Here is a 220,156-nt window from a genome sequence, read left to right on the forward strand (position 1 = left end):
GAGTTAAGCCTTGAACCCAAGCCCTCTAATAGGCAATGACTGAGGGAGAGGTTTCCATCCTCTGGTTCACTCTTCAGATGTCTGCAACAATGAGGGCCAGGCTGAAACCAGCAGCCAGGAACTCCACTGAGGTCTTACGCTTGAGAGACAGAGCCCCAGCTTCCGGAACCGTCACCCACGGACTGCCAGGTGCGTTGGCGGGCAACCCATCAGAGGCAAAGTAGCCACTCCATGAAAGTGGGCAGGGATCGCCAGCGGCAGTCTAGCACGCTGCACCTCTGTATGCCCTGGACACAGGGTGTCTGTCCACGAGTATGCTTATCACGCTTTTCAATGAAAGGAACTCCCTTTATGACATAGTGCCTGGCCTGTGGCACTTTCTGTGTGGGGAAGAGGCTCCTTTAACCTCCCCAACACAGTATGAACCAGCACCCATCACAGTACCTGCTTATGTCCTTCACAATATATATTTTTTAATTGTCATCTTGCTCAAAAAAGCAGGGGTTGATGTTACAGCACAGAGGGTAAAGCCACTGTCTTTCCACACCACCATCCCATATGGATGCAGGATGGAAGATCGCTGCCTCTCCCCCTCTCTATAACACTGACTCAAATAAACACATAAAAAGGTTTAAAATAATAAATAATAAGTTCTTCAAAGAAAAAGCAAGACAGAAATCTTGCTGCTTCTGGTTCATGTCCCAAAAGACCACTTCAGGCAGCACTAGGCCCGGCCATAACCCAAAGGGCAGAAACGACTACACATCTCTGCCCTGGGTATCCAGCACCTAGATAGGTGAGTTGTCCCCCAGGATGTGCATTGGCCAAAAACTACATCAGAATTGGAGCCCAGGACCTTGATTCCTGCCCAGGATGCTCCAGTGCTAATCAAGTTCCTCATCTTACTTGCACGGGGATCCCATATGTATGCCAGTTCATGTCTTGGCTGCTGTACTTCCCTTCCAGCTCCCTGCTTGTGGCCTAGAAAAAGCAGTCTAGGATGGCCCAAAGCCTTGGGACCCTGCACCCATGTGAGAGACCCGGAGGAGGTTCCTGGCTCTTGGCTTCAGATCAGCTCAGCTCCAGTTGCTGTGACCACTTGGAGAGTGAACCAGCAGATGGAAGATCTTTCTGTCTCTCTTTCTCTCTGTAAATCTGGCTTTCCAATTAAAAAAAAATGATAACCCAAGTGCTTGGTCCCCTGCAATCCACGTAAGAGACTCAGATGAAGCTCCTGACTTCATTTGCCTCAGGGTTCCTATGGTGCCAATCCCTTGTTGTCTGACCCAGCAGACAGTAGGCAGCCCAAGGTGGGGATGGTATTGTCCTGTCCTGTTCCGCATGCCTGATAGCTGGCCTCACCTGCTCCACACGTGTCATGAGTGGAGGAAGCGGATCTGAGATTCAGAACTCTTCAAGGATGTCAAAACAAGGAAGTACCGCCAAGTGCCAAGTGGGTGAGAAACTCAGAGCAGGGAACCCTGTAGAAGAGGCAGCAGGGCAGGGAGTTGCCTCCTGCAGGTCTAGAACCTGCCAAATGCAGCTGAAAAGGAGAGGGATGGTGCCTGGGGGGTGGAGTACAGATCATTCTTCCCGTAGCCCCTTCCCTCCCCACTGTCCATCACTTGGCACGGAAGAAAGCACGCCAGGAAAGGAAGATACGTTGCAATAGGCATCTCTACACCCAAATAAAAGGGGAAGATTTTTCAACAGTTTAATGTATCTTAATGATATGATACTAGATTTTCTGTCATTGTCTATACCCACAATTCTATGATATACTTACACAGCAGAAGGCTTAACTAGTAGCTGTTACTAAAGGGCTATACTACTGTAATAATATGGGGAGAATGGTCAGGGAGAAAGGGAAAGACAAGGGGGTATATTCCTATCCTGACAACAATGCATCATGGAATACAGTTGTAAAAATGTTTTAGGTGACAAGGGGGTAGAGGAGCTGACCTCGGCTGACTGTGGAGGGGAAAAGCCCCCAGGATGTTTGGAGGACAATAATCCAAATGGCAGAGGAGAGGAGGGGTGGCAGAGAGCAAGTGTGCAGAATCTGGGCTTTTTGTTGTTTTTGCTTTTTGAGATTTTATTTACTTGGAAGAGTTACATAGAGAAGGAGAGGGAGGGAAGAGGGGTGCATTGGTTGGTTTACCCTACAGTGGCTACAGGCCAGGACACAGGAGCTTCATCTGAGCTCCCCTGCAGGTGGCAAGGGCCCAAGCAGGTGGGCCATCTCTGATGCTTTGCCCAGATCATTAGCAGGGAACCAGATCAAAATGAATGGCTGGGCCCAGTGCAATGGCTCAGCGCCTAAATCCTTACCTTGCACACACTGGGATTACATATGGGTGCCGATTCATCTCAGCTGCTCCACTTCGCATCCTGCTCTCTGCTGATGGCTCAACTCCAGCCATTGTGGCTACTTGAGGAGTGAATCAGCAGATGAAAAATATTCCACTCTGTCTCTCTTTCTCTCTGTGTAACTGCCTTTCCAATCAAAATAAATAAATCTTTTAAAAAAATGTATTTATTTAACCATGGGGGGAGGGTACAGGGAGGGTTTGGGGGATTCCCAGAGCCTATGAAACTGTGTCACATAATGCAATAATAAATATATATAATAACAAAATATAATATAATAATAAAATATATATAAATATGCATAATAATATATATATTTATTTAAAATGTATTTATTTATTTGCAAGGCAGTTCAGTCTTCCATGTGGATGGCAGGGACCAATACACTTGAGCCATACATCACCTACTGTTTCCCGAGATGTATAAATAGAGAGATATGGGACTGGTGCCGCAGCATAATGGGCCAAGCCAGAATCCCATGTGTATGCCAGTTCCTTTCCAGCTGCTCCATTTCTGATCCAGCTCCCTGCTTATGACTTGGGAAAGCGGTGGAGGATGGCGCAAGTTCTTGGACCCATGACCATGTGGAAAACCTGGAGGAAGTATCTGGCCTCTGGCTTCAGAATGGCTCAGCTCTAGCCATTGCAGCCATATGGAGAATGAACCAGCAGATGGAAGATTTTTTTTAAAAGATTTATTTATTTTTATTGCAAAGTCAGATATACAGAGAGGAGGAGAGACAGAGAGGAAGATCTTCTGTCCAATGGTTCATTCCCCAAGCGGCCTCAACGGTCTGAGCTGAGCCAATCCAAAGCCAGGAGCTTCCCCCTCCCCGCCCCCCGCGGGTGCTGGGTCCCAAGGCTTTGGGCTGTCCTTGACTGCTTTCCCAGGCCACATGCAGGGAGCTGGAAGGGAAGCAGGGCTGCCGGGATTAGAACCAGCGCCTATTATGGGATCCCAGTGCATTCAAGGCAAGGACATTAGCCACTACGCTATAGCGCCGGGCCCAGATGGAAGAATTTTGTCTCTCCTTCTCTCTATAACTTGCCTTTCAAATTAAATTTTAAAAAAAGACTTTAAGAAAGATTTTAAGTTTATTAGCAACTAGGCTACCACTCCAGGCCCAATTAAAATAGATCTTAGGAAAAAAAGCAGGGAGCTGGGTCAAAAGCAGGGTGGTTGGAACTTGAACCAGAGCTCCAATATGGGAATGTGGACAACCCTAGCATCAGCTAAACTCTCGGCACCACCATGCTGGCCCTGTGGGCTGTGTTTCTAACTGTTCATCAGAAAGCAGGGAGAAATGTTCTTTCATAGGATTCTGTTACTGGGAAACAGCGCAAAAAAGACACATTGCCTGCATTCCTGTCTCAGAAGAAGGAAGAATTTACATGTGGACAAATCAGTGAGCCAAGTGAGACTGATTAAAGACAGAAATTGTGGGCCTTGCGCGGTAGCTCAGTGGCTAAATTCTTGCTTTACATACATGGGGATCCCATATGGGCACCGGTTCATGTCCAGTTCCCTGCTTGTGACCTGGGAAAGTAGGTCACAGAATAAAAGTGAAAATAAATTATTTTTTTGAGAGAGAGAAAGAAAGAAAGAAAGAAGGAAGGAAGGAAGGAAGGAAGGAAAGAACAGAAAGAAAGAAAGAAAGAAAGAAAGAAAGAAAGAAAGAAAGAAAGAAAGAAAAGGAAAGAGAGAAAAATCACCTGGCACAGCTGACAGGAGTAAGGCTCCAAGGGAGGAAAACCTGGCCTGACACGATGGTTCAATTTGCTAATCCTCCCCTTGCAGTCTCCAGTATCCCATGTGGGCGCTGGTTCAGGTCCCGGCTACTCCACTTCCCATCCAGCTCCCTGCTTGTGGCCTGGGAGAGCAGTGTTGTATGGCTCAAATGCCTTAGGCCCCTGCACCCACGTGGGGAACCCAGAGGATACTCTTGGCTCCTGGCTTTGGATCAGCTCTCCTCTAGCCATGCAACCATTGGGTAGTGAGCCAATGGATGGAAGATGTTTCTTTCTGTCTCTCTTTCTCTCTGGAAACCTGCCTTTCCAATAAAAATAAAATTAAATTAAAAAGTGGAAGACAAGAAACGTGTCGAAGTGATAGGTTTTTTCTCTTTTTTTTTTTTAAGATTTATTTATTTTTATTGAGAGGAAGATCTTCCATCCAATGATTCACTCCCCAAGTGGCTGCATCGGCCGGAGCTGAGCTGACCAGGAGCTGACCAGGAGCAAGGAGCCTCTTCTGGGTCTCCCACATAGGTGGAGGTCCCAACGTTTTGGGCCATCCTCTACTGCTTTCCCAGGCCACAAGCAGGGAGCTGGATGGGAAGCAAGGCTGCTAGACAACAAACATATGCAAGGGGAGGACTTTAGCCCCTAGGCTACTGCGCCAGGCCCCAAAGTGGTGTATCCTAAGCACCATTCCAGTGAGCAGAACAGCTGACGATGGAACCAAAGTGGGGCTGGAATGCATCTGAATGCCTGGCTAGCCTACTCAAAATAAAACAAAAAAGCCCTCAGAAGGGTGGGTGCGGAGTCCAGCTCCAGCCGAGAGTTCGGAGCTCGGGAAGGGTGCGTGGAGTCGGCGATAAAGAAAGACACAGACACTGACACTTGGTGGCTTCTTGCTATATGCTTTATTCTCCAAAAGAAGCTGTCCTTTTTATTTACTTAGACACATCACTAGCCTCTGCACAAACGTTTGATTTTTTATCTTTAACTTTAGAACTAAGACAGCATACACAGATGTTCAATTAATTTTTACTTCATGGTCAACCAGGTGCTCTTAAAGATAATTCTGTAAGTTACTATAATCAGTTTCTTTAAAGCAAACCATTATTCATTCTTCAGAAGTAGCCATTAGGTGACAGCCAGAACTCCAAGGCCGAGGCACAGATGGTTACCTACTAATCAGTAAAACATTCCTACCTACTACATTTTATTTTCACAACTTATCTATCACTTAATGGGAAAAATACATCAAAAGAAAAGGAACATAAGGATCTAAGGCAAAAAGTTTCAAACATTAAATCCCCCTACAACTGCAAACCCTACAACCCCATAAACAATTAAACAATAATCAAAAGTATATCTCTGTGATGTTAGTAGAATTGCCCTATATTTCCTCTAGTTAAAAAATTATAAAAGCGGCTAAAACAGCTGCGTTTTCTATGCTCTAAAAGTTGCAAGGACAGGCTAACCTTTAAGGTCACAGTAACTATATTTTTTGCCATAGCAGTTTCCACTCATACTCCCATCAATTCTGTTAGTTTGTAAAATTCTTATTAAGCCATTTCCCAGAAGGCATGCTATATGTCTGGGCCAAATTTCAGGACAACAACAAGGTGTCCAGAAATGGCATGGGTTTAATTGTACTCCTGTGCGCAGTTAAAGGCCCACTCACCAAGACATTATCAGTAACATTAACTCTCAAGCTCATATTACTTGCCAAAGCCATCTCACAGGGGCAAACAATGCCTCAATAGATTACAGGATTCTTAGCGGGGTGCTTGAGTGTCCATGCAAAAGGGTGGTGAGACTGCATCAAGGTGGTCAGAGAGAGATCCGCCGGGCCCTGCCAAACAGCTGGAAGCTCCCCCGGGCCCTGCCAAGCAGGGGAGCTGTTCTCACTCCTTCGTGCCATCTACACCTACTGCACGGTCCCCTGCAGGTGGGATAGGTAACTTCCTCTTTCTATTTTCATGATAAAACTAAACTCAGCGGGGTGGGATGGCACTTTCTCTTGCATCTTAACCACTTTTTTTTTTAAAAGATTTTTTTTATTGGAAAATCAGATATACGAAGAAGAAGAGAGAGACAGAGAGGAAGATCTTCTGTCCTTTGATTCACTCCCCAAGCGGCCAAACTGCCAGAGCTAAGCCGATCCAAAGCCAGGAGCCTGGAGACTCTAGGCTACCTCGCCAGGCCCATCTTGTCCACTTTAAGGGGGCTGTCCTTTCTCTGCCTCCAACAGGGACCTGATGCTAATGAACTACCTCTTAGCTCATCTAACTGTCACACATCCACTAAGTGTGCTGGTCAAGACCAGCAGAAAGGGTAGACATTGTGGTGAAGTGTGTTAAGTCTACCATTTGCAGCATCTTACTAGAGGACCAGCTGTTCCACTTGCAATTCATCTTCCTGCTAATGTGCCTGGGAAAGCAGCAGAAGATGGCTTCCATTCGTGGGCACCTGCCACCCACGTGGGAGACCAAGATGAAGCCCCTGGCTACTTCCATTGCTCTTGTTGAGCAGCGAAGCAATAGATAGAAAATCTCCTTTCTCTCCTTGTCTTCACCACTCTTTTTCTCTTTGTCACTCTACTTTTCAAGTAAGTTCTAAAGAATCTTTAATCCACAAATCAGTGGATGGGAGAGTGTCTGTTTGTCTGTCTGTCTGTCTCTCTCTCTCTCTCTCTCCTCCCCAAGCAAATAAACACATCTTAAAAAAAAAAAAAAATCAGGACCTGGTGGCGTGGCCTAGTGGCTAAAGTCCTCGCCTTGAATGCACCAGGATCTCATATGGGCGCCAGTTCTAATCCCAGCAGCCCTGCTTCCCATCCAGCTCCCTGCTTGTGGCCTAGGAAGGCAGTTGAGGACAGCTCAAGGTCTTGGGATCCTGTTCCTGCATGGGAGACTCAGAAGAGACTCTGGGCTCCTGTCTTCAGATTGGTGCAACTCCAACTGTTGCAGCTGCTTGGGGAGTGAATCAGCAGACGGAAGATCTTCCTCTCTGTCTCACCTCATCTCTGTATATCTGACTGTCCGATAAAAAGTAAAAATAAATAAATAAATAAGTCTTTTTTAAAAAATTGGGGGTAGGGAGTCCTGGCACAATGAATCAATTGGCTAATCCTCCTGAAAGCGCCAGCATCTCATATGGGCACTGATTTGTTTCCTGACTGCTCCGCTCCCATCTAGTTCCCTCCTTACGGCCTGGGAAAGCAGTAGAGGATGGCCCAAAGCCTGTGGCCCTGCACCGTTGTGGGAGACCCACAAGAAGCACCTTCCTGACAAGCTCAGCTGCAGCCATTACAGTCATTCAGGGAGTGAACCAGTGCTCTGATCCTCCTTTTTATCTCTCCTCTCTATAAATTGGCCTTTCCAATAACAATAAAATCTTTTTTTAAAAAATGTAAATGCTGGCACCATGGTATAGTAGATTAAGTCTTTGTCTGCTGTGCCAGCATCCCACATCAGTGCCAGCTCAAGTCCCCACTGCCTTACTCCCATCTAGCTCCATGCTAATGGCTTTGGAAAGCAACAAAACATGGCCCACACCTTTGGGCCCCTGCCTTCCCCTTGGCAGATCCAGAAGAAGGGCCTGATCCCTGACTGGACCAGCCCAGTTCAGTTTTTGTGGCCATTTGGGAACTGAACTGGTGGATGGAAGATCGTTCTCTCTGTCTTTCCCTCTCTCTGTAAACCCCTGCCTTTCAAATAAAAATAAATAAGTCTTTCAAAAGATGAAAAAAGTTAAAATGATGCTAGTATGTCAAGTGCTTTGCTGAATCTGTGTGTTGTTCTACTGAACTATCAGATTTAAAGGGGGCCCTATAATTTTGCCCCCAAATTTGCAATCCACAGGCACAAGTGGGTAGTCTGGGACCTCACTCACTGTTGGCATCTGAAGTGGGAGACAGTTTTGTGGGGTTTGCAGTCATAGTGGCACAGTTGATGTTTAGATTTGATTGTAGGATATCTGATTTGTATTAGAAAATTAATGCCAGAATGAAAACACAGAAGATCCTAAAACTTGTTTGCATAAATATGTAGCGTAAATATGTAACATGTGGTCTGACACATGAAGTAAAGGCCAGTCCCAGGCCAAATGTCTCATCAGGATTCATCCCCTACCGGCCTTGTGACTGTCCCCACCTAGCAGGTGATGCTGCCATGACCCAACACATCAGGTGATTTGCTTTACAATTTTGCCTCTCTCTGTGGTATTGAAACACAAAGGAGTGCCTCTGAGGAGGAATCCCTGGGAATTAATCTTTCCTGGTGACATTTCAGTTACTAAATCCTGGGTGGGGAAAAATATTACTGGGTGGGGATCATCCCAGCATTGTGATGAAGTGCCCATCTTCTTCAGCATGTCTTAGGAGAACTCAACCCATTTTCATGTAGTTCAATTTCATCTGAAAGACCTTTCCTGCGAGGCTCACTGGTGCTAACTGTGCTCCTGGGGGGGGGAATCACAACCGGCAAGAAGCTCCACAGAGCAGCTATGGCTTCTGTAGGGCAGCTCACCTGACCAAGGTCAGGTGGGCTCTGGGGCCAGAGTCAGGACTCCTGGAAGAACACATGGTCCCCTCCCTCGAGAGCACTGCTCCTGTGTGACAACTAGGCTCCACGGGGGAACGCTGCCACAGCAGAGGGGGCACAGTGCAACTTGTAGGAGGGAGAAATACATTCCCAAGAGCCAAAAAGGACTTGGGAGAAGGGGAGACTTTGGGGTTGCACCTTGCAGAGAAAGCAGGGCTGGCAAGAAAAGGAAATTGATGAAAGAGATCGTGGACATTGTCCAGAAGGCAGGGGGAACAGCTGAACTCCCAAGCAGACAAATGATCTGTCCTCAGCTCCAGCATGGACGTGATCCCCTGCGCCTCCAGTGTTGATTGCATTACTTTGCTGGATTTGGACCCGCACTATGCATTTGTGCAGAGTTGGGTGAGCTCTTTCCTTCATGTGACTGCCTGAGTGGCCGTGCACAGCCCTGACAGGCGCGTAGGCCGGGGTGTGCTAGCACTGTGCAGATGACACGCATGACGGATGCAGGAGATTCCAGACCCACGCTACATGAATGACTTGTTTAAAGTCACCAGCACTAAACAGGAGAATTCTGACCAAACGTCTAAATGCTAGACTCTTTTCAGTAAAGTATGCATCTGGAGCAAGCTACTATGCCTTTGTGTTGTCCCTGTGTGCGCGTATTTGTATTGAGGAGTGGGAAATTAGGCTCCCCATTGTGTTTTCTAATGTGCTGATCCTTTGAAAAAGGCCCTGGGCATGAGAACAATGCAAGCCTCCCTTGAAGTGCTTAGGAGTCTGACAGCAGCAACAATAACCGAAAAAGAAACGCAAAGCTGAGTGTCTTCTGGGAGTTCCCTCTTGAAGAAGTTCAAAGGCACAGAGCCTTAGGCGAAGCAGAGAGGGGCACTGGGGGAGAAAGACCAAGCAGACTGGAAGATGACAAGTTGCCCCGGGAGGGCCCCCACCAGCCTGGCAGACAAGCTGTCCTGACCCCAGGATCCTGGCAGTTCAGGCACACTTCCCCAGCACTTGGATAACTGCCATTTGCTGGTGGCCTGGGGAACCGCCGGCCAGGAGCCCTTAGAGCTCACCCTGTTTTTGTACAGAAGAGTGCCCCAAGGCTCTGACTCATCCTCTGAGTTCCCAGACTTCTCTCCTGGAGCCAGGAATCCATGCAGTGTGTGGTACAGCAGCTCTGGTCCTTAGATTCTGCATCACATCTCTCCCATGTGTCCTGCAAGTCACCGAAGTGCAGAAACCGGCTCTGTGAGGAGGCCCCTCAAAAACATTGATTGGAGTAACAAGGAAGCCTCGTTAAGGGGAACCAACACCCCCAAAAGTGGAGCATGTTTGTGAGGCTGGCTTCAAGAGAACACATTTGGCATGTCCAACATGGGTGCAGGGGCCCAAGTACCTGAGCCATCTCTGCTGCTTCCCAGGCGTATTAACAGGGAGTTGGATTGGAAGTAGCACAGCCAGGACTCAAGTTGATGTCCATATGGGATGCCAGCGTCACAGGCAGCAGCTTTACCTGCTGCATCCCAGTACCAGCCCCTGGTGACATTTATGTGAATTTTAGGAAGCTAGTTTAGGATCATGAGTCTGGAAGCCACTCTTCCCCTAGGTAATTTTTATCTGCCCACCTGTCAGTCGAATGACTCCTTCCCAGTGAGTACCTCCCCTTATCTGGGACATGAGGATGGGGGCACAGAGCCACACAGCCACCCTCCTTCTAAGCCCCTTAAGAGCTCATGCCTAGGAGAGAGTCATGCTTCCTCTCTCCTGCTCACTATAGATGCAGAGGCTGGAGAGTAGAAGCTTTCTCTGTCTCTCTCTCTCACCCTGTTCCCTTCCTGGCCACACTCTCCCTGTACAGGGCCCATCTTCACCTTTTGAATAAATCTCACCATTTTCTTAAGCCATGTCGGTGTCCATATTTAAAACACTATTTACATAAAAGGCAAGAACCTAATAAATAAATGTTATGCCCTAACCTAGACAACAACATCATCTTCAAGTCTGGAGAGATCTTCCCCTGTCCCACACAGCCCCACCTCCTTTCCATGCAGGGCTGCTTCTCTTCCAGCCTCCAGAGCTACCACTTGCCCTTGAGTAGCGCTCTGCTCTCCACCAGAGGACGATTCACTTACCTTATCTCTGGCAGGTCTGGGCCAGGTTTGCCCCAGGCTGCTGTAAGGACACGTCACCTTGATGTCAATGAAGTGGACAGGACACTGAGTTATCTCTACGACAGGAAGGCAACTGTAGTGCCTTCTCCCACCACTCAAAGCCTCAGCGCTTCCTGTCCCTCAACCACTTCCCACAACCAAACATTCCTGTCATAGGATTCAGTCTCTAGGGCCTAGGGCTTCTGGTCTCCAGGTCTTGTTTTGTTTTGAAAGTCAGAGGTGCAGAGAGGAGGAGAGACAGAGAGGAAGATCTTCTGTCCGATGATTCACTCCCCAAGCAGCGACAATGGCTAGAGCTGTGCTGATCTGAAGAAATTAGCAAGGAGCCTCTTCCAGGTCTCCCACACTGGTGCAGAGTCCCAAAGCTTTGGGCCGTCCTTGACTGCTTTCCCAGGCCACAAGCAGGGAGCTGGATGGGAAGCGGGACAGCCGGGATTAGAACCGGCGCCCAAATGGGATCCTGGCGTGTGCAAGGCAAGGACTTTAGCCACTAGGCTTTTGTGCCTGGCCCTGGTCTCTGTGTCTTAACAATTAACTATAAAAGTTGATTTTTCCTAATGTGATAGCTAATATATTGCCCCACCTCCAGATTCAGGTCCTCTTATGGTTCTTCGCTTTGTGATTCTAAAGTTTCTAAGATGGCAGATTCTGCAGCTCCTGGGATTCCTGGGCTGGGAAGAAGGCATAGAAGAATGTGAATCACTCGGGTCTTAGTAGTGCAGGAGTGTTGTGTTTTGCAGATTCTGTAAAACCCAGCTCAACAAAAATATTTACCTCTTTCCAGCTGAGCTGATTGCTGCCTGAAATTCTGCCATCTTGCAGTTTATTTCTTGATGATTACCAAAGGAATGTTTATTTTAGTTGAAGAAATCTACTTTTCTGTAAAGTACCTGAGCAGTTGGCCCACGCTTTGCTGCTTTCTCAAGTGCATCAGCAGGAAGCCAAATTGAAAGTGAAGCAGCCAAGACTGGAACCATGCCCATATGGAGTGCCAGCATCGCAGGTGGCAGTTTTATCTCCAGTGTCCCTGCTGGTATTATCTTCAAGCCTGGAGGGATCTTTCCCTGTCCCACACAGCCCCACCTCCTTTCCATGCAGGGCTGCTTCTCTTCCAGCCTCCAGAGCTACCACTTGCCCTTGAGCAGGCCTCTGCTGTCCACCAAAGGACAGTTTCACTCACCTTATCTCTGGCAGGTCTGGGCCAGGTTTGCCCCAGACTGCCATAAGGTCATGTCACCATGATGTCGTCTCAGGAATGAGACACACTCCCCAGCTGCCACATTCCTGGAAACAGGAAAGGCTCTGGCACATCCTGGACCAGCTGAAGGTTTGGCAGTGGTTTTGGAGCAGGAAAGAGGAGGGGGAGTGTAACTTTTCAGGAACTACATGAGGGATTCAGGGTTGATGTGGAGTGGACAATAATCTGGTGCTCCAAGGCAAGTCTGCACGAAACCACTGTCTTGACTTCCTAGAAGTCCATGTGATCTCTGCTTGTCAGGAGAGTCCACCACAGTCATTGTTGAAGCCTCGTCTCCCTCCAGCCCCTGCCCAGGTATCCCCCGAATCTGGTGCTTAGAAACTTGGAATTGTTCTGGTCTTCCATCCGAGCTTCACCTGTCAAAGTCCAGAGTGCTGTAGTTGGGCTCTCTGTGCTCATTTCCTTTCTTTTGTGTTTTTTGGTGTTTTTTTTTTTAAGTCATATTTCTGCTTATTTATCTAGTTACGTATTCTGGGTTTCCTAATTATTTGAAAGAATGACAGAGAGAGAAGCTCCACAATGACTGTAGTAGCAGGAGTTAATCCAGGTCAAAGCCATGTGCTAGGAACTCCATTCGAGTCTCCCATGTGGATGGCAGATCATCTTCGCAGCTTTCCCTGACACATAAGCAGAGTCAGCTCACAAACAGAATAGCTAGGGACTCAAGCCAGTGCTGTGACAGGGGATGCAGGCAGGACATGTGGCAGTTTAACCTGCTATTCCACATATTTTAAAATTTCATTTTATATCTAGATTTTTAAATTTAAAATTCAAGGCAGATCTACTTATCTTCTATCCATTGGTTCACTCCCCAAGTGGCTGCAACAGCCAGAACCGAGTCAATCCAAAGCCAGGAGCCTCCTCTGGGTCCCCTGGGACCACTCAAGCCTGCTGAAATCCTGGCCACACCTTCAAGTGGGTGGCACAAGAATTGTCCAGGCATTTCTTAACTGGCTAAGAGACCACCAATGAGGAACGTTTCACCTATGGGTTCCCACCCAGCAAGGAGGGGTCAGAAAATGCTTAAAATCCCAAAACCCTTCCTCAAACCATTGGTGTCTCTTCCTCTCTCCTTTCAAGAGGCACCCCGCCTCCTGGCTGTCTCCAGGGAGGTGCTTTCTCTTCCTTCTTCTTTCCACATCCACCTGGTCACTTCACAAATGAAACTTGCTTTTTTGGTAACATCTCCCACTTGATGCAGTGTGCCGAGGCTTTGGGCCATCCTCCACTGCTTTTCCGGGCCACGAGCTGGATGGGAAGTGGAGCATCTGGGACATGAACTGGCACCCATATAGGACCCCAGTGCTTGCAAGGGGAGGATTTAGTCAATGGAGCCATCAGGCTGGACCCTGTGTCAAAATTTAATAATAAAAAAAATTGAAAGAGACAAAGAGAAATCTTTCATCCATTGATATACTTCCAAACTGTCCCCAGTAGCAGGAGCTTCAGGAAGCCAGAGCTTCATCTGGGGTCTTCTGCACGGATGGCAAGGACCCAAGCAACTGAGCCATCACCTGTTGCTTCCCAGGGTCTTGTCGACAGAAAGCTGGAATCAAAAGTGGAGTGAGGACTCAAACCTAAATACTCTGATATGGGATATAGGCCATCTTATAGAAGCATCTTAACCACTGTACCTAACACCCATCCCTGCTCCCCTTCCCATGCCATAAGTGGGAAGCAGAGATCTTTACCAAGGCTAGGATTCCCAAAGGCTTCCACATGCACGAGAGTGGCTGGCCACCTACATCAGAGATGGATTCAGGAATAGCAAGGAATGTGGGCCTCCATGCCTTTCTTCTCTGCAGGACCTCAGGATTGCCTCTCTCTAAGCTGTCTCCCTTCATCCCTGCTCCAGGTTCTACTCCCTGTACCCGACAGACATTGCATTAGAAGATTTTCACAGGACAGGAAATGTCATTGGCCTTGGGTTCCTTCTGTTCTGTGTCAAGCTCACATCCCTTGACACAAGGAATTACCAGCCTGCCAGGGTACTTGACACAGACTATGTAGGACAGAACACTGTGGAAAACACACAAATTTATAGGCCAGAAGGTCCTCCTGCCTTCATTCCTTCCAGTAGCACTCAATATGACTGTGGAGTCACCCACCGTGCTGTTGACCAGGGATAGAGATGTGACCCGAAGAGGCCCATCCACGGGCAGTGCTCCAGCTGGTCTGCCCTTAGCAGAGAGGACAGACAGGAGGTCACCTAGTGTTAGGATCACATGACCACATCATAGAAATATGCACCTCGACTCCAAGAACCGAGAGCAAGGAAGCTGCCAGCTCCTCCAGGGCCTGACCTGGGAGGAGACCGTGAATTGTGACTCCAAGCATGAGGAGAATGTGGCAGCAGAAGAGAAGAGAAACAGCATTCTGGAAAGATACCACGCGTAGCAGGCATCTGTGGATGAGTGTGCCCTGAGCTGGGGTCTGAAGGTGTGGGGAGAGGCATCTAGAAAGCACAGATTTCTCCAGGAAGGAAGAACATGACCTCCTCAGAACATGACCTTCTGGGTGTGGGTTCTCCCTTAGTTGGAGTGGAAGTGTGTAGAATAAATAACCTCTCTCTGCACTCTTGTACCAAGATATAAGACACAGATAGTGAGTGAACATTGAGGACTTTTTTTTAAAGTGTTCAGTTGTTGTATTTGAAGCATCAAGAAACAGAGAAAAAGATCTGTCTGTTGGTTTTCACCTCCAAATCCCCACACCAGCCAGGACTGTGCCTGGTGCTAGCCAGGAGCCTGCAGCACCACCCAGATCTCCCACGTTGGTGGCAGGGACTCAGGTCCAGGCTGTGCATTAGCAGGAAGCTGAATTGAAAGCAGAGCTGGGATTCAAATCCAGAGCCTGCGAGGTGGGCTGCAGGCCTCCAAGGCAGTGCCTTCACCATGGTGCCAAGCATCACTCAGGTTCACATTCACCTCAGATAGAAGCTCCACAGGAGGTCACAGGCACATGTGCAAGTCTCATGTGTTTCTTGGTGTGCCATGGCCAAGGCAGACAGCCCATCACGCTGCAGCAAGGGGCACCGTGCTGTGTCCCCTGCCCTTGGAAGGCAGACATGTGTGATGCACTGCCCACAGTATCTCCTTGCCATAGGCAGGCAAGTCCTTGCTGGCTTCACTGAGCATGTTCACTGCTGTCCTTAAAAACTTCCAAGCACAAGGTCTTCCTGAAAGAAAGAAAGAAAAGAAAGAATGGGACGCGGCAGCGGTACGGCTCACACAGTCACCTCCACGTGGAAAGAGAAGGAAGTAACGTCCATGTCACAGTCCGTGCCACCTTTTAGTTACCACAGGGCCATAATTTCCAAAAAGTAACTCCCTTACACTAGTGCAGAAAACAAACATCTTTTTTAGTATATGTGCTGCTGAAGCGAGCACCAAACGTTCACGTTTTTTTATTATTTATTTGCTTTTCTTTAAAAGGTGTTTAGAGACAGAAGGAAACAAGAGAGAGAGAGAGAGATCTTTCATTGGCTGATTCATTCCCCAAATGACCAAAACATCCAGAGTTAAACCAATCTGAAACCAGGAGCCAGGAGCTTCTTCCAGGTCTCCCATGTGAGTGTAGGGTGCTGAGGACTTGGGCCATCCTCCACTGCTTTCCCAGCCCGTAAGCACAAGTTCGGATGGGAAGTAGAGCAGCCAGGACATGAACTGATGCTTATATGGCATGCTAGCACAACAGATGGAGAATTAACCTGTTGAGCCACTGCGCCAGTCCCCAGAAAATAAACATTTTAAAGGCCCTTTCACATCCATAAAGCAACGAAAAAATTGCCTAGGGTGAATCCCTGGTTCTCTAGGCCTTAGGGTTTAAGAGGTCAGCCAAGGTTCCTCACAGTTAGCAGTCACCCATGTCCCAGCCTTAACAAAAGTCACACTGAGCATTCAGGTCCCCAGCACCAACCCTTCCTCCCTCCATCTTTGTGTCTGTTCCTGCAGCAGCTGGTCTGCCATCAGCACGACTTAAACAGGAAACGCAGTACCAAGGGCTTGTGAGAGCTCTCAGTGCTCCAGGTGGGCTTAGCCTGCTGGGCCCAAGCAGCATGTTTATCGATAATTGCATGGCCAGGTTTGGGCAGGGAGTGTGAGCCACAGTCTGTCTCAACATCTGTGAGCTGAATGCGTGCTGTGCAAAAACAAAGGATTGGCCAAAGAATTAGAAGACTGTATACAAGAAGTGCCTTTTCAGAGCTGGTTAAGAGAGATTCTTCCAGCAAGAGTGGTGACCTTGGCATTGCCCTGAGGCCTCTGCCAGGGTCAGACCCTGGCACCTGCTCCCCAGCCTCCAGGCATCTCTAAAGGTTACCTTGGGCTCTCTGCACCGCTTCATCCCTATCAAGTTTGTTTCCAAGTTCTCTCTGTCTCCTGCTTTTCCATCTCAGCTGCCACATCCTGGCCTGGGCCCTTATCACTCTGGGCTGAGCAGCACCCACGTGTCTTGGTGGCGGGGAGGTCTGGAAGGCGGGGTGGCCTGGAAGGCAGGGAGGCAGTTATCTGGGAAGATGAGCAACAGCAGCTTCTCTCTCCCCGCTCCTCCTCTGGCCTGCCTATTCCTGCTTATCAGCTCCCTCGTGTGTGCCCAACTCTGCCAGACTGCAGGACACACTTGAGGCTTCCTCTGCACCCAGCCTCTTTATTTTATTTTTTCATGTTGTTTACGTACTTGCTACACACCCATGAGGACCACTGCTTAGGGTGGGGAATGTTGAGTTGTGGGAGAAGGTGGGTGGGACAAATACTTCCAATTTTCCTTTTCTTACCTTCTCTCCTGTATCTCGGTGCCCCCGGACTCTTCCTCGAGCTTCAGCTAACCAGCTGCCTGCAGCATGCCATACACTTCTCCTCCTTGAAATAGAAGTGACCCACAACAAGGCTTAATGAGATCATCCCCTGAGGAATTTAATAAGGGACAATCCCTTGAGCCAGTCGGAAGAGAGTGTCAGCAGCTGGTTAGGGAGGATTGGCAGAGGGGGCGGGGTGGAAAGGGGCAGATGAGGGCATGGCTCCACCTGTCAGGGGTGAGGCATTGGTGGTCTGGAACCCTTGGGACCAGGAAGTAGAGAGACGTGGCAGATGGACTGGCTGCTGGGTGGGAGAGCACCAAACAAAATCTTGCCTGCTTCTGAAGGCTTTCCAGAGCTGGCAAGAAACCCATGCCCTCCCTGCCCCAAACTTGTGGCAGTGTCCCCAGCCAGGCCAGGAGTTTGTGTGGATGGGGGGTTAACAAACCCTTCACCCGCTCCTAAATCCCCAGAAATGGAGGCAGACATCCAGCACAGTGGCGCTGCCCTCTGAGAGCAGGGCAAAGAGGATGTTTTGTTTTTCCTGCTCCTGAAAGCTGATCGCCTCTGCAGCCAGGAACTGTGCCAGCTGTGGTCAGCATGCAGCCTGGCAAATGGGGCAGTGAGAATGCAGGGCAGGTCCTCAGCTCTCTGCAGGTCTCTGCCTGGGTCACAAACAGCTCTCAATGGCCCACCTCCTTGGCACCGCACCCCATCCCACCTGCTTACCCCTGGAGGACAGATCTCTTCTCTAAACACCAAAGCTTTGTGTCCAGAGCAAGAGCCCGAAGGACTGGCACACTGTCTCCCCAATTTCCAGTCACCGGGGCACAAGGAGATGAGAGAGCCTCCCTAATGTACAAGTTTAAGGCTGTATGACAAACTACTACCAACTAACAGAAGAAAGCCACCTGCATGATTAGCTTGGGTTTTGTCCATCAAGAGCTGAAACTCAGCGTGGAGGAGTCCCATGTACCAGGGCTGCACCTGGCTGCAGCCCCCTGCGTCAGCTGTGGCTGCAGTCTCATCCAAGCCTCGGTGGGGCAGGCCCAACTTCCAGGCACTCTCAACTGTTAGTGGAGCTTAGCACTTTGCACTTGGCGGGTTGAGGTCTTACATTCTTGCTGGTGGCCAGTCAGATACTCTCCCTGGGGCCTCTCCCTGGGGCTTCCTCTTTTTTTTGTTTGTTTTAATTTATCTGTTTATTGATTCTTTTCCCTTCTTACAGCCAACAACTGAGACAGCTGCTGACCTCAGTGAGAACCTAGCGCCTCTTTTCTTTTGACCCAATGAAGTCATGATCACCCAGATAAACAATGTTTCAATTATAAAAAGTCAATGGATTTGGGACCTTAATTATAACTGCTAAATGCCTTCATCTTTGCCATCCTCTGTTCCTTCACAGCAAGTCACAGGTCTGCATTAGGTGTGTTCAGGGAGGTAGAAACAATAGAAGGGAGAGAGGGGAGGGAGGAAATGGGAAGGGGGGGAGAGGAGTGGTTTATCATGGGATTGGGAGGCTGAGAAGTCCCATGATAACCCACCTGCAGGCTGGAGCCCCCGGAATGCGGACAGCATGGCTCACGCCACATCCAAGGGCTTTGTGGTTTCTTCATTAATCTTTCCAGTCATCAGAAGGGCAAAAGCTCAGCTCTGCAGTGAGGCTTCTCAAAATCTCTCTTCATTGCAACAGAGAAGTCCAAGATGCCTGCAAATCCTGACTCCAGGAGGCTGAGCTCCAAGACTGGCTCCATTGCTGTCATGCAAGAGAATGCACGGGGCGGGTGGAGTTGGGGTGGGTGGAGTTGGGGTGTGGGGAGAGGCAAAGCAAGGAGTTGGGTTTGATGCAGTGACTTGCTCACTGCTTGCAACATTCCCACCCTAGGTCAGAATGCCTGTCTTCTAGTTCCAGCTCCATCTCCAGTCCAGCTTCCGGCTAACGTGCACCCTGGGAGGCAGCTGGTGGTGCAGGTTCAGGTTCAAGTGCTTGGGTTCCTGCCCCTCACGTGGGAGACCTTGCTTGAGTTCCCAGCTCCTAGTCCTGACTTTTGTAGGCATTTGGAGAGGAACCAGCAGGTGCAAGGTCTCTGTCTGCCTGTCTGTCTCTCTCCACCTTTCAAGTAAAATGAAAGTAAGTGAAGATAACACAGAGAGAGACCCAAGAGACCCAGAGAAGCCAGAATTCCTGTAGCTGAACGACCTGGAGAACTAACATTCAGGGGCAGGAGAGGAGCATCTAAGTTTTAAGAGAAAGGAAACTCTGTCTCTTTCTCTCTGTAAATCTACCTTTTCAATAAAAATAAATGTCTTTAAAAAGAGAGAGAGAGGGCCCGGCGGCGTGGCCTAGCAGCTAAAGTCCTTGCCTTGAACGCCCCGGGATCCCGTATGAGCGCCGGTTCTAATCCCGGCAGCTCCACTTCCCATCCAGCTCCCTGCTTGTGGCCTGGGAAAGCAGTCGAGGACGGCCCAATGCATTGGGACCCTGCACCCGTGTGGGAGACCTGGAAGAGGTTCCAGGTTCTTGGCTTCAGATCGGCACAGCACCGGCCATGGCGGTCACTTGGGGAGTGAATCATCAGATGGAAGATCTTCCTCTCTGTCTCTCCTCCTCTCTGTATATCTGACTTTGTAATAAACTGAATAAATCTTAAAAAAAAAAAAAAAGAGAGAGAGGAGAAAAAAGAAGCTTCTTTCTCTACCCTTTCCCCCACACCATCTCTGAGCCTCTATCCACACTGAGGGCATATCTTCCCTACCCAGTCCATTAACTCACACACCTGTCACCTCTGGAAACTCCTTCATAGACACACACACAGAAATAACGCTGCTATCATTTCTCCAGGTACTCCTTTATGCAATCAAGTTGACACTTCTTTATGCAATCAAGTTGACACCTAAAATTAGCCGCCATAAGGTATCACCCACATTCAAAGGGCTGAGGTTATTACACAGTGTTGGAACAATAGAACTTCAGGGTCTGTCCACTACCTCTGTTGTCGCACAACTAGACAGGGTAGAGATAAGATGGAAAGGTTCCTCCGGGTGCAGGGTCCCAAAGCTTTAAGGCCATTGTCAACTGCTTTTCCCAGGCCATAAGCAGGGAGCTGGATCAGAAATGACCATCGAGACATGAACCAGTACCTATATGGCAATCTGGCACTTGCAACGTGAAGATTTAGCCATTGAGCCATTGTGCCAGGCCCCAAACAAATAAATCTTAAAAAAGAGGAAAGATGTAAAAGTTCAGATTTTACAGGAAACAAGTTTCCAGGACCAGCTGTGTTTCAGAATCCAGAATTTTCTTGACCTTAGAATAGGTAATCAGTTCAGTGGACCAGACCACTTTGCTTGCATGGAGGCAAGAAAGCTGAGACAGGATCATTTAGAAAAGGGAAACATAGGGCATGCCTGCATCAGGCCAAGGTGCCTACCCACATGGGATACCTGGATTGGGCTAGGCAGCAGCACTTGCCACCCACAGTATACATGAAAGTTATGTTTTATCAGCCAATAGACCTTGGAAAGATTTTTTCAACCCTTGAGCAATGGAGCCTACAACATGTCAGATATATTAAAACCATTCAAATGACTACCTCAGAACTGTCTTTCTCTGATTGGGGGCTCTGGGGAGTCATAAATGACCATCCGCATCTTTGGGTGCCGATGCAGTGTGACATCAGGGAGTGGCCTCTTACCCTTCTCTCAAAGGACACAGGAGAAAAAAGAAATGACATATTTGTCCAACTCACCTTCCTCCATGCCCAACCCTCATGCCTGACCCTCCCACCATAATTAGAGGCCCACATAGGCAGGCATCCCTCTCAACTATGTAAACAATATAAAAAATAAAATTTTAAAATAAATAAAAAGGCCATTAGGCACTCAGCCATGAACTGCCAGCCCCCAGTGGTTCCTGAGCCGGCCCAGTTGTGACCTCAAGGCCTCTGTAGTGCCTTGAGGTTTGACTACCAAATGAATTCAGGACAAATCAGGTTTTGCCAAATGAATGATGAGAAACTTTTGGGCTATTTGAGCTTTGGGGGTGCTTAGGAAATTCTCATAAGTGATCGTGAATCCTTACGATACTCATTGGGTTCCCACTGCTGACTTCTGAAACACTGACCCTTGACCTTCCTCGGTCCTCTACCCCATCCTTGTGCTGGAGAGCTGGGAGGGGGCCTCTGGCTTTATTGATGTGGGGGTACACAAAGGCCAGGTGGAGGCTGAACACCTCTCTGTCTTGTGTTTTCCCAAAGTGGCTCAAGTCCCAGACTGGGGAGAGAAAATGGGGCTTTGATGAAACACTTTGGACAAGTGAATGAATGGATTCCCCAATCCCACCCCTCCTTCAGACTAGAAAGAGAAAAAAAGAGTTGAGGACTCCTAGGAGCACTCAAGCTGTCTGAATGCTAAGTGTCAGGGCTGCATGCTATGTACAGATAAGCTGGGGTGGGTCTGGCATTGTGGCACCATGAGTTAGCCTGCTGTTGCCATTTATGATACCGGCTGAAAGATCTCCCTCTGCCCCTCCCTGACCCGTCTGTTACTTTTTCTTTTTCAATATTTAGTTAATTTTATTGGAAAGTCAGACATATAGAGAGGAGAAGAGGCAGAGAAGAAGCTCTTTCATCTGTTGATTCATTCTCCAAGTGGCCACAACTGCCGGAGCTGCATGGATCCGAAGCCAGGAAACTGGAGAATCTTCCAGGTCTCCCACGCGGGTACAGGGTCCCAAGGCTTTGGGCCGTGCTCAACTGCTTTCCCAGGCCACAAACAGGGAGCTGGATGGGAAGCAGGGCAGCCAGGATTAGAACCGGCGTCCATATGAGATCCGGGGGTGTGCAAGGCGAGGACTTCAGCCGCTAGGCTACCATGCTGGGCCCTGTCACTCTGCCTTTCAAATCACTAAATAAATCTTTAGTTAAGCCATGGTTGTGGTGTCTCGTGGCATGCTTCCTCTGCTTGGTTCAGGGCTGTCTTTTTTTGTTTTCGCATAAAATTGTGCAAGTGGGGCTGGGGCAATGGCCCAACTGGCTAATCCCCCAGCTTCAAGCACAGCATGCCATAGAGGTGCCAGTTCACGTCCCAGCTGCTCCACTTCCCATCCAGCTCTCTGCTTGTGGCCTGGGAAAGAATTAAAAGATGGCCCAAAGCGTTGGGATCATGCACCCATGTGGGAGACTCAGAAGTTCCTGGATCCTGGCTTCAGATTGGCTCAGCTCCAGCCACTGCGGCCATTTGGGGAGTGAACCAGCAGACAGTTTTTCTGTCCTTCCTTTCCCTGTAAATGTGTCTTTCCAATAAAAATAAATAAAAACTTTAAAAGATAATAAACAATAAAACAGTCAAGCTAAAGTATTTGCTTGGAGATTGGAACAATTCTGTTGCTCTCTGGCCCAAGGATGCAGTTAGTTGTTGAATCGAGTATATAATTGCCCAATATATATTGACGCATTCTCTTCAGTGAGTCCAGACCATCCCGAATTTGGATGGCTTTAGTTACACTTTGCCAGTTTGTTGGTGGTACAAAGTGAACCATTTTAATCTTCACTGTCAATGCAGTCCTCAGTACCTTATGTGAAATCCTCTGCACTTGGCTAGCAGAAGGTTCTGTGCCGGATGACGTCACCCAGCTGCAGGCAAAAGCACTCCTTCTGAGTGGTTCAAAGGAAGGTGAGGGTAAGCTGTGATGGCTCGTGGGTTAGGTTTATGCAATGCAGTTTCAACTTGCCATCTTTGTGATTTACAATTTTTTTTTTAGAAAGACCTTCCATCTGCTGGTTTATTCCCCAAACAACCTCATCAGCTGCAGCTGAGCTGATCTGAAGCCAGGAACCAGAGCCCTTCGTCTGGGTCTCCCATGTGGGTGCAGGGTCCCAAGGCTTTGGGCTGTCCTCAACTGCTTTCCCAGGCCACAAACAGGGAGCTGGAAGAGAAATGGAGCTGCCGGGATTAGAACCGGTGTCCATATGGGATCCCAGCACGTGCAAGGCAAGGACTTTAGCCACTAGGCTACTGTGCTGAGGCCTGACTTGCAATGGTTTTGACAAAGCTTAATTCCATCCTAAGTCTAGGACCTTCTGTGGCTGATGGGTAGGAGGCCTGTGAGTGTCCTAGTCCTCCACCCATGGGATCCTCTGAGGTTTTTGGCTTGAGAGACCCTCCAATCTATTTCTTCTTCTCCCGTTCCAGGTTTTATGACATCACTGTCCATGCAAAGGGTAACATATTGGTACAGTCCCAGGTCTGTAGCAGGAGAGTGATTCACATACTTGGCATGTGTAGTTTGAATCTGGCCCCAGAACCCCAGAAATAATAGCCTTGCACAGACTGGGATTGTCCCACACCTGCCCTCTCCACCTTGGTCATTGTTGCCCCTTTGACAATGTTTTAAGGTTATGTCTGCCCCCTAGTGGCCAGATGTATGTGTGCCAAAGTCTGCCCTTCCAGAGCACATTCAGAATCGCAGCTAGGAGAGTTACTGGGTTAGGTCACCACAGAATTATTTGAAATGGGGTAGGGGAGTGGGCACATACCCATCTTTCTGTGTTTTCTGGTTAAAAAAAAATAAGACTTGAGGCAGTTAATTGGATCAGGACGATTTCAACCACAAACTGTTCCAGTGCCTTTTGCTTAGTGTTGTTTTATTTCAAAAGACTTATTTATTTTTATTGGATAGGTAGACTTACAGAGAAAAGGAGATGCAGAGAAAAAGATCTTCCACATGCTGATTCACTCCCCAAGTAGCTGCAATGGCCAGAGCTGAGCCAATCTGAAACCAGGAGCCAGGAACTTCTTCCAGGTCTCCCATGTGGGTGCAGAGTCCCAAGCCCTCAAGCCATGCTCCACCGTTTTCCCAGGTCAGAAGCATGGAGCTGGATGGGAAGTGGAGCAGTCGGGATACGAACCAGCACCCATGTGGGACCCCAGCACATCAAGGCAAGGATTTAGCCACTGGGCCACTGTGTCTTACGTTAGTGTGGGACCATAGTAAGGGCTCTAAATGTGTATTGAAAGAGTGAATGAATGAATGAGCTGCTCAAAGGGAAAAACCACAGCCCTTTTCATTTTTATCTTATTTTGCTGCCTTTTTGTAGATCAAGCGTTCGGAAAAAGGTATTCACAGGTGCTGATATCATGGCACAGTGATTTCAGCCTCTGCCCGTAACTCTGGCATCACATATGGACACTGTTTAGGAGCCCAGCTATTCCACTTCCAATGCAACTTCCTGCTAACGGCCTGGGAAAGCAGTGGAGGATGGCCCATTGACCTGGACCCCTGCTACCCATGTGGGTGGCCTGGCTAGAGTTTCATTTCTGGGGTGTGAATCTGCAGATGGAAGAGCTTTCTCTCTCTCCATCTCTCCTCTCTTTGCAACTTTGCCTTTCAAATAAACAAGTAAATTATCTTTTAAAAGGAAAAGTATTCATAAAAATCACTATCATTTTTTTCAAATAAATTTAATGAAATTAGAATAGATGAGCTTCCTTGAGAAGCTAAACAGAGAAATCTGAGCCGAGGCTTAAAGGCAAAACTTTGTTCATAGAATCCCTTCTCAACGCAAGAACACAGTGAACTTGGCCTACTGAGATCCCTGCCAACAGCTCGCAAAAGCTGCCACCCCTGGGAGCTGCAGGCGGCTCCAGAAATCTCCAGCTGTTGAGTCATCCTTGTCTTTAAATCTTCCTAGAGGGAGGCCCTGGACAATAAAGAGCAAAGAATAGCCCTGCCCACTGAGCTCTGTTTGAATTTCTCCCCTGCCAAACCTGTATGTGTTTAATGAGCCAGCCATTTCCTGTTGCCTGTGTGATCATGCTGGTGTGAACGGCAAAGACAAATGCAGCTGGACACCAGTCAAAGCGGTGGCACCGACAGGAGGGGAACAGGCCGAATCCCACTCTGGTTTGGCTAAAGATGATTGAGCATGTTTGGGGGGTGGGGGTTGTCAGGAGGGGGCTCTGGAAGGCCAGAGGAATCAACAAGTACAGAGAGTCAGCCAAGGTCAAGGTTAGGATTCTACCTCCCATAGAGACAAGAAGATACACTATGCTCCCCCATGATGAGGACATCTCTAGGGAATGCCTCTCAAGTCTGGAGAGAGGCCCTACACAGATACATGCACTTCAAAGGAGTCCGAGCTGCAAATCATTTTAGTGAGTGCTCTACAGGCAGGTATGGGCTAGAACAAACAGTGAATGGGCTTTCTTAGCCACTTTGAATGGGGCCAGTGTCATCCTGGGGACACGGCCTTGTTTTGTTGCCCGTCTTGCCAGTCCTCTCTTGCTAGTCTTCTCCTAGCATCAGGTTTGGGTGGAACTGGTGTGTGTTAAGAAGGCGGTAGTTTCAAGCAGTGTGATGGCGCCTCCTGTGGCAAAGCAGCAACAAACATCAAATCAAAGATTAAAAAACATAAGATCCCACAAGAGCCCAAGGTAATCAGGAGGAAGCAACTTTAAGCGTTTGCAGGTAAAATAATTATATATCTAGACAAGTCAAGAGACTTTTGAAGTATGAGGGCACTTAACAATTCTTGGAAAATAAAATTAAAGAGAAGTTTATTAATGCAACAAAAAATTGAAATCCATGTGTAGTTTTTCCCCCCACAATACACATCTTCCATGAACTCTTTGAAGAGCTCTCACGTGCATGGATTAAAAATATTTCCTAACATGTATTTATTTATTTGAAAGGCAGAGTGACAAAGAGAGAGGGAGAGAAGGAGGGGCAGAGAGAGAAATCTTCCATCCTCTGATTCATTCTCCAAACACCAAAACCAGGGGCCAAGAACTTCTGGGTCTTACACACGAAGGTACTTGGACCTTCCCAGACACACCAGCAGGAAGCTGCATTGGAAGCAGAGTACCCAGGATTCAAGCCAACATTTGTGACGTGGAAGGCAGATGTCCCAAAAGGCAGCCTAACTAGCTGTGCCACAACACCAGCCCTAGCTGAGGCTTCTCTGTTTCTCATCTGCCATGTGTGATCCTCAGTCGAAAAGCTACAATACACTCCAAGTCAGGACTAAGAGCCGAGAGAGAGTGACAGACCCACAGGACATAAAGATGAAAACAACAAAATAGATATTCTGGGCCTGGCACGGTACCCTAGAGGCTAAAGTCCTCACCTCGCTTACGCGGGGATCCCATATGGGTACCAGTTCGTATCCTGGCTGTTCCACTTCCCTTCCAGCTTCCTGCTTGTGGTCTGGAAAAGCAGTGGAGGATGGCCCAAAGCCTTGGGATCCTGCACCCACACGGGAGACTCCGAAGAAGTTCCTGGCTTCTGGCTTCAGACTGACTCAGCTCCAGTGGTTGCAGCTACTTGGGGAGTAAAGCAGCAGTTGGAAGATCTTTCTCCCTGTCTCTCCTCCTCTCTGTATATCTGACTTTCCAATAAAAATAAAATAATTCTTGGAAAGTCAAATTTACAGAAAGAAGGAGACAAAGATCCATCCACTGGTTCTTTTCCCCAAGTGGCTGCAATAGCCAGAGTTAAGCTGACCCAAGGGGAGAGAGTGAGAGATGCTGATCTTTAATCCACTGGTTTACTCTTCAAATATCTACAACAGCCGGGTTGCACCATGCTGAAGCCAGGATCTTCAGTCGGGTCTCCCCTGAGGGTTCAGGAGCCCAAGCACTTGGACCATCGCTCTGCTGCCTTTCCCAGGTACATTAGCAGTGAGATAGATCAGAGGTGGAGCAGCTGGGAAGCCAGCATTGCAGGCAGTGGTTTAACCCACAGTAACACAAAGCTGCCCCTCATGCAACATCTTTGTGTGTCTGCTTGAGGTTTTAATCATATATTTATGTAATCATATTATGTATTATATATACTTAACTATTAATCAAGTATTTTTAATTTTTATTTTTGATGATGTTTACCTGGTTGAGAAGGAATGACGCTCATGTGAAGCACTGATTAGGGTGTGAAGGGTCTAGGAACGGGCGAAAGTGGATGAGACAATTGTTTCCAAATGCTTTTATTTATTTTCTTCCTGTATCTGGAAGAAAGGAAGAGAAGGGGAGAGGGGTGCTCCCAGCAGTCTCACCACGTTAGTACACAGGGATGTGGAATAACCACTCAATGTTATCCTTGGATCCCCAGTGTGAAGCGTGTTCTGAGAGCATTGCCCAAGCAGTTTTGGTAACTCTGAGTTGTTGATTTCATTGTTCCGAGGTTGCAGAAGTCCTTCGAAGGTCCATTTGCTGACATAGTACACCTTAGAGTCTCCACTTGCCTAGATATTTGCTGTCAACGCTTGGTTGGAAGAGCTGTCCAGTTTGTTCTGCCATCCATGGTACTAGATAGATAGTCTCTGTAGGCCTCAATGATCTAGCATGTACCCCATGTGCATCTGGGCATGCCATCTATTGCACAGGGTCCAGCAGTCGAGGAGGCCCGATTCTGACACATGGCTCTCCATGGTCAGACCACAGATCCTGCAATTTTCCCTGTGGTTGGAATTTTGAGACCATTGGTTGAGTTGTGTGGGGTCTCCAAAAAAAAAAAAACCTTGCCAAAGCTGACCCCAGACCTGACTCCTCTGCGTGCCAGTCAGTGCAGGGTCCAGCTGCAGTCTGTCACCCACATCAGCCTACACACACACTGGTGGTTGCAGTTGACTGGTCAGTTCTGTCTCCAGTCCCACCTCATACACAGATCAATGGATGCTGCAGCCCAGTCAGAGCAACCCCCGATAAAGCCCACCAGGCCCGCCCCCAGCCTCTGTTCATGTGCATGCCAGTAGGTACAACAACAGCTGAATAGTACCCTGTAACCATTTTAACGTTTATAGCAGTTGGTTATGCATAACCTAAAATTGAGATGTCAATGAAGTAGTTACAGGATGTGGTTAAGAACTTACATTTTCTAACATATTTGTCACTCAGTACCATGTGAATTAACTTCATGACGTTGTAAACTGTTGAAGCTGTGCTGTGGCGTTTCATTGGAGGGGATGATATTCTGCCAGCTCTACTTTCAGACCAAGGATGGTCTCCCAATAAAACTGTTGAATTTATCTGGACAATAAGATGCTGGACTCTGCATGGTCCATGCCTGGAATGATGGAATTATGACTGATTATTAGTTGTACTGCTGTAATAATATGGAGGGAATCAATATGGGGGGAGGGCTTAGAGAGGGGTTGGGGGGGAATCTCAGAAACTATGGAACTGTGTCATAAAGTGAAATAAAAAATATTTTATTTATTTTTATTGGAAAGTTAGATTTATAGAGAAGAAGTAAGATCTTACATTTGCTGGTTCACTCCCCAAGTGGCCACAATAGAAGGAGCTAAGCCAATCCAAACCCAGGAGCCAGGAGCTTCCTCCAGGTTTCCCATGCAGGTACAGGGTTCCAAGGCTTTGGGCCATCCTCTACTGCTTTCCCAAGACACAAGCTGAGAGCTGGAAGGGAAGTGGAGCAGCCATGATATGAACCAGTTCCCATATGGGTCCCGGCACATGCAAGGCGAGGATGCAAGCCACTAGGCTACCACATCGGGACCCTTCAATATTTTTTTATACCAAATTAAGCATCTTATTCTATTGTTCACAAACTTTTTCAAGTCCTGCCATACACATGTTGTCTGCTTAACCAAAGCACTGCAATCAAACCAAGTGAAAAATTTAGGAAAATATAAACAACTCAAACAGCACATGATTGATTTTGCAATATGTGACGAACTCCCAAAAACTGTTAAGACAAAGCCAGAAGCAAACATATAAATGGTCAAAGGTCTTGCGACATGACATATTCTAAAACACAAATGTGTTTTTTGACTGGCAGCAAAGGATGAAGGAGGGAAATCATAAAACTGCAAGGTTATTCAGATAATCTTATCAAAAAGTTTTTTTAAATTGTGTATTACAATACTTTAAATAGCCTGAAAAGCTATAAAGTGAAAAATTGCTCTCACATCCTTCAATTTTACCAGAAAAAGATTCTGTTATGGAGAGCTATTAATGTCTCCAAATATTCAAAATTTTCAATCACTTAATTTATGGATCCTGGGTATTGGCCACACTTCTGACTTTACAATTATTTAAAAATAGAAACATTAAAGCTCCCCTATGACTTCCTTGGGGGTCCTTTAAAAAAAAAAAAAAGATCTACTTGTGTTTTGTTGGAAAAGCAGATTTACAGAGAGAAGGTGAAACAGAGAGGAAGATTTTCTGTCTGCCAAGAGGCCGCAATGACCAGAGCTGAGCTGATCTGAAGCCAGGAACCAGGAGCCTTATTCTGGGTCTCCTATACGAGTGCAGGGTTCCAAGGCTTTGGGCTGTCCTCGACCGCTTTCCCAGGCGACATGCAGGGAGTTGGATTGGAATTGGCGCAGTCAGGACACGAACTGCAACCCGTATGGGATCTGGGTGTACAAGGCAAGGATTTAGCCACCAAGCCATTACACTGGGCCCCCTTGAGGTGCTTTTTCACATTAAAAACATTAAATCTTTGATCCCCTCTCTGGATTATCTTAACCTTAGGTGTGCAAGATACTCCCAGCACCATCGTGGCTGAGTTACCCATCTTTCTGCTACTGATTTGAAAGGTCATATTTTTCAGAAACTCTCCTGCATATATTAACATTTGGAGGGAAGCAGGTGAACTGACTGGAAAGAACAGGAAACCTCTGGAGGGGGAAGAAGTGGAGAACCAAAACGAGAGGGGCAGAATCTCTCCAGCAAGCCTGACAAACATGCTACTGTGCACTCACGAGCTACGCAAGGACTCTGGACCACCGGCCACACAGATAACCAACTGGAACACAAATGCTTTTTAATATGAATATGGGCACAAAAACACACTATATAGCCAGAAATGATCATTCTAACAATACTGACATTATCATCTAAGAATACAGAAATTACATCTTTAAGGAATACCAAGAGCAAACCAAACTCTTTTAAGTCCTACAGAAGTACTGCGTTAGGGCAAAGGATGTTGACTTGGCTCTGGTCACAGTTCCATCATGTCTACCTTCTTTGTCAGTTCAGCTTCTATGGCATCCTAAAAGAAGAAATCCCATACATGAGGACAGAACACACACTGTAACTTCTAATGCTATCTGAAGTAAGGGAAGCAAAAAGAAAAACATTACAACAAATATTTTACAACACCACAACAAATATCAAATATACTTTTATATTTTTTAAGGTTTATTTGGAAGCCAGAGTTAGAGACAGAGAGGGAGATATCCTCCCCCTGCTGCTTCACTCCCCAAAGGGGCACCAGGGCGAGTGCTGGGCCAGCCTGAAGCTGGTTAGGCAGGACCTTCCTCTGAGTCTCCCACATGGGTACAGGGCCCTGTAGACCCTGGGCCATCTTCCGCTGCCATCCCAGACCAGTAGCAGAGAGCTGGATTGCAAGTGGAGCACCTGGGACTCGAATAGGTGCCCATATGAGATGCCAGGACCACCAACAGAGGATTAGCCTGAGCTGGCCCTCGGGTAAGCTCTTAGAATCAGATACCCCCTTACTTTGATTCCCTCTCCCTCTTCAGCCACGCTCTCAGACGCCTCATAGATTCTAATACATATCTGAGGGGGACAGCTTTGAGATGATCAGTCAGGGTAATGAAGAGATAATTCTGATGTTTTAATCCTAAAGCAGTACACTTCTCATCACTGCTGTCCTCAGGACTTCACATCTGCCAACAAGGACAAATTGTTTCTGCCAGTTTTACTTTTTTTCACTCCTTAATCCATCCTATCTTCTAGTCATAGAAAAATCATCCTGAAGCACAGGCCTGATCAACAGCATAAGTCAGGCCTGGCACAGCAGCCTAGCAGCAAAAGTTGTCACCTTACATACACCAGGATCCCATAAGGGCACCGGTTCTAATCCCGGCAGCTCCACTTCCCATTCAGCTCCCTGCTTGTGGCCTGGGAAAGCAGTTGAGGACAGCCTAAGGCCTTGGGACCCTGCACCCATGTGGGAGACTCGGAAGAAGCTCCTGCCTCCTGGTTTCAGATTAGCTCAGCTCTGGTCATTGCGGCCACTTGGGGAGTGAATTATTGGACGGAAGTTCTTCTTCTCTGTCTCTCCTCCTCTCCATATATGTGACTTTCCAATTTAAAAAACTACCAAAAAAAAAAAAAAGAGAGGAAAGGGTTTTAGCTCTTTCAGCATTCCTTTTATTTCTTTGACCAAAACACAAAAAATCCTAGAACTACTTACTAATTCTCGCTTTGCTTCTTCAATTTTCACTTGAGCAAGAGATGGATTCTTTTAAAATAAAACAAAAGAAAAGGTTATACTGCCTCACTCAGACACTAAAGGGAAAAAAGAGATCACAATTCTTTTCAAAAGCAAGAATCCTTACAGAGGAAATAACAAACACACGACACTGAGATTCCCACAGCCTTTAATCCATAAACATAAACTCACCAGCTTACGATCATTAGTACCCTTAAGGAAGACTGTAGGAAATGACTTAGGAAAAAAAAAGGAACAATTACCGGCATTAAGTCTAAATAGGACTCTAATTTTTTCTTCAAAGGTGCAGTCTGTCGTTTCAGTTCTGCAAGTTTCTGGGGATGGAAAAACACAAAGTCACAGAGAAATAGACACAGTGCAACCCAATCCTGCCCATCTCTGAAATAGAACATTAGAAAGAGTGGCATTCAGGTACCTCCGACACTGAATGAAAGCATTTCAAAGATCAATGGACAAACTCGCCTCCAACAGGGGCAGCAAGTACAAGAGGGTTAAAATGGTAAAGCTACACCCACTGATCAGGAATAATACCAGGCCGGCATGGTGGCACAGCAAGCTAATCCTCTGTCGGTAGCACTAGAATCCCATAATGACACCAGCCCACGTTCTGGACGCTCCACTTCCTGATTCAGGTCCCTGCTTATGGCCTGGGAACACAGCAGATGATGGCCCAAGTTTTTGGGCCCTTGCACCCACGTGCAAGGCCTGGAAGAAGCGCCTTTTGAATAAATATCGTTCATGGAAAAAGAAATTAAAAACGCGATTTGGAATGCAAGAAAGCTGTTATGGTGGGAGTGGGTTTCTTTCCTTTTTTTTTTTTAAAGATTTATTTAATTTTATTGTAAAGTTGGATATACAGAGAGGAGGAGAGACAGAGAGGAAGATCTTCCATCCACTGATTCACTCCACAAGTGGCCACAATGGCCGGAGCTGCACTGACCCGAAGCCAGGAGCCTCCTCCAGGTCTCCCCTACGGGTGCAGGGTACCAAGGCCTCCTCGACTGCCTTCTTAGGCCACATGCAGGGAGTTGGATGGGAAGCGTGGCCGCTGGGATTAGAACCAGTGCCCATATGGGATCCCAGCGTGTGCAAGGCAAAGACATCTGTTAGGCTACTGTGCCAGGCCCGGGAGTGGGTTTCTTACATAAAAATGAGTCCCACATGATCTCTCTGTCTCAACATGTGTTCACTTGCTTGTCTAACATGTTATGTAGAACTCAGCAAGAATCCCTCACAAGATGTGACTTAGCAAGATGCCCCCACGATGGAAGACTCCCCAGCTCCAACACCATCAGCTGAATAAACCGCTATGACTCCCCCAATCCCTAGTGTGCAGCATTCCCTGACCACAGAACTCAGGCTCAGGGATCCGCTCACCTCCGACAGTGCGACTAGGGACTGATGGGACAGGGAAGCGTCCATGCCCCGGGCGGACAGCTGCTCCTACAATGACCGAGAAAGGAAGCTCCAGTTGAAAGGCTGTTTTGAAGGTCACCATCATGAAAAAGTTTCATTCATCAGGAAACAGAGAGAACGGAAACCACAAATCATACATGCAAACTGACACAGGCATCCACGCCCTGAGATGCTGCCCACAGCCCCTTCCCGGACTCACACCCTCATGACAAGGTGGAACCCGCACTTAGGGACCTGAGCCTCGGAGCCCCCTGCCGGACCTGCAGCTACGAGGCCGAGTCACCTCGACCAGTCACCTTTCTTCTCCGGAGCCCCTCTCGCTTGTGAAAAAGGAGCTACTGCCGCTGCCTGGCTGCGAAGAGGGAGGTGGGAAAAAAGCCTGAAGAGCATGGACTGCACATCCTGGCCCCCGGGACACACCTCGGCAGCTTTGATGCCACATCGGAACTCCTCTGACTTGGCCTTCAGGAAGTCCATGTTCTGAAGACGGCTGTCAACCTTGGCCCTTTCCAAAGACAGATGCAGTTCTGCCTTCTTGAGATCCCTTTTAAAAAGCAAAAGGAGAACATGAACCTGTCCTCGCCAGTGAAATGACACAGAGAAAGAACCTCTGCAGCTTTCTGGATTCGTCTCTGGCTTACTAGTCAAGAGAAATAATCTAGTTTCTACACTTTCCTTTTTTTTTCTTAAAGATTATTGATTTTCTGAAAGAGTTACAGAGAGAGAGGGAGGGGGAAGCAAACAGATCTTCCACCTGCTGGTCTAGTCCCCTCATGGCTACAATGGTTCAGGTTGGGTCAGGCCAAAGCCAGGGGCCAGGAACTTTATCTGGATCTGTCTCATGAGTGGCAAGTGCCCAAACACTTGAGCCATCTTCCATTGCTTTTCCCAAATCAAGAACAGGAGCTGGATTGAAACTAAAATAGCTGGGACACAAGCCATAGAGGTTGCCAGGCGGAGGTTTAACAAGCTGTGCCACAGCGACAGCCCCTGGATTTTTCTATCATGAATTTAATATCCTAGACAACTCTGTATTCTCCCAGGTCACCTGCCATTCGGGAATTTTCCCAAGGAATACACAGTAATTTTTTTTTTTTTGAATACACAGTAATTTTTTTTTTTTAAAGATTTATTTTATTTTTATTGCAAAGTCAGATATACTGAGAGGAGGAGAGACAGAGAGGAAGTGGAGCTGCCGGGATTAGAACCAGCAGCCATATGGGATCAAGGCGAGGACCTTAGCCACTAGGCCACACTGCCGAGCCCGAATACACAGTAATTTTAAGATTAACGCAGGCTTGGGCCCAGCACGGTGGCCTAACAGCTAAAGTCCTACCTTGAATGCAGCGGGATCCCATATGGACGCCGGTTCTAATCCCGGCAGCTCCACTTCCCATCCAGCTCCCTGCTTGTGGCCTGGGAAAGTAATTGAGGACGGCCCAAGGCCTTGGGACCCTGCAGCTGCGTGGGAGACCTGGAAGAGTTCCTGCCTCCTGGGTTCAGATTGGCACAGCACCGGCTGTTGCAGTTACTTAGGGAGTGAGTCATTGGACAGAAGATCTTCCTCTCTGTCTCTCCTCCTCTCTGTATATCTGACTTTGCAATAAAAATAAATAAATCTTTTTAAAAAAAGGATTAACTCAGGCTAGTTATTCTTAGAAAAAGTTAGTCTGCAGTTCTTCAGAGTCCTAAAGCCTATTTGAAATAGAAGGTGCTGGATCCTTGCCTTACATCTGCCAGGATCCCTTGTAGGCACTGATTCACGTCCTGGCTTCTCCACTTCCCATCCAGCTCCCTGCTTGTGGTCTGGGAGGTCGGTGGAGATGACCCAACACCTTGGGGCCCTGCACCCACTTGGGGAATCCGGAGGGGCTCCTGGCTCTTGGTTTCAGAACAGCTTGGCTCTGACCATTGTGGCCACTTGGGGAGGTGACCCAGTGGACAGAGGATTTTTGATGTCTCTTTCTATGTATCTGCCTTTCCAATAGAAAAATGAAATGGATCTTTGAAGAAATAGGAGGACCTAAAGTCTTTCCACCAAGTATGATATTACATACTGCTTTGCACATATGTACTATTTTCTGAACAAATTTGGTATTTTTCCTTCTATGTTTATTTTTTTAAAAGATTTATTTTTATTAGACTGTCAGATATACAGAAATCAGGAGAAACAGAGAGGAAGATATTCTGTCTGATGGTTCACTCCCCAAGTGGCCACAACAGCTGGAGCTGAGATGATACAAAGTCAGGAGCCCGGAGCCTCTTCCGGGTCTCCCACACAGGTACAGGGTCCAAAGCTTTGGGCTGTCCTCAACTGCCTTCCCAGGCCACAAGCAGGGAGCTGAATGGGCAGTGGGGCTGCTAGGATTAGAACTAGCATCCTCTGGGATCCTGGTATGTGCATGGCAAGGACTTAAGCCGCTAGGCTACAGCACCGGGTCCTATTTTATTTTGAATTTTATGGTACAATTCATAGGCTCTGGGATTTCAACTGCCCATTCCTTATATTCCCTCCCCCCAAACTTATTTTTCCCATATTACTACAATAGTATTGTGCTTTACAAGCAGTCGTAAGTCCATCATTCTGTTTTTTAAATGTGTTCTAACATTGCTGGTACAGACAATGGCAGACAGTTCAGTATCCTATTGTCAAGATTTCTGAACAAATTTGTATACCACCAAATTACTTGTGTATTTACACAATCCTGACCCCCAGACTCTCATCTCTGGGGTCACAAGGACCTAAAAAAAGGCCCATGCCTTCAGAAGAAGAAAACCAGTTACAATAAAAGATGGGACAGAGCAAATATAATGGCACTTGAAGTGGTATACCAGCTTACAAGCTTAAAAAAAATCAAATACATTTGAATATCATAATGTGTATGCTAAATGTAAAAATAAATAAAAGGTAAGAAAGTAGATGAAGTAAAAAGTGAAAGTCCATATGCAATCATCCCCACTTCAAGTAATTTTCTACCTAAAAGAATGTTTTCTGGATCCTTTGTCCCAACATTTAAAAAAAAAAATCATATCTATAGCCAAAACTAAGTCTGACAATGTCCTGTTGTTACCTGTATAATAAAAGTTTGTCACCACTTTGAACTCAAGTACTTACTCTCTTAGGCATTTTTCTAATACTAAAGTAGCAGTTAGATTTTTTTCAAGTTTTCCCAACTCAAGCTTGATTTCTTCATTTTTGGATTTCATTCGAAAAAGATCAGATGTGAGATTATTCACTGCGGGGATAAAACTACAAGAAGAAAACTGGTCACATTAGAGAACACAATTAGTCCTCATCCCCAGAAAAAAATCTTAGCTCTGTGTGGCTTCTTATGATTGTGCTGTTTGATCCTGACGCCATTCCCAACACTTGAAAGGTCAGAACTAGTTCTAACTTACAGCTGTGTGGTTCTATGTACATTAGAGCGCGAGTTCTTACAGCTGTGTAGTTCTCGGAACAGCGGTAGTTGTAAGTCACAGCTGTGTTGTTCCCTGTACGTTACAGCGCTAGTTCTACCTAAGATGCGGTCATAAGCAGTACGCACCCAGGAGTCAGTCAGGATTAGACTCCCAGCTGTGCAGTTTACTCGTTTGCAGAAGTTATTTTACCCATTCCTCCTGTAGCTCAGTTTTCCTCTTAGCTGTTGGAAGATCATGTCATTACGGAGGTAAAGGATATATCACATGCAAAGATCCCTAGGCACCTAGCCACCTCTACCCGATACAGTGGGCACAGGACCAGAATTGACCACAACAATCCAAACACTGAGCTTATCCTTTCCTTGCTATTTACAGGGAACAAGGTGATACCTAAACCATTTCCAATACACACACAAGAACCAACCTTTATAAACCTAGTTCTGGAAGAAAACACTGAAATCTAACCAATACCAAATTTAACTCTATTAATTATACTTACCAGCAAAGATACAGGGTTAAGTAAAATTCAGTACTTTGGCACTTATTGTTGCTGCTTCATAAAGAGCAGCAATATCTCATAGCATCACAGCATGTATTACAACAGAAACAGCAATGGTCACAATAATTACCTAGCCAGGGAGGTGTCCTTTGTTTCAAGAGCCATCGCACTATCAACCAAAGCGTTCAGGTACCTGGACCCTGTGCTGGAGAGATTGGCAGGGGAGAAGTTCAAGCTCTCCATGAGAAGGTCTTGAAGATGCTTGGCTGAAAATACAAAGAGTTCCATGCTAAGATGTTTTCTTTGGGGGAAGGACAGGGGGGCTTCTTTCCAAACTTATAACATCTGTGTTGAGTTAGAACTCACTGCCTGGCATTCTACCCACCTGAAGTATATGTTCAGTGGTGATTAGTATATTCAAAATCGTATAGTTAGCAACACAATCTATTTTAGAATATTTCATCGTTCCCAAAATAAATCTCACATCCCTAGGCCATCTTTTTTTTATTTAAAAACTTTTTATTTATTTAAAAGACATACTGACATACTGAAAGAGGTTTTCCATCCTTTGGTTAACTCCCCACATGGTTGCATTGATTGGGGCGAGGCCAGGAACTCTGTCTGGTTCTCTTACATAGGCAGCAGATTTCCAAGTGCTTGAGCCATCCATCTTCCTGCTGCTTTCCGGCACTCCAATATGGGATTTGAGCCTCCCAAGTTGGGACCTAAGAGTTTCCCATCCAATTTTCTGTTAATGTATCCTGGGAATGAGCAGGTGGTTGGGGGCCCAACACCTACACAAGAGACCCAGCTGGAGCCTGCAGTGCTGGCCCAACCTTGGCTGCTGTGGGTATTTGCAGAGTGAACTCAGACAGCGGGGAGGGTCACTGCCTCTCTTTCTCTGTCACTGCCTTTGAAATAGTTGAAAATAATTACGTAAAAATATAGAACAGAAAGCAGAATAAAAGATGCTGGACAGACAAAAACTGAGACAATCTGCTGAGAAACCATCTTACAAGAAATACTAAAGGAAGTTCTTTAGGCCAAAAGCAAGTGATTCCAAATGGTATTTTGAATGCGCACGAAACACTCAAGTATCAGCAACTATTTTTTTTCTCTTTTACTAATTGACTTTAAAAACAACTATGAGGAAAAATTGAACACAACTGTATGATAGCTGCATATAATGTATTTTTGAGCCATAGAAAGATGCTGACAGCACCACAAAGGTTACCAATGGGTAGGATCCTATAAGGGTGTCCCGGGCTAAGGAAATTATTACTCATGGTGAGGCAACAGTTATGACAATGCATTGTCCAGTCTATAACATGATATAACATGTGTTACAATAACACCACAAAAAGGGAAACGAGGATACAGTTCATTGTAGAGCAGTACTGTTTCTCTACTGACTAGAATTAAACTAGTACAAATCTAAAGCTGGTTCTAATAAAATACAAATGGTAAACCTTAGAGCAAATACCCAAAAAAACCTCAAAAAGAAATAAAAACATGGGCCCAGTGTGGTAGCCTAGCAGCTAAGGTTCTTGCCTTGCACGCACCGGGATCCCATGTGGGCACTGGTTCTATTTCTTTTTTTTAAGATTTATTTATTTTATTACAAAGTCAGATATACAGAGAGGAGGAGAGACAGAGAGGAAGATCTTCTGTCCAATGACTCACTCCCCAAGCGAGCCGCAATAGCCAGTGCGCGCCGATCCAAAGCCAGGAACTAAGAACCTCTTCCAGGTCTCCCACGCGGGTGCAGGGTCCCAATGCATTGGGCCGTCCTCTCCTGCCTTCCCAGGCCACAAGCAGGAAGCTGGATGGGAAGTGGAGCTGCCGGGATTAGAACCGGTGCCCAGATGGGATCCCGGGGCATTGAAGGCGAGGACTTTAGCTGCTAGGCCACACTGCTGGGCCCGTGGGCACTGGTTCTAAACCCAGCAGCCTTGCTTCCCATCCAGCTCTCTGCTTGTGGCATGGGAAGGCAGTCCCAGACCTTTGGGACCCTGCACCTGCATGGGAGACCCAGAGGCTCCTGGATCCTAGCTTCAGATTGGTTCAGCTCTGGCTATTGCGGCCTCTTGGGGAGTGAATCAGTGAATGGAAGATCTTCCTCTCTGTCTCTCCTCTCTGTATATCTCACTTTCCAATTAAAAAAAAAATCTTAAAAAAAAAATAAAAACACTGCAGAAATTAGAATGCTAATCAGAAAATATTTACTTAATGCAGGAGTGTGGAATCTTTCTTCTGTCAAGGTTATTGATTACTATTTTCTTTTAAGGATTTATTTTTACTTGAAAGAGTTAGAGGAAGAGATAGAGAGAGCTCTTCCATCTGATGGTTCACTCCACAAATGGCAGCAATGTTCAAAGCTGATCTAGTCTGAAGCTGGGAGTCAGGAGTCCAAGACTTCCACTGTTTTCCAGGCCTAGCAGACAGCTGGATTGGAGGTGGAGCAGCCGGGTCCGGAACTAGCTTCCATGAGGGATCCAATAGTGCCACAGGTAGAGGATTATTCTGAAACTCCACCGCACCAGCCTCCCCCCAGTTTGAATATCTGCTATATCATTTACAGACCACACAAAATAACTGACTTAAAAATTAGCCTGTTCCAGATTCACTGAATTTGAAATCTGCCTGCAGATGCCTTGGCAGGACCAGACCAAATGATTCTGCTGGCCTCAGGTAGCTTGTAGGCCAGACATTGTCCATCTGTGACTTAATTATTTATTTATTTATTTTTATTGGGAAAGCAGATATACAGAGAAAAGCAGATAAAAAGACCCTCCATGCACTAATTCACTCTGCAAGTGGCTCTAATGGCCAGAGCCAAGCAGATCTGAAGTCAAGTGCCAAAACCTCCTCCAGGTCTCCCACACTGATACAGGGTCCCAAGGCTTTGGGCCACCATCCATTGCCCTCCCAGGACACGAGCAGGGAGCTTGATAGGAAGCAGAGCAGCCATGAACCAGAGCCCACATGGGATATCAGCACACGTAAAGTGAGGATTTAGCAATTAGGCTCTCACGCTGGGCCCTTCATCTGTGATTTAATGCAAAACAAAGTAGAAAAAAAGAACAGAGAAACAAAACCAGGCATGAGACACATAAAAGCAGAAGTCAGATGTCATGCAAGTGCAACTATAGCTATAACAGCATTAAGTCTGAATGGATAAAAGCAGTCCAGGACCCAGTGCAATAGCCTAGTGGTTAAATCCTCACCTTGCATCTGCCAGGATCCAATATAGGCACCAGTTCGTATCTCAGCAGCTCCAGTTTCCATCCAGCTTGTGTCCTGGGAAAGCAGTAAAGAATGGCCCAAAGCCTTGGGACTCTGCACCCGTATAAGAGACACAAAAAACACTCCTGGCTTCCGGTTTCGGTTTGGCTCAGCTCCAGCCATTGTGACCACCTGGGGAGTGAACCAGTGGACAGAAGATCTTTCTGTCTCTCCTCTCTGTATATTCGCCTTTCCAACAACAACAACAAAAAGTTATCATTAAAATAAAAAAAAACAGTCTGCACCCAGCATGGTGGCCTAGCAGCTAATGTCCTCACCTTGCACATACTGGGATCCCATACGGGTGTCGGTTCTAATCCTGGCAGCCCCCACTTCCCATCGAGCTTCCTGTGTGTGGCCTGGGAAGGAGGCCTTGGGATCCTGCACCCACGTGGGAGACCCAGAAGAAGTTTCTGGCTCCTGGCCTAAGACAGCTGTTGCAGCCACTTATGGAGTGAACCAGCAGATGGAAGATCTTTTCTCTGTATCTCTTCTCTGTAAATGTGACTTTCCAATAAAGATAACTAAATCATTAAAAAACATACATATATATGTACATATGGAGAAACTGTATGAAACAAAAACTGACAAAAATAAATGGAGAAGCAGAGTTCAACAATAGTTGGAGACTTTAATATCTCACTTTCCAAAATGAAAACTGGGCAGAAGATCAACGTGGAAACAAGACAGAACAACAGTATGATTAACTAATCTAAAACATACTTATAGAGTCCTCCAGGGGAAGGCTTTCAGCACAGTGGTTTAGTAATTCATATCCCATTCTTTTTTTTTTTTTTTAAGATTTATTTATCTTTACTGTAAGAAGATTTTAGAGAAGAGACAGAAAGATTTTTCATCCACTGGTTTACTCTACAAATGTTTGCAGCACCCGTAGCTGAGCTGATATGAAGTCAGGAGACAGGAGCCTCTTCTGGTTCTCCCATGTGGGTGCAGGGTACTGAGGGCTTGGGCCATCCTCTATTGCTTTCCGAGACTATAAGCGGGGAGCTGGATGGGAAGTGGAACAGCCGGGACACAAATAGGTACCCATATGGGATGTCGCTATTGCAGGGGGAGGATTAACTAATCGTGCCATGGTGATGGGCCAACCCACATCCCGTTCTGCAGTTGTGGGTTTGAATACCACCTCTGCCTCCGATTCCAGCTAACTGCTCACGCACACCCTTGGAGGCAGCGGCTTGGCTGCCACCCTCATGGGAGATACTGGTTAGGTTCCAAGGCCCTGACTTCATCCTGGCTCAACACTAGCTATTGCTGGCACGTAGAGTGTGAGACAGCTGGTGGAAGATCTGTCTCTTTGCCTCCCAAATAAGAAAGGAATGAAGCAGGGAAGAAAGAAAAAAGAAAAAAATCTTAAGCATGAGATTTTTCTAGACCTAAAGTTCATTTCTTTTTTTTTTTTTTTTCTCTTTTACTGCAAATTCAGATATACACAGAGAGGAGGAGAGACAGAGAGGAAGATCTTCCATCCGATGAGTCACAAGTGACTGCAACGGCCAGTGCTGCACCAATCCAAAGCCAGGAGCCCAGATCTTCTTCCACGTCTCCCACATGGGTACAGGGTCCCAAGGCCTTGGGCCATCCTCAACTGCCTTCCCAGGTCACAAGCAGGGAGCTGGACGGGAAGCGGGGCTGCCAGGACTAGAACCGGTGCCCATATGGGATCCCGGCATATTCAAGGCGAGGACTTTAGTCGCTAGGCCACCGCACCAGGCCCTAAAGTTCATTTCTCTGTACTATTTTTAGTAACTACAAAAGTCAAGTCACTTAGAAATAAAACAGCTGCAAACATGATTAGAAGGAGTAGCATGTGGGGAGTTTTGGGATGATGAATGAAGCTGTTACGCAGCTGGCTCTAGGGGCAGTTACAGATATTGTGTGTAAAGATTACACCAAAACAGGCAATTTTACTGTCAATTGTAGCGAGAAAAATGGGGGGAAGGAGAGAAAAAATTGGGAAGCACATATGCAATAATGCAATAGAATATTAATTTCACTATGCTCAAAATATTATATGTGACAAATACCACCCACTGGGTTAAAAATAGAGCAAAATGTGGGTGTTATATGCTCTACCTTTGGGATACTCTTCTAAGACCTTCACCATGTTCACTTTTGTGGCTTTCCTTATAAAAACACTAGGTGTGTTGAAAATACTTTTTTTTTTTTAAAGTGAAGTAATCCCAGGAGAAAACAAAAAGCAACCCCTGACACACAGTAGTAATTAGTTCAAGTGCCCTACTTCACTGCCGGTGCCATGCTGGCTTGCGGGGCCCAAAGCATGGGACAGGAGACAGATTAAACAAACCTGTAAATAAAAAGCCATCAGGTGTCTTTCGCACCAACCTGATAAGTTGAGGCTCTTTTCACAAGTCTTAGGCTATTTTTCTTTTACTCTTTGAGTATAAACACAGTAACGCTATGAGCCTTATTGAACAGAAACGTATCCAGGTAACACAGTAAGTCATCTGCAATACACCAGCACCTCCGAGCGCTGCAAACGCAGGAGCCTCTATTGTTACGCCATACCCTGAGCTCAGGACCCCACCTTACCTTCCGATTCATACTCGCTCGCTTTCTGTTTCAAGTCTTCCGTTACCAGCTGGACATCTCTGTCGCGGACCCTGTTGCGCTCTGCAAGGTGATACAAAACCTCTGTGGTCCGTGGGTTCACCTCATACTGTGGAATGGGATGATCTCCAAATATTTTTTTCAACCACGCAGCAATCTAACCGCAAAAAGGAAGAGAAGTATGATTATTATTTTGGTACGCAGGCTTTGATAAAGTGATCCAACACAAACTACATGCCATGCCTGCTGTGGCGTCCTACATTACATCCTAACTCGTCTTTAGGTAGACATTACGCGTATGCGTCAGGATATAAGCGCAGGTGTGAAAATCCTAGCAGCGCACAGCAGTGACGCGCTAGCTGAGTCTGACAGGTGGGTTTCGGCGCTCAAGTCCCACTCCAGTCAGCTCCAAGGGATTTCGTGACTGCGGCTGCTCAAAAGCTCCCCAAGCCCTGGGTTTCCAGGCGAGGGAGTCCGGGGAAGAAAGATTAACTCCCTTTTGCGGGCGGGTTCCCAAGACACGGGAATCACACAGATGGTGAAAGGCAGCACCAAAGATGGGCGTGCGGGGAAGGGGACAGAGAAGAAAGCCGACGCGGCTGCGCTCGGGAGACGCGTCGACAGCACCGGCAAGTCCCAGACGCGGTTTTCGGGAGCCACAAGAGCCTCCTCTCGCCCATTACCTGCGCCTCCTTCGTCTCCGGCGCCTCCATAGCCGTCGCTCCCGCCACTTTGCGCGGAACTCCTCGGGGGGGAAGCGGCCCCGCCTACGCGCCGTTGGCCCCCTCCCCTTGCCGCCCGGGGCTTTCTGGGAGTTGTGGTCCTGTTTTACCTCCTCGCAGCCATCTGGCCTCCGCAGTATCATCTTAAGAAATGAGAAGTAAAGCTGCCTGTGGTTTATTTTTATTTCTAGCTTGAGTCACGTATCTTTAAGGAAGAAAAAGAACTTGAAATCTGGGGTATTGGTTAACTCCTGGGGTCCGTGCAGTGGGTGTGGACGACAGTAAGGTGTGAAGAGAACAGCTCCCCTGCATGGCAAAACCTGGCAGATGTCTCCTTCGGCACTCCCTTTTTGCATGGACACTCAACAACCCTACTAAGATTTCTGTAATCTGTTGAGGCATTGTTGCCCCTATAAGATGGTTTTTGCAACAGATGTGAGCTTTGGAGTTAATGTTACTGATAATGTCTTGATGAGTGGACCTTTAACTACACATAGCAGTACAATCAAGTCAGTCCATGCTGTTTCTGGACACCTTACTGTGTGCCTACCCATTGGCCTGGAATCTGGCCCAGACATGTAACATGCCTTCTGGTAAATGGCTTGATAAGAATCATAGAAACTAATGGAGGTGATGGGAGTATGAGCTGAAACTGCTATGGCAAAAACTATATAGTTACTGTGACCCTAAATGTTAGCCTGTCCTTGAAACTCTTTGGAGCATAGAAAATGTATCTGTTTTAACCGCTTTTATAATTGTTTTTGACTAGAGGAATTATAGGGTGAATTATAGAGATATGCTTTTTATTATTGTTTGACTGTTTATGAGGTTGTAAAGCCTGCAGTTGTAGGGGAATTTAATGTTTGAAACTTTCTGTCTTGGATCTTTATGTTTTTTCCCTTTTGATGTATTTTTCCCAGTAAGTGATAAGTAAGTTATAGAAACAGAAATGTAGTGAGAATGTATTATTAATTAGTAGGTAACCATATTGCCTTGGCCTTGGAATCCCGGCAAGCACCCGGTGGCTACTACTGAAGAATGACTAAAGGCTTGCTTTGAAGAAACTGATTATAGTAACTTACAGAATTATCTTTAAGAGCACCTGTTTGGCCATGCAGTAAAAATTAATTAATCGAACATCTGTGCATGCTGGCTTAGTTCTGAAGTTAAAGATAGTAACAATAAAACATTTGTGCAGAGGCTTGTGATGTGTCTGAGTAAATAAAAAGGACAGCTTCTTGAGCTGTTACAAGAGGGCACCAAGTGATAGTGTCTGGTGCGTTCAAGGCAAGGACGTTAGCCACTAGGTCACCATGCCAAGCCCTATTCATGACTTATTTATTTTTATTGGAAAGGCAAAATCACAGAGAAAAGGGGAGACAGAAATATGTTCCATTCATTGATCCACTCCCTTAATGGCTACAATGGTCTGAGTTGAGCCGTTCCAAAGGTAGCATCCAGGAGCTTTTTCACGTCTCCCATGCAGCTGCAGATTCCCAAGGCTTTGGCTCATCCTCCACTGCTTTTCTTATGCCTAAGTAGGAAGTGCAGCAGCCTGGACCTGAATTAGTGCCCATATGGGATCCTGGCACTTTAAGGTGAGGAGTTAGCCATTGGAAGGATTCTTTTAAAAAAGATTTATTATTTTGAAAGGTAGAGAAATAGAAATATCTTACAAGTTCTGATTCATTTTCCAATAGCCACAAACTGCTGGATAGGAACCAGGCTGTAGCCAGGAGTCTGGAATCCCATTCAGGTCTCCCAAGTGAGTGACAGGGGCCCCAGTTCTTAGACCAACACCTGCTACTATCCCAGTCAGAACCTCATGGGAAACAGAATATCTGTACTCAATGACACTGCTCTACAGGATGCCTGTCATGCAGTGGCTTTCCTGGTCTGCGTCCCGACACCAGCCCATCTTCAAAGGATTCTGATGAGCTGATCAATAGCATGTTTTATGGCTTCCTTATTATTTTGTTTCAAGAGCATCTTGCCTTGGTAAAAACAAAAATTCAGATAAATTTGTGCAGTCTTTGGGTATGGGAAAAAAATCTTTGTCCATTTTCAACACAATATGGCTTATAGAATCTCCACATAATGTAATTTTGTTTTCTTTACAAACCATAGACCTTTTTTTTCTGTTAGCCTAGCTGTACCCTGGATTCCCTGGAGGACTGCCATATTGACTCATGGTTCACCTTGAAAAGGAAGTAGGATGTCTGAGAAGGGGATTGCTGACCATGCACTTGCCAGCAAGCTGCAGGAGGCGATTCTCTCAGCCCAGAGGGTTTTGGTTGAAAGCCAAGATTTGATATCTAGAATTCAAAGATGCTCTTTGGAACAGCTACATGTGAAGGCAGTAGTAATGACTTCCCCATCACAAAATCCAGAGTCTGTCTCTCTCCTACACACACATACACACACACATTCACACACAGTGCATATGACAAAAATCTCAACTGTTGTAAAAATTGTGTGGGGAGAAAGAATCCTCCTCACATATTTTTTAGTAGGTATAGAAAGGACTCCACAAGAAAAAGCAAGAGTCCCCCATGTTGTAAAAATAATAGCCAGCTGAGGACAATTCAAGCCCTAGTCTGGTCTGGAGTGAAATCTAATTCTGGATCATTCTCCATTGGACTGGCAAACATTCAGACTCCCTGACAACCTGGTCAGATTCACACACAGATCTTTTTGAATTATAATTGAAGGGGCTGTTATTCTCTAACTTGGGTGTGTATCAGGTTAAGGAGAACTCTGTGGGTGTCAGAAATTCAGAACTGGCGTGGGGTCAGCGACCGGTGGGGTGGCTGTCCCCTAAGGATAACTCGGCCGGCGTGCAGGTGGCTGTCCCCTATACTGTTGACCGTTGCTACAGCACAATCTCTAACGTCGCCAACACTCCGAACCCCTCAAGGGCCAGTCAGCACCCAGGGGTGACGCCCACGTCGCCTAGCACCAGTCGCTAATCACGTGGTCGCCAGGGCACCATCAAGGTCGACCGGAAAGACTGAAATATATATGTAACCAATTTTGCAGAAAGCTGGCAAAGGTCTAATCATTCATTGTAAGGTTTAAACTGAAAAATAATACTTAACAACGAATAAAATCAAATCCAAACACCTAGACTGGATTCGCGTCCGGTGGTGAAGCGCGGAGGGCTGTCCTTCCGGGTCAGTTGGGCAGGCCGCCTTGACCTTCCTAGCTGCACAGCCATTTTGTCCCAGTCAGTCGGAGGCTGCGGCTGCGGAGGAGCCACCCGAGGAGGAGCTGCCAAGATGCTGTCTGTTCGCGTAGCCGCGGCCGTGGCCCGCGCCCTCCCACGGCGGGCCGGGCTGGTGAGCACCAGGGGCCGGCCGGGGAGGCGGCTCGGCGGGGTTGCGGCGTGCAGGCTGCGACGTCCCGGGGCTCGTTCTGCAGGGAGGGCGAGGGGCTGTGGCGGGCGCCGCCATCTTGCTCCCGTGGCTGCTGGGGCTGGGCCGACCGGGGTGCGGAGGAGCCCCGAGACCCGGCCCCGCCAGCGGAGCCGTGCCGAGAGGGGCAAGGGAGCCCGTGCCCTGGAGGCGGGTGTCGGGCATGGCCTCGGGCTCGGGCGGCCGGGGAAGGGGCCTCAGGTGAAGGTCAGGGCTGGCCGGGGCGCTGCAGGGCCTGCTTGTGCAGTGCGGGGGCTCGGCCCCGCTCAAGGTCAGTGGACTTGCTGTCTGCTGTGGTTGAAGCGAGCCAGGGCGGCTGACATTGGGCGAAGGTCAGCAGGTCCCGGCGTCTCACCTGTGCTGGGAGGTCAGTCCCGAGCCACGGAGTCGAGGCAGGTGTTTTTTTTGACAACTAAAGCAGGCGATCTAGTGTAGCGTACTGGAACGGTGGTGAAAACAGCCCCGGCACGCGGAGAGTCATTTCATGTGGCCGATGTCGCTCCTCTGGGCGGTGCTGTGACACTTCCAAAGCTGTCGCCCTTGGGTTGTCCGGCTGGGGTTTTGAGGACATATTAGTGATGGAAAATTTAAGTAACATACCATGTAAGGTTGGGCGAAAAAAAATTCCTATAAGGCTCATCTCTCTTGCTAATGCGAACATATCGTGTAGATCCATGTAAATGCGTTTGCATTTGCTAAATTTGTCTTGAAAATAGCTCGTAATTGACAGGTGAAGGAAACATAACGGCTGTTTTGCTGCTTGAACACGAGGGTGCTTGGCAGAAAAGGCATTCTTAGCAGTTTTTACCCGGCTGCTGTACAGGAGAGTGGAACCAATCCCAGTCACAGCCAGGCAGCTTGGCGGAAGGAGAACCAGGCTGTTGCGGGGTTCAGCGGTTGAAGGCCCTGAACTAAAGCCCGCGTGCCTACATTTCCACCCTAACCTAAATGTTAGCGTTTACCCTTTCAGTAAGAAACCTTTCACGTTATTGAGAATTTTTGCAACACGGGTGGCATTAACCTCAGAGTAACTGGATCTGAATGAAGAGAAGAAACTTCGATGATAACTATTTCTTAAAATAGACAGCAGCTCTGTGTTGTGCACTAAGAACTGCACAGTGCACTTTCACATATGCGAAAAGAGATTACCCCCACATAATGGTCTTCAGATTTTCAGCAAGAGTGTTTTAAATCGGCTGCTTAGCTTAACCAGTAGTGTACTCAAAGCAGGTCTGCCTTTGTGCGGATCCAAGACCGGAGCTTTAAGCATAACCTTTCAATAGGTCTCCAAAAATGCCCTGGGCTCATCGTTCATCGCAGCCAGGAACCTGCACGCCTCCAACACACGGCTCCAGAAGACTGGTGAGTTCCTCAGTGTGCACCCCCTGACTACGTGACCACTACCTGGTCAGGGCACTTCCGGGGAGCTGGGGAGGTTTCCTTTTATTTTCAGTTACTAGAGAGCTTGGTTGGTTCTTTTATCGAACTGTTGCAACATTTATATTGTTTTTGTTTTTGATATTGGCATGACTTTTAAAAATGCCCCTTGGATCAAAGCAAAATATTGTTTCTAATTTAGATAAGATTTATTTTTAAAAAGTTTTGTTTTCATTTGAAAGGCAGATTTACAGAGAGGAGAAGCACAGAGATCCTCCATCCATCTGCTAGGTCACTCCCCAGACAGCTGAAAGAAGCCTGCAGCTCCTTTTGGGTTTCCCATGCTTGTGCAGGGTCCCAAGGACTTGAGCCATCCTTTGCTGCTTTCCCAGGCCATATGTAGGGAGCTGAGTGGGAAGGGAGCAGGTGACCCACTAAGGGGCTTCCCTATGACATGCCAACACTGCAGGTAGAGGATCAGCTTGCCGTGTTCCTGCGCAGGCACCCCGAAAGATTTATTTTTCCCCCTCACCTAAGAGCTATTAGGGAAAAAGCAAGTGGTTCTGTCAGCAGTTTTTTTTCATAGGCAGCAGCTGCTACTTTACATCTGATAGTCCGAGCCTGTCTGTGGCGCACATCGTGGAGGAGTAGGGGGGTGAGCACAGGAAGGTGGCTGTGGGTTGGGAGATTGAAACCATCACCTGCTATGAAAAGGAGTGGAGCTGGGATGTGAACCATGGCACTGCCAGGTGGAACCCGAGGGGTTGTGACCCCGCAGACAGCAGATACTGGAAAGACATTCTGCTCATTTTGAACTGACCTGTCTCTCTTTTCACAGGCACTGCTGAAATGTCCTCTATTCTTGAAGAGCGAATTCTTGGAGCTGATACCTCCGTTGACCTTGAGGAGACTGGGCGTGTCTTAAGTATTGGTGATGGTATTGCCCGCGTACATGGGCTCAGGAATGTCCAAGCAGAAGAGATGGTGGAGTTCTCTTCTGGCTTAAAGGTAAATTCTGAAATGAGATTTGGATGTTCTAGTGTTAGTGCTTCTCTGTTATAGCATTTACAGATCAAGATCATACCAGACTTTTTAAGACTTTGTCTCAATTTTTTTTTTTTTTTTTTGACTATCGTTTACGGTCAAGATCATTTGTAGATCAAGATCATATAATTTGGTTTTTTTTTTTTTTTTTCTCTTCCTCCTTGACTGTATCATGGATTATAAAAGGAGAAACTAAAAGATTTTCATTAGGCAGGTTGGCTGTACTCTAGGAACTGGTTAAGAAGTAATTTGTAAACCTTACCAAAATTACAGCAGTTCAAAATCTGTTTTTTTTTTCCTCTTCGCGTTATCTTACACGAAAATATTTGATCACTTCAATTAATTTCATTTCTGGTAGGTAGTTGAAAGTCACTTTAAAAAAGATTTACTGGGCTTGGCGCAGTAGTCTAGTGGCTAAAGTCCTTGCCTTGCACGCGTTGGGGTTCCATATGGGCGCCGGTTCTAATCTCGGCAGCTCCACTGTCTATCCTGCTCGCTGCTTGTGGCCTGGGAAAGCAGTCGAGGAGGGCCCAGAGCATTGCACCTGTGTGGGAGACCCAGAAGAGGCTCTTGGCTCCTGGCTTTGGATCAGTGCAGCTCTGGCTGTCGTGGCCATCGCGGCTGCTTGGGTAGTGAATCGGCAGATGGAAGATCTTCCTTTGTCTCTCCTCCTCTCTCTATATCTGACCTTCTAATAAAAAAAAAAATCTCTGTAAGGAAAAAAAGTCTTGCTGCTCCACATCCGATCCAGCTTCCCACTGATGCATCCTGGGAGGCAGGATGTTCTGCTCAAGTGCTTGGGCCTCCACAGTTGATGTGGGAAGACCCAGCTGCAGTAGTGGAATCCTGGCTTTGGCTGGCCCAGTGCTGGCTGTGGTGGGCATGTGGGGAATGCACCAGTAGATGAAAGAGTCTTTCTCCCTCCCTGTTTCTGTCCTTTGCTTTACCTTTCAAATAGGTGAATTTAAATTAGCTTTTTATTATTAACAGTCTTAATGAAAGGAGGTTGGTTGTTGGAAAACTGCTCTAGGGGAGACCTGATGAGAAAGATGGTGTGTTGCCCTGTTTCCTGGCATGTCTTGCTGTCCGAGGGCGAGTGCCTCTCCAGCCTGGTGGATGTTTGGTTTTCTTTCGTCCAGGGTATGTCTCTGAACTTGGAGCCTGACAATGTTGGTGTTGTGGTGTTTGGAAATGATAAGCTCATTAAAGAAGGAGACATTGTGAAGAGGACGGGAGCCATCGTGGATGTTCCGGTTGGTGAGGAGCTGTTGGGTCGTGTGGTCGATGCCCTTGGAAATGCCATCGATGGAAAGGTAGGCGTGATGGTGAGTGGGTGTGGGCACATCTCCCAACGCACACAAAAGCTGGAGTTTCTAAGGGTGCTGTTTTCTTGTCCTCTGGGCAGGGTCCAATTGGCTCCAAGACTCGCAGGCGAGTGGGCTTGAAAGCCCCTGGAATCATTCCTCGGATCTCTGTGCGGGAACCAATGCAGACTGGCATTAAGGCCGTGGACAGCTTGGTGCCAATTGGTCGTGGCCAGCGTGAGCTGATTATTGGTGACAGACAGACTGGGTAAAAACTCAACACATATTAGAAAATTGTAACTGAAATTGGCTCTTTGGCAAGATTACTGTTTAATGTGCGAATGGTAAACAACACTGGCTGTAATTGGGGCTATAGCATTTGAAAGGAGGATTAATAGTGAAGTTTTAGTTGATAAATCCTGTAAACTAGTAAGATTTCTGGATACTTTCTCTTGACAGGAAAACGTCCATTGCTATCGACACAATTATTAACCAGAAGCGTTTCAATGACGGTTCTGATGAGAAGAAGAAACTGTACTGCATCTACGTGGCTATTGGCCAGAAGAGGTCCACCGTTGCCCAGCTGGTGAAGAGGCTCACCGATGCAGGTATCCGTCGTCTGACAAGGTCACCTTAATGAAAGCTGAGCTTTCTCGGTCAGCAAGCACTGCAAAACGGAAAAGGGTTTGTTGGTTTGTTTAAAGTGGAAACTATTTGACTACTTAATTCTTAGTAAGTTTTTTTAACGCTTAAAATAACACTTTTATTTATCATAGTAATCTCACATTTGAAAACACGATGTTGATGACCTTCTAAAATTCATTTTCTCTTCAGATGCCATGAAGTACACCATTGTGGTGTCGGCCACTGCGTCTGATGCTGCCCCACTTCAGTACCTGGCTCCCTACTCTGGCTGTTCTATGGGAGAGTACTTCAGAGACAATGGCAAGCATGCTTTGATCATCTATGATGACTTATCCAAACAGGTAAAAAAAAAAATAGATGCTTTGTAGTTTGCATGTTTCAGCTGCAGTTGTAATTGACAAAAGCGGCTTACATGTAGCAGGTGAATTTGACAACACTGTCCTGTGCCACAGGCTGTCGCTTACCGCCAGATGTCGCTGTTGCTGCGCCGGCCCCCTGGTCGTGAGGCCTATCCGGGTGACGTCTTCTACCTGCACTCCCGGCTGCTGGAGAGAGCAGCCAAAATGAACGATTCTTTTGGTGGTGGCTCCTTGACTGCCTTGCCAGTCATAGAGACACAGGCTGGGGATGTGTCTGCTTACATTCCAACTAATGTCATCTCCATCACTGATGGACAGGTATTACTTCAGTGGTTAAAATGTAAAAAAGAAATTGTTTCTGGGAATTGGTTGAGACTTGTGATTATGTGCAGATTTGTCAGATACTTCTCATTAGTTTTTAGTTGAAAGGCAGAATTAGAGGGACAGATCTATCCAAAGTTCGTTCTCAAATGGCTGCAATGGCCAGAGCTGGATTGGATCAAGGCCAGGAGCCTGGAGATTTTTTTTTTACTTTTTTTGCAAAGTCAGATATACAGAGAAAAGGAGAGACAGAGAGGAAGATTCTCCATCTTCTGGTTCACTCCCTAAGTGGCTGCCTCATCCGGAGCTGAGCCGATCCGAAGCCAGGGGCCAGGAGCTTCTTATGGGTTTCCTTCTTGGGTGCAGGGTCCCTAGGTTTTGGGCCATCCTCACCTGCTTTCCAAGACCACAAACGGAGCTGGATGGGAAATGAAGCAGCCAGGACGCAATTGGCACCCAGATGGGATGTATGTAAGATGAGGACTCAGCCGCTGAGTCACTGCACCAGGCCCCAAACTAGTTACTTTTCATTTATTTTCATTTGTGCCTGGTCGTGCTGAAGCCAGGAGCATAATCCAGGGTTCCAGCGTTGTGGCAAGGACCCAAGTAGTGCTGTGTCCCATGGTGTGCATTATGGGAAGCTGGGCTTGGACTCAAGTACTCCAGGATGCAAGCGTGCCGAGTGGTGGCTTAACTATTGTGCCAACCACTTGCCTGTCTAGTGGGAAATTTCACATGTATATAAAAGAAGAAATAAATAATGAGCCCCCCCCCCACATACCTGTTACCCAGTTAGCATTTCATGTTTCGTTCTATGTAGGTTTATACTCACTACTATTCTAGATAATTTTGACGCATATGTGAGAAGTCATATTCACTTGCATGTATTGCAGTGTTAACCTATTTTTCCTCAATTCATAATATAAGTGCTAATGTTAGCCAGGGTATATGGGCTGGTTGAGTTGTATAGATTTAAAGGAACTCTGTCTTTCTGCCCATCAAGTTAAAATGGTTCTTAAGGAGCAGTACCTGCAGTCCGCTGGCTGAAACGCCATGTCCCACATAGTGGCACCTCACGTTGATGCCCAGTCTTGGCTGCTGACAGTGGAAATCCTAGGGCGCAGTGGTGATGGGTTTCTTACTGTGTGGGAGACCTGGTTCTCTCCTTTGGCCCATCCACTGCTGTTTGAGGAGACAGCTGTTCAGAGCTCTCTCTAAATCTTTTTTTTTCTTTGCGTTTTGTGGACAAAAAAGATTTGGGTGATTATCATTAGAAGATACTTATAGTTCTTTATTCAGTTTTTGATATAGTGACTTACATTGGAAACGAATTTGCGTTAAACTTACTATCGCATGTATTCACATTGCAGATCTTCTTGGAAACAGAATTGTTCTACAAAGGCATCCGCCCTGCCATTAATGTGGGTTTGTCTGTGTCCCGTGTCGGATCTGCTGCCCAAACCAGGGCCATGAAGCAGGTGATTATAGATCCTTTGACAGGGAGCTGGGTAGCGTGGGACTACAGCCTTGATCTCTCAGCTGTGTGTGAATGGTGCTGTGTGTCACAGAGTGAGAATCCCACGGTCCTCCACGTTTCAGGTGGCCGGCACCATGAAGCTGGAACTGGCGCAGTATCGTGAGGTCGCAGCTTTTGCGCAGTTTGGTTCTGACCTGGATGCTGCCACGCAGCAGCTCCTGAGCCGCGGAGTGCGTCTGACAGAGCTGCTGAAGCAAGGACAGTATTGTGAGTTCTCTGTTGGTGTGATCAAGTTCCTTTGTGGGTTGGCTGTCCTCGGCCTGTAAAGCTTCGTTCCGTAGCTCAGGCCGTACCATGGGCTGTGACCCTTTCAAATGCACTTTACTGAAATGAAAGTAGGGTGGTGAGTATGGATGTTAGGAATCTAATAGCTGGAAGATTTATTACATAGGTAACCTTGCTTTTAGGAAATAAAAACTCCCAAGATCCCCTACACTTTATTTATTTTTTTTTTAAGATTTATTATTATTATTGGAAAGCCAGATATACAGAGAGGAGGAGAGACAGAGAGGAAGATCTTCCATCCGATGTTTCACTCCCCAAGTGAGCCGCAACGGGCGGGTGCGCGCCAATCCGATGCCGGGAACCAGGAACCTCTTCCGGGTCTCCCACATAGGTGGAGGGTCCCAAAGCTTTGGGCCATCCTCGACTGCTTTCCCAGGCCACAAGCAGGGAGCTGGATGGGAAGTGGAGCTGCCGGGATTAGAACCGGCGCCCAGATGGGATCCTGGGGCATGTTCAAGGTGAGGACTTTAGCCGCTAGGCCACGCTGCCGGGCCGAATCCCCTACCCTTTATATGACTCTTGCATTTGGATGATTTAAATGAATTTTTTGCCAAAAATGTTAGTTATTTATAATCAAATGCTTAAACATTCTAATATGAATATACTGCATTTACACTTCCTTTTTGTGGGAATGAGGTGGGAAGGAGTGTCCAGTAGAGTTCTGGAGCGCCCAGGATGTGAAAGTGGGTGGTTATGGGATCATGGTAACGATCGGAGGGAAAAGTCAGTTTTTCCAAATGTGGTGATTGTGGTGACATGGTGGACGTGCAGCTTACTTGACTCTCCTTTGCCCAGCTCCCATGGCCATTGAAGAGCAGGTGGCTGTTATCTACGCGGGTGTGAGGGGGTATCTTGATAAATTGGAGCCCAGCAAGATCACGAAATTTGAGAATGCTTTCTTGTCGCATGTTGTCAGCCAGCACCAGGCCCTGTTGGGCAATATCAGGTATGGACACAGGCGATGGCCTCTTTGTCCACAGACAGTTCACTTTGGGGATGTGTTTTGTTTTTCGTTTGTTGTTTCTGTGTCTGTAGCTGGGCTAGCTGTGATATTTTCTTTCGGTCAGAACTCATGATCTGCTTTTATCTCCAAATAGAGCTGATGGGAAGATCTCAGAGGAATCGGATGCCAAGCTGAAGGAGATTGTAACAAATTTCTTGGCTGGATTTGAAGCTTAAACTCCTGGATTCACATCAAATACTGGTTTGGTTTTATTATTGGTTCTTCTAGTAAAATTAATTCCATTTGTAAATGGATTGCTCTCCTCCTCATGTACAGAAATCACGTTGAGAATAAAGATACCATGTGGCGTAGTGAATTCTCTTGTGTTGTTTATAACAACTTAAGTTATGTTGAAAGATGGGTAAATGCGCTTCTAAAGCTGTTTGACTTGAGCATTGGGAAGGGCCACTTAATTCAAGGTTGCGCTGTTGGCAGGAGTCTGCAGTACTTGAAGGGCAGAGACAGAAATACTCAACCCACTGCTTCACTCCCCAGATGCCCACGTGGGGCTGAGCCAGACCAGAGCTAGGGGCCAGACATCTAATCTGGGTTTCCCCACTTGGGTGAACTTGAACAATCACCACTACCCAGGCATTCCTATATGGAATGTGAGCTGCCTGGTGTTCGGCATAGTAACACAGTGTACAGGTTTACAAAATAGGGGCAGTAGACGAAAATGAAGCTGTGTTGGCATTAGGTATAATCTGGAAATGCAGGGAGTATAGTGGGCATGGGTTATTTTTGCCACCCACCAGCCCTGTATTCTTTTGGTGAAAAGATTCTGCGTTTCACCTGGGAGGCCCTCCTGGCCCTGCTCAGTCCGTGTGCTTCTGGTTGCTGTGTCCTGGACTGAAGCCAAGCAGCAGGTCCTGTACCCCTGGCCCTGAAGAGATGTGGCATGACAGTGCTGGACTCAGGTGTGGCTCGTATCCCAGGGCAAGGTTCCATTTCTGGAGAGTGAGTTCCTAGAGCTGCCATGTGGAGCCTGAGGAGGAAGGTGGCGCAGCCACTGTGGGACCCACAGGCAGAGAAGCACACAGGTGCTGGTGACCTGGGGCAGCCCTGAATCCCAGTGCAGGAAACTACTGGGGGACAGGGCCTTTGAGGTAGGTGAGCTAATGACTCCTTTCAGTATAAATGGATTCGAGTTGAGTTTTGTGTCTTGCAACAGAAAGGATCTAACCAGTTCTGGGACTGGTGCAGTCCCCAGATTGTGTAGGTCACAGAGTTTGTAAGTAATTAGTCTAGCGCCCCAGCATTTTGGAAGTATAGGTTCTGCCTAAAGTGAAATGTGGATACCTAGTAGATAGAATAACCCTGTGTAGATGAATGCTCCTGGCAAGGGAGAGACCCAGCAGGGCCCAGTATCTGAAAGGATTTTTCTTTTTTGTAATTGAAAGGTTACTTTGAAGCTGACTGTCCTGGTTGGCCAAGGACCTCTCACTAAATGATTACTTGTTGACCTCCCTAGAACAGTTATAAACACTGCAGTTGTAAAGTGGTAATTTTATAATTTTTTCCTACTTTAAAAAATATTTGGGAGAGTTATAGAAGATTCTTCTGCTGGCTGTAGTAACTGGAGCCAGGAGCCGGGAGCTTTTTCCAGCTCTCTCTTGTGCAAAGGGAGCCAAGGCCTTGGGCCATTCCCTGCTGCTTTCCTAGGCACTTTAGCAGGGAGCTGGATCAGAAGTAGAGCAGCTGATAGTTAAGCTGATTCTCTTATGGAATACTGGCACTGCAGGCTGAGGATTGGCTGGCCATGCCACCGTGGTGACCCTTCTACATTTTTATTTTTGAGGATTGTTCAGAAGGCGTAGAGAATGAGAAGAAGAGAGCTCCCTGCGTCTGGGGATTAACTCCTTCAATGATTTGACCTGGACTGGGCCCAGTGGAAGCCAAGAAGCTCAAGCCCTTGGGATGTTTCTCGCTGCTTTCCCAGGTGGGGAACTCGCGAGTGGAACAGCTGACTGGCACTCATCTCGCATGCTGGTGTTGGCATGTGGCAGCTCACAGTGCTAGCCCCTCGGCATTTTCTACCTGGCATTCACTCAGAAGAGCTTTCTTTTTCGTGCAGTTCACGACTTCTACAGACTAGATTAGATTTTGACAGGATGAAGTTCAAGGGCATTAAGGGTAAACTTAGCCACATACACAAAGCAAAACAAGAACTTGGTGGGAGTAGTGACTTAATCTTGCAACATGTGGTTTGTATGACAGTGCTGTGGTTTGTGTGTTTTGGTCTTGAGAGACTTTACCATACTAAAACATTTGCAATCCTCAGACATGAGTTGAAGATAACTTGAATAGGATGCAGTCATCAAATTATTGCTTTGGAAAATAAAAGGCAGTTCTGCAGCAGAGAGATCAGAAACCAACCTGAAGTTCTTGCGGAGAGATGGTAGGAAGTAAAGTAGGTGTGAGGGATAGTGAAGAGGAGAGCTGCCATAGAATGGGAATTACTGAATGCTAAACTTGTTAAGTCTTCCATTAACCAGAAAAGTGAGGGGAAATGTGGAAGATACCTACATGTGTTTGGGACAAGTTTGTGACCTCTTTGTTCCAAGTCATGCCTCGTGCTTCTCAAGCATTCAACGTGTGCAGCCAGAGATGTCTTCCAAAGGTTTGTGAGGGGACCCAGAGACTAATTGCTAGAATCCTTGCAGCCCGGCTCTCCTCAGGAAAGCAGTCCAGGCCTGCTGGGAGTAAACCAGCGGATGGAGGTCTCTCTGTGTCTCTCCTTCACTCTAGCTCTGATTTTCCAATAAAAAACAAATAGATCTTTTTTAAAAATTAGAAAAGAAAAACATGGAGCATAAGTCAGACATTCCCAAGAGCTACTTTGTGTGATAAGATGACAGGTTGTGGGGATTGAAGCGAGAAGGCACTAGGGGCTGGAGAAGTGAAGAGGCCTGAGCCTGAGGCAGGGCAGACTCCCACAGCCTGTGAATCCTGGACAGAGGTGGCCGGAGGGGTTGGGATTGTCTGAAGAGGACACACGGGATGCCCAAGGTCTGAAAGGCCAGGCAGGAGGCACTGAGGTTCCCCTGGGCAATGGGGGTACTTGGGAGCTTTGCAAGGAGGAACAGACATGAAGAGAGAGTTTGAGGGGTCCTCATGGTGGTACAGGGAGCTAGTCCTCCACCTAGTGGTGCCAGCATGTCATACGGATGCTGATCTGTATTCCAACTGTTCCACTTCCCATCCAGGTCCCTGCTTATGGCCTGGGAAGCTTCGGAGCATGGCCCAAGACTTTGGGGGCTTGAAATCGTGTGGGAGACACAGAAGAAGCTCCTGGCTCCCAGCTTCAGATCAACTCAGCTGTGGCCATTGCAGCCATTTGGGGAGTGAGCCAGCAGATGGAAGACCTGTATCTTATTGTCTCTAATCTGCCATGTGCCTTTTGAATTAAATACATAAATAAATAACAGAGCTTCAGAGATAAAAGAGTTACCAGATTGTTAGTATGGGGGAGAAGTAAAAACTGTAGCTTTTTAAAATTATTCTTTATTGGAAAGGCAGATATACAGAGAAGAGGAGAGACAGAGAGGAAGATCCTACATCTACTGATTCACTCCCCAAGTGACCACAATGGCCAGAGCTGAGCCCATCCGAAGCCAGGGGCCAGGAACTTCTTATGGATTTCCCTCTTGGGTGCAGGGTCCCTAGGTTTTGGGCCATCCTCTACTATTTTCCCAGGCCAAAAGCAGGGAGCTGGAAGGGAAGTGTGGCCACTGGGACATGAACTGGTGCCCATATGGGATCCTGGCACATGCAAGGTGAGGACTTCAGCCACTAGGCAACCATGTTGGGCTCATGCGTGTAGTTTTCTAACCAATGAAAATTATGAAGATTTGTCAGGTGCAGTTGGCATTTGTTCCTGCTATTCACCATCTGTGCATTTGGCGAAAAGGGTCTTTATTTACTCCCATCCCTGTCCTCTGAGTGCTTCTGGGGGTGTCATGTCTCTAAGAGTGGAGCAATGTTCTGGCCTGAAGCTAATTAGCATACCCTGTGCCCTTGGCCCTGGAGAGATGTGAATAAGATACTGCTGGGTTAAGGTATGCTCCCAAAGCTGGGGAGGAGGTTCTCTTTGTTTTCCTGCAGCATAAGTGCCTACAGTTGACACGTGGAGCTTAAGAAGGCAAGCAACATCCCCTGTGGTGGGGCGGACTGAGCTAAGCTGCAGCACCCACAGGTGTATAGGATGCGGGATGGACTGGGCTAGGCCATGGCACATGCTGGCATGTGCTAACACCGGGACTGGAGGCGGGCCTGGTGGGGGTTATTAGGGGTTGCCCCCACTAGGCCATGGTACCCACTGGTGTACATGAAGGCTGGGCCTGTAGTGGGGTGGGCTGGACTAGGTCACAGCACCTATCAATCAGTTCACAGGAGACATGGGGTTGGGATGGAACTGACCAGGCAGCTGCATCTACTGGTATGTGTGTTAGCTGGCATAGGCGACTGACCAAACCCGACCCTGCACTGGTTGGCACACACAGGAATCTAGTGTGAGGTCATCCCAGGTGAGGTTTTTTGGGGGACTCTCCAACTAGACAGGTGGATTCAAACCCCAACCACAAGGAAAAATCATGCCCATTTCCCTAATCATTATTGCTGTGGTAGTAGGATTAGCCCTGTAGTAGGATGTAGACTGGTCAGTAAAATACCTCCAATTAATTACAGTACATCTTTCCTGTCTTTTTTTGAATACAAGGCTTACCTTGTGTTTTCTGGCCTTGTGGACAACCTCTTGCATTTTGAAGCTTTGCCACTAGGGGGTGAAAGTAAAAATTCAGGGATCCTTGTTCAGAGTCACAGAAATCAGGCACCTTGTCCCATGAAGGCTAGTAATACTTTCTTAGACTTTAACATGCATCAAGAATTTAAATGAAAGGGAAGTCCTCACCTTGCACGTACCGGGTCCCATATGGTCGCCGGTTCTAATCCCGGTGGCCCCACTTGCCATCCAGCTCCTTGCCTGTGGCCGGGGATAGCAGTGGGAAGATCTTCCTGTCTGTCTTTCTGACTTTCCAATAAAAAAAATAATAATTTAAATGAAATAAATTCTAATTGTGTCTAAAGTATCTGCTCCTAAATATTTTAAAGGTTTTAGGAAACAAAAACTTTGGTGCAGTTTGGTGCTGCTCTCCTTGGTTAGGGTCCCGTTTTAGGGCCTCTCCCTAGGGCGCCCACTATGACCTGGGCTGTCCTGGTCCCTTCCCTCTGCCCTCACCACTTTCAGAGGCTTTGAGCAGCTAGGTGGCGACATCTGCGCCCCTGGGAGCCCCGGGCTGGAGGCCAGCTCTCTTCGTGGTTGGGATGGGAGTGAGCCAATCTTTCAGAGGTTTCCAGATCACCTCTATTAACACCCAACCAGGCTTCTGGACCTATCTGGAACCTGCTCCAGGGGGCACATTCATACCTTCCAGGGCCTGGGACTTGGGCTGGCCATGGCCCCAGGCTTAGTACCCGGGACCATTCTCACTTTCCCCTCCGGAGAGTCCACCTGGCCTCTGGGTCTCTGCAGCACCGGACACAGTCTATTCTCCAGCTTCGCACTGCAGAGTCGTGTCTCTGTCACTGCTGGTGGGAGACTGGAGGAACAGAGAACACTTGGCAGCATGGGCTGCGGGCCTGGAAGGGGTGCAGCAGGTGGAGGAGGCACTGAACCGAAAAGGCCGCACGAGGGGACCTGGAGCCAGGCTGTTCCTTGCCATATAGGGCTTCGGCCTGCTGCGACCGCTGGCGCTAGGGGATCCCGGGCTTCCCCGAGCGCACGCATGTCTGCTGAGGGGGGCGGGACCAGGAGCCTCCATTCTCCACCTTCGGGAGCCGGGATTCGCCCAGGGCTCCCTATGGGCCGGAGGCGCCGCGGGTTTCTGGGCCAGCCGCTGACGCGTCCGCCTCGCCCCCGGGCGGGGCTTGGGCGCGGGCGGCTCCCGGGCGCGGCCTTGGCGGTGCCAGTCCGGCCCCCCCGCCCCACCCCCTCTGGCGCCGGCCCGCGCGCTGCCTGTCCCGACGCCGCTGGGAACCCTGCGCCAGCGCCAGCATGACGCGCGCTCTGTTCAAGGGCAACTTCTGGGTAAGTGGGCGCCACTGTGGGACCGCCACGCGCACCGCGGGCGCTCCGGTGGTCAGCCCCGCTCCGGGGCCGCGCTCCCTGCGCCCCAGGCCCGCAGCTCCGGGGCAGTTCTGGAGCGGACACCTGGCTGCGTTCCCTCCCTGTGCTCGCCCGTGGCTGCCCCTAGTGTCCCTTAGGTCGTGGGCCCCAAGCCTCTGCCACCCGTGCCTCCGGGCAGGGCGGCCAGGCACGACCGCAGACTCCTGGGAACCCGGACAGGCACCGCTGGTCTTGGCAGATGAGGAAAGAGAGGCCTAGAGAGCGCAGCGCCGGTCCTCTCCGAGGCTAAGCCGGGGGCAGGTTTAGGGGACCCGGGTTGGGGACCTGTGAGCTTTGCCGGTTGGCAGCAGCTTTTGGGCTCAGGGGTCAGTCTTGCAGCCCGACGTTGTTCTTTGCCCAACTTGGTGCTGGCTGGCAGCCGGGTCCTCAGCCTCATCTGTAGGACCTCACTCCGCGCCTCCGCTCCATAGAGCACCTGAGTGAGGGTGGATGGGAGTGTCTGTCCATGGAACCGGACACGCTTGCGGGTCTGTGGGCTTCTCCTCCCTCGAGTTGGGTTCCCTTCACACCTTCCCTGCCCAGGGACCCCCTCAGGGCTCCTCATTTAGGGGAACTGACCTCTGCTTGTTGGACAGGCCATGGGCAGCTCAGGGTTGACTCATGCCTGGCCAGGGACGCTCATTGCTTGGAACCCTGTGGCTCTAACTAACCCTCACAGAAGGGCCCAGCAGGCCTCTCTTCCCACTGCAGCGCTGCTGGCTGGAGAAAGCTGGCATAGTGACCTTAGCAACACAGGTTGGATCCTACCTTGTAGGGGACTCAGGGTTGGGGCCAAGGACCTTCCTACTGGCCCTGCTGGTGGGCCTGGAAATTCTTCAGGTAAAACACAAGCCTTTCCAACTTCTCAGGCCTTTGCTTTCCTGCTCGAAGTGTGACACTCGGTCTTCAGGTCTCAGTTTGAATATCACCGCTTCTGGGAAGCCTTTCTTGACTGCGCCCAGCTCTGGTGTTGTGTTGTTTCATAGCGTTGGCCAGCCTGTGGACTTGGTGGCCACTGTGCCTGTTCTCAGTGCCTTTCCTGCACAGGTACAGGCTTGCCAGAGGTATGTGGAATGAGTCAAATGGGCCTGCAGGGCCCCAGGGAGGTGCCGGTGGTGATAGAGCTTTGATCCTCAGGGGGCTTCTGCAGCTGTTTAGCCCCTGCCTCGGATGCCTTGGAGGAATGGGGGTGAGTGGGCAGAGGTCGGTCCGGGTTGAGAACTGGAGGCTGGGTGAAGGTCTCGCGGAAACAACTTTCTGGGTTTAGACTTTCAGAAATTGAGCTCATGTGCACCAGTTTGCAAAAACACTTGCTAAAATACTCCACGGAGCGTCTCTACTTTCCCATTCTCCAGATGAGGAAGCTAAGCTGCAGAGGGGTTCAGTGGCATGCTGAGCTGCCAGGGCCCGGAAGCAACACAGCAGGGCCCAGCTGCTCAGCCACAGCCTTGGCACAACTGGTGCTGAGTAACAACGCCCCGTGAAGTTGTCTGCATTGGGGCATAGCCAGAGGAGGCAGCTTCCTCCAGCCGCAAGCAGGGGTCCCTGGAGAAGGGCCCTGGTGTCGTCATCAGCTGTGGCAGGGGCATCTGCCGTGGTGCTTTGCCTGTGGCTTGTCTTGGGGGGGCCAGGAAAATAGGACATTATTTGGCAGGACTTGAAGGACAGGCAGTGGAGGGAGAGAATCTGGAGATCCCAGGGAGAAGGCTGAGCAAGGTTCTGGGGGAGAGCTGTGGAGAAAGCGATCATGTGGGTGTGCGGAGCAGAGGGTGTGAGCCGAAAGCCTGGCAAACACAGGTGGGCATGGCTGGTCCTCACTGCAAAAGTGCTGTAGCTTACCATCTCTGGGTGAGGCATTCTGCTGGGGACAGTATTTGCAACACCCCCCCCCACACACCCAGCAAGGTGGGCTGCAAGGCGGAAATCTCCTGGGCAAGCGGAGTCGGAAGGGCAGGTCTTGGTCCTTGCATTGCTGATCCCCAGTAGAGTGGGGAGGGAGAAAGGGACTGTGGGGGATGCAATGGGGGGCGTTCCGGGTGGACATCCTGGGGGTGGGCAGAAGGAGGGCAAGGTCAGAGGCAGAGGGGAGACATGGCAGAGCTATTAGGGGGCAAAGCCACAGGACAACACAGCCACCGGAGGTCAAAGGCAGAGAGCAGGGAAGGAGGCTGGAGTGGGCTGTGCACAAGGGGAACTGAGGGATGAGGCAGGGGCCCCAGAAATACAGAAGTGCACAGGAGGAACTGGTTCGTGGAGAAACGAGAAGGGGGCAGGGTGATGTGAAGAAAACACATAGCCACAGGTATAGCAGCAGCCAGACCCCAGGCGCAGCCCAGCCTGGCCTCACCCCTCACCACCGTGCCAACCAGGAGTGCTGGGTAAAGGAGGTTGCAGGTGAGGGGACGCCGTGCCAGGCAGCAGGGTTGGGAGTTATGGGTCTTTTACTATCTTAGCAGCTGGTCTGAGGACGTCAGTAAATATTCCCTTGTGGGGGCTTAGCACAGGGGTGCAGGTGAGAGAGCCACGGAACAGCCTCAAGTCCAGGGGCATCATCAGCGAGCAGCACAATTTTCTTAAAAAAAAAAAAAAATTCTTAGAGTCATTTATGTATTGGAAAGGCAGAATTATAGAGAGAGAACTTGCATTTGCTGGTTCGCTGCCCAAGCGGCTGCAATGGCTAGAGTTTGGGCCATCTTCTGCTGCTCTCCCAAATGCAGTAACAGGGAGCTGGGTCAGAACTGGAACAGCCAGGTCTCAAACCAGTGCTCATGTTGAATGCCAACATTGCAGGCAGAGGCTTTACGTGCTATGCCGCAGTGCCTGCCCCAGCACAGGGTTTGAATCCAGGTTCATCCCCTGACTAACTGGGTGTCATTGGGCAGGTGACCCTCCACCTTCAAACTTCAGTGTTTCTGTGCATAGAAAGGGCAGTGATCACAGTGCCGACTCCATGGGACTGTTGCAAGGCTTAGCAGGGTGCAGTCCACAGCCTGGCATGAAGTGGGAGCTTGTAGTTGTTAGCTGTCGTTATCAGCAAAGGTGACGGTTAAAGGAAGTGGGTCACGGTTGCTCAAGGAGAGAGAATGAGCAGATGAGGCGTCCAGAAGGAAGCACTCTTGGTGAGTGCCTGGAAGGTTTTTTTTTTTAAGATTTATTTATTTTTATTGGAAAGGCAGATCATATTTGTAGAGAGAAGGAGAGACAAAGAGAAAGATTTTTCATCTGCTGGTTCGCTCCCCCAAATGGTCACAACAGTCAGAGCTGAGCCAGTCCAAAGCCAGAAGCCAAGAGCTTCTTCCGGTTTCCTGTGTGGGGGCAGGGTCCCAAGGCTTTGGGTCATCCTCGACTGTTTTCCCAGACCTTCAGCTGGAAGGCAAATGGAGTAGCCAGGGCATGAACTAATGCCCAAACGGGATCCGGGTGCTTGCAAGGTGAGGATTTAACCTGTAAGTTTAAGGAAACAGAGAGAGGGCGGGGCTGAAGGGCTACCACAGGCTAGAAGAATGACGCTTCTGGGGCAGTAGGCATGCTCAAGGTCCACTTCCGTACATGTTCCTGAAATAGACTGAGTCAGCATACCCTTTATAGGTAATCATGTTGAAATGCCCCTTGCTGACTTCCAGGAACCTTCGTGTGGGTCTCTTAGAGCCAGGATGGCCCTAACTGAGCTTGCCTGTTATTGGTGTGTACCTCCTCTCTCCTCCCACACCTTCATTGCGGCCCTTTGATGGAGCTTGGAAGAATGGGAGCTCAGGGTCCAGTTTCCAGAGCTCTCAGGGAATGGCTGGGCCACAGCGGGTGCAGAGTCCCAGTCTCAGGACGTGAACAGATGCTCATGTGTTTCAGAAGTGGTGTGTGCAGGTGGCTGCGGGCGTTGTGCCAGGAGAGCAGGATGAAAGCAGTGCGTTCCTGCCCCTGGCGGAATTCCAGGCTCCAGACTCGGCTGTGCGGTCCAGCCCATCCTGGCACATCTTCTACATCCTTATTTTTTTAAAAAAGGATTCTTTATTTGAAAGGTAGACAAAAAACAGACACACACACATGCAGATACACACACGCACACACATAAACACACAGACACACACACACACACACACACACAGATCGCTCTTCCATCTACTTGTTTACTCTCCCAAATGATCACAACGGCCATAGCTGGTCTGTGCTGAAGCCAGGAGCCCTGAGCTCAGCTGGGCCTCCCATATCTGTGTTGGGGGCCTAAGTGCTTGGACCATCCTCCACTGCCTTCCCAGGTCCATTAGCGGGAGCTGAATTGGAAGCTGGAACTGAGAAGTGGCGTTCTGATAAGAAACGCTGGCATTGCAAGCAGCAGCTTAGCTCACTTCTCCACAACAACTCTCCCCCAGATCCTTATTCTGACCTTGCTTTCCCAGTCACCAGGGCTTTGGGTTCAAATCGGCTTCTTAGTTGCTGTGTCCACACTTTGGACCTTCAAGGGTGGGGCTCCTCTCTCAACCTTGGCTACGGGAAGTCTTGGGGCCATCTGAACTTGCTCACTGCCCTGTTGTCTATCCTGGCTGTCCTGTCCTAAACCTTCAATCAGATAGTTTTTTCCTGCGCTGAAGTCTGCCCACAGCCTGAGCTGGGCTGCCCCCTCTATCTTTACACTTAGAGTTTTTCTTTGTAGGGTTGTGAAGTGCTGGAAGCTTTTAAAACATTATTATTATTAACTCAACCTTTCATGTGCTTTTTTATTAATTTACTTTTTATTAGTTTATGATACAGTTCCATAGGCTCTGAGATCTCCCTCCCCTCCTCCCCAAGTCTCTTCACCCCCTTTGATTTTCCTTATATTAGTACAATAGTACCGTTGTTCATAAACAGTTCTTAAGTCCATCAGTCTGTTATTTAAGTGTATCTTGACATTGTAAGTATGGACAATGGCAGAGAGTCCAGCTTCCTATTGTCAAGATTTAGTTAACAGTTTCATTGGGAGTCTTTGATTTGGAAGCAGAGATGCACACTGCATTGTATCTTCACATCTGGATAGGAAAGTCTCTATTACACAGTTACTATACATACCCTTAAACGAAAGGCCATAAAACAAAATCAACAATAGGAAGAAAAATAGAAAATTTACAGCAACATGAAGTTAAATAACATGCTACTGAATGACCAATGTGGTGCTGAATAAATGATAAAGAAAATAAAAAACCTTCTTGAAGAAAATGATGCTACTCTCTGACCTATGTGTCACTAAAGAAATTAATAAGAAAAAAAACTTTTTTGAAATAATGAAAATAGGGCCCGGTGGCGAGGCCTGGCGGCTAAAGTCCTCGCCTTGAACGCCCCGGGATCCCATATGGGCGCCGGTTCTAATCCCGGCAGCTCCACTTCCCATCCAGCTTCCTGCTTGTGGCCTGGGAAAGCAGTCGAGGACGGCCCAAGGCTTTGGGACCCTGCACCCATGTGGGAGACCCGGAAGAGGTTCCTGGTTCCCGGCTTCTGATCGGCGCGCACCGGCCCGTTGCGGCTCACTTGGGGAGTGAGTCATCGGATGGAAGATCTTCCTCTCTGTCTCTCCTCCTCTGTGTATATCTGGCTGTAATAAAATGAATAAATGTTTAAAAAAAAATTCTCAGAAGCAGGGGCCGGCTCAATGATGTAGCAGGCTAATTCCACATCTGGAAGTGCCAGCATCCCATATGGGCGCCGGTTTGTGTCCTGGTTGTCGCACTTCTGATCCAGCTCACTGCTTGTGGACTGGGAAAGCAGTAGAGGATGACCTATAACCTTGGAATCCTGCAGCCCCTGGGAGACTGGGAGGAAGTTCCTGGCTCCTGGTTTTGGGTTGACTCAGCTCTAGCTGTTGCATTCATGTAGAAGATCTCTCTTTGTCTCTCCTTCCCTGTCTGTAAAATATGCCTTTGTAATAAAACTAAGTAAATGTTTTAAAAAACATCTCAGAAGCAAGGCATGGACCTACCTTTTAAGGAAAATTAAAATATATATATATTCCTGAGACACAAAAGACGAAATCCAGGCCCTGGAAAAGGCCTGGAGGGTTACTGACTGGGAAAAGCTAGCCTCGTTAAAGTAACAAAAGCACATGTTTTAAAATTTGTTAAAATTTATTTTGTTCTTTGCATGTTACTTAAAGATTTCCAAAAGGCTTATCATTCAAAGGCAATATTTTCCTTGCATTTGCCCCATCTAACCCTATGTTAATGTTCAACATTATTGTATCAGAAACTCTTGCCATCTTGTAACCGTTTCTACCACCTCATAAAATAATATACTTACATTGTTGTTTCTTGATAGAGCAGTTTAAACATTGTCCATTGATTTGCTGCTATTGTAGAGATTTAGTTCTTTTATGTTACTGTTTCTACTTTCCTATGTAATTATTCTGTACTTTAAGCTTTATAAAAAATTTTATTTGAAAGGCAGAGTTACAAAGGAAGGAGAGACAGAGAAGAGATCTTTCATTTGCTAGTTCACTCCACAAGCAGCTGCAACAGCCAGAGCTGGGCTGATCCGAAGCCAGGAGCCAGGAGCTTCTTCCACATCTCCCATTGTGGGTGCAGGGATCCAAGGGCTTGAGCCAGCCTCCACTGCGTTCCCAGGCCATTAGCAGGGAGCTGGATAAGAAATCTATCAGTTGGAACTGGAAGCAGTGCCCACATGAGATGCTGATGCTACGGCAGAGGCTTAGCCAGGTATACCATAGTGCCAACTACTTTCAAGTTTTGATTGAGAAAGAGTTTCAGAGTTATAGTCAAGAACATGAAGAATTTACATGCACACACACCTTTTCTTCTAATTCCATGGTCTTAATCTCTGCCTGTGTCACTCTCTCTTAGATTAAATTAATGAACACCATTTCCCCTGAACCCACTGAAGGCAAATATCACTGATTTGAAATTAATGATCACTGTTTATATTGTCACGACTTTTTTTTAAGATTTATTTATTTTTATTACAAGTCAGTTATACAGAGAGGAGAGACAGAGAGGAAGATCCTCTGTCCGACGATTCACTCCCCAAGTGAGCGCAACGGCAGGTGCCGGGAACCCGAAACTTCTCTCCAGGCCTCCCATGTGGGTGCAGGGTCTCAAAGCTTTGGGCGTCCTTGACTGCCTTCCCAGGCCACAAGCGGGGAGCTGGATGGGAAGTGGGACTGCCAGGATTAGAACCGGCGTCCATATGGGATCCCGGGGTGTTCAAGGCGAGGACTTTAGGCGCTAGGCCACGCCGCCGGGCCCTTGTCACAACTTCTCAAGGTCGTTTACTTCAGAGCCTGACACAGTGGCTCAATTGGCTAGTCTTCCCCCCCTTCAAGCATCAGTATTCCATATGGGCACCAGTTCATCTCCTGGCTATTCCACTTGCCTTCTATCTTCCTGCTTGTGGCCTGGGAAAGCAGTAGAGGACGGCCCAATGCATTGCGGCTCACTTGGGGAGTGAATCATCGGACGGAAGATCTTCCTCTCTGTCTCTCCTTCTCTGTGTATATCTGGCTGTAATAAAATGAATAAATCTTTTAAAAAAAAAGTGCACGATAAGTGATTTTTACCATTCATGCTGCCTGGCATTTATGAAGCTTCCTAAGCTTTCTCTAATCTAGTGTGGTGCTACAGGGATTTAACTTTTGGATTCTTCCTGTGTCTATTTCTGGAAACTCATGACACAACTGGTCTCCACCCAGCCGTGGTAGTGTTTCTCTAAGAAGGTCACGCTCTGCCTTTCCACAGCGAATCTTTCAGTCTTTCCTGTTTAGTCCTGTACTTCCCTCCCACTTGCCCACTGTGCTTGGGTGAGCTTGTTTCTACTCCGTTAGGAGACCACACACCATTGCCGAGAACATTCTGTTTTTATATAAATACGAATGGGCTTGTCCTCCAGTAATGGAAACTCCAAACAACAGGGGCCTTAGCAAGGGTGGTGTTTATTTCTCTCTCATACCACAAGCCCCCAGCTGCTCATTCCAAGGCTGGCCCAGCTCCCTGCTGCCTGGTACCCCAGGTGCTTTGCCACTCTGCAAACACAGTAATACACCCAAAATGTCGGAAAATAGTGCTCACAGTGAGGTGTTTAAACACTCTTGATGTGTAGAACCAAACATTTGCTAAGGGGTAGAGACAGGTTGTACTTTCAATAATATTTAGAAGTAGTTGTTTCACTACTGGCCATTGTATTTTTGTCTGCCTGTATGATATGCAAAAACTGGTTACTTAATAAACTTTCATTTGTATTTTTAATTACTTGGGAGAGTGAACGTTTGTTTAGGATTTTGTTTCCTCTTTTGCGAATGCTTTATCTCTTTTCTCATGCCTTACTTGGAAAGTGGTAAAATATTATAAAATGCTAAAAATATATTCTTATTGTCCATTGCATGTGTTTTTTGGTAGTCTTTGTGAACATGTGCATATCCTCATGTAAATGTGCAGTCATGTGTCATTTGTGTGTTCTGATGTGTGGGGGCAGTAAGAGGCAGAGCTGTTTTACACTAGGCACTCCTAGGTTTGATCCCAGATTGGTTCTCTACAAGGTGAGGAGTAGGCCCTTCTTCAAGTTACCCAACCTCCCCGAGCTTTGTGTCCGTATCTGTCAAATAATAATGTTGCTTAACTTTGTGCAGGTGTTCTTCAGTCTGTGATGAAGTTTCGTCCCACTGTAAATTGACAACACTATGAGCTGGAAATGTATGTAATAAACATCACCTGAGGAACAGCATAGCTTAGCAACATGGCCCATTGTGGAGTTGGTTATTTATCCTCCTTATTGTGGGGCTAACCTAACTCTGTTCACCACTGCTGCTCTTCAGGCCAGCCAAAAGAGGATCATAGTACTTAGCAGTACTAGCCCGGGATTGCTGGCACTGCAGGTGGAAGATTAGCCCGTTGAGCCACATTCAAAGTTTGAAGTACAACCTCTACTGAGTGTGTGCTTCTATTGTATCATCCTAAAGTAAGAAAATCGTGAGTAACCAAAAAAATTGTATGTCAGTGACTGTATGGTCAAGTTTATTGTACTGATCTAATCTATGAGTTTACTATGACACATTAGGATTTAAGTATCCTTTTGTAATCTGAAAGCTTGATAAATACTTTTTTGCAGACTTTTCTATAGTCAGAATTTTGTTCATTATTTGATTATCTTTTGAGCATGGGTGTTTATAGATTCTGACATTTGCAGAGCCCAGAGGTCTGTGTGCACCTGTGACACTGGGCAAAGTTCGTGCCTTCCTTGCAGCCTCTGCTCTTCTGAATGGGGCAAACACTGATTGGCAGCAGGTGACCTCCTCAGGCTAGAGGGAACAGGCTAAGTTGAACAGGGTAAGATCGGGCTGTCCCACCTGGGTGCCATGAGGTAACCTACCCATTCTTATAGGATGCAAAAGTGATACTGCATGCAACAGACCAGCAAATCTGTGTTTGCAGAATGCCTCAAAGAGAGGGTATGGCATGGCATGACATGGCATGGCCCAGGGCTGGAAGGAATGTTTGAATAAGCTGCCTAGGGTAGGGGCTCTGAGAGCCAACCCCACCCGAAGGTCATGTCCTCTGAGGGGAGGAGCATGATGAACTCTGGTGTTTAGTGTTGATGGATGGTGGGTGCAAAGGGAACTGCCAGAGCAGTCACCATGGGCTTTCCTCCTGCTCGTCCTGTAGCGCTTGGTGTCTGTGTTGAGCTGGGGCTTAAACAAGTGACAGTTCCATAAGTGCTTATACATGTCCAAACATCTCAGGTTCTTGGTGGCCTTACCTCTTACACTGGGTGCTGAGGACAGATCGCTGGTTATCAGATGTTGTTCTCTCCATCCTAAGGAAATCCTAGATTCTGGCCTAAGGCATCTGAACTAGTAGAGTTGGGGCTCAGGAGGACCCTCGCTCTTTGGAGAGGAACAGTTTTACATCAGCTCTTCTGTAGCCAACCAGACCTGGCACTGTGGACTGGACCTGTGGGCTTCCTGGGCCGCTCGCAGGCATCCTCACTGCTTGCCCAATGTCATTGTCCAGTGTCAGGGTTCCCACCTCTTTACTCCTGTCACAGTGATTGACCTTGACTCTGAGCAGCCACAGCCCAGAGTCATTGTCTTGGGGCTAGCAGGCCTCTTCCTGGTGGCACAGACTGGAACCGCCCCTCCCTGGGCAGCGTAGAAGTGTGTCTGTGGACGAAGGGCCCTGGTGCTCCTCCCAGGTGTCAGAAGAGCGAAAGAGCTGCTGTTTCAATCATCTGCGGATGACCCTGCCTGCAGTAACCAGACTGAATGACCTCAAGACCAAAGGGCTCAGCACACCAGCAGTGTCAGCTTCCGGGGGCGGGGGGGTGTAAAAAATAAGCCCTGCGGGGAGGGTTTCAAATGTGGACACCAGAGACCTGGAAAGACCAAGGAAGTCCAGAGTGTGCAGAGAATAGCCGTCCAGAGGCCTTGGGATTGATTTGAGAGAGTGGGACATGGGGAAGAGAGGCAGCATGGCCCTCCTGGCTATGGCCAGCTGGCATCTGAATGATGAGTGACTTGGCCACCCTTTAACCACTCTGAGCTTCAGATACCTGGTGCTGTGCAGCAAGGCTAGTGAGAGCTGCAGACACCATACGTGGTCTGCAAGGTGTCTCAAATGATGAAATAGGTGTTAAGAAGGTGGGATTGTGTTAGGGAGGTAGGATCATGGCTCACGTATCGGGGCTCTGCAGTTAATTTTGGAAGCTGAGATACCAACTGGACATTCTCTTCTGTATTGGTTGTTTACTTTTGTCTTATTTGAAAGGCAGAGTGACACATGGCTTTGTCTGTCTACCAACTCCGGCAGTGTGGCTCCTTGCCCCTGCAGGGATCTCTGTCCTTCGGCTGTGATGTTGGCTGCACAGTGCTATCCTGAGGCTCAGAGGCACAGGGGTAACCTTGGGTGTGACCCTGTGCGAAGAAGCTGTTGCAGGTGGGCTGTTGGTGTGACTTCTCTATAGGTTGTTCTCTATAGGTTCTCTACGGTTGTGGCTTTTCCTGAGTGCCATGTAATTGGAATCATCAGCATGTGGCCTTTTCCGATTGGCTTCCTTTTTGTAGACGTACACATCTAAGAACAGTTTCTCCCTGTCTTTTCATGGTCTGACAGTTCTCGCAGAGTGTTATTCCACTGCACGGATATATCACAGTTTATCTGTTCACCTACTTAGGAACAGCCTGGCTGCTGCCAACTTTTGCCAATTATGAATGGAATTACTGTAAACTCTTGTGTGTAGGGTTGTATAACAACATTTTCGATCGAATTTGGTTGTGGTTTAGTGGAAATAGATCTAGACTCGACTTGTTTGTCTGAGTTAAATGGGATGCTTGAATACTCTGTGTTCAAAACCTATGCTCATTGTTCCAGTCAGGTAAAAAATTAGCCAGTGAGAGAGTGCAGTGGGCTGCTGAAAGACATGGAAGCAGTGCTTGTACTTTCTATGGCTTGACTCTTCTTCCCTTGTAAAGATTCATCTATTTTTATTTGAAAGGCAGATTTACAGAGGGAGGGAGGGAGGGAGAGAAATATCTTACATTCACTGATTTACTCTCCAAATGGCTGCTATGGCCAGAGTTGAGACAGTGTGGAGCCAGGATCCAGGAGCTTCTTCCAGGTCTCCCATGTGGGTACAAGGTCCCCAGGAGTTGAGCCATCCTCTTTCCCAGGCCTTCAGCAGGGAACTGGATCAGAAGTGGAACTGCTGGGACTAGAAGCTGCCCCATTTTGGATGGTAGTGCTGCAGGGGCAGGATTAGCCTGTTAAGCCACCATGCTGGCCCCTATGATTTGCTTCTAGTATCCTGACATGTAAGGTGTGCTTAAGTGAAAAATTGAGTCTGTAAATATTCTCATTCCTAAAGTACAGAAAAATAAAAATACACCCACCTTGAGATGACTGTGGTGAAAAACTAACTAAATTTAAACTTTAGTTAAACTTATTTAAGTTGGGGATTTGGTGAGGCAGTTGGGACGCCACCTGGGACACCCATGTCCCACCCTGGGGCTCCAGGGTTTGAGTCCTACTTCTGTATCTGATCCAGTGTTCTTTTGAAGTGCACCCTGGGAAACGTCAGATCATGCCATGCATGTCAGTTCTGGGCTCCTGGCTTGAGCCTTGCCCAATCCTGGCTGTGGTGGGCATTTAGAGTGAACCAATGGGTGGGAGAGCTTTGTTTCTGTTTCCATCTCTGTCCCTCTAGCTTTTAAATAAAATAAAAATAAAAAAATAAAAAAATAGGATTAATTTCTTTTATTTAAGGAAGAGAAGGAGGAAAGCAGGAGGGAAGAGAAGGAGGGAAAGAAGAAATGAAGGAGGGTGGTAGGAAAGAGAGATTGAGTGAGTGAGCAGGGAGGTGGGTGGAAGAGAGAAATCGTACCAGGTGATTCACTCCCCAGATACTTAGACCGGGCTGAGCGTGGGAGCTGGGAACCCAGTCCGGATCCCCCACACGAGCAGTAGGGACCCAAGGATTGCAGCCATCACCTGCTGCTTCCCGGAGTCTACATTGGGAAGAAGTGGTAACTGGAAGCAGAACTGAGACTAAACCTGGGATCCAGGACACACACATTCTAAGCTGTATGCTGTCCTCTATGCTAAATGTTTTGCCGTTTAACTACATTTAAGTTAAAGTGTTGGAGAAAAAAATAATCCTTCAGCTACAGCACAGATTGTTGTCAATTTTTTAAAAAGATTTATTTGTTTTTATTGGAAAGACAGATACACAGAGAGAAGGAGATTCAGAAAGATCTTTGCTCTACTGACTCTCTCCCCAAAATGGCCACAATGGCTTGAGCTCAGCCAATCTGAAGCCAGGAGCCAGGAGCTCCTTTGAGATCTCCCCTGTGGGTCCAGGGTCCCAAGGCTTTGGGCCATCCTTTTCCAGGCCAGAAGCAGGGAGCTGAATGGGAGGTGGAGTATCTGAGATATGAACTGGCGCCCATGGACATGAATTGGCTCCCATATGAGATTCTGGCATGTGCAAGGCAAGAATTTAGCCACTGAGCTATGGTGCTGGGCCCAGTTGTAAGTTTTATAGTCATTAGGAACAATGAGAGACAAGAGTCCCGTGTTTCAGGGGTTAGGAAAAGCTGACTCTCTGTGACCTGGAGGGAGAGTAGCTCCTGGAATACACGGTCGATCTCTAGGAGTTTGTTTTCAGAACCAGAGTTAATCAGTTTGATGTGCAAACTTGGCAGTGAATGCATTTACTTGCATGATGCGGATTGACTGTTCTGTTTCTAGCATGCATGTTTCTGTTCATGTTGAGTACAAGAACTTTCTTTTTTTTTTTTTTAAAGATTTTATTATTATTGGAAAGCCGGATATACAGAGAGGAGAGACAGAGAGGAAGATCTTCCATCCGATGATTCACTCCCCAAGTGAGCCGCAATGGGCCGGTGCGCGCCGATCCGAAGCCGGGAACCTGGAACCTCTTTCCAGGTCTCCCACGCGGGTGCAAGGTCCCAAGGTATTGGGCCATCCTCAACTGCTTTCCCAGTCCACAAGCAGGGAGCTGGATGGGAAGTGGAGCTGCCAGGATTAGAACCGGCGCCCACATGGGATCCCGGGGCGTTCAAGGCGAGGACCTTAGCCGCTAGGCCACGCCACCGGGCCCGAGTACAAGAACTTTCATCGAGTTGTAACCTACAGCTGAGTCTTTTAATTTGTGGAAAAGTTGCACGCTTGCTCTTTCAGATCTCTTCTTACTCTAATACCTTAGCTCTCCTAGACTTGAATACTGCAATAGTGATAGACTCCTTAGTTAGACTGTTTAGGGAATGTAATATTCAGATTACTTGTAACCTTTGATTAATTGTTAATTAACTCTGATTCATTTCTGGCTTAAAGGTTGCTAGAAATTATTATTATAAATGCACCCTTGCCTGGGGAATTCCAAGCTGAAGGAACCTAATAGTAACCAACCAAACAAACAAAATATATATATATATGAATCCTCCCACTGTGCAGTGAGGTTTCAGGAATGATGATGGATGATATGGTACCAGCTGAAAGCATTAAGGCCAGACCACATTTTATCTTTTTCTTAGAGAAAGCTCCTCCGTCCCATTACACTGCGTATTTTCTATTCATCTGCCATGTGCTGGGGGTGCGAGTTGAGAAGTGGGTGTTGTGGCACAGTAGGTTAAGCTGCTGCTTGGGATGTGTACATCTGAGAGGACTTGAGATTGAATTTTGTTTCCTGCTGTTGTGTCTTCTCTTTCCCACCTCATTTCCTGTGAATGTATTTTGGAGGCAGCAATGTCCTGGGGCATCCATGAGGGAGAACCCGATGAAGTTCCTGTCTCTTGGCTTTGGCCTGGCACAGCCCTACCTCTTGAGGGATTTGGGAGGTAGAACAGTAGATGGAAGATCTCTTTCTCTGTCACTCTGCCTTATGAATAAGTAAATAGCTAAAGAAGAGAATTGAGTTCAGGTTTCCCAGTTGGAAGCTGTGAAATGTGCCCCAGGCATTGCTTCTGGTGGGTTCTGCTTGCCTTCATGGTTATACTGTGTCTTAGGATTCCAAGATTTTGGGGTCTGATGTGGTGGCCTAGCGGCTAAAGTTCTTGCCTTGCACATGCAGGGATCCCACATGGGCGCCGATTCTAATCCCTGCAGCCCCGCTTCTTATCGAGCTCTTTGCTTGTGGTCTGGGAAAGCAGTCAAGGACACCCCAAAGCCTTGGGACTCTGCACTCATGTGGAAGACCTGGAAGAAGTTCCTGGCTCCTGGCTTCATAGGGGTGCAGCACTGGCCGTTGCAGTCACTTGGGGAGTGAATCATTGGACGGAAGACCTTCCTTTCTGTCTCTCCTCTGCGTATATCTGACTTTGTGATAAAAATAAAATAAATCTTTTTTTGTTTGTTTTTAAACTTTCTTTTTTCTTTTATTTATTTATTTATTTTTTATTCATTAACTACATTGTATTACATGACACAATTTCATAGGTGCTGGGATTCTCCCCCCTTCACCCCAAACCCTTCCCCCATGGTGAATTCCTTCACCTTGATTCATAACCACAGCTCAGGTTCCGTTGGGATTCCCTAATTACAAGCTCACACCATACAGAATCCAGCATCCCACTGTCCAGTCAAGTTCAACAGCCTCTTAGGGACACCCTCTCAGGTTTGAAGGCAGAGCCAGCAGAGCATCACCTCGATCAATTAGAAGATCCAACATATCATCAGCAACAGTCCAGGTACGATGAGGCTGGTGCAGAGTCCACTGATTGACATAGTCCGTCTTAGGGTTTCCCCTTGTCCAGTTTTCCGCTGCAAGCATATAGCTGAGGTGGTTGATTGATCTACTCCATCTTCCATCTTTTCTTGGTTAATGTTTTGATTCCTCCATTTTGTTCAAGGGAATCCCCAAAGAAACTTTGAAGCGTTCCCAGTCCAGGCTCCTACATGTACTACTAGTAAGCACAGTGCCCGCCACAGTCCGTCACTCCGAAAATAAAATAAATCTTAAGAAAAGATTTATTAAATATAAAAAAAGATTCCAAGATTGATCTTCCCTTTGCTTCTCTGATAGAGATCAAAGGCCTCCAAAGCGGTGTTGCGGGGGAATGTGACATGGGATAGTGGTCAAACTGGAAGCTTCATGGATGGGGCTCCAGCCTTTCACTAGGCAGAGTACAGCCAATTCTGCTGGTATAGCATCTTGGCATATTGCCCTGGGTCCACCCTACTTTGGATTTCTGGCACAGCCAGTCCAGTCTTGTTTTCGGCAGTAGAGACAGCACATTTGTTGTTGGACCTGGCCTGCTTCCTTGGCTTGGTGTCAGGCTCGCTGTTTGGCATCTCATTCGCTTCCCCCTGAACCTCCTATATGGGGAGTTAGTTCCAGTGTGGAGTGTGGCAGGTTCTCGGCATCTGCTTGCCTCCTCAGTCTTGGGCAATGTCTGAATCTGAAATTAATTAATTAATTAATTAATTACGGAGAATGGGAGAGATCTGTCTTCCATCCTCTGGTTCCTTTCCAAATATGCACAACAGCCAGGAGGAAGCCAGGAGTCCAGAGTTCAGTTCAGGTCTCTCTTGTAGTAACAGGTGGTTCAAGTACTTGAACCATCACCTGCTGCTTTCAGGGTATGCACCAGCAGGAAGCTGGAGTTGGAAGCAGAACTGGGATTTGAACCTTGCACTCTGATATGTGATGTAGGCATCCCAAGTGTCAGCCTACTTGCTGCTCCAAATGCCTGCCACCCACCCCCCACATCCAGGAGGGGAACATTCAGGTCTGTATTCAGTGCCAGCCCCAATCCTGTTGAAATTTAGATAGGTAATGTTGAACTTTAGCTAACTTTCATGAAGTTACATTCATATAGAAAGGGACACTGATTTTTTAGAAAACCATGATCTCACCATTTAAAATACCAGTTAGTTGCTATTTGGTGAAGTGTGAAGTTATTCCTAGCTTTTTGTCCAGTTTTATTGAAGGAATCCAAAGAGTTCAGAATTTGCTGTTAATAAATGTCCAGTCTGATGTCTTTGCAGTGACATGTAATGTACCTGCACATTTTTCTTAACAAATATGAGCTCATTTGTTATTGGATCATATATACCATTTTCTCCTTTCTCTTTCCGTTTTCTCCTTACCACATATGGTCAATATCATGTTATATTTGAATGTATAATTTATATTCATTCTAATAATCTTTTCAGTTTTCTGCTACACCAAATTTGTTGAAATAATGTCTATTGCTGGATATTTGGAGTATTTCCAAGTCTTAGTCATTGTGATGCTGTAATGAACTGTTCTATAACATACAGACCCTACTTAGAGTTCCCCATGATGGCCTTAGTAGCCAAAGAAGAAAACATTTGCCATTTAGGATTCTGTATTGCATTTTTGTTGTCAAGTCTCTCAAGTCCCCTTTAATCTGGATCAGTTCCTCTGTGTCACTGGTGAGTTAGACATTTTTGGAAGAACATGGGACAGTTAAGTTACATTGTAGTGTGCCCTCCAAGTTGGGTTTGCCTGTTTCCTGTTGATTAGATGTGGGCCTTGAGGTTTGACGGAAATAGCCCAGAAGTGATGCACTCCTGTCATCAGGAGGCACGTGGTGTTGGTGCTGTTCCCAGTGGCCGTAACCTTGATCCTTGCTTGAGATGGTTGTGTTGGTTTCCTGCCTCTGCTGCTGAAACAAGCTGCCACCAACTTACTGGCTTAAAACAAAATAAATGTATTTATTTTAAGAATTATGGGGAGATCAGAAATCCAAAATAGGTTTAATTTGGCTTAAGTCAAAATTTCAGGTAAGGTCATTTCCTTCAGGAGCTTGGGAGAATTACCTTTGTTTTCCCTTTTCTACCTGTGTTCATTGGCTTGTGGCCCTCTCCTCCACCTTCAAGTCAGCAGTGGAGCATCTTCAAAGCTCTTTCTCTGAACTCTGTGCATGTCATTATGCCTCCTAAGCTGACTTATTCTTTTTCTTGTTTGATTTTTATTTATTTTAAAATTTTTATTTTTGATGATGTTTACATAGTTGATCAGGGTCAAGGATCTGGGGAAAGTGGATGAGATCACTGCTTACACATTTTTTTTTCTTCTACCTGTATCTGGGGGAGTGGGGAATACAACAAGGGCAGAAACCATGCCCAACTGTCTCAGTACCCTGGGATGGGGAACACCTACCCGATGTCATCCCAGGGTCCCTGTGGTAGAGCATTTTCCGTGGGTTCTGCTCAAGTGGTTCCGATAGCTCTGAGATGCTGATGATATTGCCACTCCGAGGATGAGGAAGGAAATCCTTTCAAGGTCAATTGGCTGACATAGTCCACCTCCGAGTCTCTATTAGCCCAGAACTTTGCTGGCTTACTGGTTCTTGTAGGAACCTTTGTGATTACGTTGGATCCGCCTGGATAATCCAGAGTATTCTTCCCAGCCCAAGATCTCTAATCACAACTGCAAGGTCCGTGTGGCTGAGTATGGGAACATATTCACAGGTTCTGGGGATCAGGAGTGGATATTGTTAGATCCATGAGTTTTAGTATCTATTGATAATTTTACTTGACTCTGTTATTTCTTTTTTTTTTTTTTAAGATTTTATTGTTATTGGAAAGCCGGATATACAGAGAGGAGGAGAGACAGAGAGGAAGATCTTCCATCCGATGATTCACTCCCTAAGTGAGCCGCAACGGGCCGGTGCGCGTCGATCTGATGCCGGGAACCAGGAACCTCTTCCAGGTCTCCCATGCGGGTGCAGGGTCCCAATGCTTTGGGCCATCCTTTCCTGCTTTCCCAGGCCACAAGCAGGGAGCTGGATGGGAAATGGAGCTGCCGGGATTAGAACCGGCGCCCATATGGGATCCTGGGGCTTTCAAGGCGAGGACTTTAGCCGTTAGGCCACGCTGCTGGGCCCGACTCTGTTATTTCTAATGTGTTGCTAAATGATGATTAAAAATGTCCTAAAGCTTCCTCATGACTCTGAAATCTCTCCCATCCCTCATTCCCGTTTTAGTCAACTACTGATATGCTTTCTGTCACTGCAGATTACTTGTATTTTTCTAGAATCTGTGTAGTTGAAAAATGACACTCTTTTTTGCCTACCTTCTTTCTTTTGTGCTTATCTTGAGATCCATCCATATTGCTGTGTGCATCAGTCGTGTATTCTTTTTCATTATGCATTAGTGTTCTATTTCATAGACATACCGAATTTGTTTATCCCTTGACCTGTTGATACACATTTGGGTTGTTCCCAGTAACTGGGTATTCCAAATAAAGCTGATATGAACATTCATGGTAGATCTTTGTGTGATAATTGCTAGTGCCATCTGTATGTCAAAGTTGGCATTTGACTCTTATTTTGTCCAATAGATTATAATGTTACCATGAATGAAGCTTCCACTCCTGACCTTCACCTTGAAGCCGAGTTGACCTTCCTCTTCGACAGGAAGTTCGGAGTGTGTTAGTCCACCTCGCTCTTTCGGCTTCATCACTTTAAAAATGCATACACGGCTACATGCATCTTAGTTCTTTTCCATCACGTGTGTCTTGGAGGTGAAGTGAAATAGCAACAGCCACCAGTGCCTCTCCTGGCCTTCGGGCTGGCACCTGTGTCCTTTCTGGACTGATACCATGTCATCTCTTCCACCAGAGTGGGGACATCCTCAGCACCATCGGCTACGACAACATCATCCAGCATCTGAACAATGGCCGCAAGAACTGCAAGGAGTTTGAAGACTTTCTGAAGGAAAGGTATGCTGCTTGGGGCCCCTGAAGAGCATGGCCAAGAGGCCTTCACAACCAAGGGGTCAGCTGCCGATGTTTGTATAACTCTGCTAAGAGTTATAGGGTGACCCCAAGAAGTGAAGGATATAGCTCTTATGAAGTTCTTTCTTCAAAAATATTTTAATTTAAAAATTATTTATTTATTTTTTATTTGAAAGGCAGACTTATATTTAGAGAGGAAATAGATGAGAGATCTTCCATCCACTAGTTCATTCCCTAAATGACCACAATGGCCAGAGCTGGACCAGTGTGAAGCTAAGAGCCTGGAGCTTCTTCTGGGTCTCCCACATGGGAGGCAGGGTTCCAAAGACTTTCACTGCTTTCCCAGGTACATTAGCAGGAATGAAATTGGAAGTGGCAGCAGAACTTTAACTGGTGCTCATGTGGGATGCTGGTACTGTGGGTGGAAGCTTAAGGTACTATGCCACGGTGCTGACCCCAAATACTGTAATTTTTGTTTATTAAAGAAATGAAGGGGGATGGTTAGAAGGTGATCTGCTGTCTGCTGGTTTGCTCCCCACATAGCCACAATGAGCTGGGCTGGGCAAGGCTGACACCAGAAGCTAGGAACTCGATCCAAGCCTACCGTGAGTGGACTTGAGCCATTACTTGCTATTCTCCAGGGTACAGGATTCTAGCAGGAAGCTAGATTCAGGAATGAAACTGAGACTTGAATCAGACACTTTGAAATGGGATGCAGGGTCCATCACAGCATCCTCATTTCTGTACCAAATGCCTGCCCTGTCCTAAAATTCTTAGAAATCAGTTTGAGATGCTAACGGGTTGTCCAGGTATTTGTGGAAAGTCAGCAGGTTGGAAGTTGGGGCAAGTGGGGCCCAAGGGAGACAGAGGTAGATTCGGGGAGCCAGAGGATGACAGAACACAGGAAGGATGTGAGTGCTTCATGTTCTCTTGAAGGTTCTAGAGAAGGAGGTACTTCATATCTTTCTTTATTCTTTATATTTTAAACACTCATTTTTATTTAATTTTAAGGTAGAATTGCAAAAAAGGGGAGAGAGAGATTTTCCATCTGCTAATTCACTCCCCAAAGCCAGAAATGGGGAGCTTCACCCAGCTCTTCCACATGGTGGCAGCTACACAAGCACTCGAATCATTTTGTACTGTTTTCCCAGGCTCATCAGAAGTGGAGCAGCTGGGACTGCAACCAGTGATCATAGGGGAGTGAGGGGGAGTGGGACGCTGGTGTCACAGACAGGGACTTACCTTGCTGCGCCACAATGCTGGCCCGAAGATTTATTCATTTTTACTTGAAAGGTAATTACACACACACACAGATCTTCCATGTACTGTTTCACTTCTCAAATGGTCACAGCAGCTAGAGGTTGGCCAGACCAAAGCCAGGATTCAGGAACTTCATCTGGGTCTCTCAAGTGGATGGCAGGGATCCTAGCACGTGGGCCATCCTCTGCTACCTTCCCTGGTGCATTAACAGAGAGTTGAATCCAAAGTCGAGCAGCCAGGGCTCAAACTGGCCTCTGATATGGGATGCTGCTGTTGCGGGTGGCCCCTTAAGCTGCTGGCCACAACACTGTCCCCTGACATCTTGCTTTTGGCTTGTGGTGTTGTCAGTATGCCTTGGTAATCTCAGCATACAGCTATGTAACTTCAGTAGCTCCCATCGCCATACAGTGTTCTTCCCCTGTGTCTTCCCATTGTCTTTTTTGTAGGACACCCGTCATGCTGGATTAAGAGTTCATTCTTTTCCAGTGCGACTCATCTGAACTAATTACATTTGTGGTGACCTTTTTTGCAAAGGTCACACTGGGAGAACTAGTGGTTGAGATTTCGACATACTCTATTTGGGGGCAACCTATACAACATACCCAATAGAATTAGGTCAGAAAGCTGAAACACAAAAAGAAAATAGAGTACTGAAAGGGGATCCAGATATCTGGGTCTTCTGATCCTGGCTTCTTTGGTAGCTGGGATTAACCAACAGCCTAGACCTATCTAGCTGTCAGTTTCCACATCTGTTGATGAAAGGGTTTTATTGGGTGTTAAGATTCTCTCTGCTCCAATAAACATTCATTTGAGGGCTTTGGTCTGTACAGTTAAAATGAACAAGAGGTTAGGTTGGTGAAAGGATTTCTCAGATGTGCCTATTTTGATTTGGGGGCTGCCAAGCTTGGGTTTAGGACCAGACAAATGCTGCTTTTAGGACTGGTGGAAAAGGCTGTATCTGATGGTGTTTTCCTGGGTGGTTGAAGGGGAAGTGACTCAGAGGTTACCCTTAGTCTAGGAGAGAGGTCCAATGGAGCTGGGAGGGCTTGGTGAGGGAAGTATAGCCAGCTGTGTGCCAAGAGGCGTGGCACCTCTCTTCTGCATCCTGGACTATTCTGTACCTTTGCTGTGGCCCTCTTACGTGGTAGTAAGCACAGGGTCTGGTTGCTGTGTCTTTCCTCCATTAGCTTCTGAGTACCAGGAAGCTCTTTTTTTTTTTTTTTTTAAGATTTATTTATTTTTGTTGGAAAGTCACATATACAGAAAGAAGCAGAGACAGAGAAGATCTTCCATTCACTGATTCACTCGTCAAGTGGCCACAGCAGCCAGAGCTGAGCTGATCTGAAGCCAGGAGCTAGGAACTTCTTCCAGGTCTCCCACGCAGGTGCACTGTCCTAAGCTTTGGACTGTCCTCTACTGCTTTCCCAGGCCACAAGCAGGGAGCTGGATGGGAAGTGGGGCCACTGGGACACGAACCGGCGGCCATATGGGATTTTGGTATGTGCAAGGTAAAGATTTAGCCACTGAGCCATCGTGCCGGGCCTACCAGGTAGCTCTTGTGTTGCTGTCGTCTTTGTGTTCTTGGAGTTGACTGTGATGCTTGGCACATCGTTGGTGTTCAGGAAATGACAAATTGATGAGCAGAGGAGATGGAACCTTGGGATGGGTGGCAAAAGGGTGGCCTAGGTAAATGATCCCACATTCAAGGGTGGTTTCTGCTAAGTTCCAGTCTAGTGGTTCTCTCATGGCTAGCAGCCATCATACCCAATACTTCACAGCTGTGGAAACACCCTTTTGATGTCATTCCTTCATCCCCCACTTTCAGGAGGATGAGGGTGTAGTTTCACTTCTGTGAAAGTCTCTTCCTTTCACCAAAGAGCCATGGTATCTGCTGGAAGTGATTACAAAACTCAACAGGAGTCTTGCTCAAATTGTTCTGAACATGCTCTAGAATCAGGAAGACACAGATGAGCCCTCACTTGCGTGGTCCCAAGGCTGCCCACAGGACCAGGGGCATGGTGGAGCCACAGGGATACAGCTTGGCCAACAAAAGAAATGTTTTAGTGTCTGCATCCTTTTAATTATTTTCAGGTGCTTAAAATTTTAAATATATTTGAAAGGCAAAGATACAAAGACATACAGAGATCTGGCTCACATCCCAAATGCCCACTAGGCCAGGCTTAAGCCAGCAACCCAGAATTGCATCCAGGTCTGCTCTATGGGTTTCAGGACCTGCTACTGCCCAGAGCATACATTAACAGGAAACTGGACAGGAAGGAGTGGGTACTTGAACCTGGACACTCTGCACCAAAGAGTCACCCCTCATAAACATTTTTTAAAGGATTTATTCATTTTTATTGGAAAGGGAGATTTACAGAGAGAAAGAGAGACAGAGAGAAAGATCCCAAAGATACAGATTTGCTTTCAAGGGTGTTCATGTGCACTGGGCACTCCATGAGTAAGAGTCAGCTTTAAGAAGTGCGCATGAGCTTCTCTTCTGTTCCTTGCAGGGCGGCAATTGAAGAGAAATATGGCAAAGACCTGCTCAACCTGTCCAGGAAGAAGCCATGTGGCCAGTCGGAAATCCAGTAGGTGCACCTCACAACACACGTGTACACACACAGCACACACATGTACACACCCTCACAGCACACACACGTACACACCCTCACAGCACACACACGCATACACACCCTCACAGCACACACACATGTACACACCCTCACAGCACACACACGTGTACACACCCTCACAGCACACACACACATACACACCCTCACAGCACACACACATGTACACACCCTCACACACACACACACATACACACCCTCACAGCACACACACATGTACACACCCTCACAGCACACACACACATACACACCCTCACAGCACACACACATGTACACACCATCACAGCACACACATACATGTACACACCCTCATGGCACACTTACACACACACCTACACACTCATCCTAGACTGCAAAGAAGGGATGGGACTGCGGGGAAGGAAGAAAACATTGGGAATGTTTCAAGTATGGTTCACTTCATTAGCTTAAAACCCTGTTACTCTCCATCAGAGGATTTAGTCCAAGGAGGCTTTGTTTATTCATTGATACATTTTATTGCATTTTTGTGACAATGTAAAAAACACAGAGAAAAGTAAAAAGACAAATGTATTGAACATGCACATCACCTGGATTTTACAGTTATTCACATTACCATGTGAACTTTACAGTTATTCACAGTGTAACCTATGTTTTCAGTTATTGACAATCTCAACACTACATTTCAACCTGGATCTGCTATTTCTCCAAATAGCATCTGGTTATTTTCAGTGACTACTTGTGTTTAGGGACCAAACTCTCTGTTCTAGTGTTAGTCATAGTCATACAGGTATCACTGGGCCTTTCAGGGATAGGTTTGAACTATATTGATGATTTAACTTCATACATTCTACTAAAGCCTAATTTTATGTTCTTATTTCTTTTACACCGAAACTCTGATAATATTAACGTAATTATTTTCTTATGTAACAAAATATATTGATGTGCTTCAAAAATAGTATCAATATTGATATTCATATTTTCTGAAATTAGTTACAGATTTTGAAGAATTGTTTTTTCCTGTTTGATTTGGTTTTATTTTGTAATATGTAAGATTTTTGTGTGTTCAAACATCAAAACTAATTTAACCTAGATAAGTTTTACTGTTGTTCAAAACAGGTTTAGATCATTTTATGGAAGATTAGTACAAAACGTTAGCTAATTTCCAAGAGAAGTATAAGATATTTGTAATGTTAGTTAAAAACTCCAATAGTGATGTGCTAGAAAATGACCATCACTTCTTGGGAAAGATATTTAGCTAGATACAACTGCTGTTACACATTTGACTTAGAACGGAACATATACAGCGCCATTCCATCTTGTTCTAAGATAAAGTCAGTTTTTTCCTAAGTGCACGCCTCAGAGAGGAAACAGTGGTAGGGTTTGAGAACTGGGACTATGCTTCCAAGGTGGATGTGAAAGACTGTTTTGGTGACTGGGAGTGAGTGGGAAGGCAGCTGTAATTACAAGCCAGACTGGGAACCGACTGCAGCTCCTAATTGCTGCATTTCAGCATAGTAGTCTGACCAACTGTAAAGTGGACCTGGGAGGCAAGGCCTATGCTTACCAAGCAGCTGTGAGCACAGATCCTTTCTAAAGTAACACAATGAACTTGCAATGCACACACACGTAACTGTGACTAAGAAGCATTCATAGCAAAAATCGACATGCAAATTTTAACAGTTTCAAAAAGCAAATCTGCCGAATATAACTAAAGAAAGTAAAGCTAAAGAAAGTAACAGTGAAGCAGAATGGTCCGGTATGATAATCTAGTGGCTAAATCCTTGCCTTACATGCCCAGGACCCCATATGGTGCTGGTTTGTCCCAGCTGCTCCACTTCCCATCCAGCTCCATGCTTTTGGCCTGGGAAAGCAGTAGAAGATGGCCCAACGTCTTGGGACCCTGTACCTCTGTGGGAGACCCAGAAGAAACTTTTGGTACCTGGCTTCAGATCTGCTCAGCTCTGGCCATTGCAATCACTTGGGGAATGTACCTGCAAACAGAAAATCTTCCTCTCTGTATCTCCTCTCTGTGTATCTGACTTTCCAATAAAAATAAATAAATCTTTATAAAAAAGTGAAACATGAACTTTTTCACTTTTGAAAGCATCCAGAGATGCTTTGAAGGATTTAAAGATTTATTTATTTACTTTAAAGGTAGAGTTACATAAAGAGAGGAGGAGACACAGAGAGATCTTCCATCCATTGGTTCATTCCCTAAAAGGCTGCAGTGGCCAGAGCTGGGCAGGAGTTTCTAGATCTGTCCTGTGGGTACACTGGCCGAAGCAGCTGGGTCATCCTCCACTGCTTTCCCAGGTGCATTAGCAGACAGCTGGATAGGAAGTGGAGTAGCCGGGACACAACCTGGTGCCCATATGTGAAACTGGTGCTGCAGGGAGCACTCTTTTCCACTATGCCACAGCAGTGGCACTGCCTATCTCATATTGCTATGGTTAATAAGTATGATTGAATGGATAGGAAAGAGGAAGTCAGGATCTAAGTTTTGAATCCTTCCTTTTTTGCATGGCACTCATCTGTCTAGTTGCTATACTTTAAAGGATTATTGATATCCTTATAGAAAAGTACCATAAATGCTAAGTGTTTTCACAATGGAAAAGGAAGCACAAAGCGTAGATAGTGAACAATTGCTTGTGTCTGAAGAAGTTTTAGTCTTTTTATGGTCTTAACAGTTTTATGACTTGTTATTTTTAAGATGAAAAAATCTTTTCATTTGATTATTATTTATAGTCCTTGTCCATTTTCCTGCTGTACTATGGTCTTTTAAATTTTTATTCGTTGAGTTCTCTATTTAGTATAACTGTAAAACCTTGTACTAAAATGTGGATTTAAGAATGCATCATCTCAAACATAATACATTATTAAGAGCAAAAGAAGTCTTAGTCTTTTACTGTCTTCTCAAGCTCATGGGCAAAGGCGACTCTATAGGCTGTAAATTAAGATGTGGACAGAGGAAAGCATGCAATGGCATTAGAGTAAATTAAAATGGGCAGTGAATTTCCAGAACTGAAATCAAATGTGCTTCTTTCTTTATTTATTTACTTATTTGTTTATTTATTTCTTAGTACCCTGAAGCGGGCCCTTGAAGTCTTCAAGCAGCGTAAGTGTTTTTTTTTTTTTTTAATTAATATTTGTTGCTCTTGGCAAACTTTGTGTGTGTCATTTAAGGTGAATTTTAATTTAACAACAACTTCAGATTAGGTTTAAAACGAAAGCTGGAGCAATTCCTAAGGTGAGGAAAGCTCTGCAGGGATGACACGAGCTGGAGCACCCTCTACACCTGTACGCTCACCGTGTGTGCGATGTCCTGGGGGCGTGGCTGAGATGTCCCATGCCTTGCAAGTTCCCAAGTGCTGCTGGGGCCATTGGTCCAGGGACCAAGGTCAGAATGACCGCCTTCAAGAATTGCTTGTACTGTTCATTTCTAACTCAGACTCAGCCATTCAAGTACTCCACCCCAGTCTTCCCCTCAGCCAGACTTGCTGCCAGCTTCACCCATTGCGTGTCTTGTGCTTGCTCTGGATTCCTCCTCCCTGGCCCTGGGATGTGGAGTGAGCACCTTGCTGTCTCTCCAAGATCACCGGGCAGTTTTGTCCAGGAGAAATCCTAATTAGAGCAAGAGTCGAAGGAAACATTCGCGGTTTTCTTACCTCCTGCTCTCACCTGACTTGTGGTCGCAGCACTCAGTTGTAACTGCTTTCTCCAAGGCTACCGCTGACTTGTGCCAGTAGGTCCCATGGACACTCCAGTTCTCTTCTAACTTGATGGTTCAGGGGTACTCAGCGCTGGTGAGCTTCCCTTCCATCCGTCTTGGATCCCTCATCCTTTCTGACTCCCGGGAGTCTTCCTGCTTCTCGGCTACTGTCGCTTTCTTTGTCCTTCTCTCTCAAGCTGCTCAGCGGCACAGACTCATAGGACATGATCCCAGCCCTTCCCTTCTCACTGTGCCTGGGTAAACATGGAGTCATCCCTGGCATCAGCCTTTACTCAAAGGCCATAGGCGTGTATCTTCAGAGTGCTCGGAGCACCTAGCTTGGTCCTGGGATCTGCTTGATGGCTCTTCTCAGATGTTCCTAAGGTATGTTAGGCTCAAGATATTTGCAGTGAACTCATAATCTTCAGGCTGATTGCCCAAGGAAATGTTAAATCTTTTATAATATTTATTTTATTTTTATTGGGAAGTCAGATTTTATATAGAGAAGGAAAGACAGAGAGAAAAATCTTCTGTCAATTGATTCACTCCCCAAGTGGCCACAATGGCCAGATCTGAGCCAATCTGAAGCCAGGAGCTAGGAACTTCTTCTGAGTCTCCCACGCGGGTGCAGGATTCCAGGGCATTGGGCTGTCCTTGACTGCCTTCCCAGGTCTCACGCAGGGAGCTGGAAGGGAAGTGGAGCAGCCAGGATACAAACCGGCACCCATATGGGATTCCTGGCGTGTGCAAGGCGAGGAGTTTAGCCGCTAGACCACGCCAGATCAGGAACTGTGAAATCTTTTTTTCTTTTTCTTACATCCGTATCCTGTTCTTTAATAATTCTTATTCACTTTTCTCTCTCTAAAATGCTGCACCCTACCCTCATCTTTCTTGTTCAGTTTTGTTGAGAAGAGACTCCAATGCAAGGTAGCTCTCTCAGGTTTAGACATGCTTTTTGAATGAGTGTTTTACTTCCATCACATTTTCTTGAAAGTGGTCAAGTTTGATCCAGAGAGGAAGTAGAGGGCATTTAGTGTCATGGTGAAGTTGCTGCTTGGCATGCCTACATCCTGTACTGGAGTGCCTTGGTTCCTGTCCTGGCACCACTTCTGCTTCCAGCTTCTTGCTGATGTATCTGCATGAAGGCGGCAGGCAGTGGCTCAAGCACTTGGTTTCTGGCTTCTCATGAGTTTTATGCTCTTGCTTTTGGTCTGGCCACATTCTGGCTGTTGCAGACATTTGGGGAGTGAGCCAGCTGATGAAAGATCTTTCTTTGTCTCTCTGACTTTCAAAAGTTAAAAAAAAAATAAAAAGTTTTAGAAGTTCAAGGGTTGAAAAAAAGAACCAGGAAATAGTATGTCTTTAGACATACCAAGGTCAAAATGTTCAGAGTTCGATTCTGCAGGATAAAGCTCTCCTTCCCAACACTATTATTTTCCTATTGTGGTCAACTTTGCTGTTCTTGGGTAACTGTTTATTTGATATTTTGTTTAGAGTTCAAGCAGAAGACACAAATTTGGGTGCTCTCAGCAGTCTATTCTCAGTTTTTATTTCTGAATTGTGGTCTCTGGTTGTAAATCCAGCTTGGAATTCAACCAGGAGAAGTTGTTTCATTTGATGACCCTATGATGATGCCAAATGAGGAGTTGAGAAATATGGGGTAGACCGTGTTGGCTCTTTTGGGGGGCCTCTCTGGTTCTGATGCCCCAAGGCTGTTATCAGAGACTACCTCTGCAGCTTTCTGCTCTTCAGTATGTTTCCATGTTAAGGAGTTTTAACGCAGCAGAGTGAGTGTGCTGTGTACTTGAAGTGTTCCTAAAGCTAGCTGAGTGACCCTAGACCTTTGTAAAAGTCTTAACCTTTGTAAGTCTTAGCTAAACAAATGTTCATCTTAGATTTTCCATAGAAGCTGTCTTCTTCCTCAATGAATACATTTCTCATAGGAGGGACAGTGTTATCTCAAGTTCCTTCTATACATGGGCAGGCCAAACACCGTGGCCCAGGGGAACTCCAGCCTAGAATGAGTTTCCTAAATATTTACATGTGCTGTTACTTTTGTTTTGTTTCATTATTATTAAATAGTACATATGTTTATCATAAAAATGAAAATGAAGGGGCCAGCACTGAGGCATGGTGAGGCAAGCTGGTACCTGCAACCCCAGCCTTTCACACAGGCACTGGTTCAAGTTCCAACTGCTCCACTTCCAACCTGGGTCCCCGCTAATGTGCCTGGGAAAAGCAGTGAAAGATGATCCAAGTCTTTGGACCCCTGTTGCCTAAGTGGGAGACCTAGGTGTAACTGACTCCTGGCTTCAGGCTGGCGCAGCTCTAGCTGTTGCAGCTCTCTGGGGTGAACCAGCAGGTAGAAAATCTCTCTCTCTCTCTCTGTGTCTCTTGCTCTCTCTTTGCAACTTTGCAACTTTGACTTGCAAATAAGTAAATCTTTTTTTTTAAAAGATTTATTCATTTTATTACAGCCAGATATACACAGAGGAGGAGAGACAGAGAGGAAGATCTTCCGTCCGATGATTCACTCCCCAAGTGAGCTGCAACAGGCCGATGCACGCCGATCCGATGCTGGGAACCTGGAACCTCTTCCGGGTCTCCCACGCGGGTGCAGTGTCCCAATGCATTGGGCCATCCTCAACTGCTTTCCCAGGCCACAAGCAGGGAGCTGGATGGGAAGTGGAGCTGCCAGGATTAGAACCAGCGCCCATATGGGATCCCGGGGCATTCAAGGTGAGGACTTTAGCCGCTTGGCCACGCCACCGGGCCCAAGTAAGTCTTTTTTAAAAAATTAAAATGAAATAATTAACCATAAAGAAGATAGTAAATATGAGAATTTTCTCAGTGTTATTGGTGACTATGCTGCCAGGTATTTTAGTACAGTTAATCATATACATATGCAATATATAGGTACTATACATATATATACACCTATGATACATATGTACATATATATGAGCTTATGGTGCAACACACACACACACACACATATATATATATATATACTTATTATTTGAACAAATCATATAGTACAGTGTGGTTCTGAATCTCTAGGGTAGGATCAAAGTATATGGATTTATTTTTAAAGATTTGTTTATTTTTTATTAGAAAGGCAGAATAGGTTTAAGGAGAGAAGGAGAGACAGAAAGAAAGATCTTCCACCTGCTGGTTCATTCCCCAAATGGCTGCAATGGCAAGAACTGAACTGATTCAAAGCCATGAGCCAGGAGCTTCTTCTGGATCTCCCATGTGGATGCAGGGTCCCAAGGTTTCAGGCCATCTTTTACTGCTTTCCCAGGCCTTAAGCAGGCAGTTGAAAGGTAGTGGAGCAGCTGGGACACAAAACAGTGTCCTTATTGGATCCTGGTGCTTGCAAGGTGAGAATTTAGCCACTGAGCCATCACACTGGTCCCCAAAGCATATGGATTTTTAGAATATTCATTTGTTTTTTTACTTGCTTGGTTATTTATTTATTTTATTTGAAAGTCAGGGAGAGAGTACTTACTTCCATTTGCTGGTCATTCATTAGTTGGCCGTAGCAAAGCAGGAGCCTAGGGTTGCATCTGGGCTCCTGTGTGGTGCATGGGCACAAGCACTTGGACTATTTTCCACTGCTTTGCCTAGACCATTGGGAGCTGGATTGGAGCTGGGAATCAAACCCGCACATGTGAATTGAACCAGCACCATATAGGATGCCAGTGTCACATGCAGAGACTTTATTGTGAAATGCTACAACTCTGTTCTCCAGTATATAGACTTTTATTTATTTATTTTAAAGATTTATTTATCTTTATTGGAAAGGCAGATGTACAGAGAGGAGGAGAGACAGAGAGGAAGATCTTCCATCTGATGGTTCACTTCCCAAGCGACTGCAATGGCTGGAGCTGAGCCAATCCGAATCCAGGAGCCAGGAGCTTCTTCTGGGTCTCCCACGTGGGTGCAGGGTCCCAAAGGTTAGGGCCATCCTCAACTGCTTTCCCAGGCCACAGGCAGGAAGCTGGATGGGAAACGGGGCCACCCGGGGTTAGAACTGGTGTCCATATGGGTTCCTGGCACGTTCAAGGCAAGGACTTTAACCATTACACTATCACACTGGGCCCATGTATAGACTTCTTGTCTTGAGTTTACTCCCTAAGCAATAAAATGTTAGCAACTATGTACATAGTACTTACCATATGTTTCATTTAAAAGTAATTGAGTGGCCCCGCGGCGTGGCCAACCAGCTAAAGTCCTCGCCTTGAAAGTCCCGGGATCCCATATGGACACCAGTTCTAACCCCGGGTGGCCCCGCTTCCCATCCAGCTCCCTGCTTGTGGCCTGGGAAAGCAGTTGAGGATGGCCCAATGCATTGGGACACTGCACCCGCGTGGGAGACCCGGAAGAGGTTCCAGGTTCCCAGCATCGGATCGGCGTGCATCGGCCTGTTGCAGCTCACTTGGGGAGTGAATCATCGGACGGAAGATCTTCCTCTCTGTCTCTCCCCCTCTGTGTATATCTGGCTGTAATAAAATGAATAAATCTTTAAAAAAAAAGTAATTGAGTAATTGAGAGATGATTTAAAGGTGAATCCAGACATAGGTAGAACCTGATCATTTTAAATTCTTTTTGCAGAAGTAGACAACGTGGCACAATGTCACATTCAGCTTGCGCAGACTCTGAGAGAAGAGGCCAGGAAGATGGAAGAATTTAGGGAAAAGCAAAAGCTACAACGAAAAAAGGTGGGGCCTGCCTGTGTGTGAAGATGTCACCTTTCCTGCTACAGAAAACCCCCAGCTTGTCTGCTGCTGAAGAATGAGGTGTAATTCCTCGTTCCTGCAGCCATGCCCTTGGAACGCTGAGTTTCCTTACGGGCACTCAATCTAGGTGGTTATGCTTCTGTGCTGTGTTCTGGGTTTCCTTTTAAATCTTTTGAAGATTCAGGAGTCCAGTTTGCATTTGTGTCTGGTTCGCATTCATCTTCTTTTCAGATCTGCACAGCACAGCTGGCAAGGGGCAGTGCTTGGACAGAGCCCAGCATGTTCCAGCAGGCTCCACCGCTCCTCCTGGACAGGGCCGTGAGGGCAGGTCAGACACCTAGATGAGACACAGTTTCCCTGAAGACCATCACGTAGTAAGACCACCCCATTTCTCACACGGTGGCACTAGCATCCTGGGAAACCATGGTCTTGTTTGTCTTCCCAGCCGCCATGTGTACGTAGGTTCCTTTTCACGGCTGGAATTTGCTCTGAGCAGCTTCATAGAAGGAGATGGGTGTGAGCATGCTCTCAAGTATTAACAGAACTGACAACCACTGGGGAAGATATAGGATTAAAACGAAGCAGCAGCAGCAGCAGCAGCTCTGGTTTCCATTAAAGGCTTAATCTAAACCTGCCATGATTCAGACTCTTCTGTCCCCTCCTCAAGACTTACTAGCTTAGGTTGCCCCTGTGGGTCGGTGGTGCCCTGACCAAATTTCCTTCTGTATTGGGTCTCCAAGACTGGAACTCCAGCCTCAAACATCCTGCCTGATGCCCAGAGTCTTGTACCCAGCCTCCTGGGACTCTTGTATGTTGAAGCTGCTTGCACCCTTTCTGGAAGTCCCTTGGGAAGCCCTTCCCTTTGTGTCCTGACCCTTCACTGCCCCCAAGGTCAGGGCCTTCAGTACACCCAGTGAATGACCACTTCAGGCTGATCTGTTGTTCCTTTAGTCTCAGCGACTTGGCCTGTGAGCTCAGGTGGATTCTAGGTCCAGCTTCCTTGGAGGCCGCCTGACATCGGCTGGCATTTCCTGCACTGCCCTCAGCTTACTACTCTCTCTTCCTGTGTCTCTGCCTCACACTGGGTTGCTTATTTGGAAGGAACTGTAGAAACAAGTACTCCAGAAGCCCTGTGTCTAGGGCTCTCACAGATTCTCACAAGTCTCCTGTGGTAGGTGTGAGGCTGCGGCCAGCCCAGATGGCCCTCCTCCCACTCACTGGATGCTCAGACACTTTGGTTTGACACTGCCGAGACTGCCCATCCCTTCTGGAGAATTATGATTCCTCAGAAGCAAAATGCATCAGGTAGCTGGAGTCTGTAACACATGAATTCTGGCACGAAGAGGGTTGTTTGTTCATGTTTTTGAGTGTCCTTGCTGTGTCTGCTTCTTTTGAGGAAGGGTATTGTCCATTTTGCAACACCTCTGAAACACCCCCAGGAATGAGTTACACAAGACCGTGTTCTTGTAGTTAGAAGAACACACCCTGAGTTATGTTCCATGGGTAGCATAACCTTGGTCCAGTCCACTGCCATCATCCTAGTTCCCTATATTCTGTGTGTCCTCTTTTGAGCATTCTTCGGGAAGTCCATAGTTTCTTAATAACTCTTGTCATTATTTGTGTCATAATGAACTTGGATTGCACCACTTCCGTATTTGCATGCTCAAGAAAAATCTCTCTTCTAAGGTAGAAAATGTGTCAATGCTAACTTCTTACTTTGCACTGCTCAAACCTGTCACATTCCAGCTTTTCTGTTCTTGCCATTTCTACTCATCAAGGAAAGCCATTGGTTGGTTTCTTTCAGTAAACCAGGGTGGGGGTGGAGGAAGTGTGGGTGGCAAGAGCCAATCAGAAATGTGTGGTGTGTTCACTCATAAAGCTAATGTTTCCTGAAGGTGTGATCAAGATGGACAGGTCATGCTTCCTCACTAAGCATAGAGAGTGGCCGGATGGAGTAATATGGTGATAAAACACGATGAGCCTCATTGGATAGGGAGAGTGGGATCTGGCCATCCAATGGCTGTAACATACACGCACTTTCTGCTTGGAAAGGACATTGACCATATGCATCCTTCAAAATGGATACAATGACCATGCAGTGGGGAACACGTACAACCTCCTTTGTGGAACTGGGCAAGGCCCCCCAGAGGAAGTAGACATTGAAGCTAAACTCAGTGGAGTGAAAGGCCCTGTAGTGAGCTCGACAGTGGTATGGCTGTCAGACCTGCAGGTGGGCAGGGTGCATAGGGCTCCCGGATATTATGACCTGCAAGGCTACTGAGGTTCCCTCCCCAGCCCAGAAATGTCTTCACATGACAAAGAGCTTCTTAGTCAGTTATCCTCTGCTGGCCATCTCAGCTAAGCCTGGAATGGCCACAGGAGAATTTTGCCCTGCCTGAATGCAAAGTCACTACAGAGAAAGATATCTCCTTAGCTGCAAAGGAAGATGCTTCTGTCAGAGTGTGCATAGACAGAAAGGAAAGTGGAAACCATTGCTGTAATTTACCTCCAGGTTATTTGGACCATTTGCAATTTTTAAAAGATTTATTTTATTTTTATTGGAAACTCAGATATACAGAGAAGAGGAGAGATAGAAAGATCTTCCGTCTGATGATTCACTCCCCAAGTAACTGCAATAGCTACAGCTGAGCCAATCTGAAGCCAGGAGCCAGGAGCTTCTTCTGGGTCTCCCACATGGGTGCAGGGTCCCAAGGTTTTTGGCTGTCCTCGACTGCTTTCCCAGGCCACAGGCAGGGAGCTGGATGGGAAGTGGAACAGCCAGGATATGAACTGGTGCCCATATGGGATCCCTGCATGTGCCAGGCGAGGACTTTAGCCACTAGGCTACTGCGCTGGGCCCTGCAATTTTTTCTCTCTTTCTCATATCTCTCCAGTCCACACAGAGACCACAGTGTTTCCATTTTCCCTTGTGTTCTCAACAGTACAATGCCCTCACACTTCCCCTGGATTTGGTCTGAGCAGGAAGTCTCACTGTCCTAAAGAATCAGTTCTCCAAGGATACCTGAGAGAGAAACTCTCATTCATCGATCTCAACATGAGCAGGTCACTGTAAGAAATTACATTGGTCCAAGGAGACTTCAATAAGGCATTGTAGCAGGCAGAGCTGGATCTGGCATCTGACGTCTGAGTGCCCTTGAGCTAAGCAGGCTATCTCTTGGGTCCCAGGAGTCCCACTTTTCAGTTTCAAAGTTTTGCTTTCTAGACTCCTGCCAAGTTCTTAATGCCAGGGGTTCCTGAAGGCAGAGGAAGGAATGACAGGAAGTGAAAAAGTCTTTAGGTAGGAGTGAGATTTGACTGTCATTTGATGGGTGCTTGTGGCAGGTGTTCTGTGGAGCTTAAGGAGACCTGGCTTAGATCCCAAAGCATAAAACCGTATCAGTTCCCAGCTGGGAGAGTGGCAGTGAGTCCATGAGGACTAGAAAGGACCATGGAATGGACCAACATTGCTAACTGCTCTGTTCTACTTTGTGTAGCCTGGGAAACTCAGGAATCATCATTAAAGAAATAAACCCAGCTCTTTCTCCTTTCCTCTGTGAGCTATAGCTTCTTGTCTGTGACCACAAGGTCTGACACATGTCTTTCTGCTTGGGGCTCATGTTGGAGTGTTTTCTGTTCTCACTGTTAGCAAGTAAATGCCCACCTCCTGGTGCCTCACTTTGCACCTGGACTGGATGATGACTGCTGGCTTCTCTGGGCACGCCTTTCTCATCCTGAAGTCAGACTATCCCAGTTACTCCATCAAAATATCTTGAGACTCTATCCAACCACACTTGGCAACAAAAACCCAATGTTTGTGTATCAAGAATGTCACTATCAGTGGTATTAGATTGCTGTGTCACAAAGCCAAGACAGAGCTATTGCAGAGCTGATGATAGTGTAGGCTTGTGGTTAGAAACAACTGTACAGCCTCCCGGGTTCAAATTTCAGCTCAGTTCCCTGCCATGTGTTACCTGGGTGAGTTCATTTCAGTACTGCCAGGAAAAGGAAACTGACATTACTTACAGTGGTTAGATGCCTGAGAACTGCATAGCCCACAAATGCTTGGTAAATGCAAGGTACTGTTATTATGTCAGAGAGGTACATCTTTGCTAGTAAAACCATTACTGTGACTCATAAAAATATTCACATCAAAATCACAGCAAAGGAGTTACTCCCAAGGGAACTCAACAGAGACATTTCCTTTGCCAGGATTAGACAGCCTAAGGGGATGGAGTGGTCTTTGTTAGCTGTTGTACAAATGTGTCTTCCCTTCATGCCACCCAGGCACCTGCCTGGTTGAAGTTGTGTCAACAATGGATTACCAGAGTGAATGTAAAAATCCTTAATTTAACTGTGTTGACATAAGCTTATAGGATAAAGATATCTTTGAACATATAAATGATATTTTAGCAAAAATGTTAATTTTTTTTAACCAAAGTACCTTTATTGCTGATTTACTGAAGTGATCAATGAGTTTCCACGGAGTCAGATCACACCGTCTGCTTAAGGTCAAAGATAGGCACCATCAGTAATTGGCCATCAAATTTTGGACAAACTGTTTAGCTTATTTGTTCTCCCATTTCCTTATTTGTGAAGTGGGAGTATAATAGCACATCTACTTTCTGAGTGGTGTGAGGGTGACAAAGGTAACCTGGGTTGGACTTTAGCCCTCTCAAGATAAGCTGGTATTAATAGTAATTTCTATTTTTGTATTTTCTTTTCAGACTGAAGTTATAATGGATGCTATCCATAAACAAAAGAGTCTACAATTCAAGAAAACCATGGATGTAAGTCACCCTTGATTGCTTTTCTTTTCCAGTGGTGACATTTTCCGGAACCATGTGCTGTGTACGAGCTTCTGCCTCAGATAACTTTTCAGCAATGTTATTAGTTATTACTATAGTGGTTTAGGAAACACAAGCCCCAGTCGTTTGGTGTTCTTTTTAAGGCCTTGGAAAGATTGGAGATGAAATTAAACTGTTGAAACACAAAGATTTTATCTTCCTGGTAACCTAGAAAAATACAGCTTGATAATTTAAATATTTTAGGACAAGACACAAAGGTGTATGTACAAGGGCACTTCAAAAGATTTATGGAAAGTGCAACTCAAAAATAGGCTTATTTTGCTGCAAAATTTTTAAAAAATATCTGAAATCATAATACTTATTTTTCATTATTTTTCTGATGACCCCGTATGTACATTTATTTACCACTTTTTTTTACTGTGTATCTTTTGATGTGTAATGGTCAGTGATATTAAATGCACTCATGTTCTTTGCTTATCATCACCATCCATCTCCAGAACTATTTTCTTTTTCTTTTAAAGATTTATTTATTTTAAGGCCCAGCGCAGTAGCCTAGCAGCTAAGTTCTTGCCTTGAAAGTGCCAGAATCCCATATGGGCACTGGTTCTAATCCCAGCTTCTCATCTAGCTGCCTGTTTGTGGCCTGGGAAAGCAGTCAAGGGAAGCCCAAAGCTTTGGGACCCTGCACCTACATGGGAGACCTGAAAGAAGCTCCCGGCTCCTGGCTTCGGATTGGCTCAGCTCTGGCTGTGGTGGTCACTTGGGGAGTGAATCATTGGATGGAAAATCTTCCTCTCTGTATATTTGACTTTGATTCTCTCTGTATATCTGACTTCGCAATAAACATAAATAAATACTCATTTATTTATTTAGCCATTGTAGCCACTTAGGAAGTGAACAGCAGATGTAAGACCCTCCCTGCCCCCACTTTTGTAATCTGCTTTTTGAATAAAATAAATAAATCTTTAAAAAAATACAATCATGAAGATTATGTTGTAGCAAAGAAAAATTATTTGCTGTGCCATACTAGAAAATGAAGAAAAGAGGAATAGACGAATTCTTTAAATCAAAAGGAAGATTACTATCTTTAAAGGGAAGAAATAAGACCATTGGCATCCTGTGTGGCAGGTGAACATTGATTCATAGTTAGAGTGAGTATTAGTAGGTACCAAAGACCAAGCAATTGCCCATAAATCCTGAGAATTATAAATGTTACACAAATGTTGGATTAAATGTTGAATTACACATTTTAAGGCACAAAAATAGAGTTTGCTTACTTCAAATTCTTTTATTGTGTCAGTTTAAAGGAATTATTTATTCATCTACAGCCCCCATCTGCTGGTTTACTTTCTAAAATCCTGCAACAATTGGGGTTAGGCCTGGGTAACGGCTGGGAGTCAGGAACTCAATCCAGGTGTGCTGAGTGAGTGGCAGGGAGCCAAATACCTGAGCCGGCACCTCCCATGGCGCACATCAGCAGGAAGCTGGCGTTTGGAGCAGAGCTGGGACTTGGACTCAGGCACTCTGATGTGAGATGCAGGTGCCCATAGGGGCATCTTCACCACTGGGTCCAGTGCCCACTGCTCAGTCTTCTTTTTTTAGAATTTATTTATTTTTATTGGAAAGGCAGATATACAAAGAGAAGGAGAGACAGAGAGAAAGATCTTCCATCTGCTGGTTCAATTCCCAAGTAGCCACAACAACCAAAGCTGAGCCAATCTGAAACCAAGAGCCAGGAGCCTCTTCTGGGTCTTCTCATGGGTGCAGTGTCCCAAGGCTTTGGGCCATCCTTCACTGCTTTCCCAAGCAGGAAGCTGGATGAGAAGTGGAGAAGCTGGGACATGAAACTGCACCCATATGGGATCCTGGCACATGCAAAACAAGGATTTAGCCACTAAGCAATACATCATACTGGACCCTGTCTCCTCAATCGTTTTTTAAAACTTATTTTATTTTATTTTATTTTATTTCATTTCATTTCATTTTATTTTATTTTATTTCATTTCATTTCATTTTATTTCATTTTATTTCATTTCATTTCATTTTATTTCATTTTATTTTATTTCATTTTATTTTATTTCATTTCATTTTATTTTATTTTATTTCATTTTATTTTATTTCATTTTATTTCATTTTATTTCATTTTATTTCATTTCATTTTATTTCATTTTATTTCATTTTATTTTATTTTATTTTATTTCATTTCATTTCATTTTATTTTATTTCATTTCATTTCATTTCATTTTATTTTATTTTATTTCATTTTATTTCATTTTATTTTATTTCATTTTATTTCATTTTATTTCATTTTATTTTATTTTATTTTATTTCATTTTAGTTCATTTTATTTTATTTTATTTTATTTCATTTTATTTCATTTTATTTTATTTCATTTTATTTCATTTTATTTTATTTTATTTCATTTTATTTTATTTCATTTTAGTTCATTTTATTTTATTTTATTTTATTTCATTTTAGTTCATTTTATTTTATTTCATTTTATTTCATTTTATTTCATTTTATTTTATTTCATTTTATTTCATTTTATTTTATTTTATTTCATTTCATTTCATTTTATTTCATTTTATTTTATTTTATTTCATTTTATTTCATTTTATTTCATTTTATTTCATTTCATTTCATTTCATCTCATTTCATTTCATTTTATTTTATTTTATGATATAGCTCCATAGGCTCTGGAGTTGCCTGTGTCCTTCCCCAGGGTCCCTCCCCCACCCTGCATTGATTTCCTCTCTAGTTTTACAATAGATGTCCTGCAAGAACAATGACAAGTTCATCATGCTGTTATTGAAGTGTTTCCCAACACTGTAGGCATGGACGTTGTCAAGAAGTCCATTATCTTACTCTTAGGATGCATTCAATTCTTCACTGGGAGTCCATCTTTGGTCTGTATGTATAGAGACTCCATATCTGAACACATCAATCTCTGTATCTGAACATATCTGAACATAGCTCCATATCTGAACATATAAGTCTCTGCTACACTTCCATTATATATTCCCTAAAATACAGAACCAGTGAGCACAGTCCATATCGGGGTGAACATAATAAATTTTCACCAACATGAGGTTAACAAACATGTTACAAAAATAAAAATGCGTCACAAGAGTGGTGAAAACAGAAATCAAAAACCTTCTTGTAAGAATAGATGCCAGTACATGACTCTTGTGGCGCTGAAGGAATTACAGTTAATAACTAGAACTTCATTCATGATATGCAGCAAAACAGTGTTGAAATAGACATTTACAATCTCAAGTGTTTACAAGCAATTCATCTCTTAAGGAATATCAATCACAAGAACTTATTGGGAGAGATACAAATAACTAGCAAGTGTGAAAAGATAAGAGTCACAGCAAAAATAATTAGATTTGACTCTACAAAACTGCACATCCAGTTTGTACTGTCAAACAGGAGTTATTCCTTCCCTGGTCAGGTGGCTGCTGCAGAGCTCATTTGAATAGGGCAACAGAGAGACTTTTGGTAAAGCTCTCCATGGTACCCCGGAGCCCATGGACTAGATGTGGTTACAGTGCTGATGAACATTTCCTGTTCTATGCCTTCTGGGGTTTGTCTGTGCTCACCTGTTTCCGTCCTCTCTCTCTCTCTTCATCACAACAAAGGCAAAGAGGAACTATGAGCAGAAATGCCGTGACAAAGACGAGGCGGAGCAGGCTGTTCACCGGAGTGCCAACCTGGTAAACCCAAAGCAACAAGAGAAGGTACTGAGGAGGGCTGGCAATCCAAGTGACAGGAGATTCTCAGGTCAGGTTAAAGTCATCAGAAGTCTTAATCGCACATGGACCTGCCCTCTAAGACCCTGGCCATATCTTCTCCCAGACTATGAGGGTCCTTTGAGATAGAAACACCTTTGACAGTTTTCAGAGAACTAGACAGGGTTCAGAGAACTAGAGAGGTACAGCCATGAGGAGGCCAGAGGAGTGATGGAATTGGGAGGGGGATCTCCTATTTTTCATCTTTCTTTATTTTTTAAAATTTTTATTGGAAAGTCAGATATATATAGAGAGGAGGAGAGACAGAGAGGGAGATCTTCTGTCCACTTGTTCACCCCCCAAGTGGCTGCAACAGCGAGAACTACACCGATCTGAAACCAGGAGCCTGGAGCCTCTTCCATGTCTCCCACATGGGTACAGGGCCCTAAGACTTTGGGTCGTTCTCAACTGTTTGCCCAGGCAACAAGCAGGAAGTTGGATGGGAAGTGGAGCCACCGGGATTAGAACCGGTGCCCATGTGGAATCCCGGCTGTGCAAGGCAAGGACTTTAACTGCTAGGCTACTATGCCAGGCCCTCATCTTTCTCTAAAGCTCTTTGTTGGCTTTTGCTTAGGTGGAGCACTCACTTCATTTTAAAATCTGGATATACCCCAGAGGACAATGGTATAGGAAAACCTAGGGAGAGAAGCTTTTATGTATATTTCCCAATGGTGAAGAGATTGGAGGTCAAATCGAATGAGTTTCCCTCAGGGAAAATGTAGGTGTGACTTGGAGCAGACCTTGTCTCCGCACAGTCATTGTATTTCTGTTGGTTTTGCTTATGAACACCTGGCTCAACATCCCTATTTTCTTTTGTTCGTGCTCATAGCTTTTTGTGAAACTGGCAACTTCAAAGACTGCAGTAGAGGACTCAGGTGAGGCGGCTGTTCTCCACTGATGGGGACAGGTTGGTGGTGGGAATTACATGACCCTAAGTGTGTCTGTGAGAAAGGCAGCTTGAAAAAAAAAAAAGGCAGTTCGATGTGCCTCACAGTAGCGAATGTAGAGGTATACAGTAGGGTTAACAAGATGTCAGAAGGCAGGAGGGGAGGATTGAAGGGAGAGTAGGTAGGAAGGAGGTGGAGGGAGGACAGCAGGATGTCTGTGTGTGGGTTGATGAGGAGAGGGTCGGGGGAAGCAATAGCAAAATCCTGGAAGTGGGAGGAAGCAATTAAGGGGGGACAGTTTCCAGCTGCTGCCTGTTCCTGTATTGCTGCCTTACATGTGAATGAATGATTGGTGGTGGAGTCAAATGGTGGGGGCTCTGGAGGCAGGTGCTCACTCTGACTTCCTGGGAAGTCTGGGTTGAAGCCCATTTGGACTCTGTTAGTCCCAACTGAAGGCAGTTGGGACTGAAGGCAGTCCCAACTGAAGGCAGCAGCCAGATGAATGGCCTTGTGGTCAGTGAAATCAAATACCCAAGCCATGTGTTTGCAAAGGCTACCAGTGTAAGACTAAGTTCCAGGAAGCAAGTTTCACCCAACCTTGCTCCTTTAGAAAGTCTCTCAATCCAAAACAAAAGGAATTTGGTGCCCCCTTTTGACCCCAAGGCAATTCTTTTTGCTACACCCCCAGTCTGATGTTTTTCCTGAAAATGTGGAGTGCTGGGAGCTACTGAGGTGAACTTTTTTGACCAAGAAAACAAAGGCTGAGATTCCTCCTCAGTTTGGTTGCTCCATCCTTGAGGTATTCCTGCTCAAGGATTGGGTCCATGTTTAAATGAGTGTTGGGCCAGAATTGCCATCTTCCAATAATTCACCGAGGTGACTAATGCAAAGGCAAACAGGAGGTGCACCCATGTTCTCCAGACCTTGCAGAGAACATGTTGTTCTTTTGGCCGCACACATACACGGTGACAAAAAAGGGAACCTTGTTGGCATCCAGGAAATGGGTACTGCTCAAAAAGGACCAAAGTGAAACTGGAAGAATGCCATGTTCCCCAGCATGCTGTTGGCGCTCCTGTAAACAAACAAGTTATGGGCAAGATTCTTGCCAAGGGAACAAATGTTGGTAGTGGGTATATTAAACACTCTAATTGCTGAGCTAGCTTTCTGAAATGTGTGAAAGAAAAATGATCAGGAAAAGAAGGGAGCCAAAGAGAAAATCCCTGGGTTTAGCTGAAGCACTAGTCAGCTCCACTCAGAGAAGCCCACTGTGTCAGAACACGTGGAAACCTGCCTGGACTGCTGGACTCATTCCCCATGAATTCATGGCATAAAAAGGGAGAAAAAAACCCCAAAGATCCTTTGACTTCTGAACAGGAGATATCATGAGGGAGAGATGTAGTTAGTTATGCCCTTCCTCCATGCAGCATCTTGGAGGCCTTGTGAGCTCACCACCACTCTAATGCATTTCACTGGAGATGAGCTGGGGGTGGGGGGTGGGTGTGAAAGGTCACCCTCCTGGCATGTTTCTGAACTCAGGCCCCTCTCTTCCACTGCAGACAAAGCATACATGTTGCACATCAACATGCTGGATAAGATCCGAGAAGAGTGGCAGAGTGAGCACATCAAAGCCTGTGAGGTATGGGAAAGCAGAAGCTCGTTGGGATGGGGCAGGTCTTCTGCCTGGAACCAGGAGAATGTGGTGTTGTAAAAATGCTCTCATCTGCTTTTATTTCACCTAGTTTGCATAGAATAAGGACAAGTTTGAAATCAAGAAGTTAAAAAATGGTTTCATTTGATTTATTGGAAAGGAAGATACACAGAGGAAGGAGAGACAGAGAGAAAAATCTGCTGTCTAATGATTCACTCCCCAAGCGGCTGCAACTGCTGGAGCTGAGCCAATCCGGAGCCAGAAGCCAGGAGCTTCTTCCAGATCTCCCATGTGGTTGCAGGGTCCCAAAGCTTTGGGCTGTCCTCGACTGCCTTCCCAGGCCACAAGCAGGAAGCTGGATGGGAAGTGGACTGCCGGGTGGGAAGTGGACTGCCAGGATTAGAACTGGCACCCATATGGGGTTGTGGCACATTCAAGGCAAGGACTTTAATCACTACACTATCATGCCAGGCCCTATTTCATTTGATTTAAAAGGCAAAGAAACAGATCTTCCATTCAGATTCACTGCCCAAGTGCCGATAACAATTAGAGCTGGGCCAGGGTGAAGCCAGGAGCCTGGAACTCAATCTGAGTCTGTCACGTGGGTGAAAGGAACCCAAGTAGTTGTGTTATCAGTTGATGTCTTCCAGGGTGTGCACTAGCACTTTGGTGAAAACAGAAGCAGATCTGGGACATGAACCCTGCCATACTTGTGGGTATCCCAAGTACTGTGCTATCCACTGTACCAAAAATCTGCTCCAGGAATCTAAGAGTGAAGAAACTGGATGAACTTACCTTCTGTCAACCTAAACAACAGGAAAAAAAAGCGGGGGGGAATTATCCCAAATTATTTATTTGGAAATAACAGATAAGTGCAGTGTGCATGGCCCATGAAACTGTGGGCATATTTAAAGAGGATGAGTAAAGTGGAGGCTTTTAGGGGTTAAAAATGGGGAGAATGGTGTCAGATATTTTGAAACAATAGTCTTTTGCTGCAGTGATTAATAACTCGGGGGTGAGTCCAAGAGAATTTCTGGGCAGATGTCCTTGGAGAAGTGCTTTTTGGTTGCAGTGGCCTCTGTGTGACGTAGCTAAGGCAGGATCTTTTGTCGTAGTCACTAACAGTCAATCATAAAAATCCTTTCTATATAGTCTACTGAATTTATTTATTTTTAAAATTTATTTTTCTTGTTTAATTTATTTGTAAGGCAGAGGGGGAGGTCTCCCATCCGCTGGTTCACTCCCCAAATGTGCGCAATGGCCAGGGCTGGACCAGGCCCAAGCTAGGAGTGGGAAATTCAGTTTGGGTCACTTATAAATGGCAGGAACTCAAGTGCTTAAACCATCATCTGCTCCTTCTCAGGGAGCACATTAGCAGGAAGTGGCAGTCAGACCAGTGCTGGGACTTGAACCCAGGCACTCTGAGGCAGGATGGGGGTGTCCCAAACGGCATCTTCACCACTGCAGCAAACTCCTGCCCCTGTGTTAGTGCTACCCAAAGTGACTCATCTTGATTCTGATAGTGTTCATGTCTTTCACATGCTTAAGCTCATCTTTGTGCTGCCTCTGCATCCTGACTGCCCAGGTCTTGCTTCCCATCTGTCCCCTGCCCTGTCTTCCCAACCATGTGATTTGTCTTTAGATTTTTTTTTTATTGGAAAGTCAGACATACAGAGAGGAGGAGAGACAGAGAGGAAGATCTTCCATCTGTTGATTCACTCCCCCAAGCTGCCACAACTGCCAGAGCTGAGCCGATCCGAAGCCAGGAGCCCGGAGCTTCTTCTGGGTCTCCCATGCAGGTGCAGGGTCCCAAGGCATTGGGCCGTCCTTGACTGCTTTCCGAGGTCACAAGCAGGGAGCTGGATGGGAAGCGGGGCTGCTGGGATTAGAACTGGGACCCATATGGGATCCTGGTGCATTCAAGGCAAGGACTTTAGCCGTTAGGCTGCTGTGCCAGGCCAAACCATGTGCTTTGAAGGAATTATCTCCATTCCTGGTCCCTGCCTGCCTTGACTGTTTCTTGGTGATTTGCATCCCAGTAACTAATCTCTAAGCCAGCGCAGGAGCTGTTGCAGTTCTATTCTAATTTGACTTGTCTGAAGCATCTTATTCCGTAGGTCACTATCCCTGTCTAAAATAGTCTTCTCTGCTTTGTTTTGTTAATGCGACACTCTTCTGAGAAAACCTGTGAGTTCAGCCATATCTATGGATGCCCACTCAGTGTTCTTTGACTTCTTTGCAATGGAAATTGACAAAAGGCTGATGTGCAATCTAGAGTGCCTGAGCACAGGGAGGCAGCCTGGTGGGAAGCGGTTCATCTGTGAAGGATTTTTCCTGGCTGTTCTCCCTCTGCACCTGGCCCAGAGTTCTGGCTTGTCCCTCTCAGCATGTGATACTTGAGTTTGCACCATTTTGGAGTTTTGCACACGTTTGGTTCCTTCTTTTGCACATGGTTTACCCACAGTGGTGATGTAGCTTGTTACTGCCTCCCACGTTGGGCATGCCCAGGGCTGGGGAAGTTCCTAACAGGATCTTATGTGGTGAAGATGGGGGCTGTAGCTTCTAATAAGTGTGGAGTGACCTGTGGTGGGAGACAGGTACATGCTGGGAGTGTCTTCATTTTGAGAGTCCTGTTTTAATTCTGTTGCAATATCATATGCATTTTATGGATACACTTTAGTATAAAAACTGTATGGGAATGACAATATTTAGGAGATGGCTATTCTGAAGGAGAAGGTAATCAAGATTGGGGAACTCACTGTGGGTCTTCACCAGAATGTGAACAAAGCAGGGTGGATGGTATATAGACATTGTATCTCCCTTTCTGATTTCATATGAACTTTCTATAATGAAGGTAATGTAACATTATGTAGATACTAAAATATTTAAAAATGAAAATGCATTTTCTCCAACATATCCCAAGGAGTAGGGCAATTGGTCATGAGCTGCTAAGTGGGTAAGCTGCTGATGGCTATAGGACATTCATTATGCTTTCTTCTCTTCCGTTGCACATGTTTGAAATTTTATATTATAAAAAGTTGTAAAATATAGTAGCTGTGGTAGTAAATCTTTAAGAAGATACGTTAACGTCCCCTGTGGACTAGGATATCGTGTACTTTGTAGATTGGCTCGATATTTTCAGACATTGCTTATCTCCAAAAATCAATTGTTCATGCACTGACTTCTAACTTTGTCTTTATTAAGGAAGATTTTAAACATATACCAAGATAAAAGCTAAGTCCCCATATCCTAATCCTAGTTAAGCAGCTTCAGTGATTATAACCGTCTTGCCAGATACATTAATTCATCACATCCTGGGAGGGCCTACTTGGGCTCTAGGACTCTGGCAGGCTGCCCAGGTGGTGATGATTATTGGGCGGTTGAAAATGTGAGCTGGAATTCAGGGTAGGGCCCTGATGTCTGGGATCATCATCCCATGTTGTCTTCAGACTCTCTCCAGTCCTGTTTGGGTTCATGCAGTATTAGAGTCCCTTGGCACTGTTTGTCCCTGGTCAGAGTTCCTGAGCTTCCTGAGCATGGTGTTAGGTGACACCCTATTGGACACAAAGCTTGCAGATACCTGGGGTGTTACATGGTTTAAGTCACAACCAGTGTAGAAGAATAGCCCCTTTCTCTGCATGCAAATGTACATGTAGTTGTTTTTCTGCAGGTGTTTGAAGCTCAAGAATGTGAACGAATAAACTTCTTCAGGAATGCCTTGTGGTTACATGTGAATCATCTGTCCAAACAGTGTGTCGTTAGCGATGATGTAAGTCAAAAGCCTTCACGTGGTGTTGTGGCTGTGCCTATTAGACTCATTAGAGGGAAAGCATAACATTGATGAGTTCCTCTTCCCCACTTCTCCTCCCCCATACACACCCCATTTGAGGTCCAGGGAAGTAAAATAGCTGGCCTGCAGCCACACCGTGAGTTGATGGAATACCCAGACAAATGTGTATCTTGCTCGAATCCTAGTCCATTTTACTAAGAAATGGAGAAGCAGAGAAGGAAACCCAAACACAGTGTATGGGAGACAGACATTTTACAGCAGAAATGTAAACTGCTGTGAGACTGCTGTGGTCTGGACTGGGGTCATTCCAGGAAGACATCAAGTACCAGCAGACTGGCCTATGGTCAGGTTCATAGTCATTCAGGCTCACTCCAAGACTCAGGATTTACTTCAGCCATTGTCCAGGCTGAACTTCAAATCAGGTTATCACACCCTTGCTAAGACACCCATGCTCAGATGGGACATTCCTGTTAGAAGAGCAATTCAACACCCACAAACCCATCGGACTCAATGGAAGAAACTTGTTTTTAGTTAGGTGATTGTCTTGACAATTGTGTGGGGCCTTAGTTTGTGTCACAGGCGTTGGTGTGTATGGGTGTTTTGGTTCCACTGGTATAATTGCTCAGATTTTTCAAGTTTGTGTCCTGCCACAGAGACACATTTCTCATCATCTTTTAAAAATTGTACTATCACAAACTCATAAGACAAAAGCTTTTGTATGATCTCGGGACTTGGGAATATCTTATTTTTCTTTCTTATCCAAAATGGCAAAACTTGGAAGAGTTGCCATTTATCAAATATTTTTTTAAATGGGCCTTGACACAGTTATCATTGACATTCCTCTGCTTGTCGATCTATCTTCCTTTTGCTAGATGTATGAGCAGGTCCGGAAGAGTTTGGAGATGTGCAGCATCGAGAAGGACATTGAATATTTTGTGAATCAGCGCAAAACTGGACAGACCCCACCAGGTGAATGAGGTGGTGGGAAGTGGGGAGGGTCATTTAAGCAATTCTGCTAGCCTTTCTTGTCCAAGGTCATGGACTCTGTAAGACACCTGCCTCTTAATGTTTTCCTTCTCAATGCTTCTCCCAGCACCCATCATGTATGAGAACTTCTACTGCCAGAAGAATGCAGCACCTCCAGGGAAAGCTACTGGGTCCAATGTCACAAGGTAGTATCAGCCGCCCTTTACCTAAGCATTTTTATTATTCATTTTGTAAGATATATGTAAAATTTGTAGTTGGCACAGAGAAATGTCAACACCATGGGGCAGACATGAGAATTGGAAGCTTTCTACCACTGCCTCTGCTGAGTGTGATTGCCAGTTTGTTGGAAATAGCACTTTTGGGACAAATAGAAGCTGGATTTTACTAGTCATGGTTCAAGGAGGATTGGATTGTGCTTGGGTGGGGTCATTACTGATTTATGATACCTTTCGTCAAGCCTGTGGAAAGCAGGGGCCACAAGTGCCCCTGGGGGTCCAATCTGGTTGGCCTTTCAGTTAGAAGTATTTTTTTAAGTGGTGGTGGTGTGTGGGGAACTCCAAACTATACTATTTTATGATATGTGAAAATTATATAAAATTCAGATTTTGGTGTTTGCAAGTAAAATTTTATTAGAACATAGCCACTCTTGGTGAACTGGGCTTGTGAGTGACTAACTTTCCTGCTGGAGCTGAGCGGTCCCAAGGGAGACAGTGTAGGTAGCAAAGCCTGAATCACTTACACTTTAGTGTACAGGAAAAGCTCAGTGTCCTCTATAAATGACCCCTAGGAGAGAGAACTCTTGGCTGTTGTCTTTTCAGTCCAGTTTCAGTAAAGATGGGCAGTTTTGGGAGGAATTGCATGATTACAATTGATACTTAAGAATGTCAGGTACTGTTCAAATAAGCTAATATGAATGGGTCAATTTAACTTTCAGTATGAAGTGGGGGAGCTGTTTATATGAGGTACTTCAAATCTTTCCAGAAAATGAAATTAAAAGCTAAATTTGATTGGGGGGCAGTCATTTGGGCAGTTAAGATGTCATCGGCCCAGACTGGAGATCCTGGGTTTGATTTCTGCCCAAGCTCCTGATGTGGCTTCCCATTAATGCATCCATGGGAGGCAGTGGTGATCGGGTTCCTGCTACTCTCATGAGAGACCTGGAATGTATTCTCACCTCCTGGCTCAGCCCTGGCTGTTGCAGACATTTGGAGAATAAATCAGTGAATACAGTTTCCTTTCCACTCCCTGTTTTTGTGTCTTTCTGCATCTCAAATAGACACATAAATAGACCTAAACAATAGTAACTTTTGATACAAGAATCTTAAAATCCATATACAGTTTTTCATAATATGTATTCTCCATGAATTTTTTTTTTTAGTTTTATATATGTATTTGAAAGTCCTAAAGAGAGAGAGAGAGAGAGATCTTCCATCTAGTGGTTCACTCTCCATATTGCCCAACAGCCAGGGCTGAGCCAGGTTGGAGTCAGAAGCCAATATCTACCACATGGATCCAGGGGCCGAAGCAGTTGGGCCACCTCCTGCTGCTTTCCCAGGCCATTAGCAGGGAGCTGGATCAAAAGTGGAATATAGAACTAGGAACAGAGAGGGGCTGTCCCTCTCTCCTTTCGAGACACACTCTAGCTTTCTCTGGGAAGGTGCTTTCCCCTTCCCTCTTCTTTCCCCACAAATAAACTTTCCTGTCTTAGAAAAGAAGAAGAAGAAGAACAGGTGACTATGTGGGCATGCTGGCATTGCAGGTGGTGGCTTTACTCATAAAACCACAAAGCCAGCCTTGAGCTTTAAGATTGATGTATTTATTTATTTGAAAAGCAGAGTTACTGAGACAAAGGGTGAGGCAGAGAGTGAGAGAGAGATTTCATCCAATGGCTCACTTCTGAAATGGCCACAAAGGCTGGGGCTGGGCCAAACTGATGCCAGGAGCCTGGAGCTCCATCCAGGTTTTCCATTTGGATGGCAAGGGCCCAAGCACGTGGGCCATCTTGTGAAACCTGTCAGAAGCTTTCCCATCTTTTGCAAGCTTTCCCAGGGAACTAGACTGAAAGTGGGACAGCCAGAGCTTGAACTGGGCTCATGTGAAATGCCTGCTGGTACCAGCCTAACATACTGTGCCATTCTTGAAGGTACCTTATTTTCCCATTTTACACTTGAAGATATTGGTGGTCAGAGCTCAGGAAATCTCACTGCTAGTCTGGGTGATGAGGATGGGGCTCTGTGCTCCTAACCACCACACACCTTGGCTGTTTTGTGCCAAGGAAGACCTGCAGTGTAGATTTCCACAGGCCAGCACTGTAGATCATTTGCTTTGGTTGGCCTGTTTTTGTCCCTCCGGCATAGAAACCAGATCCAGTTAGAGTGTGACCTGCTGGTAGCATGAACCAGAAAATGATAAAAACAACAAGACCACATGTGGTCACTTTTGGTTTTCTTTTCTTGCAGGAGAGGACCCCTGCCAGTTCCTCAGAATTTACCAGGTATGCCACCAAGGCAAACCTCTGGAGAGCCCCATGTCAGGTTGTTCTCCAAGGTTGAATTACTGGAAGTTTGAAGTAAGCGGAAAGAAAAGGATGCATAGAATAGAATTCTTCTAAAAGGAGCCTGTATTGGAATCTTATGGTCATACCATTTTTCATCAAGTAAATTTTGCTATTGGCTTATAGTTTATCAAAAACATTCAGTTACAGAAATGACAGAAGAAACTTCATTGAATGCTCAAGTGCCTACAAAAATGGTCTGAGTTGGATCATAAGAACAGCAGAGCTGAGGTGCTGTGTCATTTCCCTTAGATTACACGGAAATACAACTACGGAAGTCATAGCTGTGTAGAAACATATACCTTACTGTGTTGTGTACATGTTACACTCTCTACTATGCGATTATTCAGCAACCTCACCAGTCCTTCTTTCCTCTTAACGCCTATGGGACCTTTGGTGAACCACACATCTGCATATGTTTTGTTAGTTGCATTGCTTGGAGAGTCATAACATCCTTGAGGGCCCTTTATCTTTTCCTGCATCCCATTGCAAACCTGACACAGTACTGGACACATACCAGGTGCTCAACAAATATGTATTATTTGAGAGTTAAAAAAAAAAGATACTTGTCTCTGTCCAAAGGAATGAGGACCCAGGACAACTTATGCTGTGCTTAGGAGCTCAGGAAAAAAAAAATTCAGTGGCTAAAAAACGTGGGTGAAATTGTTTCTTGGCACAATATGATGATTTCTATTATTTCTTGTTGCTTTATAATTACCACTGGATATTGTAGTTACTGCTTATCAGCATTTGAAGATGACTGTAACTGTGGGTGCTAATACCTAGGCTTGTAGGCAAAAAGGGCCAAGAAATAATGCCTGTGGCTTGCAGTCCTTACTACCATGTATAATTTTTGTTGTCAGTTTTTTATTGTTGTTGTTACAAAAGAGCGGTCATTCCAGTCTTCTAGTGAAGTGCCTTGGTTTGAAAAGGGCTAAGATCTTATTGAGAAAAAATTAGTAGTTTAATGTTTTTCTGTTTCTTAACCTTTGCAGATGACCCCAGTTACTCCGTGATTTCTGACTATAGCTTGGTCTACCAGTGATGTTGTTGGTAAGAAGTTTTAATTTTCATAGACTCACAGTGTATGTAGATTCATCATGTGTCTCTGAAACATCTGTAAAATACCACCACAAAGAAGCAAGGCCACACATCTGACTGGCACAAGGTGGCCTTGCTTCTTTGTTGATGACTTTATGGATTCCCAAACTGGAAACAACAGGAACCTCCATATACCTTTGAATGGGGTGTTTTGCCTTTCTTGATTGGTCTACAATGATGAATTATTCTTTATCTGTTCTTGTGAAGCTCTTTTCTTGCTATTATATACCTAGATTGAGGCATCTCACAAGCAAAGCGTACAGATGCCTCACTGTTTCAGTCATGTTACCTTTAGTGTTCCACCCCAGTCCCCACAATGGGAACAGTCAACAGAAGTCAGTGCAACAATCATAATCAGCATTGTAGAATTCCTCTGTACCAGATCAGTGCTGTTCAGGCACTTTACCCTATTCCCAGTTAAAATCAGTTTCACAGATGCCAAGCAATGGTGGAGAAACTTGTTGCAGTCCTAAATGTGACATGTCAAATTTGCAGCATTTTGGTACTTAGCGGGGAGAACGTTCATTGTGGCTCATAGACTTGGAGAGTCACAGGCCACAGTCGGGTGGTTCTGTTTGTCCTCTGAGGTGGGCAGAATGCATGTGGAGGGGGGGAGAGGCGGAGTTCTTCCTCCATGTTGTGTTTCCATGTAGCTCTCATGATTTCATTATGAGAGATCCTGCTGTTCTAGGAATACACCCAATCTAGTTACTTTCCAAGACTCCATCTTCAGACACCATCATTCAATTCAGTTCCATCCTTATCCATTAACATAGGATTCTGGGGCTTGAGACCTTAGCATTTGGGCCTTTGGGAAACACTTGTTTTCCAAGCTGTAACAGTCTTCATAAAGAATAATTCCTTCAACTCATGGGACGTACAGTTCAGAGTCAAGCATCTTTGCTGTGGAAAGCAAGGAAACTGAAAGCTTTAAATATTCCATTCTCTGATTATACATAGCTTTCTGATCTGTCCATACATTGCAGCCTTTACAAACAGCCATCATTTCTTTTTCATTTCTTGAGCCCGCCTCCATCTCATAGGGGAGGCACAAAGTCCTGAGGAGAATCCTACTAAGTCAATGACGTGGGATTCAAAGGTGAAACGTGTACCCTGCATGTAAGGGATAACCACGGGACAGGGCATTGGCAGGGCCACCAGTTTTACATTTTAATTCTTTCTTTTCCTGCCATTACCTGTCCAAGTTCAGCATATATTCTAATGGCTGAAACCTTCAACTACTCTACCTTCTCAAAGTCCAAGAATTTGACATTTGAATGCAAGATGCTGGTGCCACATGTTTACTTGAATTCAGTCTCTCAAGTTCTGTAATTTTAGAGTCTGGGCCAGCTCAAGGAATACAGGCTCAACATTTATGCATATGTATAGTTAATTTCAGGGAATTTGAAAGACAGGAGCTGAGTTTAGTTAATAATTTAATTGAATGACATATCCTATGACACTTGAATGGTTTGAATGTATGTTCAGGATGGAAATCTAAACTGGAAGATTTATGAATTTATGTGTTATTCTGTAGTTGTTGGTTTTACTTGTTATTCTCTAATTCTCGCTTCATTAGGCAAAGATACACTGTATTTTTGAATTAAAATATGTGTATCAAGGAGGAGTATATATCTCCCATAAGGGATGTTATCATTACATGCCATGTTTTCTTACCACTTGTTTTCCTTGATCACACATGCACACCTACTCTCTGGGAGAATGCATGCCCTTCAGACTGAAGCAGTTGCTAACAATGAATGGTTTGTTGAAATGAATGTTCCTTGCCATTCTCTTTCAGAAAACAGAACTTGCTCCACCTAATGCTCCTATGGTATGGAAAGAGCACCGAGAACGGCAGAATCCCCAGCTAAATCCTGCCAATGATGATGGCCCTGAAGGGAACCCTTGTTGTAATGTTTTGATATTTTCAATTGACGATAGGCATTTCTTTAGTTCCATGTAGGCTAACAGAGCTCTTTAGTTTTCTGATAGAATTTACAAATTGCCCCAGACCAAAGAATTTTCCTTTCTCAGACAGGCACTGCAGTTGTGAGCGAGTTATTTCCTAGTCGGAAAGCAGAACAGTTTCTGGGTTGAGTGCTGGCTCCTGAGACAGCAGAGGTGGCTGCCAAGGGCTCTGACAGCACTGGCACAAGAGAGCTCATCCAGCCCTGGGCAGCAGGAATGGGGAGTTTTCATCCAGGCTCATGTTCCAGGGGCACGAGATTGAAACGACCTTGCCTTTTGAGGCTGGAAGATTTAGCAGCCATCTGATTGTGTATTCTATGTCACAGATGAGGAAATTTGGCCCAGAGGATGAAATTGGGGTTCCGTCTAGGGCTGCCAACTGATTAGGGACAGCCAGAAGCAGAGCATAAGCACAGGCCCACATCACTACTCTGGCAGCCCTTGCTGAGGTCACCATGCTCCTGCTGAATCTTAGGACACCATGGATTTTTTGCCAGAATTTTTCTAATTGGGAAATGTATTAGGGAGTCAGGGTTAGACTTTCCTGTGAATGGATCCCTGTATGTACCATACTACAGAGTAGTATATTCAGTCCAACCTGAGAAGCTGTAGATTGCAAAACATGCCACGATCTACTACAGCACAAAGAAGATGGGATGGGGGAGTTGCCAATTAACTTGTGAAAATCCATTGATAACCAAAATCATTCACATTGGAGGTGCTAACATGTAAGAATATTCTGGAGTCAATGAGATCAATGGAATATAATGTTTTGACTCACTTCCTCGAGAGAATTTTGGAATCACAAAGCCCCTCTCCAGTCCAGAGACTTCACAGCAGATCTTTGCTTGGCTACATTCTGACTCTGAAGTGTCAGTCGGGCCCCTTAACAAATATTTGGTTCTATGTTTGTCATCCACAAGCAGCAGGGAGGTTATGTAGCTTTTGCATATTATGGGGCAAACCCTGGGAAACTGGTATATTTTAGTTCACGACAAAGTCAGCACAGCACCCTTCCTTCCTGAGTTAGTTCTGTTAACCACATTGAGAAAGTATTTTCTTCTTCTGCTCTGGACAGTCATGTTCCCAGAACTATGCATAAATGAATTGAAAGAAGAGTTCTCATTTCTCCTCTTTTAATGTGAGGTGCTACTCAGTGTAGCAGCTGCTTGTCAAGAGGGAAAGCTTGCATCAGTTGGATATCCTTTTGGGAAACTGAATTTTGCAAAAGGTCATTGATTTCGCCAAACCAGACAAGCTCAGGAAATTTTCTTTTGTTTTCAGAATACTCTGTGTTTTCTTATTTATTATTGGCAGTTCCTCAGGGATTTCAGTTTTCTCTTTCCCTTGGTCAGTATAATTGGTGTAAAGATGTTTTCCGAATGGAAAAAAAAAATCGTATTTTCATTCTGTTGCGCTTTCAGTTTGATATGAAGTAGAATAAAGGCTTTTGATGATTTGGGATTTGTCGTGCATTGTCATGCTAATTGTATCTTTCTCCAAGTCTTGTTGCATTTGTAATTGAGATACCAGAACGATAAAGTGCCGTGCGGGGAGGCCAGGTGGAGATGGTACCCTACCCCTTTCTACAAATTCCTCCCAGCCTGAGTGGCAATGTCACTTGCTCTGGGTGGCACCATCCTTGCCTTGAGACCAATTTGGATCACACTACTGTATGTCTTCTTGCCCCCATTTTTCTTGTTATTATCCAATTACTTTTGAAATTAATGGCTCAATCCTTGTTTTCCCTAGAAGACTGTGACCTCCATGAGAGCAGGACTGTGCTTATCCTTTCTTCTGCTATATCACTTGCACAAGACACAGATAGGAAAGGGTTGATAGGCCAAAACCAAACAGCTATAGAAAAGAGCTACTTGGAAGAAGAAGCGGAGCGAATGAAGGAGGAAAGCCTGTCAGTTAAGCAGATGTGTTAAACTTAGTGAACATGGCCTCCTTGGTAGACTGTCAGTGCACTGACTTTGCACCCACCAGAAGCACATCCCAAGATTGGCTTGCTGTACTTTTTCTGGGGGATATTTCCTTCCAGAAAGCAGCAACCAGAGTTGCCTCAAAAGTAGTCATGGGAATTCCCGCAATGGCTGTATTTCCAAGGGTGATGAGTCACAAGTCTTGTTGAGGGGACCGTGTGCACAGAGGGCTACAGCTTGTCCTCGCCGTGGACAGCAAGAGAAAGGGATGTTCTTCTGTGTGTGAGAAGTGACTCGAACATGGGCCCTGAAGGCTCCAGTCATTTTCACTCTGTACTATTACTTTCGTGCTGTTCCGTTTATCTGCCAATGAACTGTAACCTCATGGCGTCTTACCTGAGAAGCTAACCCACCATTCTTGCCCACCTACCCGCCCACCCACCAATCACCTTTGACAGTCTCAGTCACCAGTTCCTGGGGCTTGCCTGCAGCCCCTCCCAACACCTTCCAGGCTCACCTGGGTCGCATCTCCTCCATCTCGCTCTCTTCCTCTGCCCTGGCAGCCCCCATCCTACCACCATGGCAGGAGACGTTTCCCTGCATGTTCTCGTCCCTTCCTGTTACCACCATGCTGGAATAATGGACTTCCTAAGCACCTTTTTGTGTCTCAGATTTTGGCTTGTGGTAAACAAATCGTGAAAAGAGGACTTGGTGGAAGGAATTAGCTGTACGTAAGAATTTAACTGTGTTGGGCTTGGCAGCGTGGCCTAGTGGCTAAGGTCCTCGCCTCAATCCCATATGGCTGCTGGTTCTAATCCCGGCAGCTCCACTTCCTCTCTATCTCTCCTCCTCTCAGTATATCTGACTTTGTAATAAAAATAAAATAAATCTTTAAAAAAAAAAAAAAAGAATTTAACTGTGTTTAAAACCTAACACTTCAGGTGTCTCCTGCCAGGCAATGGGGGATGGGGTTTAAGGAGTTTTGGCTCAGGGCCAGGGCCAGTTGGGTTTTGCTGCTCTGGACAGTAATCAACAGCACAGACAGGACCTGGGCATGTTCAAGGCCCTGGCCTGGGCTCCCACCTGCTCACCATGCCTGCTGTTGGCAGAGTCACAGAGCAGTTAAGGCATGTTGTGGTTTTTGGGCCAGGACCCCGGGACCAGCAACCAGGGAGCAGAACTCTGGACTGGGGGCAAGCCCGGCAAGCACCTGTGTCGAAGTGGGCAGGTGAGAGAGAAAGGGAGGAGGGCTAAAAGGTATGCATGGGCCTGCATGACCAGAGCAGGTGCTGACAGGGCCCCTGGTGGATGGAAGCTGGGCCAGAGTTTGAAGAAATAGTAGGCATGGAGGAGTGGCTGTGGGTGGTGCTCTGATAACATCACACACCCATGTGGCTCCGAGCTGGCTGTGCCCATGCAAATGGTACTTCACTCTGACTACTTCCTCAGGTCGCAGCCTCTGAGGCAAACTCAGGCACAGCCACCAAGCAGGAAGATTCAAAAACAAGCTGTGACCACAGATACTTCTAAGTTCCTGAGTGCTAAGGAACTTCTAAGTTCTCACCTTCCTCCACCACCCCATGAAGGGGAATTGTATCACCTTCAAAATTTGCATGTGGAAATCTGTACCTCCTCCCCTGCTGCCCCCATATTGTTTGGAGACAGAATTTTTGTTAAATCCAACTGAGGAGGACAGGGAGGTGAGGAAACTGCAAATTGCCTGGGGAGAGGGGTCTGGGGAACCTTTGGAGTGGGAGTGGCCCAAGGCATGTTTGCAGGGAAGGAATGGTTTTTGGGGTCTTCCACCAACTAGGCCAGTGCACTCACAGGTAGGTGAGGGATCTGAGATGGAGTTTTTTAAAGATGGGGAAACAGGAGGGAATGTCTAGTTTAGGCCAAGGCAGCTGTGCATATGGGAGACCTAGGCTGGGCTTAACAGTATCGCCTGCAGCCCATTGGCACAGACAAAAGCTGGGTCTAGGGGTCATGCCTGGCTGGGGTAGGCCACAGTACCTGCTTAAGAGAGTCAGAGCAGGCAGTAGGCCACATCAGGTTGGGCCAGAATGCAAGAGAACTGAATCTGGGGGCAGATTCTGTAGGCTAGTTCTGGGCTTACCTCTGTGGGACTGCAGCACTTGCTGATTAATACAGAGAACTGGGGGCAATGACAGGCCGAGCCAGGATGGACTACAGAAATCACGTGACAGGAGCCCACCTGATACTTGCAGGAGCTGGGGCTAGGAGAAGGCTAGGTGTGGCCAGACTGCAGTACCCACCAGCACATGCAAAACCTGGGCCTGAGGGCAGACTATGCCAAGCATAGCTGCTGCCCCTACTGGCACATATGAGATCATGGGCTGGGAGCAGTCTGACAGGGGAACGTGGAGAACTCTCCTGTTATGCCTCAGTTCCTGCTGGGGAGCACAAGAACCAAGGTTGGGGGTGGGTCAGGCCAGGCAAGTCTGTAACTCTCTCTCATCAGTGTTTGTGTGGGCCGGGTCTGTAGACAGGCCACAGCACCCGATGGCACTCAGGAGAGCCAGGAAAGGGTGTGGCCCATGCCTGCTGGGCAAGGCTGCAGCAAGAGCTTAGAATATGGGTAGGTATGGTGAGCACAAGAGCCATTGTTGGGAACAGGCTAGATCAAGCTGGGCTGCAGCACCGGTTGACATACATTTGAACTGGGTCTGAGAGTGAACTGGGCAAGATCAGTCTACAGCACACATTGGCATGAGTGAGAACCAGGACAGGGTGTGGGCCCGGCCGAGTTGAACCACAATACCCACCAATTCACTTGAGGGATGAGGGTGGGCCAGGCTGGGTGATGCTGCTGTACTCACCAGCGAGAGCTGGAACTGGAGCTGAGCTAGGCTGAGCTAGGCTGCAGCATCTGTTGGCAAATGCTGAGACTGGGGACAGGCCATCTCCGACTGGGCCACAGCACATGCTGGGAACAGCCTGGGAGGGGGACATCAGGGACTCCCTTGCTGGGTTTCTGCTTCCACTGGTGAGCATGAGAGCAGGGGGTGGGCCAGTCTGGAGGCAAGCCAGGCTGAGCTAGGCTGTCATACCAGCTGGTACATACATGAACTAGAATGTGTGTGGACCAGCTGGGCAAGGCCATAGCACCAGCTGGCAAGTGCCAGGACTGGGTGCCAGTCATGTCAGGCTGGACCACAGCACTCCCTGGCAGGAGCAAGATCCAGGGCTGGGAATGTGGCTGGCAGGGGAATTGCAGGCACTCCCCTTATAGGTTGTACCTATTGCTGTGAGCGGAAGAACCAGGGCTGGGGGTGGGCCAGGCTGGACAAGGCAGCAGCACCTGTTAGCCTACTTGTGTGCTGGGTCTGGCAGTGGGTCTGGCTGAGCCAGCTGGGGTGAAACTGACCAGGCAACTGCAACCACTGGTATGTGTGTTAGATGACACAGATAACAGTTTGACTCTCCCCAGGTGGGGTCTCCTCAGCTTGACTGCTGAATTCAGACACTGGCCACAGGGAAAATCACAGAATATGTGGTCTGACCTTGAAGTGCATGTGTCGGGACTGGGCCTCCTCAGTTGCTGATGCCTGTGTGGTGGACAGCATGTCAAGGTGCACAAAGGGGACATGATGGCCAGCTCCTCCAGGACAGTAGGGGACGTCAACTGCCTTGTCAGAGGATGGAAAGCAGAATAGGTTGGACAATCCTTCTGGCCAAGCTCTGCAGCATGTTCCTGGGCCTGTGATGCACTAAGGTGGGCTTCGTCAGCCAATAGACTTTGGATAGATTTTCTCAACACTGGAGCAATGAGACCAACTTCTCAGTAATATCAAAACCACTCCAGTAACGGCCTCAGAACACTATTCCCCACACCAGGGTCTCTAAGGTGTCATCAAATGATTGTCCCTCATCTCAGGTACTGATGTAGTTTGCAAGGAGTGGCCACTACTCCCCTCCACCCCTGAGACACAGGAGAAAAAAAAACCTGCAACATTTGTCCCACTCACCTTCCTCCAACCTGAACCTCCCCACACTAATCAGAGGCCGATGCAACTATGCAAGCAATATTAAAAAGAAAATTTAAAAATTAAAACATAAATTAATAAAAATAGAAAAAACCCTTTTGATGGGGATGTACTCCAACCATAACTTATTGATGGGGCACCTCCAGATGTTCCCACTGCCCACCAAGGGCTGCTTTGTTTGCACACAGTGGCATTTCCCTGTCCATGTCACCTGCCACAGATGTGGCTGAAGGCAGCTCTACAGAGAGGTCAGCTGTTGGAATCTGGACATGCACACTCAAAAATTCAGATGCAACTGCCTTTGGTAACACTGGCCTCCATATGGGTACTGGTTCGTGTTCTAGCTGCCCTACTTATCCAGCTCCCTTCCCTTTTTTTTTTTTTTAAGATTTATTTATTTATTTTTTTAAAGATTTATTCATTTTATTACAGCCAGATATACACAGAGGAGAGACAGAGAGGAAGATCTTCTGTCCGATGATTCACTCCCCAAGTGAGCCGCAACGGGCCGATGCACGCCGATCCGAAGCCGGGAACCTGGAACCTCTTCCGGGTCTCCCACGCGGGTGCAGTGTCCCAATGCATTGGGCCGTCCTCGACTGCTTTCCCACGCCACAAGCAGGGAGCTGGATGGGAAGTGGAGCTGCCGGGATTAGAACCGGTGCCCATATGGGATCCCGGGGCTTTCAAGGCGAGGACCTTAGCCGCTAGGCCACGCCGCCGGGCCCAAGATTTATTTTTTTAATTGGAAGTCAGATTTACAGAAAGAAGGAAAGACAGAGAGAAAGATCTTCCATCTTCTGGTCCACTCCCCAAGTGGCTGCCACAGCCAGAGCTGATACGATCCGAAGCTAGGAGCCAGCAGTGTGGGTCTGCCACATGGGTGCAGGAACCCAAGGCTTTGGGCCATCCTCTACTGCCCTCCCAGGTCACAAGCAGGGAGCTGTATGGGAAGTGGGGCTGCCAGGATTAGAATCAGTGCCCATATGGGATCTCGGCACATTCAAGGCGAGGATTTTAGCTACTAGGCCAACGCTCTGGGCGCTGGAAATTCTGCTAAGGTCCATTTGCTGACATAGTCCACCTTAGAGTTTTGATTCGCCTAAATACTTGCTGTCAGAGCAATCCAGTTTGTTCTGCCCTCCAGAGTACTAGATGTCCTCTGGAGGCCTCAATGAATTGGTTGTCATGTCACCCATGTGCAGCTGGGCATGTTGTCCACTGCACAGTCTTCGGCAGCTGAGGAGGCCCAGTTCTGACACACAGCACTCTGTGATCAGACCACATATCCTGTATTTTCACCGTGGTTGGGGGTTTGAATTCAACAATCCAGTTGGAGGGTGGGTAGGCAGTCCCCAAAGAAACCTCACCAGAGATGACCCCAACCTCACTGAGATGCATGTGCAACTCAGTCCATCACCCACATCAGCCTACATTCACACTGGTGGTTGCAGTCGCCTTAAGAAAGAAATAAATACAGATGCCAAGTAATGGGGCACCAGTTGAGTCTGTTTGGGGATGCTAATCACTATTGGAGTTTTTTTTCTTATTGGGGAAGGTTACGAGAGAGGAAGCGAAAGAAAAAAAGACAAGCTGTATATGCTTCTCTGCTTAAGCAAACAGAAGTCTTGGTGAAAAGATTTCATATGTGTAAGAGTCTGTTAAATATAGGCTGGAACTCTGCACTTACTTGGCTGAAAGTTGTGTGAGTTAATTGTCTTCAGAAATTGAAAAAATATAGAAATTCCATGATTTCTCAATTTTGCAGAGGGTATTTAGTAACTAGGAATGTTGAAAGAATGTCAAACAGAGTGATGTAGAGGAAGTAATGAACAATGTGCAGAATGAATGGCTTCTGGGAAATCATGCGGGAGCGATTGCAGTATTGGGAGAAAATGCCACCAGGTGGCAGCAGAGGCATTGGAACGGAATTTGTGAGGTCCAGAAGGGTCACCCAGGGCTCCTTCATCAGCAGCTGTCACTGTCCCAGATACTGGCTGACTTGGGAATCACAATAGTGTTACATTTTGCAATGATGCCATACTATGTGAATTGTAGTCCTTTAATGAATATTTGCAGCCACTTAGGGAGTGAATTGGCAGGTGGAAGATATTTCTCTGTCTCCTCTGTGTAAACCTGATTTTCTAATCAAAAAAAACCAAAAAAATGCATGCCACTATGTACCACAGGCTTGTTCAGTCTGTCCACATCCCATTTAGCTCTCATACTTGTCAATGGGCATTGAAGCCTAGTTCAACCCAACCAGTCCTATTATCCAGCCCACACACATACTGGCAGGTACCTTTCTGTTTAGTCACTCCTGCCCCAGTCCTGGTTCTCATGCTCTCCAGTGGGAGTGGTAACCCAGGAGGGAGGTGCCCACTCCCAGATCATGCACTCTCCAGGTGGTTCTGGAGTTTAACTTAACAGAATTAGCCCCCAGTACCAGCATCTGCCAGCTGATGCTGTGGCAAAGCCCAACCAACTCTCACCCACTCTGATTTATGCTTTACCAGTAACAACACTCAGCCCAACCTGGCTTTTACCTGATCTGGCTCACATGAGGCCCACAGGTGTTGTAGCCCTGCCTGACCTGGTCTGCCACCATCCCAGCTCACGCTCTCCAATGGGAGTGGCTGTCCAGCAGGGGAGCCCACATTCCCCCTACCGGCTTTGACCCTCCCCTTGCCACCGATTCTAACATATGCTAGTTGGGTGCTGTGGCCCAGTCTGGCATGGTCCGCTTTGCCTCGGCATTTGCCAGTGGGCGTATTAGCCTGGTTGGGCCTGGCCCACCCCCAATTCCAGCTCAGGCTGGTGAGGGTTACAGCCTAGCTCAACCCAGCTGGCACCAAGACTCACCCATAATGTTTACTGGTATATGTTGCAACTGAACCTGGCCCATCCCACACTTATTCTGGTACTTGGATTCACCAGGGGGTGATGTGAACTGGTTCAGCCTGGTCTGCCCCCAACCTGCACCAAATGTATGCTGGTGAAGACCCTTCCCTGGCCTAGTCTGGATTGCTCCCTATCATGGTTCTTGCGCTCACCTTCAGGGACTGTGTCCCGACAGAGGAGTTTCCCAGGCTGCTCCATCAGAACCTCTCCCAGCGTCAGATCTCAAGCACACCAGTGGGTCCATGGGCCAGCCCCAGTTAGTCCACCTCCTATCCTAGCAGGAACAGTGGCCTTTCCTAACTGGCATTCAACCCATTTCAGTTCTTACTGTTGGGTGTTTCAGCCCAGCCAAGCCTGGTCCACACCCAGATACAACTCACAGATGGCTCAGCAGGGGCAGAGACCTAGCCTAGCCCGTCCCACATCTACCCTGGTCCTCCAGAGTGCCAGTTGGTGCTGAAGTCTAGCCAAGTCTGGTGTACCCAGCCCCAGTCCACAGTTGTGCCAAGGGAGATTGTAGCCATATCCAGACCAGAACGCAGCCCCTACTCTGGCCCCATACTCACCAGTGGGAACCCCAACCCAGCCAGGATGTCTTCTTAGCTCCCCAACCAGGCCTGTTCCCAGCTATAGATCATGTGCATGCCAGTTTTTGCTCTGACCCAGCTTGGCATAGCCCTCATAATTTGTCCTTTGTCTTAGATGCTGCAGCCTGGCCTGACCTGGCCTGTGTCCTGTCCTGATTCTCTCTGGCAGTGATGGAACTTAGCTTTGCTCAGTCTACTCCTATCCCTGGCTCATGCAAACCAGTACCTGTAAGCTCAGTATGACCCGTGCTCTAGCCTAATTTCTGTTCTTGCTGGTGAGCTAAGGTTTGCTTGACCATATCTGGTCTGCCCCCTTCAATAATCAACCCACACATATTAGCCAACAGCTGGAGCTACGTTGCCCAGCTTGCCCAAGGCCTGGACCATGTGATCACCAGCAGGAGTTATGACCCACTAGGTGAGTTTCCCATGTTCCCCCATTTGGCCCATTTCTGGACCCAAATCTCATACATACCAGTGGTGTTAGGCCTTTGCCTGGCATAGTCTGCCTTCCATCTTGGCCTTGTATGAGCTGGTGAACAGTGCAGCCTGGCCAGCCCCACACCTTATTTTAGGATGCACATGTGGGTGCTGCAGCCTGGACCTGCCCAGACTGTTATCAGTCCCTGTACCCGTGAGTGATCACACTTAGCTCAACCCATCACCACCCCAGCTCCCATCCATCACGATGCGTTTACGCCATTTATTCAGAGTTGATATGAATGGTGGTAATTTGGTCCTGTCATTTCAGCAATGGGTTGTTAACTGATTTAGTCTTCTGTTGTTATTTTACTGGGATGTTCTTCACATTTACCTTTGGTTTTGGTGGGTGCTATTCCTTTTCTCTGTCAAGAGAACATCTTTATCCTCTGAGGGCAGGTTTGGAAGAGGCATATTCTTTTAAATTTTCTTTACTGTTCAAGAATTTTATTTCAACAAAACAAAGAACCCCCCCAAAACAAACAAAAAACAATTTTATTTCCTTTTAAAAAATATATTTTTTTATTAGAAAGTGAGATATACAGAGAGGAGGAGAGACAGAGAAGATCTTCCATCTGATGGTTCACTCCCCAAGTGGCCACAGCGGGCGGAGCTGAGCCGAGCCGATCCAAAGCCGGGAGCCAGGAGCTTCTTCTGGGTCTCCCACGCAGCTGCAGGGTCCCAAAGCTTTGGGCCATCCTGCTTTCCCAGGCCACAAGCAGGGAGCTGGATGGGAAGTAGAGCTGCCGGGATTAGAACTGGCATATGGGATCCTGGCGCAACTGAGGAGGCGGAGAGTACTTGTCATCCTGGACAGCCGCAGCAGGTGCCCAGGTAACCCGGCCGGTCCCACAGAGCCGGAGGAGGCGGAGCCGCCCTCTGCCAATCCCAGGGTCTCCCGGAGTGGTTTGTCCTACGAGGCGGTCCGTAGCGCCCCGGAGCAGCCGTCTCCGCAGCGGGAGTGGTGGAGAGTCGGTCATGTGACACCGGGCTGGAACTGAGCAGGCTGCGCGAAGCGCTGGGTTTGACCAAAACAAACGGCGACGGCGCCGCCGCAGCGTCTATGGCCGAGGCGGTGAGGCCGCAGCGCCGGGCCAAGGCTAAGGCCAGCCGCACGAAAACCAAGGTGAGGATTCCCGCCGACCCTGCCCAGGTTCTGCCGCGTGCGCTTTGCTCCTTGCCCTCTGCTCGGCTTCTGCAAGCGGCTCTGTCCCCGTCCTCCGGCGGCTCTGCCCCAGTCCCCCGGCGGCTCTGCTCCGTGCCCCCGGGGCTCTGCTCCCGTCCCCCGGCGGCTCTGCTCCCGTGCCCCCGGGGCTCTGCTCCCGTCCCCCGGCGTTTCTGCCCCCGTCCCCCGAGTCCCGGGTCCCGGGTGGGATCCCACCAGCCACTGAGGCGGCTCTGCGCCTCCATCCCTGCCTGTCCTCCGAGGCAGACGGGACTCCGTGTATCCTGCCTCCTCCCTGACTCCCCTGGGCTCGGGTCTTGAGTTTCTCAGCGGGGTTCGGTTTCCTGAGGCAGCGTTCGCTTTACGTTTCCATGGTTGACTCTTCTGCTTAATTTCCCTAGCACAGGAAGGGAGCCTGTCCGCGTGGAGACGGTGTCCTTTCATGGGGCTGCGTGCGTAGCGACTGGTGTGGACAGGTGTAGCTTACCGTGGGGCGCGAATATCTAGAAGTTTCTAGAAGTTAGTGTACAGCGGGACTCGGGCAGTAGGAACATGCTTGAGTAATCTGGATTTCCTAGGTTAGACCCCAGATAGTTCTAGTGTGCTTTGAAGTCGATTTGCTTCTTACACGTTTTCTACAGCGAATAGATTAGAGGTACCCTAAGGTGGCCAGACCTAGATAATTTTGGTTTCAATCTGAGACAGAGTTTACGTTCAGGAAGGGATGTTACAAGTAAAGGGATTTTTCCATACTAGTGGTTGATGTTCAGAAGCAGCTGTGATGTAAACGTGGTCCTTGGGAACAGGGCTTTTACAGGAAACCGGTTTTCCAAAGTACCATGTTTAGTGAACCCTAAGTGGCTTAAGCAGATCCCTTTCATGGTGGCTTATGAAAAGACTGTTGCGGAGTTAGGTACATCGGTGTACCCAGGTCTGTGAGGAGATAGTCTCATGGCTGTCTTGGGACTCAAGTACAGGAACTTTTTTTTTTGAAGATTTATTTATTTTTATTACAATAAATAAATCTTCTTCTGGGTCTCCCACGCAGGAAGCCAGGAACCAGGAGTTTCTTTGGGTCGCCTGTGTGGATGCAGGGTCCCAAGGCCTTGCGCCGTCTCCACTGCTTTCCCAGGCGACAAGCAGGGAGCTGGATGGGAAGTGGGGCAGCTGGGACTTTACCAGTATTATGAATGGGATGAGAGCGTCTAGCTCACTGTGCCACAGTTTCCCTCGTTGCATGTTGGTTACATTGCCAACACTTCTCTTCAGAGTGTGAACTCACTGAGGGATGGGGCTTGTCCTGTTCGTAGACGCTAGAGTCGCTTCATAGTGTTTGTTGAATGAAGAAAGAAATGCCAGTGCTGAAGCATATTTGCAGGCTTTGTCATGTGGAAGATTTGCTCTAGTAAATGTCCTCTGGTGAGTGTGAGAAAGCGAATGGAAAAAAAAAGTCAACAGCAGTGGGTACTCCTACCCTCCTTGTCAGTCAAGTAAATTAATCCTAAGGGTGCATAGATGCACTTCTTGGTGTGGAGCCATGTTTGGTGTTGCATGTACAGGCTGTGTGAATGAAGCCGTGCTGGCTGACACAATCGGGTGACTATTTACTGAGTCCTCCCGTGGCTCAGCCAGGAAGTGGACAGTGTCACGTGCCGTTGCCTGCAGATAGCTTGAGCGGCTTCTGGATGTGACCCAGCAGCTGACCCACATTCCTCAGTGTTAATTATCTGGTAGATGATCTCAGGTTGCTGGGTTGTGGTTAGGTGTTCGGTGTTCAATGCCTGCCTTTCATCTGTGGTGTCATTCTCTGATGATGCTGACTGCTTTCTTCTTGGTAAATCGTGAGTTAAGAACAGTAGATTCTTAGATTTGGACTTACTCTGCAGCAGTAGTATATTTTATAGTCCAGGAAGTATTTATTTTATTTTTTTTTTTAGCAGGCAATGTTAAGTTCTGAATCCCAGCAACTCAACAGTAAAGGCTGAGATGGAAAGGCCTTTAGGTCCCCATCTGCTCAAGAACTGAATGGTTGATTTCCACCTACATTCCCTCCCTGCCTCGAGGGTTATTTGAGTGAATTGTGTTGTGCAGTGTGAGATTCTTTTGTGCCTTCCAACATCTGTTTGTTCCTTAAACTCTCACTGGTCCCCAGAGGAGTCCCAGAAACTTCCTGCCTTGGCTCATAGAGACCCCCAGCTACACCTAGTCCAGGTTCTTGTCTTCCTGCATGTGAGAATACAACTGGAAGGTGCAGGCGGGGAATCAGAGAGCAGGGTCTACTAAGAGGCACAAAGGCAGTACACACTCAGAAGTGTGAGAAACTTCCAGAGAAAATTGCTCTCATGCAGGCTAGGGCCGTTGTTTTCTGGGGTAGGGGTGGTGTTCAGGACAGGGGCCTGGTTAAAGACCCAGCAGAGACAGAATTTGGGCTGGGCTGCAGGCTCTGGGGTTATCTCCAGGAGGAGGGTGTCAGAGTGGCTGCAGGATAGAAAGTGAGGCTTGGCTGCATGGTGCGGAGTGGCCGTGTGGTATCTGCATGGTGGTGGTCATTCTTACCCCTCCCTGATCCCCTGCTTCATCTCCATGAGGAAACGTTGCATTTTCACACAGGTAGTTGGGGTACTTCTCATTAAAGGTGGCATTTAAGTGAAGCCATGAAAGTCATTAGGGAGCTGGCCATGTGAGTACTTGGCAGGAGCGTTCCAGGCAGAAGACACAGTTGGTGAGAGGCTGGGAGGCAGTGCCTTCTGGTGATGTACCAGGAACCACGAAGAGGCAGTGGTTGGTGGAGCGGGGGAGGAGGGTTAGGGGATGAGGTTGGAAAGTAGTATAGGCCAGGTCACGTGGGGCAATAACTGGGTTTTACTCTGAGTGACATTGGGAATAACTTCAACATTTTGAACCGAGGAGCGGGCTTCAGTGCTTGCTGAGAATAGGTGAGCGCCAAGAGTTGAACGTACATGATTTAAGAGGCTGTTGCAGTAATTCAGGCAAGAGTGATGTGGCTTGGAGCAGAGTTGTGCCGACGAGGGTGGAGAGAAGTCAGAGCCGAGGTTGGCTGGGTTTTGGAAGTGGAGTGGGAGAAAGCAGTCAAAACTTCTGAGATGGAAAAGCAGAGGGTAGGACACGTTTTTGGGAGACAATCAGGAGTTCAGTTTTGAGTGTCTTAATTTTGAAATCGGTATCCTTTAAACATTCACTTGAGAATGTGGATTAGGGTGAGTTTGTGAATCTAGTTTTTGAGAGAGGAAGCACTTAAAGCTGGAGGTAGATCTGGGAATCATTACTATATACTGGTATTTAAAGCCAGAAGTGGATTTAGATCACTTTGGGAACACGTGTAATTTCAAAAGTGACAGGAACTGAACTGCATCCCCGCCTCATATAGGAGAATATAGGGGAAAAGGGAAGAAAAGGGAAATTTGAAGCTTTTGGCCTACTTACCCTCCCTTGTGTGTGGACTCTCGCTACCCTAATCAGAGGTCCTCATGGGCATGTATCCTTGTCAACTATGTGCGCAAAAAAAAAAAAAGAAAAAAAAGTCAGATATACAGAGGGGAGGAGAGACAGAGAGAAAGATCTTTCATCCACTAGTTCATTCCCCAAGTGGCCACAACAGCTGGAACTTAGTTGATCCGAAGCCAGGAGCAAGGAGCTTCTTCAGGGTCTCCCACGTGGGTGCAGGGTCCCAAGGCTTTGGGCAGACCTTGACTGCTTTCCCAGGCTACAAGCACGGAGCTGGAAAGGAAATGGAGCAGTTGGGATATGAACTGGCACCCATATGGGATCCTGGTGTATGCAAGGTGAAGATTTAGCCATTAGGTTACTGCTCCGGAACCAAGTTAACTTTTTAAGAAATGATTTTTTTTGCTGAATGATATATCAAAATATATTCCTTGGTTCCCAAATTTTTGTACTTCTTTTAAAAAAGGATTTATTTGTTTATTTGGAAAGCAGAGTTATAGAGAGGAGAGAGAGAGAGGTCTTGCATTTGCTTTTTTACTAACCAAAAGGCCACATCCTCCAGGGCTGCACCAGGCTGAAGCTGGGAGCTAGTAGATTCAGTTATATTTCTCATGTGGTTACAGGGCCCAGGGGCTTCACTGTCTTCCCCTGGTTTCCCAGGAACGTTAGTAGGGAGCTGGATAGAAAGTGGAGCAGTGGGGCCTCAGGTGGTGCTCATAGGGACACTGGCACTGCGGGCAGCAGTTTCACCCAGTGTGCCATGGCCATGGCTATAAAGACGCTTAGTTTGGCTCCTAATTCCGGAGGCTCAGGGTTGAGGGGCTGCACCTGTGACGCCTGTCTGTTTTTGTCCTTGAGATTTTATTTATTCTAAAGGCAGGCAGGCAGGTAGGCAGAGGTTGTGGGGGTGAATGGGAGAAGGAGGAGATAGAGATCTTTATCCACTGTTTCACTCCCCAGTGGCTGCAATTCCAGGGGCTGGACAAGGCTGAAGCCAGGAGTCCAAAACTCCAACCGGTCTCTCTCAAGGCCTTGGCCCTTCTTTTGCTGCTTTCCCAGGAACATTAATATAGAGCTAGGACATGAACCTGTGTTCATATGGAATGCTGACTAGGCAGAAAGTCCTTAGTTTGCCATGCTCAGTAGCAGTCTCTGTGATGCCTGTTTTTGCTGACAGGGTCCTGGGGTAGCACAGGGTGTCCCATGGCAGGAGACAGAGCGCATGTGCAGCAGATAGGTGCGCACCCTCTGTGTGTGTGTGTAACCAACTGTCCTTACTCTTCTCCCTGTCTTGTTTTGTAGCCACCAGTGTAGCTCACGGGAGCTCCTCCCTGATGACCTAGCTAAACTTAATCCCCTCGGAAGTCCCCCCACCTCTATACCATGGTCAGGTTACGTTTCCCACCTCTTAATATCTTACAGTAGGAGTAAAATTTTTACTGTGTGAGCCTTGAAGGCAGGAGATGGGGGCACAGTGAGACCATAGCAAGCTGCTGCAGTTTCCGCCTAAGTAGCCTTCCATGCTGTGTCCTAGACATTCGTCAGTCTAAGTAATGGACGGTGAAGCAGTGCAGGGAACTTCAATCTAGGCCTCTTCCAGGCTTCAGCAGCTTTTCTATTATGGTCCTGCTTCTTCTTGCCCATTTAATTTGCTTATCTAGGTGGTTTTTTGTATTGTAGCTACTTACTGCTCATGAGTATTGATTTTGTTCTGCAGATTTTTATTCCAATCCTGTAGTTGATTTGCTGTTCACATTGTCCCAGTGTTTTCTGCTTTAGTTTTGAGTGGACCTGTTTTGCTTAATCTCTGGCCAGGTCGTGAAAATCTAATTGAGACTTTTCCTCTTTGGTTTTGAAACATAATTTACTGTCTGATTTTTCTGTAGGGATTGGAGCAGAGCATCTCCATTCTGAGTACACTCAAAATGTGATGATACAAAACAGGCAACATACGGCTCCTGAAGCAAAGTTCAGCTCCCTGTGTTAAATGCTAACATAGATTTTCACATGCAATTTAAGAACTGTGTATAAATTCTCATGCTGAGAGCACCACTTTTTGTTCTAAGTTATTTCATATTCTAAATCTTGTTTTCAGGAAAAGAAGAAATATGAAACCCTGCAGAAGGAGGAGTCTGAAACCTCCCTTCCAAAGCTCACCACAGAGCAGGGAGTCCCGTCTCTACCTCGTGAAGTCCTGGGAGAACACCTGAAGGAGTTAACCGAGTCCCCACTCCAGAGGGATGCTGGGAGACACAGCGAAAGTGACATGTTCGAAATACCACTCACCTCCTTGACTCTCAGCACTGAAGGGTCCCTGACATGTCACGTGGAACCTCCAGAGGAAGTGGAGGAGCATGGTGCTTGTGTCAGGGATGGTCTAAGCAAGCTGAAGGTCAACGCCCGAGATGAGGGAGAGCCTCCCAGGACCTCGACGGAAGTAGAGGAGAGTAGGTCGGTGCAACGTGCACCTTCGGAAGGCATGCTGCAGTCTGGTTTTTCTTGCTTTCAGCAGGAAATGGAGAATTCGCATGTCAGAGAAATGAAAGACAAATCCAGTCTAAGTGGTTCTGTAGAGGTGCTGCAGAACGTTAGCGTGCAGAGATCCTGTGAAGCCAAAGACATTTTCCAGCCAGCTCGAGTGAGGAAGCTGTACCCCCAGCTGCCTACCGTGGTGGCTGAAGTGCCATCTCTGGTAGCAGTGAAGCCCTTGCTCTGTAGTGAGCGACTGTACCCAGAGCTCCCGTCTCAGCCCGAGCTAGCACCGTTTACTAAAGAACAGCTGAGAATCTTGGAGCCTGGCTCTTGGCTGGAAAATGTTGAGTCATATATAGAAGAGTTTGACAGTATGGCTCATCAGGACAGGCATGAATTTTATGAGCTGCTTCTGAACTACTCACGATGTAGGAAGCAACTGCTGTTGGCCGAAGCTGAGCTTCTAACTCTGACGGCAGATTGCCAAAATGCTAAAAGTCGACTGTGGCACTTTAAGGAGGAGCAGATGTCTGTGCAGGTAATCTGACCAGCGTTCTCTCAGGTGGTCAGGGGAATTGCAGAGGGGCCGCCATCTCTGCTACCAGGGAGCTCTGGAGTGTGGGTGTCTACTCATGCTGACCCTGTCTTAGCCTTAGTTTAGGAATCACAGCACTAGGTGCCCACGGGGCCCAGCTGTAACCTGGAGAGAAGTGGAATAGCTGGGACTCAAAGTGGGCATTCTCATAAGATCTGGGTGAGCCAAGCCGTGACTGCAGCTGCTTCCTCCCCCTCCTCTGCCACCCAGCCTTGTTTTCTCTTAACTTGTGATCTATTTATGGTAGGCAGTGTTTCCTGGGCCCATGATCCTGTTTCCTGGTGGTGTTCTTCACATGGTGCATTGCTCCCCCACTTTACTTATAAGCTCTTTGAAGCTGGTCCCGAAGCCGCTGTATCATATAGCTGTTGTCTGAATACTTTAATTGCAAAGGGCAACTGGTTTTGTGTTTGGTTCTTATGTCCTCTGATAGGGTATCTGTGCAGACCAAGTGAAGGTGTATGGCTGTCATCGCTACCAGCGAGTAGAGATGAACGAAAGTGCCCTGGGCGACCTAAAGAAGCTTTTTGATGCCAAGTCTGAGCACCTCCACCAGACCCTGGCCCTTCATTCTTACACTTCTGTGCTGTCAAGGTTGCAAGTGGAGTCTTATCTCTACGCACTAATTAATAGTTCAGCTGTTCTGAGATCTTTGGCAATTCAACAAGAACGAGGTATGTGAGTAGTGGAGGACTCACTCATTGAGTCCTGGAATGAATCAAGAATTGATGGGTGCAGCATGGTTGATCTGACTGTGTACTAATTGTTATTGCAAGGTGCTACTTTGCCTCCATTTTGTCTCCCTCTCCCAGTATAGGCTAAAGACCTACTTTTTTTTAAGATTTATTTCTTTTTATTGGGAAGGCAGATATACAGAGAGGAGGAGAGACAGAGAGGAAGATCTTCTGTCTGTTGATTCATTCCCCAAGTGGCCACAATGGCTGGAGCTGAGCTGATCTGAAGCCAGGAGCCAGGAGTTTCTTCTGGGTCTCCCACGCGGGTGCAGGGTCCCAAAGCTTTGGGCCATCCTCGACTGCTTTCCCAGTCCACAAGCAGGAAGCTGGATGGGAAGTGGGACCGTTGGGATTAGAACTGGTGCTCATATGAGATCCTGATGCGTGTTCAAGGCAAGGACTTTAGCCGCTAGGCTACCGCACTGGGCCCTGAAGACCTACTTTAATGACATTTATTGGCAGCAGTGCTGGCCCTCCCCTCCCTGGCGCCCATCCTCTGCTTCCCTGGGATGTCAGAATGCTTGCTCTCCAGCAGTGCTGTCCCTTGCTGTCCTAGTTTATGTGCTTGTTACCAAGTTGAGTCCACATGATTTTTGTTTGTAAACCTAATCATCAGAACACTTTTCATCTTCTGTCACTGTTTATTTTCGATTGTCTAGTTTGTTAGGCTGTTCTGATACTCAACAGAGATCTGCAACATTTTGAAGTTTTCATCTTTTTTTGAGTTTTAAGAAATTAACTATTACTCCATATATATTAAGTATACTTATTGGATTATTTAATTTTTATCTTGGGGTGAGATGTTAGGATTCTTTAAATTAACCCCCAACTTCCTTGTTTTCTTAACTAATCAGAGTTAAAGGTGAGCCAGAGATCTGCTGATTTTCAGATAACAAAAAATTATGAAGTTAATTTTCCCTTTCATAGTGGTGATTCAGCTTATTATCTTTGGATTTTTAACTGAACTAAATATTGTAAGGCTAGTTTTTGGCTTCTTCTAATTGAAGACTCTAAACGTAGTTCTACCTAAAATACTATTTGTGTGGGACTCATTCAACCCGCTCTGAATTTATAGCTTCTAAGCCGACAGAAAGCATTGCCTCGGATCTGTGTCAGCTGAAGGAATGCATCAGTGTCTTATTCATGTTCACCAGGAGAGTCAGTGACGACTCCCAGTTCCACGATGATGTCCTTCTCTGGCTGCGGAAATTGGTAAGGAACACGAACGGACACAAGGCTCTTACTTTCCCTAGTAGTGGAAGAATTATCTTGTGTTTCAATCTATCTTTTCTTTGAATGCTTCTTCAGTTAATTGAATGAGCTGATTACTGAATTTTCTTCGATGATGACACATGATAGTGAGTTATTTACCTGGTGTCGTGTTGAGTACAAAGTGCTGGCCTTCAGTTTAGGAAGTAGTAGGGTTGTGGGAAGAATGCAACATTGGAGAGGATGTAAGTAGTTGATCTGAAAACTTCAGAGTTCATTCTTTTTATCCTCTTAGGGTTAATGTTGTAGTTAGTCACTCTTAAAAAAATCTTGTGAAGTGGGATGATAAACAAACTTAAGGTTGTAAAAAAGCACGTGGTACATTAGTGTGAATTGTGTGCACTAAACATAGTGAGTTGACTCAAGAAGTTGAAAATATAAAGTGTGAGAATCTCAAGAGCAATTGAAAAGCATAACTTGTTTAGTTGAGATCAGACATTAACTCACCATTTTTTAAATAGTTTTTTTTTTAAAAAGATTTATTTATTTTTTATTACAAAGTCAGATATACAGAGAAGAGGAGAAACAGAGAGGAAGATCTTCCGTCCAATGATTCACTCCTCAAGTGAGCTGCAACGGGCCGATGCACGCCGATCCGAAGCCAGGAACCTGGAACCTCTTCTGGGTCTCCCACGTGGGTGCAGGGTCCCAAACCTTTGGGCCGTCCTCGACTGCTTTCCCAGGCCACAAGCAGGGAGCTGGATGGGAAGTGGAGCTGCCGGGATTAGAACCGGCGCCCATATGGGATCCCGGGGCTTTCAAGGCGAGGACTTTAGCTGCTAGGCCACGCTGCCGGGCCCAAATAGTTGTTTTTTAAGAGAAAGAAGAAAAGCATCCAGATTTAGAAGAATTAGGAAAGATGTTAGCTGTGTTTACAGGGAGAGAGAAGTATTTGTTTATTGCTTGTATTTTTCAGTGAAGCAGCCTTCGGTACTTTTAAAAATTTACTTGAAAGCTGGATACACAGAAAGACACAAAGTGCTCCCATCTCCTGGTTCATTCCTGCTGACTCCCTGGTGCTTATTTCCTGGGCTTTCAGTCCATGTCTCCCATGGGGGCGGGGAAGGGACTCAGCCACTTGAGCTATTACTGCTGCGTCTCAAGGGTCTGCATTGGAAGGATATTGGGCACTTGGCTTTGAATGAAGGTGCTCCAGTTTGGGATGCTTGTATCCTAAGCAAAGTCTCAGCTGCAGCGCCAAACACCTATCCCTGGATGCTTTTCAAGGTTCATGCTAGTATTTTTTTTTTTTAAGATCTGTTTATTATTGGAAAGTCAGATTTACAGAGAAAAGGAGACAGAGAAAGATCTTCCATCTGCTGGTTCACTCCCCAAGTGGTTGCATAAGCCAGAGCTGAGCCAATCTGAAGCCAGGAGCCAGGAGTGTGGGTCTCCCATGAGGGTGCAAAGTTCCAAGGCCTTGACTGCTTTCCCAGGCCACAAGCAGGGAGCTGGTTGGGAAGTCGAGCAGTCGGGACACAAACCGGCACCCATATGGGGCCCTGGTGGTTGCAAGGCAAGGACTTCAGCCATTAGGCCACCACGCCAGACACCATGCTAGAGTTCTTAAATATAAGATGTTCGAGCATACTTAGATTTGGGATACTATAACAAGATAAGAGTAGATTAAACTTTTTGACCTCCATATTTTCATGTGTAGCCTGAAATAGTGAATTGTAATTTGCCAGAAAATTAAAAATTAGATTTCGAGAGAAACTACCTGTGATGTTTTAATCAAAATGCTCCAATGTCTGGTTAGCTCTTTGAAAGAGTGAGCATGTGCAAACGTTGAGTGACTGAAGCCTTCATGTGTCTTTTATGTCTAGGTGGCAGTGTTGCAAAGAGTCGGTGCTCCTGGAGATCACCTCTTCCTCCTCAACCATGTTCTGCGGTGCCCAGCTGGCGTCAGTAAATGGGCTGTCCCTTTCATCCAGGTGCGGTGACACGTGGCCTTCTGAGTCCCTTCTGCAGTTCTGAAGAAGTTGCTAATTAACGAATATTTGAAATAGAATCCCTAAAATAGATCCAACACCTGATGTGTAGAGTGGAAACTTCCTTGGGCCACCTTCCATTGATAAAATTGTGAAAGGCAAATGTTGAGTTGTTTAGTTCTGTCAAGTTCCTTGCGAGAAGGCTGTGCTGACCCACACTGCTTCCTGAATCAGTTCATCCCACACTGCAGCTGCATCCCCTCCAGCTTCCTTTACGTCGGCAGAGCCTGGATCTCCTGTGACTCTACTGTTAGCGTTTCTCCTCTCTGCTGCCTGCCTTTGTCACCCATAGCAGCCAGTCAGATGCACAGAAACCAACATGTGTGCCAGGTTCAGCTTCTGCACTTTAGTTCTTCTGACTCTTTTGAGGCAGGAGGCAGATTTTGTTTTTTTTTTTCTTTCCTTTGTGCTCAAGTGCTGATCCCTCCGTTCATCCCACCTTGTTATTTGCCTGTTAGACTCTTAGTGGACTGCTGAGTCATTGTTGCCAGACAACCCCTGCCCTGTGTCTCCCTCTTGTGGCTGGTTATAGACACTGGATTATTGTATTCTACAGTGTGCTTTTTTTCCCTTTTCTGATTCCAGATCAAAGTGTTGAATAACCCCTCAGGGGTCTTTCATTTCATGCAGTCCCTTGCCTTGCTGATGTCTCCTGTCAAGTAAGTATGGAAGAATTCTGTGAAGGAGGAATCAAAATACCTTTTTCTAGGGGAGGGTTGGCTGTTTAATCTCCCAGATCTAAAAAAAAAGAACTGCTAAGGGAAGTGTCAGCATTCTAGAATTTACTATTACAGATAATATTTGGGTTTAATATCCTTGGCCCCAGAATGACTGATTGCTCTGTACAAACCACCTTGTTTTGGATTTGCCCCTTTAGTCATTTGTACTATTGTGAAAGGTGCCACAAACAAAGCAGATGACCTCTTCCTTAGAGGAAGAGATTTAATGCGAGAGGGGCACAGCACAAGGAGATTTGGGTACTGAACTGACAGAACGGAGAAGTGAATAGAGCTCAGTGAAGTGGCTACTGAGCGCTTCATGCTGCGTGAGCTGAGTTTTGAGAATGGGTTGGCGTTCCTGTCGAGGGAAGGGCAAAGGAAGCAGGGAAGTACAAACAGTGGGAGCAGAAGTCCCAGCGTGGCCAGGATTTCTCTGCAGAGGACAGGACCCTGCTTGGCTGGAGTGAAGACATGTACAGTGCCTGTAACTGAGGTTGCTTGGGTTATTTCAGTCCTTGAAATAAGGTAGAAGAAGAATCTAGTTTGATATGATATGGCCTTTGCAGGAGTGGAGGGTTTTTGAGCAGGGGTAAAAGTTGTAAGTAAGCAAGATTAGGATGGACTCAAGGCAGGCTGAGCTGCAAGGGGGCAGAGACCTGGCTGTTGTGGCACTGGAATGTTCTGAGCATCAAGAGGCCGCATGTTACATGGTGAGAAGAAGGCAGGATCAGTGCGTAGGTGAGCCTAAAGAGTTACTGCTATGTCTGTCTACCTCAGCGCTTGGATGGGGGAATTGGTAGTAAGAAAGAGGGGGAACCTAAAGGTCATCTTTCCAAGAAAGGTTATAGTAGCTGATTACATAGAAAATGTGGAGGAGTGGGTCAGATATTATCCTGTGTTGAATCCAAGTGACAGAGGGTATTGGCAGTCTTAACTGAGAAAAGATATAAAAGAGAGCTGTTTTATAAGAAGGGAAATTTGAGGTCATTGACACATTTAAGTGGACGCATACAAGTGACACATGCCAGAGATATCTGAGGTCCAGGGTTGGAATTCATGTGGGCAGAAGGACAGCACTGGCGCTACCAAGCTAAAGGTTATGGAAGAAAGTTTCTGGTTAAAGGTAGGAGTGGTTGGGTTTTCAGGGTCGGGGAAGGAGGAAGGACCTGAGAGAAGAGACTAGCTGGGTTCTGCCTGCCTCTCGGATGTAGCCCACACGGGGCAGCCTGGCTGGCTCGAGTTCTCCCTGCCTCCTCTTCCTTATGGTCCGGATGCAGGGCTGCACCTTCGTGTGGCACGTATGATTTGCCTTATCAGGATTTCTGCGTTTCTGAGAACTTTCTGGCCCTACACAAGTTTCTGCATTAGCTGTGTTATCATCCTTTTTTATTTGGTGAGGGCCATTTCCTGAAGTTGTCTCCCTGGTCACCGTTTGTCATCGTGATTTGAGTTCGGGTTCAGCAACAGTCCCTGTGCACAGAGGGCCACTGAGCGTCAGCAGCTGTGTGAGTCTAACCATTCCCCTGAAGGAACACGGCTCTACTAACTTAGGGTGCTTGAGGTCTCCCATTGAAGTGAGTGAGGTTTTGGTACTTTGGTTTCCAGTCAGTTCTTATGGCTTGTTCACTGATTGGAAGCGTACTGATTGGAAGCGTGTGAGGACTGAGGGCAGGAAGAGGAGCAGAGTGCACCCGGGGCTGGCTGTTGACATGAGTGCCTCTGTTCCTTAGAAATCGAGCAGAGTTTATGTGCCACATGAAGCCCAACGAGCAGAAGCCGTCCTCCTCGGGGCCTGCGTCTGGGACCTGGACGCTCGTAGATGAGGGAGGAGAAGAGGTAACGGTCGTGTCTGTCACATCTGTGTTACTGGGACATGTAGAGTTGTGTGCCTTGCTGAAGAGTCCAGCATCATAATCAGTACTTGTGTAGTGTGCGATGATCAAATCAGGGGAAAATAACTTGTATCTCCTCCTCTTCCCCCCTATCTTTGCACTGGGGACTATCAAACACTTTTCCTTTGGTTGTTCTGGAATGAGTAGTTCATCGATGTGGCTGTGGTTAGTTACCCTGCTCTGTTAAGCGCCTTAGTGCCACTTCCCTGCTGTGTGTGGCTGTGACCATTTTCCTCCCTGTCTGCCTTTACTCCTATACTTCCTAGCTGCTGGTGACCTCTGTTACTCTGTGATTTTATGAGCTCTACTTTAATCATTTTTGAAATGCTCTTATGTGTCAGCTATTATTTTAAACATTTTCTACAGATGATCTCATTTAATTCTCTTCCTCGTTTCTTTTATCTATTTATTTTTATTGAAAAGTCAGATTTACAGAGAGGAGAGATAGAACGATCTTCCATCCACTGGTTCTCTCTCAAGTGGCCACAGTGGCTGGAGCTGAGCCGATCCGAAGCCAGCAGCCAGGAGCCTCTTCCAGGTCTCCCACATGGGTGCAGGGTCCCAAGGCTTTTGGGCCTTGACTGCCCTCCTAGGCCACAAGCAGGGAGCTGGAAGAGAAGTGGAGTAGCCGGGATATGAACTGGTGCCCATATGGGATCCTGGTGCATGCAAAGCAAGGACCTTGGCCACTAGGCTACCATTTAAAGATAGGGAAAATAGGGTGTTTGAAGTGAAGTAATTTGTCCTGAATCTCTTGGTCATTAAGTGCTGTGTCTTAGAGCCACTATGCTACATCCTAGGATATCCTTTTGTTCAGATCAGTGTGAAACCTGGAAATGAAATACAGCAATATTATGTAAAAATTATCTAAAAAATTTTCATTTTAACTTTTAAAAATTATTACTTCATTTTATTTGAAAGCTAAACAGAGACAGAAAAATGGAGAGAAATCCTTTTATTCCACTGGTTCACTTCCTAAATAGAGACAACCAGCAGGACTGGAGCAGGCTGAAGCCAGCTGCCCAGATGTGGTCAGTCCTCCAGGATTGGGCCAGGCTGAAGCCAGCAGCCCAGATGTGGTCAGTCCCCCAGGACTGGGCCAGGCTGAAGCCAGCAGCCCAGATGTGGTCAGTCCCCCAGGACTGGGCCAGGCTGAAGCCAGCAGCCCAGATGTGGTCAGTCCCCCAGGACTGGAGCAGGCTGAAGCCAGCCGCCCAGATGTGGTCAGTCCTCCAGGACTGGGCCAGGCTGAAGCCAGCAGCCCAGATGTGGTCAGTTCTCCCTCATGTGGCAGGGGCCCAATAGTTGCTCTTGCTTTGAAATGGTCTCAGAGCTATGGAAAATCACCCTGGCCCTTTATATTGTTGTTTCCTTTATTTTTATTCTGATTTCTGGCAAATATCTTTTAAGAAAAAGATAGGATCCTGTGGCCTCTGGGCTGTGTACTCCTAGGTCATGACTTTGGCGTGCTGTGGGTCTGGTCCACCTAGGACCCCCGTGTCAGGCCCATGGCCTGCCTCTCCCTGATAGGCAAAGCTTTATTGTAAGGCCAGAGGATTGTGCTTGGCTGCTTTAGATAAGAATGTCAGCAAAGTTAGGAACTTGCTGTAAAAATCGGCCTGACGTATAGGCTGAACTGCCTCAAGCCAGTCAGTTTTTTTTTTTTTTTAAGATTAGTGTCATCTGACCTACTGAGAGCCAAACATAGCTTCTGGAGAGGATCAAGAGAAGAGGTTGGTAAACATGGCGTGAAGTGTTGCAGCCTTAAGCTTTAGAAAGCAAAAGGCTATACTTAAACCATATATTTTTTTTAATTTATTTTATTTTTTATTGGACAGGCAGATATACAAAGAGAAGGAGAGACAGAGAAAGATCTTCCATCTGCTGTTGTGCGCCCCAGGTGGCCACAATGGCCAGAGCTGAGGTGATCTGAAGCTAGGAGCCAGGAGCTTCTTTAGGGTGTCCTATGCAGGTGCAGGGTCCCGAGGCTTGGGGCGCCCCTGCTGCTTTCCCGGGCCAGAAGCAAGGGGCTGGATGGGAAGTGGAGCATATGGGACGCCAGCTGGCACCCAAATGGGATCCCAGTGCATGCATGATGAGGACTTTAGCCACTAGGCTATCATGCTGGGCCCACCTTTTTACTTTATGAAGTATTTGAGGTCTTTGTTTCACTGGAGTAAGAAGGATTTTGTTTTGTAAATGCCAAGTTCCACCTGGAACAGCTCCAGCCCAGGCCTCCTCCCTGCTGAGCTGGGAAACTGTCCTGGCTCCTGTGTCTCTGGTCTTGGGCCTCTTTGAGGGGCCCTAGCTAGCTGATCTGTGGGGTTCAGCTTCAGCCCCTCCCTGCTGGGCGGGGCAAACACCGTATCCCGGCTTGTGGCTCCTGCAGGCCTCCCAGCCCGTGCACTGTTGCTGTAGCTCCACGTCCCCTCCCTGCTGGGCCAGGAACCATCCCAGGCTGTGTGGCTCTGGCCTTGGGCCCGCTCACAGCATGGCTCAGGACTCCCAGGCCCTCCCCATGAAAGGGCAGAAAAATGGGTGAGGAGGGGAGGGAGGGAGCATCTGCTGGTTTGTGAGGTAACTTTAGTGCAGTGCATCAGGCAAAAGCAGCTCAGATTGCCCCTGTGCATTCTCTGCGTTCCTGCTGTTGTTTTTATCCCGCTTCCAGCAGTGTTAATTGACAACAGAACTTAAGTTATTTGCAGCAATTGCTAATCACTGCTTTATCGGTCTGCTGATTACTACGGTAGACCTTGATTTTGGGAGAAGAGAATTGAAGCTAAAATAAGTTGGGACTATAATTAGTGGCTCTTTATTTGATGTTGTCAGAGTTAGAGCATTATTTTTTTCTGTCTTCTTTTAGATGAGAATTTTTTTTTTGGATGGGAAGTGGGGCTGCCGGGATATGAACCAGCACCCATGTGGTATCCTGGCATGTGTAAGGTGAGAACTTTAGCCAGTAGGCTACTGCACCAGGTCTGAAATGAATAAATCTTAAAAAAAAAAAAAGATGCCTGTGGTGTACATTGCGCATGTCTGAGTTCATCCCCTGCTGTAGCTCCTGCCTCTAGTTTGTTGTAGCCTCTGGGAGGCAGTGTTGATGACTCAGGTGATTAGGTTCCTGCCATGCGTGTGGGATCTTGGATTGAGTTCCTGGCGCCCAGCTTTGGCCCTTGCTCAGCCCTGGCCCATTGTGAGCAAGTGGGGCGTGAGCCAGAGAATGGGGGCTCTTTCTGTCTCTCAGATGAACACAATTTTTTAAAAAAGTGTGTGTGTTCTCTTTAGGAACTTAGAAGCTATCTGTGAACTTTAGACTATAAATTTCTGTCCTGGTAAAAAGATTTATAAAAATTCATAAAAAGGCCCTGGTGTGGTAGCCTAGTGGCTAAAGTCCTTGCCTGACACACCCGGGATCCATATGGGCACTGGTTCATGTCCCAGCTCCTCCACTTTGCTTCTAGCTTCCTGCTTGTAGTCTGGGAAAGCAGTCGAGGATGGCCCAAGGCCTTGGGACCCTGCACCCATGTGGGAGACCTGAAAGAAGCTCCTGACTCCTGGCTTCAGATTGGCTCAGCTGTGGCTGTTGCGGCCACTTGGGGAGCGAACCAGTGAATGGAAGATCTTTCTCTCTGTCTCTCTTCTCTGTAAATCAGCCTTTCTAATAAAAATAAGTAAATCTTTAAAAAATTGATGAAAAATGCCATATATGCTACACATGTGAGACTTGTGATAATGTAGCCCCTGTAACCCGAGGCAGCTCATCAATGCAGCTAACATGACTTTGGCTTTTTCCGCCTTAGGATGAGGACCCTGACACCAGTTGGAGCCTTCTTAATGAAGATGACTTGGTTGTTCTTTTATCACAGTTTCCATTTCATGAGCTGTTTCAACATCTTCTTGGGTTTAAAGCAGAAGGTAGGCTAATTTCTTTGGTCCTGAATAGCATGTGGCAATAGCCCATTGCTAAACACAGGCTGTATCAGGTCTACTTATGTTGGCTGAGTGTTTGTTGAGTGCACTGACTTTAGTCTTCCTTTCTCTCAAGCTGGAAATTTCCCTCTTTGTGCTTGAGAGAAGGCTGACTGGCTTCCATGTTGCCCAGCTGGAAGAAGTTGTTCATTCTGTGGCTTGTCTCAAGTTATCATTTTTTTCATTCCATGTAGGTAGAAGAGCTAGAGTAATAAAATTGTTGAACTTTCACCATCTGTTCCTCCTTTATATCTGTGTTTTTCGTAATAATTTTCCCCCTTTTCTTTGGTTAATGTCTAGATGATTATTTGCCTGAAATAACGAGACCTCAAGAAATGATGAAAATTTTTGCCTTTGCCAACTCATTAGTGGAACTTCTGGCAGTGGGGTTAGAAACCTTCAATAGGGCACGCTACAGGCAGTTTGTGAAGCGCATCGGCTATCTGATCAGGTAACACGCCCTTGCTCCTCTGTGTCTGCTTTCACTGTGGTCTGGTGCAGGCATTGCATGCTGGGCATGACGGGAACTTGTAGTCTTCTGATCTTCTCATAAAAGGCGGAAATTGTTTTTTTTCTATAGTCTTATATAAATGTGGCTGTTCAAAGTGTTTGGGTAATTAAATCAGATTTAACTGGCTTGCCAGGTACTTTCTTGGAGTCAGGATCCCTCGAGCTACTGTTGGGTTGAAGTGTGGCCTGCAGGACTGCAGGACTCTCTGCTCTGTCCTCTGTCTTCTCTGGCTCTTGCCTTGGAATAGTCACATAGCCATGGGAAGGTGTCACTGGCTCTTTATGGTATTATTTCCTTTATTTTTATTCTGATTTCTGGCAAATATTAAAAAAATCAAAAGACTCATCACTGGTCACTTATTTGAAATGAGATGATATTATTTGAGCGAAAAGTGGGTTTGTTTTAAAGATCAGGTTAGTACATTTTGTTTTTTTTTTTTTGAAGATTTATTTATTTTATTACAAAGTCAGATGTACAGAGAGGAGGAGAGACAGAGAGGAAGATCTTCCGTCCGATGATTCACTCCCCAAGTAAGCCACAATGGCCAGTGCTGCGCCGATCCGAAGCCGGGAACCTGGAACCTCCTCCGGGTCTCCCACGTGGGTGCAGGGTCCCACTGCTTTGGGCCGTCCTCGACTGCTTTCCCAGTCCACAAGCAGGGAGCTGGATGGGAAGTGGAGCTGCCGGGATTAGAACCGGCGCCCATATGGGATCCCGGGGCTTTCAAGGCGAGGACTTTAGCCGCTGGGCCATGCCGCCGGGCCCGGGTGTTAATTCTTGCAACCTCTTTCTCTGAAAAAAACTCCATAAAAGCAGAATTTGTCTCTTTTCTTCCACAAAAATGTTGGCTTTAATTAACCAGTCAGTGTATGTTCATGAAGTCAGCACATGATCCCAGGATGCCCTCAATGACTGGGAAGTCCAAGTGTGTATCCTTTTGCACGAGTGAAGCCTTTCTCCAGGATCCAGCCTGCTTACCACCTGCAGCGTGTCCGCAGCAGCTCCTGCCCGGGTGGTTCTCACCAATTGCCGCTGTGGACTGCTGGCTTTTCCTCCCACTCTTTTAGCTTGCCTAGTCTTCCTTCCATACCCAGGTGTACTCTCAGAGTGCCCAGCACTCCCCGTCAGCTCATGCTGCTGTTGTGTGCCCCTACCCATTTCCCTGGGAGTAGAAGTTCTAGTCCTGGTGGGCTGGCAGCACCCACCACATTGTGGTTCCTGCCACTTTGCTGATTTTGTTTCCAGGCTGTCTCGGTAAGTCTGCTTTAGCACACTGGTTGCCCTGCTATTCCTCAGACATACCTGTCCCTGCTGGAGCCCTCCCCTGGGCACTCGCAGAGAGTCCAGTGCCTCATTCCTCACTCTACCAGTCTTGATTCACAGGTCCCTCGTCAGTGAGACCTGTCCTGCTCTCAGCCAACACCTTGCTGCCTGGAGCCCCAGACATACTTTGGCCCCTTCACTACTTGATTTTGCTGTGCGTCATTTACAGCCATGTAACAAACACTGTGTTTTACTTTGTTAATTGTCTACTAAATCTAAGTTCTTTGTGGGCAGAATTGAAAAATTTACATTGCCTTCAGTTTGGAAAGAGTAGGTACATAGTAAATCTGTGTGGAATAAGTTCATTCTTCTGGTGTAATACAAAGGTGCTGCTATCGCATGAGTTAGTGAGAAACGCCCTGTTGTCTGTGCCCAGGATGACCCTTGGCTATGTGAGTGACCACTGGGCACAGTTCGTGAGCTACAGTGATGCTTCAAGATCGCCTCTGCAGCCCTACTCCATGGAGAAGCTACAAGTTGAATTTGATGAGCTCTTTTTGAGGGCTGTCCTACATGTGCTGAAAGCTAAAAGGTGAGAAATAGGAGGATAACTGGTAAGAGTGAACTCCCTTCCTGGTAAGAAAGGTATTGACTAAGTCAATTTCTGTGTCTTAGTATAAGTTACGTATTTCTGATGGGCAAGTCATTGGGCCCCAGTTTCTCCTTGCATAGTATGTTAAGTCTCTCTTTTCAACTTCTTTTTTTTAATATGTTTTTATTTTGAATTTTTACAATTTCGTATAGGCTGGGATTCCCCCGAAACTCCAACCTCCCATCAGATTTTTCCCATTTTGTTACAATAGTGTAGTCTTTCATAAGGAATCATAATTCTGTCAGTCTCTTGTGTACCCCAACATTGTTGGTACAGACAATGTCAGACAATCCAGCATCCCACTGTGTACACATGTCTGACAGTTTCATTGGGAATCCATCTTTCGTCTGGAAGCAAGGGTGCCTGTTGCATTGTACCCCAGCATCTGGATATGGCAGACCCCAGTACTCCATCACTATACATTTTCATAATTGAGAAGCCATAAAACAAGGTCAGCAAGTGGTATGAGTTAGAACAACATTCACCACCAGCACCACCACCACCACCACATCCTCATTAAATTCCAGCACCATGAAAAAACACACCACTGAGTAACCAGCACCTGGGTGACTAAAAGGAAACACTGAAGTCTCTTGGGAAAAATGATGCCACTGTGTAATCCATGAGCCAGCAATGAATTCAACAAGATAAAAGAAATTATTTGGAATAAATAAAACTGAAATTAAAAAAAAAAAATCCAAAAAACATGGGATACAGCCAAAACAAACAAACAAGCAAACAAATAAAAAACATTATGGATCGGATTATTGAAGTTACACTTCCCATGCTGGTTTCCTTATATAAGAGAGAACATATGGTATTCTTTTGTGATTGACTCATTTCACTGAACAATAGCAAAGATATGGAAACAATATAGATGTGCGTCCAAAGAGTGATTAAAGAAACTGGTACATCTACTCCATGGAATATTATTCAGCTATTAAGAAGAATGAAATTATAGTATTTACAACTAGGTGCTCGCAACTAGAGACCACATAAAGTTTTAGAATGTTGGGAGCTATTGTTCTTGAGTAAACTTATTTTAGAAAATAAATGTTATGAATATCAGTTATTTAAAGACACAAGATTTAAACTAAATTTAGGTTAAGCTATCCCCTTAACCTAAAACTAAACCAAACCAAACCAAAGCAAAAGATAAACAAGAAATCTAAGCCAGACATATTGTGTGTTTGCTGTGTGGGGAATTCCTTAGTTCAGGATATCAGTGTGAGGTGTCATTTGGTGATGCTCCTTTGAAAGTCCCCATAATTTCTTTTTAATGTTTTGATATCGATTATGAAGCAGCATCAGGTCTTCATGTGAAGTGCCAGGTAATTAAAACTGGTGGCCTACTTTACAAAAGTTTCTTCACTTGTTCAAGAATTGATCTGTTTTTCCAATAGGAGTTTGGGCTACCAGTTTTTTTTTTTTAATAGGCTCATAGGTGTGAATTGGGTATACACTAATTTTTTTCTTAATAAATTTGGTTTTGTAACTGATCAATTTATATTTGTGCTCCAAATAGAGTTTTTAATGACTTCAACAAACAGTCATTGAATACAAACTTTTTGAAGATGCTGATTTTGAGTAAAAGAATGAAAATACAGGCTCTAGCTACAAATTGGTTAATGGACAAGAACCCCTTTTGCTCTGCCATTGGAGGTAGACTGGCTAGAAGGTGTGTGTAAATTACAGTACTGTGAGGTTTTTCTCACAGTGGGATTTGCTTCTCACACCTTCCTGTGCCTTAGGAGCCTCATGTGTAAATTTATGATAACATCAATCATTTTTGTCCCAAATTTAGTGAGTGTTTAGTAAGTCTTTAATGGAGCATTGTAATCTGAAACTCCACTCTCGCCATACATGTGAAACTTTTTGAATGCCAACGTGATGATGCCACCTGAGCCAATGTAGTGAATCAGAGTCAGAACGTAGGCACACTAAAAATATTGCATAAACTTGTCTCCAAGTGCCTTGTACGTGCCGGAATCCCACATGGGCACTGGTTTAGTCCCATTGGCCCCACTTTCCATCCAGCTCCCTGCTTGTGGACTGGGAAAGCAGTTGGGACCCTGCACCCATTTGGGAGACATAGAAGAGGCTCCTGGATTGGTTTAGCTTCAGCCGTTGCGACAGCTTAGGGAGTGAGTCAGCGGGTGGAAGATATTCCTCTCTGTCTCTCCTCCTCTCTTTATATCTGACTTTCTAATTTAAAAAATTGTCTTCAAGCTATGTATATCAGGTGCCTGTGAAACAAGTATATTTTCTGTTTAGATTTGGATTCAATTCCTGCAACAATGTCTTATACATACAAGCAAATTTTACAAAATCTGAAAAAAAAAATCCAGGTGTAAAGCAATTCTGGTCCCAGGTGCATAGGACAGAGCACAGCTGAGTGCTTCTTGAGTATGTGCTGATACTGCTGTTTTTGAGGTGTTACTCATGCAAGTGTGGAGAGATAGTGTGGTCATATGATATAAGGGTGTATTTTTCCTGTGTGGTGAATCTGATGAATATATAACATTATTCCTGTTGTTTTTAAAACATACAGACTTGGCATTTGGCTGTTCATGTCTGAGATGCCCTTCGGGACGCTGTCGGCCCACATGCTCTGGAAGCTCTTCTACCTCATGCACCAGGTGGAGGAGAGCGGGACCCTGCAGCAGGTGTGCTCCAGCCTGCAGGCGGCTGAGTGCAAGAGGCGGCTCCAAGGTACGCGGAGGTGCCAGCGTCTGCTCACTCTGTGTGCTTCTCTCTCTGCTTTGCTCTTCTGCTGTAGGAGGGATGAGAGAAGAGGTTACTGAGTATACTGAGCTGTTGTGATTTTGAAATTAACAAGAGATAGTACTTTGTTGTTAGATAGTGAATCTGAGACCCAGATTCTGTTAGTGTGTCAATAAACACCATATCCTGACTTTTAAAAAATCACTTTTTTTTTTTAAAGATTTATTTATTTTTATTACAAAGTCAGATACACAGAGAGGAGGAGAAACAGAGAGGAAGATCTTCTTTCCAATGATTCACTCCTCAAGTGAGCTGCAACGGGCCGGTGCGCGCCGATCCGAAGCCGGGAACCTGGAACCTCCTCCGGGTCTCCCACGCGGGTGCAGGGTCCCAAGGCTTTGGGCCGTCCTCGACTGCTTTCCCAGGCCACAAACAGGGAGCTGGATGGGAAGTGGAGCTGCCGGGATTAGAACCATATGGGATCCCGGTGCGTTCAAGGCGAGGACTTTAGCCGCTAGGCCACGCCGCCGGGCCCAAAAGCACTTTTTTTGCATGTGGATGTGATTGTAGTTTACATTCAGGTTAATAGGTATGTATTAATCATCCGGAAAATTTTCAGACTTTGTGCTCAGTTGTTCCTGCAGTGTTTTTGTTGCTGTTTTTTTTCTTTTTTTGTATTGTTTTGTTTTCTAGTTACTAATTTTATGAGCTAGGAAAAAATGTAGACAAGTATACTTAAAATAGTTTTGGTGAAGACCTGCTATATTTTAGTATCATACCATCTCTAAACTTTAAGATATTTATTTTAAGTGTAATGTTAAAAATGAAAAAAAAATCAGACTATGTAATTGAATTAATAATTTTTATTAGTTACCCTGAACATTAGAAAAGTAAGATCTGGCCGAAAATATACCAAAATACTAACAGGTTAAAAATTAATAAAAGCTAATTCTGTTTTCCACATTTTTCAATGCCTGTATCAACATTAGAAATCTTTTTGTAAAATAGTTTCTGCATCTGCTCATGATCTCCTGTATTTTTTTCTTTCTCTAGTTTATGTCTTTCTAACTTTGTTCTCTTCCAACTACCCTTCCCTCTGTTTTGGTTCTGAATAAATCTACTTTTGTCTGTCCTTTTTTCTTGTCTACTTAGTGGTAGCTCTGGACTCCTTCATGTCATTTTGTATCATAAAATGCTTCTCCCTCTGCTGGCGCTTACATTGCAGAATTCTCAGTAGGTCCTGGGTTGCAAGTGAGTGAGCACAGTTGTAAAGCTGGCATCCGCCAGCTTTGCTCTGGTGCTGAGGGTAAAGTAATAACTGCTGACAAGAGCTGTCTCCTTTAGAAGTGCCTGGGCTGGTTCTGTCTTGGGTGGTCTGCCCTCACTGGTGCTGGGCTCGGCCAGGCAGCACGTGAAGTGCTTTTGCAGATGTGGCAGCAGAGCGGCTCAGCTCTAATGGACGTGATTCCAGGGTGTGAAGGGGCAGTCCTGGCATTGTCTGCAGGAACCTGGAGTCTGCTGTTGTCCATTCTCTCCTGCATTCCAGGCTCGCGCGGACTTCTGGCTTTGTTACCCGTGCATGAGCGACTGTGCCTTAGATTCTCTTCTCCATTGAGGGGCCTTTGCAAAACGTAGTCCTCTTGCTGCTTAGCTGGTTTTTCAGCTACTTCATTTCTCAAACACCCAATTTTGTGAGGAGACTTGATTTTACTGTATGAGGCAATGAAACTTTCTGTGTAGCTTTCCTGACATGTTTTAATGTCTGGTAGATACAAGGTTCTTAGTCTTTGTAGCCAAATCTTACTTACTCGTGGTAAAGGGGATATGGTGAGCCTCAAGTCACAGTTTTCAAATAATAAATTTAAAGTTAGATTTTCTAGCTAGCCAACTTCTCGGCAGTGATTGCTAAAAACTGGCTTCTTTTTGTTAATATTTGTTTCTAGTATGATCAACATTCTGGGTACTTACGTAAAATTGAATATAATTGTATAAATATGCCTATCTTGTTTGTCCTTAATGTTTTAAAAGCTAGTTAGAAAGTTATTTGTCTTTTCTAATTTTTAGAAATTTTATTTACTTCTTTAAAACATTAGTCCTCTACTTTGATTGTACCTTAAAATACTCTTGCTCTAGGTAGTAATTTCCACTACAAATACAATTTGGGATGGGAAATGAAAATTAGCACATGCCCCTATGGAGACATTTCAGAAATACAAGAATTTTCATAAATGGCCTTGATTTCTCAGATGTGCAAACATGGTGAGGGTTGTTTGCTTGTTTCCTTCTGACTGAAAAGCCTCATTAGGGAATTACGGATTCTTAAATTGACTTCTTCCTTCTTCCCTCTTTAGAATTTTGTCTTTGCAACATCTGGTTTTCCTTGTGTGTCACGTTTTGCTGAGTTGCTTGTCAATACTGCCTCCTTGTAATAAAATGTAATAGTGGCCACATGGCACCCTTTGAGAAATGGACAGAACATTTTACGTACTCACTGTCACATTCAGCAGTATTTCAGTCAGGGCTATAACTCACTTCTTACCGCAGCTTTTCATTCATGACCTTTTTTGGAATGCCACGTTTGAGCCAAGGAGTGTATAGTCTTAGCAGTTTCTTGAATAGGGCCGTCATTCATTAGTCCAGCAATTGCGATCTTAATTCAAGGGTGCCTTTGCATGGCTCATCTAGTGCCAACAATGGTAGTTTGAAATTAACCAAGGACTTCTCCAGTGGCATATCGTTTACTTTTCCTACAGATGAGGAAACAGGTATAGAGATGATAATCTTTGTCTCCCCGAGACTGCATTCTAGCTAGAATTTGTTGGAATTTCGTCTGGTTAGCCATCTTCCTCATACTTGTAGAATTCTGTTCTGGAACAAAGAAAGATCTCTTATGGCTTGTAATATTTATCTCTGGAAAAGTAATTGAGTCATGTTGCTTTATCCTTTCTTCATTTTAATTTTCTTGCTATAAACTTACAGACCCAGAACACTTTGTGAACTTTGAGAAGTGTCTTTCTTCCATGAACAGTTCAGAAGAGATCTGCCTTCTGACGACCTTTGCTCAGATGGCTCAGGCCAAAAGAACCAACGTGGACGAAGACTTTGTAAAAATGATTGCTCTGGAGATATATGAGGTCAGAATGTGAAGTTTCATAAATCAGCTAAAAATTTCTTTTGAGTTTTCCACCCATTGATTCTTTTGGGATTATTGAAAAATCCGATTTATTGAATGACCGTGTACACTCAGGGACAGGAACAGAGACTCAGAAGACATCCTCTGGCTGTGGGGATTGTTGGGACCTGAATTATGTATCCCATGGCCCGCTGCCACCTCCTGACATCTAATACAGAGTTTTTGGAACAGACAGTGTGGCCTTGCCTGGCACTACAGTTTCTACTCTTTCATTTCCTTCAGACCCTGCAAACTCCCCCACCCCCATTTAATTCTTTCATGCTTACCAGGAATGTGGAAATCTGGCAATGAAACCAGTTTAAATGACATGGTGGAAAGAATATTGCACCTAGCTTGGTGCACCTGGGCTTTGCATTTAATTCTGCAACCTGTTGCTCATCTCACATCAGAAAAATAACTTGCCACTCTCAACTGTAGTCTTCTCACACTTAAAGTGACAGGCAAGGAGGAGCCCCAGAGCATCTAGGGATGAGCTTGGAGTGGTTGCCAAAACTGGATTGGCATTTGGTTTTGTATTTCAAAAGCTGTGATTTTTTTTTTTTTTTTTTTTGGTTGTCGTTTGTCTTGTTTTATCTTCATTTGTGTCTCCAAAGTATTACATAAAAAATACCTCCTTGAAAGTATTCAGGCATACGCAAGTAAAATTGTGTTTAAAAACAATTCTGAATATTATTCTGGCCTACTATTTCCAGTTTGAGAAGGACAGAGCTGCATGAGCCAAGGATCAGATTCCTTTGATAAAGTATATTGTGCTTGGACTTTGTAACCATGTGTGAAGTTAGGATTTTTTTTTTAAGATTTAAAAAATATTTTTACTGGAAAGGCAGATATACAGAGAGGAGAGACAGAGAGGAAGATCTTTCATCCGATGATTCATTCCCCAAGTAGGTGCAGCAGTTGAAGCTGCACTGATCTGAAGTCAGGAGTCCAGGAGCCTCTTCTGGGTCTCCCAAATGGGTGGAGCGTTTCAAGGCTTTGGGCCATCCTTGACTGCTTTCCCAGGCCACAGGCAGGAAGTTGGATGGGAAGCAGGGCCGTTGGAATTAGAACTGGTGCCCATATGGGATCCCGATGCATGAAAGGCGAGGACTTTGGCTGCTAGGCTACTGTGCAGGGTCCGAAGTTAGGATCTTAATAATCTGGATTTTCAGGCAAAATTAGGGGCAGAAAATATGTATTTATGTAGATTACATGACATTGTGCTCTTGGATAATGTTTTAACGATGAGTCACAGTCAGAATTATATTCAGTATTTAATTCTGATCATTTGCATGCATGTAGTTGACGCAACACATAATCTTCCTGTGATACACTCTTTTTTTTTTTTTAAAAGATTTATTTATTATTATTGGAAAGCCGGATATACCGAGAGCAGGAGAGACAGAGAGGAAGATCTTCCTTCCGATGATTCACTCCCCAAGTGAGCCTCAATGGCCGGTGTGCGCCAATCCGATGCCGGGAACCTGGAACCTCTTCCGGGTCTCCCACGTGGGTGCAGGGTCCCAAAGCTTTGGGCCGTCCTCGACTGCTTTCCCAGGCCACAAGCAGGGAGCTGGATGGGAAATGGAGCTGCCGGGATTAGAACTGGCGCCCATATGGGATCCCGGGGCTTTCAAGGCGAGGACTTTAGCCGCTAGGCCATGCTGCCGGGCCCCTGTGATACACTCTTAATTTTTTTCTATTCTCTTTATTTTGTTTTACTAAAAAAAAAAAAAAAAGAAACACTGTCCATTGTCATTAATGGAGTGTATTCTTTTTTTTTTAATGGAGTGTGGTTTGAAAGGTCTTATCAACGAGCAGTTGGTAAACATTGGTATTTTAGAAGCTGTTACAGTTTAGTGTCCTATTTTGTAGGAGGAAGTAGATATTTCCATGAAATGCCTTGTGATTTTTATCATTTGAGTGATTGTCTGAAATTGAGGAAAGTTTTGACACCAAAGGGATTGTTTATTTTTAATTGTGTACCTTGGGAAATATTTTCTGAATACCTCCCAATTCATTGTTATAATGAGTTCCCATTCTCTTCTCTCCATCTATTGCCGGCCTCAGGTGTGCAATTTGCTGTCTGAAGTTCTAGTGTGAAGTGAGGTTCAACCTGAGATTCTATCTGTTGCACTTGAAATGACTGTAGAAATATATTTTGATTGATATTTGCTATTAAACCTGTCACTCCTCCTCTTCTTCCACCTAGGTGTCGTATGTTACCCTGTCCACGAGAGAGACATTTTCAAAGGTTGGTCGAGAACTTTTAGGGGCCATCACAGCTGTTCACCCCAGGATAATTTCCATCCTTTTGGATCGAGTTCAAGATACCATAGACCAGGTTGGAATGGTAAGAGCACTGATCTTGTTTGTTTATTATTGTGAAGTACTGGAAGCAAGCAAAAAATAGGAGGATTGTAACACTTCGAGCAGGATAAAAGGAACCAGTGGTGCTGTTGCCAGGCCCCGTGCCATTCATCCCTGTATCAGTTTGGGATTAGCTGTTGCTTGTGAAATCTGCTTGGAGTTGAGCTTCTCATGTCCTTCAGTAATGAGTGTTTATCTTAATTAAAGCATATAGTTAATGAGAATTTTATTTGTAATTCTTCTTGCTTTCATAATTGTAATGTATAATAAACAATTGTGACTGAGAAAGAAGGCCCTGTCTGTGGGAGGCCTTCCTTCAGTCCTTAGCAGGTCCTGTAAGGTACTTGTACCCCATGTTGAAACACCTGGGTTCAACATTCCAGGCTTGGACTCCTGATTTTAGTGTCCTGCTGCTGCAGGTCCTGGGAGGTTGTCTGGATTGTTCTCAAGTAATGGGAGTTCCTGCCATCTACGGGGCGAGCTGGAGTGAGTTCCTGACTCCTGGCTTCAGCCTTAGCTCAGCCCTGGCTGTCTGAAGCATTGGAAAGTGAAGCACTGAGTGGGAGTTCTATTTCTCTGCCTCTTTTTTTGCCTTTGCCCCACTCAGCCTCTATCTTGAATGAATGAATAAAATAAAATTACCATTTTATGCAAAGCAACTTTTTATTAATGAATTGTCATGAACACATAAACAGATTAACAGAAAGGGTAAGTTTTAAAATATTCATATTTTCTACTGTACTTCCAAATTTTGTTTTGGCTCTTAGGCACAGATCATGAACCTGATATATGATAATTGTGTGTCATAGAAGTGTACTGTCTCATGGTAGCTGTGAGGCACATTTGTCTATGGAGCTCTCAAAATGGTGTTAGTACAAATTGGAATGTGCTCTTAGTATAAAATATGCACTGTTTTGAAGATGGTGTGCGCCAAAGAATGTAGTTGCTTTGTAATGATACATTTTGAAATGATGATGTTTTAGATATCAGATCAAATAAAAATTTTATTAAGAAAACATGACTATTAGAAAAGTTAAAATTGCACGTATGACTTGCACCATATTTTTATTGTATAGCACTGTTTCAAATATTACAGAATGACTAAAGCAAAAACTATATTAAGTAAGCCCAGACTTAGCTTAATTTCTACACATTCATATTTTATTTAGAAAGTGATTTGAAAAAAAGTGGTACTGCAGATTTTTTTTGCGAACAAGATTTAATTTTTTTGAATTGTGAAAGGCTTGAAATATACAGATATGAATTGAGTAATGGCAAGAATGTATTCTGAGAAGTGTATTAAGTGGTTTTGTTGTGAATGCATATCAGAGATACAAACTAAGATAGTTACAATCCCACTAGGCAATAGAATCTGTTGTTTTAAAAGGCTTATTTATTTTTATTTGAAATGCAGGTTTTTACAGAGAGAGAGCTTTTCCATCCACTGGTTCATTCTCTAAGTGGCAACAATGTCGAGAGCTGAGCTAACCCTAAGCTGCATGCCAGGAGCTTTTTCTGGTGTGTCCCACGTGGGTGCAGGGTCCCAAAGCTTTGGGCTATCTGTTGTTTATTTCCCACACCACAAACAGAGAGCTTGATTGGATGTGGAGCAGCTGAGACATGAAATTGCACCCATATGGGATCTCAGCACTTGTAGGTAGAGGATGAGAATACTACACCACTGTTTTTTCCCTTAGGCAGTATACTATTACTGGGACATTGTCTTCAGTGTGGTCCATTGTTGACTGAAACATCACTGTGCATGTATGATGGACTATGAAAGAAGACGGAATGGTGTAATGATGTACTCCTTTTCCGATTCAAGCTGTTACCCATTCCATTCTTTGTTCTGTCCAACACTGATTTCAAGCTGAAGAACTATATTTTAAAATGCTGTAGAAGGGTTGGCTCTCCTGGCATCTGTATGGGCTGGCATCCCACATGGGTACCAGTTTATGTCCTTGCTGCTCCACTTCTGATCCAATTTCCTGCTAATGTGCCAGAGAAAGCAGCAGAAGGTGACCCAGGTGCTTGGGTCTATCTCCAGATAGACTCTGGATAGAGTTTCTGTTTTCTAGTTTCTGCCTGATCCAACCTTGGCTGTTGCAACCTTTTGGAGAGTGAACCAGTAGATGGAAGATATCTCTTTATTGCTTTGCCTTTTAAATAAAATAAATATTTTTCAAAAAATAAGCACCATAGAGTATAGGAATTATTGAAAGTGTTAAGTATAATGCCCATTGTGTGACTCATCCTGACCTTAGATGTGTGTCTCATAGTGGTTTACTTTAGCTGATGCCTGCCAGCTTGCATGTTGCAGCCAGCAGACCGGCCTTTACAAAGCTTTGCACACATGCTTTTTTGGAGTATCATCAGTTTAATACACATTTGATTCCGGTTGTCCATGACTTCCGTTTTAGTTTTCTAAAAATGAAATCCACATACTTTTTGAGGAAAGCAGTTTAAATCAGTTTAGTGATGCAGTTTTGTAGCCATACAGGTTTATCCCTAAATGACTATCTTTTTCTTTTCAATAAGGTTTCTTTATACTTGTTTAAAGAATTGCCTTTGTATCTTTGGCGACCTTCTGCCTCCGAGATAGCTGTCATTCGAGATTGGTTATTGAATTATAACCTGGCTGCAGTGAAGAATAAACTGGCCTGTGTTATTCTGGAAGGGTTGAATTGGGGATTTGATGAACAGGTATGTGTTAAAAACCATTGTTTTGAAACTGAAGGTTTAAACATTGTTTAAACTGGAGGTCTAAACATTGTTTAGAGCTGGAGATTCTACACACTTTTCTCTTTAGTTAAAAAAAATATGATGTTTACATAGTTGAGAGGGATCCATTCCTCTGTGGACCACCCCTCAGGGTGGGGAGAGTCACAGAATGGGAGAAAGTGCAGGAGACAGAGTATTGTCAGTATTGTCAGTAGGTATCTCTGTGTGGCAGGGTTATGGTTGTATTTATGTATTTATTTTCCCATGCATTTCTTTTTTCAAAAAATTTTCATAACAGTTTTGGTATATTTATTTTTATTTTTAAGTAGAGTTATAGTGTGGGGAAGTGGTTTCCATTTGCTGGATCACTCCTGAACAGCTGGAGATGGCCTGGTCTGAAGCTGGGAGCCAGGAGCACCTTCCAGGTCTCCCAAGTGGGTGCAAAGGCCCAGTGACTTGGCCCATTCTCTGCTGCTTTTAGGTCATTAGCAGGAAGCTGGACTGGAAGTGAAGCAGCCAGGACTCAAACCCTCGCCCGTATGGGATGCTGGCACTGCAGGACGAGAATTAGCCTGCCAAACATTGCACCAGACCCTCCAACCATTTCTGTATCTCTTACTGTTCTGTGAGCATGATTGAAGTTTTTGCTTTTTTCGGGCCTGGAAAATGCCCTTGATCATTTATGCTGACGACCCCCTCCCCTCAGAGGGACACATTCCCTGGGCCGCAGCCCACATTTCCATCCTAGTTGCTTTACTCAAAGGACAGATGACAAGCTGAATTAACTACTCACACAAACAATGACCAAAGCACTGGAGCATTACACACCTGTTATCTCACTAGGATGTTTGCGTGGTGGGGAGGGGAGAGTTAAGGAGAAAAAGAATTTGTTGTAGATATTTAAGATATGCATTTAAGATATGGTTGTGTGATTTCTGAAAGTGAATTTGAAAAGAAAGAACGGTTTAAATTTTAAAAACCTTGCAAGTACATGAATACCACAGAGCAGTTGTAGATGCCTGAACAACAGTGGCTACTTCTCACCACTAAACTGCTCTTGTTAGGAATAGCACCACCATTTGTTTTTCTACAGTTAGCATGTTCGCTGTAGAAATTCTGGTGAAAAATACAGAAAAATATTAATATTGGTAATTATTAGCAAGTATAAATGCTGCTTTGAACTTACACCACTAGTACAGATAGTGTAAGAAGTCACAAAAATATACATTTAATGAATCAAAAGGTTGGAGGGCATTTTTTTTAATATATATTCATTTATTCATTAAGTACATTGAATTACATGACACAATTTCATAGGTACTGGGATTCCCCCCACCCCCTTCACCCCAAACCCTTCCCCCATGGTGAATTCCTTCACCTTGATGCATAACCACAGCTCAAGTTCCGTTGAGATTCCCTAATTAAAAGTTCACACCATACAGAGTCCAGCATCCCACTTGTCCAGTTCAAGTTCAACGGCCTCTTAGGGAGGCCCTCTCAGGTTTGAAGGCAGAGCCAGCAGAGCGTCACCTCCATCAATTAGAAGTGGAGGGCATTTTTACACTAAAGTGTAAAAATGGCTTTTAATGAGTAAAAATGACATTTCGTATATAATTAGCAAAGCAGTTTGTTCTCAAGGGCTTGCTCTGATTCTTTTATCTCCAAAGATGTCCTCTATCAGGGAATTTTGCCAATTACATGCCCTTTCCTGCCTCACTAAAGGCCTTATTTCTTGCTCCTTGATCAAAATATGTATTCCCATTTGAAGGGAAAATGGGGAGGCCTCACCGCTCTGTAGCAGTTTGTAGCTCTGGCAGCCAGTTTGTAGGCAGTGGGGCACATTGGCAGGAAGCCTGTTGCAATCAGGAGGCTGTAATCCAGAAAGGTACCCTGAGCACCTGAGGTTCCTGTGAGTTCACATGGGGCTTTTGTCACTGAAGTGTTGGTGGGTGAGAGTGATGGCATTCTCTACCTACACATCTGGGGCTTTGTGAATGGAGTCCGTTCTTGCCTGAAGACTCCTCTCTATGCCTCTGTTGTTAGGAAAGTCATGCTTTGTGAAAGGACCCAGAAATGCACTTTTCAGGCTGCAGAGGAAGGCTGCTAGAGGCACTTCCCTCGTTTATGGTAGAGCCTTTAACTTGCAGTCCATAGTGTTTGTAGAGATTCTGGGTTGGGATGGGAGTTCCATTAAATTTTTTTTTTTACTGGTGTGGAAGATGACTGAGGTATATTTCTCTTATATATAGACTTCAGACTTAATTATCAAGGTGATATGTTAATACTAATTTTTCTCTTTGGAAGGGTACCCTTCACCTGGATCAAGCAGTCCATACTGAAGTTGCCTTACTGATTCTGGAAGCTTACCAGAAGCATCTTGCACAGAAGCCATATGCTGGGCTTCTTTCTGAAAGTATGAAACAGGTATTTTCTTTACTGTGCTTAGAATGCGAATGTCTATTTGTAGGGGCCTGGAAAGCTGAAACTGTGATTTATTAAGAAGACAAAATTGATTTCTCAGGGTCTAAAGATTTGTTTTTATTCGATTTTTCATGACCATTTGCTTTAAGCTACAGTGATGTGCTAGAACTGACTTGAACTAGCATAGGTGAACTGGTGATTTTTAGGAACTTTGCCAGTTACATTGGCAGTTTGAAATTGGCCATGGTGTTGGGAAGGAGTTGAAGCAGTTGCAAGATGCTTTGTGGACACCTTGTATTGGAGTGTCTGGGCTCGGGTCTCGGTTCTTCTTTCCGTTCCGGCCTCCTGCTCGTGCACCCTGGGAAGCAGCAGATGATGGCTCAAGTACTTGGGTCCCTGCCACCCATGTGGGAGGTCCAAATTGAGTTGTGGCCTCCTGGTTTTGGCCTGGCTCAGCTCAGGCTGTGTTGGGCATTTGGGGAGTAAAGTAAGGGTAGAAGATTTTTTGTTTGTTTCTGTCTCTCTTTCAAATAAAATGAAAACAAATAAATAACAGTGAAAAAGGAAATTTTGCCATGGAGGGAGTATTTCTGCCATTCAAATTGGCAGGTGCTATAAATAAGACCCCTTCTCCTGATTCATCAGTTACTTGTCAGCACATTGTTGATTGATAATTAGTTTCTCCATTCTCTTCTGCATTAACAAAGATCACATTCACAAAATTATTAGTAGGGAAACTGAAGTGGTTAGTTGTGAGTAAGAAATTGCCTTCATGCTGCACAACAACAATTAATTGACAAACAGTGATAGCTTTTCTTCTCTGTTAGGGGTACTGTTCGCCGTGACAGGATAGAGAAATGAGGGTGTTGACTTCATTTGTGTGTCACTAATGTGGTTTAAAATAATTGTTTTAGGTTTCATATTTGGCCAGTATTGTTCGCTATGGAGAGACACCTGAGAGCTCCTTTAACCAGTGGGCCTGGAATTTGATCTTGAGGTTAAAACTACACAGAAATGATTATGGATTACAGCAGAATTGTCCCACCGTTCCCTTCTCCAGCACGGCACCTGACCTGACAGAGTCACCCATGTTTCATCCTCTCTTGAAGTCTGTGAAAGCGGGCATGCCCATTGGCTGTTACCTGGCCTTAGCCATGACAGCCCTGGGCCACAGGTACAGAGTTTGGGGTGAACCTTTAGAGTTGTTCTAGAACCTCACCTCTCACATTTCTAAGACTGAGGCATCCACGAAGCCAGAAGAGGAGTAATGAGGGTCAAATAATAAGTGTTTATTAATAGTTTATGAAGGGGAGATGCTGCCCAAATTCACATAGAACAGATTGGTACCAGAAAAAATGTCTTGTTGTGTAAGGAGTTGTCCCAGAATTAAAATGTCCATATTAGCAATAGATTTGTATTCTCTTTCTCAGAATTTTTGTCAAGTGACAATAGTTAGTTACTTATGGTAAATTAAAAATAACTTATTGGACAGAAAGAGGAGAGAGAGAGAGCACGAGCAAGCATGCGCTGCCATTCACTGATTCACTCCCCTAACCCTGCAGCAACTGGACTGTTGCCAAAGTCAGACCTAAGAACTCAGTACAGTAAGAACCCAGTTACCTGAACCATTATGGCTATTTCCAGAATCTATAATAGCAGAAAGCTGGAATTGAGAACTAGAGCTGTTAGTTGAACCAGGGTGCTCTGATGTGAGCTAACTGCTAAGTTAAATGCCTGCTGTCAGTAATGAATTATTTCCTGATTTGTTTATGTATAAAAGACTCAATTTTCCTTACTCAGCAACTGCTGCCTTCTTAAGGGTGTGCATTAATGGGAAACTGGATGGAAAACCAAGTGGAGGTGCGGGGGTGGGGGGGGACCTCAATTCTAGTCCTCTCGTGTGAAGTGCTGGTTTCCCAAGTGATTTCTTAACCTCCTATGCCCAGCCCTGCTTTGGTAATGAATTTTTTGAAAAAGTGTTGGCAGGCCAACTCAAGCTTGTGAACTTCCTGATCAGATCATGGGCTGTTGCAGTGTAAATCCACAGCTATCTTTGTCCGCCCACCCCCACGGTTGTCTGTTAGGTATAACTTCTGTTGAGTTCAGTACCCAGGAACTGTTTTACAATTCTATCTTTAGTGATGAAGACTGTCTCTGGTGCAGTAAATAATGGAATGCATCGAGGAATTCCCTGTTGGTGAAAGTTCTCTTCTTTAAATAATTTTTTTCATGTGAGGCAGTAATTTTTTCTAGCACACCTATTTTTCTAAAACCATTTACAGCTGAACTTTCTGACACTCTTATTTCATACTAACCAAAATAGCTTTTTAACACCCTCATTTCGAAACCTTGTTCCACATTAAGTTTAATTTCAGTGAGATGCAATTTTCCTGTCAGCTCCTAGTGTTTGCTCTGGCCCGTGAAGTAGGAGAGATACGGGATGGTTAAATTAGCTGCCCTCAGATTGTTTACAGCCAGGAGAGCTTGTCAGAAAGAAAATGACTGGCAGTGGTATAAAACATAACCTCGGCCTGAGGTTACATAGACAGCAGTAGTTCCCCAACCTGGCTGCTCTTTAGAATTCCTGTTGGAGCTCTGTGAAAAATGTAAATGGTTTGGGAGTCTGTTGTCCAGGGGATGCTATGGGAGAGACTGGATTGAGAACCACATGAAGTCTGAGCAGAAATAATGTAAAGGAGGGGGCCCAGCGCCGTGGCCTAGCGGCTAAAGTCCTCGCCTTGAAAGCCCCGGGATCCCATTGGGTGCCAGTTCTAATCCCGGCAGCTCCACTTCTCATCCAGCTCCCTGCCTGGGAAAGCAGTCGAGGACGGCCCAAAGCCTTGGGACCCTGCACCCGTGTGGGAGACCTGGAAGAAGTTCCTGGTTCCTGGGTCCTGGCTCCGGATTGGCACAGCACTGGCCGTTGGGCTCACTTGGGGAGTGAATCATTGGATGGAAGATCTTCCTCTCTGTTTCTCCTCCTCTCTGTGTATCTTACTTTGTAATAAAAATGACTAAATCTAAAAAAAAAATAATGTAAAGGAGGAAAGGTCAGTGGAACAGTGTCATTTCATGGAGGAGACATCCTAGACTCTGGGGCGGAGTGATGACTCTTGCTTCCCTGGTAGCATAGGGCCTCCTGTTTGTGTGAGAGCTAAAAGGCCGATTCCTGCCACCTGCAGCACCCAGGCCTTCTGAGCAGCACCCTTCCCTGTTGTCTTGGTCCTGCTCAGATTGATGTCTTCAGAAGTTGGACTTAGTAGGTGGTCAGCAAACTGCTAAGTGGATGGGGCATACAGGTAGAGAGGGTGAGACAAGGTAGATGATGGGGAGTGCTTTTGACTGAGGGCGTAGTTCCTGGTTGGGAAAACCCTACAGAGTTAAGAAAATGGAGAAAGATCTGCTCAGGGCTGCTGTTCTAGAATAATGAACTTTTTGGTATGATCCCATCGCTGTAGTTGTAATGGCAAGCATAATATTTTTTGAACTTCTTCCTGGTATCACTATAGTAGTAGTAATAGTTTTTCAATAGTGGTGTTGACCATTGCATACATACAGGTATGCAAAAAGTTTGTGGAGAATGAAATTAAGAGATACCTTTAGTGAACGAAATTTTGACGATGCCTATGAGTGGGCTCAAAGTTGATGGAAGATGGATGTCACTTTAAAAAAAAGTGCACATTTTAAGTTTTTTTATGCAGCAAATAAACTTATCCTTAAATTTTATTTTTCCATCAACTATGTTTGTTATTTTGAAAGCCACACCAACATTCCCATTGAATGGTTTTTCCCTGGGTGCACCTAAGCTATCTTCTGCATCTTGCTTTTGCCTTTGCAGCTAAATATGAAAACCATATTTCATATTTTTCCCTGGTACTTGAAATTCTTTCTTAAGGACAGGTTATCTGAATGAGTCATGGGAAGAGAAAACACATATATTGCTGGTTTCTCATGGCAGAGCTCAATTTTGAATCTTGTTTGCTATAATGCCTCGTGGGAATGTACATGCAAACAGGGCCACCAGGGCTCAGAAAAAGCACCAAACGTGGTACTGACAGGTGCTGTCAGCTAGAAATGTATAAGCCTGTGCTCTCATTTTGACCCTGCCTTAGGAAATTATGTGAATTTGGGCATACTACTTCATCTTCCACATCTGTCAAATAAAAGTATAAATGAGCTTTTCCATTTCTTGTACTTCAGCGTTGGTATTTCTGTGTGTAGTTTAGGTGTGTAAGATAGTCCAGGCGTTATGGGCTCTCAGCTCAGTGGAAGGGCATGATTATGACAAAGTGGCCATCCTAAATGCTCATTGTCTTCTCTCCCATAGCATTGAAAAGTTCTGTGCAGAAGGCATCCCACTGTTGGGAACTCTGGTCCAGTCGAGGCATTTGAGAACTGTGGTCCATGTACTGGATAAGATTCTGCCTTTGTTCTACCCTTGCCAGTATTACTTGCTGAAGAATGAGCTGTAAGTATCTTCATTCTAGGGCAGGGACTTGGCTTTAAAGCAGCCCAAAGGACTATGTCCTGGTTTCTCAAGTAAATTGAAAGGAATGATGCTTTAATAGTATGTTTTTTATTAGGCAGAAAATGTTTGTGTCTAGAGTTAGAGCAGTGATTTTAATGATTCTGGTTTTAGTAGCATGAAAGATATTTTCCTTCTCATTTAACTTGGGATTGCTCATTATAGCTTATTAATCTTTGCAAGAGCATTTGTTTTCATGCAGCTCTGGGAATGCTGCTTCTGACATTGAGTGGCAAATGGCTTTGCCACTGTAGCAATAATGAAACATGTTGCTTTCAGTTGCCACTGGTGTGGTGGTGGTGGTGCAGTGTTGCACTGAGATGGGAAGAGAGCTAACTGCCCAGAGGGGAGAGTGTTATGTGTGGCTGAGGCTTCATGAACAGTGGTGAAAGGGAAAGTAAGGCCTGTGGGGACAGGCGTAGAATGTCCAAGGGTTTTGTACAACCAGGGCCTCAGATTTGTCTAGTGTTAAGTATCATCTGGGAGAGCTTATTAAATACAGATTTCTAACCTCCCTTGTGTATTTTACTGTAGTATGAATGGGTTATGGTCTTGGGCTATTACTTCCTCACCCCTAGACACTCCCCTCATGCCCATTATTTGAAATTAGCATCTTGGCCACTAAGCAAGTTTGGGAATGGAATAATTTGGCAAGCATTTTTTCTTGTATTGGTGCAGGTGGTGGGGACATGCTTTGAGGTGTTTTTTCGTGTGGTACTTTAAACCTGTATAAGTTTGTCTTGGATCTTTCCATGACACCTATGCAGGTAGAGATTTTTAACCATGTTAAGTAGGAAAGCTTTCTTTAGAAATAATTGAAGGCTTTTCAGAAGCCCTAGGTAGTTCTTTGGTCTAGCAGCGGAACAGATTTCATCGTTTTCTGTTCCCTCCTGAGTAATCAGGGCCTGGAACTTGTGTCAACTCTTGAGCAGAGGTTAAGTGTGTGATCCTCCTGTGTGCTTGGCAGGTTTTTGTCCCACCTCCTCCTCTTCCTACACTTGGACAGTGGTGTCCCACAGGGTGTCACGCAGCAGGTCACCCACAAGGTGGCACAGCACCTGACAGGAGCCAGCCATGGGGACAACGTGAAGCTTCTCAACAGCATGATCCAGGTCAGGGGGCTTGCAAGCTCCTAATACACCCTTCCCCCTCTTCCTACCCAGACCTTGTAGTGTTAGCACAGTTGTGATTTGGTCATTCCGATAAACTTGGCACAGTGCTTTTGGCCAAGAAGATCAACAGGTTTAGGCTTTGTAGGTGGGGCAGATAGGATTTGGTTTGTGTTTTCAACATGGGTTGCTTTTACATCCTGAGTCTTTTTTCCACAGGCACACATATCTGTAAGCACTCAGCCCAACCAAGTGGGTCCTGTTGCTGTGTTGGAATTCTGGGTTCAGGCGCTTATAAACCAGCACCTTTGGTATCGAGAACAAGCCATCCTCTTCCTCATGGACCACTTGTGTAAAACAGCTTTTCAGCTAATGCAGGAAGACTGTGTGCAGAAACTACTCTACCAGCAGCATAAGGTAAAGTTGTCAGAGCATTTTTGTGTCAGCCATTCACTGGATAGGTTCCGGTGGGTCAGGTGTTTGGTGTAGCAGTTGACATCCCATTACAAGTACCTGAGGTCAATACCCATTTTCATGAGTTCAGCTTCTTGCCAGTGCAGACCCTGGGAAGCAGCCATATTGGCCCGAAAAGTTAGGTTTCTCCATTCACATGGGAGGGCTAGCCTGAGTTCTTGGTTCCCAGCTCCAGTTCCAGCCAGGGTTATGGTGGGTATTTGGGATACGAGTCATTGGTTGCGATTTTCATCTCTAACTCAATAAATAAAAATTTGGAAGATTTTTTTTTTTTAATTACATTGCATTATGTGACAGTTTCATAGGCTCAGGGATTCCCCCAACCCCTCCCCATGCCCTTTCCCCATGGTGGATTCTTCCACTTTGTTGCAGTATTACAGTTCAAATTTAATCAAGATTCTTTCATATACTAAACATAGAGTCCAGCATCTTATTGTCCAGATAAATTGAACAGTTTCTTGGGGAGACCATCTCTGGTCTGAAGGTAGAGCTGGCAGAATATCATCCCAATCAATTAAGAGTCCCAACATAACATCAACAACAATTTACAACATTATGGAATTAACATGGTTTTGAGTAACCAATATGTTAAAAAAAAATGCAAGTTCTTAACCACATCCTGTGATTAGCTCATTTTTAAAATTTTATTTGTGAGGCAGATTTTATAGAGAAGGAAAAAAAATGAGAGATTTTTCTGTTCGCTAGTTTACTCTCCAAATGGCTGGAGCAGCTGGAGCTGAGCTGATCAAGGAGCCAGGAGCCAGCCAGCTCCTCCAGAGCTCCCAAATGGGTTCAGGGACCCAAGGACTTGAGCCATCCTCTGCTGCTTTCCCATGCTGTAAGCAGAGAGCTGGATTGGATAGGGCAACTGGGGATCAAACTAGCACCCATATGGATGGTAGCACGGCTGCACAGGCCCCAATAAATACATTTTGTAAAAATAAGAAATCCCTTCAAATAGTTGAACTATGTGGCCACTGCCCCTCCTTTCTTTTTTTCCTTTTTTTTTTTTAAAGATTTATTCATTTTATTACAGCCAGATATACACAGAGGAGGAGAGACAGAGAGGAAGATCTTCTTTCCAATGATTCACTCCCCAAGTGAGCCGCAACGGGCCAATGCGCACCGATCCGAAGCCGGGAACCTGGAACCTCTTCCGGGTCTCCCACATGGGTGCAGGGTCCCAATGCATTGGGCCATCCTTGACTGCTTTCCCAGGCCACAAGCAGGGAGCTGGATGGGAAGTGGAGCTGCCGGGATTAGAACCGGCGCCCATATGGGATCCCGGGGCTTTCAAGGCGAGGACTTTAGCCGCTAGGCCACGGCGCTGGGCCCTCCTTTTTTTTTTTTTTAAGAAGATTTATTGTTTTTATTTCAAAGGTAGATTTTATAAAGAAAGAAAGTTTTTCCAGGTGCTGGCTCACTTCCCAGGAGATTGTGATGGCTGTTGCTGGACCAATTTGAAGGCAGGAACCAGGAGGTTCTTCTGAGTCTCTTAAATGGGTGCAGGGTCCCAAGGCTTGGAGCCATCCTTTGCTGTTTTCCCAGGGCATAAGCAGGGAGCTTGATTGGAAGTGGAGCAGTGGGGACTAGAACTGGCGCCCATATGGGATGCTGGCACTGCAAGCAGAGGATTAGCTTGCTACACCATCATGTTGATTTATTTTTATTGGAAAGTCAGATACACAGATAGGAGGAGAGATTTTCCATTTAACAAATCATTCTCCAAGCGGCTGCAGCTGGAGCTGCCCCGATCTGAATCCAGGAGCCTGGAGCTTTTTCCGTGTCTCCTGCATGGTGCAGGGTCCCAAGGCTTTGGGCTGTCCTTGACTGCTTTCCTAGACCACAGGCAGGGAGCTGGATGGGAAGTGGAGCTGCCGGGGATAGAACTGGCACCAGTATTGAATCTCGGCACGTGTAGGGCGAGGACTTTAGCTGCTAGGCTTCTGCGCTGGGCCCATGGACGCTGCCTTTTTAAAACTTTGTGGTGTTTTATCAGTTCTCGCCCACTTGTACTGCTCCTCGATCATTCAAAGGCTAAACTTCTCGGGAAGAGCCTTACTCATGACATTTGTCTGTGGTGCACTGCCTAGGACCATTGCTGTGGCTGGATGCCCTCTGGAAACCTGTGTCTTAGTAGAAATTTGTCCTTACAGTAAAACAGTTGCTAATACTTTTGCAAAGGTCATCGATAAGGTATTTCTAAAGCATCCTGTCTGTCCTGCTTGTCCCTTATGTAGAATGCTTTGGGCTACCACTGTGACCGGAGTCTGCTGACTTCTTTGGTGAGCTGGATCGTGGCAGGCAACATCACTCCTTCCTTTGTGGAGGGCACAGCCATGCCCACGCAGGTAGGAAGCCCACTGAGAGGCTCATTTGCTGGCTGGCTTTGTGAGCTCAGAGGTTAACATTCTTACTAATCAGCTTGTGAGTAGCCGGCCCTGGTTATTACTGTCATTAGCAATAGCTTTATTTTTATCATGATTGCCTCTCAGACTTCTTGTGTGAAATTGGTTGTGTGCCTCTGTCTCATTACTGACATCAGTCCTGATACCCGTGAACACCCTGTCATTCTCCTTCCTACCTTCCTCATCTTGTAATCAAGCTGACCCCCTGACCCTGCTGGCACATCCCTGGCTCTCGGCCTCACTAAGTCTTAGCTGGTGTACTTTTCCCATGCATCTCTGCTTCAGGCCTGGCTCATCCTCACCTGTGCCCCTTTCCTTAATCCAGTGGATGCTGCAGAACCTGGCCCTGTCCTGTCTTTCATTCATGTAGAGCTTCCAGTTAATATTTTTGAGTGAATGGACACCATTCTGTTGTTATCGTAGCCTTTGTATCGCAATTTAACATTTTGTATAACAATTTGACATGTAACAATTTAACACTTTGTATAGCAATTTAACATTAGCTGGATATTAACTGTCCTGTTTATATAACATGATAAATGTGTCAAGAATATGTACTTTTTTTTTATTAATTATTTTGCATTATGTGACAGTTTCATAGGCTCTGGGAATCCCCCCACCCCTCCCTACACCCCTCCCCCCTGGTGGATTCCTCCACCTTGATGCAGTATTACAGTTCAAATTCAATCAAGAAGAATATGTACATATTTTTAAAATGTGTTCATTCTAGAAAAATAGTTGAGGACCGAGATCAATAAGAGGGATTTTCTTTAGTATCAGGATATATCTTGTCAACTTGGAGGTTTTGGCTCATGACCCTGCGTCTTCCTGGTGGTGTTTTAGGTCTGGTTTGCCTGGACCGTGCTGAACATGGAATCCATCTTTGAAGAGGACTCCCAGCTACGAAGAGTCGTGGAAGGGGAGCTGGTTATAAACTCTGCTTTTACCCCTGACCAAGCTCTGAAGGTGCAAATAGCAATTCCATGTTTGAGTGGTGGAAGGTGGCTCACATGTTAATGATTTGTTTTAGCTTGTGACCATCTGGGTTTGCTTTTGTTGTGAATGCTTAGAAAGGACACCGGCCAAGCCAGCTTAAAGCTCCATTAACCATGGAGTCACAACCTAATGAGCATTCATTGTGCTTTAAAGACCTAGATATCGTAGTTTAGACTTTTATGTTTCAGAGTATGTCAGAGAATGTATCATTCTTGAAAGTTCTTTTGAAATATAAGCTTTCACAAGATTATTCAAGTTGGTTTTTATATCATACCATTCCCTTGTTCTATGGCATTTTATGTACAAAGGAATTGCAGAAATGGAAATGAAATTAGGCTAGGTGACTGTTAAGGCCCATTCCGATTCTGAGGTCTGACATGTTTTGATAGCAGAAAAGCTGCTACTACTGAGGATGAATGGTTAGCTAGAGGTTGTAGAAGAAAATATTTTGTGCCTGTTTTGGGGTTACTTAAATTGGAGACAAAATACTCAGGATTCCACTTAGATCACTTACAAAGACTGATTGTGAATGTGTTCATTTCATGGCAGCTAACAGCCTTCCTTTCTTACAGAAAGCTCAAGCCCAGCTAAAACTCCCCATCGTCCCGTCTCTGCAGAGGCTGCTGATCTACCGCTGGGCCCACCAGGCTTTGGCCACACCTTCTGATCATCCTCTTCTGCCACTCATTTGGCAGAAGTTCTTCCTCCTGTATCTCCACCGCCCGGGCCCACAGTACGGGTATGCTACCCTATGTTATAGTACGTTTCTGTGTTGCCACTTCTGAGTGTGTGTTCTTACACTGTGGAGTGTTTGAATCATTCTTTGGTGACATTTAACTAGGAATTTCTCTCCCTCTGTTAAACTGGATGGTTTTGAGTTTGGAATTTGTTGTGGTAACTTCGCTTTAGCAACCTCTGCGCCTGATTGTGGGGCAATCAATAACGTGGAACTCAGAGTTAGCATAGAACCTGTGGAGGTACGAATGGAGAGAAACTACCTCTGTCTGAGTCTGCCCCGTCTGATCCTCTGCCCCCATCTGATCCTCTGCCCCCTTCCGAGGCTCTGCCCCTGTCCAAGGCTCTGCCACCGTCCGAGGCTCTGCCCCCATCCGAGGCTCTGCCACCGTCTAAGGCTCTGCCCCCGTCCGAGGCTCTGCCACCGTCCGAGGCTCTTCCCCTGTCCAAGGCTCTGCCACTGTCCGAGGCTCTGCCCCCGTCCGAGGTTCTACCTCTGTCTGAGGCTCCATGTGTGACCCTTAGGGACTGTTGTGAAGAGTGCCATGGCTGTGAGCCAAGGCCAGTGTGTGTAGCAGCCTTTGAATTGTGCTCAGGAATGCACAGCACCTCCACTGGTGAGAAGGTGCCTTGCGTGGCCAGCCAAACCTGTGCTCTGTTACTTTAGTTTCTACTCTAATTCCTGTCTTACGCACATTCCCTTAATCATTGCTTTGAAAAATGAGGATGTTGATTCTTTGTCACTTTCATTTTATACCAAGTTTGCACATGTTCCAGGACCCGATGCCGTTTTAATTTATTCTCTGCCTCTAGCAGTGATGCTATCTTGAGTTTATATAGCTTGTCTTTGTTTTTAAGTTACTTTTATATATACTTTTTTTGCAGGGGTTGAGCCTGGCTAAAGCCAGAAGCCGGAAACTCATTCTGAATCTCTCTTGTGGCTATAAGGGACTCATACATTTGAGCTAGGGTGCACAAGAGCAGGAAGCTAGGATTGAGAGTGGAGCCCAGATTTGAACCCAGTTGTTCTGGTGTGCATGTCAAATGATATCTTAAATTCTGTGCCAAATACCCACCCACCCAATAACTGCTGTTCTGTGCTGTGCAGAAAGCACGTGTGCATTGTGAGTTAATAATCCATGCTTATACTTTGTTAAGGTTACCCATAGATGGATGCATTGGAAGAAGGTTCTTTCAAAGCCCTGCTCATATCAATTTGCTGAAAGAGATGAAGAAGCGCCTGACAGAGGTGGCCGACTTCCACCATGCAGCGAGCAAGGCCCTTCGTGTACCAGCAGAGGGCAGCGAAGGGCTGCCGGCCAGCCAGGTTGGCACCCCTGCTTACCTCACATCACCGGAACTGCACAGGGAGCTCGTGAGGTGAGTGTGGTAGTTGATCCACTGGGGTTACCGTTGGCAGTACAGGTACTGCTCTGGAGCGGCTGGGTGTGTTTCACCTGGTGGTTGTTAACCTTAAACCCGTGAGATTGACTATGGAAGGTGGCTTTGGTATACGCTTGCTGCTGCTTTTTTGTTTGTTTGTTTGTTGTTGTTTTGTTTTTGTTTTTCGTTTTAATTTGAAAGGCAGAGTTGTAGAAAGAGAAATAGAGAGATCTGCCATCTGCTAAGTCACTCCCAAAATGACCACAACAGGCCAGAACTGGCCAATCTGAAGCCAGGAGCCAGGAGCTTCCTGTTGATCTTCCATGTGGGTGCAAGGGCCCAAGCACTTTCCCAGCTCATGAGCAGGGAGCTGGATTGGAATTGGAATAGCAAGGACAAGAATAGGCACCTGTATGGGATGCCTGTACCTAAGACAGCGTTTAGCCTATTATGTCATGGCACTAGCTGCCAAGGTTAGGCTTGAAATATTTCTCTTGTGTTTCTCAAGAGAAGCAAATTGGCAATTTGAATGTGCATCTGCCTAGTGGCAGGTGTCTCAGTGATAAACTCAGGTCTCATAGTTTTTTTTGTACAAATAAAAATAAACCTAGAAAATTTTGTTGTAGCAGGTATACAATGTTAAAAGCCTGCTAGACTAGTTCATTAAACATTTATTTATTTGAAAGACAGCGTGTCAGAAGGAGAAACAGAGAGAGATCTTTTTCTTATTTATTTTTAAAAATTTATTTATTTTTATTAGAAGGGCAGATTTACAGAGAGAAGGACATATATAGGGAAAGAGCTTCTGTCTACTGGTTCACTTCCCCACGTGACTACTCCACCGGAACTTAGCTGATCGTAAGCCATGAACCAAGAGCTTCTTCTGTATCTCCCATGCTGGTGCAGGGTCCCTAGGCTTTGGACCATCCTCTTCTGCTTTCCCAGTCTACAAGCAGGGAGCTGGATGGGAAGTGGCACAGCCAGGACATGAATTGGCATCCATATAGGACCCTTGAGTGTGCAAGGTGAGGATTTAGCCACCTCAACCTTTGCACTGGACCCATATGGCTACAACAACCAAAGTTGGGTCACATTGAAGCCAGGAGCCAGGAACTGTGTCTGTGTCTCCCACACTGGTGACAGGGGCCCAAGCACTTTGGCAATTGTTTTTTCCCTTCTCAGGTACATTAGCAGGAAACTGGATTGAAAGTGGAGTAGCATGAACTTAAATCACCACTCTGATATGAGATACTGGTGTTGCAAGTGATCATTTAACCTGCAGTACTGCAATGCAGGTTCCATAATCTTTACGAGAAATAATAACCTGCTTATAGAATTGAGGTTTTTCCATCCCCCAAAAGGTTAGGAACATGGAACTCTGATTTCCTTCTATACTGTTCCTGTACCTTTCATTAATGTTTTTGACACAATCCAAATATTAGTCTTATAAATAAGACTTAAAATAATTGGTCTTAATAATTCATTCTAACTTCTTCCTTCTTTCCTGATCTTCACCACCTCTACCCAGTTCCTGCCCCATTGGAATAAACCTCCTAAGATACCTCAAAAAAAAAAAAAAAAAAATTCACTCTGAAACGCAAAGTAGCTAGGCGAGCAAACCTGTCTTCCAGCCTAAAGCCTGAGGTGCGCTTGACATCAAGCCCTCTCCCCTCATCTTGTTGGATTGGAGGAAAGCTCACGTTTAATCTGCTTTGACTAGTGGAAGGCTTTGTCTTTGGGCATTTTAGGGCAGCCAAGAAAGACTTTGCGGTTGTTTTCTGTCTCCCTTCTTCCTTTCCTGTGGTACATTCATAAAGTGGCTGCCATTCTTGCTGAATGAGAAGCTCGTGGAGAGAACTGCCATCCTCCTCCCTGGAAGGAGCTCAAAGCCCCATCGGAGCCCTGGTACCTGAAAGCCGCCCCCAGGCAGAGGGAATTTTCCATTTTATTGAGAGCAAAGCCAAGCCATGCCACCTCCCTCTCCTCTCCTCACCCCTTTAACTGTGATGGCAGTTAGTTCTCTAGTATTGTTGCTGCTGCAAACAACTGCTTAAAATACCAGTGACCTTAGCTAAATAGACTGCGCTTCTTATAAAACCAAAAGTAAAGGAAACCTCATTATGTTTATAAAAAAAGATTTTACTGGAAAATCACAACTTTATTTTTTGAAGCCCAACTTGTTTTTTTCCTGATGAGAACAGAATGTATTCATACTATGAATTTTATTTGTGATTCCTTAAGGTAGGAGATGCTCACAGAGCTTAAAGTTGGCAAGTGTTTCCAGTGTGTAAGTTTAGGAAACCTTTAAGGCTTTCTCTGGAAGATAGAAGATGTGTTTATTAGGAGTGTTATTTGTACTTTCCTAAGCACTGAGGCTCCCAGGGCCCGAGTTGTCCAGGATAGCAGAGCTCCACATGCAGATCCCTGTGTCTGTGCTGAAGACGCCTTTTCTAAGTATTCCCTCTGTGTACATCTCGCCCTGCCTCTGTGATGGAGTTCATCCAGCCCCTTTGATCTTCTGTGTCAGCAATGACTGCATCGCATTAATGCTTTGGAAAGAAACTGGGAGTTTCTTGGAGCTCTGGTGGGTGGTTGGACATGTATTCTGTGTTACAGTTTTCCTTGTTTTTACATAGAGCTGCCAGAGTTTCCAGAGTTAGAAGAAATCTCATTTATCTGCTTATCTTTTATGTTGATATGATTGTGTGTTTTTTTTATCTTTTAGACTCTTCAATGTGTATGAATTATGGCTAGAAGATGAGACCTTCCAAAAAGGAGATACCTATATCCCTTCTCTGCCAAAGCATTATGATACTCACAGGCTAGCAAAAGTGATGCAGAATCAGCAGGTGAAACTATGGCCGTGTATGGTTGAGCAAATCTAAATGTCACTTGAATTGTCATATTCCTAATGAGGAACCAATTGGACCAGTTGCTGTTGTAGAAATGGGTGGTCACTGAAGTAGTCACTGTCTCTGGAATTTGTCACCATATCAATGATTGTATTAAAGGAATATTACCCTTTGAGTCTCTAACCCTAACATGGCCTTGCCTAAATGATCTTGAAGCTCATTTATGGCTTACTACAATTTCATATTCAATGCTTTTGATAGTGATTAACTAACAAGTGAATTAGTAGCATGTTGAGAAATAGTCAGTGGGATTTTTGTGGTTGTTTGAATACTTGAAGGTCCCCAAGTTGGACAACCAGGGGTGCTGTTTACACAGGTGTGGCAAACTGAATGAAAGAGGGAGTGTCTGAGAGGCTTCCAGGAGAGCTCAAGGAGTTGGGCAGAGCGGATACAGGGATTTGGGAGTGAGGTTAGGTAGAAAATTATGTAATTCAAAGGAAGAGAACTGAAGATGTGATCTGAGAAGCATTATCAACAATTAAGGCCAAAGACATAAGGCTGAGAATACAGAGCCAGGGAGATAGGAAGAATAAACACAAGGTGAAATGTTCTGGAATCCTCTGAGTACGGTTCCCTGCCCAGCTCTTCCACAGTGTATTTCACATCTTAGGGACCCTTTCCACAGCTTTGCACGTAGTAAGCCCTTGGTCAGTGTTTTAACAGATAATGGCAGCTTTCTAGATTTTCTTAATTCTCTAAAGTTTGTCCTGTTTTCTCAGCATCTACAGAATTTTTTCTTGTTTAATTCATTCTATCCCTCTCATTCTTGGCTTGCCATTTTTATGGGTAGTGCCCCCCACCCCCATTTTTGATCTGTACATTCTGAGTTGTTACATCATTTTGAAGTTTATAGTTTTTGAGACATACTGTGGTACTTAGCTATAAGAAGTCCATGCAGCCTTTAGCCTTTGTCAGTGGTTATTTAGCACAGTCAGTAAAGGTGATCCTGCATGACCTCATTTAATGAGGATGGGCGTGCACCGGAGAATCTAGTCCAGCTCATCAGATAGTCAGGTGCATGCTGGAGTCAAGTTATGATTAGGATAACACTGGGCTCCTCCTCTGACTAGGAAATGCCTTGTTTTGTCATTAGTTTGGGAATGATTGTTTAAGATATCATGGCATGGTAACCTAGCGGCAGAGATCCCATATGGGTGCCAGTTCTAATCTGGCAGCCCCATTTCCCATCCAGCTCACTGCCTGTGGCCTGGGAAAACAGTCTAGGATGGCCCAAGGCTTTGAGACCCTGCACCCATGTGGGAGATCTGGAAGAGGCTCCTGGCTCCTGGGTTCAGATCTGGGCAGCTCTGGCTATTGCAGCTACTTAGGGAGTGAATCAACGGATGAAAGATCTTTCCTCTCTGTCTCTCCTCCTCTCTGTATATCTGACTTTCCAATAAAAATCTCAAACAAAATAGAGCATATGGCAATGTCTTTGTTGAAAAGTCAGAATTTTTAGGTTTAGAGGGATTCTTGGGCCTTTAGAACAGCTTAAATCAGAAAAAGAAAAAAAAATGATGATCCATGAAAGTATAGTCTATATCATTTGCAATTCCTGATTGAACTACTTTTTTGTGTTCAGTGGTGATTGACATCCCAAGCTGTCTACCGCTCTGATACGCGGTGTTCACCATAGTGAAAGGATTGAAGTTCAGAACCTGAAAAACCACCTATTGAAATGTGGGAAAGGGGGCACTAGACCCGGTCTTTCTGTTTTGTCTCATTTACTTGCTTAGTAATTTCAGAAAAAATGCTGTCATACAGATAACAAGGCAGAATAGGACAGTGGGCCAGCACTTGCTTCTTTCCTCCCTTCATGCACTGTGTCTAGTTTCATCTGCTGCCCAGCCAAGAATGCCTGTGTTTGTTACCTTGGAGCTAATCCTAAAGAGCGTTGGATACTTCTTGCAGATTTCGAAAGATACAAATACAAAAATAATGACATTTACATCTGAAACATTCTTTAATATCAAATGTCTCTTCAGAGTTTAGACTTCTGGTTGCCGCATAAATACATAAAAGTCTTGCTTTTTAAATGTTTTTATAGTTTGTTTTCATAAGGATCCATATCATTACTTCTTTTCCCCTGATAACTTATTTATTGAAGAAAATGGATAGTTTATAAACTTTTCGCATTGGTTGTATTTTGCTTGCTGTGTCTTTGTGGGATAGTTTAACATGTTTATCTGTTCTCATTATTTTCTGAGAATTGTTGTGTGGATTTAGAGGTTTTATTTAGTCCAGATTTTGTTACTTTAAATTTATTTATTTATCTCTTTTAGTTGTTTTGGCTGTTATCCAAATCTTATAGTGCATGTAATTATAAGCTTAGTAGTGTATATAATTTATGAACATACATACAGTTTCCACTTAAACTTTTTCTAATCTTGGTGTACAAAAAGTTTTCTGAATCATACTAAGATTGTTAGTATAGCCATTTTAGATGCAGTTCATCTAATACTGAAGATCTTGTAGGGGACCACTTCCTGCTGAAGTTTACTTACTTTATAGTTGAATATATCCTTTTCTATGTGACTGTGACCCGCCTGTCAGAGTTGAAATATTGTGGTTCCATTCCAGGAACTATGGACAGAGTACTTGAACATGGAGCGCATACGCCACGAGTTCCAGGAGGTGGTTGGTTTGTGGATGCAGGTCAAGCTGGAGTCCCATTGCCCGTCCTGTAGTGTGTCAGTTCAGCTGGACTTCACTGACCCTCTGCTGGGTGAGTTTTGTGATCCTCTCTTCCTCTCGATGTGTGGATGAATGAATGAGTAGATTAATCCATTGAGGGCTAAAATTTCTACACTTTGTCTTGCCTGTGCAACTTGTTTTAAGAGCTCCATATTACCCTGTCTGCCAAAGCACTAGGTTAGGCTTCAAATGAGAAAAAAACTCCAAGTCAGTAATGGCTTAAACAAGATATTGATTTTCTTTCAAATAGAAGAAGTTTGGAAGAGGGTAGTTCCTGAGGCCTGGAAGTTGTCAAGGACTGCTGCCACTCCTGACTTCTCAGAAAGGTGTCACTCACCAAATGTTCACCATGGCTGTGTGGGCTTGAGCTGTTGCATTCACCTTCGCCTCCGACAGCCAGAGGACACCTGCCAGGACAGACTTTCTAGTCATTCCTCATGGACCGTCCTGGCACAAGTAGCTGTCCCTGGTGGAAAAGGAGCTGGAACAGGATCACTTGTCTTGGTGTTTCCTTTTTTCCTGTGAAGCTCTAAAAACACATTTAAATCCACATAAAAAACTGCAAGAAGTTTCAGTCTAATTATTTTGGGGGTTTTCAGTTTTAGCATTCAGAAGTCTTTTTTTTTTTATAAGCTCTTTCGTTATATCTGAAACTCAAATGGATATTCCTGAGGGTGTTTTTTTTTTTTTTTTTTTTTTAACTTTAAGATACTTTTTTTGAAAGGTAGTGTATGAGAGATGACAGACAGACAGAGGGAAAAAGATTTTCTGTCCACTGGTTCATTTCCCAGTTGACTGTAATAGCCTGGGCTGGGCCAGGCTGAGACCAGGAGCCAGAAACTCCATCCAGAAAATTGACATATTTCACAACAAAATAAAAAACAGTATTTGAGTACACATTGTTCTTAATTACTAAATCTTTAAAAAATATGGGTCATAAAACTGTAGAGTTATGCCTCAAAGAGTTTATGGAAATTCTGTGTGTTTGAGGTAGGTGCTGTGGTCCACAGGCTAAGCATCTGTCTGCAGTGCCAGCGTCCCATGTGGTGCTGGTTCAAGTCTCAACTGCTCCACTTCTGATCCAGCTCACCTTAATTGCCTGAGAAAGTCTCAGAACATGGTCTGAATGTTTGGGTCCCTGTTACCCACATGGGAGACCTGGGTGAAGTTCTTGGCTCCTGTCTTTAACCTGAGCCAGGCCTGACTTTTGTGGCCATTTGGAAAGCGAATCAGCATATGGAAAATCCTTCTGACTTTCTGCCCTCCCCTTAATCCCTACTAAATAATTCTGGCTTTTTAAAAGAGAAGGAGGGAGGAAGGGAGAGGCAGAGAAAAAGAGAGAAAGCAAGCACGAATATCTTTTCAATTCCATTTCACAAATGGTGTCTTTTGTCGTGTTCTTCAGCCCATACTTGTGTGATGAAGTGAGAGGGTAGGGAGATAGGAATTTATTAGATGCCTATTGTGCTGTGTACTATGTAAAGAACTACCAAATATTTAAATTTGCTGAATTAGCATATTGTGCAATCTAGTGCAAAGTTTTGTGACACATGTCACTCACTTGGACTCTATAAATACTTCCTATTCAAAACTTGCCCTAATTTCAGAATTTTTCAGACTTACCTGTATTTTAATGTCTATTGGTCTTCTCTTCCTATTCCTATGCAGTTAGTATGGATGGTGGCAGGAATTCTCACCTGGATCACCCCAGATCTACCTCTTTTGTCCAGCCCATTGTCCATCTGATGGATTCTTTTTTGTCTCAAGCTTATTAAGACAGAAGCTGTTTGCTAGATCCCCTTTACAGTAATGTCCGATCCAAACTTCATAGCACATGTGCAAGGCTGTTGGAAATTTAAGATCAGGAGTCTTAGCGCTCTCCCGCTTGACTGGTTTTTGAGGATGGGGGTTCTGTTGAATTGTATCACAGGTTCCTGAGCTCCCAGCTCCTGGTAGAACATTTTTATGCCTATGAATGCTTCCTGGAATTTTCAGGTAACAGCAATAAGAAAAAAAAATGGTTTTATTTATTTGGGCTAAAAAATTCTTTTGGAGATCTCTGGCATTCCTTGTGAAGGTCAGAGGCCAGAGCTTTGTCCTAATTTAGTATGTTACTGCCCATTAGAACCCATCATTCGTAAATGTGACTTCATTTTCTTTCAGCCAAAGAGAGGATTTTGAGTAACTTGCAGAAGCACGAGCATCCGCATCCTCCCCTCGTCCTGCCTTCGGTGAGGCCTCCTGTGCCGGTGATTTCTCCAGCTGTGCTGCTGAGTCAGAAAGAAGCCACACAGCTGGTGCGCACAGATCTGAACCTGCTGCAACAGCAGGCCAGGTAAGACCCTTCTCATCAAGCATCGTGTTCCCGTGTTACCCTTGATAGCCTGAGTCATGTAGTTCCTAGAATGGCTTGCCTACCAGGATTTTCACTGTGTAGTTAAGTTGGACCAGACTGGACCAGATAGTGTGGTTCACTTGATTGGGTTGTGACAAGTCCTTTAACTTTGTATTAAAATTAGATAGCACTCTCGTGTGCTACTGGTCTTAGGTGTTTTCTGTGGTGGCATTTGAATGTTAGAGTGCCACTAAGATTTCCTTTTCACTTCTTTTGATACTAGAAAGATGATGTGGAAAGGATGTATAAACTGAGGTTTGTGTGTGTATATAGGGGGAAAAGAGAGAGGAATATTGCCGTCTAATTCTCCATTAAAAAAAAAAACTGACATGGGCACTTGATCAAATGTGGGAAAATTTAGTGTTTTTAGGTCACATGTTGGATATAGAATGATCAACTGTTAAAAGTTTTGATTCTAGTTTGCCATTTTATGAAAAGGAATGTATGTGGAGAAGTCTCTGTTGGACTGACTGAAAAGTTGTCCTGCTTTCTTCATTTTCAACTTAATGATTAGCCTATCTGACAGGGAGAGGGTTTGATTCAGTCTTGGCAAACACATCTTTTGTCTTTCATTACTGTTGAATGCTTGGAACTTGCTGTGCTGTAATGCTGGCTAGCAGTAGCTAGAAGATTTTTATTACTGTATATAACCTTTTCAAAGATTTTCTTTTTAATTCCTGATGGTGTTTTTCAGAACTGCAGCTCTTCGAGAATCTCAGCAGGTTGCCCTGGATGGTGAACTTTTGGACACGATGCCCAAGCAGTATGTTAATCGAGAAGAACAGACCACCCTCCATTTGGAGTGCAGAGGCAGTAGCGGCAAGAAATGCCAAGGAGCAGCAGTTGTAACAGTTCAAGTAAGATTGTGTAGATTTCTCCATGATTTAGATAATTTTAATTGAGTCCCTGTTATTGACATGTCCTTAAAAAAATCTTTTAAGAAGCATAATGTGTGATCTGTGTCCCATTTAGAAAAAAAAGTGCATATAGAATGAAACCCATGCAAATCTGACCACACATTTCCATAAGCACTAGTTTAGTCCTACAAGAGAGATGCTCAAATAGAACTTCAATGGAAAGCAGAATCATTGAAGATTTTTAGACAGAGAAGCCTAAACTGGTCCTCAGAAGTTTTTGATCTTTGTCTGGGTTTTGGATTTCATTAGAAGGAATGGAGTAGCCATAGTATCAGTGGCTGGATTGTGTATTTCAACTCTTGAGGATTGGTGGTGGGAATTCACATTGGGAAATGTGGTGTGAGTGACTACTGGCTGAATACTACAGACAACAGATTCCCGAAAACTGAAATGGGAGGCATGTTTGGGGAATAGATCAAGGGGGAATTTACCCTCAGGGAGAGGTGGTATGAGCAACAAGATTAATGGCACTGAACTTCATGCCAGACCTTGTCTAAGAAGTTCCTCATTTTATCCGTACAGCAACCGGATGAGGTGGTTGTTACTGTCTGTGCTTTCTGGGTGGGAAGCATAACAGAGCAGGCTTGGGGCTGCACTTTACTCTTTCTGTCCCCTGAGCTGGGACAGAAATATAGAATATAGTCACCACCTATATTTGCACACACACAAAAAAAACCAAAACCAAAACAAAACCAACCAACTAACCAACCAAACAAACAAAAAAACCCAAAACCCCCTCTTGTTTGTTTTTAGAAATTTTAGAAATTCACTTTTAGAAATTTATTTTTGCCCATCCTTGATTGTCTACACACTATAAATCCTTTTTTCTTTTTTTTAGTATATATATATATATATATACACACATATATATATATATATTTTTTTTTTTTTTTAATAATCTTACTTAGTTGATTAGGGAACAAAGGGCCAAGGGCTACAGGGTGAAAGTGGGTAATACCATTGTTTCCACACCAATATAATTTTTCCCTGTATCTGTGGTTAAGGGAGTAACAAAAGGGAAAAGCCCCACCCAACCTCCCACCCATCCCAGATCCCCAACGGGAGGCATGCTCTGAGGGTCCTGCTCATACAGTTTTGATAGTTCATCAGTTCTGGATTGCTGCCAATCTCTCAGTTCCAATCGCAATGAACCCTATTCAGAATCCACTGGCTGACAGTCTCTTCATGGTTGGGGTTCTAAGATCAGCAGTTCAGTTGAAGGGATCTCCAAAGAAACTTCATCTGAGATGATCCCGGCCTGATTCTTGCACCAGTTTGCTAGTACAGAGTCCGACACCGTCCGTCACACTAATCAGCTTATGCACATGCTGGTCGTTGAGATTGCTGGGTTTGTTCTGTTTCCAGCCCTGTCTTCCTCGTGAACCAATGGATGTTGTAGTCCAGTTCAATCCTGCCCACTTCATACTCGGTCCTCAAACCGGTTGGAGCTGCAGCCTAGTTGGGGCGACTCCCCATAACCCCCACCAGTTCTGCCCCCTACCCTGGTTCCCATGCTTGCCAGTATGCACCGCAGGCCTGTCAAGTCTGTCCCACATCCCATTTAGCTCTCGCACATGTCGATGTGAATTGAAGCCCAGCTCAACCCAACCAACCTACTATCCAGCCCACACACCTACTGGCAGGTGTCCTTCTCTACAGCCACCCCTGCCCCTGTCCTGGTGTTCATGCTGTCCAGTGAGGGTGGTAGCCCCGAGGAAGGTGCCCACTATTTCCCTTCTAGGCCACACTCACTCCCAGATTATGCACTCTCTAGGTAGTTCTGGCATTTGACTTGACAGAATTAGCTCCAAGTGCCAGCCTCTGCCAGCTAGTACTGCGGCTAGCCCAACCAACTCTCACCCACTTTAGTTTTTGCTTGCACCAGTCGAAACAGTCAGCCCACCGTGGCCCTTTCCTTATCTAGCCCACATGAGGCCCACAGGTATTACAGTCCTGCCTATTCTGATCTGCCCCCATCCCGACTCACACTTTCCAATGGAAGTAGTTGTCCAGCAGGGGAGCCCACATTCCCCTGTCGACTTTGCCTCCTCCCCCTGATTATCACATGTGCTGTTTGGGCGCTACAACCACATCTGGTACGGCTCTTCTCACCTTGGCATTCCTTATTGTGTTCTAGTATGTGTTGCAACCGAACCTGGCTCGACCCACACTCTGTTCTGGCGCTCGGACTCACCAGCGGGTGATGTGAACAGGTTCAGCCCGGTCTGCCCCCAATCCATGCCATGTGTATACCAGTGGGATAATTTCCATAGCCTGTTCTGGGCTGTTTCCTATTGTGCTTCTTGCGCTTACCTGCAGGGACTGTGTCCTGCCAGAGGAGTTGCCCAGGCTCCTCCATCAGAAACTCTCCCAGTGCCGGGTTTCGCGCATACCAGTGGGTCCATTTCTTCAACCCAATCTGGTTCTTATTGTTGGATGTTTCAACCCAGCCATAACTCTTCCATACCCCCATACAGCTTACACATGGTTGAGTAAGAGCTGAGACCTAGCCTAGTCTGTCATACATTTCCCCTGGTCCTGCAGAGCACCAGATGGTGTTGGAGTCTGGCCCGGCTTGGTGCTTCCATTCCCAGTCCACACTTGTGCCAAGTGGGATTACACTCGTACCCTGATTGGAACGCAGCCCCATTTACAGCCCATGCGCTCATTGGTGGGAAACTCAACCCAGCTAGAGTATCCCCTTAGCTGCCCAACCGGGCCTATTCCCAGCCTTAGATCTTGTGAAGGCCAGTGGTTGCTCTGATTCAACTTGGTAGAGCCCCTCTCTTGTCCTGACCCCTTAGATGCTGTGGCTTAGCATCCCTGTCTTACGCAAATCAGTTGGTGCAAGGACCTACTTGGCATGACCTGTGCTCCAACCTAATTTCTGTTATTTCTTGTGAGTTAAGGTTTGTTCAGCCCTGCCAATTCTGTCCCCTTCCAGTGACAGCACGGCCCACCCCACATCCTGTTAAAGGATGCAATCCTTTTTTTCTCCCTGAAATTCACCTTTTAACTATTCTGGTATATTCATCATAGGTTTCCTTAGGAGACTGTTACCTCTCAAATGTTTTCTCTGAAATAATCTTTCATACTTACAGCATTTTGTTGTATGTATTTAAAGTGAAGAAATTTGTCCGGTAAGTCCAAATAAGCAATTTGTGTTCCTACATTTTATTGTAAACATGGGAGACTCTTTAAGTTATCTTTGGCTTGGTGCTTTCTCTTGGGGTATTTTTCCCTCATTTCTAATGCTGTAACAAGATCTAATTACAGGTGCTTTAAGAATCAGTTGCTAACATATTAATGCTAGAAGACAAGCTTACAATTTAGGGTGGAGTTTGAGTTGGAGAGAAAAATACTGAACTTGTCTCCCATTACAGTAACAGGAGGATGTATTAAAAAAAACCTGTTTTTACAAATGTGGTAATTTTCCATATTTTGGAATTGTGTGTTATTACCAGGCTATTAATTGTTTGTAGAGAAGGGAATTGTATGACGGTACATTTTTATAAATGACAATGAGAGAAGTACAGAAAAATATTTTTCTAATTCTGACTCTAATTGCTCTGTAGAGAGTTGTAAATGTTTATTGTCACAATCAAGTTAAGGTCTGTTGACCTGACCTTCTGTTTACTCTTGGGGTTCTGCAAGTGGAAAATACCACCGGACAGGCCAGGGAGCTTAACTCTCAGCTGGCCAGTGACAGTGTTAGATGTTTGGACCCTTAAGTTGAGGTCTTGTTTATACTCTTTAGCTTTGTTCATTCTATAATAAAATGGTACACCTTTTGCAATATACTTTTTTTGGTAACATTTATTGATTTTTATTGGAAAGTCAGATATACAGAGAGGGAGAGAGACACAGAGGAAAATCTTCTATCCATTGATTCAATACCCAAGTGGCCGCAATGGCCAGAGCTGTGATGATCTGAAGCCAGGAGCCCGGAGCCTCTGCCAGGTCTCCTACATGAATGCAGGTTCCCAAGGCTTGGGGCCATCCTTGACTGCTTTCCCAGGCCACAAACAGGGAGCTGGATGGGAAGCGGGGCTGCTGGGGTTTGAAACCGGCGTATGGGATCCTGACGCTTGCAAGGCGAGAACTTTGGCCACTAGGCTACTGTGCTGGGCCTACAATATACTTTCACTATAGTTTTCTTCTTTCTGGGTCTCCCATGTGGGAGCACAGTGCAGAGGCCCCAGGCCTTGGGCCATTCTCTGTTGCCTTCCCAGGCACATTTTCAGGGAGCTGGATCAGAAGTGGAGCAGCAGGGACATGAAGTGGCGCTCTTAGGGGATGCCAATGCCTGGGCAGAGACTTCTTATGTGCACTGCTCTGAGGTTCTGGCCCCAGGAACTCTGATTCTTGATCCGTCACTGCTATATCCCAGGGTCTGCATTGATAGGGGCCTGGAGCCAGGAGTAGAACCAGGCACACCACTGTGGGAAGTGGGCATGTTCAACTGCTAGGCTTAATGGCACCTGCCCCTGATGGCATTTTTTAGTTTTCTGCTGGAAGCTTTTCTACTCATTTGCCAAATTCCTTGACAGTCAGTTCTATTTGAAAGATCCAGAGCCTTGAGAACCCCACTAATGACCCTGGAGATCAGGATCAACAGTAATGTCTACCGAAGCAGAGTCGTTCTGATAATGCAGTGACAAGGGAATTGGATGTATGAAGACAGTGGGCTGCTTTTATAGTCTGAAACTTAAATAACATTTCTTAGAGAAGTTAAATAATAAATTGCTAATTGACAATATCCCGATGAGTACTTGCTTATTGGTATCTTTGGCAACTGGAGATTAGCTTATTTTTAGGCAAGAGCAAGGTATAGGAGAGTTGGAACTTAATATTGCCATGAAATTTAGCCATATATCTGTACAGGTCAGTTAGACCAAATATTTTACTTTAAGTTGAAGCCATGTAAACCCAGGTGGATGACCTCATCTCCCTTGAAGCAAGCCTACCACTGTATCCTCATTTTCCTTAAGATTTTGTTCATTTTATTTTTATTTGAAAAGCAGAGTAACAGAGAGAAGGAGAGACAGAGACAGAAATCTACCCACTGATTCATTCCTCAAATGGCTGCAATGGCTAGAGTTCAGCCAGTCCAAGGCCAGGCTCCAGGAGCCTCTCCCAGGTGTCCCACATGGGTGCAGGGGCCCAAGGACTTGGGACGTCTTTTGCTACTTTCCTGGGACATGAACAAGGAGCTGGATGGGAGGTGGAGAAGCCAAGGCTAAAACCAGTATTCATGTGGGATGTTGGCACTGAAGGTGGAATCCTGTCGTAGTATGCCATGACTCCTGGCCCAGTATCTTTGCTTTATTGTACCTTCTGTTCGACCTCATGTGCATAGTTTCCTTGTAATTGCTTCCAGTGAAATACTGCTTTGCCTTTGGAATGGCGTCAAATTGATTTCCTTCTTATTGCCTCTTATACTGTTTGTCAAGATAGGCCCACTTCATTTCTCCCCCAAACTATGGCAATAGACTTTGTGTCTGTAGTCTTTCTTTGTCTAGGCCATTTTCTCTTCTTCTCTTACCATAAACACAGGCCTGATAACATGTCTAGGTAAAATTCTGCATTTGCTGTCAGATATGTAGAAGGAATAGAACTCTTGGGGCCTTCCTGATCTGTTCTTGATCTTTGTCTAGCAGCATAACTTACATCTCTCCCTTCTACCATGCATTCAATTTTTATTACGTAGACTTCCTGCGTTCCACAAGTAAAACATATGCATTCATACTTTTGTTCTTGTGTGTATGCTGTTTTTGTTCTCTCATCTGTTTTTGACAGCCTGCTTTGCCTTAAAGGCTTGGTTCAGTCTATACTTCCCTTCTTGACTTTGTTGCAGCTTTTACATAAGAGCTGCTATAATCACTTGCTTTTCTGCCTGTCCCTTACCCACCACCAGACTGAATTCTGAGAATACAGCTTCTGTTCTTACCTGTTTGAATACCTGTACATGCTAGCATGGCTTTTAGTGTGTAGTGGATATTCTTGAGTGAGTGCATGGAAGATACCAATCATTGTTACAGCTAGCGTTATTATTGGTTCTATGGCTGGTGCTAGATTTTGAGTTTTGAGTTCAAGGACTTTAATTCACATTTATGTTATGAATGCCTTGAGTGATCAGTGCCATAGAAATATGATTTTGAAGGAATGAGCAACTAGATTTATATCCTTCACAAATTATAGGGATGTTGTTGATGTGTTTTGTGGAAGACGTGCATGTTGTAACTTTCCTGCTCGAAATGAGCAGTCTTAGTATGTGTTTACTACGCATGTGGTCTTGGGAATCAGTACAGGTTGATTTGTTGGGTTGTTGCAGTAATTCACTTTCTCTGCCAGCCCATTTTCAAGCACTTTCTCGCTTGCTTAGATACTTTCACATGTCAGATGCTTTGCTTTATATTAGGTCTTCTGCAGTGAGGTTGTGTTAGAGAAACAGATCCAGAGATGCAAAGAGACTTGCCAAGTAACTCAGTCACGGTTCAAACCTGCGTCCATCCAGATTCAAGCCCACACTCTTCCCATTCAATATTAATGTGCCATTTTTCTTTAGCTGCTTGACCTCCTCTTTCTGAAGTGATTCTGATCATGACAGTCAAGGCTCATTTAATTGAGCATGCATTCCATGGCTATGTCTTTGTGATGGTATTACCTTCTTGTCAGTGGTTACAGAATGCATGATTCTAACCAAACGTTCTGTATGGGATTCACATTTAAAAATGAGCTTCATGAAACATAGTTTTATATTTTAAATATAGTTTTAAATGGCTCATTTATAAGAATTTCCTGAGAAGCAAAGTCCTGGAAATTTCCAGCTGTTGGCAACTTGTTTGAACTGTGTGTGGTTTGTTTGGGACACACAAAAGCCAAATATATTTTATGAGAGGGAAAAATTGCTGTTCTGTATTCTCCCATTCTAATAAATGCCTTTAAAAATTCGGTGATGCCCCCTGAGGAAATGGGTTGATTTACAGTTGGGTTCCCTTTGTTGTACTTCAGCATGCTTGTTAGTCACAGGATTTATTGTGATGTGAAATATTTGTTCATTTCTAGAAATAACAGCTGGGCCTCGTATTACTGTAAGCCTTGCTGAAGGACATTTATTTAATTTCTTTGTCTGCTTAAAATGATCCAAATGGAGGAGTTTCCTCTGTATGGTGGTGTTCTATTGTCTATAACTTCTTGTTTTTATGAGGTGGGAGTCATTCAATTTCTCTCATCTCTGTTCCAGTAGAAAGAAAACTGAACAGCCGTGGGAACAGTGGTCAAAATAGACTAGAAAGTGACAATAGTTTAAGGATTTTTTTCTTTTGGTAAACATATCCAAACTTTCCCAAATGGATTGACTTTGTTTAATGTCTGCTGTCCTGGGTAGTTGGTTTAGAGTTCAGCTTTCAAAAAAAAAGTGGCTTTAGTCTTGTCCCGGCATTTCCTGTTCAGGTGGCCTCCTTTCTGTCTCTGTCCTCCATAGCTGTCATGGTGGTTTTTTGTGTGGTAACTTGGGTTTTAAGTGTCCTCTTCTTTCCTTTGCATCTGTCCACATTCAGAAAGGGACATTAAATGAACACAAATAAAACTGGTCAGTATGTAAGTGATTGCCAGTTAAGAGAAGGGTGTGATGACAACTTCTCCAATGGGAAAGATATCATCTTAAAAAGAAGTCAGATTTTAAATTTAGATGTTTTTGTTTATTTGTTTTAAAGATTTTATTTATTTTTATTGGAAAGTCAGCCTTACAAAGGAGAGAGAGAAAGATTTTCTGCCCACCGGTTCACTCCCCAAGTTCCTGCAATGGACAGAGCTGAGCTCATCTGAAGCTAGGAGCCAGGAACTTCTTCCAGGTCTCCCACATGGGTGCAGGGTCCCAAGGCTTTGTGCCATTCTCGACTGCTTTCCCAGGTCACAATCAGGGAGCTGGATAGGAAGTGGAGCAGCCAGCACACGAACCAGTGTCCATTGGTGCCTGTAAGGCAAGGACATTAGCCGTTAGGCTACCGTGCTAGGCCCTGGGGTTGTGTGTGTGTGTTTTATAGCACAATAACTTCTTTTCATTTTCATAAATTTTCTAAAAACCATTAAAAATTTCATCAAAGACTAATCTTCAGTAGTCACTGAGTTAGTCGGTTGCCTTTTCCTGGGCATGGAGGTGACTTTGAGCACTTTCCTTGTTATTTTGTTGTTTGTTAACAATCTGTTTTCCTTTTTTTTTTTTTTTTTTTTTTTGAGTCAGGCACATATGTGGCCCAAGTGTTTGTACTAGAAGACCGTGTGTGTGTGTGTGCACTCGTGTACTGGGATGAGGAAAATTGTGTGGGGTGGTGGTCGGTGAAGTGATGTGCTGTAAGAAAAGCATCCATGATGTGAGACACTGCGTCTGTTTGATGAAGATTTAAGGAGTCAAAACATAAAGTGGAAGAGGAATTATCTTGCAAAAGACTTTGAATCATTGATAAATTAATTCCAGATCTTATCAGTTTATTTGGACGTAAAGTTTTTTAAAAATGGTTTTATTTAAGTTTGATTCTTTGTGAAAGCCTGGTAGTTTTTGAGTGTTGTCTTGACAGGATATTTCCCATCATTTCCAGCTTCAGCCCATGGTTTTGTGTTAAATTACAAAACTGATTGTAATACTGCTTGTCTTTGCCACATGCTCAGCATATGTGTGGCAAAAAACTTGTTCTAGAAGTAGATAGAGTGGGGAAGTCCATTAACCCTTTAATCTTTGTTAGTTTGAAGGCATGTGTAAGAATGAAGCGGTTAGCCAACAGCTCCAGGTTTTGCGAAAAGAAGTGAAGCAGTTGCAAGCAGAAGCATCAAAGCCGCCATCGCTTAATGTGGTCGAAGCTGCTGTGCACGCAGAGAACCTCATCACGTAAGTTTTGATGCTGTCACTTAAAATATAATTTTTGTTCTGAATACTGGTCATAAATGCGACTTCTCTCTTGGACATGTGCTAATTAAATTAGTGCCAAGATCAGCATGCTGTGGCCTTTCAGCCAAACCTGGCTTGCTCTTCATTTTTTTTTTAAACAAATAAAGCTTTATTGGAACATGCATTCATTCACATTTATTTATAATGTCTAAGTGTTTTAAGCTTTAATGACAGAGTTGGATGTGATGGCAGAGATTTTATGGCCACCAAACATAGAATTCTTGTAGAAAGTGTTGGCTTTCTGAGTTATGAGTTGATTCAGTATGTTGAAATACAGTCAGATTTTCAGTTTTGTATTAAAGCCTTATTTACCTGGGCAGTTACCATTGTCAGCTTGATTACTGAACAGAGTTCATCACACAGTTGCTTTGGGGAGCTAGGGCTGCCAAGGGTAGTTGTGAACCTGCAGTTGACCGTTAGGGTTTCCTGCCAGAGCACCTGGCCTAGTCACACCAACCATGTGTCCATAATCCCAGAGTGTGGCTTGGGATCAGAGAGGTCAGTTCTCTGCCTTCTTCTTTGAATGACTCTACATTTGGTTACAGAGGGTGTTTGGTAGGGACATTGACTTCTTTAAGGAGTTGGGTTCTGAGTTTGCTCTTGATTGAGCAAGAGGTTGAAGTTTATTTTACTGGAAAAGGAACTAGAAGTGTAAGAATTTTGGTTATTTTTATTCTAGCATGATACTCAGGGCCAGGGCCATTGCATAGTAGGCTAAGCCTTTGCCTACACTGCTGGCACTCCATATGGGCACCTGTTCTCATTCCGGCTGCTCCACTTCTGATCCAGCTTGCCTGGGAAAGCAGTGAAGGATGGCCCTTGGGACTCCTGCAGCTGTGTAGGAGACCCAGAGGAGGCTCTTGGCTCCCGACTTCATATTGACTCTGCTCTGGCCACTTCAACTATTTTGGGAGACTGAACCGGGGGATGAAAAGCCTCTGTCTGTCTGTCCTTCTGTTTCTAACTTTTCCTTTCAAATAAAAATAAAATAAATGAAAAAAATTTTTTTCTTCAATCGTGGTCAGTGTTTCAAATCTTGAAATTTAGAGAAACCAGGGCTCTTGCTTTAAAAGAACTTTTTAAAAGATTTATTTATTTGAAAATTTTAAGAATTAGTTACAGTGAGAGAGAGGGAGGGTGGGATCGAGGTCTTGTATCTGCTCATTCATTCTCCAGAAGGCTGCACCAACCAGGGCTGAACCAGGCCGAAAAAGGAGCCAGGAGCCAGGTCTCCCCCGAGATTGCCAATAGCCTAAGTACTGGGGCCATGCTAGCTGCTCTGCCCAGGTCTCTAGCAGCTGAGTTGGAAGTGGAGCAGCTGGGACTTGAAACTGGTGCCCAAGTGGGCTGTTGGCATTGTAGGCAGAGACTTTATGCTAGTTCCAAGGTTCTCGTGTCTAAATTTATGTATCATATAAAGAATATAAAATGCTAAAGAAAAATGTGGAAAATTTTAGTAAAAATTTGAAAAGTAAAAATGTTTATTAGTCCTTTTATAAGTTTCTTGTTTTTAATAATGATGCATACATTCATTGCTGTGTATTGGCAGTAGTTAAAAGTTGGAAGATACATATCTGCCCCTGGAAACATGTCTGAAGTGACAATTTCTTAGGGCTATTGAGGGAGGTCCCTTAGGGATGTTAGCTGGGACATGAAAATGTTACACACTTGTGAGGATGGACTCACGGTCACACCCACGTTTTCCCACAGGGCCCTGGTGAATGCCTACAAGCTGCAGCCCACACTTGGGGTTCAGCAGGTCGGCATTAGCCTTTTCTTCATGGTTGTGGATTATGTCAGTGAGGAGACACAGCGTCATCCTCCCACGAGGCAGTTCTTCACTTCATGCATCGACATCCTGGGGCAGGTAAGCTTATTCTGTGTTCTCGGCCTTGTTCAGATACAACGAGGCCCTGCGGGGTCTCCGTTAAATATCGTCAGCACTGACTTCAGACTTACAGTTCGAGTCTGTGGTTTATGTAAGTCAGTGTCCTTGGGAATTGGTGCCTTTCAAAGATGTTGGCATAGATTTTTCCTCTTCAGATTAGAGAGATTGTTCATATTGAAGATCTGAGGCAATGCCTGATTCTATCATACATTGTTGGTGCTGTGCTGAAGTTCGTTATCATTTATAAAATATTTTCCAGTTCATTATTTTATCTCATTCTCAGAGTGGCTATGAAAGGTTAAGTGACAGGTTCAAGGAGTAGAGCTTGGGAGTGGTGGAGCTGAAATGGGATCTCATCTCCTGACCACACTCAGAGCTCATTCGCCTTATCATGGCTGCCTTCCCGTTGCTACTCTCCAACATTCATTTGCCTACTTGGCTGACACTTAGCTGTATGTATATATAACAAGGGCAAGGACAAAGTACCCATGCAAATTTATGCACTGTATCATAAAAAAAAGAAAGACACTTGTTTGAAAAATATGTCAAGGTTTAACTGAACAAGTACTTATTTCTTGACTACTTAGGAAAAATTGATACCCAGACAATCTTTTAATAGATTTTTTCCTAAAATTTTTTCCCCCGATCATGAAAATTAACACATACCTATTATAAGCAGTACAGCTGGTATAGAAAGTTAAAATAAAAATTTCCCTTAATCCTTAACTGGGGATGCTAATTACATAGGCAACTTTTTAAAAATTATAGCTGGTCTTGAGTGTATATGTTAACATAATGTATCATTCTTATATAGATGATATGTATCATTACTCTAGTATATATGATAGATATCATTTCTCATTTATGTCTACATATACACATCTGACTAGATGTATGTATGTATCCGAATAAATGTAGATACACTTAAAAGTGGTCACATACTGTTTTTATAACTTCCTTTTTCATTTAAATCATCTTTTACACATCACTTCTTTTTTTTAAAGATTTTTTAAATTTTTATTGGAAAGGCAGATATACAGAGAGGAGGAGAGGAAGATCTTCTGTCCATTGATTCACTCCCCAAGCGACTGCAACGGCCGCAACTGTGCTGATCTGAAACCAGGAACTTCTTCTAGGTCTCCCACGTGAATGCAGGGCCCAAAGGTTTTGGGCCATCCTCGACTGTTTTCCCAGGCCACAAGTAGGGAGCTGTATGGGAAGTGGGGCTGCCGGGATTAGAATCGGTGCCCATATGGGATCCCTGCGCATTCAAGGCGAGGACTTTAGCGCTGTGCTACTGCGCCGGGCCCTAGACATCACTTCTTTTTAATAAAAACAGACCTACACCATGAAATTGAATGTCTGGGCCCGGCAACGTGGCCTAGCGGCTAAAGTCCTCGCCTTGAAAGCCCCGGGATCCCTTATGGGCGCCGGTTCTAATCCTGGCAGCTCCACTTCCCATCCAGCTCCCTGCCTGTGGCCTGGGTAAGCAGTTGAGGACGGCCCAATGCATTGGGACCCTGCACCCGCGTGGGAGACCCGGAAGAGGTTCCAGGTTCCCGGCTCTGGATCGGCGCGCACCGGCCCGTTGTGGCTCACTTGGGGAGTGAATCATCGGATGGAAGATCTTCCTCTCTGTCTCTCCTCTGTGTATATCTGGCTGTAATAAAATGAATAAATCTTAAAAAAAAAAAAAGAAATTGAATGTCTACATAGAATATCCTGTGGTACAGATGTGTTGTAGTGTACCGATCCAGTGTTCTCTGGATACAGTGTTTTGATGGGTAGTTATAAGGCTGAGACAACTATTCTTGTGTACCTTTGTGAAGTTTTTTGGGCTGTTTTCTTTAGGATGATTTCCAAGAAATATGATTGCCGTGTCAGAAGGATTTGATGTATAAATACCATATATTTGGTGTGTGTGTGATAGCCGCTTCTAAGTATTGTCACACTCCCCTCCTAGCAACTTTGCACTTATGTCTGCTAGCCCAGAGATGTTTATTATTCTCTGTGTCTTGATCAGCATTGACAGTAATTGTTATTTTTAGATATTACAGGCATATTATAATAAACCTGTAACCTAAAGATTTTATTTTCTTAATGCAGAATCGGTGTAGTAATCATGGCAGTCATGTTGTAAATTACCCTATTGCTTTAAATAATTTTTAAAAAAAGTTCATATACTTATGTAGTATGTATATGTTTGAAAGACAGAGTGATAGAGAAGGAGAGACACAGAGGAGGATCTTTGCGTGCTGGCTCATTCTTCTCATGGCCACAGCAGGCAGGACTGGCCAGGCAGACACAGGAGCTGGAAGCTCAGTCTGAATTGCCCACTGGGATAGTAAGGTCCCAGATCCTTGGGCTGTCACCTGCCGTTTTCCCAGGCACGTTAACATGGAGCTGGATCTGAAGCAGATCAGCAAGGACTGGAACTGGGTGTGCAATCTGAGATGCTGGGATCACAAGTAACAGCTTGATCTGCCATACCATAAGCTGGCTGCTCTCCAGTAATCCTGTAAATGTTGGATAGTATAGTTAACTTGAGTTTTCTGCATGTGGCTTGTCCAAATCAGATTAATTGATTATCCATACTTTTAAAAAATTCATGTTATTTTTATTTATTATTATTATTTTAAAATATTTATTTATTTTTATTAGAAAGGCAGATTCACAGAAAGGAAAGACCAATAGAAAAATCTCTGTCATCCACTCCCCAAGTGGGTGCAATGGCTGGAGTGAAGCCGATCCAAAGCCAGGAGCTTCTTCTGGGTCTCCCATGCAGGTGCAGGGTCCCAAGGCTGTGGGCTACTCACCCCGCCCCCACTGCCGCTGCTCTCCCAGGCAATAAGCAGGGAGCTGGATGGAAAGTGAAGCAGCTGGGACATGGAGCGGTGCACATATAGTAACCTGAGTGTGCAAGGTGAGAATTTAGCCACTGAGTCAATGCACTGGGCCCTATTTAACTTTTATATTGTTTACATAGTTGAGAAGAATGCTTGCCTATATGGGACTCTAAGTTGTACAGGGTTGAGATATGGAGGAAGGCTTTGGGGACAAATTTTTCGGTTCTTTTTTTCTCCTGTGTTCACAGGGCTTAAGAGGAAGGAATAGCTCCTTGTTGTCAAACTACATCAGCACCCGGGGATGTGGGGGTAGTAATTTGATGATGCTTCAGAGATGCTGATGTGGGGAAGAATGTTCTGAGGGTGTTACTTGAGTGGTTTTGATAGTTCTGAGGTGTTACTGGTTTCATTGTGCCAGGGTTGAAGAAATCTTTCCAAAGTCTGTTGGCTGACCAAGTCCGTGTTAGTGCATCCACAGGCCCAGACGTTGGCTGTCAAGTTTATCCAGGAGAGTAGTCCAACCAGTCATGTCTCCCTTCTCTGACACGACAGTCAGTGTCTTCTGCTGACCTAGATATGCTGGCTGTTATGTACTCTCTGTGCATCTGGGCATGCTGCCCACTGCACAGGCATCAGCAGCAGAGGAGGTCCAGTCCTAATATGTGCACTACAGTGTTGGACCACACATCGTGACTTTTGTTCTCTGTAGCTGGGATTTGAGTCCAGGTGTCTAGTTGGAGAGTTCCCCAAGAAACTTTGCCTGGGGGTACCTCAGACTTGACTCTAATGTGTGCCAGTGCAGGGTCAGGTTCAGTCTGTCACTTGACTAGCCAATGCACATACTGGTTGAAGCAGCTGCCTTGTCAGTTTTACCTCTAACCCCATGTGTCATGTAAACTAATAGGTGCTGCTACCTAGCCCAGCCCAGGTTACACAGGTCCAGTCCTTACGCATTCCAGCTGGTACCTTGGCTCAGTTGGGGCAACTCGCAAAACCCTTACTAGACCCAACCCCAGGTTTTGTGTGTTGTGTCATACGCTGTGATAGTCTAGCCCATCACATATTCCATCTGGCTCTTGTGCACACCTGTGTGTGCTGTGGCTTAGCTTGGCCCACCCCTGTCTTCAGACTCGGCCCATACAAGTGCCAATGATGCTGTTGCCTTTTCTAGCCTGAGTCTGCTCTCAGCCCTGGCTCTCGTGCTTGGCAGCAGAATCTGCAGCCTAGCAGGGGATTGATTATCCATACTTTGTAACATTGCCTCCATTAGAAGTGATGGCTGAAGTATCTTTTGACAATTTTCACACTTCTGTTCAGAAAAAGTTGTGAGAAAGTTCTATTCACTTAATTAAAACTTGGCTTACATAAATATTGAGGAAGGGAGAGAATTTTATGACTATCTCTGCTTTTCCAGGTGTTTATCAGTGGCACTAAATCAGAGTGCAGGAAAGTACTTGCGACCATTCTGAAGAACAGAAGGCTCTGCTCCCTCTTGTCCCCGTTCTTCTCTCCCAATGCTGCACCTGCCGAGTTTATACAGCTCTATGAGAAGGTGGTGCGGTTCCTAAGTGAGGACAACAGTGATGTGATTTTCATGCTGCTAACCAAGGTGAGATGCAATTCAGTGCTGATGTTATTGAACTGGAGAAACGATGGGTATTTCCCATCCCATGGAAAAGGAGAGCCCATCCACTGAGAGGCCTTTTTCGCATTTGGCCTGCTTTTCAGATGTGCTTTGTTCCTTTGTGGGGGGTGGGGTATTGGCTCTGTCAGGTGAGATGGTGTTACTCTTATCCACACGGTATGAAAACAGCCTTGTACCCAAGCCATCTTTCAAAGCTGCAGAAATGTGAAAAAAATGGTAGTTCAGTACAGTACATTTTAAAATTTATCCTGAATTTATTAAGCTTGTGTTTGATAAGTGAGTTATTTTAGAGTCTGTCGTGCTTAGAATAAGCCAGATCTGAGCACTAAGCAAATTACCTTGTCCTTACTTTGAATAGAATATTAACTGTTAGACCAAGGCAGTGAATTTATTTAACTTGATGACAATTTCAGAGATAATAGCTATTTTTCCATCAATTATATTGTTCTGACATTTATGAAGTAATACAATCTTGGCATTTATTTTAGGGATTAGAGGCTGATTTTGGTTTGTAATGGAGGGGAATGTGTTTTATAGTTTGTGATTTAACAATCTGAATTTTTGTGAACTGAGATAGGGAACTGATAGACTCTTGACTTCCTTTGTGACATTTTATGTAGTTGCATGTGAATGTAGTTTTTGTAGATTTGTGAATTTTAGGTAAGTTTGCATGGTGCTCTCTCTGCTTGAGTGTTCTAGTGTGAGTAAGACTGCTTCTTGTTTCTTCTCCGTTTAGTTTGATCTGAAGCAATGGTTAAACACCACGAAACCTCCTCTGTCTGATCGTACCCGGCTACTGGAGGCCATTCATTTGGCACTAACTGCCTGGGGCCTTGAACCAGAAGAAGACATTTTGATGCCATTCAATCTTTTCTGTAAGCACTGGACCTACCTCCTGCTCTACCAGTTCCCTGACCACTACAGTGACATTCTCAGGCTGCTGATGCAAAGTAAGTACCTTCCTTTAATTCCTAACTCCATCCCTGTGAGTCTTCACTGTCATGCTGGTCATCCTGTGGAAGCCACCCAAAAGTGTAAAAGCAGTATGAATACAGAAATTGAGAGTTTCTATTCATAACCTAAGGGGCTTGGTGAACACCGGCTCAAAAATTGGGGTCTGTCAGAGTGGTCCTTTCTGTCCCCAGTATTAGAATGGGCCCTGATGGGGCAAGGCGGTACTTAGTCTTTGCTCTTGGAGCCCACATTCATGCCCCCGACCCTGCCTGGACTTTGCTGTTGTCCTGAAGTGTGGCTGATGGGAAAGGACCTGCGTACTCCATAGATGACATGTCTGGCCAGGGAGGGAAGGGATCTTTTGGCAGTATTGAGTTGCTTCCTCAGTAGTTCATAGTAGTGGATATCTTTTTGAGAGTTTTTTTTTTTTTCCACACTATAATTTCAGCTCCTTGGTTTTTTGAAAATGAATTTTTTTCTGTGTAATGATAACTGGTTTTTATAGTTACCAAGGAAAGATCAGCATTTAAGTTTCCATTTTCACATGATTCCTGTCCCTTTTCTGTAGTTTTCCATGGGAATGTTGGAGATTAGAGGAGAAATAGGCTGTGATCTTTTTTATTTTTGCAATTTTACTAGGAAGTAATTTTACTGAAATCTGATAAGGTGTTACTTTTTCATGAATCTTTATGCTGTGATATATGTAGTGACAAAACTAAAATTTTGTTTTGCAACTGACCTTTGGGTTGTTCAGTTGAACTTGTTTAATGGGTAAGGAAGTGGCCCCTACTGCTGGGTTCCTTGAAGGACCTTGCATTATATGGGTTCTCGTTTTCACAACACTACAAGTTTTAATGACTGCTTGAGATGAGTAGCAGGTTGGGTAGAGAAAAGCGGTAGGAGAATGGGTTTGTATCATTTCAATGAATATGTGCACAGCTGATTTTTGCTCCAAACATTCAAAATCTGATTAAGTGTAAATTGTGGGTTTCCCTGTGAAGCATTTAAAATATTTTCCTAAGTGTTTATGTCACATTGACTTGTATTTAGCTGAAAGCATATACTTACCAGGAAAAGTAATTCAGTTAAAAAGTGAGACTGGTAACACTGGGGTGGGTGTTTGGAGCAGTGGTTAAGATCTTACTTGAGACACCTGCACACCATATCTGAGTAGCTAGGGTCAAGTTCCTCTCTGCTTTCTATCTGGCTTCTTGTCAGTGTGCATCTGAAGGCACCAGTTGACAGTCCAAGTACTTGAGTTCCTGCCATCCATGTGGGACACCTGAATGGAGTTCTAATACCCTGACTTTGACCTTGCATAGCCCCGGCTGTTGTGGGCGTTTAGGGAGTCAGCCGGCAGATAGAAGGTCTCTCTCTGACTCTGCCTGCCTGCGCACTTCAGTTTCCATGACCTGCAGCCTCCTGTCTGCCATTCTCTCCCTGATTGCCATGTTGCTCTTCCCAGGGTCCCAGCCTTGCTTGTTCATCCTGGCTGAGCTGTCGCTTCACCATGGTCTGCTAGGCCTGCATGACTCCCATTCTGATGGCTTGATTTCAGGTTCTTCTCCAAAGTCTAGACCGCGGTATTCACCAATCACAGACCTTCCACTGGTCCCTGCATTCCTGAGGCTTGATATGTGACAGTGGGCCTAGTCACATCCCATGAGACTTGCTCCTGCAAATGTCTCTTACCTGTTGGATTCTCATGCCGCCTGTGTGCAGAGTGCTTCAGGAGGTATCATTCCTGTGCTCTAGGGTGGGAGTTTTGCCAGTGGCAGAGAACTACCGGGGAGTACTGGCCCAGGATGGCTGGCTCCTTTTGCTTGTGGCCTCTTTGTCTTGGATTAGGTTTTACCCATTGGAGGAAAAGAATTTTAGGGGCCAGTAAGAGACTCCTGTTCAGAGTGAAGATTCTGGAGTTGCCTTCTTTCCAGTCTTGCCCTACTGCCACTGTTTCTGTCTTCCCAAAAGTAGCTGTTACCCTCTGACCAGGAGAATGGCATCTGTACATACACTCACTCCCCAGCTGGGGTCAGAGGATGGGAATTGCCACTGTGTTCAGCTCTAGGGGCTTCAGTGTGCTCACCCCAGCATGGTTAAAGGGACAGGTAGTCAAATTTCCAGGTGGTCATTCTTTTAATAGCATCTCTTTTGTCTTCACCACAGGAAGTCCCGTGGATTTGTTTTTGGTATTTACCTCTGTTTTCATTCTTTTTAAAAGCTGCTTGATGCAAGCTGCGAGGGTTGCTGACTTGCTCTCTCTGTCCCTGCCATTTAGGTTCTGCGGAGCAGTTGCTGAGTCCTGAGTGCTGGAAAGCCACCCTGAGAGTCCTGGGCTGCTGTGCCCCAAGCTGCCAGCAGGGGGCAGCTTCTGCAGAGAGCAATGTGCTTCAAACCTCTTCACAGGTTCTACTGTCAGACCAGCAGGTGTGTCACATTTGGTCTTGTTTATACATTTCTTTTCCATTCCCCTTCCTGTCTATTTTTGAAACAGTTGCAGCCATTTAAAATGGCCTAAAGAGCTGCTTTTGAATAATATCATATCTAGAAAACTGTTGTTGCGCTTTACCTGTGGTTTTTTTTTTTAAGTATTTATTTTTTGTTGGAAAGGTAGATTTGCAGAGACAAAGAGAGACAAAAATTTTCCACCTGGTGGTTCACTCCCCAAATGGCTGTAACAGCTGGAACTTAGCCGATTCAAAGCCAGGAGCCAGGAGCTTCTTCTGAATCTCCCTTGTGGGTGCAGGGCCCCAAGGCTTTGGGCTGGATGGGAATCAGACCAGCTGGGACATGAACTAGTACCCATATGGGATCCTGGCGCTTGCAAAGTGAAAGATTAGCTACTAAGCCATCACCCTGGGCCCTGCACTTCGTAAGAGCCCACGTGTTTCTTTCTTGGTCCATTTCCTCCCCCGTGCCTCCTTTACAGGGGCCGCAAAAGTCTGGTCTCCTATCTGTCTGTCCAGGCCGAGGACAGGTGCTTCCCCCGGGGAGCTCTTCTGATCTAGATGTAGCTGCCTCATCCCTGACACCGCTGGTTGAGTTTCTCTGAAGTGTCCTTTCAGCCAGTCAGTTTTGTCCACTTTTATCTATGTGGAATCACATGGGAATTTATTTGAAATAATGGTTATATTTTTTTTTTTTTTAATGTAAGCACAGTGATTGATTTCCCATATGCATTCTGTCTTTGCAACTCTGTACTATACTCCCTTCATACACTGTGAGAATACTCTGCTAAAAGCTGACACTCGGGTGGACACTGTGGCACATCAGACTAACCTGTACTTGCGATGCTAAGCCTGTATGCCATGTTGGAGTGCCTGGTTTGAGTCCCAGCTGCTTCACATTTGTGATCCAGCTTCCTGCTAATGTGAAAGGGAAGCTGTAGATGATGGCTCAAGTGCCTGGGTTCCTACTGCCCATGTAGGAGACCCAGATGGGCTTCCTGGCTTCATCCTGGTCCAGCTCCAGTTTTTGTAACCATTTTCCATAGTGAACCAGAGATGGAAGATATCTCTCATTTTCTGTCTCTCTCTCTCTTCAAAAGGAATTTATTAGTAGATTCTAAGGGTCACAGCCGATGCCTGGTAATTACTTCAACACAATTCTGACATTAATGTAATATTCATACAAAACAAGCAAACCTCCTCCTCTCTGTTTTTTGTCTCTCCCTCTGTCACTCTGCCTTTCAAGTTAGTAAATAAATTTTAGAAAGAAAAAGACATTGAGTAAGCATTTGATTTGTCTCTTCCAGGTAGTGGAGACAATACAATGGCTCTCAGACTTTTTCTATAAACTTCGATTATCCAAACTGGACTTCAAAAGCTTTGGTTTATTCTCAAAATGGAGTCCTTATGTGGCTGATGTGAGGACATTTTTGGGCTATCTTGTGAAAAGACTGATTGACTCAGAAATGGCCTCGTTGACTCAAGATCCATCTGCTTGCAGCAAATCAGGTACTGTGTTTTTAGTACAATGTGAATGAGTTGTTCTGACCTTCCATTAGGAGAAGATTTGAGTAGACCCTTTAGAAGATTTATAGGAAGTGTCAAGGACAGGAAATGGAAGATATATAGTCCACTTGCACGTTATATGTGTGTCATCTGTGAGTTAACACAGGGAGTGTGGGCTGCGTGCTGCAGCTCGTGTGCCCCTCCCTCACAGGTGCACAGAGATAGCCACCTTCCTCCAGTTCCTTCTTCCGGGCATTTATCTGGCTAATGGGAGGGTTACAGATTTAGTCACTTACAGGTTTAGTCACTTAGCTTAGAAAAAAATATATGCTGTGCAGTTATCCATGCCACTATGTCATAATAGTAAAAATTCTCCTTCAATTCATAGAAATGCATTTGTAGCAAATGAAAACACAGCTATTCTTAAGTTTATACAAGTGTTTTGTGTGAATATCAACATGGTTTTGGAAATATACATATGAGAAATGGGGTTTTACATCCCATTACCACAGTGCTAGGATCAGCTTATTTCCTGTATTTAAAATCTTGCTCTTTTAGTGCTGAGGTCCCTGCATTCACGCATCATCGCTCTCTTCAAGCCGTGGGTCCTGGTGTTGGAGGACAGTGAAAGGTAAGCAGGTTTTCAGAGACTCAGAGTCCTTGGAAGTTTGTCGTCTTAAAGTTCTTATGGGGTTTGGTAAATGTGGTGAATTCACATTACTAATTATGCAGCTATATTTAAACTTAGAAAAAAATGTGTCTTTCCGAAACGTCAGACATCTTTTGTGGATGGGCTAGTCTGAACTATCAGAGGTGTTGTCTCAATATTTGGAAAAATGCTGGATACTTATTTCTAGTTTGCCTTTATAGAGAAGTTGAAAGATTCTTGAGGACTTAATTTCAGGAAAATGGGTGCTGTTCTCTTAGGTTTTGATAATACAACATGGATAAGAAACTAACAACTTCTTTATACTACTTCGGGTTTACATTTGGAGCTAAGTTCACTATCAGAGTATAGGGTGGGAATTTTCCTTTAAATCTGAATCTCTGCAGTTAAATGAAAGCTTTATTTCCTGGAGACTCACAATACCTAGAAATGTGGAGTTGTCCAAATGTAGGAGTTGCATGACGAGTCTTTAGTTTCCTCAAAGTACACAGGCAGCAGTTTTTTAGAAGACGGCTAGGTGAATGTCAGGGGTTTTATAAACTTGACAGTAGCACAGCCTCAGCTTCAGCTGGAGTCCATCTTTTAGTCAGGAGTAGGGATGCATGCTGCACTGCACACTGAATGCTGTTACTCCATCCGAATATATGTATATATATGTTTTATCTTTATATCTTGCATTTTGCATGGAGGTTGCCTTATATTAGAGAGAACATACAGTATTTGTCCTTTTAGGATTGTCTTATTTTACTGAGCATAATCTTCTCTATTTGGGGCCATTTTGTTGCAAATGGTAGAATTTCATTCTTTTTAGTGGCTGAGTAATATTCCATGGTGTGGATGCACCACTGGAGGACTATTCTTGAGTCATCTGCTGGCTTCAGGGTTTTATAGTCTCTGAAACAATAGACTGCTGTCCACAGTGCGGGCTGTGTATTTATTTCCAAGCAGAATTAATGAAACTTGATTTTTACACTGGATCAGAAGTTGAATTCAAGTACATAATTTCTTTGGTTACTTCCTGTCAATTTTTAGTTGTCTTACTGACATGGAATTTGTTCGTTTTTGTTTATTTATTTATTTATTTATCTATCTTTGGTGGAAAAATCTGTTGAAGTAACATCTAAGTATTTTCCTAAAACATTTTAGATCCAGTCAAGATGTTAAAGGACATGACTTGGCCATAAAAGAGCTACTAATTTAGGGTTGTTTAGAAAGCACACTTCTTCAAATCAGGTGCCATGGTGTAATGACGTGCACACAGTGGTGCAGTGATATGGACTGTGAATCCTGAGAGTGTGCTTCCTGCATTGTAATGCAAGGTAGGAAAGAGAGGACATTAAATTGCACAGTTGATGTCACCTGAAGGAGTAGATGCCTTTCAAGTGGTCTCAGTATATGTTGGGGCTACATTATACAAAGTTTTGTAGAACTCAGACGAGTCCAAATTCTGCTACCAGGAATAATTCAGTCAATCACAGTACTTCCATTTTGAGGCATTGTGTTCTTTTCTTTGAAGCAGCCAGGAGCGACATTACCCCTGGCTGGAGAGTGACGCTGTGCTGGCTTCGAGCATCGTGCAGCTGCTCGCCAACTTGGTGGACTCCCTGCACAGGAAATTCCAAGGTGGGAAGATGCTCAGGTTTTATTTTCCCCTCAGCCCCTGAGTCAGACTTATCTATGCTTTCCTACTTTAAATTGTCTTTAGTTGCTAAGGAGTTACCTGATGCCTTACTTAAGACCCAAGAAGCCTCACTAATACAGCTATTTACAGTTAAGTTTGTAACTTTTCTTCTGTTTTGTGAGGTTGTCCTGCGTTTTTCAGCTATGGAAAATTTGCAGTGATTCTCCTTTTAAATACTGTCTAGCCCGGGTTGCTCAGAGGTACCTGCCTCCATACTGGTTAGAGTGATTTACATTCCCACCAACAATGAGTAGGTTCTCTTTTCTGCACAGTCTCCTCGACTCTTTATCTTTCATGATTTTGGTCAAAGGCATTCTAACATGTATGAGATGGAATCTTACTCTAGTTTTAATATGCATTTCCATAATGGCTAGTGGTGCTAAATATTTTTTCATGTAACCACTGACCATTTGCATATCATCTTTGGAAAAATTTCTGAAACATACTCTTTTGAGGACTGCTGGTGCTTTCTGAGACACTAAGTACATGAGAATGCATGCATGTCAAGGGCAGCAGATTGTAGAAGTGAATATTGAGTTAGAAACATACATTTAGAAGTTTTGTAGAGAAACTTATTACCCCAACTATTTCTTCCCATAAAATTGGCTTGTTATAGCTGCTGAAATTACTAGTTAAGCTATAATTCCTTATTATTAATTTGGCACATGAAAATCTTTGAAGTTAGATATGTATTTAGAAACTTAGGTGTTTAGCTTTCACAACAAACTTGCAATCCATATAAAGGTAGACCAAAGATCTTCAGCTATTTATCTTCTTAAATTTTAGATAAGCTGTTGCCGGGTGATGAAGGAGCCCTTCGGTTACACCTGATGCACTACTGTGAAACATGTACAGCCCCCAAAATGCCAGAGTTCATCCTGTATGCCTTCCACAGCGCCTATCGGAGGCTCCCTTGGAAGGACCTGCACCCTGACCAGACGCTCATGGAAGCCTTCTTCAAAGTGAGCCTCTTTGCACGATGAGTCACAACCTGGGCAGAGCTAGCTGCTTGGGAGCAGCCGTGCCTGTTGCCCACAAGGCAGGGTGTGCCGAGGGCAAGTGGGCACACAGTGCATTTACTTTGGCAGGACTTGTGAAGACCTGCTGCTGTTGGCAGTCAGCTCTGAATGTCAGTGGATGATTGAAAAGCATCTTCAGGACCATTTGTAAATCCCAGAGAAAAATTTTATTCAGAACTTGCTTGTCGTAGACTTTAGTAATTGTATTGTGTGAGTACATAATTTACTCACTTGGTCTTGCCCAGTCTTGGTTGCTCTTGGTATATGTGCATGTTCTCCTAGGTTGATATTAGTTAATGTTCTAGTAAAGCAAATTTTAGTTGGTAATTAAGCCTTTTGTTTCTTTTTGCAGTTATGTAAGTGAATAATTAATGGAATGGAATTGTACTAGCCTGTGAGACATCACTATTGTATAAAGACCTGGAAAAGAGTGCCAATAAATGGGTGTGCATCTTTGCTAAAGAAACAATGGTTATGAAAAATGGTGTAGCTTAGGCATTAGGAGCTGCTTTTAAAAAGGTTTATTTATTTGAAAGGCAAAACGAGAACTAAACAAACGTAAATGTATGTGTATGCACGCACAGAGAGACAGACGCTCCAACCGGGTCTCCCATGTATGTGGCAGGAGCCCCAGCACCTGGACAGTCTCCCTCTCCCTTCTGGGCACATCAGCAGAGAGCTGGATCTGAAGCAGAAGCCCAGCAGCTGGGATTTGAACCAGTGCTCCAATATGAGATGCTTGTGTCTCAAAGCTGGGGCTTAACGTGCTGCACCCCAAAGCTGGGCCTTGGAGCTATTTTTGTTGCTATTATTAAAAAATCTTTTAAAAAAAGATTTACTTATTTACTTATTTGAGAGAGAAGGGTGAGAGAAAAAGAGAGAGAGATAGATTATCTATCCATTGGTTCGTTCTCGTAGTGGCCACAATGTCCAGGACTGAGCCAGGTCAAAGCCAGGAGTTTCTTCTGTGTCTCCCATGTGGTGGCAGGGACATAAACAGTTGGGCCAGCTCCTGCTGCTTTTCCCAGGCCATTAATAAGAAGCTGTATTGGAAGTAGAGTAGCTGAGACTCAAAACAGGTGCCCTCATGGGATATCTGTTGTAGGTAGTGACTTTACCCACTATGCCGTAATGCCAGCCCCAAGTTTCTGTGTTAAGAAGCTTTTTGTTGTTGTTACAATCTTGTCTCAGATTTTTGCAGTAGTTTCATTTCGTTTGTTCATAATCACCTGTATATTTGGATGTTCTGATGTCACACGTATTATCAGTTGATGCGTATTTGCAATTATTTATGACAGTTAGTGAATTGTACCTGGTGTTGCCCTTGTCATCCTCTCCTGTAGCTGAACTCTAAGGAAAGTAGAGGGCAGTTGTTCTGGAACAGTAGAGTTCAAGAATGATTTCATGGCTAGGCTTACAATGTGAGGCAGGTCTTAAGTAGATAACACCATCAGAAACACGTGAAAGAAAGCTGTTTCAAGAGCTGAAAGACAGTTTTAACAAGAGGGTGACTTTAGCTATATGACGAATTAAGGAGCAGAGCCTTCTGTTTAGATGCTGTGCCTCCACAGGCTTTATTCTAATGATGGGCAGTCCTAGCCTGCCTAGAGCTAGGAATCTTTGAATTCATTGTTTCTTACTGACATTGTGAAGTATTCTGCTTTCTTGTTTTGTTTCGTTTTCAGGGTTGAGGGTGAGGGTAGAGAATAAATTATGTAGAGGAAGGGAGAATTGTTTTCTGAAGGGGAAGAGAATTATTAGTTTGCATAATAACAGGAATGAGAGGAAGTGAATCGTTACTAACTTCCATTGATCGAGGTTTTGCAAGTGGAGGGAGCTCTTAGTCTTCATATTGAAAGGAAATGCTTGTGACTGGCTTTGTTTTAAACAGTAGAAATACTAAAATCGACTCTTAATAAAAGGTAGCTTGGAGGTTGGTCTGTATTAGGAGCATTTTTACAGTCTTCAAAAAATATATAAATGACGTGAAGACATAAATACCACATTTCATTAAAGCGTCAGTATGAATCTTAAATAGCCTAATGTAGTACCTCTCAAAGTACAGCATCGCCAGGGGACTTCTCAGAAATGCATGTTCTCACTCTGTACCTGGGCGCGGGCTCAGTAGTCTGTGTTTCAGTAGGCCCTCTGGTGCTTCTGGTGCCCACTCAAGTTTGGGAATTACTGACATATACATCTCAGCTTTGTTCTGCCCCAGCACATCTGGGAAGTGCATCCTCCCTGTGGCTCAGGTGACTCCCATGGTGGGGATTCTCCACCTGGGTTGGCATTAGGGCGGGTCATTCCTCTCCTGTTAACTGGTGGAACAGCTGATGACATCTGAACAGACAGACATTCTTAAAAAATGTACACAAACGTGGAAGGAAAAGTATTGTAAAGTGTTAAGTATAAATCTGGGAGGTGGGATTGTGAATGACACTTCTGGGGAAAAGGCGTTGTTTTTTAAAATATAATTTATGAACATTGGTTTGTATGCATTTTGAAGTCACATGAAACAACAGAAAGCAAAATGTTGATTTTGATTTGTTTCCTCTTAGGTAGAACGAGGAAGCCCCAAGAGCTGTTTTCTGTTTTTGGGGTCTGTGCTGTGTGAGGTCAATTGGGTTAGTGTGCTCGCAGATGCCTGGAGTCCCAGTCCCCTTCCGGAAACCCAGAGCATGATTGTCTGCCTCTTTTTCATGATGATTCTGTTGGCAAAAGAAGTTGAACTAGTTGACCAGCCAGTAAGTTTGGGGATCTGGTGGTGACAGATGTGGCCAGGTTCCCTGAACCTCACTTTGTATGGGGTTACAGTTCTTCATTTGTTTTCTTAGCGTCCCTACCTGTATGGGTAGATGCATGACCTGTGAGATGACCCTTCAATTCTATGCCTGTTTTGTGGACTATATAGAAATAATGCCATGTTTATTTAGTTTTGAAGTATGAAGGGAACTGTGCTAAATTAGGATATATTGATCAACTTGTTTTCTATCTCAATAATGTCTAGTTCTGTCCCCTAGAGGCTAGTTTTGGCATATACCAAAGCAGAGGGTCCTGTGCAGACTGCATTGAGAATACTCAGAAATCTTTGCTTTGTTTATTTCTGTTGGAAAGTCAGATATACAGAGAAGAGGAGAGACAGGAAAATCCTCCATCCACTAATCCTCTCCTCAAGTGGCTGCAACGGCCAGAGCTGAGCTGATCCAAAGCCAGGAGCCTGGAGCTTCTTCCAGGCCTGCCCTGTGGGTGCAGGGTTCCAAGGCTTTGGGCCATCCACTGCTTTCCCAGGTCACAATCAGGGAGCTGGATGGGAAGTAGAAGGGAAATGGAACAGCTATATGGATCCCATATGGAACCAGTGCCCATATGGGATCCTGGTGTATGCAGGGCAAGGACTTCAGCCACTAGGCCACAATGCTGGGCCCATTATACTCAGAAATCTTAAGTTGTTTTTGCCAAGACTTCTGTTGTTACTTTCGTGGGTACTCCATGTTTAAGTAGATACTTGGTATCCTGGCTATGCTCATCTGAGTGATTATTAGAGACATGCCTTTCTGGGGATGTGAGGGCTCTGGACCTAAAAGATTGTGTGTTTCACCTTTAGGATTCACCTTTACTCAGTCTCCTTGGACAGACAAGCTCACTTTCATGGCATCTTGTGGATATTATGTCATACAAGAGTGTGCTGGGGTATTTCAGCAGTCACTACCCGCCATCCATCATCCTGGCAAAGGAGTCTTCTGCTGAGTTAATTGTGAAGCTCCTGAAAGTGTCTGCAGGCCTCTCCATTCCAGCTGATAGCCAGAAACATTGTGTAAGTTGGCAGGGTGGTTTCAAAGGCAGAGAGTGTTCTTTGATGCTGGTAGCCATGTGAGTACTCCTAGGCCACTCTTGACCCTGCTTGCTGCTCAGAGGACAAGATGGTGGCTCATTGTGTACTCATACTGTGACCCCATGGAACTTGTAGCCTGTTTTTTTCTCTTTCAGTAAGCTTTCCCTTATGGTAGTGTCCCATTTTGATGAAAGGTCAGAAATATGGAGGGCTGGATTCACCATCTGGTCCTTGGCAACAAACTCAAGTCCCAGCTCACTACCATTCTGACCACAGACAGGTTCCTTAGTTTTGTCTTTGATTTGGAAATAATGCCTTGCCTCCTGTGGTAGTGTGAGGCTTGAATCAAACAATGAACAGAAAATTTCCTGGCAAGTAATTATAATTTACTTAAGGTTGTTGTTATGCAGTAAGTGAAAAGGGGAGGTGTGTTCTGCTGAATCTGGGAGAGTGTGCCTTGGAGTCAAAAAGTGTCAGCACAGGTTTGCATACTCCTAGACACGGGCCCTCGGGCTGCTTAGGATGAAGTCCTTGGGCAGCTTCTGATGCGTCATCCTCACTCTGCCCAGTAAGCATTCAGTGCAGTGCCATGCTCCCAGCAGTTATCCGTTGTCACTCATTGCTTGGCTTCATTTAAATGGTCTTTTTTGTTGGTTTTTCAGGATGCAGTTCCAAAGTGCCAGGCTTTCATTCATCAAATGGTTCAGTTCCTCAGCACCCTGGAACAAAATGGAAAAATCACCTTTGCAGTCCTGGAACAGGAAATGTCTAAGCTGTTAGACGACATCATTGTCTTTAACCCACCTGGTGAGTGACCAATGGGAGGAGAGCCTGTGCATTCGGTCAGTGGATTCCTGTGTGCTTAAGGCTTTATAAAGCCAGCAGGTGTCAGGACACCGGGGGAGGTGTGAATGGGAACTGAAATAAGGGTTGACACTGGCAGACAGTGACATGAGGTGAACTAAACTAAGGTGGGTGGGTTGATTAGGGTTACAGGAGACCTAATGAGTAGCATCCCTTGTGTTTTTGGCAGTAAGTTGGAATTTATTTCTTTGTATTTTTTTCTTTTTATTTTTATTGGAAAGGCGGATATACTTATAGGAGGAGAAACAGAGAGGAAGATCTTCCGTCCAATGGTTCATTTCCCAAGTGACCGCAACGGCTGGAGCTGAGCCAATCTGAAGCTAGGAGCCAGGAGCTCTTCTGGGTCTCCCACGTGGGTGCAGGGTCCCAAGGCTTTGGGCCGTCCTCGACTGCTTTCCTAGGCCACTGGCAGGGAGCTGGATGGGAAGCAGGGCCGCCGGGATGAAAACCGGCGCCCATATGGGATCCTGGGTTGCGCAAGGCGAGGACCTTAACCACTGCGCCACTGTGTCGGGCCCAGAATTTATTTCTTATTTAAACAAATTATTTGAGCAAACAATAACAAGTTATTTAAGCAAAGTGGACCTGATGCGATGGCTCAGAGGCTACATCCTCACCTTGCAAGTGCAGAGATTCCATTTGGCTGCTGATCTATGTCCTGGCAGAAAGAAAGAAAACTCAGCAAATAGTTGTGGTAAAACCGTTCTAAGGTTGATCGTATGTGTTTGGGCTGTAAAGCTTTGATATGGACTGACCGGGGAAAAAGGAGAAGGGTGTTCTAGATTCATAATTAGAAAAAACAGTGGGCTCAAATAAGGTGGAACATTTGCTGGTCTTGTGGATATTGAACCAGAAGGAAAGCTGGGATCTGTTGGAAGAGAGGCTTGTGCCGTAATTTATTCCTGTAAGTTGTTCTTAAAACATAAATGAGGGGCCCGGCACAGTAGCCTAGTTGCTAAAGTCCTTACTTTGCATGTGCCAGGATCCCATATGGGCACTGGTTCATGTCCTGGCTGCCCCACTTCCTATCTGGCTTCCTGCTTGTGGCCTGGGAAAGCAGTGGAGGACGGCCCGAAGCCTTGGAACCCTGCACCCACATGGGAAACCTAGAAGAGGCTCCTGGCTCCTGGCTTTGGATCAGTTCAGCTCCAGCCATTGTGTCTGCTTGGGAGAGTGAATCAATGGATGGAAGATCTTTCTCTCTGTCTCTTGTTCTTTCTGTTAATATGACTGTCTAATAAAAATAAATAATCTTAAAAAAAATAAATGAAAATCTCTCTTCAGTTGAAATGCAGAGGTAGCCGTTCTTAACCCAGAGGGCTGCTAGGCAGGGAGTCTCTCGCAGTGACTGTTTCTGACTCATTTGCATAGGATTTTAAAATGTATTTACTCATTGTTTTTGCTTTTTACTCTCTTCTGGTTTTTTTCTAGAAAAGACTATAGTAACAAATCTTTCTTATTTAAAAAACAAAGAGAAGTTGCAGTTAAGACCCTTCCAAAGATTTTTCCTTTTATATTTTAAGTCGTAGCCTTTAGTCTGTGTAAATGACCCCAGAACAAGGATGGCAGTGGCAGTGGTGGGCCTGGAGAGGACAGTTGCTAAGTAGTTTACCAAGTAACCAGGATTACGAAGTTGACATCTGGGAAATAAGGATTGGCGAGGTGCGTCCTGATAAGTAAGTTGCTTTTCAGATCAGCTTGATGTATGCCTGAAGAACTGCTGTTTGCGGCAGTTCTCGCACATGTTCTCAGTGTGCCACATCCTGTCTGTAAAAGCCAGACACCACCCAGAGCCTGCCTTCTGCTCTCTGTGGGCAGTGCTACAATTAAAAAATCTGCTGCCGAGCAACTAAAATGGATGCACTCTGACCCCTTGTTCCCCGCCTTCCTCCCGATGTCTGCAGACCTGGACAGCCGGATGCGCCACATGGCGCTCAGCAGCCTCTTCATGGAAGTCCTGATGATGATGAACAGTGCCACCGTTCCGACGGCCGAGTTCCTCCGGGGCAGCATCTGCACGTGGATTAGCCAAAAAGTGCATGGGCTGGTGGTGTTGCCCCTGTTAACAGCAGCCTGCCAGAGCCTGGCTTCCGTCCGCCACATGGCTGAGACCACAGAAGTTTGCATCACTGCCTACTTCAAAGAAGGTAAGAGGTAGTTCTCTTCGCATTGCATTGGTCTTTGCCAGGAACATTGAAGCACTGTCACCAAGAAGGACCTTTCCAGACTCTTTCTAGTGAGAGATTATACCATTCTAATCTCTGTGCTGTGGGTGTGATACATGTATGTATGTATATATCCACAATTAGCATGAGAGCCTCTACTTGTGGCTCCCCAATGGTCACGTGTTTCATGGGAGGAAAGCTCTGACTCATTTCACACTAGCTCAGCATATAAGAGCCATCCTGTTGCTATAGACAGATTTGTTATCTCACATGCCAAGTCACAGTCCTCAAAACCACAGTCTGTGTAGTCATCATCTACTCTGTTAATTACCCCTGTTTTTGTCACTTTACGTAGGGGAGTTTTCGCAGATGTCCTCGCATTGCTTTTTGTTACACTTTACAAACTTACAAAGGGGTGACGTCTTGCCCTTTTACTTTTCTTTTGAGCATCTTTTTAAAATTTGAGACATACGCATACACACACAGAACTCCCATCCACTGGTTCACTCCCCAAATGCTCCTAACACTCAAGAGCTAAGAACCCATATTGAGCCTCCTGCGTGGATGGCAAGAACCAGACACTGAAGCTGTCACCTGCTACCTGCGAGGGGGTGCACCAGGAGGAAGCCCAGATCTGGAGTGGAGCCTGGACCCAAACCAGGGATCCCGATATGAGAGGCAGGCTTCCAATGAAGTGTCCTCACTGCTAGGCCAAGTGTGTGTCTCCCTTTTATTTCTTACTTTCTTTCTGTAAACCCTCAGACTCTGGAAACAACCTTGTTGATGAATTGTTGCTCAGAACAGCCCTCCTGAATTCTGGTCGCCAGGGATAGTCACACTGCAGGCAGTGGGAAGATGTGAAGGGATGTGTTCATAACCTGCCCTCTATCCTGTTCCAGTGACTCAGAAAGAACCCATGTTGACCCCTGCAGCCGCTGTGCACGGCACCACGCAATCCATCCTCCCTCCCCCAGAGAACTGAGAGCCATTAGATAGTTCCCCTGTCTCAATTTCACATGTGTTACTAAGAATCAAATGATTCCCATATATAAGTAGAGATAAATATATATACATATATACATATGTCAAGCTAGGCTTTGATATGCAAAAATACTCAAGGAGTGGTAACCATTTATTTACCTTATGAAAGCCTAACTGTTCATACATACATATTTAAAAGTGGTCCTATAGCTAAAGCTCTTATATGACTGGAAGAGTATCTGCATGTGATTTTAATGATCATGATATGATGAGAATAGGGATTCATTTCATATACAATCCTGTGTTTCTTAGCTTGCAGTGGCAACCCTGAGAACAGACATCACATACATTTTATTCACTTCTAAAAAAAGATTTATTATATTTTTATTGGAAAGTCAGATATACAGAGAGACGATCTGCTGTCTGTTGATTCACTCCCCAAGCAGCAGTAATGGCCAGAGCCACACTGATCCAGGAGTCCGGAGCCTCTTCCAGGTCTCCCACTTGGGTTGCAGGATCCCAAGTCTTTGGGCCATCTTCTGCTGCATTCCCAGGCCACAAGCAGGGAGCTGGATGGGAAGTGGAGCTACTGGGATTAGAACCAGTGCCCATATGGGATCCCAGCGCATGCAAGGTGAGGACTTTAGTTGCTAGGCCACTGTGCCAGGCCCCATTTCATTCACTTTCGTGTTGTCTGAGGCCAGTGTTTGAAATGTTCAAGTGAAAAGATGCATTAGAGTTAAGTAATTTTATTCTTGTCTCTTTTCTTTAAAAATGTGTTCCTAATTTGTTATTTATTTGAACAGCAAAGAAAGCCAACAGTTTAGTGGTTCACTCATTCCCAGATGCCTATAAGCAGCGAGGGCTGGACCACTGAAGCAGGTGCAGGGGCTTAGTCCTGCCTCAGTGCCCTCAGCGCAGTGTCCCACCAGGTGGCAGAGGCTCTCCTCCCTGAGCTGTCACCTGTGCCTCCTTGGTTGCATAGTAACAGGAAGCTCCTTTCAGAAGTGGAACCAGGACTTGAACTCAGGCACTCTGATATGGGGTGTGGATCTCCCAAGTGGTGTCGTAACTGCTACACTAAAGGTCCACTCTCCCCCAACCCCTTGCTTATGTTTTGATGTTTCTTGTTAATATTTTTAGGCTCCTTCAATCAGAACTTAGGATGGGGCCCTATCCTGGTGTCCCTTCAAGTCCCTGAGCTCACAATAGAAGAGTTTCTGAAGGAGTGTCTCGCCCTTGGCAGTTACCTGACTCTCTACGTCTACTTGCTTCAGTGCCTGAACAGTGAACAGACTCTGCAGAACGAGATGAAGATGCTGCTCAGCCTGAGCAAGTGGGTGGAGCAGGTGTATCCAAGGTGCGGTAGTACTCGCTTTGCAGAGATGCTTAATATGAGGGCATGTTTTCGCAGCAAGGTTTTGTTTTTGTTTTTGTTGTTTGAAATGGGAATTTTGAAGCACCAAGCTTGAGTTTTCCTTGTCAGTGAGGCAGAGATAAGTATCTCCACCTCCTAGGATTGTGAGCATTCCGTGAGAGAACGAAAGCCCACGCGCAGTGTCTGGCATGCAGTGTGTGTTTGACAAGCAGTAGCTGTTAACAGTCCTGTTTTATTTGCATGAGCAGCTGGGCCTCAGCTGTCATGGTACTGAATATCTCCTGTACTTCACATTCAACCGAGCATTCAGCTACATAGGAGTAGGGAGAAATCCACTCCTTTCACTTTCCTCTGGTGCCCCTCCCCCGGCCCCCCAGTTCCACGCAGGAAGAAGCGAAGCTGTTTTTGTGGTGGCACCAAGTCCTGCAGCTGTCTCTGGTACAGACCGAGCAGAACGACTCAGTCCTGACAGAGTCTGTGATCCGGATTCTGCTGATGCTTCAGAGCAGACAGAGCGTGGTGGCCGAGGAGAGGATCAGCTCTGGGATCCTGGGGGCAATCGGCTTGGGCCGGAAGTCGCCCCTGTCTAACAGGTAAAGATGCCAGCTGCTGCTGTTCTTCACAGGCCTCAGATGTCTGTGCTATGTGTAGGATGTGATACTTCTGGAGATTCTCCACCTAGGTTTTCTAGAAAAACTAAGGGAAGAAAAATCAGAACTGAATTACCTATTTATATTCTAAGAAAGCAAGTTCCTTCTTTCTCATTTTAAAACAACCTTAAGTTCAAATAGCATTTTTCTGTAGTATTTCTTAAATTTTGACTTTGTATCGTTACTGCCCTGTTGATTTTTTTTTCCAAAAAGATTTATGTTTTATTTATTTGAAACACAGAATTACAGATTAAGAGAAGGAGATCGCTGGTTCACTCCCCAAATAGCCCCAACAGCCAGGGCTGGGCCTGGTCGAAGCCAGGAGCTTCTTCCAGGTTTCTCTTGTGGCTGCTAGGGTCCAGGCACTTGGGTCATCTTCCACTGCTTTCCCAGGTGCATTGGTGGGAAGCTGGATTGAAAATGGAATAGCAGGGACTCTACCTGGCACCCACTTGGAATGCTCGCCTGGCAGGTGGAGGGTTAACTCTGTGTTACAGTGCTGCTCCCATCTGAGCCAGTGATGGTATATAAAGTGAAGTTGTAATGAGCCAGTGTGCTGCTTCCCTGTACGTGCTCAATCATTGTGCTGGGAATCCAGAGAAATCCCAGGTTTTCCACAGCACCTGCATTGTTTGTAGTCCCACAGCAGCCTGTGAGGCTCCAGTTATCCCATTTCCACCAATAATCTCATTCTTTGGTTGTTGTTTATTTGTATTTGAAAAGCAGAGCGACAAAGAGGAGATAGAAACATGGATTGTCCATCTGTTGGTTCACTCCCTGGATTGCTGCAGCAGCCAGGGTATGGCTAGGCCAAGCCCTGCACTGGTAGCCCAACCCCAGACTCCCACATATGTGACAGGGATCCAAGTATTTGATGTATTAACTCCTCTGCTCCCAGGGTGCATGTTAGCAGAAGGTTGCGCTTGGAAGCAGGGCTGGGGCTTGAACATAGGCACTCAGGCATTCCAGGTGGTGACCCAAACGCTGCACCAAATGCTTTCCCTGACATTTCATGCTTGAAACTGAATTATGTCTGCATTGAGTGCATGCTGTAATGGAAGGGGGACCCAAGTTCGTTGTTGATGAGGTGTGAGGCTTTCCTGAAGAGGTTAACAATGTAGTAGATGTAGAAATGTGTTTATGTAAAATGCTGACTTAAATAGCAGCTCCTTCTTCTGCCTGCCTCTCAACCCCTAAGGTTCCGAGTGGTTGCCCGAGGCATGGCTGCCTTCCTTTCAGTCCAGGTTCCTACAGAAGATCAGATCCGACTGAAGCCTGGTTCGGAGTTGCATCTGACTGCCAAAGCTCAGCAGGTCAGTCCACACAGCCTTCCCCTGGGCATGCCAGAGGTTGCAGCACACCCTGCCTGGAAGTTGGCGAGGTGGTAGTTCCAGCCTGTGTACACCATGCATGGTTTGGTGCTTAGAGGGGCACATGTGCCCAGGGCAGACTTGAGCCCATTTTTGGTATGTTTTTATCTAGAACACTGTTATTACTGTCATTGTAGAAGAAGGAAGGCCACAGGCAAGTTTGTTGGGGGTAATAAGAGACAGCACACTTACCTGTGAAAGACTAAGGGCTGAAAGCTGAGGCAGTGTAGAAGATGCAGCCAGCCCCAGTTGAGACAGATAGAAAGTAGCTGCTTTTAACTGGGAGCCAAGGAAGTGACTCTTTGGTGGATCTGAAGGTGAGCACTCATGTTGGCTGTTCATGTAGACAGAATGGTAGCTCTGGGAAATGTTCTAGAAGCAGACAGGTGGTGTGGCCAATGCTCCTATTGGGATATCTCCTGCTCCCCTGTCTGCAGGGCAGCAGGCACAGGGCGAACACTGGTTTGTAGGAGTGCTTGTTCCCACTCAATTCTTGTCTTAGTTTGACCTCTGTTCACAGAGCTCTTAACTTGCTACTCAAGAGTACCCAGATAGCCACAATGGCCAAAACTGGGCCAGTCTGAAACCAGGAACCTAGAGATTCCTCTGGGTTTCCCACGTGGGGTCACAGGCCTGATGACTTGGGCCATTTTTTGTTGCCTTTCCCAGTGCATCAGCAAAGAGCTGAGTCAGAAGTGGAGCAGCTAGGACTTGAATTGGCGCTCATATGGGATTCTCAAACTGCAGGTGGAAGCTTGGTTTACTATGCCATTTCTGAACCTCCAGTTTACTTGCCATCCTTAAAAAAAATTTCCATGAACCAAGCAAATTTTATCTTTAAATATACATTATCTAGTGCTATGGTGCTTGTGAAATGTAAGAGCACATGGGTGAGGTGGGTGTGTCCCATTAGGGAGGTCAGCTGGCTCAAGGTACTGGGGAGGGTGAGCTTGAATAGTTAGAAAATAAAGCAGGGTCTCTATTTTCTCCTTGTAGACTCCTCTACTCTGAAGGGAGCAAAAATTAAAATGACTTAATCAAAGCACACTTTTCCTGTATTCCTCTGAAGGAGAGCTGTGAGGACATCTTACCTGTTAGTTCTCAGCAGAATAGGGAGGCACTTGATGTGGCTTGTCGCCATTTTGCCACCTTACTGCCTCTGAGCACTCCTCGCTCACAGGTTTCTTCAGCATTTCAGACAGTCGGGCTGGTTTCACAAGACCTTGTTCTGTAGCATGAGAACAAGCCCAGCAGCGTATGGAATGGCACTTGCTTGGATGAGATGCAGCTGGTGCCTGTGATTGTCTCATGGCCTCTGGGCAGAGGGAGCTGGTGGGCAGGAGCCCCCCGTGTGAGCTGGCAGCAAAGATGAGGTGAGGCAGGTTTTGGAAAGAGGTGTGACGAGGGGAAAGTCCAGCAGTAAGATAGGTCTGGCCGCATCACAGCTCCTGGCCAGGAAGTGTTGGGGTGTTGGTCTTCCCTGTGAGCGGCTAGCTCAAATTTCTGTCGGTGCTCTGGCCTTGAGGCTCGCAGTGGACCAAGGTGCTAATAGTGAGTATGCTGCACCCATGGCCATCATCTCATGTTCACCATGGTGGTAACACTGGCCCCGCTCTGTCTTTCTTGTCTTTTAGGCTCTGAGTGCTCTTGAATCCATGACGTTGAGTAAACAGTACGTTGAGTACCAAGACCAGATCCTGCAAGCTGCCCAGTTTATAAAGCATCCTGGCCATTGCCTCCAAGATGGGAGAAACTTCCTGGCCCTTCTTGTTAACAGTCTGTATCCAGAAGTGCATTATTTGGACAACATCCGATAGTTACCTTGAGGTTCTTGAAAAACCTTGTTGTTGTTTATGTTTACATTTAACTTTGCTGTTGCACGAGTAACTTTGCTGGCTTCACTGCGGTCAGTTCAGCTAAAAAGTAGTTGAGTGAGATGCAAGTTGGGAGGAGTCGGAGTTTTGGGGTGTGTGTGTGTGTGTGTATGTCTGTGTCTGTCTTAGCTCTTAAAAGCATCCTTGGAGCAGTTTAGCTTTTAAGTTTATCCTCAAGTGAAACTTCTGAAGTTGCACGTGGGTGTGGAACATCTTACAAGTGGCTGAATGCCCCCAGCATCTCAAGACCCCAGGAATCATGGCAAGCTCTTGCTTTTACACCCCACCCAATTTGTGTTCCTCCAAAGTAAAAACTCACCTTTGAAAATGCCTGAGTTTCTCAAATGTGGGGAAATGCACCTGCATTGGAGTATTGTGGCATTTCTCTCAAAAGGGAGGTGGAAGTGTTGAGTTTGTTAAAGCGAGTCACATCAGGGTTGGGTGGTACTCTGTGCTGTGCCCGCTGGGCAGAGTGTGTTCTGGTTGGTCCCCAGGAAGGGGAGTGCAGTCAGGGATGACTTCAGTTACCACAATCCCTCCATTCCCTTATTCACACCACTCAGCTGCCCCTGTTTGACACTGAATTTTGCAAGTTGATTTCCAAAGGGCCCTCTGTCTGGAGACAGAGATGGGGAGACCAGAGGCTTGGCTGGGCATTCCCTGCCTGTTCTTTACTCCATGGTTAGACTCGGATGCAGGCAGAGCTGGAGCATTGCTGGAGTCTGGCTGTTGTGCAGGAGCCGCATGCCTTCTGTTAACGTCCTTGCCATTCGTCACCGCGGCCTGGTGCTGGTACTGCCTTGTGCTGTGCCCATTTTCGTGCTTGTAGTGTTTTCCCCAGCAGTGAGCAGCAGGACTGTCATCCTCTTATTCGCACTTCTCTTGGCTCAGCATGGATTTTGTTGGTCCAGTTTTGCTTATGGGGCAGTGCCAGGACACAAGTCACTTACCTACAGGGTCTCAATAGCCATGGGAGCTGTTAGTGGGGAGACAGGGACGTGGGACAGCAGAGCCGTGATGGCCTCTCAGGTACCTTCAGCTATGGGCGGAGGCTTGTAGGAGCTGTGAATCGACTGATGTGGCAACAATGGTGTAACAATGGGAAATAGCTCATGTGCCATTTTTATTTTTTAAGGAGGAGATAATTATTGATTTCCTAGACTGTGAAGTTTCTCAGTGACATTGTGCACATTTTAAAAAAATTATGACTAATCTGTTAGTTTTTGAAAGTTTATAATATTTATAATGTATTTGATCTGTAAAAATGATGAAAAATAAAATCAGCCTCCAGTTGTTAATGCTGTGAATCCAGATGTCCCAACACCTTGTCAAGTATGGCGGTTGTTACGATTGGTGTTGGTTTTTAGCCTGATGTCTTCTTCCACTCCCTCATATTTACTTTCTGGGCCAAGAAAGTGCTCTGATGACTGGCTGGTGCAGAACATGGCAGTGCCCCTGTGGGCTCCTGGGAAAGCGGGACAGCAGACACCCCGGCCTGCCTACCGCTGTCAGGACTAACGGGTCTCCAGAGAACACAGGGCACAGCTTCAGAGAGAGAGAGCGACAGGAGCTGCATGTCAATATTGGAATCATCCAGGACCAATGCCAGTCTCGTGGGCCAAGCAACGTGGAAGGTGAACTGTTGCCCACTCTAGGCTGTCTGGCACAGTGGCCTGCGCTAGCATCCAGCTCAGATGATGAAGTCTGCCAACATTCTGGAAGCAGTGTCTGGATCTCTCAGCTTCTCCATTTCCGGACCCCAGCCTACTCAGATGGGATGGGGTCAGCCTTGAGTCACTGTTTGATCCATCTGCCACCAGAGAGCTGGGTGGTGCTGTATCTGTTAGACAGTGAGTCTTGCAGGGTGTGGTGGCGGGTAGTGCCAGGACATCCCTGGACTTGTTCCCAAAGCTGTTCCTCTTGGGGCCTCAGCTCGGCGGCATGAGTTATTCCTCAGCTTCACAATCAGTGTTTTGGTCCAGTCAATGAACACCTCCAGGTCCCTGCGCTCCAGCCTAGTTCAGTTGCTTCTGTGGGTTTCGGAAATGTCTAGTTCATAAAAGGAAACCCAGACCAGCCTAACCTTTCAAGCAGTAACAAGCGCCTTGTTCTTCCCCGTTCGTTGCAGAGGTCAGTCTGTTCACGTTATTCAAGTTAAAGAGTGCTCGTGCCTTTCTTCCTTTTCAATGTGGGTGATAGTTTTTCATCAAGTATTTGTTCCTACAATTATTTCTTTAGGAGCAGGAAGTGGATTTCCTAGGGTCATAGATATTTGAAACCAGAGGGGGTCATTAAAACTCATTAATTCCTCTTGTGGAAGGAGACCGCCCCCCCTCCCCCCCCCGGCTTTCTCCACCCCCAACTCCTGCTGGACGTACCCAGGCCGCCAGTTTGTAGATCTGGTTGTCGAGTCGCTAACTCTGTGGCTTATTGATAAGAGTTCTGCCTGGAGCAGTCCAGGCTGGGGCTGGCCTCCTGCCCCACCCTGCCTCGAGATGGGTCTTCAGTTTCAGTTTTTATCACATCTGTAGAGTGTACCCCTGAGTTTTCTGCAGGATAAGTGCCATAGAGTCTTCAGTTAATTTTCTTCTACCGTGAAGTCTAAGAGAACTGTATTTGGGGGAAAGTACCCACATTAGTCCATGTTACCCAAAAAAGGCCCAAACTGGGAACACAAAGATGAGGTTTTCAGAATACAGGTTTCATTGGTGCTCACTTGCAGGTACCAGGAGTGGGATTCTTCATGTGCTAAGAGCTCGCTTGCCTTGTCCTGGTCCCTGTCCTTGGATCAGTGTCATACCACAGCAGTGCATGTACTGTAGGCCATGCCTCTGGACATTTGGGGCAATGAGAAGCTGTGTCCCAGATCTGTTTAATGTTAGTACTGTCTGCTCTCCCTTTGGGACCAGCTTCACAGTTTGAGATGCTAGCCAATCATTTTTCTGCTCAGTTAACCTTGTCTTATTAAGCAAGATAGAAACTATAATGTTGAGAAGGAAGCATTTTGTTCCCTGTGTTTATTTTTTGCTGTGCCCCTGCTGTGATCTTCCATGCGCAGCTGGGCAGTGCCGGGTGAAGTAGAGGCAGCTGGGCAGTGCCGGGTGAGGTAGAGGCAGCTGGGCAGTGCCAGGTGAAGTAGAGGCAGCTGGGCAGTGCCAGGTGAGGTAGAGGCAGCTGGGCAGTGCCGGGTGAAGTAGGCATCGGCACTGACTTGCTTCTGCTGCATCTCAAAAGTCACAGGGTGTCCTGGAGCACTTCAACAACAAGAATTCAAACAGGTTTTGGGAAAAAATGGAATTAGATTTATTTTGGTGCACAAATAGTTTAAATCCATGCATATGAATAGTTTTCAAAAGGTCACAAACTGTGTTATGAAAAAAACTATGCATGAATTTCAAATTTTTTTTTTTTTTTACCAAAGAAGCTTCTAATTCTGTTTGCCATAAACTTTCTGAAGTACCTTTGTATTTAAAGTATTTAAAATATTCTTTTAATTATGGACAACTTTTTTAAAAGATTTATTTATTTTTATTGCAAAGTCAGATATACAGAGAGGAGGAGAGACAGAGAGGAAGATCTTCTGTCCAATGATTCCCTCCCCAAGTGACTGCAATGGCCTGCGCCGATCCGAAGCCAGGTCTCCTATGCGGGTGCAGGGTCCCAAGGCTTTGGGCCGTCCTCAGCTGCTTTCCCAAGCAGGGAGCTGGATGGGAAGTGGGGCTGCCGGGCTTAGAACCAGCACAAATATGGGATCCCGGTGTGTCCAAGGTGAGGACTTTAGCAGCTAGGCTACTGTGCTGGACCCTGTACAACTTCTTGATACCTGTTGATAACTTGAAAACAAATTCAACTGTGGCTCCTATTTGGGGGAAGATGAGTCACTATGGAATGCTGCTGTTTAATGTACAGGTGCAGTATCTCTCATGGAGCGCTGAGAATTAGAATTCACTCTTCCTTCAGGGTTTAAAGTCACTTTAAGTGGAGACAGAGGCTTCATCAGGCAGTTTAACTGTTTTCCTTCTCCCATGTCTGATGTAACGTACCTATCAGTACCTCCCATTGAAGTCATTAAATGTGCAATACTCACTTCTTAGTCACTGTTTGGCCTTTTATAAGCCCATACAAAGGATGAAGTTTTATACAGTGGTGAGACACAGGAAGAAATGAACATTGGTGAAGTAAGATTCTGCAAATAAACCAGATTCACATTCAGCTTGTCTCCTGGTGTTTTGGAAGTTGGTAGTCATGTTTTTCACATGCAAATCATACTAAAGAAAAATTTTACAAGGTTCGTGATGGGCGGAAATGCTGTTTCGTGTTGCTTCAGCTTAGTGGTGGGGCGTGTGATTCCAGAGGGGACCTGGAGTTTGACCGCTGAAGACTTGGCTGCAGCAGAGGCCACCTGGGACCTCAGCAGGGATGAGGAGAGCCCCTTTGGTCTGCAGTGTGGCCTTGCCCTTGCTGGGAAGAGGGCTGCAAAAGTTTCAGAAAAGGCTCCCAAGACTTGGGATGCGCAGGTACAGAGGTATATCTAGGGGAGAACTGCCCAGTACAGATGGCATCCTGTAGTTTGGTCAGGGTCTTCCTGGAATGCTGGGGGACTCCTTCTTGGGGTCATTCTTCATTTACCTTTGTAAGAAATGCCTTGGAATGAGCCAGGTATGGGGGACTCGGGGGTCTGTGCATTTCATTTGGGATTAACATCCATTTGGGATTTTCTGAGGGGCTGAGCTTTCTGGGTCCACACCCATTGTAGTCTGGGCCCGGGCAGTCGTTTTCAGGAAGAACACAGGATTTCAGGGTTGGAGAATGGGTCACAAGTACACTAGTGCTGGCAAGGTACTTTGCCAAGGAAACAGAAGGCTTTTGCACTGCCATCTCGTACTGCAGCGGGAAATGCAGTCCAGAAAGCACCAAGTCATCTTCACTTCATGGCCCAGGATGCTGCACTGGTCCAATCTGTTCCTGTCTCTGGTCCCTCATTGCAGCAACAGAGCCTGTGTCCTTTGAGACAGCCAGCTGGGAGACAGTGGCTTTGCCCTATCCAGCTCTCTCACAGGGTCAGCACAGAGGCCTGGGGGTTGATCAGATGCTGCTCCTCGCCACCTCCACGATGGTCCTTGACAAAGCTGCTTTCTTAGGAACTCAAGCAGGAGACTGCTATTGCACCATACACAAATAATAACGGGGTGCCAGCCATCCCTCAATACATTCCTCATGGCCCAGGGTACGCCCCACTATCTCAGACCATCAGCCTCCATAAGAAGACGTTCCTCTGAGGAATGACAGAAGGACCACCAAATGGTTAGCCTGTACCCTTGCACATGTGTACTAGTACAGGAACAGTGGCAGGTGCACAAA

General features: G+C 45.5%; 4 protein-coding genes across 6 annotated transcripts; 3 read left to right on the forward strand and 1 right to left on the reverse strand.

Moving 5' to 3' along the window:
* Positions 1-29,638: 29,638 nt before the first annotated feature.
* HAUS1 (HAUS augmin like complex subunit 1) lies at positions 29,639-43,146 on the reverse strand. Its single transcript, XM_004579525.3, has 9 exons — positions 42,991-43,146; positions 42,290-42,464; positions 36,561-36,696; positions 35,627-35,761; positions 32,932-33,055; positions 32,473-32,538; positions 31,338-31,409; positions 31,057-31,104; positions 29,639-29,886 (listed from the first exon to the last, which is right to left on the reverse strand). The coding sequence occupies exons 1-9, from the start codon at positions 43,018-43,020 to the stop codon at positions 29,836-29,838; spliced, it is 837 nt and encodes a 278-aa protein (XP_004579582.2). The 5' UTR covers positions 43,021-43,146; the 3' UTR covers positions 29,639-29,835.
* A 3,076-nt stretch (positions 43,147-46,222) lies between these two features.
* Positions 46,223-54,633, forward strand: ATP5F1A (ATP synthase F1 subunit alpha). Its single transcript, XM_004579526.4, has 12 exons — positions 46,223-46,367; positions 47,726-47,804; positions 48,658-48,827; positions 50,003-50,176; positions 50,269-50,435; positions 50,627-50,775; positions 51,002-51,153; positions 51,265-51,489; positions 52,863-52,970; positions 53,092-53,236; positions 54,110-54,260; positions 54,412-54,633. Exons 1-12 carry the CDS (start codon positions 46,308-46,310, stop codon positions 54,491-54,493), a joined length of 1,662 nt encoding a protein of 553 aa, XP_004579583.1. The 5' UTR covers positions 46,223-46,307; the 3' UTR covers positions 54,494-54,633.
* Positions 54,634-60,241: 5,608 nt separating this feature from the next.
* Positions 60,242-114,989, forward strand: PSTPIP2 (proline-serine-threonine phosphatase interacting protein 2). Of its 2 annotated transcripts, XM_058676854.1 has the most exons (15): positions 60,242-60,402; positions 79,556-79,656; positions 83,442-83,519; positions 86,621-86,655; positions 91,867-91,973; positions 96,716-96,778; positions 100,438-100,536; positions 101,417-101,462; positions 103,031-103,110; positions 106,793-106,891; positions 107,785-107,881; positions 108,006-108,084; positions 110,359-110,393; positions 111,449-111,506; positions 113,356-114,989. In XM_058676854.1, exons 1-14 carry the CDS (start codon positions 60,370-60,372, stop codon positions 111,496-111,498), a joined length of 1,002 nt encoding a protein of 333 aa, XP_058532837.1. In that variant the 5' UTR covers positions 60,242-60,369; the 3' UTR covers positions 111,499-111,506; positions 113,356-114,989. The 2 variants fall into 2 exon arrangements, with proteins under 2 accessions (XP_058532837.1, XP_058532836.1); XM_058676853.1 differs by lacking the exon at positions 113,356-114,989 and having other exon boundaries at positions 111,449-111,510.
* Positions 114,990-124,399: 9,410 nt separating this feature from the next.
* Positions 124,400-216,102, forward strand: EPG5 (ectopic P-granules 5 autophagy tethering factor). Of its 2 annotated transcripts, none has more exons than XM_058677150.1 (44): positions 124,400-124,554; positions 130,154-131,068; positions 131,559-131,799; positions 132,935-133,071; positions 134,955-135,062; positions 135,705-135,778; positions 137,569-137,674; positions 141,531-141,645; positions 142,000-142,150; positions 143,910-144,065; positions 146,677-146,837; positions 149,829-149,983; positions 152,234-152,374; positions 154,930-155,094; positions 157,417-157,536; positions 158,448-158,707; positions 161,861-162,001; positions 163,026-163,170; positions 163,387-163,584; positions 165,882-165,992; positions 166,893-167,015; positions 167,618-167,784; positions 168,939-169,160; positions 171,889-172,012; positions 174,656-174,800; positions 176,933-177,104; positions 177,859-178,021; positions 186,826-186,968; positions 188,739-188,895; positions 193,177-193,371; positions 194,144-194,357; positions 196,640-196,788; positions 198,116-198,317; positions 198,873-198,945; positions 200,498-200,604; positions 201,449-201,624; positions 204,240-204,425; positions 205,286-205,495; positions 206,176-206,320; positions 208,282-208,524; positions 210,667-210,883; positions 211,279-211,494; positions 212,750-212,864; positions 214,556-216,102. In XM_058677150.1, the coding sequence occupies exons 1-44, from the start codon at positions 124,492-124,494 to the stop codon at positions 214,736-214,738; spliced, it is 7,710 nt and encodes a 2,569-aa protein (XP_058533133.1). In that variant the 5' UTR covers positions 124,400-124,491; the 3' UTR covers positions 214,739-216,102. The 2 variants fall into 2 exon arrangements, with proteins under 2 accessions (XP_058533133.1, XP_058533134.1); XM_058677151.1 differs by having other exon boundaries at positions 200,501-200,604.
* The last annotated feature ends 4,054 nt before the right edge of the window (positions 216,103-220,156 follow it).

The sequence above is a fragment of the Ochotona princeps genome, chromosome 18, assembly GCF_030435755.1.
Source record: "Ochotona princeps isolate mOchPri1 chromosome 18, mOchPri1.hap1, whole genome shotgun sequence".
In the NCBI taxonomy this organism is placed as follows: Eukaryota; Metazoa; Chordata; class Mammalia; order Lagomorpha; family Ochotonidae; genus Ochotona; species Ochotona princeps.

Coding starts and splice junctions, on each gene's coding strand:
- HAUS1 (XM_004579525.3), bottom strand. CDS start 43,020: ATGGAGGCGCCGGAGACGAAGGAGGCGCAG. Junction 32,539..32,931: donor GTGGCATCAAAGCTGCCGAG/GTGTGTCCCGGG, acceptor CGGTCATTGTAG/GAGCAGCTGTCCGCCCGGGG. Junction 29,887..31,056: donor AAGAAGCAAAGCGAGAATTA/GTAAGTAGTTCT, acceptor TTCTTCTTTTAG/GATGCCATAGAAGCTGAACT.
- ATP5F1A (XM_004579526.4), top strand. CDS start 46,308: ATGCTGTCTGTTCGCGTAGCCGCGGCCGTGGCCCGCGCCCTCCCACGG. Junction 53,237..54,109: donor GCTGAAGCAAGGACAGTATT/GTGAGTTCTCTG, acceptor TCCTTTGCCCAG/CTCCCATGGCCATTGAAGAG. Junction 54,261..54,411: donor GCCCTGTTGGGCAATATCAG/GTATGGACACAG, acceptor ATCTCCAAATAG/AGCTGATGGGAAGATCTCAG.
- PSTPIP2 (XM_058676854.1), top strand. CDS start 60,370: ATGACGCGCGCTCTGTTCAAGGGCAACTTCTGG. Junction 91,974..96,715: donor AAAAGCTACAACGAAAAAAG/GTGGGGCCTGCC, acceptor TTTTCTTTTCAG/ACTGAAGTTATAATGGATGC. Junction 110,394..111,448: donor AGTTCCTCAGAATTTACCAG/GTATGCCACCAA, acceptor TAACCTTTGCAG/ATGACCCCAGTTACTCCGTG.
- EPG5 (XM_058677150.1), top strand. CDS start 124,492: ATGGCCGAGGCGGTGAGGCCGCAGCGCCGGGCCAAGGCTAAGGCCAGC. Junction 144,066..146,676: donor CATGTGCTGAAAGCTAAAAG/GTGAGAAATAGG, acceptor TAAAACATACAG/ACTTGGCATTTGGCTGTTCA. Junction 163,585..165,881: donor TACTCTACCAGCAGCATAAG/GTAAAGTTGTCA, acceptor TCCCTTATGTAG/AATGCTTTGGGCTACCACTG.